This window comes from Felis catus, chromosome B1 (genome assembly GCF_018350175.1).
Source record: "Felis catus isolate Fca126 chromosome B1, F.catus_Fca126_mat1.0, whole genome shotgun sequence".
Taxonomy (NCBI): Eukaryota; Metazoa; Chordata; class Mammalia; order Carnivora; family Felidae; genus Felis; species Felis catus.
The window spans coordinates 101774550-102062907 of NC_058371.1; the positions used below are offsets into that span (position 1 = coordinate 101774550).

Below are 288358 nucleotides of genomic sequence, written 5' to 3' on the forward strand. Positions count from 1 at the left end.
ATCGATGAGTTTATTTATATTTGTGGTTAATTGATTTATATATTTGGGTACTACCACATTTGGCACATAAATGCTTACAGTTGTTAGGTATTCTTGGTGGATAGACCCCTTGATTATGGTATAATGCCCTTCTGCATCTCTTGATACAGTCTTTATTTTAAAGTTTGATATCAGTATGGCTACTCCAGCTTTCTTTTGCTAACCATTACCATGATAGATGGTCTATTCTGGAGAACGTTCCATGTGCACTGGAGAAGAATATATATTCTGCTGCTTTAGGATGAAATGTTCTGAATATATCTATTAAGTCCATCTGGCCCAGTGTGTCATTCAAAGCCATTGTTTCCTTGCTGAGTTTTTGATTAGATGATCTGTCTGTTGCTGTGAGTGGAGTGTTGAAGTCTCCTACTATTATGGTATTACTATCGATGGGTTTCTTTTTGTTTGTGATTGATTTATGTATTTGAGTGCTCCACATTTGGAGCAAAAATGTTTACAGTTGTTAGGTATTCTTGGTGGATAGACCCCTTAATTATGATGTAATACCATTCTTCATCTCTTGTTACAGTCTTTATTTTGAACTCTAGATTGTCTGATATAAGTATGGTTACTGTGGCTTTCTTTTGTCGACCATTAGCATGATAGATGGTTCTCCATCTCCTTACTTTGAATCTGAAGGTGTCTTTAGGTCTAAAGTGGGTCTCTTGTAAACAGCATATAGATGGATCTTGTTTTCTTATCCATTCAGTTACCTATGTCTTTTGATTGGAGCATTTAGTCCATTGACGTTTAGATGAGTACTGAAAGAGATGAACTTATTGCCATTGTGTTACCTGGAGAGTTGGAGTTTCTGTTGGTGTTCTCTGGTCCTTTCTCGTCTTCGTTGTTTGGTCTTTTTTTCTTTTTTTCATCTTTTTTCCCCTCAGAGAGTCCCCCTTAAAATTTCTAGCAGGGCTGGTTTAGTGATCACTAACTCCTTTGGTTTTTGTTTGTCTGGGAAACTTTTAATATCTCTTTCCATTTTGAATGAAGCCTTGATGGATAAAGAATTCTTTGCTGCATATTTTCCTGATTCAGCACATTGAATATATCTTGCCACTCCATTCTGACCTGCCACATTTCTGTGGTTGGTCTGGTGCAAACTGTATCTTTCCTTATAGGTTAAGGACTGTTTTTCCCTTGGTGCTTTCATGATTCTTTCCTTGCCTGAGTATTTTGTGAATTTGACTGTGATATGCCTATTGACGGTCGGTTTTTATTGAATCTAGTGGGAGTTCTCTGTGCTTCCTGGACTTTGATGTCTGTGTCTTTTCCCAGGTTAGGAAAGTTTTCGGCTATGATTTTCTCATATAACCCTTCTATCCCTTTTTCTCTCTGTTCATCTTATTCCCATAAGATGAATCCCCTATGATTCTGATGCTGTTCCTTTTTAATAAGTGACTGATTTCTCTAATTCTTAAATCATGCTCTTTGGCTTTAGCCTCCCTCTTTTTTTCTGCTTTGTTATTCTCCTAAAGTTTGTCCTCTATATGGCTGATTCGCTGCTCTGCGTCATCCATCCTTGCCGCTGTGGCATCTATTCAAGATGCAGCTCAGTTATAGCATTTTTTATTTCATCTTGACTACCTTTTACTTCTTTTATCTCCGCAGAAAGGGACTCTAATCTCTTTTTGACCCCAGCTAGTATTCTTATTATCATGATTCTAAATTCTGGTTCAGACATCTTGCTTATATTTGTGTTAAGTCCCTGGCTGTCATTTCTTCCTGCTCTTTCTTTTGGGGTGAATTCCTTCGTGTTGTAATTTTGCAGTAAAAAAAGGAATTAATGAGGCAAAAAAATTAAAATTAAAAAATTAAAACAATACACACATGCAAAAATAAACAAATGATGCTATATCCTCAGTGTGTTTTGGTCTGGTTGTTGAAAGGAGCTTTATAGATTAGAGATAAAAGGGAAAGTTAAGAAAAGAATAAGAAGAAAAAGCAAAGAAAAAAAAGTAAATGTTTGAAAATTTAGAAAAATGAATACCCTGAAATAGAATAAAGTGAATGATTGAAGTAAAATGGAAATTGAAAAATTTACAAAAAAGTAAGAAATATAGTAGAAAATTAAAGAGAAATAATAAAAATTGAAAATAAAAATAAATTTCTTCTCTTTCTGTATTCAAGAATAAGAAAAGAAAAAAAAATTGAACAGATAGACCAGCAAACAGCCTGAAATATTGAAATTACATCGGTGTCCCCTAGAAGTCAAACTATGAAGCACTTAACAGTTTGTAAACTAGCAGGCAGAGAGACTTGTGGTATTCCTGAAGAGCAAGGTTGGTGCAGTTGGGCAGGACTTAGTGTAACGGCTCTGTTCTCCACTAGATGGCACTGCTTAGCTTACTGGGTTGGATTGTAGGGGCGTTGTGTTACCTGTAGTTGTGTATGTGCATGCATGGGAGGGGTGAAAATGGCGTCACCCAGCTACCCAGTCTCTAGTATCAGAACTCTGTTCTCTTCAACCAGCTTTTGCACACCCCTCCTTTGTCCCCAGCTTCCGTCCACTTCCTGCTTTTACACTGTCCAAAACCAAGCCATCACGTTGCTAGGTGGCACCGCTCTCCTGAGTTTTATCTCAGATGCAGCTGTACTTTCCAACCCCTCACTTCTGTGGGACTGCAGCTTTGACTCACTCAGACCTCCTGGGGAGTGTCTCAGCAAGCAATGGCTGGGTGCCTGCACACCCCCAGGAACGTTCACAGGACCGTGCTACTGCTGATGCCCAGAGACTGCAGCTGGGTGCCAACCCACCCCAGAAGAAGTTCACGTGGTTATGTAGCAGCAGCGTTTCAGGGATTAGAGAAAATCACAACACACATCTGGTGCCAGGCTTCCCCCTTAAATTTTTTGTTCCAGCACCAGTGAATGTGGTTGTTCTCTAGGGTTCACTGGGACCTTTGCCTGTGGAGTGGCCACATAGCATCGACCAAATGTCTCCCCAGCAGGGGAACCGCCCCTCCCCATTTGGCCTGAAGACCCCTTGGATCTCTCTGCTCCTGAGCTTTGCCCTTCCCACCGGAGCACCACCAGGTATCAAGCTGCAGAGTTTCAGACTGCGCTCCCCGTTTATCTTAATGGAATTTAAACCCTCTCCTTTCTCCATTCTCCCTTTTTTTGTTCAGTCCCTGCAGCTGTTTCCACTTTTCCACTTTCTCTTCAGCTACTTTGGGGCACAGGGTGCTTTTCCCCTACTCTCCCCGTCTCTGCCCTCTCTTCGTAAAGAAAAAAACAGCTCCCTGCCCTCTGCAGCTTCTCTCTCTCCCAGTTTACCTCTCTGTGCCATGTACCTGCTGAGTTCTGTGGTTCAGGTTGTTCAGATTGTTGTGTTAATCCTCGAATCAGTTTTCTAGGTGTGCAGGATGGTTTAGTGTTGATCTGGCTGCATTTCAGTGATGAGAGATGCAAAAAAGGCCTTTCCTGGCCTTGAGTTGCTTGACTCTGGTCTGCACAGGTAAAGCAGACAAAATTCACAAAACTTGAATTTATTAGTTTTTTGAATTGAGGACTATCTAGCCATCTAACACTTTTGGGTAAGAATACTATGTTCTTGAGGTCTGAATTGAAAAACAAAAGAGATTCTCAACAGACTTTAGAACATGTTCAAGTGACATGAGATGAGTATCTAGCTCTCACTGTGCAGAGGACACAAGCATTCTGGCAGTATCATTTGTCATAGAAAATGACCAGAATACTCAGGTAACCAGGTTTACTCCAGTTAACTTCAGAAGACACCATTCCATAATAAAGATGGAGAAATTTGTAAGGCAGTTCTGTTTAGTATGGCCCGGGGACTGAGGCCACTCCATGAATTGTCAATGTTCTGTTACTGTTATTTTGAAATTCTTTAGGGATGAGTAGAACTCAACACTTCGGTGTAATAATAAAATTGATTCTAATTAAAAATTTGAGCTTGTATTTTATATGTCCTTGAGCATTTTTTAATTTTTTTTATTTTGAATAATTGATTCATACTGTATTTTATAAGTATTACGTTGGTAGTTTAGATTGGTACTTCATAGATTTGGTGTTTCACATGGTAATTTTAAAAAATTATTTTTTACTATAGCTTGTAATCACAGCTGTGAAGGTTTTGTTAAATGTTATTGGAATTTTACAGAAAACCTGGATGTATCATGTGATTTCCTGGAATAGAAGAAGATAATAATTTTGATAGACTGGAAACTTTGTAATCTACATAGCTGGATGCATCTTGCTTCATTTAATATTAGACAAACATTATCCTTACTATTTTTTTTTACAGTTGCATATTATTCCACCAAAAGGGCCTGCCATATTTTATTTAACCTGTCTTTTGTTGAATGGATATTTGAATTGTTTTCAACGACTTATTACAAATAATGCAAAAAATATTCTTACATAGTTCACACACATGAAGGTACATCCTGCAGTGAGAAGGCAAAGATTATATGCCTTTGTAATTTTCATAGCTCTTGCCTAATTTTTCTCCATGGGGTTGTTCCAATTTCCATTCCTACCAGTAATACACAGAGTTTTTTTTTATAGCTTTGTCCAGTGGAGCCACAGAAATTTTGAAGTTACAGATTTAAATTGCCCTCTTCTTTTTAAAAAAAATTTTTTTTTAATATTTGATTTAAATTCCAGTTATCATACAGTGTAATATTAGTTTCAGGTGTGCAATGTAGTGATTCAGCACATGCATACAACACCTGGTGCTCATCACAAGTGTACTCCTTAATCCCCATCACCTATTTCACCCACCCCCCACCCACCTCCCCTCTGTTCACCATGTTTGTTCTCTTTAGTTAAGAGTCATTCTCTTGGGGTGCTTAAGTAGCTCATTCAGTTAAGGCTCAGGTCATAGCTCACAATTCATGAGCTCTAGCCCCACATCTGTTTCTATAATTTGACTAATAATTTATGGCTGTTTCCATAATTTGGCTCTTGTAGATAATATAAATATCAGGGTGCATGTATCCCTTTGAATTAGTATTTTTATATTCTTTGGATTAATACCTAGTAGTGAGATTGCTGGATCATAGGGTAGTTCTTTTTTTAACTTTTTGAGGAAACTCCATGCTGTTTTCTAGAGTGGCTGCACCAGTATGCATTCCACCAACAGTGCAAGAGGGTTCCCCTTTTTCCACATTCTCACCACCTGTTTTTTCTTGTGTTGATTTTAGCTGACAGGTGTGAGGTGATGTCTCATTGTAGTTTTATATTTCCCTGATGATGAGTGATGCTGAGCATCTTTTCATGTGTGTGTTGGCCATCTGTGTATCTTCTCTGGAAAAATGTCTGTTGATGTCTGTCTACCTATTTTTTAATTGGATTTTTTGGGTGTTGAGTTGTAGAAATTCCTTTATAGATTTTGGGTACTAACCCTTTATCAGATATGTCATTTGCAAATATCTTCTCCCATGTCCTAGGTTACCTTTTAATTTTGTTTCACTGTGAAGAAACTTTTTATTGTAATGAAGTTTCAGTAGTTGTTTCCCTGGCCTTAAGAGGCATATCTAGAAAGAAGTTGCTACAGCCAATGTCAAATAGGTTACTGCCTGTGTTCTCCTCAAGAATTCTTATGGTTTCATGTTTTTATCACAGTAAAACATTATCACAGTGCTAGAAATCAAGTAAGTTTATACTTAGATCATTTTTTTTGTTAGCTCATACGTCAATAATATATAAAGCCATGGGAAATTTTTAACATTTATAACTAGCATACTGTTTCTTTAAAGCAGAGAATACATACCTGGAGTAGGACTCAAGGAACTAATTTAATTTTTAGTTGGTTTGTTTTATGAAGTAACTTTCTGGTAGTTTATCTTAGACACTAGATACATAGTAGACATAGAATTTGCTTCTCTGGTAAACCTGACCAGTAGAAATTATGTACATGTAGCCCCCAACTGTAATGGTGATGCAGAGAACTGGCAGATGATAGAGAAGATGGTCTAGCAGAAAGAATATAAAATTATGACTCTAGATACTAGGCTTTTAGTTGTTACTAAATTGCTGTGTGATAGTAGTTAATTCCCCTACCAACACTTATGTGTGTGTGTGTGTGTGTGTGTGCGTGCGCGCGCATATGCAAGAGGCTCTTCTGTAATTATTATTATTTTTAATCTGTCAGACACTTTGTTGTCTACCTAATGCAAGAGTCTGCATCACGGGCTTTTTTGAGGCATTTTCTAGCTCTAGGATTTTTCAGTTCTACTTTTTATCCAACCTTTAAACTGTACAGCCTTGGCTAGATTTCAAACCTGAGTTGTGGGGGCATGGGGGGAGGAATATAGTTGATTATAAGTACTTTTGAATATTTCTTTAGAGTTTGCTAGTCTTTTTAAAATCTTATCCTTCTGCATGTATACTATATATACATTTATATATATAAAGTTTTTAAAAAGGATACACAAATTTACATACACAGTATAAGAACATACAGCTGTGTACTCACCACTAGTTTAAGAAATAGAGAAGTGCCTGGGTGGCTCAGTTAAGCATCCAACTCTTGATTTCAGTTCAGGTCATGATCTCAGGGGTTTGTGGGATTGAGCCCCAGGTCAGGCTCTGTGCTGACAGCATGGAGCATGCTTGGGATTCTCTCTCTCCCTCCCTCTGTCTCTTAAATAAACTTAAAAAAAAAAAAAAAGAATAATGGCATGCCTGGGTTGCTCAGCTTGTTGAGCCTCTGACTCTTGATTTCAGTTCAGGTCAGGATCTCACAGTTTGTGGGATTGAGCCCAAGTCAACCTCTGTGCTGACACCATGGAGCATGTTTGGGATTCTCTCTCTGCCCCTCCCCTGCTCTCACGTGTGTGCCTTGCTGTCTAAATAAATATATATATATATATATATATATATATAGAACAATATCTAATATTTAAGCCTCTGCTGTGCCTCTTCCTGATTGCATCCTCCTTGAGCTAATCTTTATAAGGATTTCATTTTTGCAAGAATTATAAAAATAAGCTATCAAAAGAAGAAAAGACCCCAAAACTACAGAGTGAAACCAATTATTGTGACTTTATTACAATAGTTACAAACAATATTTTAGTGGTATTCAATCATATCACAATTACTCAAACTATATACAAATAGGTATTTATACAAGGCTACCTTTTAAAAAAAGAAAAAACAATTAATGACCAAAAAAAAATCACATTATCAGCAAGATTTTTCCTAAAAGTTATGGCCAATATCAAAGGAAATTCACAGTTACTCTGAAAATATTTTAAAGATGGAGGAATCATATTGCACATAATACAATTATAAACCCTACCAAGCAGATTTATATATTTTAATCTAGTTTTTCACAAAATTTACATTACCATGCAATACTTCACTGTATACAGAATGGTGGAACTAGAATAAACAGATTAACTTCCAAACTCTCAATGTAATGACCACAAAATTAGAATTATTTTAAGTTATATTGGAAATAAGTTTACTATACAAAAAGAAAAAACACTCCAGTGTAATAAAACTTAACGGACACAATCACAGTTTGTTCACAGATGAGTTACTTTTTTAGTGTTCTTCTTTGTCTTTTCCTTTCTTTTCCTTTTCATCCTGTAGTGCAGTACCAAGTTTTTTGATAAGAACGGAGAGAACCTTATCAAGTGGGTCCATGACTCCTCTTTGAAGCCATTTAGGAATTGTAGTCCTGGCATGATGGAAGCCCAATTTTTGAAGAATATAATCAACACCTACTGGATCAATTTTTCTTCCAGTCCAAGAAATTAATCTGTAAGTATAAAAGTTATTTGGGAGTACAGTGTCCTAACACAGTCCTAAAGGTAGATTCAAGAACATCACTAAACCTCCATAATATGCTTAGGACAAAATATTCTCAGTAGGTGCATTTGAGTAATCTAAGCTACAATTCCTGGGTTCACTATAATAGCATTCACTATTAGAAGCATCCTTGACAGCAGTGGACTAAATGAATCTCATTTTGATTTAGGCTTAAGTTACAGGGTCATCTTAATATTTAAAGAACATCTGGTTCATTCTAAAAGACGTTAACTTGATGGGAGGAATCCTTTTACAAGGTTTACAGATATAAAATTTATGACCCTGTACACTTAAAATACCTTACGTGTTTTGTCAGTTTTATCTCAATAAAACTGAGAGTTCAACATATGTGGCATAATGGTGGGGGGAAAAAGGCTAAAATGTATTGTTTGCTATGGGCTAAACGTGTCTGAAGGACACAGTTTTTTCCCTATTCCTGGCATTTCCTTCCTTAGAGAGGAATAGCCATTTGTGAAACACTACTGACCTTTCTCTGCTCCCTTATTGATGATTTATCTGTTTGACAAGTTAACAGAGGAACCATATAGTGTAGTTTAGTGCCCTCTTCCGTACCTTCTCTTAAGAGCCACTCATTTTGATCCGTCCCTTCACGCAATAGGTTTCTCAAGGACAGACTCCTAAATAGGTTAACCCAAGACTGTTCATGGCCGCCTGTAGCTAGGTGAGTTCACAGAGCTGTCAACTGCACAATTCTGGTGTACACCCGCCTCCACCCTGAGTTCTCCATCATGAAGGCCCTGTAGGTAAGTCCAAACTTGGACTTTGTAGTAGAAAGCCATTGTTTCCAGACATAGAAATCACATTCTCTGTTATGAGCCTTATCAGTATTAAAACTGCCATTTTGATTTGCAGCTGCCTCTCTCCCACTGTCTTAATTGCTTCTGAACTTGGGAAGGGAAAAAGAGGGTATTAAGCATTGATCTGCTAAAACTCTAATAGTTATAAGCATTTTGCATTAACTCATTTAACCATTGTAACAACCCTACAAGGTAGGTAATATTGTTTACCAATTGTTCATATGAAGCAACTGAGGCAGAACTAGGTTAGATCCTCTGGCCAAGATAATTTAGTTACTATGCTATCTGTAAACCTGGACTTAGAGCCAGAGCTCTTCAACATGCTCTCCACCACTTTTTAACTTTTTAAAGTTCAAATTAAAGGTATTTAATTTCATCATATCTTTACAAATACAAAACAAATTTTCTAAGTAGTTTTCTGCATTAGAACCTCTGCAATATTTAATTCTGTTCCTGAGCACTGACACTGTTAATACTTTTCATGAGTATATGTACTATTAATTCATACCAAATTTTATTGAATACAAATTAACACAAAGTCACTACTTTGTTTTTACAAGAGTTTACTGTATAATGGATATTTTGTTAGTTTGGAATTATTTTGTGGCATAAATATGTCTGAATAACCTTATCTAAATGAAATGTATAATTATGCAGAAATATGCTAGAATTTTCTTATGATGACCTTTTTTTGATACCATTATTCCATGATTCAGACAGTTAAAATTTCATTAGCAAAGCAGATGAAAGGAAAGGGAAAAATGATAGGAAGGTCATAAGTGGTAATCATAAACAAGGACACACACTGCAAGTATCACTAGTTATAGCAGCCATTATAAATGTAATTAAAACTAGAAAATACTACTGACGTTTTAATATGAAAATAAGTTGATGTAATTGGCATCATGATTGTATTAGAATATGACTCGGTAAATGAACCTGAATCTGACAGCATTAAAGTCAACATTTCAGGGATGGTTCTGTATTGCTTAGCATGCAGACGAACTATGACATTGCAGGTTCTATTACACTGTCATGACATATGTGAGAAATTGTAATAATTCCTTAATGATAATGTGTGGCTGCTACTGTATCTACCCAAACTTAGTAACAAAAAACTTAACTGCAGGTACTTCAAACACCTGAAATTAATATCCTGGTAAAAACATAGCAGCAATGGTGGAAGTAGAGTTACTCTCATATTTTAATGATTAACTGGAAGAATGTTACACAGTGGAGGATGCTGAGCTATTTGCAGTGTTTGTGCTTCTTTTGCCCTGACTAGAAGAACTTAAAAAAGCAGAAAGGAGCAGAAAGCATAGCCAGAAGTTAGAGATGTTATAAGTAGCTAACTTCTAAAAAGTTTTTGGTAAATCATATTTAACTTACTACATCATTTATAACCTTTTTCTCATAATAATCCTGTAGGATATAGGTAAATATATATACCTTCTACTTACCTAAGAGTGGGTTCTAGATGCCATGTGTTGCACATAAAATCTCTCCAGTCCACAGTAGTATAAGTGATGCTGTCTTCTCTGTCTTTGTCAGAGGAATTGTCATCATGTATAATAATTGGACTTTTTTGTCCTGGTCGAGTAGATAAAATCCGAGGTGGAAAAATGGCTATGATGAAAATCATAGATTAATATTGCAAGTATATAATAAATTTATCTTAAATCACCATATGAATAGTATAATTAGTTCCATTTATCATTTTACTTATGAACTGGCCAAAGCCTCATTTAATGATATTTCTGAAAAACTAGTATTTAAAAATAAGCCATAAACAAGTGCCAGTTATTGGTATTTCTTAAAGAAAGACAGTATTAAAGTTAACATATTTTTGAGGAATAGCATATATTTTATATATATTTCTGTGCTTAACACTAATAGTAAAGAATGACAAGATTTGACAACAGGCATGGGACACTAAAATTGACAGTTAAAAGTTTCCTAAAGAATGACTATAGGTGGACATTTTAAATAGCTTTAAATGAGTGAACTGTATTATATGTGAATTGTGTCTCAATAAAGTGTATCACTCAGTAGTTTTAGGATGTAAATGTCTATATATATTTGAACACTGGTTCTAAGCTTTTTACATAAGCAGCCTTTCATTCTTATAAGTGCATACTCAAATGTTTTATGAAAGACAAGTTCTTTTTAAATTGGTGATCATAATATATATAAAATCAAAATCAAATCTGAAATATAGTTTTCATGTAATGTACTTTTAATAAATTTGTGTAGCCTGTTTTTAACTTTATTGTAGATTAGCAGCAGGGTAACACATGGACTGGGAATGAGCTTAGGAATAAAACTGTACTTATTGTCACACTATCACACCACATAAGAATATAGGCAGTTACTGCCTGCTCAGTTGCTCTGCTTTTATTATTGGTAATGGTTACGGTGCTATAATTGATCTGATGTTCTAGAAATATGTTGATTTAGTCTAGTCTTACATGCTGTTAATAATATTCTCTGGCATGTTTATACTTATTTTGGTCAAAACTAATTTCTTTTAGTTTTTAATAACAAAATATAACCGTTAAAATATTTTTATTTATAACTGAAATCCACATAGATAATAACACTTGGTTACTGTAAGTCTGATAATCAAATTCCCATTTCCTCTTTCCCATGAAATGATATTAAACAAGTTTGTGTTTTACTCTTAATTGAAAAATAATTTACATATATATTAGGTTCGGGTATGCAACATAGTGATTCAGCAATTATATACATTTTGAAATGCTCACCATAAGCAGTGTATTAAATTTTATTGATTATATTCCCTATGCTTTACTTTTCATACCCATGACTTATTTTATAACTAGAAGTGTGTAGCTCTTAATCCTCTTCATCTGTTCCCCCTATCTTCCCATTCCTCTCCCCTTTGGGAGCCACCAGTTTGTTCTCAGTGAGTCTGTTTCTCTTTTGTGTGTGTGTGTGTGTGTGTGTGTGCAACAGTTTGTATTTAAAGATTTTTTAAAAAAATATGCACAGTTCATAGCAGACCAAGACCAACACAGTATTTCGTGAAGTGACAAAGGTTTCACATAATTGTGAGAAAGAAATCTGGCAGGCTTTTATATACAGGTATACTAGAAAAGAATTCTGAACTTCACAGATTTACTTGGAATATTTTTTTTTCCACATTAAGTTCAAATATTAAGGCAGAGAGAAAAACAGGAGGATTACAATAGTGCCTGTTATATGTTGGTGCTATAAGTGAAGACTGGATCTACTTATATAAAGTATTTCCTATTAAATGATTTCAGTCATTTAAGTTTCAACTCCTGTCTCATAGATTTCTTTCAGTCATCATTACTGATTTTACTCTCACTGAATTGTTTACACATCTAGATTTAATAGTAATGGAACAGCAATTCAATCTGTGCTATGCTGCTTTTGCATTTTTTTTAAAAAATAATCTGTTTTGTTCACTCAAACATTTATCATGAGGCTATTTTGAAATACTGCTAGAAAAATTTTATATTTATTCATGAAGAAAATGAAGTATTACATGGTGATCTAAACAAATAGCATGTATTCTAAGCAATTAAAAAAAAAAATCACATCCTGGGGCACCTGGGTGGCTCAGTCGGTTAAGCATCCCACTTTGGTTTAGTCATGATCTCATGGTTCATGAGTTTGAGCCTCACATCAGACTCTGTGCTCACAGCTTGGAGCCTGGAGCCTGCTTCAGATTTGTGTCTCCCTCTCCCCTGCTCACGCTCTGTCTTGCTCTCTCAAAAATAAACAAACATTAAAAAAAATTCTTTTTAAGAAAATCATGTCTATTGTTTTACCACTATATATTCATAGGTTTGTGCAATAAATACTTACTGGGTGAATAAAGACTATATATTTGGAAGGCATTCCATATCATTACATTTCAGACTACCTCATTCTTTTCAACAGCTACAGAGGATGGAATGGATTCTATTATATCCATTCTATATGGATATTAGGGTCACCACATGTTCCTTTAAACTTAAAAAAAAATTTTTTTTAATGTTTATTTTTCAGAGAGAGAGAGAGAGAGAGAGAGGCTCCAGGCTCTGAGCTATCAGCACAGAGCCCAACGCGGGACTCGAAATCATGAATTGTGAGATAATGACCTGAGCCGAAGTCGGATGCCTAACCGATTGAGCCATCCAGGCGTCCTGCCATATGTTTCTTAATGGACAAATATGTAAGTTTCCAGTGAGTAAACCAATGTTAGCTAGCTCATAAAAACAAAACCCCACCAATGAGGTCTAAATAATTTATTTCTAAAAAGATAATGTTCTCTGCATTCTAAACAGACTTATCTACTTAACTGAGTTTTCCCAATTATGTTTATAACTCATGCTACTTTATTATGTAGTTGTTTCTTTAGCCATTTCACTTTGACTAGCAGTGTTTCCTCAAAGAAATGTTCTTTCTCTTCTTTCTTTCTTTGATTCTCCTACAAGTCCTGATAATGTACTTAGTTTATATGGAAACATTTGGTAAAGTAATAAAACACCATTCAGTGTGAGGTATATTTTGACTGAGTGTCATGTACATAGTAGATAGTCTGTCACACAGTTTTACCAATATATTTCATTGATACATACAACTCATAAAGGACAGAGACACATTCCAGTCATTTTATCATTAGACCATAAAAATCCATATAAATGGCACTGACAACTGCCTTTCCTGAAGCTTGAAAGAAAGAAAAAAGAATATGCTACCCACCTTTTTCTTTTTCTTTAAGGTAAGCTGACACTAAATCATGAAGGAACATGATGAGCTCAGCATCCATAGTCACACAAATGTGATCAGTGAACTCTGTCACCACACTGCATTCTACCTTCGGCTTCAGGTTGGCATCTGCAATGGCAAAGTTCTACAGTAAAAGACTTAACAAAAGAAGTCCCTTTCTCTTAATAAGGGATTTTACATGGGTTCATATAAATGAATCCATTTAAATGCAACTACAGAGAAATGAGTAGTTTCTGTATGTGATTTACAAATGATGATAATTTACTAAGCACTTTCCAAATATGTGCCATTTATTCCTCATAAAAACCCTATGAATGAGGTCCTGTTATTACTCCCCATTTTCCCAAAGAGAAAGAGGTACAAATGGATTAAATCATTTGCCAGAAGTCATATAGCTGATAAGAAAATTTGACTAAGCAAATCAGTTTCATTACACTATATTAATATTACACAACCTGTGTGAACACAGTAATCTGAAGTTCCTTTAGAATTTTCTTAGTAACTTTAGAAACTATTTTTCCACATACCCTGTAATGAAGGTTCTTGTGGCTCTTGAACATGAATGGATTTAAATTCAAGCTGCATCCTTGGTAAAGCAAAGATAGTCTCTGTTTCATGATTGTAGCTAGAACCTCCTCTGAATCCACTCAACAAACTAGAATTTTTCACTGTAGTACTATTCTCAGTATTATTAGCATCAACATTACGAAGCAAGTTTAGCTCTACATGGATAATGATAAAGACAAAAGGAATCAAATTAAACCAGTAGACATTGATAAGCATATAATTTTCACAGAATTTTTATCATTTTAGAAGCTGGAAAATAATGATTCACATTTTTAAAAATAGAGCCATATAAAGCTTTGGTCTATTTAAATATATTTATCTATTTAAATATATTTATTATCTATTTGTTTATATTTACAAATATAGTAATATGTTTATATATGCACAGTTTTATTTATATATGTATATATATACACACACACATATATATAGTATATATATACTACATATATATATAGTGATTCTATCACTGTTCTCATGACTAAAGCTTTATAACATGACTTTGGATAAATCTAATATATTTTGTTTGTATTTCTCAAACATTAAAATGAATATTATTTTTAACTAAATTCATGTTTAAATTTAAGAGTTTAATTAAGCTCAGAATTCTCCATAGATTGAATACCTTACTCTTTTTTTTAAGAGTACATTATTTATTTAAATTCAAGTTAGTTAACATACAGTGTAGTACCGGTTTCAGGAGTAGAACCCAGTGATTCATCACTTACATAAAACACCCAGTGTGCATCCCAACAAGCACCCTCCTTAATGCCCATCACCCACCCACCTCCCCTTCAGCAACACTCAGTTTGTTCTCTGTATTTAAGAATCTCTTATGGTTTGCCCCCCCCCTCTGTTTTTAATCTTATTTTTCCTTCCCTTTCCCTATGTTCTTCTGTTTTGTTTCTTAAATTCCACACGAGTTTCATTCATATTGTGAATACTTTACTCTTAAGAGAATTTGCAATTAAATATGTTCCTGACTTTGAAATCAGGTAGAAGTCCTGATTTTCTCCAACATATGTGCTATGGTTTTCTTGTAAAAGTTAATAATTTTTTAGGTATATAGGTAGCAGTGAAGTTTGCTAATAGCCCCAACATGGTATACCAGCCAAAAAGAACTCCCTCCTCCAAAAATTCTATTGGAAGATAGAATAGTCAATACAGAATAGTCAATACATACATAATCTTCTAATTTACTTCCTTATCCTTTTCTTCTCAGATTATTTTCAACAGTCTCTACCCCTGGGATGACCTATTCCATAGTAACTTTTTCAATGGGACTTAAGTCATCTTTACAGTTTTGAAAGATGGTTATTTCTGTACAATATTCAAGTCTTCACGGGTCTGAATCTAGTCACCTTTCCAGGACAGATGACATGATTGGTAAAAGCCAGTACTATAAACTTGAACACAAAAACAACCACAAAATAAGAATTTTCCTGACCACATTATCGCAAGATTGGTGATTCTAATCAAATGGAAAAATTCACCAAAAGTGCTCTTTTTAAACTTATTTCATAGGAATAGTATTATTTAGCTTCATTTTATACCAACCATCCCAAACCTTAAGTTTGTGGCATTGTATTACTTAGTTGTGTAATAACTTTACCAAACCTCTGATATTTAGCATCACTACAAAAATATTTTAACTATAATAAACATTTATTTAAACCAACTTTATTTTTGAATGTTTTCTTATATCTAAAATAGTGTCCAGTTTTTGAGATGTTGCACAATCAGGGTGGTGAATCATGTACAACATTAGTACTTATGTCATCAGGAATAAAATGAAACTGATTTAAAATAAATGAAAATTCTCCCTCTAATTAAATTCTAAACACAGGTTAACAGGGCTCCAAATAGAGAAAACAAATCTCTTTAAAGAAATAAACTTTTAACCTTCATTTCTTGTGGCTGTAACATAATTGAACCATTCTTTCACACTTGCTACTCCATGGGGTGGATTCTCATGGCGACGCCTTGTTATCTTAGTTATTGTTGCCATAGGACTTTCCAAAGCACCACATGGTTTGGTAACCATGGTGTTATGGCCCAGATGAAAATCCAGCGTTTGTACAATATATGTAGAATGATCACTAGACCCTAGAAGAAAAAAAAGGTTTCTTAATGTTAACAAGCTATATTTAGATGCAAGAAAATAGTTGTGGCTTTAGAGCAATAGACTTAGCTAACTCATACATAAGTAAGAAAGAGTGTAAAACTGAAGAGTAAGTGAGAAAAAAAATCACAAATAGGTTTTCTTTCTTTTAGTTATAACTTGATTTGTCCCCAGTAAGATGATGAGCATCAACCATTTTTTCTTTATTATTAAGAAACCACAGATTAGGAAATTAAAGCTAAAAGGAAGGAGGTTTATCACTGTAAATAGAGGTAAAAGCATAGCCTTACCCATAAACGTTTTATAATAGTTTTGACTTACAGTTTCCTTAAACTACCACCATGTGTCTTTTATCATGTTTTTATAAGAAAAATTTACAATAACTTATTATGACTGTGGCCAGACACAGCGCAGAAACTTTAATTGCTTAAGAAACAGAATAAGATGGCAAGTTCGGAAGTAAGTGCTTAAGCATGTCCCAGACTATATTGACACATTGGCAATGAACTCCTTCACATGTCAAGTACATGAGAACAAACAGGGTTGGACTTCAGTAATGTAAGAAAAACATACAAAAGATACAAGAAAGCAAAATTATTCTGTCGTTTATATTCATATCAGAAAGGTAAAAGTTAAGCATAAGAAAAGGTAAAAGTTACAAATGTGTCCATTTACCATCTTCCCAGATTTTCTGAGCTTCAGTCCAAAAAGCAATATTTGGTTCTTCTAAGTGAAAAAGGGCCCAGGATTTTGAACGGAAATTTGGACCATGAAAACAAGCTAGTGTCATATGATTTCCATGTAAGCTCATTGATCCTCCAAACTGCATTCCATTTTCTGGTAATGGAATCTGAAATAAGGATATGTGGCATCCCGATACCACCTTCAATACTCCAGGCCAATGTCGATGATGAGCTGCATCAAGCACTGCAAGAAAACCAAAAACCACTTATCCTCAAGTGCCTCTCAAACATCCTGAATGGCAGGTGGAAATAGCAGGTGGCTATTTTCTACAGCTGAAGTGATGCAGGTAAGGGATGAAAACAATCCAACACCTGGCTAACATTAAGCAGAAGCTGATAAAAATATAGTCTGGGAAAAGATGCTCATAAGGATGGATAGAATTAAGAAAAGTAGTAACTTGCTAATAATAATTACAACTAACATTTCTATAATGATTCATGATTTACAAAGTACTTGCATGAAATTTTGTACAATTCTCACAATAATTCTGTAAATTAGGTATTTCATCTATATTCTTTTCAATGAAGAAGAGGGGTTTAGTGAACCAGTGACTAGAAGACCTAGAAATCAAATGCAGATCTCCTGATTTTTTAAAATTCTCTTATACCCTTGCTACTCAAAAGTGGTCTCAGGACCAGCAGCATCAGCATCATGTGGAAGCTTATTAGAAACAGACTTTTTTTTTTTTTATTTAAAAAAAAATTTTTTTTTACCGTTTATTTTTGAGACAGAGAGAGACAGAGCATGAACGGGGGGAGGGTCAGAGAGAGAGGGAGACACAGAATCTGAAACAGGGTCCAGGCTCTGAGCTGTCAGCACAGAGCCCGAACTCACGGACCACGAGATCATGACCTGAGCCTAAGTTGGACGCTTAACCGACTGAACCACCCAGGCGCCCCCTAGAAATGGAGACTCTTAAGTCCACCTTGTTCCTAATGTATCAGAATCTTCATTTTAATGAGATCTCCAGGTGTTTCAGATGCACATTAAAGTTTGAGAAGCACTAGTTATATTTCTGACTTATCCCAATAATGTCCTTTTTGATTGTTTTCCACAACTCTCATTCCAGATCCAACCAAGGATCATACATTGTATTTAGTTTTATGTGTCTTTAATTTCCTTTAAAACAATTCCCTATGCCTGGGTTGTTTTCCATGACAAGGACTTTTTTGAAGAATCCAGGCCAGGCATTTTGGGGAACATCTCTCTAATTTGTAATGTGCCTGACACCAATTCTAGTTTAAAGGAAATACAGAAAAGAGAGGAGCAAGATAAATGAAACCACAAGGAAACAACTGAAAAAAAAAATCTAGAAGGATATTCTGTAGGAAAATTGGCCAAGTCTCTTCAACAAGTCAGGTCATAAAAAAAAGGACTATGCTGGGGCGCCTGGGTGGTGCAGTCGGTTAAGCGTCCGACTTCAGCCAGGTCACGATCTCGCGGTCCGTGAGTTCGAGCCCTGCGTCGGGCTCTGGGCTGATGGCTCAGAGCCTGGAGCCTGTTTCCGATTCTGTGTCTCCCTCTGTCTGCCCCTCCCCCGTTCATGCTCTGTCTCTGTGTCCCAAAAATAAATAAACATTGAAAAAAAAAAAAAAAAAAGGACTATGCTGATTTAAAAGAGAGTAAAGGAACATAACCAGATTTAAATTGGGATCTTGAATTATATATATATGTGTATGTATGTATGTATATACATACATACATACATACATACACACACACCGATATTACAACTGATTTGTCCAAACCAGTATACATATATAGCCCTCAGAAGGCTAGAGAAGATAATTAGCAAAATGAAAACTGGATATTGTTCACTAGAAAAGGTTATGAAACAGTATGAACAATATTTTGGTAAAAAGTACATGTGTATATAGGTTCATAGAAAATTATCTGAAAGCATATAAACTGTTCAGAGTGTTGATTTCTGGATGGAATGTGAGATTTCTATTTTTTGCTTGTATTTATTTTCTAGGATTTCCAGTGCATATGTACTGTTTCTGTGATTATAAAAAATTATATTTTAAGTTTATTTTGAGAGAGAGAAAAAGTGCACATGCTTGAGTGGGGGATAGGGAGAGAGAGAATCCCAAGCAGGTTCCATGCTCTCAGTGCAGAGCCTTACATAGGGTTTAATTTCACAAACGGTAAGATCATGCTCTGAGCCAAAACCAAGAGTCAGATGCTCAACCAGGTGAGCCACCCAGGCGCCCCTAAAATATTATTTAAAATTATCCTGATTCTAACTACTTTTCACCACTTTTACCTCTCTCTAGTTAAAGCCACCATCATTTGTTGCCTGAACTCTTCCAATGGTCTCCTTACTGTTACTATGTGTCCAATAATGGTAATGGTAATTACTGCGATGGTCTCTACTTCCACTCTTAACCACCTATAGTCTATTCTCTACACAGCAGCCAGAATGATTCTCTAAAAAGGAGTATTTTAAGGGGTTAGTTGAGCATCCAACTCTTGGTTTCGCCTTAGGTCATGATCTCACAGTTTGTGAGATCGAGCCCCTTATCGACAGCCCAGAGCCTACCTGGGAATCTCATTTTCTCACTCTTTCAAATAAATAAAATATCCTTTTAAAAAAAGTTTAAGAAAAAGTAAATCAAATATCAAATCTGTTCAGAACTTTCCAATGGAGCTATCCGTCATATTAAAAATCTTATGAATGTGGCCATTCACGTCCAACATTTTCCTGCTTGCTCACTTTGTTCCAACAAAGTAGCCACCTTAATCATCCTCAAATAAGCCAACTTTCTTCTGTAGGAGCTTTGCACTCTTCAGTAGGCCCCTATGCGTACAACTCTCTTTCCCAGAAGAGATCTTTCTAGTCTAGATCTTTCACTTCAGAAAGGCTTCTCTGAACCCCCTTTCTACACTAGCTAGCCTCACACACTAGAATTCTTTATCTCTTTTCCCTGCTTTTTCAGCACGTCTTTCTACCTGAAATTACCTAGTTAGTAAATTAACTATGGTCTATCTCTCCCATTAGAACAAAGTTTTATGTGGGTAGGAACTTTGTCTACTAGTAGATCTCCTATGCCTAAAACCGTGCTTAAGAACATAGCTGATTTGCTGATTGAATTACTGAGTGAATATCTGCCTAATATGACACATCTAATAAATCCAAACTTAGACATTCTGATTACACAGCCCAAGCTCTAAACCAGAACATAGTATTGTCATAGTTAGTATTCAGGAGCATGGAGTGGGTATGGTTATGGGTGAGTTTGGCAGGGGGGAGGAGATAATAAATGATGACTTCCCAAATGATGGCCTTTAATTCCATTGATGGGCAGGAAATCAGGTACATTGCTGAGTGAATAGAATAAAAAGCATATGAACCACTTTGTAAGTATGATATATAGGTAGTATATATATTAAATTAAAATTGTAACGCAACTTTTAGTGAAAGATAAAGCATATATAAAGGCTTAGTTCTAATTCTTACATTGTTCTTGTGAACTTTTCTCTAAGTTATTTGTCATTGTCTTAGGTGGAAGATATGGAACAGGTCCCCAGGTAGACAGAGCTCGTTTGCTGGTGTCAAACTGTTGTGTGAAAAATTCCTGGAGCTTCATTCCTATTTTTATCAGGTCTGGTGTAGTTGATCTTGATATCATTACTTGGAAAATATCCCACTTCAGATCTCCATGGACAAATATTTCACTAAAGCATAAAACAGAGTATCATATATCTTATACAAAACAGTTAAAAAAAACCAAACAAAACAAAAACCAAATTCCCTTCTTCACCCACCCAGCTTTTTCATTCATATTGTTGCATAATAGAAAATCATTTTACAAGAAAAGTGAATTGTTTGTGTTTTCTAACTGGATGAGAGAAACATGTTAGGAGCAGTCCTATAAAGTGTTCAAAAAGTAACATTTTACTAAATACCTCTTATCAGTCATGCTTGAATCCAGTGTATTATACAGATTTACTTTCCATTCATCCTGAAGCTTGAGATCAGCATTACTGAAGATACCCATGAGGATACTTGAGCCCATGTAATCAACACGAGCTTCTGTAGAACCCATAGTAATCTGAATTTTGTGACTGGGTTGCTGATTTGGATGTTCAGAAATATGAGCTAAAATAGAAACAATAATTACTTTTCACAGAAATGCCTACTGGGAAACACCAAAATCAATTTTAAAAAACTTTTCAGTTGTAAAATTTCAACATACCAACCATCTCCAAAGCATTGACATCTATGGTCCCTCCCACTACTCCTCCTTTAGAATCTAACTGTGATCTTCCCAGACCAACAGACATGCTTATCTCTCGATCTCGATTACTTCCTACTGACAGACGGCCCTGACTCTTCAAACCACTAGTTGTCCACCTGAAAAAAAGAAAAAGGGTTATTAAGCTTTCAGTGTCATGAATTAAAACAGGAGTTAGAGGATTTTAAAAAGCTTGACAAAACAATACATTTCTTATAAAAATTGTGGTAAATGAATATTAATATTGATGACAAAGCTTTTTTACCTAGCAAATTACACTATTTATAATTTTCTCTTTTTAGAATACATATTCCATGTTGTTTTAGATTACGTATCTTTGATAAGGCCACTTTCAGGATAAAGCAATTTACATCTTTTTTCTACTGTCTTTACTGTCTCAAACATTTCAGTATTAAAAAGGTTTTAAATTGCTTTCCTACAATATAAGAAAAATTACAACTAATGATTAATTTTCCTTTTATCTGAATAGCTTACGTTGTATTTCCCATTACATTACTCATATTCATTTGAACATTTAATTGCTTCAAGTTGATGGCAAACACGACCAATGTTTCCCATGGGGTCCCTTGTTGGCTTGCTGCTTTGTTTGATTTGTTAAAAGGAGTTGATGTTTTTGAAAGTGAATCTAAAAATAGAAAAATCAAAAGCATATTCATTCACATAGATGCATGGACAATTAAAAATTATCACTCTTATCACTATAATCCCCAAAATAAAAATATGGTATTCTGAATTAAAACCTAACATTTAATATCTGTCACATTGCCTCTAAAATACTAGCTACCATTTACTGAATGAGTGTTCAGTAAGGGCTGATAGTCTTACTTCTTGAAAGCTCATAAAGTTCCGTATGATCTCCATTTTCTATGAAGAAATTCTGATGTGCGTGGGATACAGCAACACAGATCATCACCCTCAGATTTGCTTAACAAAGGAGAAAATCAGAAGGTGCTGCTGCCAAATAGAGGACCTGAAGGCAGGGACTATTCTGAAATGCAGACACCTGCTGAGGCACCTGTCTTCTGGGTTCCTGTGGGCTCAGTGTGTATCTTGAATCCTTCATTTACTCATCATACTCTAAGCTTGTGACATGAACTACATCACTTTTATATGTTAAGACATAAACAGTGCTGAACATATAAAAGAGTTCAAGAAACAGTGGCTGAATAAAAAGAATGACTGAATGAATAAATACCAAAGATTAACATTTTCAATATCAGACATCTTTAACAACACTGTAGGTTGGTATTACTTTTTTTTTTTTTTTTTTTTAGTTTACTTATTTATTTAGAGAGAGAGTGTGCACATCCAAGTAGAGGAGGGGCAGAGAGAGAGGAAGAGTGAGAGTCTTAAGCAGGATCTGCGCTGTCAGTGCAGGGATCGAATTCACAAACTGCAAGATCAAGACTTGAGCCAAAGTTGGATGCTTAACAGACTGAGCCACCCAGGTGCCCCAGTTGGTTTTACTTCCAAGAATAAGGGTACGATGTGGAGCAAACTACCAATATGCTGATTCCTCTCTCAAAACTACTAGCCATCCACCTACCTCTTCTGCTGGCAAATACTTTGAAGTGTTTGTTGTTTTGTTTGGGTATTCCACCCCCCGCCCCCCAACCATAATCATCTTCCATAAAAGTCTGCAAGAATATATTTTTCTACAGTTGAGGCAAAAATCTGAGAGTAATGAATTAAGATTTTTATATTGGGGGCATTGGGTGGGGATACTGATAACAAAGAGAGCAGTGTTACCTCTTCGGGGAACTGAAGAATCAGACACGCTCCTTGATCTTATGGAAGCTGGGGACTTTAGGCTCTGTGCTGCTGTCCCTGGTGACATGGTGCTGTTTGTCATATGTTCATTGAATACGTTAGGTGACTGAGGCATGTGGGTGAAGGAGGCTGACTGACTAGGCTGCTCCCAGGTCCTGCAGTAAGCTTTTCTTGATGATTCTGGGGAAAGATGTTGGCTTACCCCTTCAATGGAATCAGGTGTCCCTGGGCCAGATGCTATTAGAAAAGTGGAAAACAGAAACAGAATTAACCAGGGTAGAGTCTCCATCTTATAAAATAATAAATTTCACCACTCCACCATTTATAATTATATATGCCTTCTAGTTCTTTATTTGGTAACTGTACAGTAATTTATGGTTTGCAAAATACCTTCCAGCAAGTTATTATTTAATTCTTACAGAAACTCATGAAAAGGGCAAGACAGGTCCATTTTATAGATGAGGGAATAGACTCAGACCTGGATTTCTAATATTTTCTACTGTATCATGCCAACTCTACCTTTCACTTACACACTCTACTAGTACAACAATATGTAAGTCCTAGAGAAAAAATGCAGGCAATATGGTAACATGTTCCCAACATTTTGTTTTTCATGCTTAACTAACCAGATTAACTTGCCAACATTTTGTTTTTCATGCTTAACTAACCAGATTAACTTGGATGGTTAAATGTATTTCTGCATTTCTAGATTTTACAAAGATTACAGAATAATTACAGAATATAAGTCAGCTGAATGTAATCTCTGAAAGGGCAAGCTTTTTGTGATCTCCAGTACTAATGTATCCCCAATGGTTAGTTAGCACATTAGAGGCGCTCAATAGACATTTATTCAGTGGGTGAATGAATTGCATGGTGCAACTTAACAAGTTGTTGTACAACTTAACAAAACTTGTGTTATCAATCTGAGGTTCTTGTTATTATTGTAATCATAATTAAAAGCAACCTAAGTATAATTACAGTTACATAACAAGCTTACTTGGCAAATTTATAGTTTGGTCTCCAAGGAATAAGCGTCTTGCAATACTTCTCCTATACCAGGCTCTTGGAAATGCCAGAATTTCACTGAGTCGACGCATATCATATTTAAAGGAGGCAGATCCTATATCGCAGACAGCTGATGAAGAAATAAATAAAATCTGTTAGAACAGATTTCCAAAACTTTATAAGTCTTTTCACATGGTAAGCATAATATGACATGTTACACAACTAATTAATGAAATATCAAAATAAGTTACATGGTATGATTAGTAAGTGATATTTGTTCTTGCACAAATGATTAAAATAGCACATTCTTACATTATTCCACTTCCTTTTTTGAGGTGAGGGCAACTTGAAATTCTTTTATCACTTTATCGTGAAATTCTGAGAGGTTCTAAAGATCAGACTTATTGACAGCTTTCAACTTTAACATAGAGCTCTTCTCAAATATGGAAATTGAATAATCAGGATGGGCAGGGGATACAAATTTCCTCAAAATTAGTTGTAAACTACTGTTTTCCGTTTAGACTTGTCAGTCTGAAAGCACTCTTCTGATGGCCACCTCTTGGGGTTCTGCTCTGAGCATTCTGTTGCTCCTGCTTTACGTGCTCTTCTGTTCCTCTGCATAGCTTCTGTAGGATTTACACACCAGTGTCTCCCAAATCTAACATTTCTGTCTCAGCCCAAGTCCGTATCCACACAGCCAATCAGCCAGTTGTCTACCAGACTCTCCCACCTAAATGTCCTAGTAGGCACTTCCTTACTTTCTAAGTTAATGATGGTCCACTGCCCCTTCTGTCACCTAAGCTAAAAGCTTGAGGCATCCCTGTCTTCTCTATCGCTCCTTACACAGTTTGTCCTCAAGCATGTAGATTCTCTTATAGTTCTCTTAAAATCATTCCCTCCTCTTTTTTTACTGTCATGGTTCAGAGCTTTATCCCCTACTGCTTGGTCTATTTCAACAGCCTTTGCAAGCATCTTTCCATTTTTCATGCTACTGTCAACTCTCTTTTTAAAACACCAATCTGAAGCATCTTCCCACTTTTTTTTTTAATGAAAACATGTTTATTTTATAATCCACATACAATTTTTTTGTGTGATAAGAACACTTAAAATGAGATCTGTCTTCACAGATTTTTAAATGTATAATACAGTACTGTCATCTTTAAACACAATGCTGTCAACCTTTTTCTTAAAAACCTCTAATGGCTTCTCATTGCCCAAAGGATCAGAACCTTGTTCTTTTAGCCTGGCATCTGAGCCCCCTACAATCTAGTCCTGGTCTATTTTGCCAGCTTTACCTCTAGCCAATTCCTCTCTCCTCCTGGACATTCAACCATACAACCAGTTAAATGTTCAGTTACGCCTGTGTTTTGCTTCGGTGAACCAAAGTATGATCCAAAAGCATACTTTCTGATGCTTTTGTACCATTATATAACATGTTACTATAGCCAAGAATTTTCCTACATAATTTTGAAAATCTGGCCCAAATATCATTTCTTTTGTGAAGCATTGTCTGATCTCTTAAATAAAACTATTTTTTCCTCCTTTTTATATAAACCTCCATTACAGCATTAATCCCATGACAGTGTCATTTATTTTTCTACTTATAAGACCTTGCCTATTCATGCCTGTACCCTGAATCATTGAGCAGAGTGCCTTGCACAAGTTCACTGTTAAATATAGGCTCAGTGTATGTTTGTTGAATGAATATTGGGTTAAAGTATACTTACTATATTTCTGCAGTTAACTTTAAACGTTTTCATTAACGTAGTACTCCAAATTCTTCAAAATATTCCATATGCATTTAATTTTAAATACTCAAATCACAATATAAAGAAAACGTGCAAGTGATTTGCCCATAGGTATATAGCTAGTGACAAAGCTAGCAATATACATGCATACAACTTAAGATCTTATGAATCCAAGTAAAAATTATTTACCCCTCATCCTTCATTAGTGTTTTAAGAATTTACAATCAGAAAATTAATTTAAACTAATAAGTCAGAAATTTTACCAATTCATGTTAGAGAAGCGAAGAAAAGAAGTGATTTTCAGTGATTTAATTAGGCATATATTGGCCTTTGGGTGGTATTTCTATGCATTTATCTAGAAATCATATTCCTAACATTGATTACTTAGACTGAGATAGTACATTAGGCTGGACTGTTATTCCTCTCCTTTAAATCCTATATCACTAAAAGCTTAATATTATTAAATACATTTAATATTTAAACATTGTAAAAAAAAGGAGGCCCTTACTTAATTCTGAAAAACAGTATTTTAATTAAAAAACTATAAAGTTAGGTACCAGATATATTGATTAGTGTAGTGTCCATTTTGCTTGCAGACTTGCTTACAGACTGACTTTCAAAAAATGAGGCACCTCCTGAACGCCTTATCCGAGACAAACTCACTTTTACAAATTCAAGGTTTATACTGAGTGAGTCTTTTCGACCAGTGACTGAAGTGGGTTCTTCATCCACATTCCCTTTAAAAAATAAACACAGCACACACACACAAATATACATGTACATATACATACGTACAGCTATCTAGTTATATGAAATTATCTAATATACTGGAATATACCGTCAATTGAAATCATTTGAAGTGAGGTAAAAGTTTAAGAATGATCTAATGAGCATTCTTGACAGTTGTTTAATAGTTTCAAGCCCATGAACAATAGTGATGATTTTCACAACCCTTCTCCAATAAAAGCAAGACTTGACATGGAGAATATGTTTTTGTTATCTAAGCAAATCAAGAGAAATTCACTAATATCAATGTCTCTTACATTTTTAGTGATAAATCTTCATTTTAATTAAACAATTTTTTTAAATGTTTATTTATCTTAGAGAGAGACAGAGTGCGAGCAGGAGAGGGGCAGACAGAGATGGAGACAGAATGAGCTGTCACAGCACAGCACAGAGCCTGATGCAGGGCTTGAACCCATCAACTGTGAGATTATGACCTGAGGAAGTCGGAAGCTTAACCGACTGAGTCATCCAGGCATGCCAAATCTGCACTTTAAAATGACAGTGAAATTTAAGTTGGTTAAATAATGACCAGGAGGAGGAGGAGGAGGGGGAGGAGGGGGAGGAGGAGGAGGAGGAAGGGGAGGAGGAGGAGGAGGAGGAGGAGGAGGAGGAAGGGGAGGAGGAGGAAGGGGAGGAGGAGAAGGGTTTCAGTTTAAATTGACAAATGTGATGCACACACTTAAAAAATTTACTATTATACAATTTCTTATACAAATAATGATTTGGCAAAACATTTAAATAACATAAATATCCTTTTAAATCAGTAGATTATTGTGCTGCATATAGCATTTATGAAATACTCAGAGTTTTAAAATTCTTGTATAATCGTCTAAACTATTTTATATTCTACTTATTATGTAGAGACAGAATAGATAGCAACAAGAAAAATAAACTTTCTGATCTTGTTTTATATGCATTATTAAAGGTGTTATGATTTCTGAAAAGATCCAAGCTTGAAAAGGTGCTACAGGTGCAGCTGGGTAGCTCAGTCTGTTGAGCGTCTGACTTTGGCTCAGGTCATGATTTTGTGGTTTGTGGGTTCGAGCCCAGTGTCAGGCTCTGTGCTGGCAGCTCAGAGCCTAGAGCCTGCTTCAGATTCTGTGTCTCCCTCTCTCTCTGCCCCTCCCCCACTCACTGTCACTCTCTCAAAAATAAATAAACATTAAAAAAAAAAAGTTGCTTTAAATTAAAAAAGATGCAAACACTCTAAGTATACCTAGTCCTCCTGATCCAGGAGTCAGCCCAGAAACAGCAGTTTTTTGTTTCCCTGCTCCATATGGATGAAATACATAAAGGGAAAAATCAGACATGCATGCAGTGAAGCTCAAACCAGATGAACTACTGCTGGAACTGGTTAGATCTGACTGACTACTACTGTGTCGACTTCTGCCAAGAGGGCTGCCTAGTCCTGATGAACCTGTAGTGAACACAAGAAATGCAAAAATTACAAGCCACAGAAAAATTTAAAAGCCTGTCACTTAATACATTCTTATGAACCAAACAAGACTTGAAATTAAAATGGAAATACTCATTGTTAACTGATCAATATATTTAAATCCTTGAAATGAAAATAAAGACTTAGATGTACTTTGCAATTAATTTATTCTATAAACCAGGGTTGAATAGTCTGTTCATCTTTGAAACATTTATACATATGTTTTGGCCAACTCCATGGTTTCCTGTTACTTTTCTCCTTTGTTCCACTGGAAGCAGGCAGTGGAAGAGGTACAAAACAGTTGAGGCTAAACAAAGGGGGAGGAGAACTGTAAAAAGTCCAAATCATATAACTAGAGTCCACATTTCAGTAGCAAGCAGTGGAAATAGAGGAAGGTACACAAATGCAGAAAGTTAAAGGTCTCTTTTCCCTGAGAAAGCCTCACTGGCAACACTTACCATGGGTGGATACGCTAATTCAAAATACGCTTTAAATGTACAAAATATGAGTAAAGCATCTGAATAAAACATTATATGATTTTGCTGATAATTCTGAAATGTGTTTCTCCAAAATAAATAGACCTCCTTTGAATTCATATTGCAACTGGTTACTTGACATCCTACTAGAATGTGTCACAGGCATTTAAATCTTATCATGTCCGAAACTGAACTCTTGATCACCAATCTGTTTTTCTTCCAGGGTCTCCATCTCCAGTAAGTGACATTTCCAAGCAAACAGCTCAACCAGAAACCTGGGGGTTATTTGTCATCCTTCCCACTTCTAACTCCCTATCATGCAATTTATCACCATATCATTACTATGTCTGAGGGCATTTATCAAGACTGTCCATCTCCCTTATTTCACTATTATTACTCTAGGCTAAGCAATAATCAGTTCTGGACTGCTGAAATGGCCAACTGTTCTCCCTGCTTCCTTCTACTCTTGTTCTCCTCCAATCAGCTCTCACACTGTAGCCACTCTAGTGTTCTAAAGGCATAAATCAGAATCACATGTACTTTTCTGCTTAACTCTTCAATGGCTTCCCCACAAGATCTGGCTGTTTCTTATCTCTTTAAAATCTTTTTCAAAAGCCAGTCCACCTTTTGTTTGCCACACTCTACTTACACTTGTATTTTTGTTTTCATTTTTTAAATTTGCCAAATTCTTTCTTGCCTCATGGATTTTGTATTCTCTACCTAAAGTGTTCATAACCCCAACTCTCTGCTTGGCTAATTGATACTCACTGACTTCCCATTTCCACTTAAAATATGCTTGTCTGCTTATTATCTGTTTCTCCAAATTCAACTTATGTTCCACATTAGCAGGGACATATCTGCTAGTGAGGTTCACTACCATATATCCAACCTAGCACTTAGCCAGACCCCAGTAAAGTTCAACAAAGACCCTCTGAAAGAATGGATACTGTCATAACCTATACTTCTCATACATTTATTCTCATCATCATTCCTTCCTGCATGTTTTATGATGATAAAATGAGGGATGCTACTTCATTTTTCTTTAAGAATCAAAATGTGGGCATAACAAAGTCACTCATTTCATATTCTTTTCACTACATATACCTAGCACAGCACATATATACTGTTATAATAATTTAAGTATCAATACTTTGTGACATTTTGTCATTATGAAAAAATGTGAATATCCCAACAGAGAAATGGACATAGGCATATTTATCCCCCTCCCTCATTAGCCAATAAAGTAATAAGACATAATAAAATCCCATTTTTAGTCCATCACATTAACCAATGATTAAAAATAAATTTAAAGCATAATGTTGGGGAGAATACAGTGAACTTGGTGTCTACACACACTGTGGTGAGGATGCATAAATCTTTTATTTAAGATATATTTAAATCTTTTATATTGAAGATATATTTAAATCTTATGTTTAAAATATAAATCTTGGGGCGCCTGGGTGGTTCAGTCAGTTAAGCGTCCGACTTCAGCTCAGGTCATGATCTCACGGTTTGTGAGTTTCAGCCCTGCATTGGGCTTGGTGCTGACAGCTCGGAGCCTGAAGCCTGCTTCAGATTCTGTGTCTCCCTCTCTCTGTTCCTCCCCCACTCGCACTCTCTCTCTCTCAAAAATAAAGATTAAAAAAATTTTTTTTAATAAAATAAAATATAAATCTTTATATTTAAGAAGAGGAAAACATATCAAACGCTTTAAAAATGTCTACTCTCTCTGACTCAGGAGTTACACTTTTAAGAATTTATCCTAAGGATGTTAATTTATATACAAAGATATTCATCTCAATATTACTTACAAAATAGAAAACAAAAAGCCCAGGGAGTCTCAAATATGTGATCAAAATGATGGAATATCATGCAATCATTAAAGTTATTTACATATGAATATTTAATAATTTGGGAAAATCTGTATTTTAAGTTTTTAAAAGATACATAGCAGAAGAGTTCATATTTAAATTTTGCCTAGGAAGAAGACTATCTATAAAAATGCTGGAAAGTAAGTAGGAAGTGAATACTGGTTATTTATTATAAAAGGATATTATTATTTTCATTTTTAGCACTCTTCTGTTTTCTGTATTCTTATAATGAACGAGTTAATTTTATAATCAAAAAATAGGTTTACAAAAATGGACACTACCAATCCAATATTTTGTTGACTGCAACACAATTCTAGCAGCAATATTTTGGAGCTAAGTATGACAGTGGGCAACCACATTAGCAAAAGTTATTTCTAAAATATTAACTTTTGTTTTCCTATTTTATGGTGAAACTTTCAAAGATTCACACAGCAACCAAATGCTTTGCCGTTTCTCCAGTGTCTTTTGACATTGTCAAATATCCTCTGGGGGCAAAATCACCCCTGGTTATGAGCCATTGTTTTAATGATAGTTCTCTTATTCATAAGTATCCATTTCATTCATTGTAGTCTCTTAAGAATAAAATCTTTGTGATTTGCATATGTGATGTATGATTTTTAGGGCAGAAATGACAGCTTTAATATATTAGTGAACAGTAACTGTCTCACCAGGAAATCATAGGTTCTGTCTTAAAAACAAAACCTTTCATAAAGTGGACATTTGAGTCAGCAAAATTTACCATTAAATGTGTGTGTGTGTGTGTGTGTGTGTGTGTGTGTGTGTGTGTGTGTATACACACTACCTCATACAATTTTATTTCACTGTGATAAATTCTTGCAAGATAACTACATCTCTTACTTTCCATTTGCAACACTGATTACTCTTAAACGTAAAAACAGAGCATAACATAAAACATCCAGAAGTACTTAGGTGTATAATAACATGACAGTTATTTCATAGTGCTTGTAGTGTATAGCTCCAAGCCAATCAAAAATGCTACTCAATTGTCATTCACTTGTACCAAAATATACTAAATATATTAGTACAAAATAGACTAAAAAACTTTGATCTCTGTATTTTTTCCGTATATACTCTAATTCTCAAATATTCCCCTTTTCCAAATTTATTTTTTAGAAATACATACTAATTACTAGTAAAACGTTTGTTTAAAAAGTAGAATTTGCTTTACACCAGTGTAATAAAGAGTGTTTCTATACCTGGTATTCCAGTTTTACTTGAAGAGGTCTTTGTTCCACTCTGGGTAGTATTACCTCCAGGGGATAAAGTCTCTGTGGGATATGTGGTCCCTAAAGTCTCTAGTTCTCCTCGGTTGGAAGAAAACACCAAGTCCAGGGATGGCAGCTTCAGCATGCATTCTACTCTTGATACTGGTAAACAGCTAAACTTGATCTGTGAGGGCTAAAAAGCACAGAAAACCAAAAAAGTTTCTAGGTACTAGAAAAGTTAAAACATTTCATACTGGATGCCAAATTTATATTTAATTTCCATTTCGTTCCACATATACCAAACACAAAAGGATTTTGTGTTTAATGTCCTAGCCTTTATCAAACAGATACATGATATATTAACCAAAATGTATTAATAAAATGGTATTTAAAAAAATCTAAATATTTGAGGAGGTACCTCTGAGTGATACATATTTAGACATCTAGGTAACTCAAAACATTTAAAGGTGTCTGTGTTCATATTATACTTGTTCATAATTAAGTTTTTTAAAGGAAATAATTCCTCTTATACTAAAATTTTTAAAAAGCTGTTGTAGTAACAGAAGTTGTATGAACTCTCTAGCTGTCACCCGTTACATGTTTTCATCATATTTTCAAAAGACTAATGCAAAACTCCAGAAGATCAGACTGAAGCCCGTTTGGCCAAATTGCTGTTGTAGAAAACAGTTTGAACAGATGACCATCAGTTTCTTTTATTCTTGAGATTATCAGGTTTTAATTGAAGGTTAACTAAATCCTGAAGTTTGGGGGCGCCTGGGTGAGTCAGTCGATTAAGCGTCCGTCTCTTTGTTTCGGCTCAGGGTGGGATCTCATGGGTTTGTGGGTTTGAGCCCCACACTGGACTCTGCACAGACAGTGCAGAATGTGCTTGGGATTCTCTCTCTCCTTCTCTCTGCCCCTCTCCCCATTTGCTTGCCCTCTCTCTCTCTCAAAATAAATAAACTAAAAAAAAAAAAAAAATCCTGAGGTTTGGTTACAAGTGGTTTTCAAGTCCTCTTTAATAAATGGACTCAATCAGATACTAATATATACTCCCAAAGGCCTACTGATAAGACTGTATTTTATAATAAAATACTAAATAAAAATTCCGTAACTTAGCAAAAATCTAACAAAGGTACTATTATGTGACTTATATCTCAATTACACTTTATATATGCCCAAAAAGGACCATAATGGCAAGAAATACAGGTGTCCTAACAAAAAAAGGAATAAAATGCCGTAAAAAAGGAGGTTTAATGTAAACATTTTTATTTTTTCCATAACAGTGTGAAATCTAAGATTTGATAGCCCAAAGATCTATGCATCTCCCCAGCAGAAAAGTCAATACACATATAAAATTGTATATAAACTTCCCATATGTCAATCTCTAGGCCCTGATATACTAAAGGTCCATGAACCAAGATTAAGGAAACTTTAAGGCAAATAATATTGGAAATATTCAAATAAACTTAAGAAAGACATTTTTCTTTAAAACAAAAAGGAATAAATGAAGTATATCACCTGAACTCGTACATAAACCACAACATCTACAGGGAAGGAAGAGTAAGCAGATGTTGAAGATGATACTAATGATGTTGTTGATTCTTCCATAGGATCAGGTATTTCAAAATGTCCCATATCTTCATCTTGTGAACTGACAGCTGTTAAAATATTTACTTTTATTATTAGGGCAAGGGCAAACTATTTACTAAAAGATCTTTTCTCTTAATGCTAGTACTGAGATAAGGGATATGAACACACAGAAACTTGCTTCTGTGGCCCATCATTCTACAAATCTTTCCCTATTCAAACCTCTTGCTTGTTTCTCCAAATTCCAATTCCTGTTATAACACTGTACAGAGAAAATTAAGTATTTGCCCTCAAGAAGTTTCCAGTCCAAGAGAGAATCTAATGTAGGAATTAAAGATGTTAATTTTGTCATTAACTAGCTGTGGCCATGGGAAAATCATATAACCTCACCAAGACCTAATTTCTTTATTTGTAAATGAGGACTAGATGATTTCTCAAGTTCTTTTTCAGTTCTGTAATTCATGATCACTGAATATAGTATATAATAATATATAATAGCACTAAAAATTCTTCTAAGTAATAGAATTTTTAAAATATAAGTGATTGAGAAGTAAATGTATAAGGAGAATACTTACTTGTATAATTCCTTTCAATTGGTGTGATTGGGATAGTTTCTAGAGCTTTTTCCAGAAAATCTAATAGGCAGGGACTAATAACCATTTCTTCTGGCAATGACTGAAGTGCTACCCAAGCGTACAATTTGGCTGTTTTGACTCCTCCACTTCCTTTTCCTTTGGCTAGAACATTTACAAATGTGAGGTGAATTTAATAGTCCCCATAAAACATACAATAATTCTATGAGAAATTAGAACTACAGGACAGTTTCATCAGGTGAAGCACCTTATACATAAACCATACAAGAATGCAATAAAAATAGCAGATTGATAGAAATGATATATTAATATTAGGATATAAAGATAATTAATGATGCACATAATACCACAGTTACTCCTGCTTGCTCTAGGTCACAAATTTTGGTTCAATTTTTCAAGTTTATGCTTTGCTTAGTATTTCATTTAGCATTATTTTGTCCACTTAAGAAGATATAGGGAGAGTTGATTAACAATATTTTGTGGTAAGTGAGGGAAAATGTTGTTTTCAGGCTTTCCTATGTTCTTCTGTTTTTAGCTTACAGATACTTATAATGCTCCCCTACATGGACTGCCATCTCTTTCCTCCTACATAACAAATATTCTGTGTCAGTAGATGAGTATAATAGCTAACTAAGACTTAGTTAACTTTGGCTTAGGTTTCTACCCCCAACATACATCAATTTTGTAAACCTAGCAAAGCAGTTCAACTTCTGTGAACCTGAGCTTTCCTCATTTATAAAATTGGAATAATATTATCTGTCCTGCACTTAAATGGGCATAGATGTTCCCTGTCAATTGAAAAGGGATATAAAAAATATGATTATCATGACTACTGGCTATTTTAAAGGATTTATGTATCAAGTTCCATCTCTCAAACGAAACATCTTCAAATAATTCTTGTCTGATATTCCTTTTTTTTTATTTTTTAATTTTAATTTTTGTTTTGGAAATTCTAATGTATATTTGAGGTATTCATGTGGTGTGATAGCCAGATTCCAAAATAGCTGCCGGTGGTTCTTGCCTCCTGGCATTCATGCCCTTGTGTAGTTCTCTCCCACAGTGAATAGGGCTGACCTGTATGATCAACAAGATATTGTGGAAGTGATGGTTTGTGACTTCTGAGGCTAGGCCATAAAAGGTATTGCATCTTCAGTCACATTCTCTTCGAGATCACTCCTTTTGAAGGAAGTCGGCTCCCTTGTTATGAGAACACTGAAGCAGCCCAGTAGACAGGCCCAAGGTGGGAGGTACTAAAGCATCAGCTTGCCTGCCATGTGAATGGGAAGTGATGGAAGCAGATTTTCCAGACCTAGTCAAGCATTCTGACGACTGCAGACTTAGCCAACACCTTGACTGCAATGTCACAAATGACTTTACCAGCCAAACTGCTGCTGAATTTCTGATCCACACAAACTGTGTTGGAGGTTAAAAGCCACCAGATTTGGGATCATTTATTATGCAAAAATAGATAAGAAATGTGGTTAAGACCAATGTACTTTGTCTTAAATGTGTAAGTTTAATGTTCCCACCTAAATCATAAGCTCCCACATATTAACTGCAGAAAATTTTTTCTAAATACATTTGTGTGTGTGTGTGTGTGTGTGTACGTGTATAAAAGTTAAACTATTTAGTATATTAATTTTTTTTAACACTGATATTCTAAGGTAGTATCAATTTGAAAAATATCCAAAAGTAGTTGGGCCACATTTCCATATATGAATTTTATACAGTCGTTATTGGCAAATCTGTCCTTTTTTCTTAAACATGTAAACTTGAAAGAAATTCTCAATAGAGCAAATAGGTGATGACCAAAAAGTTACAAAAAAAAAACTAAAAATAAGGTATATTTTCCTGAAATACCTGAGGGAATAGGTGGGGGTTGGGGAGGAAGTAAGGTGTTAGTCTTGCTCTGGACAGTGCAGGGTAAAGGAGGAGAAGGAGGAGATGATGCACTATCTTTCATACCATACAGCTTGGACTCTTTAGAGAGCGTTCTTGGCAAGGAAGATCCTCTGGAGGCATTAGGTGAGTCAGTCTTTAGTGTCTTGGAATTGTAATGCAACTGTATGAAGACAGATAAACTTTCAAAATTAAAATAATCCAGATAAAGAAAACCAACAAATGTAGAAAAATGAGGAAGAACACCAATCCAGCAGTCAGAAGACCCATTTTACAAGTAAATGTTGTGATGCTAGTAAGATTCTTAACTTTTTTTCATTTAAAATTTAAAAAGTCATCCCAGATAATAAATTCTTTTCTAGCTTAATGTTACAGCATTCTATAATTCTAGAATCTAAAAAATAGATGTTTAATTAAGTTGGACTTGGAAAGGTTCAGCAAAGGTTTATACAATATTCATTGTATAAAAAAGTAACTTTTTACTGCCAAAATTTAATGGAAAAGCTATATAAAAGAAGTGGCAACCTATAATTTAGATGTTCTTATGTTCAGAATATAGCTGCATCAGAGAAAAATGAAAAGTTTCATGTTAATATACTCGGTAAAGGAAGAATGTGTATGATAGAAAATGAACACCACTAAGAATAAGCTAACCCTAGATGGATAGAAATTACATATTAATATTAATATAATTAACATTAATAAATGATATATTAATATTAGAATATAAAGATAATTAATGATGCATATAATACAACCTAGACTTTTAGGTTTTTACCTTTACATCAACTCCAGGAATGTAAAATACTGTTGTTTCTAAGTCACTAGGTTTTGTCTGTAGAGATGATGGCACTTTCTTGCCAGTCATTAAATGGGTAGTAGAAGCATAATTAGTTTGAAACTTCTTCTTTTTTGAAGGAGAATCTTGATCTAAGCTCCTGGAACTTCTATCATAACTCCTATAAACAGAAAAATGTTTTATCTTTTTTAAAAAGGACATTTATCTCCTTTTGTTTAAAATCAAACTTTTATTTATACAGTAAGTGGAATGTAATCCTTCATTAATAAAGTTGAAAAAGTAAAGCTTATTAGCGTGTCTAGCTAAACTGGTTAATGCCTTGCATGGATGATGTTTATGTTGTATTTTCCGTAACTACATAGGGGAGTTATCTTTATTCTTTCCTGAGGCCGCAATTGTTTCACATGAACACAGCAGGCTGAGGCAAATGAAATTGCCCTTTACGTAGGTAAAAACAGCTGAATATTGGCAATTTATTATAACAAATTAACATTCTTATCATTACTACTACATTTGTAGGAATTCAATTGTATAAGTGCCTTTTCATCTTATTTTATTCATTTTATAAAACCTTCCTTAGACAAATAGACCATTAAAAAAAAATTTTTTTTTAACGTAATCTCTACACCCAATGTGGGGCTCAAATTCACAATGCCAAGATCAAGAGTTGCATGCCCTAATGACTGAGCCAGCCGGGTGCCCCTAAAAATCTTTTATTATGAAAAATTCAAAAAGTAAACAGAATGGTACAGTGAACCCCTAAGGCTCCAGCTTCAACAACTGTCAGCATTCTGCCCTTTTTTAAAACTCTACATTTCTACCTCCTCCCCATCCCTTCAATTGTTATTTTCTTCAGCTTTTATTTATTTATTTTTTAAGAAAGAGAGAGAGAGTGAGAGAGAGTACAAGCAGGGGAGAGGGGCAGAGGGCGAGAAAGAGAGAATGTTAAGCAGGCTCCATGTTCAGTGCAGAGCCCGACATGGGGCTTGATTTCACGACTCTTGAGATCATGACCTGAGCCAAAGTCAAGAGCTGGATGTTCAACTGACTGAGCCAGCCAGGTGCGTGCCTCTTTAGCTCTTTTTTAGATTAGGTCAAAGAAAAGCAAAGGAAAAAATTCAAGAAAAAATAATCTAATCTTAAGCCTATTTATACCACCATTTTTTTAATGATGGAAACAAATGGTAAAGCTGCAGTTATATCCTAAACGACAGTCCAGTATACTGAGGCCTCTGTGCCACTGTTTCCCAATCTTTATCTCTATTTGAATTCATCAAAATTCTGAATAACCAAGATATCTCAGTGTACTGCACTTGTCTTTATAATAGAAATGTGCACGATACAAGGAGAATTCCAAAGATACAATTCTTCTAGTTAAATTGCTAGAATCTAAATCTGACATCCATTTCCAGTTTCCAGAAAATTTTATACACTTGTTTAAAGAAATAGTATATTATACAAATAACCACTCAAACTTTGCAGGTGTGATTAAATCCACTCTTTAAATCTACATTTTGGGACATGGGTGGAAAGTTTGTTGTAATTCAGTGATATATAAATAGTATTTCTAACAAATGAAATTACATGTACCCTTTTCTGACAATTTCTTACCTTCTCAAACTTATATCGTCATGTTCTTGTAGAAGGGTAGTTGGGTGTAGCACACATTTTCCACTATCAATTTCAACACGTATATCAAGTTCAAAGTCAATATTTCTCTCTGTAGCTGTGCCACTAAGACTTCGGTTGACTGGAGCTGTGGGCCAGCGTTCTGTAAATAGTTGATGAACAGCGGCGAAACCTGTTGCTTTTTTACGAGATGTATGTCTAGAGAAAGAAAACTGATCGTTACACTGTATTAACTCGAAAAAATTTTCAACAAACTATTTTCCAGTATCTTACGTGAGCAACAGTCTGTAAATAAATTTTACTATTTTATAAATTCATACATACAACTCAACTAGTTCATACTATTGAAGATTTTCCTAAGTTTGATGGAGTCACATTTTATTCAGCAACCACGCACTCAGTAACTATCATGTGCTGAGCAACATGCTAGGTGCTGATGACACAGCATCACTGCTATTAAGGTGTCTAAATATTGGTGTATGAAATATAATCTACATTTTCAAGGAGATTTCGTATTTGCAAGTTGTAAAATGTTACTTTCCTGATTTTATTAAAAGACTGAAGAATAGGGAAAGAAAAAATAATGCCATATGGAGCTAAATTACATTAGTAAGCCACAGATATGTCTCTTAGTCTCACTCTGGCTAGGCAAATTAAGATTTTTTTCTATAAAAGTTAATAGTTACACATAATGCTTTAAAGATCAGTTCTAAACTCTGAAATACTGCCTAAGCATCTCAAAACAAAAAGGCTACTTACGAGGGTTTCCTGTAAATATAAAACCTTTCTCTCTCATGATCTTCATCCTTTTCATCCTTCTCAGAATCTTCACTAGTGGAAGACAAACTGTCATCCCGTCGGCCCTCTTCAGGTTGGAAAGGAATGCCTGTTGAAAAGCCTCCTGGAGTTTTGGAAGAGCTGAACACAGAATATGATCCTTCACTGTTTGATGAGTAATGGGAGGGACCTTCAATGGTTACTGACAAAAGGTCCAGTTCTGTCTCCTCTGGAAACTGATTGTAAAAAGAGAAAACATGAAATCAGGTTCATTTTATATATCTTTTCTTAATTAAAAAAAGAGAAAGAGAAAGAACATGTTTAAACATTTAAAATTCCCTCAGACTTGAATTTCCTCACTCTGAACTGAAAGAAAGGTCAGATTTATGAACATGAAATAGCACACCAAGGAGGGAAGCAGGAAAGTCACATGACTGACAGAGTGAAATTTACTTTACAGAAGCCTCTATCATCCTGTTAATTAGTACATGTTGTGTAACTGTTTAAGTTAAACATGCTATGGGGACAAAGCAAATAATGTGACCAACTGTAAATCAGAAGGGCAAGAGAGCAATTAGTGACAGAAGAGCATGCAGTGTCAGTACAGAAAGTACCTCATGCTTCTAGATGCTTTTTGTAGATATATACTTTTTTGCATTAAAGCAATTTTTTTTTTACTTTTTATTTTATTATTTTTTTATTCTCAAGTTAGTTAATATACAGTGTAATCTTGGCTTCAGGAGTAGAACCCCATGACTCATCTCTTATATATGACACCCAGTGCTCATCCCAAAGAGTGCCCTTCCTTAATGCTCGTCACCCATTTAACCCACCCCCATCAACCTTCAGTTTGTTCTTTGTATTTAAGAGTCTCTTACGTGGATATATTTTTTTAACGTTTATTTATTTTTGAGAGAGAGAGAAAAAGTGTGAGTTGGGGAGGGGCAGAGAGACAGGGGCACAGAGGATCTGAAGTGGACTCTTTGGTGACAGCAGAGAGCCCAATGCAGGGCTTGAACCCATGAACCATGAGATCATGACCTGAGCTGAAGTTGGACACTTAACCAACTAAGCCACCCATGTGCCCCTGCTTTTTGTAGGTGTATTTTATTTATTTTTATTTACTTATTTTTTAATTTTTTTTTTTTTTTGGAGAGAGACAGAGACAGAGACAGAGACAGAGTGTGAGCAGGGAAGGGGCAGAGAGAGGGGGAGACACAGAATCCAAAGCAGGCTCCAGGCTCCAAGTTGTCAGCACAGAGCCAGATGTGGGGCTCGAACCCACAAACTGTGAGATCATGACCTGAGCTGAAGAAACAAGTTCCTAATTGATTAAAGACAGATGTGCAAATAGTTATGTAATTAAAGATATCAACTCAAGAATATTATTTTTTAAGATGAATAGTTTATTATAAACACTGTGTCACTGAGGATGGCACCAGGAGGCCACTGTCTTTAAGGTCAAAAAAAATAAAAACAAAAAAACAACAAAAAAACTTCCTATGATCTAATTTGTATTCCCTGTTTTGAGAGTTGCTTAAATATCCCTTGAAAATGTGAAAAGCCTTTGTAAAGTGTAATGTGCAAAGGAATGAAATCTATTGATTCTACTATTAGATACAACAAAATTAGATACATAAAAATAGACTATTATAATCAAAATTTCATAAATGCAGAGTCCAGCTTTTCCTCACTTTTTATAATATACATGTTATTTAGTAAATATGTAAGACAGGTTTTATTTATCAGAACATATTCAATTTTTAAAAGTGTAGTATGAGTTTGTGTAAATATCCCTTTGTCTTATATTTATTTTATATTTAGCCATGTCTTAATCTATTTTGTAATTTATGATTTTTATATACTACTTTTTACAAATAGCATACATTACTATTTAAAAAAAGGATTTGAACCAATTCAAATATTAATGCCCTTAAGAACCACTTAATCATTTCACAATATAAACATATATCAAATCATTAGTTGTATGTCTGATACTAATGTTACATGTCAATTATATTTCAACTAAAAAAAGAAAGTCAGATGGGGAAAAATCAATTAGTAGAATCACTCAGTTCAATTCTGTAAATAACTTACTTCCAAGTTCATTTGTAGAAAAAAAATGTTTATCAAGCTCACTATAATCTAATAGTTCTAAAACAAAATTCAGTTTGACTAAATTCAGTGTAACTATAGGATATATACTGAGACTATAGCTTAAAAGGGTGGGGAAAGGGAAACAAAATACATGTCAAATTAAGGTAACTTGACAGAAAATTCTTAGACAAGGATTTATATACCTAGTATACAGCTATATTTTTATAAATTATTTTTTTTAATACTTATTTATTTTTGAGAGAGAGAGCAGAAGCAGAGAAGGGGCAGAGAGAAGGCAGAACAGAGGATCTGAACTGGGCTCTGTGCTGACAGCAGAGAACCTGATGTGGGGCTTGAACCCATGAACTGTCAGATCACGACCTGAGCTGAAGTTGGACACTCAACTGAGTGAGCCACCCAGGCACCCCTACAGATATATTTTTAAAATTCAGTTTACTTTCATGACTTATAATTAGGGAAAATATATGGTTCATAAAAATGTTAATTCAACTTATGAATGATTGTGTAGCACATTTTCCACAGTTTTGTACATGAGACTAATTTTTATTTGTATTTTTAAATGTTTATTTTGAGAGAGAGAGTGTGGAGGGGAGGGGAGAGAGGGAGAGAAGGAAAGAGGGGCAGAAGGACAGAGGAAAAGGAGAGGAAGAGAGGGAGAGAGGGAGAGAGGGAGAGGAAGAGGGAGAGAGGGAGAGACAGACAGACAGACACAGACAGACAGAAAGAGAATCCCAAGCAGGCTCCATGCTGTCAGTGCAGAGCCTGACATAGGGCTTGATCTCACAAGCCATGAGATCATGACCTGAGCCGAAATCAAGAGTTGGATGCTTAACCGAGCCACCCAGGCGCCCCAAACATGAGAGTATTTTTTAAATGGATTGCTTTTATACATGTATGCTTTTTTATACCAGTGACTCCAAAGAAATAACATTCAAGGATTAATTTGTTGTTCTTTTTTTTTTTTTTTTAATTTTTTTTTTCAACGTTTATTTATTTTTGGGACAGAGAGAGACAGAGCATAATTTGTTGTTCTGAGAGAAGTTTAATTCTAGTTTCAATTAGTTAACAAAATTTCTTTAAAGAAAAGATTCATTTTGTAGTTGAATGCAGGGAAAAGAGATGCACTTAGGGATTAGCAAATAACTAATAAATAGCAGTTTTTGATTTATGATTTGGTCAATTTGGTAAGCTGATTTAGTCTTTAATTTTGGAGATTCAATAATACTGTATAAAGTATAGAAATAAAATGTATTTGTGAAAGAGCTTGTAAGACATACATGGTGAAAAAGAATTCAAACAATCTTAAAGCTTTATGTAAAGTATTTTTGAGGCCTGAGTTTAGTACAAAATGAGAGAAAGACAATGTGAAAGCAGATTTGAGGGTGGTTAATTAGTTTTAAAGCAAAATGTATGTTGTTCTTAATAAGTACCTGAAAATACCCTTCCCCAGGAGGGCTGGATTGTGGTGTACTTCCCCATATTGTTTTTTTCAACTTAATTAAAATAATAAGAAAATATATAAAAACTCGTGAAAAATAAACAATGGTTTAATAGTAAACAAATCTTCAAAAACAAACATAAAGTTAACATAAAGTTTAACATACATAAAATTAAATGTAACTTTTAAGCTGACCTTTTCTGACTTCTGGTTTCTGCCATTATCACTATATATTCTGAACCAAAATACATAAATACATAAAGTATAAACATTCTGCATTTACACTTGTGTAAAAGACCTAATGCGGATTCATACTTGAAAGGAAAATTACTCAACAAAATCTTTCTACCTAAGAACAAGCAGTAGAGTCATTATTCTTGGTGCAAAACGCTAGTCTTGCACTAGGACATACAACTAATGATGTCAGACATACAACACTTGCAGCATGGCTGTCAAATGATGGCACAGAGGCAGTGTCCTGCTGTTTGGTAATTTTTAGATACTTCAATCATCACAATCCACACTTTCATTGTAGATAGGAATTAGTATTTTGAAATTGTGTAACTACTATAATTTTGTAATTAATAAAAATTATTTTGCACTGTGTATCTTGAACCAATAGTATCTCTCTTACTGTATCTTGGATATTGAAAGTTACTCTGGGTCCAGGAGATGCTGCATCTACACGGATTTCAGGGAGCTCCTCAGTTTCTCCTATTCGAGAACTGTAAGGAAAATATAAAGTTACAAAACATTAGTATTGTTTTAAAAAAGCCCCTGGACTTTACAGAAGTCTCACAAATGACATTAACATTCTAAAGATTTCTAAATATTTACCTTATCCAAGGGTTAAATTTTTGGTATTCCATTTCTTAACCTGTAGCATACTATTAAAAAAGCACTGAAGGTTTTGATTAACATGCGATTTTCTGAAACTAAACCATGTAAAAATTTATACTTCTTACCTCAAGTGCTCATTTATTAGTAAGACAGTATTTTTCTTTAATATGTAAAATTTCCATTTCTTCCTATGCTAAATGTGTATGTAATCACACCTTATCTAAAAGTGACAAACTTACAGCAGCAGCTAATAATATGCAAATACTCATTTCTTTGAGTAGTCTATAAGTTTACATATAAACTTGTCTAAATAGCAATGTACTTCTTTACTGAAAAGCACACAATGATTGTGGTATAAATATGATAGAGGAATTCTTCAAACTTTTTAGTTTGACAGTATCCATTATTACCAGTATTTGACTAATGAGGTTTATTTCTGCTCCCTTAATTATGTAATTTCCCCAATTAGAACACAATAAATAAGTAGTGGACATTTGTAAAGGAGTCAGCAATTTTATTATTTGTTTCAATGGTTGAAATATATATTACCTTGCCCTTTCCATTCGTTTAAGAGGTGGTCTTCCAGAAGCAGAAATGCTTTTTGAACGGCTGTAACTTGGTTTGTAACCCAAACCCCATTTATCCTTTAGGGAAGCAGCCTAATGAAATGGGAGAAGAGTGACTTTAAACAACTGATGGTGTTGTAATATCTGACTACAGATAAAATATTATTCTATTCAACAAATTAGTCTGTTTTTCCCCCAGGTCAATAACATGTCACTTTATTTTTATTTTTTATTAGAGAGTGAGAGAGAGGTAGAGAGAGTACACATGCACATGAGCAGGGGAGGGGCCTAGGGAGAGGGAGAATCTTAAGCAGGGTCCGGACCCAGCACAGCCCATGTGAGGCTGGATGTGGGGTTTGATCTCCCAACAGTGAGATCATGACCTGGAGTCGGATGCTCAACCAACTTGAGCCAGTGAGGCGCCCTGATAACGTGTTACTTTAAATTTGACTTTAAATGTCACTTAACAGTATAGGTGGATCAAAGTAGAGCAGGACCTAATGTCATTTAGAAGGAGTGTACAATGAAAATATGAGTCACCAGCTGGCCTGCAAGAGAAAAGAGAAAGATTGGGAGCAGGGGTGAGGGGTACAGAGATAAGGTGAGAAGAAAGGAAACAATTAAAAAGTAAAGAACAGCAAAAGAAAATGAGAATTAAAAAGACAGATTCTGGGAGAAAGCTAGGTTGGGGGTGGAAGAGAAAGAGAGATTAAGGGAAAGCAGGAGGGAGAGAGGGAGAGGCTGGGTTTGAGGGCCATCAATCATCTCAAGTACTACCCAAAGGCACTCCTGTGACAGAACTCCATTATAGAATAGGATAGGATAGGAAAGGAAAGGGGAGAAGGGAGAAGGGAGGGAGAGGGGAGAAAGAAGGGGAAAGGGAAAGGGAAAGGGAAAGGGAAAGGGAAAGGGAAAGGGAAAGGGAAAGGGAAAGGGAAAGGGAGGGAAGGGAAGGGAAGGGAAGGGAAGGGAAGGGAAGGGAAGGGAAGGGAAGGGAAGGGAAGGGAAGGAAAGGAAAGGAAAAAGGAAAGGAAAGGAAAAAGGAAAGGAAAGGGTGACTTCAACACTCTACTGGTTTCCAAATCCCTCTTCTCCAAATCTGTATCTAGTTGGGAACTAGATATTGAAAAGACTCAAATACAATGGAAATGTGGAATGCAAGAGGACTGAAGGGGAATTGAGGGGGAAATGACAAATGAGGTAAATGTTAAGAATGCTGATACAATTTTGGTAATTTCCCTAATCCTCTCTACCTAGTTTTATCAACAGTCAATTACCAAGTATAAACTACCTCATAAACAGTATGAAAACAATATTTTAATTCTATTATATGATTGTTAAGTATATGGTAGGAAAAATTTTAAACACAGATTTATGCATTAGAAGTCATAACTATCCATTTATTATTATCAGAAGCCAGTGATGAATAACTCAGATTGGATTTTATTTTCAGTTTAAATAAATAATTTATAACAGTATTCAAACTAGGGTGTCTGGGAGTTTGGGATGATCAAGGAAATAAAGTTCAAGTCAATGAACCCTGGATCTCTACAACCTTTCTCCACTTCCTCTGGCCCTAGCAACTCTGACTTAATGTTTTTTATGTACTGGAGTGTGACCCAAAAACCTTATGCTGGTTAAAAAAAAAAAAAAAAAATAGAGGGTTCTGCTGATTATTAAAAAAAGAAAGGTTAAGAATCTATTTTTTTAAAGTACTTTTTCCACTAACAAGACCACCTTAACCCAAAGCAACCTACCTCTATTTGAATACATTTTAGAATTATTTTCTACTGTATGTTTATAGTATATCTATCTACATATTTATTTTACTTGTTCAGCAACTGGACTAAATCCCAAAAAATGTGGTGGGAAGTGGGGTCAAAGGTAAATAACTTGTTCTTTAAGAGACTCGGATTCTAGTACGGACAACTAAATGAACGAAGGGAAAAGAATGAAGTGCCGCGAGTATAGTGGCTTAGAGGTAAAGTCAGCTGCGGAAAATGGGACAGGAATAAAATGGACATCTCAAAAGACTAACATTTGAGTTGAAGACTAAAAAGAAAGTATGATTTCATGAAAGGTGGACAAAACGTGGTAGCTAAGGACACAGAATGTAGAGTACCACTATTTGGGTTTAAATCTTGGCTCCACTGAGATTAATGGCTGTATAACCTTGGTCAAATTACCTGACCTCTGTCTGTTTCCTCATTTTTAAAATGAGGAAAATAATACAGGCTACCTCATACAGCTGTTGTACAGATTTAGTGGGTTGTTAAATATAAAGTGCTTTAAATAGAGTCTAGTACATAGTAGATATGAGACATACAAATCAAATGGTATTATCACTAGCAATGGAGGAAGAAAGAGAACATAAGTATCCTCACAAAGTTTCATAAACTAAAAAATAAAAGAATGGTCTACTTTAATAATAAAATTCTTCTCAAATGTTTACTCACTCGCATACTAGACCTCCGTAATTTTTTACGAACGTCTCTTCGAATATCATTCACAGCAACAGATTCTAATTGTTGATAACGCTGAATTTCCTGGTTTATGGTTCCTTCACTTGCACCTAATTTTCTGGATGCAAAACAAATACTGCAATTAGTGTAAAGTAGTAACAAAGTAAGATTGATTTTTACTTGCTCCTTTTTAATTCTTTCACTTCTCAGAATATCAAAGATTATATATGGACAGACCAAAACCCTCCATAAAGTTAATAAAAAAAAAACTCCAACATTTTAGGAAATGGCTCTTTCCGACTTCTGCATTAAGAGAATCTTTGATAATCTCATGAAAGCTATGGACCCACTCTACAGAAGAATGTATGTAAAATTCTACATATATTTAAGCCTCAAGTAAGATTTTAGGGAAGTATACTTTCCTTCAAGTCATTTTTAACCCCTAAGAGCAAAACTCAAACTGTAATGTAAGTCAACAGGAAAATGTGAATCATTATATCATAATTAATTCAATGAATAGTTTTTAGGTAATACCTAAACAATATGAGACAAATATATGCATTTTGTCTGATGCATTTATTTGTCTAAATGCATATATTTGTCTAAAGTCCTCAAATGCAAAAAACACAGGCACGGGTGTATGAAGATTAGAAAAGATAAAGCGTGAATATCACCTCCTGGGAAAACAAAAATGTCAGTTTGATAGGCAGGATATTTAGTCTTCTAGAGCAAATTATTTACTCAGTACTATGTATCAGGCAACTAATAAAGAAAAAAAAATTACCACCACCTACTCCTCTCTCTCTATTCACCCTATATCCACCCTAGTTCTAGAGAACCGCTAGTACAGGCAGGCAGGCAAAAAAAAAAAAAAAAAAAAAAAAGCATGAACTTTGAATTCAGACACACCCAAGTTCAAATTTCAATTCTTTAAACTCTCTGAGCCAGTTTTCTCACCTATAAAGTTTGGATAATGTCATCTAGCCACACAGAAATCCTGTGAGGATTACATTGAAATAACATGTCAGATTCACAATAGGTACTTAATAAATGCTAAATTTGTTTCCTCCCTTAAAAATTTATATTCCAGAAATACCAACGTTAGCAAAAGACTAGTGCATATGTTAATATGCACATGTGAAAATATGTATAAGTGTGTATGTATACACATGTAGAGATACATATATGGAATATAAAGTCAGTCATAAACTGCCCAGAAATGAGGAGTTGTGATGAGCGCCAGACTAGGACTTCATGCTTAACTTCATCACTAATGAATGTATGGTCTCATGCAAGTTACCAAACTCTTCTGGACCTTGGTGATCCCATTTATAAATTAAAGGGGTTGTACTACCCCAAGTCCAGTCTTTTCCACACTGAAAATTCTATGATTCTACTATTAAAAATATTCTGTTACATTAAAAAATCATACACATACTTAAGATCATCTATTACTTTGGCCTGTTCATTCAGTTCTCTGATATCCACTATACGCTTCATGATTTTTCTTCCTCTAAGTTCTCCTGGCTGGCTGCATGATGCTCCTGGTCTTCGATAATCTACAGCTTCCTGAAAAATCAAAAGCATGTCTGTCAATACCACCCTCAGGTCACATAGCTAATCTACAGTATCACAAAAATGACACCTTAAATCAAAGGAAGCATGCAAGAATCAAAGCCATCTATATCAAGTACGATGATTAGAATTCTCCAGTGATTCAAATCCCTTCATTTTCACAAGGAATCTATTTAGTGGCTACCTACGTTTCCCCATGAGTGAGCTCTGCATGCTTTCAAATGGGACTGGCTAGACTGAGGGGAGCCCCACATCTCTGGGTCACACAGATACTCTGCAGGAACAGAATAGCGCTGATTTGGGGGCGTCAGGCCTAGCAGGTGATTTACAAGTCGCTGCCCAAAGGTGAGCTTGTGGCCATCTCCACTTACTGAACTTCCATCTGAACTCTAAATGATAAACAGTAACATTAATTTTTAAAAAATTTCTTCCCAAGAACAAGACTATTTCAGGAAACAAGAGTTAAAGGATATTTTGTTTTAAAAAGTTTTGTCAGTACCAGAATGAAAGTAGTAACTTGATTTTTAACTACCAAATAATTTATACTATAAAATGTACAGACAGAAATACATCTTTTTAAATGTATACTTCATTTTGCGTGCATGCACTTTGCTTTGAGATCCATTTTTTAGCATCTTTCTTGAGATATAATCCACATGCCATAAAATTTACCCACTTAAAATGTACAATTCAGTGGTTTTTAGTATATTCACAAAGTTGTACAACCATCATCATAATCTGTTTAGAACATTTTCACCATCTCCCAAATGAAACCTCAAAAGTAACAGCAGTCTCTCTCCCCATCTAAACCTCCCCAACTCTCCCAGCCCTCAGCAGCCACTAATCTACTTTCTGTCTCTACAGGTTTGCTTGCACTTTGCTTTTAATGTTAGTACATTACCTTTAAGTTAAGGCACAAGTTTGTTGACAGTCATTATGAAAACTATCAATTAAAAGACAATTTTATAAAAGCAAAACCAGCATTACAAAATGCAGACACATGGAACCACCATTCTCTTCCTTTACACTTAGCAACTACAATATAATAAATAATGTTGAGTTAATCAAATCCCTATTTCAGGATAAAGGCCAGTCTAGAAAAGTCTAACAGTAAGTTTACTTACAGTATGGATAGTGGGAGACATAGTATCAACTTCATCCTCATCGGACAGGTCAGCTATGTTCACTGAATTGAGATCAGCAATATCATCTATGTCCTCCTCTCCTGTCAGTGTCGTAAGGGTATTGCCCAGAGCATTAAGCCTTTTGCCAATGTTAGGATCCATGTGGACATCAATCCCACACATTTTCCATAATACATTGAGCGTCCATGTTCCAGCACTACTACTTTCTGTTTAAATGAAGAAGTGGCATTTTGTTAAGTCTTGAGTATAAACATTTAAATAATCCTATATTTAAGGAATAAAATGGATGATAGCCTTGTGTAACAACTAACATCTCTCACAGCCAGGTCTCTCAGAAACATCAGACTGTGGGACTGACTTCCTTTTGCAAAGTGTGCATCTCTTGTTTCCCTCTGTGCAGCACCCTTCTTTCTCCTGTGAACTATGGATTCCTTCTTCTCCCCACCCCCAAGCTGATCTACCTTTCTATGGTTGTAGTGGGAATTGCCACAATCCTCACTCATTAGCCAGAATTAGGTAATTAGGCCAAGTAAGAGTCAAAGCTGGAAAACTAAAATCCCTTCCCTAGACTTCAAAACTAGTGGTCCCTTTCTAGTGATTGAGGTTGGAGAGATGAGGCTCATGAGCTGTTGGCAGCCGTGTTTCCTGCCATGTGTAAGGAGGAGGTCAGCAGTATGAAGAAAATGAAGCAGCCAGGGAGGAGCAAAGAAGAGTCCTAGTGGGAGTTGAAATCTTGGTTCCTGTAGTTCCTGAGGGCTCCTTGAATTGAGCTGGTTCCTTACCTTCACTGAGATAGCCATTCCTAAGTTTAATTGTGATCCGTATATATCCTTTTAATAAATCCCTTTTGGTTAAGCTAGTTTGAATGGGTTGCTGTCACTTATAAACCTGAGTTTTGAAAAAGACTTTTATGTGACCTTTCTCCAAATAAGTATGTTTACCTCAGTCATCACCCTTTCCTTCTAACATTACTCCTGGAAATTTCTTAACTTTTTCAGTTCTCTGTCAGTGGGACTAGTGGCCTTACTACTTTCTGAGACAATTTACTTAGGATGAGTACCAACGCTAGGCTTGGGGGAAGATAAAGGGAATAGTAAGGAGAGAAAGGAAATCTGCTAACTTTAATCAGCTTCTACTCCCACTGACATTTTAAGAGCCCTTAAATAAATACCTCCCTTTAGCTTACCGTAACTTAGTTTTAAGTAAAATAAATAAAAATTTATGTTGTGAAATCATCTTAGTCAAGACAGGTTATAACTTTAGAGTTATCTCCTAACTTATTTCCTAAGATACTTTTTCTCTCTAATCCTTTAAAGGTTCTGCTTTCTTGCTCAAGGGAAAAAAAAAAATTCAATGGCTCTCCCTTTGTCCACCAAATTAAGTCCAGACTCCTTAATTTTTTTCCAATATTATTTTTCACATAATTCTGTTCCACCCAGTTTGGACAATTCTAACTAGACACTGTTTTCACAGCATGACTAATATTCTGTCTGCCTGAATTTTCTAATCCATGCCTTCCAGTAATTGCTTAAGAAATAATTTTTATCTGTCAAGTCCCTTTTCACGTTTGTTAAAATGTTAAAAGAAGCTTTTTCTGATTCCAGTATCCTTACAAATTTGAAATTTTTCTCTCTCTTCAACAAATTTCAGTGGCAATTGGAATTTTATATTTTATTGAACTTATCACTTATCATAGCTTAATTATGCTGCAGAGCCTTAACTATATCAGAATTTATACAGAGTAGAAAGTATATCTTATCCATCTTTGTCTTTCCCAAAACTTTTTGCCATATATTTTATACACAGCAAGTGTCTAATAAATAATTGTTAAATAAATAAAAATATGCTAATGTTACAAAAATAGTTTTAAAAAATCAGGGAACATCAGAATTAGTTTAGTTAAAAAATTCTTACTGTTAACATAAAGGCTATAAATATACATATATAGATATGTATATATATGTATAAAAACACAGAATTCTATCTCATATATGTAAGAAGAAAAAAGAAAAAGTTATACCAATTGTGAACCTACCAGCAGCTGCTTGTCCTGTAGTCCTAGAACATACTTCATAGGTGCCATCTGGAACTACACCTGCACAAAAAACCACCCCCCAAAATAGTTTTCAATAAAATTATGCTTGTGATTAAATATTATACTGCAGTGTTTTGCCCAAAGATTAATACCTAAATATAATAGAATAGAATCACTAGCCTCTTTAGCCTTCAGTTTCTTCGTTTTGTTATTTAAAACAAATTTTTTTTAACATTTTTCATTTTTTGAGAGACAGTACCAGAGGGAGACACAATTCGAAGCAGGTTCCAGGTTCTGAGCTGTCAGCACAGAGCCCGATGCCAGGCTCTAACTCACAAACATTGAGATCATGACCTGAGTCGAAGTCAGGATGCTTAACCAACTGAGCTACCCAGGGGCCCCTTTAGGCTTTAGTTTCTAATCTGCAGAATGAAACGACTACTTAGATGACTCATAATATTTCATAATTCAACATTTTTTATTTTATGCTTATGAGAACTTAACTGCAACTTTATCTTTACACTCTGCATGTGACAATACCTGACTGACCCTGAAATTCTAGTTTCTAGAGGCTTTGACAATTTGTGCCATCATTGGAATGGTACTTTGAGAGCTACTCAAATCTGAGTTGCAGAAATACTACAACATATTTGGGAGAAAGAGTTTATTAAGTGAAAATTTCTATTATGTGGGTTTTTTTTTTTTTAACATGATGCCAATAACTAAAATCTATAGTTTGAGACATATGTTACCTGTACCTCACATACAAATTATAGAATATGAGAGAACTAGATCTTGTCCTAGGGTAAAATATTGCCCAATTCACCTTTATAGTCATGGTTATAAAACAGAGCAAAAGAAACTTAGTAACTCTTTCAAATCTAAGAATGCTGGAATGAAAAGAAAACCCTCTGAAATTTGAGTAACATAATTTAGGCCAAATGAAAGCTAGTAAATAAAAAAAAGGATAGAAAACTTTTAGGATTTTTAATCCTAAGAAGTATCAGAGAATTTTTTTTAATTCAGTTTTAAAAATTATATAAAATCATATATTACGAGCCATGATGAATTAAAAAGGAATATTAAGATTTTTAGGAGAAGATCCAAATGCTGAAAGTGAGGAGAAGGGAATCAACTAAATCACTCTAATCAAAGAGCTTGAAGTCTTTCAAACTTTTTTTTTTCCATGCTACATTTTCAACTTCTAATGGTTTTTATAATTTCTATAAATACATGTTACTGAACAGAGTCTTATCTTTTCTATCTACTTACATGGTCCTTTGAACTCTTCCTATAGATCGTCCTTTCTAATTTTTACTGCAATTCCTAGAAAACATTATCACCCTAGAAAGGCAATTCCACTGTGCCATCTTTTTCCTAGGGCCTGATTTTAAAATGATCTGTAAAAAAAAAAATCCTAAGGCATAACTCTACCTTTTCTTGTTTCTCTACCCTAACTCAACCCTTTTTTGCCAAAAATATTAAACGTCATTTATATTCTATTTATTATTACTAACAAAAACTAATCTGCCCCTTTTATAATTTAGAATTCTTAAATCAATGAAGCAACCACTCAACTCGTCTGCTTCCTTCCCAAGACACCAAACCAAAAACATGTTATAAACAAGTCATTTAATATCCTACAAAACCTAAAATAAACCATGATTATTATCACAATTATCAGCATGTTTGTATTCTACTTGGTATATATACACTGAGGTGCTGAGTTATTATTTATGCATTTTTAATATATTTTTGATTTTGATTCAGAGGCACATTTCTCATGCATTTTCCTTTTATAATAAACTGTTTAAGAAAGGTATTCTTCCTTTGCTTCCAAAATATTCTATCCATTTTAATGATTATAATAATGGCAGGGGCGCCTGGGTGGCTCAGTTGATTAAGCGTCTGACTTCAGCTCAGGTCATGATCTCATGGCTTGTGGGTTCGAGCCCTGAATCAGGCTCTGTACTGACAGCTCAGTCAGAGCCTAGAGCCTGCTTCAGATTCTGTGTCTCCCTCTCTCTCTGGCCCCTCCCCAGCTCATGTTTGGTCTCTCTCTCTCTCTCAAAAATAAACATTAAAAAAAATTTTTTTTTCAACGTTTATTTATTTTTGGGGCAGAGAGAGACAGAGCATGAATGGGGGAGGGGCAGAGAGAGAGGGAGACACAGAATCGGAAACAGGCTCCAGGCTCTGAGCCATCAGCCCAGAGCCTGACGCGGGGCTCGAACTCACGGACCGCGAGATCGTGACCTGGCTGAAGTCAGACGCTTAACCGACTGTGCCACCCAGGCGCCCCCAAAAAATTTTTTTTTAAATAAAAAAAATAATAATGGCAAAGATGTCATCTTAATACAAACCAGTAGATTTAAATTTATTTTAAGAAAAAATAGACAAGAATTATAGTGATTTTTAAAAGTTTTTAATATTTTTATTTTGAGAGAAAGAGGAACAGGGAGAGAATCCCAAGCAGGGTCCAGGCTGTCAGCTCAGAGCCCAACATGGGGCTCGATCTCATAAACCGTGAGATCATGATCAGAACCTAAATCAAGAGTCAGATACTCAGCTGACTGAGCCACCCAGGCGTCTGGAGTTACAGTGATTTTTAAAAATAAATGTAACAACTGTGTAAAATATTATTTGTAAAGATTTCTGATCCAGGCTATTTTTGGTCTTTTGAATATTGGGCATAAGTACTTTGATATCAAGGCTTCTTAGTAACCTGAAGTATTTCAGAGAAATCGCAGTATTTTATATGAATTACCTAAATGAGAAGCATACAATACCGAGAATTTCACCTATAGTTTTATCTAAGTTTTAATCAACATGGAATGTCAAAACTTCAATTTTTGATATAAAAATAATGAAGAATATTCTTGTTCTTTAAAGAATACCCAGAACTGGAAAGATTTTCTTCCAGTGGAGAGGGCAAAAGAACTGCATAAACAACCTCATGCTACCTTTTGTAGAGTAAGTATTAATTTTGGCTTAGAGACTGGCTGAGGAATTTTAGTTCACAACCTATACTTTCAAAATTGTATATAAACACAGCTTTAGTTACTCCCAACCTCCAGTATTATGGAATTGGAAGAATTCACACAAGTTATACTCTGTAGCTTACAAATTTAGACACGTGGATTTATTAACGTCAATATTTTGTGGCTGGAGTTCCTGTTCCTGGTTATCTACAACCTGTTCTATGTTATATGATGAACTAGTTCTTACACATTTATCACTTTCTTTCAAGATCCCCATGGAACAAAGATGCTTTATCTGGTCATTCATGAATCAACTACAGGAAAAAATCAGGTAGTAAACAAATCTTCAACTGTTATACTATTAAGCAGAATGCCTAACTGGTTTACTTACCTAAACTACTGAAACCTGACATTTTTCACAAATATGAACATTTAACTAGAAATAGCTCTTATTTCACAAAGTCCAATAACATTCCTATAGCTGAGCATCCTTTGGTTTTACAAATAAAGACACTACTTCTGTTTTTTTTTTCAATTTAAACAAATTCTAAACATCATACAGAAAATAAGTCACTCACAGGCATTCATCACTAGATCGCCACGAATTTCTGGTTTCCAGTCATCCCACGACGTCTCAAAGCCATCAGCAAAACGAATACAAAAGTTTTTGAAATGCCCTTTACTAACCAGAGATTCTGAAGAACAAGCAGTGATGAGAGTACTTTCAATGGTCAATACTAAAGCAGAACCAATGTCAAGGTCTCCAGTGTGATTAGACTGCAAAATATATTGAAGAAATAATAAGACAAAATACAACACTTTTTTAAATTTGGAAATTCTCACAGAATTCCTAGGAACAAAAGTCTGGAAAATGTCAAGCCTAGAAAGCTTAATTAGAAAGTACTGTAAAAAGATGCTTTTAAAAATTACTGAAGTGAAATACATTTGCCATGTGCATCTTTTTCTTTTTTAACTCGCAAAAGGTTAATTATCTAGTTTTCTATCTCAAGCTTCTGATTTAGTTGTGGGGAACATTCTCATTATGACAACCACCTTCGGTGTGTATGGCTTTCCTGAGTTCTGTCCATCATGCCATTAAAAAACTACCATTTTTCAACTCCTGAGGCATAAATATATGTTGCCAATCCTCAACCCAGGACTTTTCTTCACAGTGTGTTGCCAAACAAAATACTAAAAGATAAACCCATTTGACAACAGGTTACAGGTTATTTACAGTAAATTTTAACAGTAAAATAGACCTCTGTATTTGTTCTAATTTTAACTTCTTAAGCCTGATAGGGGTTTATAGCCCTTTTTTGTCTCATACACGTGTCCACGCAACTATGTACTCCTAAGAATTAGTCCTAAATTATGAAAACTCTTGCTTTATCCAACACACATACTTTGGAAGTTTCATTACCAACTATTTCAGCTTAAAAGCATTTTGAAATTCCCTACTCTAATTTAGATGAGGTTACTAAACCCTATTACACAGTATTCCTAAATGTTCTTTTGCTTCTATTTTATTAACAAGTGCATGCCAAAGACTTATTTGCTAAAAAAACAAAGCAAAAAGATTCTGAACACTAAGCTGCTTATTTCCAATGTAAAAATTAAGGCTTACTAGATGGGTATCAATCTCATCATAATTCTGATGAAGAGCGCTTCAGAGCAAAGTCTCATGAGATACGTATTTAATACACTGTGGATGAATAATGGCTGAAGGAATTCAATTTTACTTGCTATTTACTAAACCCAAGTTATAAATTGTTAACCTGAAAAAATTGTTATACTCTATATACATAGAAATGGTTAGTAGAATGTTTCACTCATAATCTTAGACTATGATTTGATTTTCTGTACCTGCGCAGTATTTGTGATGGGCAGACATATTCCCAGATCATTCACAGTAAGCTGGAGGAAGAGAGTCCCAAAGGCCTGGGCTGATGTTTGCTGGATACCTGGTAGCATATCTACTACTTCCTTTGTAGCCATATGGATATCTTTATGTAAAGCCATTCGTTGTTCATTCCAGTTGTCATAGGCAGCCTTATAATTCAGCCAAAACAGCACAGCTTTTTATAATTAAGGCAGGGAGGAAAGAAAATTTAAATGAAAGCTGTAAAGCTGTAAGGCAAGTAAACCTCAATAGCTACAAAATCTGGCTTATTACTAAAAATTATTCCCACCAAAAAATACAGCGTTAGAATTAGAAAGGATCTAAGATGATATGGTCAATTTGACAGAGGAAAAAAAAAAAAAAAGCAGAAAGTAGGCAAATGCATAATGGCAGAAAAAAGAAAATAACCCAGGTCCATTTGTTCATGTAATAAATTATTTGTGAAATGCCAATTAGATGCTATGCAACAGGATGCAATAACAAATGAAAACAAAACATGGTCCCCGACTTTGTAGACTTTACTGTTACAACTGTTAAAAATTCCTAAAGGAGAGGTACATAACAGTAGGAGTATACATTAAAAAGATGTGACCTACAAAAGTCAAGACATCTGAGTCTGTAATAAGAATGAAACCTTAAGGAAAACCTCCATTTAATGCTGTGTATAGAGGGAGAAGCCTAAAGAGGAGGTAAACATGAAGGAGCCAGAGAAGTAGAAAGAAAAGCAAGTATCCTGGACACAAAGAATGCAAAGTACTTTAAGGAATTGTTGAAAGCTGATGAAAGGTAAGATGTGAAATGAAAAGTAAGTGCACAGAATTTAACAAAATAAAATGTTATCCATAACACTGCCAAAAGAACAGTTTTCTAACAGACTTATCACCAGCCAATGCCTACACCAATTTAAATCTTAAATGGTGTCATAAATGGTTCTTCATTACTTCTAAATTACAATTCCAACATATCTGCCCAATATACACTAATGAGATTGTATCTATCTGTTCAGCCTTATTTCCTATTATTTTCTTTTATGAAAGCTGCTATAGTTTTTAGACCTCTGTGTTCATATATATTCATTCATATTCTCTCTCATTTGGTAAACATTTATGTAGTTCTTACTATAAGCCAGGGACTGTTCTAAAACTTGAGATACAAAGATAAATAAGACAAGCTGTCATTTCGTTGTCTTCCTAGTGAACTCCTAACTCCAAGTCGAATCTGAAGAATTAGTTTCCCCTCTAAGAAGAACAGGCAAAGTTAGAGGCTCACTCAGATACTAGAACATGTATCTCTCTAACTCCTCTCTGTAGTGTACTTTGCTCTTTCCCACTGGACTGAGAGTTCCTTGAGGGCAAAGATCCTGTTTTCCTTATTTGTATTCCATGCCCAGACAGGAAATGTTTACAGACAGAATAAATGAATAGACAGTGTCAAAACAAATGGGTACATTAGTTTTTGAAAGGAAACCTTATTAGCATTACAATCAGAATTCTGAATCAGACATCCTATACATCCCATGGAGAAGGCAAATAACTTTAAAAAATAAAATAACTTTAAAAGCTGATATAAACAACAAACTTTTTTTGGATGCTCACATTTCAAATTTAGGAGACATTTAGCTGTCAAGTATTTACACCGGTAAACTACAAATGATTCTTATCCAACATTTCCAAAACGTTTCTAACTCCAACAAGACAGTGTTGATGGACTTTATCTTACCTCTGTCAAAGGCCACAGGCTGTGCATAAACAATTGGTCTATTCAAGGTAATAAGCACAGCTTCTCTATCTGAAGAACCACTGATTTCTTCTCGGAGGGCATTTCTTAATCCAATTCTGGTTTTAAAATAGGCAACTTGATGAAAATCAGAACCGGCTTCCTCATAAACCTAAAATAAAATTAAAGGCTCAATAAAATCAAGTAGTGGAAAATGTTCCGACAAAAAAACCTAAACATTTTAATAATTTCTAGCAAAATAAAACAACAGTAACAAAAAAGCCCCCCATGAGCTGTGAAAGTTAAATTTTTATAAAATAAAATCTGATTTATTGCTGTGTGTGCATATATATTTAACTTTTTATGTTTAACATTATGGCAAGAAAAACTTACCAATATTAAATAGTAAGAAACTTAGTAACATTTTAAGAGTTGGCCAATGTTAGTACCGAGTGCTGAAATAAAAAAATAATGCTTAACAAAATAAAAAGAAATTATAAACAAATATTTATGAAGATGCTGAATTAAGCTTCACATGATTGCATTTGCACTAAACTATAAACTAATAATATAACACCCAAAACACTAAGTAAAATGCCAAACTAAAACTGTAAAGGCCTTCTTAAATGAGGCTTCTTCACTCCAATTTACAATTAAAAATTTTAGGAACATTAAAAACATTTTTTTTAAAGTATAGTAATATTTAAAGTAGTTCAAATTGATATACAAAATTAAAAGCCAAAATTCTAATGTCAGCAAATTCTGTACTCACCTGATGTTTGACAATTTGTCCTAATGCCAGATTTAAATCCACTTGGCATTTACCAAACAGTTTCAGATAGCTGCTACTTCCTGGTGAGGCTTTGGTTTGAAGTCGGTTTGAAAGTTCCAGCTCTATCAATCCAGTTTCAAATCTCACAGCTCTCATTGATGGAGTTGTGGCTGTTACTTGGATGCCCTAGGAGATTATGTTAGGAGGGAAAAAAAGAATCTTAAATCAACAATACACACTCATTTAAATGACACCTTTCAATATATGATAAAATAGCCATGTTTAAAATACATATGGGTTGTCTAATGAGCTGATAAAGCTGTCAACATTCCTTAATTTCTCATATTACTACTGGATTTTTTAGCTATTAAATTTCATTTTAGTATTTTGTATTTAACATCTGAACTGTTCATGGGTTAAAAACATTAATTATAATTAAAGAACTATTTGGTAATAATGATATTTTTAACAATGCTGATATCTTAAATATTTGAAATATTAAGGTTTCTATTAAGGTATTATTGTTAATTGAACAAATGTACAAAATATATCTTACAGAGTAACTTATAGCTGTAATAATTAGAAAAAAATTAAAATATTTACCAGTAGGGAACAGTTAAATAAACTGTTACAACTATATAATAAATAGTAGAGCTGTTGAGGAAGATAAAGTTGATCTATATGCTCTGACATGGAAAGGTATCCAAAGTTTTTAAAATGCATAAATAATATGCATATGTAAAAATACAAATAGAAAAAAGTACTAAAGAATATTCACTTGTTAAAGCCTTTTCTCTTGAGTGGATGGGGTTATACTTCATTTTTATATTCTACTTGGCACATTTATGTATAATATGAGTTTTCTATAGCTAAAAAATTAGAAATTTAGAATTAAAAAATTAGGGAAATACTTTGAAAAGTATAATTATTTGTATGTTACCTTAAACTGCAAATTCAGGGAATAGAGTAGAATTTTAGGCTTATCTCCATCTGCCGTCCCATCATGTTCATTCCAAAGAGGAATAGGCTGCTCCCCACCTAAGTAAATGTGGGTGTGAGGAAATCACTTTAAAAGGAAAATGATGATTATTTTGTTCATTTTAAAAAAATAAAGAACAGTTATTTTCTGTTTTCTGATTATTAATCCAATTGTTATTAGGGAACCTTAGCCATGTTACATTTCCTGCCACAGATATAAGATAGGGATAATACTGCACATGTAGGCATTTATTAAGAACATTTTATAAGGGCAAAATTAAAACATTATGTATATAATTAAACAAATGTAATTATATGTCTCATTTTTCCATTTATGGGAAAAAAGTAAATTGGACTAGTTTCTTCAATCAAAAATGCTATTTACATTTAGATGTGCTGCAAACAAAATAAAAAAAAATAAAGGTGGAGAAATTTTAAACATAAGCTAATATGTGCTAATAATAGAGTATGTCAGCAAAGGTTGGTCCTATAAATTTAAAAAAAACATGGGGTAGGAGACCCTGGGATACAGTTCCTATTAATATCATTTGCTGTCCATCAATATGACATCCACAAAATAATGTTCTGATGTTTTAATGTATAACTTCTATTTCCACTTTTCTTCCTCTTGATGAAAAAATTTTTCTGCATATATAATCTTTAAATTCTCCATCTTAAAGTGATTAATCTTTTTGTATGTATGCTGAGTTTAGCATCATCCCAGGGAGCATATTATACATATGGGATGAGAAGTTTTCTCCACTAGGGAATCAAATTAATGCAGTCTATCACATCAATAGGCTAAAGAAGAAAAATCACATGGTCATATCAAGAGATGCAGAAAAAGGGGTGCCTGGCTGGCTCATTTGGAAAACTGTGCAACTCTTGATTTGGGATCATGAATTAGAGTCCCCGTTGGGTATAGAGATTATTTAAATGAAAAAAATAAATTTAAATAAAAGAGAGAGATACAGAAAAAGCATTTCACAAAATCCAACACCCATTCATAATAAAAACTCTCAATAAAAAGGAATAGAGGAAATTTCCTCAATTAGATAATATCTACAAAAATCTAGAGTTAAGATCATGCTTAATGGTCAAAAGCTTGAAACTTTCCTACTTAGATAAGGTACAAGCAAGGATGACTCCTCTTACCAATCTTGTTCAACATTATACAAGAAGTCCTACCTAATGCAATAATACAAGAAAAGGAAATAAAAGGTATACAAATTGGGAAAGAGAAAATAAAATTGTCTTTGTTCACAAATGACAGGATTATATATATTATTTGTGTGGAAAATCTGCAAGAACTGGCAAAAAAAACTCCTGGAACCAATAAGCAATTACTGCAAGGTTGCATACAAGGTTAATAATGCACAAAGCCCAATCACTTTCCAACAATGAACAGTGGAATTTAAAATGAAAAACATAATGCTAGGCTCAGTCGGTTAGGTGTCTGACTTCAGCTCAGGTCATGATCTCACAGTCTGTGAATTCAAGACCCACAACTGGCTATGTGCTGACAGCACGGAGCCTGCTTTGGATCCTCTGTCTCCCTCTCTCTCTGCTCTTTCCCCACACATGCGTGTGTGTGTGCATACTCTCTCTCTCTCAAAAAGAAAAACAAAAACCACAATGCCATTTACATTAGCACCACAAAAAATTAAATACTTAGGTATAAATTAATAATATACATACAAGGTCTACATGAGGAAAACTACAAAATTCTGAGGAAAGATATCAAACAAGAGTATGGAATGAATGAATGAATGAATGAATGAACAAATGAATGAATAAATAAAATAAATAAATGGAAAGATATTTCATGTCCATGGATAGGAAGACTGAATACTGTCAAGATGTCAGTTCTTCCCAATTTGATCTATAAATTCAATGCAATTCCAATCAAAATCATAGCAAGTTATTTTGTGGGAATCAACAAACTGATTCTAAGGTGTGTATAGACAAAAGACCCAGGATAGCCAATTAGGGAGAAGAAAAAAGCTAGAGGACTGACACTACCTGACTTCAAGACTACAAACTACAGTAATCAAGGCAGTGTGGGATTGGTGAAAGATGAGACAATGTCACTGGAACAGAACAAAGAGCCCAGAAAGAGATCCATATAGTGAACTGATCTTTGACAAAGAAGCAAAGGCAATATAATGAAGCAAAGATAGTCTTTTTAATAGATGGTGCTGGAATAACTGGATATCCACATGCAAAAAAAAATGAATCCAGGGGCGCCTGGGTGGCGCAGTCGGTTAAGCATCTGACTTCAGCCAGGTCACGATCTCCCGGTCCGTGAGTTCGAGCCCCACGTCAGGCTCTGGGCTGATGGCTCAGAGCCTGGAGCCTGTTTCCGATTCTGTGTCTCCCTCTCTCTCTGCCCCGCCCCCGTTCATGCTCCGTCTCTCTCTGTCCCCAAAAAAATAAATAAACGTTGAAAAACAAAAATTAAAAAAAAAATAAATCTAGACATAAGCTTTACATGCTTCACAAAAATTAACTCAAAATGGATCACAGATCTAAATGTAAAACACAAAACTATAAAAGTTTTATAAAACGTCGTAAGAAAAAAACCTAAATAAACCTTCAGTACGGCAATGAGTTTTTAGATATAATACCAAAGTCATAATCCATGAAAGAAAGAACTGATAAACTGTACTCCACTAAAATTAAAAAATTTTTCTTTGCAAAAGACAGTGTCAAGAGAATGAGAAGACAAGCCAAAACTAGGAAAAAATATTTCTAAAAGGTATAATTGATAAAGGACTGTTTCTAATACATGCAAAAAGCTCTTAAAACTCAATAAGAAAACAAAAAACCTGATTAAAAAATGGGCCAAAGACTTTAACAGACATCTCACCAAAGAAGATACACAGGTGGCAAATAAGCACAAGGGAAGATGCTTTATACATATCATCATATCATCAGGGAAATGCAAATCAAAACAATCTTAAGATACCACTACAAACCCATTAGAATAGCCAAAATTTGGAACACTGACACCACCAAATGCTGTTAAGGATGTGTAGCAACAAGATCTCTCATGCATTCCTGGTGGGAATGCAAAACGGTATGGCCACTTGGGAAAGCAGTTTGATAGTTTCTCATAAAACTAAACACACTCTTACCATATGATCCAGCAATCACGCTCCTTGGTTATTTCCCAAAGAAGCTAAAAACTTATGTCCACACAAAACCCTACACACAGATATTTATAGCTTTATTCATAATTGCCAAAATATGGAAGCAACCAAGGGAGGGATAAATAGGTGGAGCACCAAGGATTTTTAGGGCAGTGAAACTACCCTGTAGGACACTATAATGGCAAATAAATGTCAATATACATTTCTCTAAATCCACAGAGTGTACAACACCAAGAGTGAACCCTAATGTAAACTATGGATTTTGGGTGATAATGGTGTGCCAATGCAGATTCATCATTTGTAACAAATGTGCCACTCTGGTGGGGGATGCTGATAATGGGGGAGGCTATACATGACTGGAGACAAGGGGATATTTGGGAAATCTTAGTAACCTTCCCTCAATTTGCTATGGACCTAAACATTCTCTAATAAGTAAAGTCCATTTTTTAAAAGCCTATTTTTTTGTTGATCTATCACAGCCTTGAATATCTTTTAGTAGTTTCAGAAAAATTTACTTTTCTTAAAATGTAAAAGCAAGAGCTCCATCTCTTACAAATGTATTACACAATAATTTTAGCTTATAGAAATATCAGATATTGTTAGTCACATTAACGTCATTTTTTTTTTACCTCATTATGAATTAAATATATGAAAGGCCCAATTCTCAGAAGGGAACCTCCTTATATGTTTCTAAGACGACTGTACATATTCAAAAACAAATCGTTTATGTTTACTAGGTCAGTGATTATCCATGTCTTTCTAAAATCAAGGGAGTCCGTGAGAGTAAGATTACAAGAATTGATTCCTCAAAAAAGAATTTCCTAACAAACTTGATGACTGATGTAAATGAGTATTCCTAGAGCTAAATGTAATATTGAGAAAATGTCCTAGAGCTAAATGTAATATTAAGGAAAAGCATGAGAAAAAGGTATAAGAAAAAAAGAAATAAGGACAAAAACTATGAAGATTTGGTAGATGAGGGAAGCAATACTGAGATTAGAATACTAAGAAACTTGGTTATAAGGGTTCAAAGCATTCCCTCTCAGTAAAGAGTACCTTCTCTGGTTTTGATAAGATCTCCACTCTATGAGGTTCTGGTGATAGCTAGATGATACACAACTTACTTTCAGCTATTTTCCTAGAGTTCATGGCTGTCTCCAGTCAGGAATGACTCAAGGATCAGACCTAGCCACTAAATGACTTTAGAATCAGAATCTTATTTCTGAATTCCCCATAGTGATTGGTAAGTCTTCATGGTTAGAATATTAATTTTTAGTCTTCTTTTCCAGTTCATTCTTCATAAACTTAGGAATATACTTTAACTCCTCATTGATTGCAATTCAAAGGTTAAGAAAAAGCCTTTCTCGGTTGCTGGGTGGCTCAGGTCATGATCTCAAAGATCCTGAGTTTGAGGAGTAGTGGAGCCCTATTTGGATCCTCTGTCCTCCTCTGTCTCTCCCCGCTTGTGCATGCTCACTCACTCTCTCTCCCAAAAATAAGTAAACATTAAAAGAAAAAGATTTTAGAGGAGCCAAGATGGTGGAATAGCATGGAAGTTTTGTTTTGTTTTTGTTTTTTGCGTCTCGCATCCATGAAATACAGCCAGATCAACACTAAACCATCCTGCACACCTAGAAAACTGATTTGAGGATTAACACAATAATCTGCACAACCTGAACCACAGAACTCAGCGGGAATTCACCTCAAAAGAAAGAGCAGGAAGAAATGACAGTCAGGGACTTAACACAGATACAAGCAAGATGTCTGAACCAGAATTTAGGATCATGATAATAAGATACTAGCTGGGGTCGAAAATAGATTAGAGTCCCTTTCTGCAGAGATAAAAGAAGTAAAAGCTAGTCAGAATGAAATAAAAAATGCTATAACTAAGCTGCAATCTTGAATGGTTGATGTGGTGGCAAGGATGCAGGAGGCAGAGCAGCAAATCAGCAATACAGAGGACAAACTTAAGGAGAATAATGAAGCAGAAAAAAAAGAGCACAATTTAAGAATGAGAGAAATCAGTGACTCATTAAAAAGGAACAACATCAGAATCATAGGGGTCCCAGAAGATGAAGAGAGAAAGGGGTAGAAGGGTTATGTGAGCAAATCATAGTGGAAAACTTTCCTAACCTGGGGAAAGACACAGACATCAAAACCCAGGAAGCACAGAGGACCCCCATTAGATTCAACAAAAACCGACCATCAATAAGGCATATCATAGTCATATTCACAAAATACTGAGGCAAGGAGAGAATCATGAAAGCAGCAAGGGAAAAAAAAGTCCCTAACCTACAAGGGAAGACAGATCAGGTTTGCAGCAGACCTATCCACAGAAACTTGGCAGGCCAGGAAGGAGTGGCGGGATATATTCAGTGTGCTGAATCAGAAAAATATGCAGCCAAGAATTCTTTATCCAGCGAGGCTATAAAAAAACTAAAGGAGTTCGTGACCACTAAACCAGCCCTGCTAGAAATTTTAAGGGGGACACTCTCAGGGGCGAAAAGATGGGGGGGGGGGAGGACGGGGAAAGACCAAATGCAATGAAGACGAGAAAGGACCGGAGAACACCACCAGAAACTCCAACTCTACAAGAAACATAATGGCAATAAACTCATATCTTTCAGCACTCACTCTAAACGTCAATGGACTAAATGCTCCAAACAAAAGACATATGGTAACAGAATGGATAAGAAAACAAGATCCATCTATATGCTGTTTACAAGAGACCCACTTTAGACCTAAAAACACCTTCAGATTCAAAGTAAGGAGATGGAGAACCATCTATCATGTTAATGGTCAATAAAAGAAAGCTGGAGTAGCCATACTTATATCAGACAATCTAGACTTTAAAAATAAAGACTGTAACAAGAGATGAAGAATGGCATTACATCATAATTAAGGGGTCTATCCACCAAGAAGACCTAACAACTGTAAACATTTATGCTCCAAATGTGGAGCACTCAAATATATAAACCAATCACAAACATAAAGAAACTCATTGATAATAATACCATAATAGTAGGGGACTTCAACACCCCACTTACAGCAATGGACAGATCGTGTAAACAGAAAATCAACAAGGAAACAATGGCTTTGAATGCCACACTGGACCAGGTGGACTTAATAGATACATTCAGAACATTTCATCCTAAAGCAGCAGAATATATATTCTTCTCCAGTGCACATGGAACGTTCTCCAGAATAGATCACATACTGGGACACAAATCAGCCCTCAACTAGTACAAAATGATCAAGATCATACCATGCATGTTTTCAGACCACAATTCTATGAAACTCGAAATCAACCACAAGAAAAAATTTGGAAAGGTAACAAATACTTGGAGACTGAAGAACATCCTACTAAAGAATGAATGGGCTAAGCAAGAAGTTAAAAAGGAAATTTAAAAGTATATGGAAGCCAGTGAAAATGATAATACCACAGCCCCAAATCTCTGGGATGCAGCAAAAGTGGTCCTAAGAGGGAAATATATAGCAATCCAGGCCTTCCTAAAGAAGGAAGAATGTCTCAGATACATAACCTAATCTTATACCTTAAAGAGCTGGAAAAAGAATAGCAAATAAAACCCCAAACCAGGAGAAGACAGGAAATAATAAAGATTAGAGCAGAAATCAATGCTTTTGAAACAAAAACAAAAAACAAAAAAAACCCCAGAACAGATAATTGAAACCAGAACCTGGTTCTATGAAAGATTTAACAACATTGATAAACAACTAGCCAGTTTGATCAAAAAGAAAAAGGAAAGGACCCAAATAAATAAAATCAAGAATGAAAGAGGAGACATCACAACCAACACAGTAGAAATACAAACAATAATAAGAGAATATTATGAGCAATTATATGCCAATAAAATGGGCAATCTGGAAGAAATGGACAAATTCCTAGAAACCTATAAACTACCAAAACTGAAACAGGAAGAAATAGAAAATTAGAACAGACCCAAAACCAGTAAAGAAACTGAATGAGTAATCAAAAATCTCCCCCAAAACCAGAGTCCAGGGCCAGATTGCTTTCCAGGGGAATTCTATCAAACATTTATTATTTAAAAAAAAATTTTTTTTTAATGTTTATTTATTTTTGAGACAGAGAGAGACAGAGCATGAACGGGGGAGGGTCAAAGAAAGAGAGACACAGAATCTGAAACAGACTCCAGGCTCTGAGCTGTCAGCACAGAGCCCGACGCGGGGCTCAAACTCACAGACCACGAGATCATGACCTGAGCCGAAATCAGACGCTCAACCGACTGAGCCACCCAGGCGCCCCTGGTTTCACTATTATTTTAACGTGATTATATCCATACTGGAAATATTTAGCCTCAAGGATGCTTACATAGTCAACTTATTTTCCATCCTAATACTTAATACTTTATCTTGTGAATTAAAGATCAGTTAAACATTTTTAAAATCAAACATACACTTCCTATTAAGACGTAATGTAATTAAGAAGCCCATTTGTAATCTACTCTTGAGGCATAACAAAAATATCATAAGGGTTGCTACAGAGCATGCAGAGTCACCATATGGTATAAAGTCAAAATCTTAATATTGATCTAAATCTTGTTTCCCAAATGCGTAAGATTAGTTTGGTTAATAGACATACACTACTCGCTCTTTTTGTGGTGGCAGGCAGAGAAAGTATAAAGGAGTTTTGTGAAGTTTATAAATCATAAACGTATGTATTACACATGACAAAAGTAAGTAATAAGCAAAAGAATCTGTAGGTGGAAAAGCCAGAAAAGGAATGCAGAGTTTAAATATATCTAAATGACAGGATGAACGCTCATACCATGGAAGGTATGAGATTATCTTACCAGAAACTTTCTGTATTACTTCATTAACTTCCTTCATGAACACTTTCTGCACAAATACCAAGTGGTTTAGCAGATCGGTTGTGAGATTATGTTCAAAAGAGCCAACCTGCCAAAACAAAATCGGAATACTAGATTAACACTACTGACTGTATTTGTTTTAAATACATCTTTTGCTCACATAAGTCATCCAAACTCTGAAGAAAAACAATGAATTATCTACATACTATTTGAGAAAGGTTATAAAATATTCACATTGCCCAATACTTTACTGGTCTGACATTATTATAGGCCATTCCTTAAACTTATTTTTTAAATAACAGTGGCCAATAAGGTTTTTTGTTTTCTATCTTTTGAAAAAGAATGAAATTTATACTTTATGTTACCTGCTAATATCAGAATCGGAATTTTGTCCAGGGTAGTGTCTTTTTTCAATGACTACTGTTGTAGTGTTTAGAACCATGGACAAGTATCATTACATGTGAAAGTAAATTTATTTACTCATTCAAATATTTATTGACCATCTACTTTGTGTACCTCATTAGATGCTAAGGTGAATAAAAACAATAAAATTATGGCTCTCTCTCTCTCATGAGGCTTACATTTGCATGATTTAACTAATCAGATATACTCAATCAGCTTTAATATATGCCCTATGATTAGTATAAGGCATAAAATTTCTGGGGAAAATTAATAAACAGATTGAACAGAAAGCAGGTCCTAACTGAAGTTGAGTATTATAGTAAAGATAGTTTGAAACACCCTTATGAATAAAGGAAATGCTTCAAATTTGCTACTTAGACAGCATTCATACTTTTACCAAAAATTAAGAGCGCAAAATAGGTTCAGTAGTCTTTAATTAAATGAGAAGTCACATAAAGTCTAAGTTGCCCTGGACACTTTATTTTTTATAGAATAGTCCAAAATGGGCTAAGGTGATTTTCATGTGTGTTTATTTCAGGCCATAGTAAACCAGGCAACTCTCTGAGGAATGCAATTCTAGATTCCTTCAAGTGTTTATAATTAACTGCATTCTTAGCAAATCTGGGATTGTGTTCTGCCTCAATTACAAACTTTATCCCTTTCTAATATTAGTAAGGAATTATGCAACATACTGCATTAGATTTATTTTCTGTCAAATGAAACATTTATAATAGTATTGCTAAACTAGAATTTGGAGTGCTTATTTTTCAGAATAGAAAGCACAAATGCAATATGCTTTATAATCTACCCATTAATTTATTTATTTAAGTTTTATTTATTTACTTTAGGGAAAGCAAGCTAGTGGGGGAGGGGAGGGCAAGAAAGAGAGGGAGAGAGAGAGAGGGAGAGAGAGAATATATTAATCAGGCTCCATGCTCAGCGCAGAGTCCGACATGGGGCTTGATCCCATGACCCTGGGGTCATGACCTGAGCTGAAATCAAGGGTCAGACACTTAACCAACTGAGCCAACCAGGCACCTCTATAATCTACCTTTTAAATAAATATCTGACTTCTACAATCTTGTACACATTTTTTTGTACATTTTCACACAAAGAAATCCCAACTATTAGAGAGATGCTAGGGTAAGCAGGGTCTAACGAAGGCAAACCAGACTTAAATATCTCCCATAGCTGTAATATTTCTAGCAAAGAGCTCAAGAGCATTCTCATAAATGCTTCACATTCTAAAGAATAAAACTCAGAAAACAAATAGTTATAAAACTGCCCTTTGATAAAGTTGAAATTGTTTCTGACAAACTGACAAAGGAAGCTGAGACAGCACTGTGTATGAATCCTACATCTCTCACTTGATAGTGGGGAGATTTAGGGACAGTTATTTAATTTCTCTCAGCTTCAAATTTCTACTGTATCAAATTAGTATAATAACAGATGACCTGCTGAACACAAATCAAACAGAAAATATATATCCAAATGTTTTTTAAACTTGTGACAGTTGTGCCAATATAAAGTGAAAAAATGATAAAATCAGGTATGCTGGCTTTCAACTTCCCTTAGTAAAGAAATTAGTCTGTGAATTTGACTGTAATTATTTTATCTGTCTGTATCACCTTTATATTGTTAATAATTATGTATACTTGATGAATAGTGTAACCTCCTGAAGGCTCAGTTTCTTCACTTACAAAATGAGAATATACCTACCTTTTAAGATCGATTTAAGTATTGTACAAGTCAATGCATATAAATATTAGCTTTTTTATAATCAAATGAGCCATAAAAATATTACAGAGATGGATGTGAAATCTAATATAAGAAATATAAATTCAAAGATGACTAATACAAAAAAGAAATGTTTACATGAAACTACAGAGAAAGAGGCAGATATATACACACATGTGCACATACACACACACCAGATTCAGTTCAGAATTCTATAAGAATAAACGATTTAATGATCCGTCTTAAAAGTTTGGATCACTACATATTTTGGTACGCCTAAACTTTAAAGACTCCTAAATGATAGAGTGTAAGAAAATTAAAAAGTAAACTTACTTCTGCCACACAACGTAGGTAATTTCCCTGTAAATAGTACCCTTGTTTAGAAGGTAGTTCATCTATACTCCACACCTGATCTGAATAACTATCATGCTCTTCCATTATATATTTTCCTGACATAGTAACAGGAGGAAGGTTGAGACTGGCAGAAGGAGGAATGGTTGACATATCCGTGGCAGAAACTTTTGAAGTAAAACGTAATCTGTGATTTGGCAGCTCAAATGTAAATCTGGTCTGTGCACCTGTAAAAAATAAGAAAAGTTATTGTTTGTTTGTTCAGGTGCTCATTCACTCCTTTGTTCAAAACATGGTTTCTAAAAAAATGCATACATACACCAAATGAAATAAATCTTTAAATATATGTGTGGGTACTATAAAGAGTCAGTCAGTATTATTAAGCCAGCAAATATTTACTAAGCCTACCAGGTGCCAAGCACTGCGTTAGGTGTTAGAGAGACCCTGACAAATATTCTTTATTTCATAGAAGGTAGAACAGAAAGAAACTGCCCTTACCACAGAAGAGTTTTAACATGAGAAATTAAGTATTAAAAAATTCCAATCCACATTCACATTCATATTGCTTTATTAACAGAGAAGTTAGCAGTTAACAACTTGCCTCCTGATCCTGATTCAGTATGGAAGGAAATAGTGAAAATTGTCAAGTCATTAAATTGTACTCGGGTATAAAATTACAATATAAATTCATCAGGCATAAAATTATATAATCCCATGTAGTTGTGACCTTAACGATAATTATTAATGGTTCCGTATGCCAAATAAGGATACGGTATGAGTTTTAGTTTACTAAAACTACTTAAATCAACAATCTAGCATGCAGTTGTTCAATTATAATATGCAACCTACACTGTTATTCAAGACATATCTCTCCAACTATTTCTGAAGGCATTAAAAAGTAGAAGAAGCCTTGTTAAAATCAAGATCTATTATTGCCCATTGCATACACTGTAGTAGTATAGTACTGTATACTAATGTATACACGCGTGTGCCTTTCCAACAACAAAATCTTATATTGTTCTATACGTTACCAATTCTCTACACTCAAACATCATTAAATAGCCTATTTTGCCTACATACATATTAAAATGTAATAAACATTCCTAGTGTTCTCAATTGTGCCAGAAATAAATCTTTTTCAAAATACTAGTAGGAGGTCACCTCCTTCCTATATGTTACATTCGCTATATTCACTCACTATACAATAATATGAGTTAGCCATAAATAGAAAAATGCTCTTTCATCAACTGGTGCAATTGTGGATAGCCAGATAGGTCAAGACTGCTCTGATCTTCTCTTACTAACTCCAACAAGGCAGCCTCAGTGACCATCACTTGCAAGCTACAAAAGGTGAGGGCTATTTACCACAGTAACTACCACTTCCATTACTACCACCAGAATTATCAAATAAAAACATCAAGATTGAAGTAATCCTAGGCCTCAGGTCATCTCTCATCACTAGTACAGTCATTCTTTTACTACTTCTGTCCCGTTCCTTAATTTCAAGAAGAATTATATGTTCTTATCAGTCTGGATATTTGATAATACACTTACTTTGCTCCTAAATATTTGTATCTTCCTAGTTCCAAACTGCCTATTGGCTTTTGACTTACTGCCCTCTGTCAACTCTCCTATTTCTTGGATGCCCTGAATAAATGGCCAAGGTGAGTCTACCCTATTGTCAGGCCAATATCTGAAGGCCTGATCTTCTGACTCTGCTAATTCTGGAAACTCACTTCACAGTGTTTTTCTTCTAGTTAACAAAAGGATCTAGATGTTCAGAAAAATCCCTCTCAATAAAAACAAAACAAAACAAAACAAAAAAACCCTAAAATGTTTGGAGTTGGAATAAAAATATACACATATATATAAATATGTGTATGTATTTATATACGTGTATGTATGCAAAATTTTAAACTACTAATATAACATGTTAATGGCATAAAGGAGAAAAAAACATTTTAATTTCAACAGCTGTAGCAAAAAGCATCTGATAATATTCACCCACTTTTCTTCATAGAGACACTTAGCACACTAGGAATAGAAGTAAATTTTTTTAACCTGATAAAGGGAACCTTGCAAAACCTTACAGCAAACATCATATTCATTGATGAAATATTGATTTCCCTTAAAAGAATGAGAGATTAGGATGCCCATAATACCCCCTTTTTCTCAACATTATAGCAGAAGCACAGTAAGAAAAAGAAAAATTCTTAAAGACTAGAAAGGAAAAAACAAAAGCCTCATTTGCACATGGTACAAGTATCTACTTAGGAAACTCCAAACTATCTTATTACCAATAAGAAAATAGTTTAATATGGTTGAGTATAAAACTGACATAAATTGATCAAGCACATTTATACATACCATCACCAGTTTAGAAAATGCCATTTTACAAAATATCCCCTTTGTAGTAACTAAACAACAACAATAACACAAGGTAGGGGGTATCTACACAAATAAATATATCTTGTAACAGAGGCACAAAAACCTTAAGTTCAAAATTTTTAAACTTTGTAGAAAAGCATTGAAGAAAACCTAAAGAGACAAAGAAATACATATTCAAGAATAGAAGGGTAAATATTGCATCAATTCTTGGTATCAATCAATACTGTCAATCGTCTCCAAGTAAATCTACGGATTTAATTACATTCCTATAAAAATGCAAATAGGTTTTTTCAGAGAATTTGACAAACTGATTATAAAATTTATGTGAAGGAACAAGTAACCAAAAATAACCAAGATAACTCCTAAAACAGGAAATGTCAGGTAGCAAGATGATACTGAAAATAGCTGGTGCAAAGAGGTCACCAGTAATGGTGCAAATAGGCCAATGAAGCATAATAAATAACTCTGAAACAGACCCCACATGTATCAACATGTAATAGATGACCAAAATGGACTATGTATCACCGAAAAAAAGAAAAGTCAATAAATGATGCTGAAATAATTGATTAAACTAATCTGCACCAAATTAAAAAAAAATCAATTCCATATAGATGAAGAACTTAAAAGGAAAAATTTAAAAACATTTAATAGAAAATATAATAAAATATCTTCATGATCCTGGGAAGAGAAGGATTTAAGATATAAAAATACACATCATATAAGAAAATACTGGTAAGGGGCGCCTGGGTGGCGCAGTCGGTTAAGCGTCCAACTTCAACCAGGTCACGATCTCACGGTCCGTGAGTTCGAGCCCCGTGTCGGGCTCTGGGCTGATGGCTCAGAGCCTGGAGCCTGTTTCTGATTCTGTGTCTCCCTCTCTCTCTGCCCCTCCCCCGTTCATGCTCTGTCTCTCTCTGTCCCAAAAATAAATAAACGTTGAAAAAAAAAATTTTTTTTAAAAAAGAAAATACTGGTAAATTCAATTATTTGAAAATTAAGAATATCTACTGGGGGCGCCTGGGTGGCGCAGTCGGTTAAGCGTCCGACTTCAGCCAGGTCACGATCTCGCGGTCTGTGAGTTTGAGCCCCGCGTCAGGCTCTGGGCTGATGGCTCAGAGCCTGGAGCCTGTTTCCGATTCTGTGTCTCCCTCTCTCTGCCCCTCCCCCGTTCATGCTCTGTCTCTCTCTGTCCCACAAATTAAAAAAAAAAAAAAGAATATCTACTGATCAAAAGACAACAAAGTGAAATAAGTTTCTATATGTTAAAATATATGTTAAATTTATAACATCAAAAGCTTAACATACAAAACATAATTTCTGTGAACCAAAACAAAATACAAATGACTCAATGGTAAAACAGACAAACACACACATACACACACACACACACACACACAGAACCATTAATAGGCACTTCATATAAAAAACATACAAAGATATCTTAATAACATAAAACAGTTCAGCTTCATTAATTATAGAAATAGAAATTAAGACCACAGTGAGATACAATTCCCCATTTACCAGACAAAGCAAAAATTTAAAAGCCAGATAATATTAAGTGTTAACAAGTATATGGTATAATGGGAACTCTCATCTAATACTGGCAGGGCAGTAAATACTGGTGAACACAAGTACTTTGGAAAACAGTTTTGTACTTCCTAATAAAACTCAAGATGCATTTACCCTACAGTCTAGGTGTATAATTCCTAAAGTAAATACCCTTGAGAAACTTGTGCACATGTGTACCAAGTGACATGCATGAGAATAATTATAATAGCAAAAAAGTAAAATGAGTCAAAGGTCCATCAATAGCAGAGTGGATAAACTGTAATATAATCACTTAACAGACTATTTCAGTGAAAAATGAATGAACTGTACACACATGAATGAACAGATGAATCTCAAACAAAATGTACAGAAAAAAAAATTCCCTTTAAAAAATACATTAGTGGGAGTCCATACAAATAAAGTTCAAAACATAAGCCATTTATGAGTATATACATATGTGGTAAAATTATAAAGAAAAGCAAAGGAATGGGTAACACAAAATTCATGTTAACAGTTATTCCATGAGCAGTCATTAAGAAAAGCCAGTAAGGATAATATTCATTGAAGGAGCCTTCACAGCACTGGCAATATTTTCATTTAGTTTGTATAATGGGTTGGTAAGGTCACATTTTTTTTTATTATTCTTGAAACTGTGTGTATATAATTTACATACTTTTGTATATATGATAAACTTCAGAATAAAAATACAACAGCAAAGAATTTCGAAGAGTATATAAGAATCACAAAACCTTATAGAAGTAGCTATTTTGAAGAAACCAAATAACCTGTGATTTAAGCTAAATGCACCAAATTTGAAAATAAACCAAGTTATTCCAGCTATAAAGAAACTAATGGATATAGTAATTTATTCAACTTCTAAATTAGAAATGGCCTCAATAACTGAATAGCTTTGAAGACTTCAAATAAAAGCAGTGTCCCTGTTGGTCACTCAGGGAAGATGTAACTGATATTTTTCACTTGACTGAGGAACATCATTAATGAAATTTAAAAGTGTTCTGATTAAAATTATTTACATTTTCATATAATATCTACAAAACCAAATATAACTTTTCATCAAAATATTACTAATTTTTCAAACCAATCTTAAATTTTAAGAGACTGAACTTAAAATTCAATGTTACCTGTCATTCCATGACTCCTCATTCTTCCCATTTTATATTCTGCTTTTAGAGATGGTAAAAGTGCTGCTCCTATGGCTATACCATCTAACATGGCACTGAACTTAAGAACAATAGGCTTCTTTTCTAAACCTTCCGGTAGCTGAGGAAATTCATTCGTTTCAATAGGAGTTTGATTAACACTAGTTGGGGTTTTTTCAGAAGGTAGAGGCGTTGCAATATCTTCTTTCACAGGCTGTGGGCTATAAAGCAAAAAATAAATAAATAAATAAAAATAACCTCAAAAAGACACAATTAGGGGAGTCTGGGTGGCTCAGTCGGTTAAGCTTCCAATTCTTGGCTCGGGTCATGTTCTCACAGTTCATGGGCTCGAGTCCCACATCACGATGGCTCCACACTATCAGTTCTTGGGATTCTCTCTCTCCCCTGGCTCTCTCTGTCCCTCCCCTGCTTGTGTTCGCTCTCTCCTCTCTCTCAAAAATGAATAAACTTTAAAAATAAATAAATAAAAATAAAAAAGACAGAATTAGAAAATTTACCATTTTATTGTATAAAATTATTGGAATTCTCAATGAAAAATAGCAAGAAATAACTGTAAACAGATATGTTCTTTCTACCACCAGATCACATTAAGACTTCCTTAAAAAAGCCACTGAAAAATGATGATCTAGAAAAGTAAACAAGAATAGCAACACAAACTTGAATATTACTTGAATATTACACATTCATATCATTAATATGAAACTAGAGTTAAAACTCATGTTTGTCTGATTCTAAATTCTATGACTTAGTGTTGATTGTAATATTACTATTATTGCCGCTACTATTACTACCACTATTAATAACAACAACCCCAACAATAACTATTTGAGTGCTTCTATGAGCCAGGTAATATTCTTAATGCTTTGTGTGTTTCATATCATTTATTCATTTATCTCTCAAAGACCTTGTGTAGATACTCTTATCTGCTTTCCAAAGAGGAAGTATCGCTAGAAAGTGGCAAAACCAGGATTTAAACTCAACTGTGACAAGAGACTTTTTTTTTTTTAACTACTATGCTCTACTGCCATACACTATAATAAGGACAGATTCTTTAGTATATTTTTAACCTAAGGCTTGTGTACACATTTTGGATTCCATATTCCACTGACAGGAGAAACACATTTAAATTATTACTACTTTGTCAACCAGACATGAATATTAAGTCAGAATTAAAGATCTAGATAGTACAACTAGAAATATCACTGCTTTAGGATACTGTAAAAAGACACACTGTTTTTTTTTTTTAACTTATAGGTTAGGAAAAGGGAACTATAAGAAGACAATTTTTTTAACTTTTGCTTACCATATTCTTATTAATTATTCATTAGTTACATTGCTTTGAGGACTAGGAATAAAGCTTAGCAATGCAGACCCATGAATGAGGGCTACAGACACAGGTAATAGAAGTCAATGTACAAAGGTCCAGTTTTCTCTCCTCTAAATTTTTTTGTGGCATGATCACATCCTGCCTTGAACTATGTAGAACAATTTCATATAGAGGACAACACAAAACCATTATGGGACATAAATGGCCAGTGCAATTTTTAAACCTATGCAGTCATAAATTTTAGGGAGTTTAAAGTAAATAAGGATTGATACAGTCCTAGATTTTGTCAATATGCTTTTGTAGTGACTCTTATGTTGTCCACAATCTCCAGGATCTCTTAAGCTTTACTGATCCAAGAGAGAACATTGACAATTACATCTGTGACCAAGTACCTTATACCCAATATGATTCTCCCACACACATTTGGCTACTTTCCACCTGCACCATAGTTCATAATGGTCAATACGTAGATGAAACCCTCTGTCTTCCTTTAAACTATTATTAACACAGCAAAAACTGACTTAACACATTACACGGAACCATAGAACTTGAAGAAATAACTTACGCTGTAGAAGGCTGTCTGATGAGATCTGAGATCTGCTTAGACAGTTGGTGGGAACTTCGAACCATCATGCTATGTAAGGTGGCAGGGTGCTGGGGAATGTTGATGCTGATAGCCCCTACTTTGAACACAGCAGCATTGTTAGTCTTCAAACCTCTCTGGGCACTGTAGAGGGCTTGTGACTTGGCAATACTACACTTCACCACAGTTCTATTAATAAAGAAAGAAGACCATTAAAATACAGCCCAATAAAGAGAAATGTTGAAAAAGTATTTTAAAAGCAAGACAATACTTTTAAATCATTCAATGAACTAAATGACTTAAGATTTTTCATACACTTAAATAGTATATTGAGGAAATGTTTTCTAAAAACACTGAAATACATTTATTTTATATTGTTTGCACTGAATATTATATATCTTTAACAGCATTTACTGACGAAAATATGTATGTGTTCAAAGGTAAAAGAATGAATACTGACATATTACATGTTTACAACATACAAAATCCCATTTTTATTTTTCCTCCATTCAGAACTCCTCTCTTTGCCCCTATTTTAGGGATATGTACAACCACTAAGGAAGCATAGATGCTGAATATATAATAAAATACTATACTTCTTAGAATCTAATCAAAGGAATTCATCCATTATCTAATATGTTGAAAAAAATTAATAGGAAGGAAGAAACTTAACTTGCATTTTCCATTTTTCAAATTTTCAATAAGTGGCAAAGAAATGATAGAATTCCAATTCATAATAAGTAACTACTACTTAGTTAAAAATTAATAAGCCTTACTGATACAGACATAAAGCAGAGATATTATCTTTCTTGATTTCTGGTTCTCCCTTCCAATGCCTACAACAGTGCCTTCAACATGGTATGCACTCACTGAATTTTGTAAAATGAAGGGGCAGAAAGAAGTACAGCACAGGAATGTCTCCTAACATTATAGCTGTGGAATTCCACAGATAACACGTGTTAAGTCATGTATGTAGAAGCCATTATGAAGCAGTTTGATGTACACAATGGAAAGGTTCATGAACTGCACCATTAAAGGCCCAGTTAGTAAAATTATAGCTTTATATATAATTATATTTATAATATAAATATTATCTTTCACGTGGGCAAAGGATTCTTGACAATAATTTAATAATTATTAAGTTATTTTTGATATTAAGTAATTAATTTAATTATAACCAATTATAAATAAATAATACATTAAATTATGAAATTATTGAATAACTTAATAATTTTTAATTTAGCGAAACAACACATAAAACAAATTTCATATTAACCACAGTTTGGTTCACATTCATTTATCTCTACTTAGGCTGTAGAGGATAAACTGAGAATTTATTTATAGTCTCAAGGATCTAACAAATCAATTAATCACATTTAACTTCTATTAAAATAAACCTCGAGAAGTATAACAATGGCTCTATCAGAGGTGTTGATTATTTACAGACAGTGAAATCCAAGTATTACATAAAATTCAAGAATGATTACTGGAGAACTATATTGCTTTCTTCTACAAAGGCAACTATTTCTCAGATACTCTCACTGACTAGAAAAAAAAAGTTATCTATAAAATTGGTCTAGCCAGCATGAGAGTAAACTCTGGGAAACTGACTAGTTACTGAATGGAATATTTTCTTAAATATTATAATAAATAAAGCTACTTTTATCATCAATGAGATTTTATTTTAAATTTAATTTCAACATAAGCCAGAACACTGAGATGGTGCTAAAATGCAAATGGCTTTCTACTGGTGAACAGCAACCATCTACTGAATTAAACTAAACATACAAAAAAATGTGTCTTCTTATCATGATAGTAAAATTCTACACCTATCTTACTTTCAATTATATAAGTACATATAACCACATATAAGCACATTTAGAACACTGGAATTTCACTTGTGCAGCAAAAGTAAGAGTGGAAACTTAATGGAGCTGAATGCTCTCCTATTGTGGATCCTACTATGATATTTCCAGTGAAAGTTCTGATGTTAAGGACTTCAGGTGTTCTGTGTTGTTCAATGCCAGAGGGCCCCGTTCACAATGTAGTCTATGTAAATGATGCCCCCCATTTACAGTGTGAGTGGTATTCTTCTAAGCTGGACAACATGATAGGCCTATCCTGATCAAACTGAGCCAAAAAACTGTAGAGGATGTCTGATTAACTCCAGTCAAACTGCATATTAAAGACATAAGGAGACCCAGAATGAAGACCTGAAATGAGCTGTCTATTCATAATTTTAATTCTTAAAGAGGGTTGTCACTTAAGCTAGGTCATATAATATATATAAAATTTTTAAACAAGAAAGAAGTGGTCAAAATCTCTCTAAAGAGAAGACTATAAAAACTTGTAGCACGCGAGGCATGCCTCATATACATAAAAAATTCATGGCAAGTGACCAAGGAATCTTGTTAAAGAATTCATTGGAAAAAAAAAAAAAAAAAGAATTAATTGACAATGGCAGTCTACCTTTACAAGGTTCTGACAGATCCACTGTGACAGCTACAACGACCACAGTGCCAAATGAGGCAAGGGCTTTTTTCCTCATCTTCCATTATTTCCTGAGTCCAGGCTATTGGGTCTTAAATGCAGGCCCCATCCTTGTCTTTCCAACAGGCTGAGTGAATAATTTGAGGATTTACTTTGGGGCTTCATTATCTCTACTCTATCTCCACCCCTATGTAAGACTCATGTAATAATTACTTAAAGCACCCAGGGGGCACCTGGCTGGCTCAGTCGGTAAAGTATCTGACTTCGGTTCAGGTCACAAACTCACTTTCTAGAGTTTGAGCCCCGCTTCGTGCTCTGTGCTGACAGCTCAGAGCCTGGAGCCTGCTTCGGATTCTGCGTCTCCCTCTCTCTCTCTCTCTGTCCCTCCCCTGCTCACACTCTGTCTGTATCTCTCTCAAAAATAAAGATAAATAAATAAATAAATAAATTAATTAATTAATTAAAAACACCAACTAGATATCAGATATACATGGGTCAAATCAAGCCACTCAAAATACAAAAGTACATATACTGAAAACCATACATAAAATCTGTCAACAGAGTAGCAAATTCTCTTCACCTTAAAAGCAAAATTATAAAGTTGAGATGTGTAGATGTTTTCATACATTAATGTTTTAATAATTATTTTTGCAATTAGTGAAAACTCTTTTGCAAGTGAAATTTTTTAGTTTCTATTATCACATCAAACCTTAAAGATTTATGATAATATAAATTTTAACAATGAGGCATCTTAAAAAAGCACAATCAACACATAACTACAGTGTTAAAATCTTTCGCCAACAAAATAATGTGTGAATTACCAAAAGGTAGCTCTTACCTCTTTGTGTTTGTTCCTTGAATGTCAGTAAGCTTTAATCTATAAAAGGATCTACATTAAAGCTACAAAATAAAAACTAACTACATACATTCACAGCCATGCAGATAATCTAAGTATTTCTTTTAAACTATTCAATACTATGTTAATCAGAAAGCCCATGGGGGAGAAAAAATAATAGGACATACAGAAACTCTTGTTTGGCTGTGCTTGTAGGAGATGTAGGAAAATCCTCCAGTCTACAGATGAAGATTCAAGAGAAAGCAGGAAAACAAAAAGGAAGCAAATAAACATTCATACATAAATTAGTTACAGTATGACCAATCATCTGGACTTTACTTATTTCCCACATTAAAATTTTTCCCTCACAGAAACTTTTCAACTTTTTAAGTTTCATTTCCCTTTAATTGAAATCAGAAATGAACAGCAAAGAATAAATCAAGAAAGTCTTAAAACTACTATAGTTTGGCAGTGAACAGTAACTTTTATTTTTCAAAAAAAAAAAAAAAAGTTGAGGCATCTTGCCTTTTTTTTCCTAAAGGCAAGAAATATAGCTATATAATAATTCTTTTAAAAATCTCTTTTATAAATACTATGTACTAGTAAAAATACTAAATACTTTTGTAAGTCTAGAGGCTATTTGAAGCCCTTAAGAGATAACAGAGATAAAAGGTTCAGGAAGCTAGAGTAAATAAAACACCTGAGACAACTGAAGAAATTTGTTTTATTTGCTGCACTGGTTAAAGTAAACCATGGTACTTTAAATTTAGAGCCAGCAAAGGAATCCTGGAACTGAAGGTCTGTAATGACATTTAGCAGCAGCACAGGTTCAGACAACTCTTCTTACGGACTGTAGGATTTTAAGCATTTTAGGCAAACACTTTTATCTCTCTGAATCTCAATTTATTGTTCTGTAAAGTGGGATAAAACCACCCGAGTTCACAGGACTGTGGCTAGGATTAAATAAAATAATCTATGTGAGGCTCCTGGTTCACAGTAGCTACTTGTTAAGATTGCAATTACTACATCATAAGACGCCTTCTCCCACACTGAATGATCAGAAAAGATCTTGTCTGTCATAACTACTGGAATTTCCTGGTCTTTCTAGGCTGCTTAGGAAATGCAATCTGGACCACTTAGGCAGCTATAATATAGAAATATACTCTTTGGTTCTTGATTTACAGATCCAAACTACTCCAGCAAGCCTTGTACATCCATTTCAAGGAAATGTTCTCCAAGACCGTTATCACATTACCCGTGTGTAAAATATGAATAGAACTGTAACTCATCAATATATGATTAATATTTAATTTTCATAAAGCTGAACAAAATCCTCTACTTAGTATTTAGCATGACAGATTTACTATAAGATGATAGAACATTAAGTAGTTATAATATTTAGAAAGAACAAATTCTCAAAATCTGACTTAAATTATCAAAGCATATTTTGTTGTTACAGCATAAAGCTGCTCCACTGAGAAGTTAAGAATTAAGGTATACTCCCAAGTGTATGAACAAAGTCAACACTTAAATATACTGATAATAGATTAATGATCTGAATATACTGTACATAAAGGTAATCATTATCAGAAGAATTCTGAACAGACCCAAAAGCAGAACTTATAAAGAAAAAGGTTAAGAGCAAAGAATCAAAAGAAAAGTGATATGGTATGGTATACCCACTATAAAAAGTTTACCTATATTATTACAAGAGTCTCATAGGCTTTCTAGTGTTAAATTCTTTAAGTGAAAAAATGGCAAGACACAGTTTTGAAACCCAGCACGAATTTGAGTGATAATTACTTAACATAAAATCAAGAGACAGTTTATATTCTTTGACTAAAATTTTGTTTTAACTATTTGAATCATGTGAGTTTTTGCAGGTTGTATGTCTAACTGAAATTTGTGTTGTAATCATTTTTTCTGTTAGACATTCTTACAACGTACGAGGAGTCAGTTTTTTGGAGGGGTGGGGGTGAGGAGTAGCACACCAATTGTAAAATGGGAAAAAAGTATTTTTTTGAAAACATTTCATGCAGTGATATCCTTAATGACAAAATCACAGTATCTGGGAACATAATGTATATAAATCTCAAAACTCAGCAGGTATGGAATTCATCCAGTGAATTTTAAGTTTCCTATACTATAAAACTAAACAAGTTTAAGAAAAGAATGAAAAAATGACACACTTACTGTATATTTGGTGTAATCCCTTCAAGCAGCACAATATTAACCCCACCAATATGAGCAGTGGCACATGTCTCAGTCATCTTTTGATGTAAAACATCTTAAATGTAAGAAAAAAGAATTATATGATTTCTGGAAATAATTGTACTTTGTATTAAAATTGCATTTTATTCATAATATGCTCAATGATGAAAGATAATTTAAAAGTTTTATATGTAATAAAATTTAAATTACTTCAGAACTACTTTTAAAAACCTTTTAGTGAAGGTTTTTATTTTTTTCCTTTGAGAGCAAGAGAGCGTGAGCAGGGGAGGGGCAGAGGGAGAGGGACAGAGATGATCGTAAACAGCCTCCATGCCCAGTGTGGAGCAAGACATGGGGCTCAGTCTCATGACCATGAGATAATAATCTAGGCCGAAATGTTTAACTGACTGAGCCACCCAGGCACCTCAAAGTTTTTATTTCTATGTACTCATACATGCATATTATATGTCAAAACTAGAAATAATGCTAAATACACAGTTCAATATGCCATTCGTGTATTAAAGAGCCTAATGGCTATTTATTTATTTATTTATTTATAGATTTATTTTTTAAGCAGGCTCCAAGCCCAATGTGGGGCTTGAACTCACAATCCTGGGATCAAGAGTTGGATGCTCTATGGACTAAGCCAGCCAGGCACCCCTAGCCTTATGACATTTTAAGTCTCAGAAGTAATACTTAGTGCAGAAAACTTGGAAAATTAAAAAAGAATAGGAACAGAAACTATATAAACTGGCACTCTTGATCCATATAAATGGGAAAGTTCATTTTCTGAAAAAAAAAAAAGAAAGAAAAAAAAAAGAAAGAAAAGAAAAAAAAGAAAAGTTGCCAACTAGAAATTTCGGAGACATGGCATTGGCTTTTTTCAGAAGAGCAGGACTACAGTGTTAGGACATCGTCATACCTTTCATTTTTTCCTTAAGTGTAAAGCTGCCATGAATCCTCTTCAGCTCTGATTCCATTGTTAGCCCACCAATGTCTGCCTCCAGGTGTGTGCGGTTCACCATGCCAATCCCAAACACGATTAGAGTAACATGCTGAGGTTCAGAAGTTACCAAGCTACGTTTCCTCTGTGTCTTAGTCAAACTGTTATTGTCTTGTTCATTCTCAAACACAACTTTACATGTTGGCTCTGTAGGGCTCCGAACTCCTTTATAAATAAACAAAAACATACAGATTTAGCTATGAAAACTGTGACGTGGAAGGACACTCCAAACATCATCTTACCTTTCTTCACATGCCAAACCAGCCCTCTTCTTCACCAAAATGATTTTTTAACGTTTTCAACAATTTCCGATCATCACATTGAAAATAAATAATAGAGTCAGATATTGGAAAGTAGGTATATCTGAATCTTTAAGACCATATTGTATCAGGGTAGAAAGGACGGGAAATGGGAAGGCAAATTATCTGACTGCCATTACTATTTTTTTTCCATGGGTGATTGCCAGGTCTTTGGCATTTCAATGATCTACTTATAACATTGAGAAAGCACCTATCTGTTTAAGTATTATTGCTACTCTAAAAAGAAATTTTTTTAATATTAAAATATTCATTACCTGCTGGTCCAAATGTTTCTGAAGATTTTTCCAATATTCCTGTTGGATCAGAGATAAGTGAATAGAAGTTAAGTAATTTATACATATTCTGCCAGCACTCAGCTGAAGGCTCACTTTGTTCTGACACTGTGATTGAATCGGAGTCATCCATATGAATAGTCATATGGTCCACCACATCTTTTGAACCTTTCCTGGACACTTTTGAAGTTCTTCTTTCAGATCTTCCTAACGAATTTTTGTTTCGAGATTCCTTTTTGTTATTTTCATTGTTGGTCCGTTTGTTCTTTGCATTGTTTACTCTATTGCCACCATTCAGACTTCCTCTAGAACTGCGGCTGAAGTCAGATGAGCGAAAATCCCGATGTTTTCTGGTTTTGAAGGTGGGTGTTGGGGAAGCTGATCCAGCTGTGTATCTGCTAAGTTTAATGTCAGTCTGAGTCGCTTTGATGTCATCTATCATGGTACTAAATTGATGAATAAGACGAACCAAAGCCATATCTACATGCTGGCTTATTGACTGACAAGAAATTGTAAAGTTGCAGTGAAAGGTATTATAATAACGCTTGTTGAGATCATGAAAAGAAAGAGCACTGGTAGAGTTCTGAGGGGTGCAAACAGACTTTTCCATTACAACAGCACTGATGCTAAAGGTTTCCAACATTAATGCTGGTTTGAACTCAAGTGGAGGAAGATTCACATGACCTTGCCTAAAAATGGAGAAAAAAAAGAAAAAAATGGCAAGGTTTTATTTCCTTTTTTCCAGAGCTGCACAATCTTTATTAGTTTATTAGCAAAAAATCTCCAAGGTAAAACACGTTATAAGCCATTTAGATAATTTTAAGCAAGAGCTCAAGTTATTATTCACTAGGCCAATTTTTTATAAGTTGGAAAATTCGTCTTCTCCCTTGATCTTATTCCACAACTGACTAGTTAAAATCAAATTTATGTTAATTATTTCAGTGAAGTAATAAAACATTTTTTCTTACCAATGTGATAATGCACCCCAATGGTATTGGAATTTAAAGTTAATTATAGGTCGATTAGGGTACCTCCCTTAGCCAACCTCTTCCCACCTCTGTTAAATATATTGTTTACATATTTAATCTCATTTCATTTAATTTTTTTTAATCTTTATTTATTTTTGAGAGAGAGAGAGAGAGAGTCAGAGCATGAGCAGGGGAGGGGCAGAGAGAGAGGGAGACACAGAATCAGAAGCAGGCTCTAGACTCTGAGCTGTCTAGCACAGAGCCCGACGCAGGGCTCAAACCCACAGACCGTGAGATCATGATCTGAGCTGAAGTCAGACACTTAACCGACTGAGCCACCCAGGTGTCCCTCCCCACTAATCTTAATAATCATTAAGGTCACTTTGTGGTGCTTCAGCTTGCACAGTCATTGTTATGGTACCACTCTACTGTGAAAAGCAAGGACTGTCCTATATTTAATAGAAAAGACAATGCAATTTCCATATTCCTGTGTCAGTAGAAAATCCTCAGATATCTAGACCTGAAACAAAACATAAGCAAGCTATATTTTTCTATTAATAAATTTCCATAGGGGTACCTGGGTGGCTCAGTTGGTTAAGCGTCCAACTTCAGCTCAGGTCATAATCTAGCAGTTTGTGAGTTCGAGCCCTGCATCGGGCTCAGTGCTGACAGCTTAGAGCCTGGAGCCTGCTTCAGATTCTGTGTCTCCGTCTCTCTCTGCCCTTCCCCCACTCACGCTTTCTCTCTCTCTCTCTCAAAAATAAACATTAAAAAAAAATCTAAAAAAAAATTTCATAAAAATGTTTAAACTGATTTTGTCAAATTATTTAAAATTTTAAATAGAATATTTCATACGGAAAACATTTTTCATTTAGTCATATGTTGGATACATGGGCATTTTGCTTTTTTTAGTGCATTTTACTTTTAATTTACCACCCTGCAAAAACACAAATTGGATCAAACCAAGAATGCTGCAAAACTTGTCACAAATGCCATGTATGTCCATATTCTATGATTCCTATATCCATTAGCAAGACCTACTCAAAGTAAAATTCCAAGTTCACAAAAGATTAGTCAAATCTTATTAGTGAGCATAATATTTCCTATTCAAGCAGTAAAGAAATTGAAGAACTATCTCTGATAATATAAAGAATGAAAGTAAAAGGTAGTTCTTAACTTTCACCATGCTACATTCAGCATTCTTATGTATTTGTTTCCGATGGCTATACTTTAAATATAACTTCTACTCTGTATCTAATAGAAAATACTAAAAGTCTATGCAAAGTTAGTAATAATTGTAAGTAAGATATATAAAATTACAATGTATAAGACCATAAAAATCAACTACTGCAATAGTAAACACATCCTGAGTATATATACAGCAAATGTACTTTGGCTAACCCACATACATGTGCTAACATGGTACAAAACTACGCCTAAAAATAGGCCTCCTCATCTATAAAGTCAACAGGTTATTAAAATAAGTCTGTTTTTGACAAGTGGAAATTACCTTCTCATTAAGATATTAAAAATAGTTTCTCATTAGCATAGAGGAAAATGAAATTTAAAAAAAAGGTATTATAACCTATATACAAAATTTTACACAAAAAGATCAATAACACAAGACACCTTCTTGCTCTTTTGCCTTTTCTCTCTTTGGCTGTGTCTGAATCCACAATATCTGCTCTAAGGCAGTCCAAAGTCCCTGAAAATGAAAGGTGTTCTCCAAAGTACATTCGGTAGCAGAGTGGCATTGCATCCTGTGACTGAATCCCTGTATGACTCAGAAGAGGTTTAAAAACAACCTGGAAGACATAACACATTCATTAATTAGCTTAATTTATAATCCATCATTTACTGTGGCTTTTTTCTTATCCTATCTGAATACATATATTATTACCACAGTGTGAAGCAAAAAAAGGCAGGGGGTGGGGGTGGGGGGGACTTGTACAAAAAATGTTAAGCTCTAATTTTACTTAAAACTTAACAGTATTTTTGAGCACCTCTTGTGTGCCACTCATTTTCAAGTTAATCACAAGGAAGAAGATTCCTCCAACCTGCCTGAGTGTCTGAAAGTACAAGGAAAATAAAATTGTGAACTAGTTTGTTTTTTTTTTTTTAATTTTTTCTAATGTTTATTTATTTTTGAGACAGAGAGAGACAGAGCATGAACAGGGGAGGGGCAGAGAGAGAGGGAGACACAGAATCTGAAACAGGCTCCAGGCTCTGAGCTGTCAGCACAGAGCCCGACGCGGGGCTCGAACTCACGGACCGTGAGATCATGACCTGAGCCGAAGTCGGACGCTTAACCGACCAAGCCACCCAGGCGCCCCTGAACTAGTTTAAATCATTCTACTTCCTGTTTTTAAAAAAGGCATGTATACTGTGTTTCCATAAAAACGTGGTATTAGAATAGCTTATCAACATCTTATGTTAATATAAAAATGTTTCATATGTTATATTATGAATATCTGACCTATTTTTAAATGGTATCACTTGGTTATAACAGTCATTTAATATTTATTTCCTGACAAAAAACTTCCTTTATATTTTAAGTACTACACATGCTTATAGAAATACATCACTCTGATTAAATGTCTTGTTAACTGATGTTGTAGTCATGAAGAGCTAACTCAAACAGAAGCAACTAATTTGTTTAGTAGTTGGTTACTATAATCAATTTACTTATTCTCTGTTGCATGGTTCCTTTCCCTCCTTCCACATCTAAAATATAGGTGCTATCTATGGGGCGCCTGGGTGGCTCAGTTGGTTAAGCATCTGACTTCAGCTCATGGGTTCAAGCCCCATGAGTCCCTGAAAATGGGACTCAGTTCATGGGTTCAAGCCCCACATCGGGCTGACTGCTGACAGCTCAGAGCCTGGAGCTGGCTTCAGATTGTGACTCCCTTTCTTTCTGCCCCTCCCCCACCTCCGTTCACGTGTGCTCTCTCTCTCTCAAAAATAAACATTAATTTTTTTTTTTAAGTAAAATAAAATATAGGTGCTACCCAGTGCTTTCCATGGCCCTCCCCTAACCCTTTCAACTGTACACTCTCCTTTAGTGATCTTTTCCTGAAAGTTAAATATTATCATTAAAATGGACAAGTGCAATTTATGTATTAAGACTCAAGTCTACATGTTCAATTACCTCTAGGACATCTCATTTGTTTGTGCTTGGGAAGAAAGGCTACTCTTCTAAGGACTATAGAACTAGAACAGAGAATTCAAACAGTTCTACTGTAGATTGGAACTTTGGGGATAAATTTCTTCTCCCTTTTATACTTGCTTGGGATATTCTTTCTTGCCTTTACTCTTGGATTTGCTCGCTCATTCTAATGGAAAAACTCTACCCTCTTCAAGGTTCAAACCACCCTCTTTCCTAATCTTTGTCATTTATTTATGGCTCCATACCTATCAGAAACTTTGATTCCAGAAACTTTGATTATTTTCTCCTGTTTCTTTTCAATCCCAATTTATAATCCTGAATGACTTCTTTGACCATGAAGATAACCAACACTTCAGTCCAAAGTTATAGGACTTCCTTTTCCCCTATAATCTTGCTTAATTTCATTTCACCAACTTCCTAGATTGTTTATTATATCTTATCACCACATTTTTCTTGCTATATCTGCTTTGGATCAATCATCTTCTACTCCTATAGCTGGGCTGCTAGGAACAATGAGAGGAGATGATATAATTGCATTCATTGCTACCCTAACACTAACCTAAACTCTTAACCAGGCCCTCAGCACTATCTGACAATCTTTTTAGGGTGTCTGTTTGGTAAGCTCTCTTCCATATTCACTCCAACGTTTACACATATCTAAATTACCTTACAGAGTTTTTTACCATATTATTTAATATTCATGTTTCTAGTAGATTTTAGAGTCTTTAAAACAATATAGTTATCTCTAAAAATATGTATTGAATACTAATAAATACAATTAATGTATTCTATAGGCCAAAACAACAAAATTATTTCTTTTCCCACTCTCCATTAAAAAAGAAAATGAAGACCCTAAAAACTACTTTAATGTACTGGAGAAGTAAATCTCAGGAAAATTTTAAAGTGCCTGACACATTTCTTAACATAAATTACCTTCTACTGTAAGAGAAAATTGAAGCTACCAATTTGCAAACTTACCTGTATAGCTGTGAACTGTCCTTATTGCCTTCTCAGTTTCTCAGAGGAAATTCTCAGAGGAAAAAAGTATTTTTTTATGTCTAAAACATCTCTCTCTATAAATGACTGTAAATTCCAACACTCCTCATCCCTCTCTGAATCTTGCTCTATCAGTTTACCCTTCTTTTTTCTTCTTCTGATCAGGACCTTCCTAATTCCTCCTAAGTATCTAACTATGCTTGAGTCTCTCTCATCCTGAAAAAATAACACCTCTTAATAGCCACGGTTCCACTCATCTACTTGCCTTGTGATCATTCAAACCAAAATAGTCAAAGGATTTTGCTGTCCACTCCTACCTTTAATCAATTAAATAAAGACCTCCAGAATATTTTACCATCACTTTATCAAAGTCACAACCATCTATGTTAAAAGCCTCATTTACCACTGCATGAACTATTTCAACAACTCATTTTTTTCACCTATAGTTCTCTACTTCAATCCATTAACACATTGCTACCATATAATATTTCTTCTACATGTACAGTTCTAGTCACTTTATTCCTTGCTTTAAAATCTTCAGTGCCTCCCAAGTGCTCACTCAATAAAGTCTTAACATAGCACTTAATATAGCCTTCTATATGACATGGTTAAATTTAGCTTTCTAGTCATATGTTTTGGTCAATTTGTATCTCCAAATAACAAAGATGTTACTGTATGAGACTAATAACTATATACCACTCTTCTGTTTAATGAACATCTACAAGTGCTAAATTTGCACTTATAATTAACCCATGTACTTTTAAAAGGTTCCTCCTTTTTTTGCATGAAGGCTTTAGGCAGAGAAGCACAGAAAAAAAGATATGCCCTAGAATTTCCAAGGTGCACATGACTTGGTGGTTCCAGCTGCTAAGTACCACCTAATGAGGGATTACTATAATTATGGAAAAAGAGACCGGCTCACCTGTGCATCAGCAAGCTGCACAGCAGGAAACCCTTGGTTGGCTTCTTCTACACCTGCCACATCATCCTGACTAGTGCTATGCTGAGAATGCGTTCCATCCAAAGTATTCTGGTCGCTAGATAAGACAGTGTTGAAATCTGAAGCTGAGGGTATCGTAGGAAGATTGGGTGCAACACCTAACGGAGTAAATGTTCAAAAATAAAACTTAAGTTGTGAGGAAATAAAAACAACTTAAAGGGCACAGCAAAGTAAACTTATGAAGTCTGTATTATAGTAGTATTACCAGACCATCTTAATTGAATGAGAAAAAAAAAAAAAGCACTTTTAGGTTATTTTAGAGGCATGATTTACTAATAAAAATGAAATTAAACTATAATTTCAGAAAATATTAGTCTTCCTCATACATGAAGTCTGTATTAGAACCAGTCAGTCCAAAGTACAGAATTTTATGGCTAGAATATCTTTGAAAAGCATTTGATATTCCCTCAGCTTTGCACTGAGGAGCAGTCATAGATAGCAGTAGGATAAAAGCAATGGATGTCACAGAGTCCCACATATAAATTTCTTCCCAACTATGCTTTCCTGAGGCAAAAGAAAAATAAAATGACACTATTTCTTTTCCTATGTACTCCCTTTACCCTTTAGCTCCCCAGGCAAAAGACCCACGCATGATAAAGAGGAAATGTTCTTTTCTGGTTTTCTTAAAATTTAAACTGCACAGTAGTGAGACTAGTTTTAGAAAAGTACTGAGAGCTGGTGGAAGCATCATCCTTCTCTCTCCTTCAACCAAGAGCCAATGCTAAGAACTGGAATGTAGTCATAATTAGAATCAGTTCCAGGTTCAAAAGTACGCCACACACCAGCAAAAAAAAAACAAAAACAAAAAAAACCCCCAAAAACTAAATAGTCATGTTTCAACCACATTTCATAATTTCCTATTTTCTATCTGAACAGAATTTGTTAGCAATGCAAATTGCTGTTACATGGATTAACTTCAGCTGCCCTCAGTAACTAGGACCAAAGCCTATTTCACAGTCTTTAAAAAAAAATTTTTTACAAGAAAATAATACATGCATCTAATAAATTTGGGAAAACAACCCCAAAAAAGAAAAAAAGTAGAAAACGAAAGGTGGCACCTCTTCTGTTTCTGGAGATAGCCACCAATATTTCTTTGTGAATTCCCTGCCAGTCTTCTTCCTATTTACACACACCCTTTTAAAATTAACAAACTGCCAGGGTGTCTGGGTGGCTCACTTAAGCATCTGACTTTTGATCTTGGTTCAGGTCATGATCTCATGGTTGACAGCATGGAGCCTGCTTGGGATTCTCTCTCTCTGCCTCTCTTCCTGCCCCCCCTTCCCCAACTCATGCACATGCACATATGCTCTCTCTCTCTCTCTCTCACTCTCAGAATAAATAAAATTTAAAAATAAATAAATAAAAATAAAATAAAATAAAATAAATTGCCCTCGTTTCCTCCTCAAGGGCAAGAATCTTATTTTAATTCCTCTTAGTACTCGTTTAGATTTTAATTAAATATTTTAATTAAATACTTAATTACTAAAAAGAGTAAAAGAATGCTAGTTATTATTTCTCTGAGGAACGTGGAAAAACTAAAAATATTTTTTCTGTATTGTAGGTACATTATGCCATATACTTTGCATGTTTTCATTTACCGCCTTTTGGTATTTAGAAAATTAAACCAGCCACATTAACTGGACATTTTAAACTCTTTAAATTATATACAATCTCACATTTGACATATTTGTCTTTCCACAAGAACACCAAGTGACTGCTTACTATTCTCTCAACTTGATATTAACAAAGATATTTCATAAATGGGAAAATTTAAACTAAACACTATTAAACATTTCAGATTTTTTGACTATTCCCTGAAAAACAGGATTTTGTTAAAATGTATGTATGCATCTTAGACAGTTAAGCAAAATAACACGTAGCTTAATACCTGTTGGAAGGCTGTTATGTGCAGACTTTGTAACAGGAGATTCCTGCACCACACTTCCACGATTACCAACAGCATTTGACATCCAATTATAGAAACTCACAGAAGATGGCTCAGATAGCAAGGGATGTTCGGATAACATATCAGTGGCCATTGTATTTCCTGAAAAAAAAGTTTTATTGTTTATTATGTATGTATTACTTACATACTAAGGAAGCATAAAATATGATTTATGTAATTAATTTTTAAAAGTCAGGTTAAATTGTCTTTTGAAGATGTTTTCAAACTCACTGCATGATGTTGGTATTTAGATATTAAGGCATTAATAAATAACTTATTTTTAATATAACAAGAAGAAATGCACCGCTAGCTGGTTTTGACACCATCCCATACCATGACTAGGTTGACAGTAATGTCAAATGCTGCAATTTAGAAATACAAATTAAAGGCATGAAGACACCAAAAGTTACAAAGAGAAGAGTTTCCCAAAATATTTTTTCAAAGATTTCTATGTGTAATACATAGATAGATTAGTTATGCAACCAAAGTATAAATCAAAATAAACTTAAGTCCTGTTTGTTTTTAATTCTTGCATAGAAGTAAACTTATAATTGTCTAAACTAAGGATGTACCTGTTCTTGTTAAGGAGCTGCTTTTTACAGCTGCACTACTTCTTTGAGGGGTCCCTTCCAGGAGGTTGTGCAGGCTTGGGAAGCTTCCAGTCAGGTAGCTGAGTAGGCTCTCCTTCCTTGGACTCTCCTTAACTGGCATCCCAGCACGTCCAACATGTACCGGAGAATCTGTGGCAGTGTCTCCACTGGTATAGCTCAAAGAATGATATGGGTGAATGCCCTGCAAAAGGAACAACACAGGGCTCTTTCTTTCTTATGTATATAACAATGACTGCTAATAACTGCAACTACTACTACTGTTGCTATTACTGCTAGTTACTATTCACGTTAATACCAACACAGATTGTGCCTACTAGGACTACGGTGAATCTCAAGTGTATGTAAAAATGTTTTAAAACGTTATAGTACAATGCAAAGAACAGCCTTTATTATCACTCACTTATTTTAACAATGAATTATTAACTCCCTTTGAAATCTGAAGCATGTGTCTTGTGGCAAGATTTCTATCCCGAAATTCTTAATACTGTAGTACTTTTCTTGGTACCCTGATAATGAAAATCTGTGAGAGATTCTCTGTAGAGTTCTAATATGTCAAAAACAATTTTCAGAAATTCTCTGAGGAAAATAAAAAGTTACAGAATTGCCCATCTCTATTTGCCCTGTCACATCTAAGATTAGAATTTCAGATCAGTATAAAATAGTACAAGAAAAGCCTATAAAAGAAGAGATCTGAAACAAAGCACTGCAATTCAATTCTCTGGAGGATTTTTATGATCTATAAACAAAGGAACGTTTGTGGAGAAAGGAAAAATCATCAACCAAAAAAAAACCTGAAACGACTAAGGAGTTGAGAGTTTAAAAGTATCCTCCTTCTAACTATGCTGTAGAAATAGAGTAAGCCTAATAGTCCAAACTTAACAAATGTATACCAATCATTGAATTGTTTAATTAAAAGAGCAATATGTACACAGAATGAAGACTTTAAAAGCACAAAAAGATTATTCAATAAAAAGTATCCCCTCACTCCAGTCTACTATATCCCTTCCCCAAAAGGTACTATTTCTTATCCTTCTTTAAATAATTTATGACTATACAAGCACATACACATATTTATCCTTTTTTTTTTTAACACACAGATACATATTATCCCATATTTTGTGTTTACTTTAATCCAGCACTCTGGTGACCATTCCATATCCACTTAGAGATCTCCTTTATCTTTTAAACACAATTTTTTAAGTCTTCATAGTCTACATCTGTATCAGGGTACACTAGTTTATTAGTCCTCTAATGATTAGTTATTTATGTTTCTTCTATTATTTTCCTGTCATAAACAGTGTTGTAAAAACATTATTGGATGTGTGTCTTTGAATAATTAGAACATCCATTTCTTTAGAATGAATTCCTGGACATGAACATACTGGGTAAGAGAAGATCGCATTTTAAGTTTTGATACAAATTGTCATATTATTCTTCCAAGAGGTTGTGCCAGTTTACACTCCCACCAGTAGTGTAGGAGAGTGTCTGTTTTCTCATCTTCACCAACAATATACACTATTCAAATGTTTTAATGTTTTCAGTCTGACAGGTGGAAATGGAAATCTCATTTTAATTTACATTAACTGTAAGAGGGTACATATTCACATATGTATATATATTTCTATGTGAACTGCCCATATACCATTTTTCCATTTGGTTTTGCTCTTTTTTCCTAATGATTAGAAAAAGATCTTTATATATATGAGGAAATTAGTCCTTTGTCATATGTCTATTTTGTTTATGATACGTTATTTTTTTCTGTGTAGAAACTTTATATTTTAATATAAGCAAAATTATCACCTTTTACCTGATGGGTTCTGGGTATTAATATAAGTCTATACCCAGATTTTCAAAGAAAGTTAATATATTAACTGTTGTTTTCGTTGCTCAGAAAAGGAAACTAACAAAAAATACATAACCCATGACAACAACAAATAACTTACATTCTTACTATGTGCCAGGTATTATTCTAAGCATTTTCCATATATTACAGCTATTTCTTACATTGACTTTCTGGAAAAAGTTATTACTGTAATCTCCATCAGACAGATAAGGAAACAGATACACAGTACAGGTTACTTGTTCAGTCACAAAGCAACTGAGTGTCAGAGGCAGAATTGAAACCAAGGCTGTCTGGCTCCCAAGGTGGTCCAGCTCAACAGTGTAAATAAATTCATAAAATAGCCTAACTCTAACTGTATATTAAATTACTAATCATGTTAATTTCACCATAAGAATATTTATTATTATTGAATTATTAATTACTGAATATAGAAATACTATTTGAAGATTTAAATTTAAATACCTAGTATTTGAATTTGAGATATCAAAAATTTAGATCTTCTCTGGAAGACTACTCTAACTAAAAATAGTAATAATAAAGTACCTTTATTTTTAATGCAGAGTCACTATGAGTATGAGTCTTAGAAAGTTTCCTCATTATTTCAGCTCCAGTTACAGGTCCAGAACTACCAGGTGGAGGCCGGTTGGCTGTTCCTTCTAGCAGCATTGTGTGTTCACTGACTGTGGCTGAAATAGTTCAAAAGAATACGTAGGCTATAGGTTATTAGACATTTTCTTGAAACAGCAACACCAGTGTTCCTAGTGGTGTAACTACACTCAACTTTACATACGCCTTGAGTAAATAAATTAATTCAATTTCCTTGAAATTAATTGTGGAATAAACTATAATATTAATTCACATTTTTCTTTTACTCTCCCAACCCCAATCTTCTCATTTATCTTAAAAAAGGAACAAATAACTTCTATTCAGTGCCTCCACAGGTCACCCAAATGGTATAGAGATAAAAAAACAATTCAACTAAGCTGCAAATACATAATTTTCAGATGAACCTAGGCATTTGAAGATAACTAATTAGAAGAGATGTTTATTATAGTATTCTTCCAATTTTCAGGTAGACTTGAAATCCAGCCTACTATTCAGAGCATAGTCACTGTTAAGTATAAAGTTTTTTTAAAAACAACAACAACAACAAAAAACCTGGGTAAAGATTTTTTTCCAAATTTTTATTTAAATTTTAGTTAGTTAACATACAGTGTACTATTGGTTTCAGGAGCGTAATTTAGTGATTCATCACTTACATATAACATCCAGTGCTCATCGTAAAAAGTACCCTCCTTAATGCCCATCACCCATTTAGCCCATTCTCCCCACCCATTTCACTCCATTCACCCTCAGTTTGTTCACTATAGTTAAGAGTCTCTTAGGGTTTACTTCCCTCTTTATTTTTTCTTCCTCTATGTTCATCTGCTTTGTTTCTTAAATTCCACATATGAGTGAAATCATATGGTATTTGTCTTTCTCTGACTGGCTTATTTTGCTTAGCATAATAAACTCTACTTCCATACATGTTGTTGTAAATGGCAAGATTTCATTCTTCATGATGGTTGAGTAAAATTCCATTGTATATATATACCACATCTTTATCCATTCATCAGCTGATGGACATTTGGACTCTTTCAATAGTTTGGCTATTGTTGATAATGCTGCTATAAACATCAGGGCACATGTACCCCTTCGAATCTGTACTGCTATTGCTTGGGTTGTAGGGTAGTTCTGTTTTTAACTTTTTGAGGAACCTCCATACTGTCTTCCACAGTGGTTGCACCAGTTTGCATTCCCACCAATAGTGCAAGAGGGTTTCCCTTTCTCCACATCCTCACCAACATCTGTTGTTTCTTCTGTTGTTAATTTTAGCCATTCTAACAGGTGAGAAGTGGAATGTCATCATGGTTTTGATTTGTATTTCCCTGATGATGAGTGATGCTGAGCATCTTTTCATGTGTCTGTTAGCCATCTGGATGTCTTCTTTGAAAAAATGTTTATTATCTGTTTTTTTCAGTGTGAAGTTTGATCAGTTCTGTATAGATTTTGGACACTAACCTTTTATCAGATATGTTATTTGCAAATGTCTTCTCCCATTCTATAAGCTACCTTTTCATTTTGGTGATTGTTTCCTTTGTTGTGTAAAAGCTTTTCATTTTGCTGAGATCCCAATAGTTCATTTTTGCTTTTGTTTCCCTTGTCTCTAGTGACCTCTCTAGTAAGAAGTTGCTCCAGCCAACGTCAAAAAGATTGCTGCCTGTTCTCTTCTCTAGGATTTTGATGGTTTCCTGTCTCACCTTTAGGTCTTTCATGCATTTTGAATTTATTTTTGTGTATGGTGTAAGAAAGCGGTCCAGGTTCATTCTTCTGCATGTTGCTGTCCAGGTTTCCTAACACCATTTGTTAAAGAGACTGTCTTTTCCCCATTGGATATTCTTTCCTGCTTTGTTGAAGATTAGTTGACCATATAGTTGTGGGTCCCTTTCTTGGTTTTCTATTCTGTTCCATTGATCTAAGTGTCTGCTTTTGTGCCAGTACCATACTGTCTTGATGATTATAGCTTTTTAATATAGCTTTAAGTCTGGAATTGTGATGCTTCCAGCTCTCCTTTTCTTTTTCAGGATTGCTTTGGCTGTTCAGGGTCTTTTGTGTTTCCATACAAATTTTAGGATTATTTATTCTAGTATTTTATTCTAGATGCTGGTGGTATTTTGATAGGGATTGCATTAAATGCACAGTTTGCTTTGGGTAGTATTGCCATTTTAACAATACTTATTCTTCCAATTCATGAGCATGGGATGCTTTTTCATTTCTTTGTGTCCTCTTCAATTTCTTTCATATGTGTTCTACAGTTCTCAGAGTACAGATCTCTTGACTCTTTAGTTAGGTTTATTCATAGATATCGTATGGTTTCTGGAGCAACTTTGGAGACTGATCCCTTGATTTCTTTTTCTGCTGTGTTATTATTGGTGTATAGAAATGCAACTGATTTCTGTACATAAATTTTGTGTCCTGAACTTTGCTGAATTCATGTGTTCTAGCAATTTTTTTGGTGGAGTCTTTCAGATTTTCTACATAGCATATCATGTTATCTGCAAATAGTGAAAGTTTGACTTCTTCATGGCTGATTTGGACGCTTTTTATTTCCTTTGGTTGTCTGATTGCTGAGGCTAAGATTTCCAGTACTATGTTAAATAGTAATGGTGAGAGTGGACACCTGTTTTGTTCCTGACCTTAGAGGAAAAGCTCTCAGTTTTCCTCATTAAGGATGGTATTAGTTGTGGGTCTTTGTATATGCCCTTTATGATGTTGAAGTATGTTCCATCTATACCTACTTTATTGAGGGTTTTTATCAGGAACAGATGCTATATTTTGTCAAATGCTTTTTCTGAATCCATTGAAAGGGTCATGGTTCTTACCCTTTCTTTTATTAATGTGGTGTATCACATTGATTGATTTGCAAATATTGAACCACCCCTGCAGCCCAGGATTAAATCCCACTTGATAATGGTAAATAATTCCTTTAAGGTACTGCTGGATTTGATTTGCTAGTATCTTGTTGAGAATTTTTGCATCTGGGTTCATTAGGGATATTGACCTGTAATTCTCCTTTTTAGTGGGATCCTTGTCTGGTTTTGGATCAAGGTAATGCTTGGCCTGGCAGAATGAGTTTGGAAGTTTTCCTTCCATTCATATTTTCTGGAATAGTTTGAGAAGACTAGGTATTAAATCTTGTTTAAATGTCTGGTAGAATTTGAAAAGCCATCTGGCCCTGTACTTTTGTTTGTTGGGAGATTTTTGATATATCAATGTTCTGAAAGCTCTAATTTTAAGGCTACTGTCCTTTTCCATGGTACTTGTAATATTTTTTTCAAAATATTATATGATAATTCAGTATAATTGAAAATGACATGTCTTGATAACAAAAGAAAACCTCTGAAAAAGCATTAAAGTGTGCACATATAATTTTGAAAAGCATATCTATTGTCTGTGTTCTGGCACAGTCATTATGCTGATAAAATTACAGGCTGAAAGCATGACTCTAAACATTACATAAATACATAATCAACCAGGCACCAGGTACAATTCAAAGGCTTCTTTAAAAGACTATGTCATAGACAAGACAATGAACAAATACAAATGTGAATTTTAAAAGAAAGTTAATGTGCTTCACGCAAAACATTCTAGCTATGCAAAGATGTCTGTTATTGTACTGGATAGATTAGGAGAAGTCTATTGTATTTTATGAAATTAAATATAAAACTCAAAAGTCAGTATAAAGATTCCAATATTATCATCATTTATTTGGACTAATACAAACCATACTTATGTAATTAAGCCATGACAATTTCAAATTTTGGCACACAAATGATTAAAATTATCACATATACTATGTTACCAAGGTGTAATATCTAACTAAAATATTTACAGATTACCTGCATCAAATTCAAATTCTGCTCCATCAGCACTGGTGTCACTTTGAAGACCACCTCCATTGTCCAGCCCAAGTCCATCTTCATGTTCGTGATCCACAGCTGATTGAGGTTTGAGGGGCTGAGCTGGTCGATGTAAGCTAACTCCTTTAAAGGCTGGTGTCACCACAATAAACTTCATCCACTGCCTTGCCAGTGCAACTAAACCTTTCTTTAAAGTTACCAACGCAGGAAGTCCATCACTCTGTAACAATAATGATTTAATAGTAAGTTACTATTTAAGTGCTTTGCATACATTTATTCATTTAAACCCCATAACTCCCATTTAGAGATGAAGAAGCTAGAATTTGTGTGTTATAATTTGTTCAAGGTTACAAAAGAGATCATTTCAAGCTGACTATAGAACTCACTCTCTAAATACAACATTGCATCTTTCTGTCATAACACATTACCAGGTGAATAAGAAGCTAAACATGAGGCGCAAAGTTGGGATTCTCCTTAAGAACCATTCAGTCCACTGTACCTTTTTTACTCAATTGAGGAAATCAAATGTATTCTGAGCTACCTGGAATATTCATTAAACAAACAGAATGAAATTATTCCCTTCAAAGATTAGGTAACCACCACTATTTTAACATTAAAAATAAATAAATTACTATGGTTAAATGCTGAACACAGTTGAATTTGTAACTGCTTTCAAAGTTAAAGGTATTATCCGTAACAATTACATAATTTAGAATATACTTTATTCCACATGGTGATGATTTTAAGAAAGAAAATTTGGCTAATTCCTAATTTCCTAAGAGGAAAACATCCAACTCCTCTCCATCCCCTTTCTTGTAATTCCTTGTGTTGGGAGAAATGCTCTGATTGAAGACAGACATTTATTAGACAGCAGAAATCACCTCACTTGCTTTCTGAGGAACATCAGATCTCTCAGCCTGTCCTTTAATTCTTACACTCAAGTAAGGAGAGCCATCTTGTGCTTCTTCCTCTTACATATAAAGCATATCTTGGCAAAGCATCCATACATGAGAAATGCCTGGTGGCATTTCAGTTCCAGTGTCTCTGCCTATGAGTAGATGGGCAAGCTAGCCTTGCACTGTGGACCTCCAGCCTTCAATTTCCAGGGTAGGAGTAGAAAGCACTATACTAGTCTCAGGTCTAAGTACCTTTTTCAAATCCATCTTTAATAGAGATTCTCTCATTGGAGGTTATCATTAATAAATACTGATAGAATGATCCCTAATTTGGCTAAACTTCTCATGCATTTTCTATTGACCTAAAGCTTGGAGAGAAGAGAGATCCTCAAGTTCTAAACCTCTAATGACGACATGTTATCTTCTGTAGTGCTTTTCTAGAGGCAGACATATATTGTATTTATTTTGTATTATTATACATTCTCCCCTTAACCATTAATTAGCCCCTATTTTATTAAACATTTCTGTGAAATCTGATGCTGGTGATTACTTTTTGCTTGAAATTCTTTAAACCTTTGGCTTCTAAGGCACTTATTCCTCATTCTCCTACCTGTTACTTTCCCTCCTCAGCATTCTGTGTAGCTCTATCCACCCTCTCGCCACCCCACTTTAATTTTGGTATTCTTCAGGGATCCATTCTGGACCAGTTTCTCCCTCAACACGCCATCATCCCTAGAAGTTTCATCCATCTAGAAGTTTTCATCTACAGCTTCTAACACTTTCATGCTGGCAACTCCCAAATCATTCATCTGAGCCCACTGTTGTCTATAAGCCGGTATTTCTAATTGTATTTCTCCTCTAGACTTCTCATCCACATCTCAAACCCCATGGATCAATGAATGGCTCCTCTAAAGAATAGAGGCTTCTTTAAAACTAATCTATGGTTTCACATATGGTTTCCATAACTCACCATTGTAGCATCATCAATGATGGAGTAATTTGCCTGGTGCAGGTAGTGATGTAGTATATTGCACAGCAAACATGAAGGATTTTCTTGGAGAAAACGTGCAACTTTTGTAAGTCTGTTGTATTTACTTCTCAGCGGAAAATGTACACTTTTATTCTGAAACAAAGCAAAAACAACAGATTTAGAGTTATATAAATCAAAGACAGTGCAAATAGAAGATATCTAGTAATCAAGAACTTGCAGGTCTGATGTTTTCCAACAATGATGAACAATAAGGGATCATGTTCAATAATAAATTCTGTATGATACCTTGTATTGTTGAAAGACATACCTCTAATGCTTCTGTCATTATGCATCCCATAACAGCACAAATTCTCAAGGTGCCTTCAGTTTCTAATTTGTTTAAGGATGATTTGAGTTGATCAATGGGAACAAGCCATGCACCAACAGCTGGAGTTGCAGTGCTTAAAAGGTTCAGCTGCCTTTGAATATTAAAAAAAAAAAAATTACAAAAACAAGTGTCAAGATTTGTATTTCAAACAATAATCCATACTTACTATACTTAGTGGCTATTTTACTTAGGCAAAATTTCTTTTCCTTTTGGTTACCAGATACATTATGAACATATAAGTAGAAATGCCAAGAACAGATAATAGGAAAAAAAGAAAAATATTAAAACCTATTAGAGGTGAAAGTAAGAAGTTCATGGTGAGGTGACATATAAAAGTAAAACTAAAGCCCTAGAAAAGAAAAAGAGTCAAACGAGAATAATAAGGTCTATAGAAAGCATGAAAGTAGGAAATATGGTAAGAAAGTGGCAACCCTAATGCTAGATATATCAGAAAAATAATTTAAAAAACATTAGACAGAATTTTATGTTATTTAAAATAAAGTAACATCAAGGAATAGTACTACATTTTAAAAACTTTTTACCTAGAAAATGAATGTGTAGGAGATCTCACATTGGTGGGAGCTGCAAAACTAAACCATATTTCCTTGATGGTCAACTTCATGCTACATGAATCTGGAGGTGGAGGCATCAGAGGTAGATCTTTTTTCAAATCATCAGATTCAACTCCTTCATCCTACATAAATTCAAAAACCAAAAACTTAGCTCCTTAAAATCACTAGTGCAAAGGTTAATGTTTTAAGCACAAAATCTTCCCAACAAAGCAAGTTCTACAGATAACACCTTTATATAAAACAGGTAACATAAACCCTGCTCAGCCTGATTCTGAGAAATATCTAGAGACCCTTGAAGCTCCAAGGAGCATAGTCTGAGAAGCCACTGCACTGTAACAAACCATAAATCAAGAAATCTTAGAACTGAAGGGTTTCTCATGATCACTTCATTCAATCACATTTGTTTAGAGATGTTTAACTGTTATTTTTTCCACGTGAAGAAAGTGATAGAAAGAGGTTTGGTGATTTGCCAAAAGGTCATACAATATTAAGTAGGAGAATGAGTGATAGAATTAAGGTCTTCTGCTTCCCACCACAATCTATTTTCCATTCCAGTTTAACAAAATACTTTAAACTTCCAAATAAAGTGCCATAAAAATACTAGTGTAGTCCATGTTCAAATAAACAACACTCTACAATAAAAAATTCTGAGTTATCTTATATGCTAGCAGTCTGAATCAGTATTAAGAAATAGAGGAGTATTTTTTAAATGTATAATTACCACTCTTTAGAATGCAAGGAGGTAAGAATAATATTAAGGAAACAAAAAAGTCTACGGCCTGTAATGTCTACTTATAGCTCTTTGATTCACTTGTGATCAAGATGAAGAAAAGACTGACATTTTCTTGTGGGATGATTAAGGAATCTAGAGTATCCACAAAATAGTTTGAATCCTAAGTGCTAAAAAACCAACTTGAACCATAGGCAACAGTAATTTTAAAGTTAGAAGGCACTAAATATAAGTCGACATTCCTTATCTGCAATTCTAAAATTACAATGTTCTGAAAAATCTAAATATTTCTGTGTAAATGTGGCAACAAAATTTGATCTGAACTGGTGACGGGCTATTTATCCCATTTGGCATTTTTATTAATGTTGTGCTACATAAGTATTTAAATACTTCAAGACACCGTGCTATCTCAGATTCCACTAGGCGTTTATGTAACATATAAACCACACACAGTTATTACCTTTCTCTTAAAGGAAAAAAAGTCTGAATTCTCAAATACACCTGACCTGTGGGTTTCAGACAAGGCTGTGAGAAGAAAGTCTTCAAGAACTCAAATTTTAAAAAGGGAAGGGAGCTTGTAGGTAATAAGCAACTAATTATAATAATATGTGAAGCAAAGCAGCAATACACTTAGATTTAGGTTGACCGAATTTTGGGCACCTATGGTATGTGTAAATGATGACAGCTAAAGGCCAATGCATGTAATTCGGGGGCTCAGGTGAAGGGTTAGTGCTAAAAGCATAACCGATGGGCAAGAGTAGTGTCATCAAATTATGGAGCAGGACTAGGAAATGAAATAAATCAGGGAGTGGACAAATAGCAAAAAAAGCAAGGTAGCCAAAAAGAGAACGTGGTGTGAACACCCACATTTAAGGACAAAGAACTGAATAAGGACATGGACCAGCAAAAGTCAGAGAAGCCAAAGTAAGCAATGTTACAAAATTTAGAGATACTCAGCAAGGAGAGTAGGATCAGAGAGATCAAAGAAGACACCTGAGTTTCTGTCAAGTATATTAGCAGGATAGAAGGACAAAGAGAGCACAGCTGGTTTTTCCCAGTTCTTTTGTCCAGTGAGAACCTACTGGATTTTTTTAATTTCCTTAATTAAAGTGCTAATTCCCAACCACCATTCAAATACTTCCGAAGACCTCACAAGAAAACTGTGATTAAACTCTCGAACTATGCCTCAAATCAAAATAAATGTTTCAAAAATAAATTCCTAGAAACCTGGGGTTCAGAGCTCATTATGCCAATGGATACTGGATATCCATGACATTTCTTAAAAGGTGGTTTCTTTCCTCTTCAGCTGGTCTAATTTTCAAATGATTAGAAGTATATATATATGTGTGTTTAAAAACAACATCTATCAAGGTCTTACTATGTGCCAGACACTGAGTTAAACCTTTCATATGTATTATCTCCTTTAATCTTAACAAATTAGAAGGTCAATATCATTATAATACTATACAGATGAAGAAACTTCGGAGATGAAATAACTTGCACCAATCACTGGTACAACTCTTCTATAATCTAGAATTTTGAATATTTTCATTATTGTTATTATTCATCATGACATTCTACCATTATAAAAACAATAAATGAATTGCATATAAAATCCTTGAAACAACATAAAAACAATGACTACTTTTCTGATATTCTGTTAATTTAATAATTCAACAAATATTAAGTGCCTACTATGAGCAAGGTATAAAGCAAAGCACTACAGCAGATACAAATAGATCTATGGTATGGTACCTACATTTCAGGACTTACACTCTAGTAGTAGTATATAATCACCAAAATACTTTGATTACTATTTAAGCAAAATCTAAAATATGGAAAGACAAGCAAATATACTCCAGAAATTAACTCTGAATTGGGTGTGCAGTTTTCTGTTATTTTTCAAAGCGCTATTACTATTAAAAATTCACCAACTTGTTCATCTGAAACAGAATTTCCATTTAAGTCTGAAGAAGGACTTATTCGATCACAAGGAAGATTATCATCAGAAACATCAGTATTATAGCCACTGCCAGTTGGAGAATCAGAAGAATTATTGGATGTCAGCACTCCACCTCTTTCTGTGACACTAGCTTTACCCATAATTCCAAACGTATTATATAAAACAGCACCAGATTGTCTTCCTCCTTTAAAAATGAAAGAATATATTTATTAAAAATGGTAGGTGTATAAATGTTGTACTCTACAGTATCCATAAAGATAAAAACAAAAAATACAAATTTATGAAGATATTCTTTCTCATCAAAACTTGTCCTTATCCATAAAAGTCACATAAGATTAGATTATCAGATAAAGAATTGTAGGCATATAAAATTACTATCATACATGACTAAACCTAAAGTCTTATATACAACTCAGTCTTCCCTTTTTTTGTATATTATTCAGTAATATAAAAGAAAACAAATGTAAGTCAGTGTGTCTCACTGAATAAAGGATTTACTGTATTTTCATCCTGCAAATCTCTACTAATCAAAAATCCAGTTTCCAAAGACACAAACTTTCAAAAGCTGGGTGGCTTTATATTTTATTCAAAATTTTTTCTGAACCACAGATTTTTCTGTCAACCACTGATGCTTTGTATGTCTACATGCTCTGTTAGTTTTGAATCACACAACGAAGGGAAAGTTCCACTTATGCAATTGGGATGGAGCACCCACCCTGGTAAATAGTCCCACATACCACACTTTCTGCTTAAATATGCTGATTCAGGTTATTAAAAATCACAATCATTCAAAACATTTCAGCAACATGGGGCCAATTTGTCCCTCATTTAAGCAGAATTTTTTAAGAATGCTTACCTTTTATGGTTAAATTTTCAAGTCCACATTCAAACATTATCCAACCCCATTTTTCTTGGCTGGGACCTATGCGAGTCACATCTGGAACAGCTTGCTGATCAGTTTCATCCACAAAAGTAAACTCATCCAACTCTTCAAGAGTAAATAAAACTTTGGATTTCTCAAAAGGAATAGCAGTGATGGCACAGGTACCAATATCTATTATCAAAAGAGAACAAGACGACCATTTTTAAAGACAGAGAGGTTTGTATTAAAAAAAAAAAAAAAGAAACACTTGGCATATCTTAAAAAGATATCTTAATACCCTGTCAAAAAGAAAAATAAATGAACCAACCAACTTCTAAAATAATGCCTAATATCTTACTACTTAAAAAGTGCCAGAATCTCACTGAAGTAAAAGGGAGGAAAAGAGATTCCACAGTTAACAAATAATTGCTCAGAGGCAGAATGAATTCATTTCTGAAAGATTATAGGACACTCTAAAAATCTAAAGTTAAATAGCTCCTGAATAATTCAGTTTCATGGTAAACTATTTTTACATCATCATGTTACAAAAAAAAATTATTTTAATTATGTTCTCATGTTACAAAAAGAATTTCTCATTGTGTTACAAAAAAAATTATTTTAATTAATTACCCAGCTTTAGGAAAAACATTAGAAAATAGGAAAATTACAGCTTTTACTAAAAGATTACTTTATGGTAACACATTTTATGTAATTACAATTCATAACAGACACTGCCATAATAATTCCACTGCTTACAATATGCAATATGGAAACTAACATCCTGCATGCCTGGCAAAGGCTTTTAGTTTACTTTTTTCATTTCTTTCTGTGATTAGAGCTAAGAGAGAAAAGGAAAAAAAAAAAGGTTTAAAAAAAAAACATGTAAATTTAGCACTCAGAGATAAACTTGTTTACATTTGAATTAAATTTCTTTCTAGCATTTTAGAGATTATTTTACAAACAAACCAGCTTTGGTTCCCACATTTCAAGTAACAGCAAACCATGATAACTTCCTGAGGACATTAAAAATTCTTCAAAGATACTATTTTAAATTTACATAACAACCCATCATACGAAAACACTGTATTTTGCACTTATGATTAGAAAGTCTTCCCTTGTCAGAGACTAAATGTTCACTTACATTTTTCTATGTTTTTCCATTATTTATTTTTTTCATATTTGTCTTTAATTCCATGAACTTATTCTGATGTATGATATAAGGTGAGAATTTAACTTAAATTTTACTGAAATTTTTGGATTAGGTAATTACTTGCATAAATCAAAGATCCAAAATGTGTGAAAGGGTATGCAATGAAAAGCTCCAATACCACACTCGGACATCCACCTCCCTCCCTTTAGGTAACAAATGTCATTAGATTATTGAGAATCCTTTCACAGATATCTTATGCACATATAAAGACAATTACATTTTTTTTAACATTATGTTTTTTACATACGCTTTTTTACACTATGTTTTGTCTTTAATGACTTTTTTCTACATAGTGTGCCTTTTAAAATTCTATTTAATTACTTCTTACAGTCTCTACAACACCCAAGTGCAAACTGGTTACCAGTGCAAACTAAGCCTTTTTATATTTAAGCCACTATATTTTGTACCAGCTTTAGGACAATAGATCTCAGGCAGCCATGAGAAGTCTTTTTATCTGGAATCCTCAAAATGCTTTGCCCTCAAACACAAGGATGGTGAAAGCTTTGAGAAAGCCACAGCAGTTACACAGACCCAGGATATATACAAGAATCATGGAAACTTCAGAGCTCACAGAATACAATGAGCAAACTCAAGGTAATCATTTGTTCATTCAGGATTGGTCACCTGTCCTATATGTAGATTTTAACATAGCAATCATCTCAAGTAAGAGTGACAAATTCCATTTTTTTCTAGATTGACTCTCTGACAATCTGAGATCACTGAAGCCTTTAAAATGAGCTATGTAGGGGCGCCTGGGTGGCTCAGTCGGTTAAGCGTCTGACTTCAGCTCAGGTCATGATCTCGCGGTCCGTGAGTTCGAGCCCCGCGTCGGGCTCTGTGCTGACCGCTCAGAGCCTGGAGCCTGTTTCGGATTCTGTGTCTCCCTCTCTCGTTGACCCTCCCCCATTCATGCTCTGTCTCTCTCTGTCTCAAAAATAAGTAAACGTTAAAAAAAATTAAAAAAAAAAAAATAAAATGAGCTGTGCACTAAATTACATCAAAAATATTAAAAGGATATGTAACATCTCTAGTTTTTCACCTCAAGAGGAACTTTAAGAGACACAGCTATTGTTCTTATTGCTACTATATTTTATAGATTTGACTAACAGCTTTTGATATTGCAATTAATTCTTTTTTATATATAAGATAATAATCTTTTACATTTATTTATTTACTTTTGAGAGAGAGACAGAGAGAAGTGAGCAGGGGAGGGGCAGAGAGAGAGGGAGATAGAGAATCCCAACACGCTCTGCACTGTCAGCAAAGAGCCTGATGGGCTTAAACTCACAAACTGCGAGATCATGACCTGAGCTGAAATCAAGAATGGGACGCTTGACCAACTGAGCCACGAAGGTGCCCCTTGCAATTAATTCTTTTTAATGAAGTTGTGCCAACACAATGATTAAAAAGTAAGAAAGATGATAAAGATCATACTCTCTGTTTTATAATGAGCCAGCAGATACTATGAAGAAAAAAGAGAGGAGACAGAAGCAGTTCCTAATTTGGGCCATACCACTCACTTTCCTACCACAGTTTACCTTCCACTGTCATAGAACGTGAGTAACTAAACAATTAAATACCATATGTTCAATATATGCAGAAATACCTTTCTCTTATAAAATACTCAAATTGTAGCAATATTTTTAAAAATCATGTTTCCTTTTGCAAATTCTTCTTACATTTATACATGTCAAAGAAAAATATCTGTTGTAGAATCCTACCTGTTGTATCAAGACCCCTAAGTTGCCCATGAACTCGATGAATATTTAACTTGGCTGCAATTTCTTTGCCTTTTTCTGCTCCAGCATTTGATCTGAGAGATCCAGATGACTGAGGCTGCATCTTAGTGGCATGGACATACCTATCAAAATTTGATGTTCTACCAGGTTCTGCATTGTTTGAAGTCTCTTCAACCACACCTCTTTATGGAAAAAGAAAAAAAAAAAAGAAGTATGATAGTTAACATGTAAACAATATAGTTCAGTAAAAACATTTAATAAATGTTTTTTTTAATTCCACTGTTTTAATTAAACCAATATTCATAACAAGTTTTTCAGTGTTTACTGAAAAATAGTATGTGTAAAAACAGTATGAACTTTTAAAAACCTACTTTGCATATCTATAAAGTGATATTTGAAATTCCAATACAAATTTTGAGTATTAGCACCAGTTTTCAGAAATATATTAAAATGATGATTGTTTCTTGCTTTTACATCCAACAAGAAAATTATGGCTCAAATTAATAAATCTTACCTGTTCATACGAACTTGTGTAGCAATTCTGTCAAAACACAATGCTACTAGAGAAACATGAGTCACGCTTTTATTAGGAGCTGTACTTGGAGATTCTTCCACGGAGGCTTGTAACAAACATAAGTTTACCTAACACAAAATGTCATAAATTTCAGAGTTAAAAACTTAAAAATTATCAGTTAAACATAAAATATACAAGAAACTGAAAAACTACTGTTAAGAATCATGTATGTATGTGTCTGATAGACTCTCATAATCATAATTCAATTCTTATTGGATGGATGCGGAATATTTTATAAATATTACCCCATATTCCAATTAAGTAAACTATATTAATTTTTCCATTAGATCATCAAAAAATAAAATATATATTTTTGATATAATCTATTCTACCACCATTCAGCTTAGTAAATACAAAGGATAAAACCCACCAAAATGTTTTCCTCTTTCTGGAAAATTTTTTAAATTGTTACCTTTGGTATGCTAACATTAGCCTGAAGACCTTTAATTGTTACATTATCTTGCTTCATTATAAGATTTGTCTGTGCTTGTCCTTGGTTAGTAGTTCCTATGGTAGTATGTTCAGTTTTTGTTCCTCTAACATCTTGTTTGGAAGATAGCTAGAGATTAAAGTAGAATTATTATTTCAGAGAACTTTCATAATTTCCACATCATCCACAATTGCAACTTGTTTATCCAATGTGCTCCTTTATGCCCATCTATATGCCAGCTGCCATCCACTTTAGCACCCACGCTCTTAAAGTCCAAACCTTAGAAAAGCGAGCAACACTACTAGCAGCTTCAGGGCTGAAGAGAAGTGATATAAAATAAAGTGAAAACACCCTACAGAAAAACACAAAAAAAAATGGCAATAGGTATTATTTTAGAATCAGTAAAATGTATTAATTTAAGAACAGATTTGGTTTTTGATAATTGGCTCCTTACTGGCTGAGGATATTTTCAAATTTCTTTTGATGTACATATATGTTTTGAATAACTGGATCATTAAAAATAACCAACCTCACTTTATCTTGCCTCTAGTCTCTAGCCCAAATATGACCCAGATAAATTTGAAAGTCAAATAGAGAATCACCAAGTTATGACTGCTAAGAAACTGGCTCAGTGGCTAGAACTACAACATAAGTAGAACATCACACACCAGGAGATGATGACTTAATTCACTGAAGTGAACAAAAATAATCTTGGGGCACCTGGGTGGCTCAATCCATTAAGCAACCGACTCGTGATTTCAGCTCGGGTCATGATTTCATAGGCTTGTAAAATCAAGGCCCGTATTGGGCTCTGCACCGACAGTGCAGAAACTACTTGGGATTTTCTCTCTCTCTCTCTCTCTCTCTCTCTCTCTCTCTCTCTCTCTTTCCTTCTCCTGCTCATGCTCTCTCTTAAAATAAATAAAATTTACGGGCGCCTGGGTGGCTCAGTCGGTTAAGCGGCCGACTTAGGCTCAGGTCATCATCTCACAGTCCGTGAGTTCGAGCCCCGCGTCAGGCTCTGTGCTGACAGCTCAGAGCCTGAAGCCTGTTTCAGATTCTGTGTCTCCCTCTCTCTGACCCTCCCCCGTTCATGCTCTGTCTCTCTCTGTCTCAAAAATAATAAATAATAAATAAATAAATAAATAAATAAATAAATAAATAAATAAATAATAAATTAATTAAAATAATGAAATTTTTAAATTTTTTTTTTTTTCAACGTTTATTTATTTTTGGGACAGATAGAGACAGAGCATGAACGGGGGAGGGGCAGAGAGAGAGGGAGACACAGAATCGAAACAGGCTCCAGGCTCTGAGCCATCAGCCCAGAGCCTGATGCGGGGCTCGAACTCCCGGACCGCGAGATCGTGACCTGGCTGAAGTCGGACACTTAACCGACTGCGCCACCCAGGCGCCCCTGAAATTTTTAAATAAATAAATAAATAAACTTTAAAGTTTTTTTAAAAAAAGATTCTCTCTTTCCCTCTGCCCCTCCTCCACTTGTGCATGTGTGCCCATGCATGCACGCTTTCTCGCTCTCTAAAAAAATAAAATAAAAATAATCTCAAAAATATTAAGACACAAGTTATCTAATCACAGAGAAAAGTCAATATGCAGCTTTGCATTCTTAGAAAATCAATGTACCAGCCTGACAATTGATTGTTCATTCACTTAGGACCAAAGTTCTTTAGGAAAGCCTTAGAATTAAGTTACTTCTGATATAAAAGAAAAAATAAAGCTAAACACTTTAATAAATATTTAATTGCTATTTATTCACAGTACAGTTATATATGGTATCTCTTAAGGAGCCAATAACATACAAAGACTATTCAGAAATGTCTATGGATTTGGAGTGCCTGGGTGGCTCAGTCGGTTGAGCTTCCAACTCTTGATTGCAGATTGGGTCATGATCTCACAGTTCATGAGATTGAGCCCCGTGGCAGGCTCTGAACTGAAAGTACAGAACCTGCTTGAGATTTTCTCTCTCCCTCTCTGTCTGGGCCCCTCCCTCATGCTCTCTCTCTCAAAATAAATAAATGAACATTTAAAAAAAAAATGTCTATGTATTCCAATTTAAAGGGCTAATAAAATTTTAATACATGTTTTTTTTTTTCAAATTTAAATATCACGTACACATGAAGAGTATTCAATTGGCTACACTCACTGAATAAAAATGTTCTTACATTTTCTGAGAAGGTAGTCTTGCTATTTTGGACAGCTTCCCTGAGGACTTTGGCATGGAGATCATCTACAATTGCAGCTGGATGGCGGGTACTAGCACAATGAACCATCGCTTCAATATACCTGAGGGAAAAAAAAAACAGTAAATGAAAAACTTAAATATCACTTAATACTACAGTCTAGTTTATCTAAATAGGCCCATTATGTTCCACTCTAGATTTTATTAGTGTTAGTTTTGTCTCCTTTGCTGGGCTATAAGCTCCTTGCAGGACACAGAAATCTATTATTTCCCCTTTTTCCTTTCATTAAGTAGATACTAGTAAGAATATCAAACATACTAATTAGTTCCTGGTGTTACATTTTATGCTCATCATCCCAAAGTAAAAAAGAGAAAATATAATGCAATAAAATAATTACAATATTGCAATATAATTATTTATGCTGAAAAAGTAACAAATGATAAACCATATTTTCATCTTTGTTCAATCAAAATAGCCATCATCAACAATCTTCTTTATTAACACATACACTAATCATATCACATACACTTATAATTTTATGAAATAGTTATATTTGTAAACAAAAGTAATACCTGTCCAAAGCTTCAGCCACCAGGGGAGTCAGAACAATATCAACAGTCCCTTTTACTTCAACTATGGCTGTGGTCCTGGTCTGAGAGACTGGTTGATCCAGGGTCCACTCTTCTGTTAATGTTTCATCATCTGTGTTATCAACAGTTTTCTTTTCCAGAGGAGTATATGGTGTACTATACAATTTAACAAGCAAAATACAGGTTTAAAAGATTACGAGAAAGAATAGAACTTAAAGTTTCCTTAAGATGAATGACCACTCAAATGTACGTTTATTTCAACTAAAAATTTCATGGAATTAAACTAGATATTTTATGTCCCAAATGCTTTTCAGAGACAGGACAGGTGAGGTACAAAAATGAAAACTGATCAAAGCTGGTTAATACATCAAGTAAGAAAAAAAAATGTTGACATAGTTATTTGATGGGGCTTTCCCAAAATATGAAAACTACAATATTGAATTCTTGTTAGTTCCCAATTTTGATATGCCAAGTTATGGTATGTCTAACATAGTATGTCTAACAGAAATGCTACAGGCTGCTTATAAATGTTGGCAAAGCCATGACAGACAACAGAGTTGAATTATTTGTGGTAATTAATTCACAAATAAAATTTTTTTTAAAAAGTTCCAGAATTAATCTTTTTCTTTCATTTTCCCAAGGCTTTGGACAATTCCTGACACATGATGGCCAATAAAGTATTATTTGTAAGAATGAATAAATCAGCTGGAAAAACAAATAATAAAATAAGATGCAAGGCCAATTATTTATTACTTACAAGAAATGCAACTGAAGTATAAATACTATAGACATGTGGAAGGTAAAAATAATAAGAATAATGGAAAAAGATGCTCCATGAATATATTTGTATCACGGAAGCATAAGAAAGCTGAGGTGGCTGGATTAATATCAAAGTGGACTTAAAAAAAAGAATTACTACATGAGCCAAAGAGGATATTCTGTAATGATAAATCAATGTGAGCAGGGGCGTCTGGGTGGCGCAGTCGGTTAAGCGTCCGACTTCAGCCAGGTCACGATCTCGCGGTCCGTGAGTTCGAGCCCCGCGTCAGGCTCTGGGCTGATGGCTCAGAGCCTGGAGCCTGCTTCCGATTCTGTGTCTCCCTCTCTCTCTGCCCCTCCCCCGTTCATGCTCTGTCTCTCTCTGTCCCAAAAATAAATAAACGTTGAAAAAAAAAAAAATCAATGTGAGCAGACAGAACAATGTGTAAAATCTACTAAGAGTTTCAAAAAAGTTAGAGAGGGAGAGAGCCAAACCATAAAAGACTCTTAAAAAACTGAGAATAAACTGAGGGTTGATGGGGCGTGGGAGGGAGGGGAGAGTGGGTGATGGGTATTGAGGAGGGCACCTGTTGGGATGAGCACTGGGTGTTGTATGGAAACCAATTTGACAATAAATTTAATATTAAAAAAATAAAAGTAAATAAAAAAATAAAATCAGACACATAAAAAAATACATTTAAAAAACTGACAGAATTGAAGGAAGAGATAAATTGACAACTTTAGTTAAGATTATACTACTTTCCCAGCAACTGACAGAAATGGTGAACAACAAACCAGTAAGCTTAGAGAAGATCAGACAACACCATCCACCAACTCTGCCATGTGCACAATATGACTCCATCCAACAACTGCAGAAAACACTTTCTTTTCCACTGCTTGTGGAACACTCACCAACATGGAATACTAGCTAGGGTACAAAACAAGTCTCAACAAATATAAAGACCAAAATAATAAGGAATATATTATGTGGTTACAAAGGAAATTAGAAATTAAAAGCAAAATGCTATCTTTAAAATTCTCAAATATGTGGAAATCAAGCACTGCATTTCTGAACAAGCCAATGGGTCAAAGAATTAAATTATGAAGGAAAATTTTAAAATAAATAAATAAAAGATAAAGTTTACAGTCAAGTAAGTAAAGAATGGTTATTCCTCAGAATAAACCACATATCATTAAATTACATACTTTAAACTTCAAAAGTATGTAATTTCTACTTACTTCGAAGTTGTTCCCGAAAGTTGCATTCCTCTGTCTAGTAAAGAATTAGCAGTGAGCCCCTGTTTGATAACCTAAAATAATATAAAACATTATAGTCTAGAATTTTAATATTAATTGTTCTCTAATTTTATGCTATCAACTGGTATTTGTCAATATCCAGATTACCTTGTTAATATGCTTTTCATATGTACAATAAAAATATTTAACAAATTGAGAAAGTCATATAAAATATGGAATTGTCACTTTCATTTTCTGATTATTCAGACAAATGAGAGGGCAGGGCTGTGAGGATTCAATAATGATAGTAAAAGACTACATAACTAAAGCTTAATAGTGCTTCAAATGTCTTTACTCCAAAGTTCCTTTTCTGAGCTTTTCTTAAACTAATTTTAGAACCTTCTCCTAACACAATCAACTTTTAAGTGAGAAAGAATCCCAGAGAAACATTAAGTTATACAAAAAACTAGATTGTAGATAACAGATAACAATTAAAATTAATAATGCACTTGGTTATTCAAACCAAACTGAACTCTTTTAAATGCTAGCCAGTTATTCAGATTTAATAGAGAAAAATGACTTTCTTATTGCCTATATTCTATTTTGAAATTATCTAAAGATATGAATTACTTCCTTGACTTTACTCCAGAGAGTTGATTGCCTAACCAAACTAGAAAGATTTATGCAATTACTAAAATAATTCTAACCTCTCAGTTACTCTTCTGTATTGGAAGTACCATATGTTTTTTATACTGGAAAATTCATATACCAACATATTTTCACATGGAATAAAGAAAACATTTTGAAATCTTAACATGGGTCATTCATCTTGGGCAAGAAATGGCACAACCTTAAAACCAAAACTTTGTAATGGTCACTAATGCTTCTTCTTCCTTCAACAAATATTGCTCAAATGCATACATGTATTCCAACTCCATTTATCACATTTCCAGCATTACTTAAGTCCAGCCCTGTCACCTCTTGCACTGATCGCTGCAACAGCTTTCTAAGTGATTACCCCACTTGTTCTCCTGCTTAATGTCAATTCAATTCTACTTAGTAAAGTACGTAAGATCACATTTCCTTAAAGTTCTCACAAGTTTCCTAATGAAATTTTAACTACTGAAACTGTGGTTTTTAAGTCCTTAATGATCTGTCTTTTGTTTAGGTCTCTAGCCTCAAAATGAGCAATCTCCCTGCTAACTAACTGTTCAGTGTGCACTGACTTCTTTCCCACGTTAGAATTTTAGCAAGGCTCATGCCTGTGCTAGGTCTTCCCATCATCAATTTCTTCTCATACTTTAAGTTTCAGTGTAAATATTACCTCCTCCAGTAATCTTTAATGTGAATGCAATATAGATAGCCCCATCCCCCATTATTCTTTTTGATTATCTTCATAAGACTCTTCTCAATTTGTAATCATATACCTATCTGTTTTTCTATTAACTGTTTGGGTCCCACACCTCAACTATAAGTCCTGTGTCTGTTTTCCTTATCACTGTACATCAAATGCCTGGCACACAGTAGTATATAATATCTGAATTAATAATGAATAACATTTAGACACTTTAAATAAGTGTGTATGTTTATGTAAGTAAACACCACATAAAATTCCTAAACACTGTTAATCAGTTTCATAAGATTTTACATGCTTAATTTTGGTCTTTAAAATCATTTTTTAAAAATCTCTTATAAATGTATAATTTTATAAAAGTTTTCATATTGGCTATTATCACTAAATTTATTTTGATGCATTTTTAGTGTTCCTTTAAAAAGCTATTTACAGAATACATTACAGAAATGGACAATAACCAATTCCTGCTAAATTAGAAGGTCTCAAACGTCAAGCACATGGAATTGGATTTACATAGAAGCAACTAGAGTTTTTTTTTTTTTTTTAGAAGCAGTTACAGATTGAGTAGAAAGAACACCAGCTATTAAAAACAATTACAAAATTTTATTTTCAAGACATGGGAAAATTTGAATCACAGAGACTTGATCTTAATCTTAGAGCATAATGTGTATAGAGACCATATATTAATTAACACTGTGACAATCAAGTCTGAAACTGTTCCTTAATTTGATATGCTTAAACTTATAATACTCATCGATAACCCTAAGACTTATTGTTACACATGAAGCCATGATTTCAGAAATTCTACCTTTCCGAGAGGTAGTTAAAATGACTGAGAGAATAATTTTGGAAACATCTTAAAAACTGATTTATCTAACTAAATGTATCAGTGGAAACTAATGGCTTGGTTTATACCTTAAAAGTTGGAACAGAAAGCTGTTCAAATGATGATGAACTTTCTTCACTGGTTGGAGTGTCCAGATCGAGGGGACGATGCAATGAGGATTTTGAGGTTCTTTTGTTAGTAGGGTGCTTCACTGACCAATTAATTACCTGAAACTGAGTAAGGTAAGTCTGATAACAATTCATCACAGGTTGTTGAGAAGTAATCTGTTCACTCTCTACTGTTTTCTCAACTTCTACAACATACGGATGTTCTATAACATCATCTTCTCCACCTAACGCAGAAACAAATGAAGCCTGGGAAGGATGAGTTTTGAACGGCAGAGTTCGGGGATCCTGAATGCTTTCTCCATGGCCAGTAAGTGGCCCTTCCACACTGTGATATATGGAACCCCTACTGTAGTCAATCTGCTGTGTTTGCTTTTTCTTCTTTTTTCTACCTGGATAAGTTCCCGGGCCTTCATCACTGCTAATGGGCTCAAATTCTTCAGCTGCAGAAAAGTAGGCTTCACTATCAGCCATTGACATACTGGAATCCATTGATCGATATTGATGAAATGAATTGGAGTCTGCTGATGGTGTGTATGGAAATGAACCAAAACTTCTTCTCTGCTTTGGTGAGTCTAGCACGTTCTCATCACTTCGGGAGACATCACTACTAAACTGGACTCCAACTGTAACAGGCTGCTTGTCCCCATAAAAAGCAGCAGTAAGGCTCTTGGTACTTCCAAGTCGAGTGGAACATACAGAGGCTTGTCGTTTCAAGGGAGATCTCAGAGGAGACTGACCTACTGACTTTTCCTGAGTATTAGGAGACACGGGGCTATTTCCTGATATCTCTGTAGGAATACTAAAGCAGAAAGCAAAGCTATTACCATTTACTATACATCATATAAGTACAAAGAGAAGCACTTAGAAAACTCTTTTAGTAATTTTAATCATTTCTTTTATGAATAAAGGAAAATCTAAAATTTTACAATAAAATACACAAAGTAGCAAAACAGCACAATATGTGTTCATACCCCATGTGGTTCTGAAAAAATTGAGGCAGCTTACAGCAAAACACAAACTTGAAGAAACCCAAAGTATAATCTTCAATCCATATTTTGTGGACACTAATGCATTTATAACTTTTTTTTACATCCTTTAAAAGTCTGTCCAACAAAATATACCAAAGCCTTTGATTAAATGAGAGGCATTGAAGGAAAGGAAGAAGTTACAGATAACCCCAATATCACCAACTTCAGCAACTGATGCTAGTGCCATTTACTGAGGCAGAGCAAGTTGAGCATGAGAGGTACTAGTTTATTTTTTATAGGTTGAGTCTGAGGTCTCCATGAAACATCCAAGTAAAAATATATAAAAAAAAAGTAGCTGGGCCTATAGAAACAAAAGTTTTGGCTGGAGTTTCAGATTTAAAAGATCTTAATTAAAGCCAAACCATTATTGAGACCATCTAGGGAAACAGTACAGAGTGAGTAGAGATAAAGGTACAGAACAGAGTCCTGAAGGATAACATCCAACCAATGGCAGGTTGTAAGAGGAAGAGAAAGAAAAGATGAAGGGTGAAAAATGGAGGACATGGAAATAGGGAATAAGAAGGAATAGCCAAGGAGAGTGGAGGAAAATCTGAAATGCTCATATCTGTGAGATGACAAGAAATATTTATTTTCATTATACTTTTCTGTATTTTCCTATTTCTGCAGTGAATATGTATTAATTTTATAACCAGACAACAGCAAACTAACATTTAAAAATATGTTCAGGAGGAGAAAATTTTCTATAGTAGATGAGTTGAGAGGAAAAAAGATTTTCTTGCCAAAATTTTTGGTAATAACTATCTTATTAGGATCAGGTTTCTAAATCTAATTGAATACTGACTGACCTTACTTGGCCATCATCTCTTTTCGCACTATGCAAGAATTCTTTTTGAACCAAATGGTCATCAGCAACAGAAGAGGGACTTTCTTTTTCTCCAGCCAATAAAGGCTGTGCAGCACTAGAACTACTATTTTCTTCTGAGGAAGAAGATGAGCTATGAGATCGTAACGGTACTTGAAGACTAAGGTGCTGAGTTTTTCTTTCTACTTCTATTCCCACTGATTTGTTTTCCCATTCTTTCCTCTTCATGCCATTCACATTACCTGAACAAACAAAAAAGTAGGTTATATGAACATAATTTCAAAAGCAATTTGTGAAAAATGTGAACACTTAATCCAATTTCTTATTTTTATAAACACAATCATTTTTTACAGCAAAAGTATTCAGCGTTTATTTATTTTTGGGACAGAGAGAGACAGAGCATGAACGGGGGAGGGGCAGAGAGAGAGGGGGAGACACAGAATCGGAAACAGGCTCCAGGCTCCGAGCCATCAGCCCAGAGCCTGACGCGGGGCTCGAACTCTCGGACCGCGAGATCGTGACCTGGCTGAAGTCGGACGCTTAACCGACTGCGCCACCCAGGCGCCCCCAGCAAAAGTATTCAGTTTCACATAACAGTATGCTAAACACTATAGAAAGATATCTACATTAGGTATGCATCCAGAGTCCATAGTCATTGAAATTTTTCTTCCTCTTTTTTTTAACCTTTATTTGAAAATTTTCAAACTTACAGGAAACTTTAAAGAATAACACAAAGCCACCATCAATTTTTTACTTGGAATTACCTATTTTAAACATTTTGCCCCATTTTCTCTATTATGTATTATATATACATAGTGCTTTTTGAACTGAAAGTCATTTGCAGGCCACATTGTGGCCTTTTACCCTAAATAGTTAAATGTTTATTTCCTAAGAATAATAAATAACCACTGTATAATTGTCAATTTGATAAATTTAGTATTTATACAATACTGTTATCTAATCTGCGATGTGCTTCCCATTTTTTTCAATTGACCCAATAATGTCCTTTAAAGCACCTCTGCCCCTTCAATCTAAGAATCTAAGATCATATATTACTGCATTCAGTTGTCATGTATTCTTTAATGTGGAACATTTCCTCAGCCTTTTATAAGAGCCCTGTGATGTGTTATGTAAATGGAGGAGAAGGAAAATGAAAAGAGAATTCTACAGCTGCTTAGATCCAAAAAATAAGTCTGGCCCAGTTTCTATTCTCCTCCAACCATCCCTGTGTTATCCATGAAAGAGGAATCTGCTAGTAGGAGAAAACTTCTCTCCAAGAAGAATGCAGTCCTAGATGGAATTTAAGGGGTAAGAAGACTTAAGAATTTACAATGTAAGTAATATTATTTGCTTCTCTTACCACAAATGGAAAAATCAAAGCAGTAAAAGTCAAAACGGAGTTTCATTCACTTGTAAGTGGTAGGAAACTAGTGTTCACTGACCTTCCAAGGAAATCCTGAGTTCTACCATGTGCCCTCCTTGATTCTATCCTAACACTGCACATCTATACTTGGCTCCTGGAAACCACAACAATCAGAAAGTCACATACTTACATAGTGGTTAAATCTATAGCAAATTTATAGCAATTTGTGAATTACAGGTCACTCCGGAATCAACAGGAGATACAGAAAATCCTTATTATTATACATTATAAGAGTTATAATGAGCTTTGCTTTGTTCAGTTGGAGAATTTGTTCTCTTCCCTCTTTTCCACTGTGTGTAAATTCCCTGTAGATTTTCTGCCTTCCATTTGTGATGGTTAAATTTTCATCCAGATTAGAAAATCAAGCAGTGTTGAAATTAGTGCCAGCTGTAGTACAGCAGAAATAACACTGAAGTGGCTTTGATGGCCCTGATTCTAGTTTCTGCTTAGCCATCTACTTGGCTATATGATTTCATGCAACTCAGTCTCAGTGATGAGCCTCACTTTCCTTACTGTAAACAAGGAAAATATAGAACTCACATGGTAGCTTGAAGATTAAATGAGAAAATGCCTGTGAAAACTTTTAAAAACAAACATTATTCAAATGTAAGAAAGTAATAAGAAAAATGATATATTTTATTTAGCATCTTTCCTATTTTTTAAATGTCAAGAAGTTTTAATGTTTGCAGATTTTCTACAATAATGTACTGTTATTGGGGCACCTAGGTGGCTCAGTGGGCTAAGCGTCTGACTTCAGCTCAGGTCTTGATCTCACGGTTTGTGAGTTTGAGCCCCACGTCAGGCTCTGTGCCGACAACTCAGAGCCTGGGTCCTGCTCTGGATTCTATGTCTCCCTCTCTCTCTGCCCCTCCTAGCTTGTGCTCTGTGTGTCTCTCTCTCAAAAATAAATACACATTTAAAAATAATAATAATAATGTACTGTTATTCTAGCCAAAACTACAGAAGTCAACTTTAAATAAGATGTACATACTTATGTATTAATATTTAGTGAAATATTAAAACGAGAGTTTGATGTATGTAGCTCAGCTCTTTCCTCTAAGAGCTCCTTATACATGGGAAATCAGTACACTTTCTTCCCTCCCTTTTTGTCTTCAGACAAAAGGCAGTGCTGTCAATGCTTCTGAATAGATCGAGAGGAAAAGGCTAATATTAGTAAAATACCAAGACTTCTCTAAATTTCACTTCTTGACAGCATGGCAACTTAAGCAGTAAACACTGCACTTAATTGTAGGAACACACAATTTAAAAAAATCCAAAGGAAAATCCATTTGTGAAGTCTTTAGAGAAAAGATACTAGATAAATCTAAGTCTAATATACTTAAAACCACCATTTACTGCTCATACCAACCTTGTATATTTACAAAGTTATCCTACTGGATCTAAGGAAAGGTCACATTTCTCTTCTTGATATGTTCAATTTTTAGTGATAAGAGTATATTGCAAAAGTAGTTGGTAACATGAAGCCCAATAGTATAAATACTACTCTTGACAAGTTTTCCTATAAAAGTAACCTTGATAAAACAACTGTTAGCTTGGAACACAGCTATTCTTAAGTGCACTTCTGGAAGTTGACTTCTAGGAAATGATATATAATACTCAGAATACAGTTGGCTAGGAAGATCACCAATACCAACAATGGGAGATCCAAAGAGTAGGCCTACTTTTGCCTTGTATAACTATAAAAAACTCATTAGTCTTATCTGGCTTTAGTTAAATCATCTGCAAAACAAAGGCAGATTATAATGAATTCTACCTATAAGACTGCTCAAAAAATTGAGTTGAACAAAGTAACACAGCTCTCTCAGAATGATGTAAAGATAAAGATAATAAAAGATTAGCACAAGTGACAACACATTACCATCTACAATTTTGGGAATCTCTTTAGTAATAATCCATTCTCCAGGCTGTAGCAGAGACTGTCCATAATACATGTCAGACTCTGCACTCGTGCTTGAAAACGCAGAACTACTGGAAGGTGTCAACTCTTCAAGTTTGAAGAAATCTAGGCCAGTTACTGTGCCACCAAAGAATCTGCAGCCACCAAGACAACCACATTTGTTCTTACACCTCTTATTCTTCAGGGTATCGTCTGGCCACAAAAACCACAACCTAAACAGAACCCAAAACAGAAACAAACAAAAACAACAACATAACAAGAACTGATTAAGAAATAAAAAACTTTTTGGCAAATAATTAAAAATAAGTTAATTGTTAATATTTTTAAAAGACAAGGTAAACACAAACATAAAAGTTTATTTTTATTGTGGAATGTCTTTTTAACCATTTTGTCTTTCTTAAAAAAAAAAAAAAAAACAGTCTGGGAGGCACCTTGGTAGCACAGTCAGTTAAGCATCTGACTTGATTTCAGCTAGGTCATGATCTCACAGTTCTTGAGATTGAGTCCCAATACCTGCTTCATATTCTCTCTTCTCTCTCTGCCCCTCTCCCCTCTGCTTTCTCTCTAAATAAACAAATAAACATTTAAAACAAAAACCCAATATCACCATGGTGAGATGAAAGTAAGCAGGAACAGGAAGAAAGATGTAGCATATACTACAAACATATATATGCTAAGTGTGTATGTATATATATATATATATATATATATATATATATATATATATGTTAAAGCAAATATTAAAGATCAGACATTTAAATCCAATTTTAAAATAGCAGTTTTAAATATTTTTATTTAAATTTTATTCGAGAATATTTAAATATTCTCAAAAGGACTAAAAATTTTAAACATTAATGTAAAAAATGGACAAAACCATAGGTCCAGATTATACTTAATAATTTATCACCGTTAGCACTCCACAGCCTATTTCACATGGTAAATACACCAAAATACTATAAATGTGGGACAAGTGGGAAATTATTTCTCAATAAGGCCAAAATGATGTATAAGGCCAAAATGATGCATTCTACCTTTTAGAGAAAAAAACTGTAATAATTTTGTAATAAGGACTTCAAATGAAGTATTAAGAATTAAGACAATGGGAGAAAATGTATGTAAAAGTCTTCAGGCTCTGTGAGTGGTCCATACATAAGCCTGTCAGTATATTAACTATCCTCTTTCTTAAAAAAATATAATATAAATATAGGAGATATATCTTTATTCCTCTTTTTTAAACTTTAAATGATAAAACCATCTCATATTAAGTCTGTTTTGCTAAACATATTTACATGCATTATCTCACTGTCTCCTCAGGGCCCTCAAGGGAAGACAGAATAGGTATTATCATTTTCATTTTACATTCACTCATTTATATTTCTTGAACATATCTATATGTACCTAGTATTGTGCTAGGTGAAAATGACAGTCTTATCCATGTGAAGTTTAGAGTACAGAGGCACAGACAAGCCATAAACAAAAATATCTAATCGTAAATTATACTGAGTGCTATGAGGTAATAAAAAAAAACAGGGTATTGTGATAAGGAAAAAGAAGGAACCTTTCAAAAAGTAATATTTGAGATGTGAAAGATGAGATGAAATATATCAAGTTAGAAGTGGAACATCAGTCTAGAGAAGACAGAAGGAAAAATACATGAGAAAGCCTTAGGATTAGTGAAAATTTGAGGTATTACTGCAATTAAATGTTATCAAACGCAAATCACTTCTCCATTATATTATAAAGTATTAAGATTTAGTCACTAAGCAAACTATTTTAAGCACTATCAAAATAAAAGATCTTACATATTCCACACACAGTTTTTACCTCATTTGTGTAGCAAAAAGCTTAGCAAAATGCATGGATTTGTAGTCATCTAGACATGGGTTCTAATTCCAGCGGTGCCACTTAATAACTCTAGGATTTTGGACATGTTAGTTAACAATTTCTGAGCCTCAGTTTCCTCAACTGTAAAATTATGGTCTGATATACCTAATAAGACTGTTTTGAAGATTAAATGGTATAACATATGTAAAACCTGGAATACAGAAGTTGCATAACAAATGTAAGCTCCCTTTCCTTACCTTTATTATAGTTCAGTGCACTAGTTCTTAAACTTTAGCTTGCATTTGAATCACCTAAAGGACTTATCACAATATGGGGAGCAGGGCACCACCCCCAGAGTTTCTGAATGAAGTCTGGTAAGGTCTTATTATATAAATTTCTAACAAGTTCCAAGGACACACTGGTGGTGGTGGTTTGGGAAGTATACTTTTCAAAAACACTGACCTAAAGAAACTAATGACCTTTGTGTCCAGCAACTTCTCCAATTATATGAAAAAATAATATATCTAGGCCCCAAAACTCCTGGGAATCAAATATACACAAAGGCAGCCAGCCAAAGCTGAAGATCAGTGAGTTACCTCTGATACCTACACATGGTAGGAGAGGCAATTACCAATATGCCTAAACATGCCTACCTGTTCTTGCTGGGTATGCCAAGAATGTGAAGCTCTGACCAGGCCACTTCTCAGGGATGTACTAGCAGTAAACAACCTTAAGAGATGAGGTAATGCCTCATCCTGAAATAGAGCAGGCTTGCTTCCACTTACTACAAAAGTGGTAAAGGGCCGCCTGGGTGAGCCAGTCAGTTAAGCGCTAGACTCTTGATTTCAGCTCAGTACATGATCCCACAGTTGTGAGATCGAGCCCGCATCAGGCACAGAGCCTGCTTGGGATTCTCTCTCTCCCTCTGTCTCTGCCCCTCCCCCACTCACACACGCACACGCACGCTCTCTCTCAAAATAAATAAATAAACATAAATAAGTTTTTCTTATGCAATGTATGGGGCAATATGACACACTGAGAAGTTATTTGTTGTTTATCATTTATCTGAAATTCAATTTAAAAAAAAAATTTTTTTTAACGTTTTTATTTATTTTTGGGACAGAGAGAGACAGAGCATGAACGGGGGAGGGGCAGAGAGAGAGGGAGACACAGAATGGGAAGCAGGCTCCAGGCTCTGAGCTGTCAGCACAGAGCCCGACGCGGGGCTCAAACTCACAGACCGAGAGATCATGACCTGAGCTGAAGTCGGACGCTTAACCAACTGAGCCACCCAGGCGCCCCTGAAATTCATCTGGAAACCCTATTTCATCTGGAAACCCTACTTTGAGGGCACAGAGAACCAATGCAAGCACATAGGACTCTGGCTAGTGCTTTTGCTGTAAGTAATAAAGTCCTTTGTCTCTGGCCAGAGGTCTTGTGTTTTCTGCCAGCACCCATGAAACTGTGGTAGGCTAACTTGTTAGCTTGCAAGTAGGATAAAATCCCAGACTCTTCACAATAATTAACCAATCAGAGCACTGAAACCAATCTAAATGGTTGGATTTACTGGAACACCTGGAACCTGAATCACATGATGCCACCTCCTTAGCTTCATCAGCACCTTGTTCTACCATCTCAGCTAATTAGACACAAGCACTTTGTTCACATTAACTGGCTTCCTTAGAAATAATTATCAAATAAATCAAAGTTTTTAAAACAATATTCTCCACACATGAGCTTCCATACTCACTTTTATAAAATGTCAGGATCTTAAAGTAACTTAAAAGATAAATGTAACCTCAATAAAAACCTCAAAAGAATTTTTTAACTAAAAAAAACAGTTCTTTGGGAAAATTAAGATAAAAATACCTAAACATTTGTGATGAAATGGAAAAATAAATGTGTATTAGGTATGAATTTTTCTGTATTTGAGAAGATATTTGCAGAAAAATCCAGATAGAGTTAAAAAAAAAGATAAGAAAAAAATAAGAAAATACAGGTGCCAAGGGATTACTAGCAAAAGAAATACTTCCTCAAATTAGTAAAAGAATTACAAAGGGGAAAACTGACATATTTTAATATACAAAAATTAAAATCTGTAAGATTAAAAAAATTAAAAATGAAAAATTGCAAAATATTAGCAACAGGAACTATTAAAAGGATGGTAATCTATAAAGAGCTCTTAAACATTTTTAAGAAATACAATATGCCAATAAATAAATAGACACAGAATAATAACGTGCAATTTACAAATGAGGAAATAAAAACAGCCAATAAATACATGAAAAAAGTGTAAATCTCAGAAATAAAGAAATGCAAAATAAAACAAAGAGATACCACGTTTTAATTCTCATCAAACACTTAAAGGGCAGCAAAGATGCAGTGAGACAGAGATGCTCCTAAAAGCCACTGGGAATATAAACTGAAATAATCTTTCTGGGAAGTAATTTGGGAAGGCATATCAAAAGGCACCGTCACATCTCTTTCTAAAGAAACTATTTAAAGGGAATTTAGGGGTGCCTGGGTGGCTCTTGATCTGGGTTCAGGTCATGATCTCACAGTTTGTGAGATCGAGCCCCACATCATCTTAGCTCAGCTGTCAGCCCAGAGTTGGGATTCTGTCTCCCTTTCTCTCTGCCCATCCCCTGTGTGCTCAGGCTGTCTCTCTCTAAAATAAACAAACATTAAAAAGATAGTTAAAAAAATAAAAGGAATTTAAAGACCATGTGAGAAAAGATTTTATGTGCAAAACGTTCCTCTATTATTTAAAATGATAAATTTAGAAACACTATCTACATATTTAATATAACAAGGGCAATGGCTAAATAAAGTACAATTTATCTTTCTAATTGTGTATTATCATTTATTTGAAAGGAACTTTATAAAATTTTCTATTATTTGGGCAGATGGTTAGGGTGTAAGTTTAATACAACATGCTGAATTTTAAAATATAAATACAAGATGATCTCAAGTGTAAGAAAGATACACTAAAAATACGGGTAAGAAATATGACAAATTCAGTGTGATAAGGTTATGGAAATTATTTCCCTCTATTTCGGAATAGTTTCCCCTATTTTAAAAACAAGCTCAGGGTGCCTGGGTGGCTCAGTTAGTTAAGCATCTGACTTCAGCTCAGGTCACGATCACACAGTTCATGGACTGCAGCCCCACATCGGGCTCTGTGCCGACAGCACCAAGCCTGCTTGGATCCTGTGTCTCTCTCTCTCTTTGTTCCTCCCCTGCTTGCTCTCTCTCTCTCTCTCTCAAAAATAAACATTTTTTAAAAATTTTTAATAAAATAAAAATAAATAAGCTCGTATTAACTTTATAATGGCAGAGATAGGGATGGAAAAAGTTAACCTGGTATTTTATTTTTTATTTTTTTTTTTTAATTTTATTTTTTAAAATTTACATCCAAATTAGTTAGCATATAGTGCAACAATGATTTCAGGAGTAGATTCCTTAGTGCCCCTTACCCATTTAGCCCATCCCCCCTCCCACAACCCCTCCAGTAACCCTCAGTTTGTTCTCCACATTTGTGAGTCTCTTCTGTTTTGTCCCCCTCCCTGTTTTTATATTATTTTTGTTTCCCTTCCCTTATGTTCATCTGTTTTGTATCTTAAAGTCCTCATAGTGGTGAAGTCATATGATTTTTGTCTTTCTCTGACTAATTTCACTTAGCATAATACCCTCCAGTTCCATCCACCTAGTTGCAAATGGCAAGATTTCACTCTTTTTGATTGCCAAGTAATACTCCATTGTATATATATACCACATCATCTTTATCCATTCATCCATCGATGGACATTTGGGCTCTTTCCATACTTTGGCTATTGTTGATAGTGCTGCTATAAACACGGGGGTGCATGTGTCCCTTCAAAACAGCACACCTGTATCCCTTGGATAAATACTTAGTAGTGCAATTGCTGGGTGTAGGGTAGTTCTATTTTTAATTTTTGAGGAACCTCCATACTGTTTTCCAGAGTGGCTGCACCAGCTTGCATTCCCATGTCCTGGTATTTTAAATGGACATTAGTCAGTAAGAGGCTCTGGCAACTTTTTGAATGGCAGATAAAATTATTTCTTAACAACCATTCCTTAGGAATTAGGTCCCATATTTTTTTTTTTAGTCTCCACTGCAGTCATGAGGGCCCATAAAAGGAATTTTGTAGAGTACACAGTGATAGCAATGATGTTTTCTAGAAATGATGAATTGGAAGTGGATGGCTGTCATGGGAAAGAAAGGAGGATAGTGCTCTATAAAATGTTATTTGGGAACCAATAGTTTAAACTCATTTCACTGCTAATACACATAGTATGAGCTTAGAAATACATTCAAAAACAATGTTATTTCCAGCAACCACACAATTACCACAGATGAGATATATAATGTATTTACTTAAGTATCAAATTCTTATATATTCACTGAGGTGTACCCGGCACAATCATATTTTGTCTTTATATAAAATATTCTTATTCCATTCCTAACAGTAGAATTTGCTCTATAATTATAGGCTAATTTTCATCTGAGCTTGGGACTATTACCATCCTTAAATTTAACTTACCTTTTAGTTCTGGCATCATGAGTTTCTAAGAAATGTCTTTGGGCCTCATGTTTAGAATGATGATCTGCAGCTAATGCAATATCAACAGTAATGAGTCCTAAATTGGCTGACCCAGCTTCAAGCCAATAGGCCCTCCGTAGCACTGCAGGCTGAAGTCCAACTCTGGAATTATTTAACTGTTCAATGTACTGTCTCACTTGAAAATCCTGAATTGCAGCACTTATTCCTTCCCCAACCGACTGATTGTGGAGATTACAGTTCGCAACTCGAATTGCACCCATCTAAATTGAATGAAGAGAATGAAATAAAACTGTGGTCTCCATATTCTTAATCAACTTAGAATAAACTATAGAATAGGCAATTATTTCAAACTGCATGAAAGACAGAAGAAGAAAAAGAAGGGAAACAGAAAAGACACATGCAACAGAATGAAAATAGACACTCAATTAAAAACAAAAAAGAGGATAAAAGGAAAAGAACGTAAGTCCAAAGGAAAACAAAAGAGAGAAGGAGGAAAGAAAAGTTATAATGGTAGGAAGTAATAAAAATTACAGACTCTTAATAAGGCTTAATTTTAAGCAGTAACCCATAAAGCAGAGGTGGCAAATAGATGTTTGCAAGAGCCAGGAAGGATATAAATATATAAAACCTAAAGGCACTTAAAATCAAATCTTTTAAAAACACTGCCAATTTAATCTCTGCCATAAAAGCAAGCTACACGTTTACATCTCTGCCATAAAGCAAGGTCATAATAATTCAGTTAGAGTGAAATAGTAGTGAAAGAAAGTATGCCTTAAGAAACACACCAGAAGAGAACACGGACAGGCAAAACACCAAGAGCTATCTCCTGGGATTCTGTAGTGTTTTGTGAGATGGCAAATTATAAATGTGTGTTCTATTTCAAGAAATGGAGGTATGGTTTGGTAAAAAGGAAAAAGAACTACACTAGCCAAGAAATAGACAAATGTGTACCTTTAGATTTGTAGCACAGCCATGCTCCACAATATAAATATCTGCTCCATCTACTGCTAAACGAGTCATAGTATATTTCAAATCATCTGAAGTTGGACAAGGCCCAGGAATACAGCTCAACTAAAATGGAAATAAAATGAGTGTTAATTTTTCACCATTGATTCACCATTTAGATACTTATTAAATAAAATTCTGGCTACATGTGTATTTTTAAAAAGTAGTCAATTAAATTTCATTTTTTATAATGATAAATGAAATCATCAGTGATTAAAGTCTTGCCAATTAGAAACTAATCATAAGTAAGCATGTACCATTTCCATTCAAATGGGCAAGCAGCTGGTCTAAATTGACAGAATACATACATAACTTATTATTGAAACTCACAAAGCCAAAGTAAACTGATAAGTAATAAGTGTCACCGGATTATAAGAACTGTACAGCAGTTTAAAATTGTAAGATTTTCTTATGAGTACTCTATATTATACACACACACACACAATCTTCTTTTTAGAAATATGTCAACTGTAAATTTTATTATGACGTCTAGAATAATCCACAGAAATTTAACATTGCTTTACTCCTTTTTTATTTTTAATTTTTTTTTAATGTTTATTTATTTTTGAGACAGAGAGAGACAGAGCATGAATGGGGGAGGGTCAGAGAGAGAGGGAGACACAGAATCTGAAGCAGGCTCCAGGCTCTGAGCTGTCAGCACAGAGCCCGACGTGGGGCTCGAACTCACAGACTGTGAGATCATGACCTGAGCCGAAGTCGGACGCTTAACCGACTGAGCCACCCAGGAGCCCCAACATTGCTTTACTCCTAAAACAGATTTGGTCATGGTTAGGTTGGAAGAAAACATACATATCACCTACTTCAATGAACTTCTTGAGGGAAATGGCAGCACTGAGTAAATTATTGGCTCAATAACATGCAATTGCTCATTAGAGGCAGTGCTAGGACTAGAACACAGGTGTCTTGTCTTATAATCAGTTTTCTATAATAATAAGGCATACCTTAGAGATATTGCGGGTTGGGATCCAGAGCACCGCAATAAAGCAAATATCGCAATAAAGCAAGTCAAATAAATTTTTTGTGGCTAAAATCAAAAACACAAGAAACAGCAAGTATTGGCCAGGATGTGGAGAAAAAACACTGTTGGCAGGAATGCAAACTGGTGCAGCCACTATGGAAGACAGTATAGAGGTTGCTGAAAAAATGAAAAAATAGAGCTATCCTATGATCCAGTAATTGACTACTGGGTATTTACTCAAAGAATATGAAAACACTAATTCGAAAGGATATATGCACCACTATGTTTATTGCACCATTATTTATAATAGCCAAATTATGGAAGCAGCCTGAGTATCTACTAACAGATGAATGGATAAAGATGTAGTGTGTATACACACACACACACACACACGTGTGTGTGTGTGTGTGTGTGTGTGTGTATACAATGGAATATTAGCATAAAAATAGAATGAAATCTTGCCATTTGCAACAACATGGATGGATCTAGAGAGTAAAATGCTAAGCAAAATAAGCCAGTTAGAGAAAGACAAATACCATATGATTTCACTTATATGTGGAATTTAAGAAACAAATGAACAAAAGGAAAAAGAGAGAAAACAAAAAAAAAGACTCAACTATAGAGAATAAACAGATGGTTACTAGAGAAGCAGTGGGGGGGGGGGGGGGGGCGCTGAATAGGCAGAGGGGATTAAGGGTACTCTTGATAAGTACTGAGTAATATATGGAATTGCTGAATCACTACACTGTACACCTGAAATTAATATAATACTACATGTTTTTATAGTGGAATTAAAATAAAAATTAAAAATATTATTAAAGATAAAAAATAATTTTTTTGGTTTCTTAGTGCACATAAAAATTACATTTACACTATTTACTATAGTCTAAATGTGCCACAGCATATGAATAGGAAATACGTACATGACTTTATTGCTAAAAAATGCTAATCATCATCTGAGCTTTCAGCAAGTCATAATTACTGATCATAGATCACTGTAACAAATATAGTAATGACAAAGTCTGAAATATTGCAAGAATTACCCAAATGTGACACAGATGGAATACACATTCTTCTTGAGTGCACATGGAACATTCTCCAGAATAGATCACATACTGGGACACAAATCAGCCCTCAACAAGTACAAAAAGATCGAGAGCATTCCATGCATATTTTCAGACCACACCGTGATGAAACTTGAAATGAACCATAAGAAAAAATCTGGAAAGACAACAAATTGGAGACTAAAGAACATCCTACTAAAGAATGAATGTGTTAACCAAGAACTTAAAGAGGAAATTAAAAAGTATATAGAAGCCAAAGAAAATAATAATACTAGAGCACAAAACCTCTGGGAAGCAGCAAAGGTAGTCATAAGAGGGAAGTATATAGGCCTTCTTAGAGAAGGAAGAAAGGTCTCAGATACACAACCGAACCTTACACCTTAAAGAGCTGGAAAAAGAACAGCAAATAAAACCCATAACCAGCAGAAGATGGGAAATAATAAAGATTAGAGCAAAAATCAAAGCTACTGAAATAAAAAAAACAAAAACAAAAAAACAGTAGAACAAATAAATGAAACCACGAGCTGGTTCTTTAAAACAATTAACAAAACTAATAAGCCCCTAGCCAGTTTGATCAGAAAGAAGGAGGAGAGATCACAACCAACACTGCAGAAATACAAACAACACTAAGAGAATACTATGAGCAATCATATGCCAATAAACTGAGTAATCTGGAAGAAATGCACTAATTCATAGAAACATATAAACTACCAAAACTGCAACAGGAAGAAAAGGAATATTTGAACAGACCCATAACCAGTAAAAACACTGGATTAGTAATCAAAAATCTCCCAAAAAAAAAAAAACAAGAGCCCAGGGCCGCATGGCTTTCCTGGGGAATTCTACCAAATCTTTAAAGAAGCATTAACTCCTATTCTTTTGAAGCTGTTTCAAAAAATAGAAATGGAAGAAAAACTTCTAAACTCATTCTATGAGGTCAGCATTACATTCATTCCAAAACCAAAGACCCCGCTAAAAAGAAGAACTACAAACCAATTTCCCTGATGAACATGAATGCAAAAATTATCCACAAAATACTAGCAACCAGATCCAACAATCTACTGAAGGAATTATTCACCACAATCAAATGGGATTTATACCTGGGAAGCAGGGCTGGTTCAATATCCACAAACAATCAATGTGATACATCACATCAATAAAAGAAGGACGAGAACCACATGATCCTCTCAATAGATGCAGAGAAAGCATTTGACAAAATATAGCATCCTTTCTTGATAAAAACCCTCAGGAAAGTATGGATAAAAAGGTCATACCTCCAAATCATAAAAGCCATATATGAAAGACCCAACACTAATATCATCCTCAAAGGGGAAACACTGAGAGCTTTCCCCCTAAGGTCAGGAACATCACAGGGATGTCCACTCTCACCACTGTAATTCAACACAGTATTGGAAGTCTTAGCTTCAGCAATCAGACAACACAAAGGAAGAAATTAAAAGGCATCCAAATAGGCAAAGAGGAAATCAAACTTTCACTCTTCATAGAGGACATGATACTCTATATGGGAAACCCAAAAGATTCCACCAAAAAACTGCTAGAACTGATCCGTGAATTCAGCAAAGTCACAGGATATAAAACAATGCACAGAAATTGGTTGCATTTCTATACACCAATAATGAAGCAACAGGAGAGAAATCAAAGAATCGATCCCATTTACAATTGCACCAAAAACCATAAAATACCTGGGAATAAACCTAACAAAAGAGGTAAGAAACCTATACACTGAAAAGTATAGAAAGCTTATGAAAGAAATTGAAGAAGACACAAAAAACAAAATGGAAAAATATTCCGTGCTCATGGATTGGAAGAACAAATATTGTGGAAATGTCAATACTACCCAAAGCAATCTACACATTCAACACAATACCTACCAAAATAACACCAGCATTCTTCACAGAGCTAGAACAAACAATCCTAAAATTTGTATGGAACCAGAAAAGACCCCGAATAGCCAAAGCAATCCTGAAAAAGATAACCAAAGCTGGAGGCATCACAATCCTGGATTTCAAGATGTATTGCAAAGCTGTAATCATCAAGACAGTATGGTACTGTCACAAGAATAGACACTCAGATCAATGGAAGAGAACAGAGAACCCAGAAGTGGACCCACAAACATATGGCCAACTAATCTTTGACAATGCAGGAAAGAATATCCAGTGGAATAAAGACAATCTCTCCAGCAAATGGTGTTCGGAAAATTGGACAGTGACATGCAGAAAGATAAACCTGGACCACTTTCTTACACCATACACAAAAATAAACTCAAAATGGATGAAAGACCTAAATGTAAGACAGGAAGCCATCAAAATACTAGAGGAGAAAGCGGGCAAAAACCTCTCTGACCTTGGCTGAAGCAACTTCTTAATATGTCTCTGGAGCCAAGGGAAACAAAAGCAAAAATGAACTACTGGGACCTCAACAAAATAAAAAGCTTCTGCACAGCGAAGGAAACAATCAGAAAAACTAAAAGGCAACTGACAGAATGGGAGAAGACATTTGCAAACGACATATCAGATAAAGGATTAGCATCCAGAATCTATAAAGAACTTATCAAACTCAACACCCAAAAAACAAATAACCCAGTGAAGAAATGGGCAAAAGACATGAATAAACACTTCTCCAAAGAAGACATCCAGATGGCCAACCGACACATGAAAAAATGTTCAACATCACTCATCATCAGGGAAATACAAAGCAAAACCACAATGAGATACCACCTTACACCTGTCAGAATGGCTAACATTAACAACGCAGGCAACAACAGATGTTGGCGAGGATGCAGAGAGAGGATCTCTTTTGTACTGCTGGTGGGAATGCAAACTGGTGCAGCTACTCTGGAAAACAGTATGGAGGTTCCTCAAAGAATTAAACACAGAACTATGTTCTATGTTCTATGACCCAGCAACTGCAGTACTAGGTATTTATCCAAGGGATACAGGTGTGCTGTTTCAAAGCACATGCAATGCTTATAGCAGCACTATCAACAATAGCCAAAGTATGGAAAGAGCCCAAATGTCCATTGACAGATGAATGGATAAAGAAGATGTGGTGTGTGTGTGTGTGTGTGTGTGTGTGTGTGTATATATATATATATATATATATATATATATATATACATACATGTATACATACCACTATATATATATATATATATATATATATATATATATATATACCACTATATATATATATATATATATATATACCACTATATATATATAGTGGTATGTATACATATATATATATGTATATATATAGTGGTATACACACACACACACACACACACACACACACACACAATGGAGTATTACTTGGCAATCAAAAAGAATGAAATCTTGCCATTTGCAACAACATGGATGTAACTAGAGAGTACTATGCTAAGTGAAATTAGTTAAGTCAGAGAAAGACAAATATCACAGGATTTCACTCATATGTGGAATTTAAGATACAGAACAGATGAACATAAGGGAAGGAAAGCAAGAATAACATTAAAACAGGGACAGGGACAAAACATAAGAGACTTAAATACAGAGAACTGAGGGTTGCTGGAGGGGTTGTGGGTGGGGTGATTGGCTAAATGGGTAAGGGGCATTAAGGAAGATACCTGTTGGGAGAAGCACTGGATGTTATACATAGGGAATAAATCACTGGATTCTACTCCTGAAATCATTATTGCACTATATGCTAACTAACTTGGATATAATTTTAAAAATTAAAAATACACTGCAAAATAAAATTTGTAACATTAAAAAGAAAACAAAAATGTGACACAGAGACACAAAGTAAGCAAATGCTGCTGGAAAAATGGCATTGATAGATGTGCCTGACACAGGATTGTCACAAACCTTCAATGTGTAAAAACAAAACAAAACAAAACAAAAAACCCCATAGTATTCGTGAAATGCAATAAAAGGTGTGTAAACACAAAACAGACCTAAAAATACCTGATCTGAAATGACAGAAAGCACACCAATGGTTGCATGGAATAATGAATAGCTGATGGCAAAGGGACCCAAAGTAATTTTCTAAGGTGATACAAATGTTCTAGGTCTTCACTGATGGTAATGGTTATACCCTTATAGATAAAATATGTATCAAAACTCCAACTGTACAACTAAAAAAGGGTTAATTTATTGTATGTAAATTATGCCTCATTAAAATTGATTCTTAAAGATTTTAATGTAGCATAAAAGGTCTGAGTCTTTAAAAAAACAAAAAACAAAAAAAAGGGGAGAAGGAGAAGCCTGCAAGATGTGTGAATTATCCATAAGGTACTAATTTGTTGACACATAACTGAAGATTCCCTGAATCCTGGCAATGTGTTTTACAGCAGGAAAAAAATAATTTTATCGCCAGTTACAATGGTTTCCTTTCTTGTTGGGAGTAAGCATAGGCTATAGATCTTTTGGAGGATGAATAAAAGCAGGATGAATTGTTTTCAATTCACACTAATGTAATGGCAAACAGTGTGTATAACAAAAGAAAAAAAAAGGAAAAAAATACACGGAAGAAACTAGAAACAAAAACTAAACTGTTAACGATAGTTAGCTCTGTTATAAGATTAGGGTAAATTTTTTTTTTTTTTTGAAACTGCCATGTTTTCTTGGCAAATGCCAGCATTGCTAGCCACCTTATAGAGGAACAGGTATAACAGGTATATTAACAGTCATATAAACAAGGTCATGTAAGGAATTTAACCTTCCCCTTGCTTCAGTCTCTTAATCTTCTACATAAATATATGGCCATAACTGAAAGAGTGTAATAATGCAAGAAAACAGGAGTTTATCGTAAAAATTTAAGAGGTTAGATATAATTTTTATATCACCATTTATTTGTGAATTTGTTTTAATAATTACCTCATATGTTAGATGCTTACAACTAAATAACAACTGGCTACAAATCTGCAAAATAATTTCATTAATTGAGAAAACTGAACTATGATGTTTACTTTATGGCCATGTGCATTTGATTTAAAGCTGATACGTCAATCTTTCATTTAAAAAAATCCATAAATGTTTACAATAGTGCTAACATATTTGTTAACATACCTTGGATTCACAGAACCGACGGTCAATTCCATGCTGACATATTATTACTGATTTGGGTCTTTCCAGCTCATACTCCCGACATACCACATGAAAAACAAATGTCTGTCCCCACTCCAAGAGACAAGCCAGCTACAAAATAAGCAGTGACGGGTTGACAGCAGTGTTAGCAATCTAAACAAGTGTTCACAGTTCTAAAGCTTATCAAGAATAATCCAGCTTGAAAGAACCCAAATGCTATTTTATACTTGCTGCTACATAATCTATTTATTAGCCAGAATCATGATTTTTCTACCTTGACATCATTTGTAAGTTTATGTGACTTTTCATTTGTGAATGACAGAATGCATGAGAATGAAAAATTCAACTTGAACAACTCACAAAGTATGTACTTTTCTTCAAGGTTATATCTTCCTTCTTAAATGACTAACTAGTATCCTCTGCACAGAAAGACAACTAAAATTTCTATCTAATAATAAAGCTTTGATCTGAAATTTGAATCTAACTATCGTAGGGAGCTACAATTTCGTAAAATCAGGTATTTTGAAGATTAAGGCACTTTTGTTTATGTAAATAGAAACTGAAGAATATATCAATTCTTCATCAAATCTTCAGTTTACAAAAATACCTTCATTTTATAATTGATTTAAAGGTGTTAATAATAAACACACTGAAACATGGGTAGACAGATATTATTCCATTAAAAAAAGTACGAATTTCTACTATTGGAAAACATGAATTTTACTTTTAAAATATACAAAGAATGGAATAAACATTAAAAGCACCTATGGATTCATGAAACACTCACTGAAACAGCGATGCCAAAATTCTAATGCAGAAGAGAAATGTTTTGTGTTGTAATAAGAACTTATAAGCATATGAGATTTTAACAATTGTTAGATTAAAGGAATTGTGCCCAGTTTAGCAGGATAAGCATGGTTTTATTCCATGTTTGTTAAAGAACAAGCTATTTTTTACATGTTTCGGTTTTACTTGTACATTAGAGAAAAGAGATAGCAGACAATAATAAAGGAAGACAGTCGTCATGGCAGCCAGCACTGAATATTTCTTTTCATCCGCTTTTATACATTGTTATATATTTTCTTTATCCACTTTTATATAAAATATCCCTTTCAATTCCATTTTCTTATTTCTAGAATCTTAATGTGTGCTGTCTTCCAAAAACTGGTTACAAATATACAAGGCACCTAGAGTCTTCATCCACCTTCTTGTTGCTACTACCTACCTCTAAATGATTCATACACATTCTGTTAACTTTTATTAAAATTGAGTATGTACATTTAACACATTCAAGACCACATTCCAATCTTTTGAAATGCCACAAAAAGTATGCATATTATAAATATGTGGCTCATGGGCGCCTGGGTGGCTCGGTTGGCTAAGCATATGACTTGATTTTGGCTCAAGTCATGATCTCACGTTTCATGAGTTCAAGCCCCGCATTGGGCTCTGTGCTGGAAACATGGAGCCTGCTTGGGATTCTCCCTCTCCCTCACTCTCTCTCTGCCCCTCCCCTGTGTGTGCTCTCTCTCTCAAAATAAATAAACATTTAAAAAAATATGTGGCTCAACAGGTGAAATGTTACAGTAATATGGCTATTTGGCTAAATTTCAGTGGTCCATTTCTAGAACTAAATAATCCTTATGACCTCTGAGTCATAAAGAATAAGGTGAACAATGAAGAGGAGGGGGATTTTATCCAGAAGGATCACAACCTACACTCTAGATCGGTTTACTAACTAGTAAATTTGTTTTTATTTTTTTAAAATCAATATCCACGTCATTAATAGCAGATACAAATGATGTTATCTTGCTTTGAGATATGACAAGTAAAAAACCAAGCTACCTAATCCTTAACACCATAAATAATATTTTCAAATCCTACTTAAGAAATAAACAAGAAAGAAAAATTCTTAAAAAATTATTCCATATACTGGGAAAAGAAAATTTTAACAGTGAGCAAACTAATGTAATTTTAAGAATACACAAAATTTCCAGAACAGTCCTCATACTGAGATTTTCCCAAAGTCTCGATCTTGAAAGCATTATGAAGAACTATAAAACATTACACCCTTCAATATTATGTGACTCAAAAAGTGAAACTTGTCTCTGACTCATCCATTGCTAAGACAATTCTGAATGGCAAGAATGACTCCAATCCAAAAGGCAAAGAGTTGTCTGGCCATCAGAATACCAACAGTGAAAATGCAATGAACGTTTAAACAGGTATACAACTTACTCTTGGTGAAGTGGGTGAGCAAAGGAAGAAAAGTAGTCAGAGAATCATACCTGTGGTGCTGTGACCTTAGCTGTAAGGCTTCCAGCCTGCACATCAATTAACCATGCGTATTCTAAAGAATCACTTCCCAAAGGAAGACCTTCTGCTGAGAACATAGCATGTGCTCTCAGCTGGAGACCCGACAAATTGATGTGACCTTCCCGGAGTACTTCATCCACAGGGGGTCGCTGCTGAAAACAATAGTAAGACTGTAAGAAGTACAAGAAAATCAGCATTATAATTTCTAGTTGTTTTTTTTTTTTTTTTTTTCCTCCAGAGTCCAAGTAAAATCATGCCATCCGGAAAATATGACTTAAGGATCCATAAGGAGTCTCATTTAAGCTCCTTTAGTGACAGTATCCATAAGAGCCCAACAGCAAAGCAAGATAGCAAAGTCCTAAAAAGAATGAGACCTCTCTGATAACTGCCTCAATGAATAAAAAGGAACTAGTACTCTGACGGACGGGGCATATAAGAGACCAGTCTTTGGTGGGAAGGCTGGAATAATAAGATTAAAATACGTATTAAAAAGAGAGGCGCCTGGGTGGCTCAGTCAGTTGAGCATGCAACTCTTGATTTTGGCTCAGGTCATAATCCCAGCATCGTGGAATCAAGCCCTATGTTGGGCTCCGCACCAGGTGTGGAGCCTACTTGAGATTCTCCCTCTCCCTCTGCCCCTCCCCAACTTGTACTCTCTCTCTACAAAAAGTAAATAAAAATAAATTGTAAAAATATTAAAAAGAAAAAAACAGAGAAGAAAAGAGACCAATAAATAAGATCAAGAAATGAATAACTAGGGAAGAAAGCTATCTTTCATATAGATTTTGAGAACTATATATAAATATAAGAAGGATAGATTTACCTTATAGAAATTATATACTTACTACTAAAAAGCAGCAAATATTTCAAAGAGAAAAGTTCTGGGATTTATTCAGAAAGCTAAAAGATATGTCCTAAAATAGGGTATTCCATAGAACACTAGTTCACAAAATATTATTAGTAATAGAGAATCAAAACACGTTCGGCCATGCTCTACCCATCAGTCACCAATTTCTGTAAACTATACTCCCAATCTCTCAGAAATGCATTGATTTTCTTCCATATTCACTGCTATCAACATGGTCCAAATAATATGACCTCTTGCTAGGGTTTTGCAAAGCCTCCCAGCATTCACTTTTACATCTGTCTCCTACATGTTCTACAAAACAACCACAGAAATCTAAGAAGGCCAATCTTATCATGTTCTTGTCTCAAGACCACTATTTATTATATTAATTTCCTCAATATTTCTCTTCTTCACCAGGTTTATTAGGGTAAAGACCATTTCTGTCTTGTTTACCACTTATCCCACTGCACGTAACAGTGACCACAAAAGGTAGATACCATTAAGTGACTATATATTACAGCAAGTCTTTTCAGAGAATTCAGTATACTAATATATATTAAGAGAGTTCACAGATAATTCCCAAGCTAATTTTACAACAGTAATCTTTTTGGTAGGTGTATGCAGGCCATCAGCACAAGGCATAGTGTTCCTTATTTCAACACATTTTAGGAAATGTATTCTTAAAAAAACAAAGAGGATATGAGCTAAATCAAATTCATAAGGAATTCTTAAAAAAAAATTTCAAATTATGACTATAATACCTCTAGCAGCTCTTTCAAAATATTTTTACTTTTATTTTCATCCAAGCTGTGTGACAGTATGTAAAATCACCTATGTTTCTCAGGCATCAGTTCCCTTCTATTTTACCTGAGGAAGTTAGAGAGGATGGTCAATAAAGATCACTTCTGGCACTAAGATTTGATAATTCTCAGTGTAAGATACTTCTGATCAATATTTTTTGAGCTCAAGAATACATATGGATCTTGGCTTGTCCTAAAGATAGATAGAGCCTACCTAGTACACCAACAAAGAGTATATTCTAGATTTTATGTGTGTTGCATCATATTGTGAGTTGAATTGTGTCCCCTAAAAAGACATATTTAAGTCCTAAGTTGAGGCTCCTGTGATTATGACCTTTCTGTATTTGAAAACAGGGTTTTAGCAGATGTAATCAAAATAAGGTTACATCAAATTAGGGTGGGCCTTAAACCAATGACTGATATCCTTGTAAGAGGAAAACTGGGACACAGACACACACATGGAGACAATGCTATGAGAAGACAAAGACACAGAGTTGAGCAATGAGTCTACAAGGCAAGGAATGCCAAGGATTGCTAGCAACCACCAAAAGCTTAGCAGAGACAAGGAGATCCTTTCCCACATCCTTCAGAGAAAACATGGCCCTGCCAGTACCTTGATTTCACAATTCTAAGCCCCAAAACTGTAAGAGAACAAATATCTCATGTTTTAAGCCACCCAGTGTGAGGTACTTTGCTGTGGCAGCCCTAGGAAACTAATATACATCATAAAATGCTCATAAGTTAAAAGGGATGGTTCCATAAGTTGGACACAATAATCTATCCATCATCTCAGATCTTTAACCTTGAGGCCCTGCCTTGAGACTAATGCTATCAGGAGATGCCTGAGTGCCTCAGTTGGTTAAGCATCTGACTTTGGTTCAGGTCATAATCTCATGGTTAGTGAGTTCAAGCCCTGCATTGTGTGAGCTTGAGCCCCACTTCAGATGAACTCGAGCCCAGCTTTGGGTGAGCTCAAGCCACATTCCAGGCTCTGCACTCTCTTTCTCCCTCTCTATCTGCACCTTGTGGGATTCTTTCTCTCCCTCTCTCCCTCTCTCTCTCTCAAAAAAAAAAAAAAAAAAAAAAGACTAATGCTATTGAGAATAAGCAGCTAAATCCTGGGTAACTCACCTGTACCACAAAAGAATTCTTAGGAATAGTCATGCCAGATATATAAAATGTAAGCAAGTCAGGTAGATAAGTAAATTCTAAGAGAATACATAGAAAGTACCCTTGCTTTCAGGGTAAATTATAAAGTGCTAACCACGTAGGAAACAAAATACCACCAGTACATCAACTAGCACCTTGATATCTCCAATCCACGAACTTCTTTTCTAATCACCAAATAAATCATACATTATACTCCAGTCTCTGTACAAGTTTGCCAATAACTAATAATTACAATTATAATTAGGATTAATGTGAACTCTCATGAACTCAATAAAATGTTCTTTTTATATATAGTCAAGTCTTTTGAGAATGCAGTAATTAAAATAAAAGTTGAGGGCACCTGGGTGGCTCAGTCCATTAAGTGCCCGACTCCTAATTTTGGCTCTGGTCATGACCTCATGGTTTGTGGGATTCAGCCCTGCATCGGGCTCCACGTTGACAGCATGGAGCCTACTTAGGATTCTCTCTCTCTCTCCCCTCCCGTGCTCATGCGCGCTCTCTCTCTCAAAATAAATAAACTTTTTTTTTTTAATTTTTTTTTCAACGTTTTTTTTATTTATTTTTGGGACAGAGAGAGACAGAGCATGAACGGGGGAGGGGCAGAGAGAGAGGGAGACACAGAATTGGAAACAGGCTCCAGGCTCTGAGCCATCAGCCCAGAGCCCGACGCGGGGCTCGAACTCACGGACCGCGAGATCGTGACCTGGCTGAAGTCGGACGCTTAACCGACTGCGCCACCCAGGCGCCCCTCAAAATAAATAAACTTTAAAAAATAAATAAAAGTTGAAGTGTTAGCAAGTACGCCTAAGAAAACAGAGATACCTAAGATTCTCAGAACTCAGACATAAGAAGACTTATTTCCCTTTTATTTTTATTAATTTCCTCAATAGATTAAAAAAGAGGGGCTTCTTCTCCACATACTCACCTCCCAGAATAAAAAACAACCAATTCTAATGACCTACTAAGACAGAAGGGTAAGAGTTATTTTTTTAGGTTTATCTATTTATTTTGAGGGAGAGTAACAGACAGACAGTCAGACAGCATGAGCAGGGGGTAGGGGCAGAAAGAGAGGGAGAGCGAACGAATCCCAAGCAGGCTCTGCACTGTCAGTGCAGAGCTCTATGTGGGGCTTGATCTCATGAACCATGAAATCATGACCTCAGCGGAAATCAAGAGTCCAATGCTTACCTGACTGAGCTACCCAGGTGCTCTGAGAGTGATTTTTAAGGTTTCTATAGTAAGTTAAAATACTAGTGTTACGCAAGTGAGATCTTTGTGATGACAGAATAGTTCTGTATCTTAATTTCAATGGCAGTTACATGAAACTACACATGTGATAAAGTGGCAAGAACTATGCACACACGTTGTACCAATATCAATCCTGGTTTTAATATTACACTTATTATGTAAAAGATCTACATGGGAGAAATTGGGTGAAGGGTACATAGGACCTCTCTGTACTATCTTTGCAACTCCTTATGAATCTATAATTACAGGCATACCTCAGAGATATTTCAGGTTCAGTTCTAGTCTGCCACTATAAAGCAATTATGACAATATAGCTCAAGTCAGATAAAATTTTTTTTGATTCTCAGTGCACATAAAAATTGTGTCTACCAAACTATAGTCTATTAAGGGTGCAACAGCATTATGTCTAAAAACAAACCATACACAAAGATATCTTAATTAAAAAATACTTTTGCTAAAAACTGCTAACCATCATCTGAGCTTTCAGCAAGTCATAATCTTTTTGCTGGCGCAGAGCCTGGCCTCCAAGTTGATGGCTAATAACTGATCAGGATGGTGGCTGATGAAGGTTGGGGTGGCTATGGCAATTTCTTAAAATACGAAACTATAAATTGCTGCACTGACTGACTCTTTCTTTTACAAATAATTTCTCTGTAGCATGCCATTCTGTTTAACAGCAATTTACCCACAGAAGAACTTCTTACAAGTTTGGAGTCAATCCTCTCAAACCCTGCTGCTTCTTTTTTTTTTTTTTTTTAGTTTTTTTTTTTTCAACGTTTTTATTTATTTTTGGGACAGAGAGAGACAGAGCATGAACGGGGGAGGGGCAGAGAGAGAGGGAGACACAGAATCGGAAACAGGCTCCAGGCTCCGAGCCATCAGCCCAGAGCCTGACGCGGGGCTCGAACTCACGGACTGCGAGATCGTGACCTGGCTGAAGTCGGACGCTTAACCGACTGCGCCACCCAGGCGCCCCAACCCTGCTGCTTCTTTATCAGCTCAGTTTATGTAATAATCTAAATCCTTGTTGTCATTTCAAAACTCTTCACAGCATCTTCACCAGAAATAGATTCCTTCTCAAGAATCCACTCTTTGCTCATCCCTAAGAAGCAACTCATCCATTAAAGTTTGATCATGAGATTGCAGCAATTCAGTCCCGTCTTCAGGCTCCATTTTTAATTCCAGTTCTCTTGCTATTTCCATTACATCTGCAATTATTTCCTCCAGTGAAATCTTAAACTCAAGTCATCCATGAGTTGGAAGCAACTCTTCCAAACTCCTCTTCATGTTGATATTTCAACCTCTTCCTGTCAATCATGAATATTCTTAATGGTATCTAGAACGGTGAATCCTTTTCAAAAGGTTTTCAATTTTCCCAGATCCACCAGAGGAATCACTACCTATGGCAGCTATTATAGTCTTACAACATGTATTTCTTAAATAATATGACTTGAAAGTCAAAAGGACTCTTTGATCCAAAGGCTACAAATTTGAATATTGTGCTAATAGGCACGGAAATATGAAATTCACTGTACATCTCCATCAGAGCTCTTGGGTGACCAGGAGCATTGTCAATGAGCCCCCACATTTTGAAAGAACCCTCTTTTTCTTAGCAGTAGGTCTCAATAGTGAGCTTAAAATATTCAGTAAACCATGTTGTAACCAGATGCACTGTCATCCGGACTTTGTTGTGCCACTGATAGAGCACAGGCAAAGTAGATTTAGCATAATTCTTAAGGGCCCTAGAATTTTCAAAATGGTAAATGAGCATTGGCTTCAACTTAAAGTAACCAGTTGTAACTGGCCCTTAAGTAGAATGTCAGCCTGTCCTTTTAAGTTTTGAAGCCAGGCATTGGCTTCTCCTCTCCAGTTATGAAAGTCCTAGATGTCATCTTCTTTCAATAGAAGGCTGTCTGATCTACTTTGAAAATCTGTTGTTTAGCGTAGCCATCTTCATTACTTATCTTAACTAGATCTTCTGCATAACTTGCTATAGCTTCTACATCAGCACCTGCTGCTTCACCTTGCACTTTTATGTTATGGAGATGGCTTCTTTTCTTAAACCTCATGAACCAACCTCTGTTAGCTTCAAACTTTTCTTCTGCAGCTTCCTCTTCTCTCTCAGACTTCACAGAATTGAAGAGCTTGAGGGCCTTGCTCTGGATTAGGTTTTGGCTTAAGGAGATATTGTGGCTGATTTAATCTCCTATCCAAACCACTGAAACGTTCTCTGTATCAAAAATAAGCTGTTGTGGGGGTGCCTGGGTGGGTCAGTCGGTTGAGCATCCGACTTTGGCTCAGGTCATATTCTCACAGCTTGTGAGTTCGAGCCCCGCATCCCGTGTCAGGCTCTGTGCTGACAGCTCGGAGCCTGGAGCCTGCTTCAGATTCTGTGCCTCCCTCTCCCTCTGCCCCAACCCACTCACATTCTGTCTCTGTCTCAAAAAAATAAACATTAAAAATAATAATAATAAGCTGGGTTTTTTTTTCTTATCATCAGTGTGTTCATGGGAACAGCACTTCTAATTTCCTTGAAGAATTTTTCCTTTGCATCACAACTTGGCTAACTGGTGCAGGAGGCCTAGCTTTCAGTCTACCTTGGGTTTCTACATGCCTTCCTCACTAAGCTGAATCATTTCTAACTTCTGACTTAAAGTGACAGACATACAGCTCTTCCTTTCACTTAACACTCAGAGGCCACTGCAGGGTTATTAATTGGCCTAATTTCAATACCTTTGTGTTTTAGAGAACAGGGAGGCCCAGGAAGAGGGCGAGTGACAGGAAAACAGCTGGTTGGTGAATACACACAACATTTATCAATTAAGTTTGCCATCTTATATGGGCAGTGTGTGGCACCCCGAAACAATTACAAAAGTAACATCACAGATCAGTGGTCACAAGTCACCATAACAAATACAATAATGAAAAAGTTGCAAATATTGTGAAAATTACCAAAATGTGACACAGAGACATGAAGTGAGCAAATGCTGCTGGAAAAACAGCCCTGACAGACTGGCCTGATGCAAAGTTGCCACAAACCTCAATTTGTAAAAAATGCAATATTTGCAAAGTGCAATAAAGCACATGCAATAAAATGAGGTATGCCTATTATTTAAAAATAAAAGTTGATAAAAGAAACACTCTCTGTGGCAAAAATAAACATATGTTAAGTCTGAGCCATTATGAGTTCAGCTATGTCAAAAATATATACATATGAAAAAATTAGATTCTATGTAGAAAAATATGGTCAGTTGTGGCAAAAGAGTTAAGAAGGGATAGGCTATTTTAAATAAAATGATCAGTTACTACACAGAAACCATGCAAGTTATCATCAGTTGATGATTTGAGGGTATCAGATTCATCCTTCCATATAATTTTACTTTGCCTTATATTAAAATCCATTTATTTTTCTAAAGCTCACAACTTGAATAAAGTAGGGAAGAGCCCTAAAGTACTAGTAAATGAAAAGTGAAGCCATTTGACATTAAAAAATAACAACAAAGTGATAATTTACCCAAGATTGTAAATTATTCCCTTTTGGTGAATATTATTGGTTCTCTTCCAAACAGCCCAGGGGATATCTTGAAGGGATTAACAAAGTATCTTTTAAGTGGCCATGTGGATATGTATGTTTGGAGATTTATAGGACTGGATAAGATGAATATTCAGGTTGTCATTTTCAACAGAGTTCACCAAAATTTTATATATTTTTCCCTTCCATAAACATGAAAAAGTTATAAAATATTTCTCTTCATCTCTAAAAACAATAGAGTACAATTGTATGGGATCACATAAATAGCAAACAGCAGAAAAAAAAAAAAAACAAGACTGAGATTCTTGGAAAAACTTACATACATATACAAAACCTCTTAATATGGTTAAATTAAAAGCTTCTAATTTAAAGAGCTACCTATACCATACACAGAAGCTAACACACTGTATCAACCCTATAAAGAGTAATAATTCATCTCTAAGCCCCTACCATGACTCACTTTCACATTACCTGATAATTGTCACTGACAAACACATTCAGGGGTGATAGGACAAGTTGCAGCATGGTCTCCCTAAATCCTTTTTTCATTTCAAAACACAGTCTTTCCAAGAATGCTGTAGGGCACTCAGGACCATCAGTGGTTCCATGCTAAAGTCAAACAAAATACCATAATCAAGATATGGAAAAAATAAAGACCAAGGCAGTATAGGGAAATAAAAATCACACTTATATAATTAGATTTTGATTCTTAAAAAGCAGAAGTTTACTGACAAAACTGTTCTGTACTCTACTAAGATCATTAGGTTCACTAAACACCAGAGATGACTCCTCTGCCGTGCAACCGTAGGTACATGACATGGAGCCAGTAGGCAGCACAATTCTCTAGGGCCTCACCCTCCCTATCTGGCCTCACTCCAACAACCCTGGGTTCTCTGGACAATATAATCCCATTGCAAGTCAGCCCCAAAAGTCCATGGGTCACCCTTAGACTGAACCAGGATTCTGTGCTGGATCCAAACCCCAGAAAACAATTCAATCTCCAGGGTCAATCTGCATCTTGATTTTGTAGTAAGTTCACCATAAGGCACCCAATGGTCTAGAGTTGGGAGATAAAGGATAAGACAACATAAATCCTAGAATATCCGTCGAGCTAACTATAAACCCAGCAACTCAACATCGTGACAAAATGTTCTAATGTGACACAGAACAGCAAAGAAGGAACTAAAGTGAAAGAAGAGAAACAGAAAATTATCAATGATTAAGTAATCGCATTATGAAGAAAATAATAAACTAGCTTTATAAGGTAAAAGGATAAATTTTAAAGTTTTTGAATCTGAATTTTTTTATTAGTGTGTGCATGTGTGTACACACACATATAGTTAGTTGTCTGAGTTGGGTGAATTTCATAATACACTCCAGATTATTTTGATTATGTAAACACTTACAACAGGAAGACGCCCATGAACTTTGTACAAATTAACAAGTACAGTAATATCCCAAGGACGCAAGGTAAGCGGATGAATTGATTTGGCTGAACTTTCATTTTCCTTTCTGTCATTTTCCATTCCAACAGCAGTCCACCCAGAGCTGGATGATGTTGACAGTGACAGAACAGGACTTGAAATAACCTCTTCAAAATCCATATACATGTCATCTTCCCCAAAGTAGTTTTCCTATAAATATTAAGAACAAATTGCTATCAAAGAGGCAAATTAGAGCCTGAATTTTGTAAACTAAGCATCTCCCTATTTTCTTTGGTTAAAAGTATATGGTCTGTTTCCTTGAAAGGAAAAAAAAAAAAAAGAGAGAGATACATATGCTTATGGCATACAACTACTTAGCTACTTAGCAAATAAACATTCTGTAACAACAAATAAATAAATAAATAACCTAAGTTTATAGTAAAGCTTCATGACAAACCACCTCCAATTATAGCAAAAACTCTAAGAAAACTTTGAAGATGTGTAAGGTTCAAAAGTTTTCAATCTTTCTCAGAGTTCTGAGACAACAATACCCAAAAGACATCCTTTGAAGGAAGATCAATTCACTGAAAATCGATCTAAATCCAATTAGCTAACTACCACAATTCATATATTCTGGGTGAAATAGTATCAAAAGTGCTTTTAACAACCTGAATAGGAATGTCCAATTTTGGTTCCTGATGATACAAACATGTTATTGATGGTTACCCAAAACTTCCTTTCACATAGTTCATCCTGGTTCCTTATGCAAAGTATTTTAACTATTAATATCTTGGTTCGTTTTACACCAGAATTTAAATTTATTATTATTTTCCTTTTTAAAAAAACATTTTATTTAGGAGTGCCTGGGTGGCTCAGTCTGTTGAGTGTCTGACTCCTGATTTCAGCTCAGTTCATAATCTCACAGTTTGTGGGATCGAGCTCCACATTGGGCTCCATGCTGACAGCTCAGAGCCTACTTGGGACTCTCTTCTCTCTCCCTCTCTCTCTCTCTTCCCTTCCCCCACTCACTCTGTTGTTTCTCTCAAAATAAATAAACTTAAAAATAAAAAACCTTTTTATTTAAATTCCAAATAACATACAGTGTCATATTAGTTTCAGATGTACAATATAGTGATTCAACACTTCCATACAACACCTAGTGGTGCTTGTCACAAGTGCCCTCTTTAATCCCCTTCACCTATCTCACCCATATCCCTCCCACCTGCATGCCTCCCCTCTGGTAACCATCAGTTTGTTCTCTGTAATTAAGAGTCTTTTTCTTGGTTTGATTCTCTCTCTTTTCCCTTTGCTTATTTGTTTCTTAAATTCCACATATGAGTGAAATCATATGGTATTTGTCTCTCTGACTTTAATTTTTTTTCAATGTTTTTATTTTTGAGAGAGAGAGCTAGAGAGAGAGAGAGAGAGAGAGAGAGAGAGAGAGAGAGAGAGAGAGAGAGAGAGAAGGGGAGGCAGACATGGAGAGGCATAGAAATAGAGGGAGACACAGAATCTGAAGCAGACTCTAGGCTCTAAGCCACCAGCACAGAGCCTGATGCTGGGCCTGAACTCATGAACCGTGAGATTCATGACCTGAGCCAAAGTCAGAAGCTCAACTGACTGAGCCACCCAGGTGCCCCTCTACCTGATGTATTTTAAATGAAATTCTTTTATCTTACCATTATTCTGCATTTAAATTTGACCAATTTGATCTGTCAGTAGCAATCAAAAGTTGTTAAAATATTCCTGTTAGCACAGTTAACTATATTTCTTGAACATTAGAAATCAAGTCAGTATTTTGATAAATTCTGCATTTTACTTATTGACATTTATTTTCTGACTAGTCAATTAATCAGGCCAATTAAATAGCTTTTAATAGGAAAGAATGTTGCAGGGCATATAGTCATTTGGTTAATTAGTGGCAGGACTAATATTAAAATCCCAAAGCTACTGACTCACAAAACTAATGTTTTTTTGCTGTATTCTCTATCGTTATCTGCCTCTAAATAATACAGGTCCTACTTAGAACCTGCTTGACATCTTGATAATTGCCTTTATTATGTAACTCTGAACCATGGACAAATTCAAGCACAAATATAAATGTAAATAAACATTGGTTTTTATCCTAAATTCCAACATTAAAATTTTTAAATGAAAAATAAATGTCTAATTGATTTTTTTTAATGTTTTTATTTATTTTTGAGAGAAACAGAGCGCCAGCAGGGGAGGGGCAGAAAGAGAGGGTGATACAGAATTTGAAGCAGGCTCCAGGCTCTGAGCTGTTAGTCCAGAGCCTGACATGGGGCTTGAATTCATGAACTGTGAGATCATGACCTGAGCCCAAGTCAGATGCTTAACCGACTGAGTCACCCAGGCGCCCCTAATTGATTTCAATCAACATTAAAGATCTAGAGGTATTCAGAGTCACAGTCTTCTCTTAGATCATTTGAGAAGCCTTTTCAAAATATACATTCCATTCCAGTCCTGGAGATGGGTTCAGTAGGTTTGCAACAGGTATACATTCCAGAGACAGATGGAAAGAATGGTTTCTTCAGTGAATTTAACTATAAATGGCCACTAGACCCAATCACTTCTATTCCACCCTTCCTCCACACAACTTATCAATGGAGTCAGTGTACAGTTGTTCACGTTTATTAGCTTTCAACATACTAAGAGTTACCAACAAATCAACAGAAATAAGTTATGCTCATTTTAGCCAATTTTTAATAATCCTACTCTATATATCTTATTTTTAAAAGATTCCCTAGTAGTCTCTTACAGTCTCTTGTAATTTTTAACCTTAAAAAGAGAAAATTACTATAGATTATTAAAATTAAAAGAAAAATATTCTCTTGGGCCTAATGTTCAATTTGCTAACAAACCAATCTCCATTTAATTATCTAAAACAGAAATAACTCATAACAAATTCTTTAGGGAATACTGAAATCCCTAACATGGTAGAGGACATTTGCTAATTTTTATTAAATATGCCAATGACTGTTTTTAGAGTTAAAACACTCTAGGAGTCTTTTATGAGTTATCATGTCTGAACCTATTGAATATTATTGACAAAATTACTGTTAAGGGGCACTTGGGTGGCTCAGTCTGTTGAGCATCTGACTCTTGATTTTGGCTCAGGTCATGATCTCATGATCTTCATGATTTATGGATCCCATGGTTCATGGGTTCGAGCCCTGCATAGGGCTCCACGCTGACAGTGCAGAGGCTGCTTGGGATTTCCTCTCTTTCCCTCTCTCCGTCCCTCCCACATTCGTTCTCTCCCTCTCTCTTTCTCTCTCTCTCAAAATAAATAATTGTTTTTAAATTTTTAAAAATTAAAGATAGTGATAAAATTATTATAACTCCTTTAAAACATTAGCCTTGTGTTAAATGTTTAATGTTGAGTGTGTGAAGTTTTATTTGTTTTCATTTTAGGTTTTTGTTTTGTTTTGTTTTTAGTATATGAACTCCATCTGTAAGGGTTAATTTCTTAAGGATTCACTAAAAAAAAAATTACCAAAAGGCTGACCGAAGTATAAGTAGTAATATATTATGGCAAACTTTTATAGTATTTTAAGATTAATAAATGTACACAAATATTTACAAAGACAAATAAAAATTCCATTTCGATGTTATGGTAAGTGGCATGCAAAACTGAACTATCTTTAAAACTATCTTTAAAACAACACTAGGAAAAAAACAAAACAAAACAATGACTTACCTAACTGGGAAAATATATTACTTTGCCAAGTTTGTGGCATGAATGAATTTAAAAATGATAAAATAAGCTATATTTTCAAACTACTTAAGAGTCCTATGAAATTTTATTTTCCTAGAGATAGTTTATTATTAGTGTCAAGTAACTATTGCAAGTAACAGGACACTACCATTTTTTCCCCAGCCTAAACATTCATATTTATATAATGATACTCATTTCTCAAAAAAGAAGAAAAAGAAGAATTATCACAATAGTTAAAAGAAGATGGCTAATAAATTCAGAGACGCAGGGGGAGAAAAAAAATCTACAGGTACTCAGTTTCCAGTATTCAAATTTTTTTCATGGAAATTTGATAGCCAGGCTTCTGTTTAAGACCACTAAAACTTTTTTTTCAGTAAGAAAAACATACATACTATACCCACCCTTAATCCACAGTTACTACTGACTACCACTGACATGCTATCAGTATTTAGATTCAGATTTCCATTCTTCCATTAAGAAAAAATGTAAAAAGAGAAGTCAATTCAGAACATGTAGACATTTCCATAAAATATTCTCATTGATTTTAATGCATGTTAGTATATATTCTCCTCAGAGTTCCTAGTAATAATAATAGTAAGCCTAGTTTCTTTTATGGATTTTGGAAATCAGTTTTACAGTCAAACAAATATAAAATGATTCATTTTTTTCCTAACCTATCCTTTAAAATTTCTTGATGTTTAAATCTAGTAACTAAGGAAAATACAATCTCAGTTACATGAATTTTCACATTCTCTTTGTTTTCTTTTATTTATAGATACATACATTCTAACACTGACACTAAGTAGAACATAAGTTATATATTAAAACAAATTTTTAAAAAGTAATTTAAAGAGAGATATTTAAGATCAGATAATATCTCCATACCAGCATGACACCTAAGCTATATAGGAGGAAGTGAAAAAAAGAAAGAAGGGGGGGAAAAAAAAAAAAGACTTAAGGAGATACTTGTATTCCTAATAAAGAGTTCATAGAGTTCACTGGCTTAAAAAACCTTTTGTTTGTCATATTTTAGATATATATATTTTTTAATATTTCAAAACCTTAAAAATTTTAATATGTTTTAGTAGACATTTCATACAAGTTCTGAGTTAATTTGATGAATGTAAATACTAACACAAAGTTTAGTACAACAAACTTTTGACAATACTAGACAGTTGTTATATCTTGATGTATGAAAAGGACTGCATCAAAACAAACTATCAACAGAGGTTACGTTTATGGAATAGAATTTGTAAAGAAGTCCAAAGAAGGCATATACTCCTTTCTCTTTATTTTTCTTTGTTACAGTACTCTTATTTTTGATGAATATATATTACTATGGAATTTTTAGAAGAAAAAAATTGAGGCTCATATACATAGAGTAATGCAAAAAACAGTGTCAATATCTCTTTGCTGGTATTCAAAACTCGTACTATAACAATATAACCATCTTCACTTACTAAATCATTGCTTACATTTAAATTAAAATATAGTTCAGCCTCTTCAAGGAAACTTTAACATGAAAAATGCATTTTAAATCCTTCATAGTTATTCACCCGCAATCCAAGAAAATAAGATATTGGGAGAAATATGTGAAGAATATTTTAGGTCAAACAATGGTCACAAGGTAAAAAAAAAAATGTGTGTGTGGGGTGGGGGGTGGTATTTCTCCCCTTTGAATCTGAAGAATCACTCCTTCAGGAATCTCTCCTAAAACCAGACACCTTAGATTCCACAAATATTAAACACGTTGTCCCTTGCATCTTTTATCTTAAGTTATATCATCTGATGCTTTAGGGTAGTTTTTAGTAAATATAAGACATTATATCAAATATAAAAATTTTAGATACCTACAAAATCTGTTCAGCTAGTAAGTACTTCTTCCAGAGAGCCTTTATTAACAAACATTGATTGTCCTTTCCTGATAACCCTGATCATCCTAGACCCTTTCCAGAATTAATTACTCCTGTCACTGTACATTATCGGGTTGCCTGTTACCTAAGCATCCAATATCCAAACCTCCAGTTATGAAATTACACAAGGAAGCAAATAAGTAAACAATGATAAATTTAGACTCACACAAAAATCTATCCCACAAGTAACTCTAACGCTCATGATTGATAATGTTTGGACAGTTAGTCTCACTTTGATTATCAGATGTGGTAGAACACTGAACAGTATAATGAAAATCTAAAGCAAAGTGAATTGGCAAAATCCTGGAAAAACACAGAATTTTATGAAGTTGCTAAACGTGATGCTGGACAACCGCTCAAATCACAGGTAAAGCTATCAGTGCTAAAGTACGGATCTAGAAGACTTAGAGCAGTTACCTATAAAAATGAGTAAATCAGTAAGAGTTATTGATGACTTGCTGGGGACTTTTGTAAAACATGATTTGAATATCAAAAGAAGAGTGATGTGTAGAAAACTGACAAAGTGCTCACATATTTATCTTAATACAGCCTCTCTACTTGATCAACCTTGATCATGCTTGATCAACCTTTAAGAGCTATCATACTATGCAATCATACAACTTCAAGGGTAAAATTATACCAAAATGAACTGACATTTGATTCGGTCTTTATTCAAAGAAGGCATACTTCTTTAGAACCTAAATTTGTCATACTCTGAAAAAAACCTTATTTTCATACATTTGCTTCAATGTTAAGAAAGTGCTCCAGGGGCGCCTGGGTGGCGCAGTCGGTTAAGCGTCCGACTTCAGCCAGGTCACGATCTCGCGGTCCGTGAGTTCGAGCCCCGCATCGGGCTCTGGGCTGATGGCTCAGAGCCTGGAGCCTGTTTCCGATTCTGTGTCTCCCTCTCTCTCTGCCCCTCCCCCGTTCATGCTCTGTCTCTCTCTGTCTCAAAAATAAATAAACGTTAAAAAAAAAAAAAAAGAAAGTGCTCCAAACATATCTTTGCTTATTGTTTAGCATGAAATAAAGTTGTTTGTTTTTAATTAATTCACTGATTTTATTATTTTCAGATAACAAGGTTCTCTTGTACTTCTTTTGCTCTTATACTACAGCATGTTAAAAATTTATCCCTATATATGTCTATCCTATTATATCCTCTAGCTTACCTCCTTGAGAAAAAATGCTGTATCATCTCTATCTCCTGCAACTAGTACAATTCCTAGAATATAGTCAATGCTAAAAAAACAAAACAAAAACTCAACTGAGAAGTACACCATTTTTAATAAATGAATTTGTAATTGAGTCTAACACCACAAGTCTAATCAACATATATGACATATCCTCAACAACTTTAAACCATCTAACTGGCTATTTCAAATGGTCTCAATTTTAATTAGATATTAACCGTTTTACCTATGTTTTAAATGTGTGACTTCTTTTGAAAATCATACCTTTATACATAAGAAGGCATTTAATAATGGTCCATATAGAGTTATTTGAGAATCTGGAGAAAGTTCCATTTCCACATGAAGTTTATCAGGTGGAAGTTCTGAGGGATCAATAGGTGGGCGTGACGAAGTAGAAGGAGAAGAAACAACTCTGTCTGATGTTTTCTGGGATGGCCTTAATACAGATAGCATTGTTTCTTCCATTTCTGACACTGGAAAAAATTAAGAAAAAAGAGAAGAATGCCTTGGGGAGGGAAAGTTCTTAGAAGTTCTTTAAGGAACTATTCACTAAGAGATTCTATTTTGCAATTTTTCATGAACAATCTTTGATATAGTACCTATAATATCTAATGAAAACAGACCTGCAAGACTAATAAGAATACACAGTAGAAGACTGCACAGAAATATGTGTAGAAATACATAACCAGATGGCACAGAATCAATGAAAATTTCCTATTAACATTCTTGAGTCCCTACAATATAAATTCAGGTCACAATTAGGCTTTAACTATACTTGGGCACTAAAGTACTAAGTTGTTTTCACATAAACAGCTATTCAAATACAGCGTGACATTATCAGGGCACCTGGGTGGCTCAGTCAGTTAAGTGTCTGACTCTTGGTTTCGGCTCAGGTCATGATCTCACGATTTCATGGGTTCAGGCCCTGCAACAGGCTCTGCGCTGTGCAGAGCCTGCTTGGGATTCTGTCTCTCCCTCTTTCTCTTTGCTCCTCCCCCACTCTCTCACAATAAATAAACTTAATTTTTTTTTTTTAATTCAAATACAGTGTGACATTATCAAGCTCCAAACATAAGAACAATTATGAAAACTATTCTTTAACTCTTAACTCACTGGAAAAATACAAATTAAAAATCACCTGATTCTAATTCCAGTTTGGAATAATTATGAAATGATATAATTGTGAAAGTACATTTAAAAAAAAACTAACATTTCAAAAAAAATAACATTTCATGAAACCAAGTGGTTTATGTATATACTCACATGCACCTTATTTGATATTATAGCTCTTCTGTTTCTAGATGGTAGAACTTGAAAAATTATTTACTTTCTCTAAGCATTATTTGTTCAACTCTACGATGAGAATAATAACATTTATCTCACAGAGTTGTTATAAGGATTAAATGAGATAATGTAAACCAGGAAATAGCTTATCTAGTACAGTAAAACCTTGGATTGCAAATAACTTGCTGTGCCAGTATTCTGCAAGATGAGCAAACATTTCTAATAAATTTTAACTTGATAAATGAACGATGTCTTACAATATGAGTAGCATGTGATGCCAAATGTCACATGATCACAACTGAGTCAATGGTTCTTCTCTCTCCCTCCCTCTCTGCGGGATTGTGAGTGATCATCTCCCATGCTCGGATGCTTGGTGCTTGGTCTCAGGCCACAATGTTTGGCAGCAATCAGTGATTTTTCAGCAAGTTGGAAGGTACCCACAACTGGCACTAGTGTATTTTTTGTCACTTCAAAGCACCTATGGACAGTCCTTTGCTTTTCCATTCAAGAGTAAGCTTGGGAATGCTTTGCTTCATTCTAGATCAGGCTGCCTGCAGATATGAACCCTTTCCTCTGCTGCCCTATTGCCAGTTGCATTAAATACGATATATGACAAGAGTTTATTAATACTGTGCTATAGTCAACATCCATGCAAGTGTATACAATGACCCTTTTCAGAAAAATATTCCGTTAAGCCAATAATAGTGATTCTGTTACTGATAGTGAAAGTCATCCCACACAATAACCCTCCTCTCTCTTGTCTCCCTCACACCAGCCAAATTATTTCTCTTTAAATTTTGTATTTTCGTTAATAGTTTGTATTACAAAATTACAATACTGCAATCATTTTTATATGAATATTTTTGGGTTGTGAAACGAATCATCTAAGTTTCCATTATTTCTTGTATTTCTTTGATATACAAGTGCTTTGGATTACAAGCATGAATTACGCTCACAAACCAAGGTTTTACTGCATTTGATACACAGTAAATGCTCAATGAAAGTTAGTTATAATTATGCCACAATTACTTAACAGATTTTTAAATGTATACAATTATGACAAAAGAACAGATGCATTTCCAAAATCAAAAACAATTTCTTATACCTTTAATAGTTATCAATCATAAAACCAGATGTTTCAAAGTACAAATTATACAAAAACACTTACACGATTGCTTTAGCTGCTCATCTGCTTTTTGCGGATAAATTGGATGCCATGTATAATCAATTGTGAGCATGACACTTGGGACAGTCCAGCATTCAACCCAACCAGCTCTGTGAAGAACAAAAAATTAAGTTCTAGTCAGGTACTTATTCCTTTAATTGTATCCAAACGCTAGTTACAGATAATCAACTTTTATCATTATTCTTTGAAAGAATCAGAAGAATAATTTCTCCACATACAAACACAAAATACTCACTTTTCTTGTGTAATGTTCCGCCATTTTGGTTTAACAGTTTTCTGCCCACTTTGACACTCAGCAGGAATACCGGTATCATGAGTCATTTTGTTTGGGTGGCAATTCTTCACCAGCATAAATAATGAATATTTACTAGGGTGGCAATCTGGTAGAAATAAATGAAGATCAACATCTTCTCCCTAAAAAAGAATTTATTATAAGCCAAAGTAATACAACAGGTACACAAAGATGTTAAATTTCTAATTATAGCCAAACCTATCTATAACAATCTTCAGAATACAAAAGAAATACAAAAGGCAGATTTTACAATGAACGGTCAATTAAATAACAGAGTTAAGATTTTATATGGACTACAACTAAATTCTGATAAGTTAAGAAAATCAAGGAAATAAATAGCATGGTTTCCACAAAATAGTAAAAAAAAAGATGATCTTTGATGGTATCCATGGGTATTTCACATGTAATTCAGTAAAAAAAAAAAAATTTTTTAAACCAGCTAAATTCAGGTGGTATATGTTCTGCATTTTATTAATTTTTAAAATATGATTATCTCTTGATTCTAGTTAAGTCTTGGTTCATCAATTGGCTTTTAAGAATTCTGAACTGAAGGGTGCCTGGGTGGCTCAGTTGGCTGAGTGCCAGACTCTTGATTTCAACATAGGTCATGATCTTACGATTGTAAGTATAGAACCTGCTTGTGATTTCCTCTCTGCCCCTCCCCAATTTGTGCTCTCCTATGTCTCAAAATAAATAAATAAACATTTTTTTTTTAAAGGAGAAGAATTCTGAACTGATACCCCAAAGGATCTTCATTTGCCTTCACTTTTTTCCTTATAGGTCGGTGCCCTAATCTTGTTCAAGCAGTCAGCGTCAGCCTGACATGCTTGACTTTTCTTTTCTTTTCTCTTTTCTTTCCTTTTTTCTTTTCTTTCTTTCTTTCTTTCTTTCTTTCTTTCTTTCTTTCTTTCTTTCTCTTTCTCTCTCTCTCCCTCTCCCTCTCTCTTTCTTTTTTTTCAGCTTTTATTATTAAAGAATTTTATTTTATTTTATTCAAGTTTTTATTTAAACTCCAGTTAGTTGGGGCGCCTGGGTGGCTCAGTTGGTTGAACGTCTGACTTCAGCTCAGGTCATGATCTTGTGGTCTGTAAGTTCAAACCCTGGGTCGGGCTCTGTGCTGACAGCTCAGAGCCTGGAGCCTGTTTCAGATTCTGTGTCTCCCTCTCTCTCTGACCCTCCCCTGTCTGTCTGTCTCTCTGTCTCTCTGTCTCCCCAGGCTCTGTCTCTCCCTGTCTCAAAAATAAATAAACATTAAAAAAAAAAATTAACTCCAGTTAGTTAACATATAGTGTAATATTAGTTTCAGGAGTAGAATTTAGTGATTCATCACTTACAGGTAATAATACCTAGTGCTCATCAGAAGTACCATCCTTAATTCCCATCACCAATTTGGCCCATTCTCCTGCCCACCTCCCCTCCAGCAACCCTCCCTTCTTTATTGTTAAGAGTCTGTTTTATGGTTTGCCTCTCCTATTTTCCCCCTCTGTTCATATGTTTTGTTTCTTACATTCTACATGAGTGAAATCATATGGTATTTGTCTTCCTCTGACTTACTGTGCTTAGCATTAATACACTCTAGCTCCATCCATGTCATTGCAAATGGCAAGATTTCACTCATTTTTATAGTTGAGTAATATTCCACTGTAGATATATACCACAACTTCTTTATCCATTAATCAGTCAATGGACATGTAGGCTCTTTCCATAATTTGGTTATTGTAATAATGTTGCAATAAACATCAGGGTGCCATGATGCCTGATTTCCTTTTTTGTTTTTAATTTTTTTAAATATTTATTTAGTTTAATTTAGAGAGAGACAGAGTATGAGTGGGGGAGGGACAAAGAGAGAGAGGGAGACACAGAATTTGAAGCAGGTTCCAGGCTCTGAGCTATCAGCACAGAGCCCGATATAGGGCTCGAACTCATGAACCCTGAGATCACGACCTGAGCCGAAGTCAGATGCTTAACCAACTTAGCCACCCAAATGCTCCTGATACCTGATTTCTTAACAGGCAGCATAGTAGAGTGGTTAAGAGAATGGAGCCCTAACCTTTACCACTTGGATTCATATTCCAACTCAGCCATTCACTAGTCACATGACAAGTTACATAAACTCAGCTTCTCAGTTTCCTATTTCATAAATGCAGGTAAAACAACTACCTCAAGTGGATTGTTCTGAGAATGAAATGAGTTAATACACATAAAGCACTTGGAATAGTGTCCAGAACACAGAAAATGTTTAATAGGTGTTAGCAGTTCTTATTATTATTGTTGCTATTTTTTTTACCACCACACCTCCATCAATACAACAACAACTTCTGATTGCCCATATGCTAAAATTAGGTGTTCCACAGAATTTTTAACATTAGAGCTGCCTTTCATATAAAAGGAAAAAAGGTATTTGTGGCTATTCCCTGAATTCATGTTTACAATTAGTAACGGAATACAGGGAAGTGTAAAATCTAGTTCATACACTGTAAACATTAGAGGGGGTTTTCAAAAGAACATGTAGGTTAGCCACAAGGGTTAGAAATGAACTGTAAGAAAATAATCAACTTGGAATTTTCTTTTTATTGCCCAACTCCTCAGGGGAAGTTGGGAAACTTAGGAGAATGACAGAACATCACAGTTGACTGCAAAAATGAAACAGCAGCATTTCTGTGACAATGAAGCTCATAAACAATGGTGGAAAGCTAAAATACTAGAGGATGGCAATGGGATAGGCAGGGAAAAGTAAAGGTAAGCTTTGGGAAATCAAACTTACTAATAAACCTGTGGAATAAGGAATGTATGCAATTATACGTACTCTTAAAGAGAACTTGGTGTTACACGTAGCTGGAACAAAGTCCGTAAAAGGCAAAGAGAAATCAATGTTTAATGTTTCCCCACAGGCTGCCAGATACACTAACAAAAAGAGAAAAAAAATTAACTTCAATAAAACTTGAAATCAAAATTGCCTTAAATACATACCTAAAAAAATTAAAGACAATATGCTCAGTCTAATACAAACTCTGAAATAGTTCCCTGAAAGTATTATAAGACAATGGAAAAAAGATCAATTCTAGTTTCCATTAAAACTATAAATTCAACATCAATTTCCTTTTTTGGCATTTGTCTTAATGAACAGAATACTTAATTTTCATGTTCTTACCATTTTCTTGTTGTTTAGTGGAACAATCAATCCAATTGTGTTGATTAGCAGCCCAAATCATTTCAAATTGATGAAACATGATTTTAAAATTCCATGTATATGGCACAAATGAAAAAATGTCTGGAGCACTATCACTAGACCAGTCTTGAATTAAATCTAAAATTATGGGAGTGGGAGACAGAAAGCAAAATTAATTGAAATTCAGACAACAAAATATAAATATTCTAACACCAGACAAAAATAAATTTTTTCTTTTGTAAGAAGTTTTATGCTGAAATATTAAAAGATGATTAAGATACAGCTAAATGATTAACAGTAAACCAATGTTTACCTACCAATTACAGTTCCAAATAAGAGAAATTTTATGCATTTCATATACCTATTATTTTTTAAAGAAACTTTAGAAGACAAAAGAAAAAAGAATCACCTGGTAATCCACACCCAAATATCCATCATTGTGCATATGTTTCCTTCTAGTTCTTTTCTATGTACATTTTTATACTATCTTAGATGTCCATATTTTATATATTGCTTTTTCTCACTGAACTCAAAATTTTTCCATGTTATTTCAAACACATTAACAAAATCTTTTTTATAATATGTCAATATATTTGTAATAGAATCCAAGTCAGTGGTTCTTTGCTTATAACATTATAAAATATAATACATTTCTCAGAAAATGTCACAATTTGTGTATGTAGCTAAAACACACCAGAAACAGCATTTTGAAAATACCAATGACAACATTGTTAAAACACTCTGAGATTATGCTTTTTATATTCTCTATTAGAACCTCTCAGCTCCCATAATTTCCCCCAAATAGCATTACAAAGTCATGTAAGGGTAGTCAGACAGAAACAAAATTATTGAAAATATCCTCCAAAAAAATGAAAAGATGCCAACAATCACACAAGGAGTTAATAACCATAGTATTTACAATGGAAAATAATGCTTCTGCCAGAAACAGTACTCTGCTTTTATTAGCCAGGCATTTTTTTCATGTTTAATTTTATATACAGGCTGTGTGTGTGTGTGTGTGTGTGTGTGTGTGTGTTTAGTATAATATTGTCAAATTGGCTAATATACAGTGTGTAAAGCGTGCTCTTGGTTTTTGGGGTAGATTCCCATGGTTCATCACTTACATACAAAACCCAGTGTTCATCCCAACAAATGCCCTCCTCAATGCCCATCACCCATTTTCCCATCTTCCGGACCTCCCCAGCATCAACCCTCAGTTCGTTCTCTGTATTTAAGAGTCTCTTGTAGTTTTCCTCCCTCTCTCTCTGTTTGTAACTATTTTTACAGCCTTCCCTTCCCCCATGGCCGTCTGTTAAGTTTCTCATGATCCACATATAAGTGAAAACATGATATCTGTCTTTCTCTGACTGACTTATTTCACTCAGCATAATACCTTCCAGTTCCATCCACATTAACAAAAATTTTAATGAGAGTTCATTAAAGAGATTTACTAGGATTTACTCAACCATTTAATAATCTTGAATATTTAGATCCTTTCCAAATTTTTGTGTTTTATATAATTTTATTTCTATTCTCATGCAAGATATTTTACATATTCAGGATTACTTTGTTAGTATAGATTCCAGAAGTAGAATGACTAGGTCAAAAGTTTGTAAGTTTTTTTAAAGTTCTTACAAATGCCAATGATTTAAATTAATAATATGCAGTTTTATTATATCATCAATAAAAGGCATATGGCAATTAATCTGTTCTGTGAATAAAGGAAGATTCCACTTGACACTTTTACTTTAAATATATTTTTACTTCACTTAACAAGCAATCACAGTGGTTCATCATACTGCATTATCTATGCTTACTTCTAAACTTTTACTGCCATATGCCATCCTACCTAACATGACTCCATTCCAATTTTCTTACTTTATTCTTCAGCACAATGGTTAGCAATTGAGAGATACCCAAAAGTCATCAATGGAATTGACTCTACAATATAAACTTATCATTCATCAAGCTTATTTTCTCACTTTTCTTCTTCATAAATATTTTTAGTTCTGAACTTTTACTCAAGTTCATCGTATTCACCCTATCTAAAATAAGTATACTCTTTGGTATCCTCTCTGCTGAAAGAAAACTCTAGCCATCTTTAACAAGAGCATGATAATTGAGACCTTATCAAAATAAAAACCTTCTGCACAGTAGAGGAAACAATAAGCAAAACTAAAAGGCAACTGATGGAATGGGAGAAGGTTATTTGCCAATGACATATCAGATAAAGGGCTAGTATCCAAAATCTATAAAGAACTTATAAAACTTAACACCCAAAAAAACAAATAATCCAATAAAGAAAAGTGCAAAAGACATGAATAGATACTTCTCTAAAGAAGACATCGAAATGGCTAACAGACACATGAAAACATGGTCAACATCACTCATCATCAGGGAAATACAAATCAAAACCACAATGAGATACCACTTCACACCTGTCAGAATGGTTAACATTAACAACTCAGGCAACAACAGATGTTGGCGAGGATGCGGACAAAGAGGATCTCTTTTGCATTGTTGGTGGGAATGCAAGCTGGTGCAGCCACTCTGGAAAACAGCATGGAGATTCCTCAAAAAACTAAAAATACAACTACCCTACAACCCAGCAATTGCACTACTAGGGATTTATCCAAGGGATACAGGTATGCTGCTTCGAAGGGACACATGCACCCCCAGTGTTTATAGCAGTGCTATCAACAATAGCCAAAGTATGCAAAGAACCCAAATGTCCATTGATGGATGAATGGATAAAGAAAATGTGGTAAATATATACAATGGAGTATCACTCAGCAATCAAAAGGAATGAAATATTGCCATTTGCATCTACGTGGATGGAAGAACAGGGTGTTATGCTAAGCAAAATTAGTCAGAGAAAGACAAATATATAACATCACTCATGTGAGGACTTTAAGATACAAAACAGATGAACATAAGGGAAGCGAAGCAAAATAATACAAAAACAGGGAGGGGGACAAAACATAAGAGATTCTTAAATATGGAGAACAGAGGGTTACTGGAGGGGTTGTGGGGGGGGGGGGGAATGGGCTAAATGGGTAAGGGGCATTAAGGAATCTACTCCTGAAATCAAGTTGCACTAGATGCTAACCTGAATGTAAATTTAAAAATAAATTTTAAAATAAAAAAAAAAAAAAAGAATGAGATATACTGATAGTCCAACAAACATAAACTCAGATAATCCAATAATCACCTCAGGAAACCAATGTAGTTTTATATAAAGTTATTAGCCAGTTTCTATCTTATCAAGTGTTATTAGTTTTTTCTTCAATATTTTATTTGAAATTTCAAGGTTTTCTTCAATATGGTTACCTTATCAATATTTTATTTGAAATTTCAAGGTTTTCTTCAATATGGTTACCTTACCACCATATAAATACCTTTACTCATAAATATTAAGAACTATGGTAATAAAATATTTCTACTAGGAGCCTCTACTGCTATTTCTAATATGTATTTCTCTCTCTTTTTTTTTAAGTAGGCTTCACCCCAGCACAGAGCCCAGTGCAGGGCTTGAACTCAGGATACTGAAATCAAGAGCTGAGCTGAGATCAAGAGTTGGAGGCTTAACCACCTGAGCCACCCAGATGCCCCTATATATTTCTCTTTAAACCAAAAGCTGCTCTCATTAGCAGATGGATCTTATGAAATAATTTAATTTAAAAAAGGCAGAGGGGTGCCTGGGTGGCTCAGTTAAGCATCATACTTTGGCTCAGATCATGATCTCATGGTTTGTGAGTTTGAGCCCCATGTCAGGCTCTGTGCTGACAGCTCAGAGCCTGGACCCTGCTTCAGATTCTGTGTCTCCCTCTCCCTCTGCCCCTCCCCCACTCACGTTCTATCTCTGTCTTAAAAATAAACATTAAAAAAAATAATAAAAATAAAAAAGGAAGCACTTTCATGAGGACTGCTTTACTTATTTAGACACCACATTTTTATAAGTTATTAAGTTTGTAATGAGCACCGGGTATTGTATGAAAGTGCTGAATCTCTATATTGTACACTTGAAACCAATATTACTCTGTATATTAACTGGAATTTAAATAAAAGTTTAAAAAAAATAAGTTATTAAGTTGGTAATCTAAATGTTCATGTGGAAAAACTCACTTTATAATTAGGTTGTTAGACAAACACCCTATGAAATGTCAGTCAATTGTATTGCAGCTTTGCAATAATTGTTAATATTGTTTTCTTCTCCCCCTTATCAGAGTAAATCTAAATCACTTTTGATGTTACCAGAAGAGAATTCACTTGTGCCTTTGTTTTATATCTTTTATTCCTGAGACTCTTTATTATACTTATCATGAAGCTATCTTTGTCCCATGCTGAAATCTCTTAAGAACAACTATGTCTCACTAATAATTGGCCTAAGAATGGTTATTGAGGAATATCAGGCATTCCCTCATTCCAAATTAGATAAGATGCTTTCTACAGAATTCTGTCAATAGGGAAATATAAAACTGAGTGAAGAGAAAAGCAATTCAAACACTATGACTAAGTATGTTCACTCCCAGGCTAAACCTATACTACTCTACAATAGTCATCCTTATTAAAGAATAAATTAGTTTTTAAAGGATTCTAGAAAGCAATAGAAGAAATATGACTAAATGTTAGAGCTATAAACTCTGCGATATGAGAACTTACGTTTTGTACCTTTCTGTTTTCTTTAAATTTCTCCAAATAAATTGTAGAAAAAAAAAAATGAATTGCAATAGGTATAAACTTAAAGATTAAAGAAAATAATTTAGGGAAAAGATGATTGCAATTTGTGAAATGTGTACTTGGCTGTTTAAAAGTGACTAATACAATGCTCAGTCTAAACTAAAGTGTTACTCCAAAATTAAAAATCTTGTATCTTGAGGAATAATCTAATCAAACTATTTTTAGTACTGCTAATGTCTAAGAATGTGAAATGTGAAGGATTAAATGCTTGAAAATAGGAATCTATTTTAAAAGGTTAACAAAGTGGCATGCCTGGGTGGCTCAGTCGGTTAAGCATCTGACTCTTGATTTCAACTCAAGGCATAATATCGCTATTCATGGAATGGAGCCCCACATTGGGCTATGTACTGACAGCATGGAGCCTGTGCAGGGTTCTCTCTCTCCATCTCTCTCTGCCCTTTCTCTTTTCTCTCTCTCTCTCTCAAAGTAAATAAACTTTTTTTTTTAAATAAAAGCTTAGCAAAGTTAAAAAATACAAAATCTTAAGTGAAAGGGAAATGGCTACAGCCGAAGAAGCTATATATATAACATATTCTTGAGCCAGACTACCTGGGTTGGAATACCAGCTTGACAGACTTACTAGTTGTATGACCCTGAACAAACTGTTTGACCACACGGTAACTTACTTTCCTCATCTGTAAAACAAGGAATTATTATAAGGATTCAACAATATGCAAATTTCTTAAAACAGAGATATATAAGATGCACTATTAAGTTTTAACTATTTTTTTTTCATAAATCTGAATTGAGGAGTACTTAGTCAATGTTCAACTTCACTGACAAAAGTTTAACTTGCCAGGGATTTTGTTATAATTTCTACTATTGGCACTCTGACTTAAGCCTTGAAGAATTCTATAACTCCAGGAATGCAGAAGCATTCCATCAAGTCCTCATAATAAAGTTCCCAGTCAAACTAGAAAACGAATATAAAAGACTTATGATTGAACAAATTGTAATAATGGCATTATAAAATTTCCAAACTCTAGCAATAGCAAAATTAGGGTAGAAATTATTATCTCTACTTCACAGATAAGGAAACAGAAGGTTAAATAATTAGATAATTTGGCCAACATTATATTGCTAGTAAATAAAGTCAGGGCCAGACTATCTATGAATACCTTAATACTAAATCCCTAATTATCTAATAGTACACAGAACAGATCAGATGCTTGTAATATAGATATTTAATCAGATGACTGAGAGGGAGTGATGGATGAATCGATAAATGCAGCAGTCAGTAAAGCAAATATTAGATGCTCTGGGGTAGCCACTGACCCTGGCAAATCACGCCAATTTTGTTTAGCTAAACTTTTTATGGGAAGGTTCTATAAATATAACTTATTTTTATGTAGTTATATTTCTGTTAGAGACCAAGACAACATGTTCCTAAACCCATACCCATATAGGTATGTTCCCTACCCATATGAGTAGCTATTATAATATGCTTCAAGAAATAAAGGAATTTTTTCCAACTAACGATAACATTAACTCAATATCCATGCCAACAGAAAGGAGTAAGTAGCGGCTCCAGATACAAAATAACATACCCTTGGTGGTATGGGAATGTAAATTGGTACAGCCACTGTGGAAAACAGTATGGAGGTTCCTCAAAAACGTAAAAATAGAAATATCATATGATCCAGTAATTCCACTACTGGGTATTTACTCAAAGAAAATGAAAAGATAACTCATAGCACCCCTATGTTTATTGCAGCTTTATTTCCAATATCCAAGAAATCAAAGCAAACTAAGTGCCCACAATAGATGAATAAAGATCTGGGGTACACACACACACACACACACACACACACACACACACACACACACACAGAGGAATATCACACAGCCATAAAAAAGAATTAAATTTTGTCATTTGTAGCAACATAGGCAGACTTAGAGGGTATACACTAAGTGATATAAATCAGACAAAGACAAATACCATATGCATGTGGAATCTAACAAACAAACACAAAGAGCAGAGACAGATGCATAACTACAGAAAACAAATTGATGGCTGCCAGAGGGGAAGGGGGTAAAGAGATGAGGATAATAGTTGAAGGGGAGTGACAGTTACAGGCTTTTAGTAATGGAATGAGCAAGTCATGAGAATGAAAGGCACAGCAAAGGTAATACAGTCAACGGCATTCTAATATCATTGGTGACAAAGTGTAGCTACACTTGCGGTGAGCACAGCATAATATATAGAGTTGTTGAATCACCATGTTGTATACCAAAACAAATGTAACGTGTCAACCATACTTAAAGAAAAATTAAAAAACAACATACTTGACTATTTGAATATACCTTTTGTAGATTACAATAATTGAAACAAAATAATGAAACCATGCTGATGCCTAATTCAGGTAAAGAAAGAAATTAATTCATCCTCCCCAAATTATTCCCCACTAGACTGACACAAAGCACCTAAGATGAGTTCTTTCATTTTTTTTTCCTAAGCCCAATTTTGGGTTCATCTTTTCCTTGTTTGAGGTAAAAGAAAAAACAAAATATATTTAAATTTTCCCTTTTATATGCTTAGCTCAAAAAGAAGTGTAAAATAAACTATGAACTCTATCATCAAATCCCCATGTTGAATCTAAAAGCAAAACTTACTGAATATAAAAAAGTTCACTGTGATAAATTTCACTGTATTTACATTTATTAGAAAGTTACCAGTAAAGAAGTTCTTCTGTGCAAAGATGAAGTGGTAGGTGGCTTTATAAACTTCTAATTCACACTGCCATGTCTGTGGCATGTTCCATATTCGGGGGTAACTGGCATTGATGTGGAACTGCAAACAAAACGTTAAGTAAAAATGTTAGAGCTTACAATGTGATATTGTGTGAACAGCACTAGAAATAAACTCACACACACACTAGTAATTAAAACTTATTTTCCTGCTGAGATGAACAGAAGATCCCTCAAAGATTTTAATATTAATGTGACTAAACATCAGTATCCATGGTTACATCCAGCTCCTTGAAATACTAAGCCATGATGTGGCCAGAAAACTTTAAGAACAACAAATCAGGCTACAGTTTTGATACTGTACTCTAGCTAAACTAACAGAGTAATAGCCAATATCCTTCATTCCTCCTTAAATCTAATCGGTTATGTGAGTCTCAGGGTTGGGGATGTGGAGCACAATGCATATACTATCACACAGATGTGTGGTCACCAGTGCCTCCCAGGTTCCCATTTGGAAGTTTGGTAATTATTGATCTGACATGGTGCTTTGTTATGTATTACACCTATCAAAGTTGGGCAAGAGCTGCCTGACCAGGAAAAGCATTATTGCAGCACTATTTACCAGCAAGAGCTCAGGAATTCATTAAAATGCTGAACATGCCCGTTTAATATACATTTATGATATTCAATATATTCTTGGTAATTGTAAAATTTTCCTCTTACTTTACATATATATCATCTATAAATATAGATGCTTTTTTTTTTAAACAATTAAGGACCCAATGATACCATCTTATAAAAGAATCCTCTCTTAATATCAGCCATTCTAGATAGTGGCTTTTGATATTATTTTTAGTGTCCCTGATAAAGAATCTGCCTGATTAATGAAACAAGTATCCAATCTGTGATTTTAATCATAAACATTCATATATTCTTTATAATATGGAGCACTCTAGGGTATCAATAAAATTTTCTTCTTTTTACCTCATTCACCAAGTAAAAAGCAAAATGACGTATTAAGCCATAAGAAAGAATCCAATGGGGCCAGAAACATAGTGAAAGATTATCTTATTTACAACATAGGAATTAGTCTAGTCATAAAATGAAGTTTAAAAATAATATTGTAACAACTTTTCATATTTCTAAAGACCAAAACCATGTTAGCACTGCGCCTTATATTCACTTAGCCCAAAAGCAGAAGCAGAGCAAAAGAGAGATGTCAAACACAGTCCACAGCACTGGAAATCTACTCCGCTTCACAAAATAGGGCCAAGAGCACTTGGTGGTTCTTGAATGAGGTGAACCATTTAATGACTTCCTGGTCATTAAAATTTTGTATTAAAAATTAAAATCAAATTCATATTTTATATATGTATACATATCAATGTATACTCTAGACTTACTGCTAACATTTCTGCTTCTAAGAGGGTGCGGTATTGCATGCTGGTGGTGGCATCAACATGTAAGAGCTGTCCTTTAATGGCAGGAGTGTAACCTAGTTAGTGAAAACATAAAAATTAAGAACCTAAAAAAATATATATATCATTAAAAATTTGTACTGTAAACAACCCCCATCACCACCCAAAGAAGGAATCCCTAAAAAATGGTGACCAGACACTATACAAATACACCCCAATGAGGGGAGCTTGCTACCTAATAGGTGACCTTTCTCATTTTGGACAGCTCTAAAGGAGGCAAGTTCCATCTTCATAGAGTATCCATCCTGATTTTGCTTTCCAGTGCAAAACTGTAAGTCTACTCTCTAAATGACAGTTTTTAAATATTAAAGATGATTCCCATGTCTTTTCTTCTCCCCCGGACTCAACGGTATCTATTTTCATCATTTTCAACTGTAACTTATATATGTGATGATAGTTTCTAAACAGATATTCCTTATGTAATGACAGTTAGCAAACAACATAGCCCATTCTAAACAAAAACAGAAAAGCAAAGATTATTTCACTTCTTTTCTTGAAGGGCTGCCCTTCTAAGCACACTAACACAATGGTCATTATTTTATGGCTAGTTCAAAATTCATCCTGCTCTGGGCATGTTTTTTCAAACGCTTGAATCTCTGAAAAAAATTTTAAATATATTTGAATTATATTTTGCTAATGTCTAAGACTTAAGTCTATTTTTCCTCTCAGTCATCTTAAAAGAATTCACAGTAAGTATGCTTGAAATACTGACCCCCTCAGCCCTCAGAGGCTCCCTTACCCCTGTGCACACATAATTGCACAAAAAAATTGGCACAAATATTTCCTATGTGCAATATCAGTTTACAAGTTGTAGAAGCACTCCCTTAAGAGAACCATTCTCAACTTTGTGCAAATGCCAACTGTCTTTTTCCTCCTAATATGTATCTGTAATTAAGACTAGCCTAAAGATGTTTTTTCCAATGCACTACTCTCAATCAACCAGTCCTAGAGAATCTCAAGCATCTGACAAGAAACTCAAGACTCAGTATGATTACTCTTTTAAAAACTAGCAAATGTAAGGTTTAACTCTTCATTTAAATAGCCTCAAAGTTACAGGGAAAAGATACACTATGCCATTCTCAGTCACCGTTTCACAAATGATTATCTAAGCAGGCAGACGCAATTACTACCTGTATATGAAAGCTAATAAATGTAGTTAACTTCTACCAGCCTTTTTCTTACACCAGCAACAAAAAAACGTTGACAGAAACAAGTAAAGAGAGCCAGGAATGATACAAAAATTACTCTAATTATACTTAGCCATAGTAACATTGTTGATTAGTGACTTCAAAATATGGGTAAGCTGCTATTCTCTATACTCTGAAGGAAGTGAATAAATAAAGCATAATTTCATTTTAATTACTCTCAACTACAAATACAACAAAAGGATAGGAAGAGGAAGAAAAAATGAAGAAGCCTTTATAATATTTTGATAAATTTAACAAAATGTATCTAATCACATTATTAACTTGTATCAGAGTCCAAATTTCAAATGCATAATGAATTTAGATTAGGTCAGCTAAAACTATATCAATCAGAGTATTATTTAGTGTTTTAAATATGAAATGTTCTGCTTTTTAAAGCTATATTGTTTAAAGTACCAGGTTTACTCTCTGACAAAATCTATGAACAGTGTAACCTAAAACAAAACCTATCAGTCATTCAATCAAGTACTGCCCACATACCATGTGTCAGGTACTGGGTTCAGCACCCAATTTGCATCAGTTTAAAAAAAAGACACAGCACTTGCTCTCACAGAGCAACAGACTAATAGGGAAAACATATGTTAAACAAATTATGCCAAGTCTTACAAAATAGAAGTATAGGGTATAATGAAAGCATAAGACCTAACTTAATTAAAATTTTTTTCCCTTCTCTCTCGGTGCACAAATAATTTAATTATGTAATATGTACTGTTAAGTAAATGTAATAGAAAGCTGAAAAAGAAAACCCCATTAATGTTAGTCTAAATAGGCTAGCAAACTATTATTTATATATTAATTATTCCTCTATTAATCATTTAAAATAGAAAAGTAATCATTTCAGCTTACCGTTTTCCTCAACTGTCATTGGAATATTAATTTCTAAATATGACCCAGCTCCTACATTTACATGTACAGCATTTGTTTCCTACCAAAAGAAAAAAATTAATTCACATAAAACAATTATTTTCTCACTAATTATACTCCCATTTTTCCTTTTCAGTTATTATCACAGACAAAATATAATCATCAATATTAAATAGGTATTAAAAGTTCCTAAGAACAAAAGTTTAAAGTTTTACCAAAAATACACTAAAGTAATTTGGCCAGGAGTAAAGGGAGAAAATGAATGAGACTACAGAAGGAAGGTCTATTACTAATTTTTTCTACTTTTGGCACTTAATGAAAGCAATACGTATAATTATTGCAGGGGGAAGGTGGTAGGAGCTCATAGAAATGAATCTAAGTATAGAACTAGTCACAAGAAAAAGACCCTAGGAAATATTGTTCAAATTTTAGACACTATTTTCTAGTATATTATTTCAATAATTACCCTATTTTTGGTAAATAGCAAATCAATTGTAGCATCTGCAATAATATTCATTCGCAGTTCAAAAGCAAGAATCTGTCGTGGTCTCCCAGGCTGTGCAATTTCAGAAACTTTCAGAACTTGATAATCAGGTGGGAAGAAAAACTTCCATAAACAATCTCTATATAAGGAGGTAGAAAGAATATCTTGTTATTCAAGCAAAATTACATTTATAAGGGTGCAATATCAGTATTCTAACTTTGTACTATCATTGCTATCTCATTTAACAATTGGACATGAAATAGAAAAAAAATTAAGTCACAAAAGAAACCTACTCTAATTTCTTTTGAATAAAAATCAAAAGACTGTTTTCTCCAATGTTTTATACTTCCAGAAAGCAACAAGCTTTGAGTACTTAATATACTATTGTCAAATGAATCTAGACAAGAACAAATTTGCACTATTCACTATTCAAGTATTCTGTGAGAAATTAAAGACTTTTAATTTCTTTCTACAAGTATATCAATCGTCCAAAAGGCAAAGAAAGAACTGAAGGAGGATGGTGTAATTGGAATCATTATTCCACTCTGGTTGAGTTACTTCACCCTTCTGACGACACTTGACCTGCTTTCTTGTCTATAAAATAGGAATAACTGGTGTCACAGAATAGATCTGATGATTAAATGACAGCATACATGGAAAAGACTTGGCAGTACATGCTGACGGAAAAAACGGCTATTATTTCTATTATTTTCATAATCATTTAAAAAAATTTTTTTTAATGTTTTTACTTATTTTTGAGAGAGAAGGTGCAAGCAGGAGAAGGTCAGAGAGAGAGGGGGACAGAGGATCCAAAGCAGGCTCCGACTGACAGCAGTGAGCTTGACATGGGGCTTGGACTCACAAACCATGAGATCATGACCTGAGCCAAAGTCGATGCTCAACCGACTGAGCCACCCAGACGCCCCTCATAATCATTATTTTTTAATCAATATGCTATCAGTAAGAGTCTACAGAGCAATAGATCTCTAAAAAGTAAAGAAGCTAAGCTCTAATGCATTTGCCTCCCCTCATTATTTAACAAAGATGAAAGAACCCAAAGAATTTCCATTTCAGTCTCCTATGTCAGTCAAAATTATGTAATGTTATTCATAATTCAGAGAAGGTGCCAGTTTATGGATTTTAAACAGGAAGGGTTGAAAACACAGTTGCCAGTAACAGAAAATGCTACTTGGAATAAATAAGATTGAGAAAAATTAGATGAACAGAACAAAATTTTCAAACTCACCCATCATAGACTATTAACTTGCCATGATTAAGTAAGTGTGTGTGAAAAGAAAATAAAGTCCTGCAAATGTTTTGGCTACAACACACAGATATATAAAACTAAGACTATTAAAGACAAAAAAGACAAAAAAAAATTCAATATGATCATTAGATGAAAATGGACTATTTGGTAGGTAGCAGGATATAATGAAAAGAACAGTGGACTTAAAGGGTTGGTTCGAATCTCAGCTCTAGATGTTATAGCATCATCTTGCCCAAATCACTGAACCTCTCTGCATCTCCATTTTCTCAAAGGTATAATAAGTTAACATACCTGTCCTGTGTACCTCACTCGGTTATGAGAATCAATTGTGAAAATATAATGAAAGTACTTACGTGAAAGCAGTAAGAAACTAGACAATGTCAGGAATGTTTGCATTATTGTAATTATCATCTAAGGATTAAGTACAAATCTCATAAAAACTCTGTCATGAAAACTCTAAGAAAATATCATGAAGGAAAAGCTGAATATCTTAGATTCAGAAAATCATGTAAAGGTGGTAGAAATGAAGTCAAAATCTACAAGCTAAAAAGTCATTCTACATCAGAAATCAAAAACTTCACAAAACTGAGGGAACCATCCAATAGCAAAGTAGTTAAGATTTCTTCCTAAATTTCTTACGTCTTAGCAGATGCTAAGAAAACTGACTTTACTATTCACTTCTGATTATAATTCATATTTATATAGAAACTCAAAATGGGGAAGAAGAAAAGGAAATGGCTACAATTGAGGAAATGCACCATTTGTACATGTAAGTGAGAAGCAAAGTATTACAGTAACTTTTCTTTTTTCTTTTCTGTTTTTTAAATAAACATGGATATTTTGCTAAGTCCAGATTAAAAAAGGTATTGCTGTTCTCTCTCAGCATGGCAAGATCGACTGAAAACAGTTCATAAAGCAAATTTTTCTTTTATATTAACTTCATTGTCATTTCTCTATGTAATACAAAGATCACCTCAGAAGTGAATACGGTTATACAGTAAAAGAATTTGTTTGGATTTTCATGTAAATATATTCTAATATTTTTTAATGTAATAAAATTAATATAATTTAAAAATAATCAGACTTTATTGAAGTCTTAGAAATGCAAAAATATTTTATGTATCTGCATTAAAAAACAGTGATTTTTAATTTTTTCCTTTCAAATATAACATTTTGTAACTGTTACTTAATGGGATGTAAAAACCCTAATTTCCAACTATTCCACTGTATATACAGCATGGCTGTATTTTTCCCGTAATACAGGAAAAACCTTATCATAAAAGGAAAATTTTAATCCAGTAATTTGAAAAGCATTTGTTTTCTAACCTGAAATTTTAAGTTGTTTACTTTCAAGTCTAACAAATAACCTAACCCAGAACTCAATGAAGTACTGTATTAGCATATTACCCATATTTAATGGGGCAGATATTCCTACATACTAGAGATACCAAGATTAACAGAACATTCCAGTTAACAAGTATATACTTCTTCTAACAGTGCTGGGTAGAAAGCATTTTTTAAAACAAGTATTAAAAGAGTCAGTATTATCAAGTCACTATCAGCACTCTTCATTAGTCCATCAATGGCCCAGTAATACCTGCTTCAGTGAACAATTTACCTTGTATTTCTCCATTCAAGCTAATTTATGAACAAAAAAACTAAACTAACTTTAGGCAATGTCTATTTATATAAAAATTTACGTGTTCCTTCATAATTAGTGGTAAATGTCCCCTTCTTTGCTTAAAATTCTTCATTAAGTACAAAAAATATCAAAATTAGAATTACTTCAAAATTAATAGAATGAATAAAACATAAAAAAAAATTTTCAGACACTGTCCATTACCTCTACTATAAAATTTCTATATCTTAACTATCTATAAATCTCCTAACAAACTATAGAAACTTTAAGACAAATCTCCACTGTCATCATGCATTTGCAGAACTCTTCTTTTGCCTCCATTATTTGTACTCCTCTTCCTTTCTTGGCTAACTCCTACTTAGGTTTCAAAATTCAACTTACACATTACCTCTACTAAAAAGTCTTCCCCAATTCTTCTCTCCTCTGATGAATTATGTATCTGTTATGGGAAGAACTATGTCCCCCTAAAAATTCATATGTTGAAGTTCCAATCTTGAGGACTAGAGAATTTAATGTTTGGAGAGTAATTAAGTTAAAATGAGGCCATCACGGTGGGCCCTAATCCAATATGACTGGGGTTCTTCTAAGACAAGGAAATGTGGACAGGGAGGCCTACAAGACATACAAAAGGGAAGACCATGGGAAGGCCAGAGAGAAGATGGCCATCAACAAGCCAAGGAGAAACGCCTTGAATGCACTCTTTCCTCACAGCCACCCTCAGAAGGAACCAAATCTACCAACACTTTGATCTAAGAAGTCTAACCTCCAAAACTGTGAATAATGTCTGTTGTTTAAACCACACAGTCTGTGGTACTTTGTCACGCCAGTCTTGGCAAACTAGTACAGTACCTTTCTAAGTTCTTCATTGAGGCTTTTCTTTACCTCTCTTACAGCACTTAATAGAACACTTCCATTTCTTTTTCCTCACTAAAACTGAATGATAGATGTCTTTTATCTCTGAATCTCCACAGCCCCAACAACTCCAGGCATATTCATTGATTATACACAAAAGACAAAACATAGGAATCAATAAATATGCTCTTCATTCACCATTTTTCTAATGAATTAGCCCCGCCTTTAGAATGAATTTGCTTATGCCAATTTCTCTACAAACAAGTTATAATTTGAATTAAAATGTTTAGTGATACCTTACCCTGCCATAATAAAATATCTTATAAAAATATTAAGCTACTTTTTATAAAAATTATAGTGTTGTCTTAATACACTTAAAGACTAACTATAAATATAATTTACTCAAGTACCTCTGCCTATCGGCCCATGGCCCATAGTTGAAATCTGTTCCTTTACCACAAACTATATCCAATCCCCAACATGGAGGCAAATCTTGTAATTTGCAATCCTCACTGCTCATTTCTCCTTCAGTATTTTCTTCTGTTTCTTCTGGAACAAGTCCTGTATTGCAGAATACACAATATAGAGGCAATTACTTAAAATTACTGTTAAAAGATTCCCTAGATCAAGAGTTCTAAAAATTTTTTGATCTCAGTAATTCTTTACAGTCATAAAATTACTGAACATGCAAAGTGGGGTTTTTTGGTGTTATCTCTATCAAAATTTACTGCATTCAAAATTGAAATTGAGCAATTTTTATAAACTTTACTTTTAAAGTAACAAAGAACTCACTACATGTTGACATGTTTAATAAAACTAAACTACATGTTAATAATGAAATGCTTAATAAAATTTAATGAGAATATGAAAACTTTTTTTAAAAATGAAATTTTAACTCCATTTTTAATGAAAATACTTTTTAATGAAAAATAACCATATTTTCAAAAACAAATTAATTTGGTAATAAGTGTTGGCATTGTTTTTATTTTGGCAAATCTCTTTAACGTCCAGCTTAATAGAAAATAAGTGAATTCGCATAGCTGCTTCTGTATTTAATCTGTTGTTCAAGGATATAAAGAAAACCTAGCCTCAAACAAATAGGTATTTTAATAGCTTTTGCAGATAATTTTGGGTATTCTTCTCTGACACTACACCAAAACTCAGCATGTGGTAGTTTCTTACAAGTTAGTTGCAATGTGGAATCTGAAATCCTATCACTGCATTTTTTGTACCCTGATACATTAAAATTTACTTATCTCTCTTATACTTTGAATAGATCTTTTAACCATGGCATGACTTTGTAATATCATGCATTTGGAAAATACTGGTTCACAGAGACATATGTTTCCCAAATATTGATAAACTTCATTATTAAACATTTTAAAAATCAATTTGTTAATATCACTGTTGGTCTCATCAGAAAAATCCTCCCACTCACAGTGGCAGGATTTTCTAAATTTTCTAAAATATTCTAAATTTTCTAAAATTCTAATTTTTATATGAAAACTCAAAATCATAGTTTGTCCCTAGCTGCTCCTTCAAGTGAAACCAGTGCTCCATGAAAAGAGCAAATAGCGTGGGTTAGAACTCAACTATCCAAGTGCTTTTCCTCCAAACATCAGTATACTTTGGTATACTGTGCATTTGCATTATATGTACTTGCCATTTTATCACACCAAATATTGAAAAGATTACTCAAGGGTCAAGATTTGATAAAAATAATTATTACTGCTTAATCAAAGGCATTTTAAAGTGATACTGGGATTTGTTGTTCTACTATAAATGTGTGGCAGTGAAAAAGACAGTGATTAACAGTACATGCTAAAGTACCATCAGCTTACCCATTATTGCTTTTGTACCAACAGTGTCAATATGGTGAAAAAGGCAAATAACATTCTAGTTTCATTTTGAAAATACCCTGACCTCACAAATCCCATGAAAGGCATAAAAAGGCCAGAAGTAGGTAAAAACAGGTAAAAATCTAATGTTTAGCTACTTTTATAAAACTCAAACCACCTGTGAAGTACTCTAACCAGCTAGATTTCAATCCTTAAACTTCAAGCCTCAAATCTAATATACTATGATTTTTTTTCTTAAGCAGTGTAAACTACCTTAACTGTCACCACATTCTCTAAAGGTTTTCACCCAAGGTCATTTACATTCACAATTTTTGAGGTATACTTGTAAAACCAGAATTGAACTAAAGATTCTTAGATTGTTCTCCTTTGGTCTGAAATAAATATTCAATTTTTGACAAATGACACATTCTTTAGGTAAGCATTCTTACATCCACATTTACCATTTATTGATATTTATTTTATCGTAACTAAGGAGACTTAAGACATCATTATTAAATATCAATATTTCATCGAAGAAAGAGAATTGTAGCTACGAAACACACTTTAGAAGAGTAATACCTGGTTCATCCATGTAGTAGTAGATGTCAACATCATTTGACTGCATCACCACAAAACCTTCTCCCATTAATCTTGGTGGCCTAGAAGAAGGAGGGGAGAAGGCAAACTAAGTACATCTCCAGAATATAAAATGTTCAGTATTCTAATAATGGCAGTAATAGGAGAAAACAGAGAGAGAAAAAAATCTAAAAAGTAATCAACTGTAGCATCTTGAAAAGGGTAAACATCTTTCACATGGACAATTAAGTATTCCATAGCTAGACTAAAGAATATTCCATGTTAGACTAAGTAATAAAGTGGTACTGAAAAATTTTAGTCAATATATTAGTTTCAGAAAGAAAAAAAATTTGTTTTACATTTTTTAAGTTTTAAGTGAGAGAAATCAATTTAAACAAAGTTTAATTAAATACAATAGAAGAACAAGAATCATTAGAATAATTATATTCTGCATTTGCAATAAAAATTTACAATTAAACTTAAAATTCAACCATTTAATATTAATAATACCTTACAACTGAATAAGAAATATTTTATATATTTGTAAAATAAACTTTAATCTTTCAGAAATATTAAATTAAAAAATGTCATTTTTATTTTTAACAACTTTATATTATCTATTTCCAAGAATATTTAGTTGATCAACTTGAAAACATTCTGGAATGAATGTCTCTCTACAATCACTTTCTCACAAACTACTAATTTTTATTTGCTTTGATTCAGCAATCCTTCTCTTTGTCATCCATACACCACTATATCTTCCTTCCATAGCAAAATTAACTTCTCAGTCATCAGATAATATACACAAATTCAGCAATCTTCTTCCAAGTATATATTAAATGGGGGCACCTGGGTAGCTCATCAGTTAAGGTCTGACTCTTGATTTCGGCTCTGGTCATGATCTCTCAGTTTGTGGCGGTTCGTGGGATACAGCCCCGTGTCAGGCTCCATGCTGACAGTGCAGAGCCTATTGGGATTCTCTCTCTCCCTCTCTTTCTGCTCCTCCCCCACTCATGTGCAGACTCACTGTCTCTCAAACTTCAAGAATATGTATTAAATGACAAAAGTTAATGTTTAATATCATCATTTAATCTCCACACTTACTTCTGAAGAGTGAAAACTACAATTTTAAATCTTTTTACAAAAATTAATAGCAAAACTTTTTATCTTACTCTTGTAATCTTCACAAAATTCTGATTTATTCATTATTATAATTTTTACCCATAAATATAGAAATGTGTACACAGCCCACATTCTACAAGATGTTTAGCAAAATCTGTGATTATGAAGAGTGAGATGAGCTAAACACAAAGCCTCCCTGGTACTAAAGTAAGGAAAACCTCTCCAGCATTCTACCCAATCCCCAGAAAATCTAATAGCAAGCTAGACAAAAGTTAGAACTAAGAAGGAATAATCATGCTTGTTATAACTTCATAAACTTTATATTGCCTACACACAAAGATAAAAGCTGCGACATAGTGGAAACCCATTATATACACATATAAATTACACAAATGCAACCACGGAGCCTCCATCACAAAAAAGAACAGAGATTGATAATGACATAAAGACATGAGAGCTCTTATCCCCCCATGAGCCTGTGGCCTGGAGTTAGATGAGAGTAATGTGTCTGCTGTTTCTTCAGAGTTCCATTCCAATCATATGAAAGCATCCCACCACAATGAGGGTGAGTCTAGCATACATCCTTCACACAATGTGTCTAGTGGGTATCATTCATACAATGTGAAGCAACTACTTCACTGAAGACAAAACAAATATGAAAAGCTAGACAGAAAACTGACCAGAACTTACCTGTTAAGTGAGTTCTAAAACTGTCAGTTTTCCAAGAGTAATTTGGATTCAATTTTCAACTTTTCATTAACTCAAAATAGTACTCCACTATACTGCATTGGTTGAATATACTATTAATTCATCCCTTCTGGAAATACAAATATACCTGTAATGTATATTTTCTAACATACAAACATGTAGGCGTAATTGCCCAAAATAAGTTTCCCAAATACAGTGACAAGGAGAAAGGTACCATTAAAGGTATTATCTTTTACCAAAATATTTAAAATTAGAGTTCATCAATGAAGAGTATATCCATTCATCTTATAAAGTAAAATTACACTGCTGATTTAACAGAGAATATACCCAATTATTGCCCAATTTGTACCAAAAAAACTTAAAAGGATGCTAAAGATTCTGATATCTACATTAGATATAAATAAGTTTTTATAACTTTCTTACTCATCATTTTGAAGACCAACATATCTTGGACTGGGAACAAGCATGACTCGAACATTTTCAAGCTTTCCTTTCACAATATGCATAAATTGGTCAAGATGACTGGAAGGTGGTTTTGTAGTATAAGTTAAGAAAGCATCATCAAAGTTGATACATAGAGTTTGAGGTTGGTAATGATTTCCAAAGGCCAAACGTCCCTAAAAAGTAGACAAGAGATATTATGACATAATATACAGGCCATATTTTTTCCTTCATTGACCTAATAACAGACATTTCAAACAAGAACTAAACGATTCCACTTTAGCACTATATACTATTCACACTACCCCACTGATCAATTTAGACTAGTGTTTAAAGAAATTTAAGTACTTTTGAATAAATAGCCCTAACAACCTAATAAATTTGTGCTATAATAGTACTGGTGTTAAAATAATTCTTTCACACTTTAAGAACTTTGGAACCAAAACAACTCTAAAAATTACTTTATTTTCTTAAGTGAAAATTTTTTTTGCAAAAATAAGAGGCTCTGTTATTAACCCACCAAACATTCATTGCAGCAGAATTTACTTACTGTGCTCACATTGACTTTTATAACTGGAATGAGTGATCTCCATGAAGATGTGGGGTCTTGAGATTCTGTTTTTACTTTAACTCTGAGGAAAAAAAATAAATTGACACACATAAGAAAAACTTAAATAGCCAAGAATACACTTGGCTTCTTCACAATACACATTAGTACCAGCTGTAACTTTCCAAATACATCTAACGACTACTCCAGTAAACAAAATAATGACAGCATCTAACAATACTAATATCTTTAAATAGCTCTTGGAATGCACTCTATGATATACCAAGTTTTGATAATTTAAGTTGCCTTAAAAAATAATAATTCAGGTTGTCTTATGTCATGTTGTAATACAATGAGTATAATGATTAATGTAATGAGAGCATGTCATAATTTATACTTCTGTCATTAAAACTTGTCACTCTAAAAAGTTTTGTTATTATACCTTGCTATTATACCCTCCCATGCTCATGCTCTCTCTCAAAAATAAATAAACATCAAATAATAAATAAATAAATAAATAAATTAATTAATTAATTAATTAATTTAATTAAATGAAAATGATAGGCCAAGAATAAGGAAAAGAAAGTGGCCGCTCACAAAGTACAAAAAGTTTAAGATACCAAATTTCACAACAAATCACTAAAGATTTCAGATGAGAACTCAAGGCGTATCTCTTCAATAACCCAGTAACTCCTAAATCACACTTCTGAAGCCATCTCCACTAAGGTAGTCCTCAGTACCTAAAACTAAATTTGAAACGGACCCCACCACCTTCCCCTCTAACTTCTTTCTCTAAGATTCCCTGAGTATGACCACTGATTAAATTATAAGCTGGATTCATTACTGACTCCTCCTTCTTACTCATTCTGCACATCTAATCTATCACTGTCTAACACATTCATTTACCTAAGTATATATGGAATCCATCCACCTTTCTCCCTTCTTGTTACCAACCCAATTGATGATAATCTTTTCCCTGAATTGTCACATCTTTCTTCCTTCTCAAAATGTATAACTTTTATTTCATTTTCTTATTGCAATAGGTAGTACTTGGGAGTGGAAAAGAGTGGTGAGAGGGAACATCCTTGCTTTGTACCTGATGTTAGTGGGAAAGTTTCTAGTTTCTCACCATTAAGTCTATTGTTGACTGTAGGGTTTCTGTAGATATTCTTTATCAAGTCAAAGAAGTTCTCTATTCCTAGTTTACAGTGAGATTTTAATCATGAATGGGGGCTGGATTTTGTAACATACTTCTTCTGCATCTATTGATATGATCATTTGATTTTTCATTTTTAGCCTGTTGATTTTTGAATGCTGAGATAGCCTTGCATACGTAATAGTTTTTTAAGTAGATGAGGGCATTTATTCTCAATTATATATTTAATGGATATTCTGTCCCAGGCACTGAGCTGAGACTGGGGATATTGAGAATATGACAACTGTTCTATTTTGAGGGAATTTGTAGCCTATAATAGGAGTAAGAATAGTTAAGAGGCAATTTTAGTGCAAGAAGTGTTACCATAGGGAACAACAGAATTCGGTGGGCACACAAAGAAGGGTCAGAGGCAACTGGGACATGAAGGGTGAATGAGTTAGGCAAAGAATATCAAGAGTCTTCCATAGAGAAGAAACATGCAACACAGAAGTTGTTTACTGAGGCTGGAGTAGATTGAGGTAGGAAAGGAAGAAATAAGACTTTCTATGTTTGCAGATGACACAATCTGACACAATCTGTATAGACTATCTGAAAGAACTGACAAAAAGACTCCTGGAAACAATAAGCAATTAATAGCAATGTTGTAGAATTCAAAGTTAATATTATACAAAAGTCCATCACTTTCCTATATACCAGCAATGAACAAGTGAAATTTGATATTTAAAAAAAATTTTTTTAATGTTTATTTTTGAAAGAGAGAGAGAGAGAGACAAAGCGTGAGTGTGGGAGGGGTAGAGAGAGGGAGACACAGAATCCAAAGCAGGCTCCGGGCTCTGAGCTGTCAGCACAGAGACCGATGTGGAGCTCGAACTCACAAGCTGTGAGATCATGACCTGAGCCAAAGTCAGCCGCCCAACCGACTGAGCCACCCAGGCGCCTCTGAAATTTGATATTTAAAACACAATACCATTTGCACTAGCACCCACAAAATGAAATACTTACATATAAATTTAACAATATATAGAGAAGATGTACATAAGGAAAACTATAAAACTCTGACGAAAGATATCAAAGAATCAAATAAATGGAGTGATATCCCATGTTAATCGATAGGAAGACTCAATATGATCAGGATGTTAGTCCTTCCCAACTTGATCTACAGATTCAATACAATCCCAACTGAAATCCCAGAAAGTTGCTTTATGGATATTAACAAATTGATCCTAAAGTTTACATAGAGAAGCAAAAGACCCAGAATAGCCAACACACCATTGAAGGAAAACAACAAAGTTGGAGGACTGACACTACCTGACTTCAAGACTTTGCTTAAAACTACAGTGATCAATGCCAACCTAATTTCCTAAGAAAAGAAGGATATCTGGGCTTATATTTTAGACCACTTCTCAAAGCTCTGTTAAGGTATAATTTGTATAAATGACATGCAAAAAAATGCACTTATCTAACAATTAACAAAGTTAACAATTTGGTAAACTTTGACACGTATATAAAGTAATGAAACAATAAAAAAAAAAAAAAGAAACTACAGCAATCAAGACAGTGTGGTACTGGTGAAAAAATAGACACATAGGTCAATGTAACAGCTTAGAAAGCCCAGAAACAGATGAAACAAAATCATATATTTGTATATGCACCTTAAATGTATATACATGTGTATATATTCATGTGCATGCATTCAAAAGGAAAAAAAACAAATGGATAACAACAGTCATCAATGTGGAGAAAAATAGCACTAGTAAAGCAGAAAAGGACTGCTTTTTATATTATATAATTCTGTAATATTTGAATTTATAAAAGAATTGTAGAATTATTTGTAAATACAAGTCTTAGTCAAACTACAAAAAAAGATTAGGCTATGTTTAGGTGAGCAGCATCAGTGATATTCTAATAAAAGCAAATGATTAAATGTTGGAGATCAATAAAATTCAAGTGTGACAATGAACCTTTCAATTTTAGACTGGGCTCTTGTTCTTCCATTTTCCCGTGATTTATCATCCTCTTTCTTGGGTGGAATTATTGTTGGTTCCAAACCAAACAATTCTTGAAGACGTCCATAAAGATCCGAACGATTATAGACATGAAATTCAAAGTCATTGACTGTGATGTATAATCTGGTTTCTGCCTTTGGATCTAAAGATACCAATTACCAAAAAAAAGGTTTTTAGTCAACTTTTTAAAAGCTTTAGTCAAAGGTTTTATTAAAATCATTCACAGCTAAACTAACTCAATTTATTTTAAACAGAATTCTATGATAAAGAGAATCTTAAATTTTTAAAAATATATATTTAATTTATATAACACATAATTCATAAAAATATATAAACATATAAGTTTTTAAAGTATATAAAATAACAGAAAGAGAGAGAAAAAAGCTGATGTTACTATAATACTTCAATTTAGCATTCTAAAACAACCTGAATTTCTAAATTCTGTGTAATGACAGAATTTAAAGACTTCATGCTAAGAATAATAGCAAAGTGCCATTTACAGACTAAAAGTAAAACTTTATCCTAACAATAAAATTACAGTAAAATATAAATAGTAAAATGTTCAAAGCATGATGCATTTAAACATCACATTAGTATTTAAATTTTTACCTCATAGAAACTAAGACTTTTCATAAAAACTAGTTTATTTTTAAAAACTACACAATACTAAAACCAAGATCTTATAAACTGTAAACTTCAAATAATAATCTTCTCAAATAAAAGATATAATTACCATAAACATAAGTAACAAGAGTAATTAATAAATCCAACTACAAAAGAGATTAATGAAGCACTTGTTTCTCCTGAAGAAATAATCTAAGACAGTGCATCACAGGTCAACCAAAGATGGTCAGGAAAAAGGTACCATAGTCAGTGTTTTCTTTTGTATGCTCTTTTCTTATGTTATACAAGGGGTTTTTAGGGTTTTGTTTGTTTTTTTGAGAGTGCTTTTCTTAACCTTTATCCATTTTTCTCCCTATCAAATTCAACTGAAGGACAATTAAATTAGATATGATCAGTTAGAAGAACTATGGAGAACTGTTACTAACTTTCAGTATAGTAGCTTACACTGTGGTTTATTTTTATTTTGTCAAGTTTTTATTTAAATTCTAGTTGGTTAACATATACTGTAATACTGTTTTCAGGAGTACAATTCAGTGATTCATCACTTACATATAACACCCACTGCTCATCACAACCAGTGCCTTCCTTAATACCCATCACTCATTTAGCCCATCCCCAGTCCACCTCCCCTCCAGCATCCCTCAGTTTGTCCTCTATAGTTAAGAGTCTCTTATGGTTTGCCGCCCTCTCTTTTTTTTATATGAGATATACACCTTTAGTAATGTACCAAATTTCACCAAAATTAATTTCTTCTTCAGTTAGCTAGCAAACAAAAAAGCATATGAAATGTCAAATACCCTAAATAAATATAAATTTTATTTTAAATAAACAAATGAAAAAAAACTATTATTCATACCTCAAAAATAAACTATGGAAAATGAATCAAAAACTTCCATTTTTTTAAATTTATTTATTTATATTCTAGTTAGTTAACATAAAGTGTGGTATTGGTTTCAGGAGAACCCAGTGATTCATCACTTAAATTTAACACCCAGTGCTCATCTCAACAAGTGCCTTCCTTAATGTCCATCACCCATGTAGCCCATCCCCTGACCCACTTCCCCTCCAGCAACCCTCAGTTTGTTCTCTGTATTTAAGACTCTCTTATGGTTTGCCCCCTTCTCTGTTTTTACCTTATTTCTCCTTTCCTTCATCAATGTTCATCTGTTGTGTTTCTTAAATTCCACATGAGTTAATTCATATATTTGTCTTTCTCTGAGTTATTTCACTTAGCATAATACACTCCAGTTCCATCCATGTTGCTGTAAATGGCAAGATGTCCTTCTTTTTTGATCACTGAGTAGTATTCCATTGTATGTATATGTGTGTGTGTATGTGTGTATATATATATCTCTTCTTTACCCATTTATCAGTCAATGGACATTGGGGTGCATTATCTTTACATAATTTGGCTATTGTTGATACAGCTGCTATAAACATTGGGGTGCATGTGCCCTTCGAATCACCATTTTTGTATTCATCCTGAATGTCTAGTAGTGCAATTGCTGGGTCGTAGGGTAGCTCTATTTTTAATTTTTTCAGGAATCTCCATACTGTTTTCCAGAGTGGCTGCACCAGTATCAAAGGGTTCCCCTTTCTCTACCCTTGCCAACATCTGTTGTTTCCTGTGTTGTTAGTTTTAGCCATTCTGACAGGTGTGAGGTGGTATCTCATTACGGTTCTGATTTGTATTTCTCTGATGACGAGTGATGTTGAGCATCTTTTCACATGTCTGTTAGTCATATGGATTCTTCTTTGAATAAATGTCTATTCATGTCTTCTGCCCATTTCTTCATCGGGCTATTTGTTTTTTGGGTGTTGAGTTTGATAAGGTCTTTATAGATTTTGGATACTAACCTTTTATCCAATATATTGTTTGCCAAGTATCTTCCCCCATTCTGTAAGCTGTCTTTCAGTTTTACTGATTGTTTCCTTTGCTGTGCAGAAGCTTTTTATCTTCATGCGATCCCAATAGTTCATTTTTGCTTTTATTACCTTTGTATCCAGAGACATAACTAGCAAGAAGTTACTGCAGCCGAGGTCAGAGAGGTTCTTGCCTGTTTTCTCCTCTAGGATTTTGATAGCCTCCTGTCTCACATTTAGGTCTTTCAGCCATTTTAAGTTTATTTTTGTGTATGGTGTAAGAAAGTGGTCCAGGTTCATTCTTGTACTTGTCGCTGTCTAGTTTTCCCAGCACCATTTGCTGAAGAAACTATTTTTTTTCCATTGGATACACTTTCCTGCTTTGTCAAAGATTAGTTGGCCATACATTTGTGGGGTCCATTTCTGGATTCTCTACTCTGTTCTATTAATCTATGTATCTGATTTTGTGCCAGTACTATACTGTCTTGATGATTACAGTTTTGTAATATAGCTTAAAGTCTGGAATTATGATGTTTCCTGCTTTCGTTTTCTTTTTAAAAACATTACTTTGGCTACTCAGGGTCTCTTCTGGTTCTGGTAAATTTTAGGATTGTGTGTTCAGCTCTGTGAAGAATGCTGGTATTATACTGATAGTGATTGCACTGAATGTATAGATTGCTTTGGGTAGTATTGACATTTTAACAATATTTGTTCTTTCAATCCATGAGCACAGAGTGTTTTTTCATTTCTTTGTGTCTTCTTCAATTTCTTTCATAAGCTCTCTAAAGTTTTCAGCATACAGATCTTTGATCTCTTTGGTTAGGTTTATTCCTAGGTATTTTATAGTTTTTGGTGCAATTATAAAGGGATCCATTCCTTGATTTCTCCTTCTGCTGCTACACTATTGGTGTATACAAATGTAAACAATTTCCGTACATTGATTTTATATTCTGTGACTTTGCTGTATTCATTTTTCAGTTCTAGCAGTTTTCTGGTGGAGTCTTTTGGGTTTTCCATGTAGAGTATAATGTCATCTGTCAAGAGTGAATGTTTAACTTCTTCTTTGCCAATTTTTATGCTTTTATATCTTTCTGTTGTCTGATTGTTGAGGCTAGGACTTCCAACACTATGTTAAACAACAGTGGTGAGAATGGGCATCCCCGTCTTGTTCCTGATCTCAGGGGAAAAGCTCTCAGTTTTTCCCCATTGAGGATGATATTAGCTGTGGGCCTTTTATATATGGCTTTTATGATGTTATGGTATGTTCCTTCTATACCTACTTTCTTGAGGGTTTTTATCAAGAAAGGATATGGTATTTTGTCAAATACTTTTTCTGCATCTATTGCAAGGATCATATGATTCTTTTCTTTTCTTTTATTAATATGATGTATTACACTGACTGATTTACAAATAGTGAACCAGCCCTGCAGCCCAGGAATGAATCCCAATTGATCATGGTGAATAATTCTTTTAATGTTGAATTTGATTTACTAGTATCTTGTTAAGATTTTTTGCATCTGGGTACATCAGGGATACTGGCCTGTAACTCTTTTAGTGGGATCTTTGCCTGCTTTTGGAATCAAGATACTACTTGCCTCATAGAATGAGTCTGGAAGTTTTTCTTCCATTTCTATTTTTTGAAATAGTTTGAGAAGAATTGGTATTAACAACATTCATTTTTTACAGAGTTAATACTTTTAGTTCTATTCCAATCTAGATTTTTTCTTCATTATTTCCTAAGATAATTGAGGGGGGAAAAAGTTAAACCTAATCCTTAAAAAAACAAAAAACAATGTTTAGAAGCTGTAACTTTTCTGGTATTTTTAAAATAGCTCTTGACCTACGTTCCCTCCTATTTCTTCAGATTTATCACAGGATTAAAAACTAAGGCAACTCCCTAAACTATTACAGTCAAGTATTTTGCCCCTTCTTCTTGTTGCAGGTCAAATTCTTAAAATAAAATAAAAAGAACAGGAAACACTGGATTTTAATACATTTGAAGTATTCTAAGACTTGATAGTAATAAACATCATTATCCATTTTTAAGTAAGTCATCAAACACTACCACTCATAAGGTTTAAACCTTTCCTTAGTAGTCATCCACAACCTCTTCCCAAAATGCCAGGGTCAAATATCCAGAAAAGTACTCAAATATCTCCAATTTGATAAGTTGACAGGTGACAGGTATCTCACACTTGGTATATCCTACCAAACATCTGATTTTCTCACCTGAACTTACTCGACAGTATTCCCATCTTATCAATAATATGTCAATCTTTTCAATTGCTCGAGCCAAAAAAAAACACTCACTTTCTTTCATGTCCAGATAGTATCAGCAAATTCGGTCAGACTTCCTTTCAACATCCATCTAAAATCCAACCACTTCTCACCACTCTGGCCCAAGTTACCATCAACTTGCACCTGTTTTAATACAAAAGCCTCATAACTAGTCTCCCTGCTTTTGCCCTTATTCCCCTTATGCCAATGCCTTACACATTGGCCAGATCTTACAAAAACCTAACTGAAGTCATGTCACTCTTCAGTTCCCTCACTTTCTGATGGCTTCCCTTCCCACTTAGATTAATATCAAAGTCCTTTGAGTGACCTGTAAAACCCATTCTCTTTGGAGTGCCTGCGTGGCTCAGTCGGGTAAGCATCCAACTTTGGCTCAGGTCATGATCTCACCGTTCATGAGTTCAAGCCCGTGAGGCTCTATGCTGATAGCGCAGAGCATGGAGACTGCTTTGAGTTCTGTGTCTCCCGCTCTCTCTGCCCCTCCCCTGCTCACTCATTCTTTCTCTCTCTCAAAAATGAATAAACATTTAAAAAAAACAAAAACAAAAAAACCGTTCTCTTCTCTCCTAATCTTCCCTTCAAATAAACTGGTCTCCATTTTGGTAATTAAATAGGAACAGAACAACCAGGAAATGTTCTTCCCCCAGATATTTACAACTCATTTCCTTACTTGTTTCATGTTTCTGTTTAACTACTCCCAATCAATGAAGCATTCCCTGATTTCCCTATGTAAAACAGTGCCCTCCCTGCAAACCAGAACTCCTATTTTACTGAATCTGTTTTTATTTTCCTCAAAGCCATATTTTCCTCACCCATTCCTCAATGCTATATGTATTTACTTGCTAATTACCTGAATCCCTCCCAACTTGAATGAAGAAAGCTCTGTAAGAGAAGGGACTTGTTTTATTCACTGTTATATCCCCGGTACCTATGACAATTCTCAGCACATAAAAGGATTCATTTGTATGAAATAACAGAGCATCTTACTACAAATCATACTCCTAAGTAAAACAAAAATATCCACAAATACATCTTAGAGTTTTTGAAAACCCCACATGTAGAAGCATAATAACTACAATATGGAATATTCTTCTAGCCCCACATTGATCTATATAAGTAGGAATTAATTATTATACAATTCTTCAAGGTCATAAATTACTCAATCAAAATTTACCTCAAAACTCATTTAGATCATTTGTTTTCAAATTTACTTACAGAATAGTTTATCATATTCCTGAATATAAATGCCCTGATCATTAGGACCATGCTATAAAAGCCACTGGATGAGCTGCAGAAGCAGCAATGGGGAAATTAAGAGTCTGGACTAGCTCCAAATTGGATCAGCGGTGATGAATAAACAAAGTGACCGTATAAAAATGGAAACAGGATTCCTCTCAATTCATAACTAACTTTCTGGATATGTACAAGCAATTCTCTTCCTTCAATATAACTGACATGATATGAATGTGACTACATTAACTTAATAAGGACACCAAGGCACAAAGCTAGAGAAGATATTAGCCTCTGAGGGTATTCTGACAACACTGACAAACACTAAACATTTGACACTAAAATACTGGAAGAGCCCCTCAACAATACCTATCCTATGTACTCAACTTTTTTTGTATTAATTATTATTTATTGTAACTTCCCCCCACTAGAATGTAAACTCCACTAGAGAAGCATTTTTCCTATTGTGTTCACTATTACATCCCTGGTGCCTAAAATAATGTCTGATACATAAGAGGTGCTCAATAAATTAGTTAAATCATTAAATAGAAATAATGGGTTTTTTAAACTTTCAATTTATACTGAATTCTTTTTTTAAATAATCTTCCATTTCATCATGTAATACAATGTTCATAATAATAAAAGCAGCTCACCTCTATTGAAGACATGCTCTGTCCCAGCCACTGTTCTAGGCACTCTACTCACCCAATCTCATTTAATCCTCACAGCAACCCTGGTAGTCAGAGCCCAAGACTGCAAGACTAGAAAGTAGTAGAAGAACCCAAGATTCTAAATACTGGGTCTTCACCACAAAATAAAATTACTTATCAATTATATTAATAAATGTAATGATGGTTTCAAAAAAGTTATTAATCCCTGAAAACAAAAATGTGTCAAGAATCCAGTTATTTCTTTGTAATTTTATGAAAAATTGATCAACAGTCAAACCTTAAATGCAGTATTTAAAACGGTTAAATTCTGGTAACACTAGATCTCTGAATGATATTTATCTCTCCTGGGAATCTTAAAAGCAGATTTTAAGTTTCATTTATTCTGATGACACTGAAAGTCAAAGCAAAAAATGTAATATATATATATAATTTAAGAAAGGTATAATCAGTTGACTTTTTAAATCTCATCTCTATATTAACATTGCTCTATCCTTGAAGGCAGAGATCTTTTTCTCACACTCCTTATCATCTAATATTTACATAGTGGACTCCCTGAAAGTATATGTTAATAAAATACTCAACTTGATAGACGTAAACTATAAATATAAAAGGCTCTTCACTTAATAAGCAGTTAATTTATGGAGAAAAAGGGTAAATGAATGTTGGGAAACTGCTTAAGTCTCCTGAGCAAACAGTTAATTGAGTCTTCTTGTTTTCCAAAGGGAAATTAGGAAAAAGGCACTTATTTAATTATGTAATTGGGACACATGCTATTTGTAGTAAAAAGCTATAGTGTGAAGTGCTGCCAAGGCCTTGTAATACTTTGAATCAATACTTAGTACAAAGATAAAATAGTCTACTGGCCTTTTAAAAATTGTTCAGGGGTTTCTATTTCCTTTATTTAACAAACAAATAAGATTTAGATGCTACAGATTTAGAATACTCGAGTGTATTAAGCTAAAACTTCTAAGTGACACAATGACAGAAAGGGACATACTTTACTGTCATCCTTTCACTTCTTAGCAATGTAAGAACTTCTCTGGATAAGAAAGATATATCCCTCATTATTCAGATCGGTATTGATTTAAACACTGTATCATCACATATCAAGAAGCAATGGATCCTGCTTATTTTCCAAAAGAATGGCTTGAAATCAACTATCCTAAAAACCAAAATAAAGGTTTTTAATGGATATCCTCATCAATTGGTCTTTGGCCAACAACCAAATCACTAATTTCATGACCTAGGAAATATTTTACAACAAAAGCTATGGTAAACAAATCAGATCTGCTTTTCCTTTTTTAAAAAAAAGATTAAACTGAACAACTGACAACTTTAAATCTGCTCCTGGATTAAATTATCCCAGCCAAGCTCAATGACACAGAATTTCTATACTTGAACACTCCTCTTTTCTCCTAATAAAACAGTTCTAAAACTTCCTCATGAAAATCTTAGCCTTACCCACAGACAGACCTTAGCCTATCTCCTTGGAAGGCTAGTGGCAATTATCTATTCAGGTACACACTCCAATTAGACTTTCAAATTTTTCACCAAGAAATGTCAACTATCTCTACTTCCTGCTTAACTGTCAAAGTACATGGATCTGCCTTTAACCAGTAGGAAATAATATCTAGAATTAAGGTCTCATTAGTGAACATAATCCACCATTTTAATAAATTCCATAATACTGCCCAACTTTTTATCAAAAGCTTAGTTTGCAATCTATTCAATCCTCTACATACTATATTCTAAATTCTATCTCTGAATCATGCTCGATTAATAATGTACCTAGACCAAACCGCTTATTCCTACGTTGCTATTTGGCATGGTGTCTTCATTTTTTTTAAGTTTTATTTATTTTGAGAGAGCAAGCATGAGTGGGGAAGATGTAGAGACAGAGAGAAAGAGAGAGAGAGATAGGGAGAGAGAGAGAATCCCAAGCAGGCTCTGCACTATCAGCACAGAGCCTGATGTGGGGCTTGAACTCACAAATGCAAGATGACGATCTGAGCCAAAACCAAGAGTTGGACGCTTAACCAACTGAGCCACCCAGGTGCCCCTTATAACTTTACTTTTGAAACGTGTGACTATGAGCATCTTGAGAATATCATCCTCTGTAACAGAGAATTTCTTTTAAAAGCACTTGGAGGAGAAAGTTCTTCGACCCTCACCAAAGCTGTGCTCCTCCTGATGAACAACACATAGATTTAAATGTTAAAATGTAGAGCAATCACTATCCAAATAACACCAGCATTCTTTACAGAGCTAGAACAAACAATCCTAAGATTTGTATGGAACCAGAAAAGACCTCAAATAGCCACAGCAATTTTCAAAAACAAAACCAAACCTGGAGGTATCACAATCCCGGACTTCAAGATGTATTACAAAGCTGTAATCAACACGATAGTATGGTACTGGCACATGAACAGACACTCAGATCAATGGAACACAATACAGAAGCCAGAAATGGACTCACAAACATATGGCCAACTAATCTTTGACAAAGCAGGAAAGAATGTCCAAAGGAATAAAGACAGTCTCTTCAGCAAATGGTGCTGGGGAAACTGGACAGGAACATGCAGAAAAATGCACCTGGACCACTTTCTTACACAATACAGAAAAATATACTCAAAATGGATGGAAGATGTAAATGTAAGACAGGAAGCCATCAAAATCCTAGAGGAGGAAGCAGACAAAAACCTCTTTGACCTCAGCCACAGCATCTTCTTACTCAGCATGTCTCTGTGTTGAAACAAAAGCAAAAATGAACTACTGGGACCTCATCAAAATAAAAAGCTTCTGTACAGCAAAGGAAACAATCAGCAAAACTAAAAGGCAACTGATGAAATAGGAGAAGATATTTGCAAACGACATATCAGATAAAGGGCTAGTATCCAAAATCTATAAAGAACTTACAAAACTCGACACCCAAAAAAAACAAATAATCCAGTGAAGAAATGGGCAAAAGACATGAATAGACACTTCTCCAAAGAAGACATCCAGATGGTGAACAGACACATGAAAAAATGCTCAACATCACACTCATCATCAGGGAAATACAAAGAAAAACCACAATGAGATACCACCTCACACCTGTCAAAATGGCTAACATTAACAACTCACGCAGCAACAGATGTTAGTGAGGATGTGGACAAGACAATCCCTTTTGCACTGCTGGTGGAAATGCAAACTGGTGTATCCACTCTGGAAAACAGTATGGAGGTTCCTCAAAAAATTAAAAATAGAACTACCCTACAACCCAGCAATTGCACTATTAGGTATTTACCCAAAGGATACAGATGTGCTGTTTCGAAGGGGCACATGCACCTCAATGTTTATAGCAGCACTATCAACACTAGCCAAAGTATGAATAGTCCAAATGTCCATCGACACATGAATGGATAAAGATGTGGTATATACATACAATGGAGTATTGCTCGGCAATCAAAAAGAATGGAATCTTGCTATTTGCAACTACGTGGATGGAACTGGAGGGTATTGTGCTGAGTGAAATTAGTCAGAGAAGGACAAAAATATATGACTCCACTCATATGAGGAATTTAAGATACTAAACAGATGAACATAAGGGAAGGGAAGCAAAAAGAATACAAAAACAGGGAGGGGGACAAAACATAAGAGACTCTTATATATAGAGAATAGAGTGTTGCTGGAAGGGTTGTGGGGGGGGGGATGGGCTAAACGGGTAAGGGGCATTAAGAAGTCTACTCCTGAAATCATTGTTGCACTATATGCTAACTTGGATGTCAATTAATAAATAAATTTAGAAAGAAAGAAAGAAAGAAAGGAAGGAAGGAAGGAAGGAAGGAAGGAAGGAAGGAAGGAAGGAAGGAAGAAAGAAAGAAAGAAAGAAAGAAAGAAAGAAAGAAAGAAAGAGAAAGAAAGGTTAAAATATAGGAAAAACTATGAGCAAATAATTAGAATTTCAAATGTGATAACTAATAAAATCTACCAACTTTTAACATCACTATAAGATGAGGTGTGTTATCTTTTCTATTGCAAGCACTAGCACACCAAAAACAAGAAAAAATAATTTAGATATTCTTTAATTTTTTTAATATTTATTCATTTTTGAGAAACAGAGCACAAGCGGGGGAGGGGCAGAGAGAATGGGACATAGAATCTTCAGAGACACAGAATCTGAAGCAGGCTCCAGGCTCTGAGCTGCCAGCACAGAGGCCAATGTGGGGCTCGAACCCATGAACCGCGAGATCATGACCTGAGCCGAAGTTGGATGCTCAAATGACCAAGCCACCCAGGTGCCTCAATTTAGATATTCTTATATATTAAGATATAAAATATCCAAAAATTTTATTTCTATTCTTTATCAAGGACAATTACAGAGAAAACTGAGACACAGAAATATGTTAACATTAAGACAAAAAGAATCCAAGACACAAAAAGCAGCATAGGAGAGCCAGTCTAGGAAGGGCTACTGTATGAGCTATTTATATTAATCTGGGATGTATTCATCAGAAGTAGTAATTACATTTTGCTATATCCTTTGAAATGAGGTAAGTTCATATCACTCCCTTTCTCAAAAATCTTAAATGGCAGAGACTCCCAGGTGTTCAATATCCTTCACAATACAGTTTCATCCCCTATTACTCCTGTATCTTATATTTACCACCAAATTGAGTTACTTTCTAATTTCTAAACACACCCCTGTTTTCCAACCTCAACACCATTGATTAAACCAGTTGTTTCGCCTGAGGTACACTCTCTTCTATTCCACCTCTGCTTGACATAATCCTACCCACTGTCATCATGCATGCTACTTAAGAGACAGGACTTTCACAACATTCTGTCTCCTAACATATGGGCATAACTTTAATCGTCATCACACCATGATCCTGCTGGGACCACATCAGGTGGGCCATACTAAAAATGATAACTTTGAGGACGGTATTTTTCCTCAACACACATTCACTGTTCCCTCTCTCCTTTAATGATAATTACTTATATGCATGTATATCCTGAAATAGATTTGAGTAACACCCAACTCCAGCTTTTTAAATCCCCCCTTTCAGCTTAACACAAGGATCAGTAAAATGAATACACAATATCTATTAAATAAGGTAAAGATTTTTATTAAAAGCTACCTCTTTTCATGAAGGACTTGGGTCAGCTACTCTTGACCACATCCATGTATTTTGATGTAAAGCAATCTACTTTAAGGAGATGAAATATTTCATGACAAAATTAAGCAATTATTTTCTTCAAAAAAAAGCTATTAACAATTTAAGATAGTATTTTGCATGTCTACGAAAATTCTAAAGTGGGCAATCTCATTAGGCTTAGCTTTAAGACTTGCAGTTGCCTCTGGATACTGCAAATTATCATATTCATTCCTCTCATAAGCTGCTATCAGTGTTTATATATAAGAATTTCCAAGAACCTACTTGGGCCATATTTGACAAGCGTGTTTTATAATATAAGGAACACTAGACTAGAATTTCTGTTTTTCCATTTGCAAAATGTGGATTGTTGAGAACATTAGTTGCTTCCAAATTAATAAAGGATTTTGAGAAAATCAGTTGTTCCCTAATTGTGTTCCTTAGAATCCTGGGGTAAAAAGCATGGGGTAGTGGGAGGGGTTTTTTTCAAATGGGTCTACTGAACTCATATACCTATAATTTCATTGGTTCATAAGAACATCTTTAAAACACTGAAAAAAATTGAAGTCACTCAATCTCTGCTCAAAATTATCCAACAAACAACTCTAATTTTTAGAAAACTTTTTCCAGACATGAAATCTGCCCATTATTTTTTCTAGTCATTCTATTTCATTAATTCTATAGATACCAAATTCTTATCAATTTGTGCCAGTCATTTCAAGGTACATGATAGATTATGTTGAAGGGGGAAAAGCTTGTGGGAGCAAGGGAATGACAGTAAAAAAAAAAAAAAAAAAAAAAAGACTAAAAGTGAAGTAACAATGAATTCAAAAGTAATTTAGGCTACCTCAATCCTGTGCTAAGTTTAAAAACTTTTGGAACTTTAATTTCCCATAGAAATAAAATTATAAATAACAGCAAGGTTCCTAAAGTGAACCCACCAAAAAAAGGAAAAAATTAACTGGGAAGTTCCAAAGTTCTGTAGAACCTAACCACCATTTCAGAATTGCAATGTGGGGTGCCAGAAACACCGAATGTGCTAACAGCTAAGAAAAGGTGCAGCAGTGTCATCATCTTCTGACACTATTCTCCAAGTCCCCACCTAAAATCTTCTAAAACAGTAGTTATCAGAGTATGGTCTGCGGACATTTGCAGGGATCTCAAGATCTATTCCAGGGACTGTAAGGTCAAAACTATTTTAATAGTATTATACAAAGATGTTTAACTTTTTCTCAATTACTCTCCCATGGACGGACAGTGGAGTTATTTTTAAAGGCTGTATTATACATGGTACTTCAACAGACTGAATATAAAAACAGATGAGAATCCAATTATCTATTAAGCTAGACATTAAAGTGATTTGCAAAATATAAAACAATACCACTCTTCTCATTATTTATTTTTTGTTTTTGGGTTTTTTTGTTTTTTTGTTTTTGTTTTTTTTGCTTTGGAAAAGTTATTTTTCATAAAGTATGTTGTTTATTTTAGTAGGTACAGGGTTTATTATATTTTTTGAGGATGGTGCCAAAAGGAACTTTATGACTTTTTTTAAATTCAAGTAAGTTAACATATAGTATAGTATTGGTTTCAGTAGAACTCAGTGATTCATCACTTACATAGAACGCCCAGCGCTCACCCCAACAAGCATCCTCCTGAATGCCCATCACTCATTTAGCTCATCCCCCACCCACCACCCCTCCAGCAACCCTCAATTTGTTCTCTGTATTTAAGAGTCTCTTATGGTTTGCCTCCCTCTGTTTTTATCTTATTTGAAACTTCCCTTCCCCTATGTTCATCTGTTTTGTTTCTTAATTTTTAATGAAATCAAAAATGTTTCTATAATTATCAGGTGTAATTTTGAATGCAATATGTATCTATATAAATTACAAAAATAAAAGCTCTTTGGGTTCCTCAGTAATACAGAAGAATGTGCATATAGTTCCTGAGATCGAAAAGTTTAGGAACCACTATTCTAGGGAGTAAAGTCAAGGTCTACATTCCTTGAAGCTACTGGTATGGTTAACATCAAGTAGGAAGGTTAGGGGCACAGGAGCACTTATAGAGTTGTGAAATGAAGACCTAGGGAGAAAACTCTGAGATGATAAAATTTTGATGATTAAAGCAGAACCAGAAGATAGTCTAGAGCTTTCATGTCCTCTTTTCTCTTCACCCTTAGCATAGTAGATAAATGAAAATTAGTAACAGTGTAAAGCAGGAGTATGAATAAAGTCACAGAACCTGAAAAGTAGGAAAAGTGATTTAGTAGAAGGATTAAAGAGTACTAGGAAGTCCATTTTAACCATAGTATGGGTTAGATCCACAGATGTAATAGGAGGTAAAGCTATGCATAGGGGTAAGGGTCATACTGAGGATAACCCTGAATAAATAATATGCTAAAGTAACTAAATATAACCAGGCAAGAGGAAAGCTGCTGAAAGATCTCCAGACAACTGGTGAGAAAATGAGAGTTTTTAAATGCCAAAACTTTAAACAATATTTTTATCTATTATAAAATGTGAAATATTTCAATGTCCATAAGTAAAAACACTCATCATATAATTAAAGATTTCAAATACATAAAAACATGAAGACTCACCATGTTGCTTCTGCTTTGGATTATACATTTTCCACCACCGAAAAATTATAAATCCATCTTGAATTCTATGCAAGATAAATTACAAAATAAAAACTTCAGTAACAATTTACTTAATTCATTTAATTAGTTGTTATAAAAGGCAAGCAATTGGTAATGAATATGAAAATACAGAAAGTTCTCAGTGGATCTCTGGTATACATAAATGTTTCATAATATCCCAGTTAAAAATAAGGAAAGAGAATTTGCATAATCTAAATTACTCTATTTAGGTAAAATTTAATACCATATCACATGTAATAGGAAAATGATGTGCTAACAGAAAAAGTTTTTTTCTTCTATAAATGATATTTTTTTAATGGTGTAAAAACTATATAAATAAAAGGCCAAATCTTGAACGGGGAACACTACAATGCTAATAGAAGCTTTTCAAGATACTCGTTCATCTCTACAATTATAAAGCACCTCATGCCCCAAAATGATGAACATAATTATAGACTCTCACCTTTTTACTTTTCTTTAAAAAATGTTAGAGTCACAAAGAAATTGTCTCTACTATTTTAAGTGAGGTGTGAGGGTTGACAAACCCTAGCACCTCTCAACTAATTCAAAACTTTCAAGTTCTATCTAAGTTAAGAAATCAAATGTTAGGAAATCACAAAAATAGAGTAAGCTTTTCTTTTAAGGCCTACAGAAGAATGTATTTAATATACTATTTATCATTTTTTATTATATTCAGATTTGTGTATCCTTCTTAAAGTAAATTTAGAGGGGCACCTAGATGGCTCAGTTGGTTAAGCATCCAATTCTTGATTTCGGCCCAGGTCATGATCTCAGGGTCATGAGATCAAGTCCCGCATTGGGCTCCATTCTGAGCATGGAGTCTGCTTAAGATTCTCTCCCTCCTTCTCCCTCTGCGCCTCCCCTGCTATCTCTCAAAACAAAAAAAAAATAAATAAATAAAATTAGAATAGCTAACAGACACTAAACAATTCTTAAAACGTATTACCTATAATACCTTAAAAATATTATCAGCATCCCTGATTCTTTTTTTTAATGTAACAAATGACCACCATGAATTCTCCAAGAAAAATGGTAAGGTAATTTAATGGCTCAAGTATTCATAATAGGAATGAAATGAGATTATTCATTCCTACAAGCTGCCTTTTGATAAACTTTTTGCCAGTCTGAACCTTAGCTAATTAATCTGATAAAAATATTTTTAAACATCAATTCACCAGATATGATTTACTGAAAAAATTATTTGTCTTCTTTTTTTAATTTTATTTATTTATTATATGAAATTTATTGTCAAATTAGTTTCCATACAACACCCAGTGCTCATCCCAAAAGATGCCCTCTTCAATGCCCATCACCTACCCTCCCCCCCCCCCCCCCATCAACCCTCAGTTTGTTTTCAGTTTTTAAGAGTCTCTTATGCTTTGGCTGTCTCTCCCACTCTAACCTCTTTTTTTTTTTTTTTCCCTTCCCCTCCCCCATGGGCTTCTGTTAAGTTTCTCAGGATCAAACATATGGTATCTGTCTTTCTCTGAAAAAATTATTTTTGATTTATGGTTTTATCTGAAGAAGTCATATTAAATATAATCAGAAAAAAAATTTACAATATTTCAAGTTTAAGATGAGTTTTTTTTTGTTTTTTACCTAATAGACATGTCTTCTGTAATATAATAGATTTCACGAACCATGACTTTTCCAGAAAGAACAGAGAAAGAGAAGGAGCCTGTTGTAGGAAAAACAACAACAACAACAGCGATTAATGGAATTGTTTTGATACAGAGTAGAGTACTTGAAGCTTAAAATAATCTTAGCATTCAATTTATTCAATAATTAAATGTTCTCTCCTGGCTCCCTCCTGATGTCCTTACAGCCTTACTAATTTTCTATCCCTCTCTCCTCAAATATAACAAAAAGTACAATAAGTACCATCACTATGAACTGAAACTGCTAAATACACATATGAAGACATTAAATAGTTGCTCCATATGAATAAATCCCTTAATTATGCACAACTATTAAATAAATCCCAAAGCAGTGATAATTCACCATCTTTCTCCATTAATTTCTTTGATTCCAGGAACCATTGTCTCAAATTAGTGGAAGATGACTTATGTTTGAGGGAAATGTTATTTATATCGACCACTAAGAAGTACTCTAAGGAAAGTTAGGATGGTTCTAGTCAGTGACCTCTCAACCCTTTTTCCCACTGGTCGAGGGCTTTCTAAAACATATTGGTTCCTGATAGACCCTTGAATCTGAAAACTTCCCACTTATAAGTAGTCATTACTAAGTTAATAATGTGGACCACAAAATGAAATGCACAAAATGATTCCAACTTATAGATTTTTTTAAGTAGAGGTTACTGAAAGAAGAAAAAAATAAAACGGCAAAAACTTCAGTGAGCATTAGAAACTTTCTTTGGATAGTAGTATCCTAAGAAATTTCTATTTCTATATTTTATATGTGCCTATATTCTTCCAATTATTTTAATAAGTATCTTTTACAAGCAAAAAAAAAAAATCCAAAAGTTACTATAGAAACACTTTAAGAAACAAGAATGAGATAAAGAACCTAACCAAGTGATAGTTTATCTTCTGTCTAGAGTGCTGTGTGACAGAAATTCCAGTTAGGTTAACATTCATAAAACAAAGGTAATTTCTGATGATCACTTATAAAATATAAATTTATAATATAAATCTCAAGGTTATGCAGAAGAAAAAAATTCAGTGTTACTCAAACTTACCAATATGGATATACCCATGTTTGTATAATCTATTAAGAACCAATGTTAAAATAAGACCAACATTTCGAGAATTGTAATACGTGAGATAAATAATCCATCCACAGGACAAAATGGTAGCTGTTGGGAGAAAAACATGCAAAAGAATCTCACTATAAGTTTCCTTTACAATCACTTTAATATCTTAATAAAAACTTGTTAGTAAAAGATCATTACATTCAGAAATGATAGGACTTACTTCTATATAGTAATATGTCCTCTTAGAATTTAATACTTGGATTTTTAACACCAGATACTGATTCTACCTTATCCATCTTTTCTCATTTTTCCTTACGTATTAGCCAGAAAAGCACATATTCCAATCAGATTAACTAAAGAAATACTTCCTTTTTTTGTTTTCTTTCTCACTATTTTGTACTGTTTTAGTTATTAAACATATATAAAGATGTTCTGGAAAGAGAAAGCCCTTATTTCTAAATATTCCAAAAAATGTCCACCTTTATTAGGCTAAAAGCTCATTCCCAAGCTGTGTCCTAAAGGCTACAGTTATTTAAAAAGAATGAAAACCAATGATTTTTTTAAATCAGAGAAAAAGCAGTGTTTTTTTTAATCAATAGTTCCTGCTTTTTAATAAAAGGTAAAGAAGTGAGAGTTTTACTCTACATAAAGGCATATCTATATTAAACAGGCCACCTTATGCTATTTTGCTCTAATAGATAAGACAATAACCTACTTTTAAAGAATGCCAGTGAATATGCTACAGTAAATGGTATTTCAAATTTGACAATTTTTCATGAAAAGTTTATAGTCACTTACAGGATTCAGAATATTCCCACAAAGAACCTAGTTCATTAATATACAAAAATTAAAATGTGAGAAAGCAGTTTTTGATAATAACTTTCCTTTTACTTATTCACTTTAGAAGTATAACTATTTTCCAAATTAGGACAAAATAATGTAAAGCAATTTAACATGTATCACCATTTAACAACAGCACATTAAGTTCCTAACTTTCTAAAAAAGTTATTTTAACATGGATAAAACCAAGCAGTCACGGAGAATCAAAATATATTTTCTCAGGGTAGCTTAGACGGTAACAGCTCTGATGTAATAAGTGCTATGATTTGTCTGTAAATATTATTTCTAGAACAATTCTTTTGAAAAGTTATTTTGATGATATGTCATTGTATTTTTGTTTGTAAAAAGTGTTGGGGGGGGCGGGGCGGGTGGGGGCTGGCACCTGGGTGGCTCAGTTGGTTAAGCATCCGACTTCAGCCCAGGTCATTATCTCATGGTTCATGGGTTCAAGCCACATATCAGGCTGTGTGCTGACAGCGTGGAGCCTGGAGCCTACTTTGGATTCTGTGTCTCTCTCTCTGTCCCTCCCCTGCTCACACTCTGTCTCTCTCTCTCTCTCAAAAATAAATAAACATTTTAAAAAAAGTGTTTTGGGTTTTTTTTATTGAAGTATAGTTGACACATAATATTAGTTTCAGGTATACAAAATAGTGATTTGAATATGTCATTATGTTTTAAGTTTAAAAACATTTTGTGCTAATTTTTACTGTAAATCACTGTGTTGATAGCAGGTTACTGTGGCTCATTCGGAAAAACAAGAGGTATCTGCTGAGAAAGTATGCTTCTAGTATTATACAACCTGAGACTTGTGGCCTTTTCGCTCTATCATGTCTCTCAAACCCCTTCAATATCATGAGGCCACTTAGTAAAACAGCAAGAGTAAATAGTCATTCAATGTCTTTCTGGATGTTGCTGTTGTTTTTTCCTTAAGAAGAGGAGTTGTACACAACAGAAAAAAGTCAGAGAAATTCTAGGTAATAAGAGAAGACAGTAATAGGAAATAAGGAAGAATTCTACCATAATTAACCTAAAAGGTAATTTTCAATGCTGCTTTTATGAAGTTCTATTTCATATTAATATTTTGCATTTCATTTTACTTTTTTGGCTTTAATGAATGATTTATAATAGGGCACTTCTGTCAATTAGAAAAAATCAGAACTCAAAGTTTAACTCATAATTCCTTCTATATACACTTCACCTCTACCCATTTCCTTACACGTCCTGTGGTGTCATGAAAGAAACATAAGCATGCACTCAGAAAAAAAGGAGCTATGTAACCTGTGTAAGTTATTTAATCCTTATGGGCCTCAATTCTCCAACATGTTAAAAGGAAAAGAATAATACCTACCTTAAGTCTTCTCCGAGCATTGAGACAACATATGCAAAATGCCAGTGGTATGTGGCACACAGAAGATACACAATAAACATCATTACCCTCTTTTTCCCTTCTTACCCCATCTTACCCTTTCTATTTTCGCCTCTACCTTTCTAATTTTTATGCTAAAATTCAAATCCACAAAAACTTTCTGGGCAGTAACAGCCCACAATATTCTCTTCCTCTTATTCATATTCATTCATTCATTCATTTTCCCTCCCTCTCTTTGCCATTGATTTATACACTGTTTTGTATTATTTCTATGTACCTAGAAAACTGCTGGAGTATTAGACCCCAATTTTTTTTTTTTTTTTTTTTTTACTGGTAGAGCCCACTGTTAAGTATAAAGAGTAATGAAAGAGATGAGATTAACTAGGCATATACACTCTTATTTTGCTATAAAAACATATTTACCATAGGGATTCATCATGATAAAACAAAAAAAGTGTGTGTGTGTGCGCGCACGCGCGCACACACGTGCACGCACTGAGATGGGGTTTGGTGAAGGAGTGGACTTGTGACAGGAAAGATAAACTAATTGCAATGTCTTTCTTCTCCTCCCACCTCCCCTAACTCACACAAAAGGAGGCAACCTAAGAAAAAGAGCCCTCTAGAGCACTTGCCAGAGCAAATATTCATAGAAATACAGATTGAAACCTTTTTTCCAAAAGATAAACGAATGGTAGTGTAAGCATTTCAACTTCAGCTAACTACTGCTTAAAATGTGACAGTTGTTAATCCGTACATAAAAAACAAAGTACAAGAAAATATATTCTACTTACCAACAAGGAGCCAAACAACATTGGAATTGTGTTCTGTAAGAAAATCTTCTAATTGAGTGATACTAGGAACAATACTCTCATTCTTCCTTTGATCCATTACTGAAGTTTTTCCAGAGCAGCATCTAAAGGCCGAAGAGTTCAAATATTAAATTTAGAATCAGAGATTTATTAAACTGCAAAGGAAATCATGTAAGAGAGGAAAAAAGGTAAATTTAATAAAAGTAAAAGTTCATAAGGTAGAAAATAAAAGAGAAGCTTAAGGGCCAGATAGGAAAATGGAAATAGTTTCATTACAAAAATATTTTAGAATTTTACTTTGCTGGTGCTTTTTAGTGTTATGCCTTCTGGTGTATTTTTAATTTAAATGAAAGTTGATATACTGAATTCTTGATTAAAAGAATTAAAGGATGGGCACCTAGGTGGCTCAGTCAGTTGAGCATCCTCCCAAAGACACATAACTTGAACTTAATCTATCTTGCTTCTCTCTCTCCCAGTATATTATGATCAGTAAGGATTGTTTTATTTATCTTTGTATCCATAATACCAGTGACAGTGCCTTGAACACAGCCACTGTTTTCAAGTATTACATCATTTTAAATGGTATTTTTATCTATTATGTAAGAAAATATCTGACCTACAAGTTTTAAGACAAGCTCTCTCAATATTTTCTTTTTTTTAATTTTTTTTTAACGTTTATTTATTTTTGAGACAGAGAGAGACAGAGCATGAACAGGGGAGGGGCAGAGAGAGAGGGAGACACAGAATCCGAAGCAGGCTCCAGGCTCTGAGCCATCAGCCCAGAGCCCGACGCGGGGCTCGAACCCATGGACCGCGAGATCGTGACCTGAGCTGAAGTCCGAGGCTTAGCCGACTGAGCCACCCAGGCGCCCCAATATTTTCTTAAAAAAATTTTTTTTGATGCTTATTTATTTTTGAGAGAGAGACAGAGACACAGCGCAAGCAGAAGAGGAAACACAGAATCCAAAGTAGTTTCCAGGCTCTGAGCTGTCAGCACAGAGCCTGATGCAGTTGGATCAAACCCACAGGCTGTGATATCATGACCTAGAGCCGAAATCAGATGCTTAACTGACTGAGCCACTCAGACACCCCTCAATATTTTCATGACTCATCTATATTCTCTTCATTCTTCCTAAAATCCATGATATTCAAAACTGCTGTCTACATTAAAATAGAAATTGTGGCAATTATTATTTTTAGTGACAAAGAAAAACATGAAAATGTGAAATAGCTCAAGCAAACAGAGCATAAACTAGAGATTTATCAAAGTTCCTAGTTTAACACCACCACTACTACCACTATTTTAGGAAATACCTTTCCAAAATGATTACTTTTCAAAGTGAATTACCTGTAAAATCTTTTCAAATACTACATTCAAACTATTTTATTTCTTTCTCACTGGCATAAAAAAATCAAATTATCAAACATCTAATACTTACATTAACACTTTTAGAGACAGAATTCAAAATCTTAATTTGGTCCTTCAGAAATGGAGGTCATCCCACAAATTAGTAGGAAAAAATATAAATAATATGATAGGCAAATGAACAAAATATATAAGTAGGCAATTTACAGAGAAAGATAGTATCACTAAACATTGGGACAATCACCCAATAGTGATACAAGTAAAAATTAGAAAGACTGTAAACAACTACTTCAGCAAAAGTATGGGAAAATGGGCACTCATACACAGTTGGGGAGTAAACTACATTTGGAAAGAACAATTTATTCAAATACTGTAAGAATGTGTATACTTTAACTCGGACAGCATTACACAGTGTACTGAAAAATTTGAAAAAATATATCAATTAATAGGAAAATAATTAAATAGTTAAATATAGTATACTTTACTGGGAAATAATATGCAGCCTTTCTAAAAAAAATGAGATAGCTCTATATGGGCTGATACACAGAAAAGTCCAGGATATATGTAATGTTAGCAGGGAAAGAGCAAGTTGAGAAACAAAATGTATAGCATTCCACTTAATGTTTAAAAGAAAAAAGACCAGGGGTGCCTGGGTGGCTCAGTCGGTTGAGCGTCCGACTTTGGCTCAGGTCATGATCTCACAGTTCATGGGTTCAAGCCCCGCGTCGGGCTCTGTGCTGAAAGCTCACAGCCTGGAGCCTGCTTCAGATTCTGTGTCTCCCTCTCTTTCTGCCCCTTCCCCACTCATGCTCTGTCTCTCTCTCAAAAAACATAAAAAAAGACTATCCATTATGTATATTACATATAGACACCGTATATATACACACATATGTATATATGTGCACATATATGGAGTGTGTGTATATATACACACTTTTTTAAATCAGCAAAAACAGTGAAGCCATATTATCATTACCTCTAGAGAGAGCATTGGGAAAGACTTAGGAGGAAGGAAAAGAAACAGTGAAACAGGACTTCCACTTTTACTCTTGACACTTAGGTATTGTCTAATGTTTTACAATTGGCATATAATACTTCCATAATTTAAAAAGAAAAAGGGAGATTTGGTAACTAGAAGATAGGAAATGACAGGTGAGAGACTTTTCTTGCCCGGGCATACATGTATTGACCTCTTCTTATAACCAACCAAGAAATAGGTGTCTCCCAACCCCAAAATAACAACTCAGTCATCTGTCATTCTAGCATCATGTCTTTCTTCAGTGCTTAAATACTTAGCTTTTTAAAAAATTAAAGTGCAAATACTGAGCAAACTCAAACTTCATCACAACATCAGAAAGATCACCTTAGCATGAATTATTTGAATTGACAGCCTTGAATATAAGAATGGAAGGAATATATACTGTTCTAGAAAGGGGAGACAAGTAAGTTTCATCAAGAAAGGACATAAAGAACATTAAGAGAGATTGGGGAAGGGAGAAGGAGGAGGCAGTCATCAAAGAAAAAACAGTAGGATCCAAAGATCCTGCTTCAGACTATATTGTTCCAGAAACAGGACATTATGTGGATTGAGAGCATGGATTCTATACTAGACTAAGTTAGAACTACCAGATCTAATGTTATAGCTGTGTGACCATGGGCAAGTTACCTAACCATTCTGTGCTCTATTCCCTCATCTGTAAAACAAGAACACTAATAGTACCTACCTGACAGAGGTGAATAGTGAAAACTGATAAATTCATGTATGTAAACCATTTAGAATAGCACCCAGCACATAGTAAATAATACACCATATAAATGTTTGCTGATTGCAACCAATGCTTTTGGTGTCTTGCCCACATACTGTTAGCATTCATCTCTACACAAGATGACTGCTCATTTGGAACAACTGAATACTTTACTGAGGGCTGCTTTTGGACTGCAGAAACACGCTCAGCTTATACTCAGGGCAAGCCAGAAATGCCAAAGAGGTAACATCAATGATGGCTAGGAAAGTGGTGGATACACAACTGCAGCTTCTTTGTTCTTGATTTGGGATAACTCTGAGGCATAGTATTTTTTTAAGTTTACTTATTTATTTTTGAGAGAGAGCAGAGGAGGGGCAGAAGGGGGGGGGGGAGGGGGAGAGAGAGAGAGAGAGAGAGAGAGAGAGAGAGAGAGAGAGAGAGAGACTTCCAAGCAGGCCCCACACTGTCAGCACAGAGCCCAATGCGGGACTCAAACTCCCCAACCATGAGATCATGACCAGAGCTGAAACTAAGAAAGAGTCAGACACTTAACCGACTGAGCCACCCAGGCGCCCCTGAGGCATATTCCATTTGGTTTCCCAAGAGTTCACCAATGGTAGTGAGCTCCAGATGCCCACAGTGGTAACTGCTAGGATAATGCCCTTTACTGACTTCAATCCCTTTCCTTTCTTCCCCATTCTCCTACCAGTCTTTCCTATGATCACTTCTATACTTGAGTCCTTCCTTATCCAGGTATTGGTTCTAGGAAGACCTAAACTAAGGAACTATTTTTTTGTTTGTTTGTTTGTTACCAGTCCTATTAAATCTGAGGATAGCTTTCTTTTACATGAAAAATGATTCTGTACTTTAAAGAGATCATAAAAAAATAAATAAATAAAATTAAAAAATAAAATAAAGAGATCATAAAACCATACCATTTAAAGGACACAGTGTTAAATATTTAATATCTTTTAAAAGTTTGGTTTAATTCAGGGTGTGTGTGTATATATATATATCATGTATAATATATATATATATCATGTATAATATATATATATCATGTATAATATATATATCATGTATAATATATATATCATGTATAATATATATATATGTGTGTGTATATATATATATATATATATATATATATATATATATATGACAAAAAGAAACATTTCCTTCATCTGAACAGGAAGAAAGGAAAGGAAAGACCAAGATATGGGGAGATCTGGTGATAGAAAGATGATGGGGCGCCTGGGTGGCGCAGTCGGTTAAGCGTCCGACTTCAACCAGGTCACGATCTCGCGGTCCGTGAGTTCGAGCCCCGCGTCAGGCTCTGGGCTGATGGCTCGGAGCCTGGAGCCTGTTTCCGATTCTGTGTCTCCCTCTCTCTCTGCCCCTCCCCTGTTCATGCTCTGTCTCTCTCTGTCCCAAAAATAAATAAAAAACGTTGAAAAAAAAAATTTAAAAAAAAAAAAAAGAAAGATGAAAGAATCTGATGGCTTCCATAGATTTTTGAAAAATCAAATTCAGGGCACCTGAGTGACTCAGTTGGTTAAGCATTTGACTTCGGCTCAGGTCATGATTTCATGGTTCATGAGTTTGAGTCCCTCATCAGGTGAGCTTGAGCCCCTCTTCAGGTGAGCTCCATCCACTTCTTTTTCTTTCTCTCTCTCTCTCTCTCTCTCTGCCCCTCCCTCATGGGATTCTCTCTCTCTCTCTCAATAAAAAAAAAAAAAGTCAAATTCATATTTATCTAAAATCTCTTCTATTTCATTTTTTTTTTTTTTACTTACTACTCCAAGTTTTTTGGCACTAGTCCCATAACTTCTACAGTACCTGTTCCTTTTCTATTTTTCTTAGTTTTTAGCTTTTAATTTGTGTTTGTGACAACTGTAAGAAGAATGACCCTAAGTGGTTGGTGAAAGAAAATAATGAATAAGAGGGCCTTCATCACCACAGCTTACCCCAAGTCCCCCAATTCCACCCTACCTCAGCAATAATTATTTATCATCTCAGAAAAGGGGTGAGTGGGAGGAACTAGAGGATCTGTGCACCTGCCCACAGCTTGTCAAGAAAACTTCACTGAACTGGTTAGTTCACCTTCTTCCAAAAGAAGAGATATCATCCCATAATTTGACACAGGATTTCAGGTATAAGGTTTTCCTATATCAGGTGTAAACTGGAACAAGTCTATATATAACATTACCTATGATGTGAAAAGATCTGGTTATGAAGAGACAGAGCTTTCTTGGGTACTGTCATGGGAAAGTAAATACTGATTTAGATTTTTTGGAACAACATAGTTAAGACAGTTGCTTGATAATGTTGAGCTACTTTTTTGTTTATTCATTCAATAAATATTTATTGAGCTTAAAAATTCTGTAATACAGCTAAGAATTCTGAGTATTAAGTACAAGATTTGGAATATTTACAATAACCTTTTTAGTACGATGTCTGGAAATATAGAAAATACTAGGAAAAAAAAGGCTGTTTGAATGAATACCTGTATCTTAGCAGTTATCGTACCATATTACAATCATTACTTTAGAAGTTTGTCTCCCCTGGTAGACAAATGTTCTTAAGGATGGGTTTGCCCTACCCATTTAAGCGTAATATCTAACCAAGTTCTGTATACAGAAGTCTCTCAATAAATACTTGTTTCAGAAATGAATGAAATAAATACATCATGGAAGTACATAATTATGAGGTATCGCCAAAAGTATTAAAAAAAAAAATGATAAGTGAGTATTCCAATGTACCCAGAGCCAAAGAGATTCCTAAGTGATCTTTTTCACTCTCAAGAAAATCTGGTTTTCATTTGCTTGAGTTTAAGAAGAGGATATTCAACTTTTTAACAACCCAATTATGTGAAAAAAGTTTAATCAAATCTTACGCAACAATGAAATCACAATTCTTTGTATAAAAAGACAAATCACAATTCTTTGTATCTTCAGACCATCATATTAAAATTCTCTGCATTTAATTATAGTTCCTTTTCTAAAATGTTTTTATTGTACTGTATTGTATTGTATTGTATCTTAATTTGAGAGAAAGAGAGAGAGAGAGAGAGCGCAAACACACAAATGCACGAGCAGGGGAGGGGCAGAGAGAGAAAAGGGAGAGAATCCCAAGCAGGCTCTGAGCTGTTAGTGTAGAGCAGGGCTCGGAGACCGCGCGATCATAATCTGAGCCAGTATCAATAGTCAGACACCTAACCAACTGAGCCACCCAGGCGCCCTCAGTTCCTTTTCTATAAAAGAAACTGCATGAGTTTTAAAAGTTGGAAAATAAATGAACTTTACAGCTCTCCTCTGAACTTCATCAATATTCATATTCTCTCTACCATCAGGTAAAATTAAACACCTATTAGGACAAAGCACTTACCCTTGGCCAATTTTACTGATCTACAGTAACTGTTACAGAATATATACACTTACTTGAGAATTTTTCAGTTACTGTTTGATTTCTGCTCATATGTAACAAATTATCTGGAGATAACTTTTGTAAAAGTTCCCCATTTCAAAGTCATTTATGTCCACCTTAAAATTAAGAAGCCAGATAACTGACCCAAATATCTAAGTAAATACCAATAAAAATGAAATGTCTGAACAGACTGCTCATCTCTACTATGACATAATGACATCCCAAAACAAAAGTAAAACATAAATCATATCATGACAACATTTTTATCCAAAATGAAGTTTCAAGGATGATTAGAACATTTGAGCTATTCATTTAAACACTGACCATTCACCAATCTAAAGGTAAACGGCCTAAAACACATGACTTTCCAATTCCATGATGCTTCATAAATAAAGTATATAAAATAGGGAAGTACTTACTACAACTAATATCTCACATAAAATAAATATGTAAATTTTACATTACAAGATAGTAATGGAATATATTAACAAGGTTGTTATTACCCATTAAACATAGAGTGATTGGAAAAGCCCAATCTGACTAAAATATTTTACCTATCAGGATACAAGGCTTTAAATTCCACCATCCATCCCTTCAAGGGGAGTATTAACCAATATTATCTCTTAAAATTCAAAATAAAGCAAAAATCTATAATGTCCTAATAGATAATTATCCTCTTAAGTTAGACCAGGTATATAATTATCTCTACCGAGACAGTCATTCCAGGTTCCTTTCAGTCCCAGGATTCCAAGTGCAACAAACACAATTCACTATTAACTAACTCCAAAACCCAACAGAACTAAATGGTAAAATAACATTCTATCAGAAATAACAGAAATCATCTGGCATACTGGAACGAGGCTTTACAGTCAGATTTGAAATGGAAAGCTTGCTCTACCCCTTTAATACCTTCCTTAGCTGTGAGATAGCTTGAGCAAGTTACTGAATCTCTTTGAGCCTGTTTCCAAATGGCCATCTCTTCTCTGAAGAGATGCTCAAGGCATTAAAAACATGAAGCAAACAAGCTAACATACAGTGCCTGACAAGAAACACATTACAGCAGTGGTGCTAAGCTACTATCATAGTAAATATCATTTACTATTTTAATGATAGTAAAATTCAGCTCAACAAAAATAAAATTCAGCTCAACAAAAAAGGTGAAAGCTAAAAAAAATAAATAAAATGCATAGCAGTAGACAATGATTGAAATGTATTTCATTCCTTACAATATATGAGAAAAATACATATATTTAACTAAATAACAGAATTTTATAACCAAAAAAATTAGTTGGCACAAATAACAATCAAGAAATTAAGTTAATATGAATAACGTAGTTCTACAAATAACAGTGAGTATGATATGATTCTTAGAAGCAGATCAAGTACCAAAATACACTAGTTACCAGGCAACTATTGCTAAAGAAATATTCAGATATGGTGAGTGACAATTCAAACACTAAAAATCTGCAAACTAAACATACTTTTTAATAACGTAATCTATGCTACAAAAACTGTTCTTTATGTTATAGATGAAAGAATTTTTAACATCTCAGAAATCATATCATTCAACAAAAATGTTGCACTTTAGCACACCTCACTGCTATAGACAGAAATTTATGCTGGTTTACCTAAATACTTATTAAAAGCAAAACAAATCTCTTAAAAATCTGTAGAAAACGTATCTATTAATAGGGTAAAAAGAACAGACTTCAAACTCTCCAAACCTAGAAGAAACCATGATTCTTAAATACAATTCACTTTTAATAATCCACCAGAACTAATTTCTACCTTCAACATATTCCTTGATATGGTCAGCAATGCAAAGAGCTCAACAGTAACTGCCAAGTGAAAGATGTAATCCTCCTACTTTTACTTCCCATTCACTGGTCGTGGGGTTTTGTCTTCATTTTGTACTGACTAGTGAACACATTCTGCAAGTTTCCTTTCTTTTTGTGTGTGTGTGTGTGTTTATTTATTTTTTGGGAGAAAGAGAAAGCACAAGCAGGAGGGGCAGAGAGAAAGACAGAAGGAAGACAGAGGGAAACACAGAATCCAAAGCAGGCTCCAAGCTCTGAGCTGACAGCAGCAAGTCCGATGCAGGGCTTGAACTCATGAACCCTGAGATCATGACCTGAGCAGAAGTCGAACACTCCAACTGAGCCACCCTGGTGCCCCTCCTTCAATTCTTTTAATCAAGAATTCAATATATCAACTTTGATTTAGATTAAAAATACACCAGAAGGCATAACACTAAAAAGCACCAGCAAAATAAAATTCTAAAAGATTTTTGTAATAAATCTATTTCCATTTTCCTATCTGGCTCTTAAGGTTCTATCTTCTACCTTATGTCACTTCAGTCAGAAACCCTCCCAAATACATGTTCAAACTATTCACCCAACCAAAAAGGGTCTTTGGATGTGGGGAGAGGGAGAAACTTGTCACATGTGTTTACCAACACTCTCCTCACATCAAGTTCAAAGAAAACGTTTTCTTATTACTATGTTGCTACCCTAAGAGCCCACAAGATTCATTTAACAGCCAATTCCTGTGAGCTGACGATATTGCTACAACTGAAACTGAACTTTCATGTAAGTAAAACAACAACAAGGAAGTCTGCTTTGGGGAAGTTTTATGTGGATATGACCCATACAGTACTACTGGTGATATGAGACACAGCATTTTAAATGGATATGAATAGAAATATACTTTACGTATACATAAAAAGTGACCAAGTACAAACAGATCAATAATCTAAAATTCAGACTTTAAACATTTGGTCAATGTTCTCTTACCCTTTGAAACATTCATTCCATGGTATTAATTCACCATTAAAATGATAAAAATATAGCTATCATAACAATGGCTACAACACTTATTCAAGGTTTGCCGTGTGCTAGACACAGTGCTAAACACTTTATGTGCATTTACTCATCTAATTGTCACAAATAACTACTCATTAACAATTCCCCATTTTAAAGACGAGAAAACTATGGCACTGAGAAGCTAAGCACAAACACAGCTAAGGCCCCAGTAATTATCTCTTAGTTCTAAGTTTCGTTATATGAAAAATGAGATCCTTCCTCCCACCTCTACATTTAGAAGCTAATATGAATGCTACCAAAATTCAAATTTTGGCATAAAAAATTCATGTTTTGCCCACTATGGCATTTTTTTTTTAACCTAAAATGATTCTCTATTAAGTCAAGGGTCAACAAGCACTTTTTTTAAATAACCCTGAGTGGTAACACAAGTTGTGCAGCCTGATTAGCAGCAAAAAAGGCCAAATTATAAAGCGAACCAAATCTAACTTAACCACCTACCACTCCTCTAGAACCTCTCTCTCACCTGATCATAAAGGCAATTATTCACTGACTTTTAAAGAGCTTTTTTGCCCCTAAAGAACTTGACAATTGATAAAATGTATGGTAGTTTTAAAATGTCCAAAAACTCTTTAACATTCCTCCCTTCAAGAGGTAGAACTTAATTCCCCTCTCAGGTGTGGGCTGGACTTAGTGATACACCTATAAAAGAGTATGTCAGGAGCAATGGTGTGTAACTAAGTCAAAACTGGCATCACAGCTTCCTCCTTGTTCTCTCTTGGATCATCTGTTCCAGGGGAAGCCAGATGCCTTGTTAGGACATTTAAAAAGCCCCAGACAGATCGGCATGGTGAGGCTTTGAGGCCTCTAGCCAACAGACATGTATGTGTGCCATCATGGAAGCAAATCCTTCTGCCACAGTTGAGATGACTGAAGTTCCTGCCAAGATTTTGGCTGCAACCTCATGACAGACCCTAAACCAGAAGGACTGAGTTTAGGCGCTTCCAAATCCAGACTCACAGAAACTAAGATACTAAATATTTTAAACCACTAAATTCAGCTATAATTTGTTACTCAGCAATAGATAACTAATACAAAGTATGTGAAAAGTAATTTTGCAAGATAACTACAAGTTATCTCTATTCTGACAGTTCATACCAGTCATGTTAAGCTAAACTAATGCACTCTACTCTCCTCCAACTTACCAAAAGATGAGGAATCAGCAATAACACACCAAGAAGATTACCAATCCCATGAATGAACCATTTCCTCTCTCTACTTTAAGTGAGAGTCTCCTGCATGGACTCTGTGGAGCAACCCCTACCCTGCCTCTACATATTCATCTGTATCCGTAATCATCACCATCTCCTTAACTCCTGTCTCAGAAGTCTATCTAAAGCACCCTTGACCTGCATCCTCATTTTCCATCCCTTCCAGCTTAGTCAGTGACCTTGCTTCACTAATTATTGTCCCTCTCTCCTCTATCTTCAAATTTTATTTTTGATGTTTTTTTATCCTCAGCAAATAAAGATTATAAATCATATCACTCATACCTTTAAAAAACAAAAACTCTCAAACTCATATATCTAGTGATCCCCTCTCTATTCAATTTAGAATCAAACTTTCTGAAATAGGTAAATGACAGTACCTATTTCAATTTCCTTATCTCTTACCAGTGTGAACTGGCTCTATCCATATAATCGCTCTCGCTCAGGTCAACAACTTTTTTTAAATTTTTTTTTTTAACATTTATTTATTCTTGAAAGAGATTGAGAGAGAAAGAGAGAGAGAAACAGAGAGAAAATATGAGCGGGGGAGGGGCAGAGGGAGAGAGGGACACATAATCTAAAGCAGGCTCCAGGCTCCGAGCTGTCAGCAGAGCCCGATGCAGAGATCATGACCTGAGCCAAAGTCAGATGCTTAACCAACTGAGCCACCCAGGTGCCCCAACAACTTCTTGACATGTCTGATAGATACTTTCTTTGTCCTCATTTTATCTGATATCTCAAAGGTGTTTAATACTACCTTTTCTCCAAACTCAGTTCTTCCACTGACTTCTGTCATTCTCCTGCTTCCTTATCCATTCATTCATCTCCTTTGAGGTGTGTCTTCCTTCCAGGATAGGGATTTATTAGTCTTCCCTATCCGCATTTCTTTTCTTTTACTCTACATTTTTTCCCTGAGTGATCTCATCTAGTCACATTGCTTTTAACCATCATCTATAAGCTGAGACTCCAAATTTTATATCCCCAGCGGGGTCTTCTTAACTAAGATCTATATCCAGCTTCCTAATGACATTTCTTGGAAGTCACAGATGCCTCATAACAACAGCCCCACAACCATGTTCCCCAATCTATTGTTCTTCCTATACTGCCTCAGTAAATGGTCCCAGAATCCACTCAGTTTCTCAAGCCAGATATCAGATATCAGTTCCTTTATCCTTCAAATGTTTATTATACATTTATTATGTGCTTGCATATGACAGTAGCTCAAAATTACCCGGACTCGACTTTCTCTCAAGCCCAAAATCCTACTCAATACATCTCCTTTGCATCTGTCTAATCCATCTCCATCTTTAATTCCCATTTGCATCTCTGTACTTCTGGTTCTCATTTGCCACCTGAATTATTACAATGCCTCTTATGATCACCACTCTGCCAAACTCATCACCCTCCAACTCATCACCAGACTGTTGCCTGACCATGTCACTTCTATTCGTTATATATAAATTGCCTGAAATTTTCTCATATTAAAGAGTTAATTTTCTTAACCTCTCAAGAAATTTTTGAAATTCTATCATTATCTTTAACATGAAAAAAAATATGATGAAATGAAGTCTAGAAGAATCCTAGTATACCACTGTACCTTAGAGTAGCACTAGTAGAGTACCTTCCTTTATTAACTAAAATTATGAAAGATTTATTATAAATACAAACATTTACCATATGGGCAGTGCTGTTCTCTAGTCTTTTATATAAACCAAAAACATCTTTGCACATAGAAATAAAAAAATGTATGATATTTCACAAAAATATTACCTTCCAGGCAAAATTCACTACTCTAGTATTCTCAAGGGCCATGATGAACACTAACACTAAAAGCCTGAAATATGGTACTCAATAAACATTGATGAAATGAATTAAATATTTCTTCATCGTGTTTAACTGTGTCTTCTACTAATCTCCATAGAACTCATAATATAAAATATACTTGACTTCAACATACCTAGTATCCTGTGAAGAACAAACCAAAGTCAACTAATTTTCTTCATTTATTTTTAAAGCCTTTTATAACATGGGCATGAGCAAGAAAAAGAAAGAAAAAAATGTTAACACTTGATAGAGAATTAAGCCAAAGCTTCCCTTGGCTTTCTCCTCCCAATACACAAGCTAAGCACACAACTTAATTGTCAATCAGATATCAACAATTCAAAAGTGAGGTAAGATGAATGGCAGGTCATGTTATATACTGCCCCAACCTTCACTCTATGACCACTCAAGCAGCTTAAAACACAACTGAAGCAGAAAGTCAGATTTCGTCTATCTCAGCTTTAATTGTAAATTATTTTTTTTTAAAACTTGGCCAAAATATTTACTCAATTTTTTTCCAGAGTCTGCAGTGTTGTTTTTCTTTCTCCTTGTCTTCAGAAGGCCCACCTGCAGCGTTTCATCTTAACAAACCTGAAAAGAACATTTTAACCAATTATAGAAGATAGTTTGGCTTTATCAACATTTGCACCATTTCAGAATAAATTATTTGACTGCATGAGTGTGAATGCACACACATAGAAAGTGTTTAATGTTACTCCAATATCACATTTCCTTCTTTAAAGTTTCCAGACAAGAAATACTTCTAAACTAGAATAAGACCACGGTTTCCAAATTACAGTGTTCTAAAGCTTTTAGAACAAGGTTCCAGAAGTCAAATCCTATGTTTAAAACATAAGTGTGGCCTTAAAAAAGTTGTCCTCTCAAACTGTTTGTTCTCTGCTGGCAGGAATGGTGCCTCAGTTTCCTTCCTATTCCAAGCACCTGGCACACTTTTTATCAAATGAAAATCGCTTTGCACACTGCTCAGATACTTGGGAGATGGTAAAGCATACTGATTATGGGACCTTAAACTGGAGTCAGATTACCTGGTTTAAATCACATCTCTACTTTGTACAAGCTGATTTTTAGGGCTGCACGGTTTAGTTCATCTATAAAATGAGAGTAATAACAGACCTAACGTGATAGGATCGTTATGATGATTAAATGAGATAACATGCACATAAAATAGGTCTTACTCAACAATTATGTAAAATGAATATTCTGGTTAATTCATCTATTTTCATATTAAATGTTTATGTTTAACTTAGAATAAATCAGCTTCAATGCCATACACAGGGTGAAAGCAGTAACATGAAACCAGTTGAAACGTACACGCTTGGGCAGTTACAAAAACATGATTTTCTTACAGAGGAAATTTACAAGAATTCTTTCCATTTAACAAGCGTCCCTGTCTACTGTCAAAACTAAGGTCAATGGGGGTGGGAGTTAGGTGTGGAGGAGGGGAGAAAAGAATATACTCTGCAGAAGGAAAATCAACTTCCCTTCACCTTCCTTTGACCGTAAGATATTGTTTCCGCTGAAATGTACTCTTCAATAGTGTAGACTCAGCAAGCACCAACTCACAATACAACACACGTCCCGCCTGGATTGGGAAGGGGGAAGGTTCTAAGGCTCCACCGCCATCGGTCAGTAGACCCTACGTTAAGCAGTTCGGGGTCTGCCGCAGCCAAGGGCTCCCAGCAAGGCTAAAGCCGGAGCCTGCAGGTGCGCTTGTCCTTCCCGCCCGCGGAGTCCACACACCAAGTGGGCGCCGCCCACCCGTCTTATCACCATCCACAGGGGCCGCTCCGGCGTCGGCGCCCCCAACCATCGACTGTAATGGCTCTTCCAGGCCTTCCCATTGACCTTCTACACCCGGTCTACAGGTCCCGGTGCTGCAGGTAAGAATAGCAAACTAGGAAACGAGTCGACGCCGCAACAGCGGCGAAGAAGCCAAACCTCCAGACTCTGACCTGGCTGAGTTCCAGAGATAATGGAAAACTGCTCACCCAACCCGTCCCAGTCCGACCCGTCCCCTCACCTGGGCGAGCGCCGGGGCGGCCTGGAACCGCACCGGCGTCTTCGAGGGACGCTAAAGGCCTCGGGCAGCGGCAGCAGCGCCGAGCCGGCCCGGGCCGGCGAAGCTCTGCCCGCGCCCACACCCTCTAGCCCCGCCACCCCGGCCAGCTGCTTTAGGTCCGCCCGGGGGCCCCTAGCCACTGACACAGAGAGGGGCGGAGAAGGATGGGAGGGGTCCCAGCTAGAGCCAGGCGTCGCTGCGGCTGCGGCTGCGTCAACTGGTAGCGTCAGACGTCACGGCGCCGGCACGCCAACCAGGCCCCATCCAGGAATCTGCAGCGCCCCACCCCTTTTCTCTCCTCCTCTTCCCCTGTCCCCGCACTGTGGGTGGAGCCTGGGCCGCTTGGCGGAGGTCGGGGGCGGGTTTGGAAAAATCGCTTGCTACTTAGCCACGGGAGAGGTCAATGAATGGCCTTCCTGAGGCCAGGAGACCGAGACGCGCGGATAAGACCAGGAACGTTAACAAAAAGGACAATCAAACCGGTGCTATGAAGTGAAATGAATCCTCTCGGAATAGAGAATAATATTTTTATGACCTTATCAATATAAGGTGCTTGATTGTATGAAATGAAACTACATTGACTCAATTGAGTCTGTTATTATATTAATGAAAAGTGGTTTGATGCTCACCATTTTTAAACAGACTCTTAATATTATTTAGCAGGTGAACCAAGGCAAATGACTTTCTGGAGTTGGAGAATTATCTCAGATATATTGCACACTTCTTATGTACGAATTGTGATAAGAAGAGGAAAGTGGAAAGCCGTCTTAGCTCTATGGAAGCTTTCTGAGTGCTTGGGACAGATGTGGAATATGCACATAAGACAACTAGAAGTGCGCACAGTGATACGCTAGCAATAGCAAACAATGTTAAACATGGGCCAGGCGCTGTTCTAAGATTTTATATTTATTGATTCATTTAACCCTCCCCAAACCCTGCAAGGTAAATACTCATTATCCCTTCTATCCTCATTTCACAAATTAAAAACTAAGGTACAGAAAGGTTAAATAACTTGCCAAACTGTACCATAAATATGAAGGTATGAAGAGATTAAATAGCTTGGAAAGCGAGGTTTTCAACCCAAGCAGGGTGGCTCCAAAGTTCATGCTATTAAGCACTACTGTATACTTTATACTGCCTCAAGTTCTAAATGTCTAAAACTCTAGTTCTGACTTCCTTCCTGAGCTGAAGTACCATATCTCCTAAGGTTTTCAAGTGGGAGTTTCACTCTTACCTGAAAAGGAACAGATGTGAAACCAAATATAAAATAAAGCCAGAAAAGGTTAAACATGTGAGATACCATATTGCATATAAGATACTTTTATTGCATGTAAGGAAATAGAGGCCCTGGCAGAAATGATTTAAAAGGCTGGATAGAAGCCAAGAAGAGAAAAACATATACCTATCTTAGTTGCTTCCACCTGCTACCACGACACTCCTACCACTCTTATTTGAATTACCTCTTTAGGGTTTATTTCTCCTCTTCTACAAAGACATTAATTTCAACAGTCTTTCAAAGTCTGTAAGAATCCCAATCATTCTCAAGCTTTGTTCTCTAATAAGGCACCAGGAACCCCACATGAATTAAAATTTGTCACAGCCAAACTACTTACTTTGCCCAAGAACGAAACTGTCCCAGTACAAATTCTCTGGACTAGAAATTACCTAGATGTGGTTCAGTTTCAAAAAGTGAACTAAATTGCCCTGAAGCTAAGAGGGAAGAGGGGAAAAGAAATGGAGATTGAACAGAATAAATCTCTAATGGTGTAGTTTCAGGTACAATGGAAGGATTATTTAAGGATGAGAGGGATTACGTTCAAAACAATCCACAGGTGTAGACAGCCACCAAATTATCCAAATTTAGTTGCTTTCTATTTACGTTGATATTTTCATCATGAAATGTTTTACAGTAGAGTAAAATAAAATGTGCTTCAAAAACTAAATATATGTTAAGAAAATTTTTAAAAATTAACAATATGCTAAGTGCCAGGCACTTGGCTAATAATGCCTTATATGCACAAGCCCATAATGTAAATACCACTTGTGGATGGATAAGGAAGTTTAGAAAACTTAAATAACTTGTCCAAGGTCACACAAACTAGAAAGTGGAACCAAAGCTTGAACTCAAGTGAGTCTGACTCAAACACCTATTATCTTTCACTACCCTATACTAGATCCAAGTTAAAAAAAACTTATGAATTGTAGAACATCAACATACAATAATGTAAAACCACAACTACTTTACAGATAATTTTAAAACAGTGTTAAAGCAGCATGTTATCTGTATTTTAACACATAAAGGAATTTACTGCCACCAAATTCAATATGTTAAAGTTGCTTGAATGTTTAATTCCGGTTTTTATTTCTCTATCATTTAAGAATTTCTTAAAACCACAATGTCTTCATGTATAAACTTGAGCTGTCAGTGCTCATATGTTTTAACCCAGCTATTCCACTTCTAGAAATGAATCATACAGATATCTTCACACATGACCAAAATGTACAAGCTATCCATTGCTGCATCGTTCATAAAAATAAAAAATTAACAACCTAAAAGTGTTCAATTCTAGAAGACTAGTTGAAAAATTATGGAACATCCATAGAGTTGCAAAAAGAAATGTGGTAGCTATAAATGCACTGGTAGGAGATGATCTGCTGTGTATATTATAAAAAAGATGAAGAGCATGGGGTGCCTGGGTGGCTCAGTCGGTTAAGCGTCCAACTCTTGATTTCAGCTCAGGTCATGATCTCATGGTTCCTGCGTTACAGCCCCACGGGGGCTTTGAGCCTACAGCATAGAGCCTGCTTAGAATTCTCTCTCTCCCTTTCTCTCTGTCCCTCCCCCTTCCTCCCTCCCTCTCTCTCTGAAAATAAATAAACTTAAAAAAGGTGAATAGCAAAAAATATATATGTACCTATGAAAAGTAATAAGTAAATAGCCCCAAAGCTATAAATTATCTTATAAACACACTGCTCAAAGACTAAATTGGACAAGAGTTAAAATTTCTAGTCAATGGCACATAGTGGGAAGTAACATTTATATGCACGTATGTATATGTATTTTATATATATATGTTACTTTTAGTAACAGTTATATGCATCTATGTATATAACATATGCATATATGTGTGTATATATATATGTTACTTTTAGGCATAGGTTATATATGGAAAAATGCTGAAGAAACTGGTATAGACTATAATTGGAAAAGGAAAGGATAATTAACTGGGTATCCTGGCCCAGGATGAGTTTGTGGAAAGATTTCTATTTTACTGTGTATTTTTTATAATATCTGAATATTGTAATGTGTGCATGTGTTACCTACTCTAAAGTAAAATAAAATATTTTAGGGGTACCTGGGTGGCTCAATTGGGCAAGCATCTGACTCTTGACTTCGACTCAGGTCATGATCCCAGGGTCATGGGATTGAGCTCAGCACACTGAACATGTAATCCATTTAAAATTTTGTCTCGCCTTCTGCCCCCTCCCCTGCTTGCACACTCTCTCTAAAAATAAATAAATCAATAAAATCTCATTTTCTTTGGCTTTCCTATCAATTTTTACTTTCTTCCTCCAAACCCAAGATGAATTTACATTTGTTATATTTATTAGTTTGCTAAGACTGCCATAACAAAATTTCCCAGACTGGTGGTTTAACCAACAGAAATTTGCCTTCTAACAATTCTGAAGACTGGAAGTCTGAGATCAAGGTATCAGCAGGGTTAGTGTCTCCTGAGACTTCTCCCCCTGGCTTGCAGAGAGCTGCCTTCTTGCTGTGTCCTCACATGTTCCTTTCTCTGTGCAAGCATGTGCCTGATGGCTCTCAGAGTGTCAAGGACACCAGTCACATTGTATCAGGGTCCACCCTAAGCTCATTTTAACTTAATTACCTCTATAAAGTCTGTATCTCCAAATATAGTCACATTCTGAGGTACTGGGGGGGTAGGGGGTGGGGTAAGCCTTCAACATATGAATTTTGAGGGGACACACTTCAGCCCATAACATTTGAAAAACATGATCTTTTCCTAGAACTAGCCTCTTTTTTCATTCTTCTACAGTTCTTTAAACTATACATTCCACATATCTTACTCTGGCTGCCCTTATTTTGTATTTCATTATCTTGTTCATTTATTCTTATTATTCTTTTTAAAACAGCATGAAGTTTCAAAATTTTGTTAAGTTATCATTTGATCTTGTGTGTGTTCCAGAAAAGTCTGAAAGGTGGAGATTTTTTTTCCCTCATCTCTTACTATTGATCATACCCTCTCTTGGCTTGTGCTAGCCTAAGTGACAGCATCTTATCTCTCTAATAAACTCTTATTGCCTTTGTAGCTACAGTCTTTCTGCAATTCATTAATCATTTATCACTGTATCTCAGTTCATCAGGTCATAATGTGGAAAAATTATTTCCAAGTCTTCTGTATTTTGATTTTTCATGTCACTATTTCTTCCAATTCACTTAAGTCAAGAAATATTTAATATCTATATGCCAGACACTGGACTAAGCCCTGGATGTACATACATAATCAAGGCATACATGGCCCCTGCCCTTGAGGAACTTACAGTCAGTGATAACGATCAAGAATAAACCGAAAGCTAAATTCTAATGTATAATTGCCTTCTAAAAATTCCTGGTTATATTTTTCTTCCTCTAACCCATATTAAGTTCAAATTCTTTTCATTGTATGTGATAGAAAACTGACATAAGTTGGCCTAAGTAAAGGTAATGTACTGGCCCCTAGGGCATCTGGGTGGTGTCCAACTTCAGCTCAGGTCATGATCTCGCAGTTCATGAGTTCAAGCCCTGCATGGGGCTTGCTGCTGTCAGTGCAGAGCCCGCCTCAGATCATCTGTCCCCGTCTCTCTCTGTCCCTCCTCCATTCCCGCTCTCTCTCTCTCTGTCTCTCAAAGATAAATAAAACATTAAAAAAAAAAAAAAAAAGGTAATGTACTGGCCCTCATAAACTTTAAACACCAGAATTAAATGGCTTCAGGCCAGGCATGAAGGTCCAAGCGGTATGTATCTCCAGGACCAGTTTGGCTATATCTCTCAGAAAGGCCATTCACTATGTTAGCTTCAATCTCATGTTTCCGAGGGTAGTAAAACAATGGCAGAGCCCCTGGTCCTATACCCTCTCCATTTTTTTATCCTGCCAGAAAGAACAAGAGCTTTTTTCTCCAGAAATCTCAGCCAAAGTCTCCTTGTGTCTCATTTACTATACTTGCTGTTCTTGGGTCCCATGCTTACCCCTAAAGGCAATGGGGACTGCAGTGGTATTGACCAGCGTTGGCCATACACTCCACCCCAAAATCAGAGCTACTGAAGTAGCTATGTCAAGCTACTATTACCTCATCAATTAAGATACATCACAAAACACAGCAAGAAGACAGCCAACCACGAACCATGAAGCAGACCCTCAACAGATACTGGAACTGCCAGTCTTGATCCTGGACTTGTCAGCTTCCAGAACTGTGAGAAATACATGTTTGATGGTTAACCCACCCTTGAACTTACAAAAAAGACCTATCACAGTGTTCCCAGAGTTTTCTAGCTTCTCTGTTTCTAAATAACTTTTTGCCCTACTGCTAGATTATGAATTTCCTCAGGAATGTCTTCCATCCCATTCAGGCCTAGCATTGTGTCGAGCATAAGGTAAACATTCAATAAACGGTTATTAAATAAATGAAGGAAGGAATAGTTTAAGATAACAGAATATCTGTATGAAAACAAACATATCAGAGTATTTAAAAATCAATAAATATTGCACCCTTCATTTAAATGTGAAATACTGCACACATGTATCAGAATTTCTACTTACTGAACAATACTTTAAAAATAAAATTACTGTTACCTAGCGCTTCTGGCTGTTGACTATACTTCTCAGTTTGAAATATGATGCAATAGGGGCACCAGGGTGGCTCAGTCCGTTGAGCGCTGACTTCAGCTCAGATCACGATCTCATGGCTCATGAGTTCAAGCCCCATGTTGGGCTCTGTGCTGACAGCTCAGAGCCTGGAGCCTGTTTCAGATTCTGTGTCTCCCTCTCTCTGCCCCTCCTATGCTCGTGCTCTGTCTCTCTCTCTCTCAAAAATAAATAAACATTAAAAAAAATTTTTAAATATAATGCAATAATCCAACAGCTTTTATGTTTGAAGGACTGTACATTCTCTACTAACACTACATGTTCAAATTTGCTGAGTGACATCATCATAATTGCTATAGTTAATACATATTGAGCACTTAGCATGTCCCAATATATTTTTCCTAATCTCTTTAGACATTTGTTCCTTGCAAAAAAAATATGGCAGTCTAAAATCTGTATACAATAGAGATGAAAGCAGATGTCTTACAAACAAACATGTGACTAGGAGCTAGTGTTTCCTTTTAATATATATTAATTTGTTCCAAATTAAATCTTTCCCTTTTTAAAAAAATTTTTAATGCTTATTTTTGAGAGAGAGACAGAGCGCGAGTGGGGGAGGGACAGAGAGAAAAGAAGACACAGAATCCAAAGCAGGCTCCAGTCTCTGAACTGTCAGCAAAGAGCCCCAAGTGGGGCTCAAACTCACAAACTGTGAGATCATGACCTGAGCTGAATTTAGACGCTTAACTGACTGAGCCACCCAGGTGCCCCAAAATTAAATCTTTCCTAATCTAAAAAGGTATAGTGTAAAAAGCAATGCAAATAAGACAGCTAAGTTCAGTACCACATCAGTCATTTTTTGCTACATGTATAAAACACGTATACATTATTTACTAACTTCTAGAATACATGCAAATTTTATTGATGGACTCTGAAATACACATTTTAATTTGCTTGAATAAATTTATATATATTTCTGTAAACAATTTGAATTTTTTCCACAAGTTTCTAATACCATAAATTTTGAAACCAGGTGATTAGAAATATTGCTCTAATATGGTTTTATGGCTATTTTTTCCACAAGTAATACCGTTTAAAAAAATACTGAGAAATGGACTTTATTGAAGAGTCTTTTTTTGCCTCTGATGGTAGGTCCAAATTCAAAGCCCAAATATATTTTAATCAGGTAAAAAATGGTATTATACTATACTTAAATAAATTTATTGAAAGAAACAAATCCTCCAGTAAAAAAAGTATCCTGTGTATTCTCCCAGAGGATATGTCTATAATACAGAAAAAGAGGGAAATGTAGAGAGAAAATATATTTAAAACATGGCTTGTCTAAAGAAAAAGAGAGAGTGAAGCAAACCTTAATAGAGACTTAACTATAGAGAACAAACTGAGGATTGCTGGAGGGGTGGGGGTAGGAGGGGTGCGTGAAATGGGTGATGGGCATTAAACAGGGCACTTGTTGAGATGAGCACTGGGTGTTGTATGTAAGTGATGAATCACTAAATTCTACTCCTGAATCTAATATTACACGATATGCTAATTAACTAGAATTTAATTTTTTTTCAACGTTTTTTTATTTATTTTTGGGACAGAGAGAGACAGAGCATGAACGGGGGAGGGGCAGAGAGAGAGGGAGACACAGAATCGGTAACAGGCTCCAGGCTCCGAGCCATCAGCCCAGAGCCCCACGCGGGGCTCGAACTCACAGACCGCGAGATCGTGACCTGGCTGAAGTCGGACGCTTAACCGACTGCGCCACCCAGGCGCCCCGAATTTAAATAAAACCTTGAAACATTAAAAAAAATTAAAAAATTAAAAAGCAAGGTAAAACTAACACCTAAATATGCCTTGGTTTTAGCTGTTGAAAACTGGTTGAGTCAAGGAGTTTTCATATGAAGTCTTAAGTAGAAAATGTTGTACTGATACAGTCAGATTTATTAAGAAATCCAAAGTGCTGACATTGCATCAGCACTTATGAGAATAAAGATGGAAACAGAAGTGTCCATTTTTGCAGAGACATTCGAATCTACTGGTAGCAATAAAACTCAAAGGCAGAAAGAGACACTATTTTCAATGCAAACTGGAATAATTACCACTTTTATTTCCTTGAAATGCTTTTTCTTCCCTATCAGTGTTATTTCCTTCTTACCTGAACAAAGCAACTTTCAGACACAGTTTCGAAAAGTAGCCACCTGTATCCAATGAAAGAGAAGCAGAACTGAAAATTATCTGCCTGAAAACATTATTTTACAGAAATATGGTATATGCTATATTCATTCTAAAAACCATTTGTACATATCCAAGTCAAATAGGCCAACAAAAAATAGTGCTATTGACTGAGGAAAAGAGTTCTGGAAGTATGAATTACTGTATTTCCTGAGTATCTTCTTGTAGACAAGGAAACAGAGGTTATATGTTTCCTGCCCACCATTTAACATATGACAGCAATAAAATGTGGTCATCAGAAGTATTGAATTCTACAATTGCTTTTTTGGGGGGTGTTGCATCCACACGACTCCTGAAACAGAATGCTACGGGCACCAGTGACAGTCACAACAAAGTTTATTGCAATGAGGGGCAAGGCCGACCAATCGGGACTGACACTCTTGACCAGAGTGCAGCCTCGAACAGCCGGGGTACAGAGTTTTTATAGCCCACCACATCATCTTATCATCACCTGGGAACAGAACAAAGAAATAGTTCCCAGATGGGGGTGGAAACAGTTCAGACCTTCTGTGGTTAAGCCGAAACCAGCAACCAGTTGAACTCCTTGACCCTGCCTCTGGCCCACTTTTTCAAAGTTCTCAGCATGCCCTTGCCCCAATCCAATCAAACACCAATCCAGTTGATTTCCCTTGAACTTTTGTTCCCTTGATTGACAGGACAAGGCTGTTATCTCTTAACCTACAGTGTCAAAACAAAGCTGTTATTTCCCAAGGCTACAGGTTAGCCCTACACTACAATTTAACCCTTACAGCGGGGAGGCATCTTCAATTGACACATAACATTCTGTACATTTAAGGAGTAAAAATTATAGATACATTTATATACTGCAACATGATTACCACCATAGCTTTAGCTAACATCTCTATCATGTCATACAACTTCTTTTTTGTAGTTAGAACTTTTAAGATCTATTTTGTAAGTATATAATACAATATAATTGACTATAATCACTATGCTGTACATTAGATCTCCAGAACTTATTTAACTATTGGTTGCACATGATTAATTGTTGCAACATGCTCCTCAACTACTAATATACAAATAACTGTGATATTTGGAATTGGATCTGTTACCTACATACATTTATTGAATCAATGTTTATTAAGCCATTACTGAAGTTTTGTTTAAAAATTATAGCTCTATTATAAGTTCTGGTTATACAGTGCTGCACAAAATCATTTGCCTTCAGGGAAATTACATCCTAGAAGTGGAGACAGACCACATCCAAGTAAACAAATAAATTAGTTTCAGATAGTGTACACAAGATGTGAGAACAAATAAGGAAATAATTAAGGGAATGTGGTAGAAAATGACTGGATTTAACTTCAAATGGGGTGATCACAGAGAACTAAGCAAACAAAAACTTACAGGTTACTCTATCAACGTCAGTTTTCTGGTTTTAATAGTGTAATATGGTTATGTCAAATGTTGTTAATGGGGAAGTTAGATAAGAGGTACACAGAACTCTCTGTACTGGTTGCAACTTCTTGCTAGTCAAATTATTTCAATATAAAAAGTTTAAAAGTAATAAATAACTTACACATTGTTCTAACATGGACTAAAGAAAGAAAGAGGGGACAAGTGAGAGTATTGGACACTTAAAGAGCTGATCATGAAAGATAGCTCTGAGGTGATTTTGAGCAGAAATCAGAAAGATGAGAACAATCTGTTGAGAAGGAGAGGCTAGCATTTCAGATGGAATTCCTACAGCTTCCAAAGAGGCCCCAAGGCAAGAGAAAGTTGGCATGCAAAAGGAATTGATAGAAGATACACTTGGCTGGAGGCACAGTAAACAGGGGAGAGACTGGGACAGGAGAATGAAGTTGTTGCAGTAGGAGAAGCGCTTGGGTGTTCTGTACTAACTAGATTTCATTCCTTCATTTTTAAACCTCAAATCTAGCATATGTTGTTTTTTTTTTTTCTAAGCTAATGTAGTTGACCAACACTACATTGTCTAAATTACTCATTGATGATCATGCATACCAGAGCTCCATATACTTTAACATACACACGAATTACCTGGGGATCTTTTTAAAGTACAGATTCTCATTCAAGGTATGAGGTGGGATCTGAGATTCTGCATATTCAACAAAATGCCAGATGATATTGCTGCTGCTGTTTCATGCAACAAACTTGAATATCCAGGTTGTAGTCTGTGATAGGAGTTTGGGATTTATGCTAAATTCAATGGGAAGCCATTAAAGAACTTTAAAAAGAGATAATCCAATTTGCTTCACACTGTACTTCAATCTCCATAAGGCTCATTATTTAATTGGTTCAGGCTATTTTCTCTCTTCTGGCAGTTATTTAGTAAGAGAGCTGTTTCAAAGGTTTAGGATTTCTTCTACGCATGCTCTTTGGGGCTTAACTCCAGTTAGTGAACTAGGTCAGGTCAGCTAGGTCCAGATCAGTGGCCTTCAAATGTTCTTGCTCATGTGTTCCTAAAAGATTTTATAAGCAATATACCCCAACATACATTAATAGCTAAAATTTTCATATTAGCTTAGGATGCAATTATCTAGACTATTACAAATATTGATATTTGTAAAATAAAATTTTAATAACACTTTTTAAAATTTATTTAATGGGACCTAAATACTATAGGCATTTATATCCACTATCATTCACTTAAAAATGATAATAGACAAGTTTTTCTTTAATAATTGCAAATTGCATTGTAAATTGTTTTCTTTCTGAATTTGCAATTTCATCATATTTCCCCTAAAGACTGTTACCTAACATAATATATATTGAATATTTTAAACTTTTTTTATGAAGCACTTCTCTTATCTGCAACAAAATATATAAATATAAATTTAATTTCTAAAATTTTATGTGGCCATAATGTTTTAACAGTTACTTTTCTCCCCTCTTAATTCTTCCCATTGAATTATAACTGCAAGTATTAGTGAAAGTCAATTAACCAAAATAGTTATTTTATAAACCTTGATAATGATTATTATATAATAAGTAAAATGTACTGGAAATGTATCTCTTTTGTGGCAAAAAATGTGTTCTTTTTTCCCCAATTAGTTGATGTATGGATGAATCTTATTGATTGCTTGAAGGAGGCCTGACTATTCCTATTTGTTCATGTGTGTTGATGTAGGTTCTGAGAAACCTTGTTGATATAAACATATAAACAGATAGGGATGAAAGGAATCTTATTACATCAATATCTCTTAATTCTTTTAATTCCCTTAGAGTTACATGCCAAAAATCACATTATGATCTAATGTCAAAAATTACTTATTTGATTAGGTCCTTATGATGAGGGACCAAGCACTAGCTAGCAGTCCCCCCCCCCCCACACACACACACACACTGTGGGATATATATGAAATTCCTCAGGCACTCCTGGCTGCCCAAGAACAAAGGAAAGGACAGAAAACAAATGGTTAAACTGATAGAGTCTCCATCAGTTTACACATATCTTAGTAATATTACAAGAAAAAGGCACTTATCAATAGCCCAGTCTCCAGGAACTCCCTACTATCTTAATGATAATGCTTTGCTAGAGGGAAAAACAACTTTAGTTGGACAATAGAGGCATCAGTTAATATGTAAATCCTCTTTAGCATATGGAAATCCCTTTAAGAAACTTCCTCCTGACTTCACTTCCCCCAACTCCACAATATATAAGCAGTCACTTTTCACAACACCAGTGCAGCTCTTTCTGCCCATTGGTCCTGTCCCCATGCTTTAATAAAATCACCTTTTTGCATCAAAGATGTCTTCAAGAATTCATTCTTGGCTGTTGGGTCTGAATCCCCACCACCATTCCAAAACCCCATCACTTATAATACTAAGAATTGGAAACCAGTCAGAAATCTCTTGTTGTAAAATGACTTATTACTTAATCATTAGTCATTTTTATTCCAAAAGAAATTTACCAAAACTAATCAAATGATATTAATTATATATTTTTTCACTTAAAACCACCCATTACAGTCATTAAGAAATCAAAATATTCCTAATTTCAGCATATTTTCCATACAGTATGTTTGATAAAATGTTTTATCATTTCATAAATATGCTTTATCAAAACGTTCGAGCTGCAGATTAAGGTTGTTTATAAAAAAAGGACTGACTTTATTTGGGACAGTGGAGAATTCTGTGCTTAAGGCTGTTATTGAAAACAACTGAGATCTTGGTGCAGAACAATTAAGAGAAGGCTGTTTGTTCTCAGACAAAACTGCACAGCAGCCAGAAGTTCAATGGAAAGAACCAGGAAAAGAGGCAGTCAAGAAAGCCTTTTCGAGATCATAGCCATCTCTGGGGTCAGAAAGATGTGTACGGATGCTAGGCTGTACCTACTCAAGAGCAATCAAAGCAAAACATGGAACAGACATGAAATCATTCTCGAAGTTGCACACAGGCTTGTTAATACAGAACTGACACAGGTGCTGGAATTATCAGACACTAGGTTTTAAATAACTATGATTAATATCTCAAGGACTCTAATGGAAACAGTAGACAACATTAAAGAACACATGGGTAGTATAAGCAGAGAGGTGAGAACTTTAAGAAAGAATCAAAAGAACCCCAAGACACTGTAACAGAAATGAAGAATACCTTTCATAGATTCATCAGTAAAGTGCAGGTAACCAAAGAAAGAATCAATGAGTTTAGATATGTAAATACAGGGGCTCCTGGGTGACTCAGTCAGTTAAGCATCAGACTCGATTTCGACTCAGGTCCTGATCTCTCCCTTATGAGATCAAGTCCCAAGTAGAGCCCTGCATCAGGCCCTGCATGAGGCTTCAGGCTGGGCATAGAGCCTGCTTAAGATTCTCTCTCTCCTTCTCCCTCTGCCCCTTTCCTGCTTGCACGTGTGTGTGTGTGTGTGTGTATGCACACGTTCTCTCTCCCTCTCTCTCACACACACACAAAAAAGATATGTAAATGCAAACTTCCCAAACTGAAATGCAAAAAGAAAAAAGAATGAAAACAAATAGAAAAAACATCCAAGAACTGTGGAACAATTTCAAAAAGTATAATATATGTACATTTGGAATATAAGAAAGAAGGGATAGAAATATTTGAAGTAATAATGGATGAGAATTTCTCAAAACTAATAACAGACACCAAAATACAGACACAGGAACTTCAGGCAACACCAAGCAGGACAAATACCAAAAAACAAAAAACAAAAAACAAAAAAACAACCAAACAAACAAAAAACAAAAACCATATGGTCATGCCATATTCAAACTACAGAAAACCAAACACGAAAAGAAAAGCTTGAGAAAGTGAGAGGGTTAAAAAACCACATTGTCTTCAGAGGGAAAAAAGGAAAGAATTACAACATACCTTTCATCAGAAATCACATAAATAAGAAAAGAGTGGAGTGAAATATTTAAAATGTTTAAAGAAAAACCCTACCAACCTGGGTTTCTATACACAAGAGAAATTAACTTTGGAAGTAAAAGAAAGACTGTTTCAAAAAAATAAAAATAGAGAATTCATTGCCAGCACACCTGCTTTATAAGAAATATTAAAAGAAGCTCTTCAGGGAAAAGGAAAATGATATAGGCTAGAAATAGTTACAGAAATAGATATAGAAACTTGGATTTAATTAAAGATAGAACATCAGAGAAGAAAGAAGTTAAATTATTATATTAATTTTATTCTTAATCTAAAAGATAACTTTGTTTAAATAAGAATAGCAACAATATGTTGGGTGATTATAGCACATGGATAAATAAGTGAAAACAATGACAGTAATATAAAGAATGGGAGGGAGACATTAGAAATACTGTTATAAGATATCTGCACTATGTGTGAAGTGATACAGTGTTATTTGAAGATGGACTTAGAATAGTTTAAAATATGTATTGAAATTCTTGAGTAACCACTAATATATTTCTAAGTATAATTGATATGATAAGAGAGGAGATAAAATGGAAGTATATAAAATGCTCAGTTGAAAACAGAGAAGACCAAAAATGATGAAGAAAAATAAAAAGAAAACAACAAATGCAATGAATATTAAGAAGTATGAAGGAAATAATAAAGATTAGAGTGAAAAGAAATAAAATAGAGACCAAAAAAAAGGAAAAGTCAATGAAACCAAGAACTGGTTCTATGAAAAGATAAATAAAATTAATAAACCTTTAGCCAGACACATGAAGAAAAAAGAGAGAGGACACAAGTAAATAAAATCAGAAATGAGAGAGAAATAACAATTGATACCACAGAAATTTAAAAAAAAAGATTATGAGAATACTATGAAAAATTATATGCCAACAAATTGGGCAACCTAGAAGAAATGGATAAATTCCTAGAAACATATAATGTTCCAAAACCTAATCAGTAAGAAATGGAAAATTTGAAAAGACCTATCACTAGTAACAAAATTGAATCAGAAGTCATAAAACTCCCAACAAAGTCTAGCACCAGATGACTTCATACATGAATTCTACCAAACATTTAGAGTTAATACCTATTCTTTTCAAACTATTCCAAAAAAAATAGAAAAGGAAGAAAAACTTCCAAATTCATTCTATGAGTCCAGCATTACCCTGTTATCAAAGCCAGAAAAAAAAAAAAAAAAAACTACCAAAAAAAAAAAAAAAAAGGACAGAAAACTGTAGGCCACTATTCTCAATTAACATAGTTGCAAAAATCCTCAACAAATTATTAGCAAAATTATTAGCAACAATACATTAAAGGAATTATTCACCATAATCAAGTGGGATTTATTCCAGAGATGCAAGGGTGGTTCAATATTTGCAAATCAATGGATGTGATAAATTACATTAAGAAGAAGGATAAAAACCATATAATCATCCCAACAGATGCAGAAAAGACATTTGACAAAAACATTCTCTCATGATAAAAACTCACCAAAAAGTGGGATTAGAAAGAATATACCTCATCATACATAATAAGGGCCATATAGGAAAAATCCACAGTTAACATCATACTTAATGGTGAAAAACTAAAAGCTTTTCCTCCAAGATCAGGAACAATACATTCTCACCACTTTTATTCAACATATTACTGGAAGTCCTAGCCACAGCAATCAGACAAGAAAAATAAATAAATGGCATACAGTCCAAGACTGCGACATAGGAAGACCTTGAACTCATCTCCTCCACAGAACACACTAAATTACAGCTATTTATAGAACAATTCCTCCTGAAGAAGAACAGAGGACTGACTGAACAGTTTCTGAGCAACCAAAGAAAGAGTGAACAGCAAAAGAGAACAGCAAGAGAGATAGAGACATGGTAAAAAGGAAGTCCCTAACCCTGACACTGTGAACAACAATGGAAGGGAGATAGTACTGAGGGACAGTACTAGGAACAGATTCTTCTGTCCTCAGGCACCGAAAAAAAAAATCCCTGCAATTTAAAAGAGCAACTAGTGGGGCGCTTGGGTGCCCAGGTCAGTTAAGTGTCTGACTCTTGGTTTCAGCTCAAGTCATGATCTCATGGTTCCTGGGTTCAAGCTCCAGGTGCTGATAGTGTGGAGCCTGCTTGAGATCCTCTTTCTTTCCCTCTGTCTCTGCCCCTCCCCTGCTCACACTCTCTCTCTCTAAAAATAAATAAACTTATTTTATAAATAAATAAGCAAACAAACAAACAAACAAGCAAGCAAGCGAGCAACTAGCATATAAAAGAGAAAACATTAGGACTCTTCCAAATGGTAGAGGAGCTGCAGGAACACTCTCTAGGTCAGAAGGACTGGAGAAGCATGGTTTATGTTTCCACTCCACCTTAAATTCTTAGACCAGAGCAAGGTCCAGATACCATAACTGATGGATCTGGTCATCACAGCAAGCTTGCAACCTCAGCAAGCCCACAGTCTGCAAGGTCACACCAGGCCTAGTTGTGCTGCAACACAGGAAAAATAAAGTTGTGGTTTAAAAGAACTAAGGGACCAAGAGGACGATCTCTCCCCCTCCACCTTAAAAGCCCAGACTAGAAAAGGGTCCACAGTGAGCTTCTGATCTCAGAAAGCAGAAAGAGAAAACACCCCCATTTACAGTTGCACCAAACAAACAAACAAACAACAAATAATAACCTCAACCAAAGAGGTGAAAGACCTGTACTCCAAAACTATAAAACATTGATGAAAGAAATTGAAGATGACATAAACAAATGAAAAGATATTTCATGCTCACAGATTGGAAGAATTAATATTGTTAAAATATCCATATTACCTGAAGCAATCCACAGTTTCAATGCAATTTCTATCAAAATACCAACAGCAATTTCACAGAACTAGAACAAATAATACTAAAATTTTGTAGGGAACCACAAAAGACCCCAAATAGCCAAAGCAATTTGAGAAAGAAAACAAAGTTGGAGGTACCACATCCTAGATTTTGAGATACACTACAAAGTTGTAGTAATCACAGCAGTATAGTACTGGCACAAAAATAGACACATAGATCAATGGAACAGAATAGAGAACCCAGAGATTTATGATTAATCAATTAATTATGTCAGTTAATCTATAACAAAGGAGGCAAGGATATACAATGGGGAAAAGACAGTCTCTTCAAGAAATGGTACTGGGAAAAAGTGGACAGCTACACGTAAAAGAATAAAACTGGACCACTTTCTAATACCAGACACAAAAATAAACTCAAAATAGATCAAAGACCTAAATATAAGACATAAAACCATAAAAATCCTAGAAGAGAACATAGGCAGTAATCTCCTGGACATTGGCCTTAGCAACATATTTATGGATATGTCTTCTCAGGCAAAGGAAACAAAAACAAATCTAAACTATTAGGACTACACCAAAATAAAAAGATTTTGCACAGCAAATGAAAACATCAACAAAATGAAAAAACAACCTACTGAATCAGAGAAGATATTTGCCAATATTAAATCAAATAAGGGATTAACATCCAAAACATATAAAGAATTTGTACAACTCAACACCAAACAAATAAATAATTTGATTAAAAAATGGGCAGAGGACCTGAATAGACATTTTTTTTTTCAAAGAAGACATACATATGTCCAACAGACACATTAAAAAAAGATGCTCAACATTACTAATTATCAGGAAAATGCAAATAAAAATCACAATGAGATATCACCTCACACTAGTCAGAATGGTTAGTATCAAATAGGCAAAAAAAATCAACGAAAACAAGAGTTGGTTTTTTGAAAAAATAAACAAATAGGCAAAAAATAACATGTGTTGATGAGAATGTAGAGGAAAGGACACCTCAAGCACTGCTAGTGGGAATGCAAATTGGTGCAGCCACTGTGGAAAACAGTATGGAGTTTCCTCAAAAAATTAATAATAAGAATACCATATAATTCAGCAATTCCACTACTGTGTATTTACCCCCAAAAAACTAAAATACTAATTCAAAAAGATATGTGTGCCGCTATGTTTATAGCAGCATTATTTACAATAGCTAAGATATGTAAGCAACCCAAGTGTTCATCAATAGACGAGTGGATATAGAAGATGTGAGATATGGGATGGATATATATTACTCAGCCATAAAAAAAGAATGAAATCTTGCCATTTGCAACAATATGGATGGACCTAGAGGGTATTATGCTAAGTGAAATAAATTAGAGAAAGATAAATACCATATGATTTCACTTATATATGGACTCCAAAAAACAAAACAAACAACACCCCCACCAAAAAACAAATAAACAAACAAACCAGAAACAGACTCATAAATGCAGGGAACAAACTGGTGGTTGTCAAAGGAGGGACAGGTTGGCAAAATAGGTGAAGGGGATTAAGAGGTATAAATCTCTAGCTATAAAATAAGTCATGGAGATGAAAACTACAGCATACAGAATATAGTGAATAATATTATAATAATTTTGTAGGGTGACAAATGGTGACTACCATTTACCATAGCAAGCACCAAGTAATGTTTAGAATTGTTGAATCACTATGTTGTGAATCTGAAACTAATATAACATTGTATGTCAACTACACTACAATAATATTAATAGAAGTTTACTAACATCATAGGTATTAATCCAACTATACCAATCATCACTTTAAACATTTGTGACTGCAACACACCAGTGAAAATACAGAGATTGTCACAGTAGGTTTAAAAAAAGACCTAACTTCTTGCCTATAAGAAATTCACTTTAATTTTTTTTTTAATGTTTATTTATTTTTGAGAGAGGAAGAGAAAGAGTGCAAGCTGGGGAGGGGCAGAGAGAGAGAGGGAGACACAGAATCTGAAGCAGGCTCCAGGCTCCGAGCTGTCCGCACAGAGCCCCACGTGGGGCTCAAACTCACGAACCGTGAGATCATGACCTGATCGGAAGTTGGATACTCAACCGACTGAGCCACCCAGGTGCCCCAGAAATTCACTTTAAATATGAATATTGGATAGGTTAAAAGTAAGAGGTGGAGAAAGATACACTATGCTAACACAAATCAAGAGAAAACTAGAATAACTACATTAATTTCAGAACAAACTTCAGAATCAGGAAAATTATTAAGGATAAAAGGGGCATTACACATTGATAAAGGGGTCAATTCTCTAAGAAGACAATCCTAAACCTGGATGAACCTAAAAAAAAAAAAAAAATCATGAGAATACATGAAGCAAAAACTGACACAACTGAAGGGAGACTTCAAGAACCCTCCTCCATTAATGGATAGATCAAGTAGACAGAAACTAGAAATCAAGAAGATAGCTGGAAAATCCCCTGGCTACTTAAAAATTAAACAACATACCTCTAAATAAGACATGGATCAAAGAAGAAACTTTAAGAAAAATTTAAAATATTTTGAAGTTAATAAAAATAAAAATACAACTTACCAAATTTGTGACATGCAGTGAAAGTAGTATTTAGAATAAAATATCAGAAAAGAAGAAATATCTAGAGTCAAAAACATAAACTCCCACCTTATGATACTAGAGAAATAAGAGCGATGTGATCTGAAAGTAAGAAGCAAATAAATACTAAAAGTTAAAGCAGAATTCAATAAAATTAAACAGAAAAAAATTAGAGAAAATTAAGCAAAATGAAAAATCGTTTTTTTGACAAGATGAATAAGTTTAATAAACCTTTAACCAGGCTAACCAAAAAAGAAAAGATATAATTTACCAACATCAGAAATGAAAGAGGGGTCATCATTACAAATTCCATGGTCACTAAATGGATAATAAAAGAATATTACAAATAGTTCTATGCCCACAGATTTGATAACCTGTATGAAAAGGACCAAACTACTAAAACTCACATAAGGAAAAACAGAAATTTAATGAGGCCTAAATCTATTAAAGAAGTCGAATCAATAACTAATAAACTACCAAAAAAGGAAGTACCATGCTCAGACAGTTTTATTGGTGAATCTCACAAATACTTAAGGAAGAAATGATATCAGTTATCCTTTAATAACTTTCAGAGAATAGAAGGAGCTTTCCTAACTCTTTTCATAAGGCCAACATTCCCCTAATACCAAAACCAGATAAAAAATATTACAAGAAAGGAAAACTACAGAGCAACATCTTTCATAAACATATGTGCAAATTCCCCAACAAAATATTAGCAAATTGAATCAAATGACATATGAAAAAAATTATATATGTGACCATGTGAAATTTATTTCAGGTATGCAAGGCTGTTTCTACATTAAGAAATCAAGCAATGTAGGGCATCTGGGTGGCTCAGTTGGTTGAGCATCCAACTCTTGACTTCGGCTCAGGTCATGATCCCAGAGTCATAGGATTAAGCCCCATATTGGGCTCTGTGCTGTGTATTGAGCCTGCTTAAAATTTTCTTTCTTTCTCCCTCTGCCCCTCTCCCCCTAAAGATATACAAATGGCTAATAAGGCATATAAGATGCCCAACATCATTAGTTACTAGGAAAATGCAAGTCAAAACCACAAGATACCTTTTCACACCTATTAATAGAGCTATAGTCAAAACAACAGACACCATGTTGAAGAGGATGCAGAAAAATTGGAACCCTCATATATTGCTGGTAGGAATGCAATGATGCAACCACTTTGGAAAACAGTCTGGTAGTTTCTCAAAAAATTAAACGTAGAGTTACCACATGATTCAGCAATTCCATTTTTAGGTAGGTATCTGAGAAAATTCAAATTGTATGTTTATATAAAAATTTATACATTGATATTCATGATAGCATTATTCATAATAGTCAAAAAGAGGAAAACTAAAACATCATCAACTGAGGAATAAACAAAATGGACCATATCAAGGTAATGGAATATTAAGCAATAAAGAAAAAAGAAGGAAATGATGATACTTGCTACAGTGTGGAGTAACCCTGAAAACATTTTGCTAAGTGAAAGAATCCAGTCACAAAAGACCATATATTGTATGATCCATTTATATGAAGTATCCAGAGTACTCTAATTTATAGAGATAGAAAGTAGATTTGTGGTTAGTTACGCTGGAAGACAGGGATGAAGAATTACTGCTGATGTGTATGGGGTCTCTTTTGGGGGCAGGGGGGACAAACATGTTCTAAAGTTAGAACATGATAATGATTGCACAATCCTTTGGGTATACTAAAAAACACTGAATTGTACATTTTGAATGGGAAAATAGTATGAATTATAGCTCATTAAAACAGTTTAAAAATAAAATTTAAAAATGGACTGGTTTCTCCTTATCTTAGCAAAATTTTGGCTATGGAAGACTTAACTTCTCTATTCTCTTGTGCCTCGAGATTCAGCAAATGTCTCCAAGGATAGAAGCAGCCCATATTTCTACTCCTTCATAAGGGCTTGTCCCTCTCTGAATTTATTTCATTCCTACTTCTTTGTGTTTTTAAATAAAAATATGATTTTTTAGTTTATCTGGTGTGTTTTCATTTTTAAGGGGACCTTCTATACCTAACCAGGCACATATATTTGGTAGTTATATGCATATAGTTGGTAATGAAAGACAAGCACGTGCCTTGGATCACCCAGGAAAGAAGTGGGTCATGAGATAAAAGAATAGCTCAGGAGTGAGCTGTACTACCCTCTAGCATTTATCAGGGAGAAAAAGAAAGCTTTACTAGTAAAAACAGTATGATAGTGGAGTAGGAACAAATAAATAAGCCAGTAAAACAGAGCATTTAGTATGTGTGTGTGTAAATTGATATTTGAAATCCACACCCCAAAACAATGAAATGACAGCGCTTATTAGAATTTTATTCTAATACAGGGGTATTAGAAAAATTGGTTCAGTAGATAAAAAAATATACAACTGTATCCCTACCTTATTCATGTAATAGATAGACTGCACCTAGTACCACATATTTTACCATGATAAATATATCGTTAGGAACATTTATCCTTGTATTTGTTTTTAATTAGAAATGGGAACCTAGGGTAAGAGAATATGAGTAAGGTTAGGGGTAGATACTGGTAATGTACTAACTGATGAATAAGATTAACTCAACTCTCCCCTAGGCACCTGAAAAGGAAAGAAAATTAAATAAATACTACAAATACACAAGTAGATATAGGAATATTTCATTCTTATGTATAGAATTGCATTACTCATCTAATAGAAATACTTTCAGGCTGTTCTGTGAGGTCGAGCAGACCTATCACACTAACCAAGCAAGAACATTATTTTGTTTTAAAAACAAAACTTGGCTTCCTAGTACTGTTTTTGTAATACTATCCTAGGTGGTTCTTCTCACACTTAGTTGCATAATTTTCAAAAGAGAATCACATGGTTTTTCTCAAGATCTCTGAAAGACAAGTAGCTCCAGTACCAACTTTGCTGGAGGGATTTTAAATCCAGTTCTTGACCTAGTTGAGGATACTGTGTACGGGTTTCATGAACCAGAGGATTGCACCGAACGGCCTCCAAGGCTCCTTGTAACTCTAAACATCCTACAATTTTGCTTTTCCTACTGTGAGTTTCAGCCTGCACTTTATTGCTTTATGCTCCAGTGAGAAAAAGAATAGATTAAGAGAAACAACTCAATTGGATATTTTTTTCTGAATAGAACTAAAATGTATTTAAATCAGACATTCTTTAGACAGCAATGAAAGATTTTGCTAAAACAGTAATTAATATACATGAGTGTGAGACAAAAGTGGTGAATTTATTTTTCAATCCTGAGAACAACTGGACCCCTTATTTTCAAAATCTGTTCCTGCCTAAATGTGGCATATTCTTGTTGAAGAAAAAAATATGAGTTTTATCACTCCTGTTTTATTTTAATACCTTCACTAGCATTGCAAAGTATAATTCCTTTTAGAACCATGCATTTAAAGAACAATTACACCTACAACTATAGTATACAGTTTGGAAACATTTGCTTCACAAAGCTCTGATCCTCTCTGATTAGAAATGAGATGCTGGAGGGGCATCTGGGTGGCTCAGTAAGTTAAGCGTTTGACTTGATTTTAGCTCAGGTCCAGATCTCACAGTTCCCGAGATGGAGCCCCTTCAGGCTCTGTGCTGACAGTGCAAAGCCTGCTTGGGATATTCTCTCCTTCTCTCTCTCAAAATAAATAAATAAACATAAGAAAAAGAAAAAAGAAATGAGATGCTGGAGAGGTGAAAGGAGAGGAAGCAGAAACAGTAAAGCAGGAGAAAAAGAGGAAGAGCATATGATGTTGTAACCTTGCAACCCAGCACATTAAAGACCCATCAGCCTATTCTCATTTCAGTGAGAAGTCCAGCATCATTTGTCATTCAAGGTATACATAGAAACATTAGGAAAAATATCTCAAGACATGGTCCTAGCTCATATTTGAGAGGAAATTGATCAAGGAGAGGAACACTGAGCTATTGGTATTTGCCACGTGTATCCTAAAGACCTGATCTATAGATCTTTTTTTCCTCTGCAATGGTGTAGAAAGCTATTGTGCACAACACTAAAGGAATACAACTGGAATTACCAGAGCCCGTGTGTAAAAATGTAAAAATATTTCTTTCAAGAAAAGCACAGAAAACTAGTGAGATAGCTGCTGGGTTGAGTTTTTCATTTTCCTAAGAGTCAGCCTCTTCAGTATGGAATAGCAGTCGTGGAGTATATGGCTGTCCCCAGAACAGGCAAACACAGAGGTTTACACTGTTGACTCCACCTTGATTTGCTAAGCAATGATATTGAGGCAATGTTTATGGAACAGGAAGAAAGTAATAGCGATGCTAAATGTATCATACTTTCTTTCCGGTCTGGAGAAAGCTTTACATGTTTCCAAAACTTAATTCCATAGTTACAAGGGCTTAGGAAGTGTTGGCTTTTCAATAATTTATCTTCAATATCCAATTCATGCACTGCCCATATCTCAGAGCTTATTTTCAGGGCTCATGAAACAAAGACCTTGCTACAACTTTAAGAGAAAAGGATGACCCTAGATCTTTGGTGCCAATATGGTTGGAACCGTGACTTACTACTTAGAGAAAAGCCAAGAGACAAACTGAGGTCCAAAGGTAACCTCTGAATCAGGCCTCTTTCCCAGGGATGTATAGCAGGTTTATATGTTTGAAAGTGTCTGTGTATCATTTCCCTGCAATCACATAAACCAGTAGCAGAGCAGAGAATTCTGACAGTGATGGTGACATAATACTTACTCTGTCTTTTCCTTCCCTCTGCCTTCCATTACACCCACTGTCCTTCCCTAAACTTCCCATTCTGCCTGAAAAGATGGTTTAAGTTTTAGGGAGATTCTGGTTAAAATCATTTGTGCACACACTTTCCTTTTAGCTGCAGAAAGGTCTATTGTACCACATATGCAGCTTCTTCCTATCTCTTTATCTCCCTGGGATTCCCTGGGATAGTCATGAGATTTTCCTCTAAGTCAATCATATATTTTTCGCCTTGTCTATACCATGCACTGATTCCTAATTTATATTTTGTCTTTTAAAATTACTTCATTTTGTGTATTTATGGCACAAAATCAGTTTTGCAACATGAATATGTCAAATTACCTTTGAAAACTTTGTGCCCCTCCAATGGCTAATTTTGAAAGAAAACCCAGAAAAATTGAATAGTAAAATTAACACCCATTTATCCTTCAACCTGATTTGCCCATCCTTAACATTTTGCCACATTCCCTTTACCTAACAGGACACTTCTTTCCTAAATACTTTGGTAAGTGTCTCCTATGAATAAGTACATTCTGCTAATAATCCATTATTATATCCAAGAGATTTAACACTAACATAATATTTTTTATCTAATATGCTGTCCAATACTCAGTTTTCTCCAATTGTCCCCCAAAATGTGTCTTCTACTTGTTTTTTGTTTTGTTTTGTTTTTGATCCAACATCCAACCAAAGGTCACATATTGCATTTGGTTAGCATAACTCTTTAACCATCTTTAATATGCAACAGTTCCCCTACATTTTATTTTGCTTTTAGCAATGGGCATTTTGAAAAGCTTGTTTTATTGTAGTTTATCCCATAATCTGGATTTATCTGACGGTTTCCTTGTGTTCAGATTCAGGTTAAACATTCTGACAAGAGCATAGCATAGGTAATGTCATGTCTAAGTACACCACAACTAGAGGCAAAAAAAATATCTTCTGTTGCATTATTGATGAGGCAAAGTTTCATCTTTTGATTGTAATGGTGTCTACCACATCTCTCCATTATAAAATTATATTTTTCCCTCCTTGTAATGAATAATTAATCTGTGGTGTGATATTTGAAAACTGGGTGAATATCCTGTTCTCTAAAAACTTTTTACCTATAGCTTTAAGCATTCACTAATGATCTCCACCTATGTCAATTGTTCGCAAATTGTGATTTTCCTGCTTATTTCTACTGCATCTATTTGCTTGTATTCTCTTGCAAATAATGGGTTTCTTTTTCTTCTCTCCATCCTACTTTTTAAAAAGAACACTATGGACTTATAACTGTCTTTTTATTCAATGAATTATAATTCACTCATATCATTTTTTAACATGATGCTCAGATAGTCCCAACTTTGGTGGGAACTCCTTTAAGCTGGATCCTGTGACGTGTTGAGCACTTTCTTGCTTTGTTAGTATGAAAGTATGTTCCAGGCTCACTTTGTACTTCTTTCTGTCCCAGAACTGGAATCCATTTCTCTAAAGAATCCTGCTCCCTTTTAATCAAGTTTGGTATTTTATTTTTATTTTTATTTATTTTTTTTAAATTTTTTTTCAACATTTATTTATTTTTTGGGACAGAGAGAGACAGAGCATGAACGGGGGAGGGGCAGAGAGAGAGGGAGACACAGAATCGGAAACAGGCTCCAGGTTCTGAGCCATCAGCCCAGAGCCCGACGCGGGGCTCGAACTCACGGACCGCGAGATCGTGACCTGGCTGAAGTCGGACGCTTAACCGACTGGGCCACCCAGGCGCCCCAAGTTTGGTATTTTAAAAACCAAGATCTAGGAACTAGTTGTACTCATTACTACTGGAATATTATTGGTGGTAGGCCACTTCAGTGGCTAGCGATAAGGAATGAACGTATCATCCTGACCCTTGTGCCTATCGTACCAGTACTTGGATGGGCACTGACAAAGGCCGGCTGACATTAACTGGCAAAATCATTTTGTCTATTTGGTTGTCTCCCACAGTGGATGCTTTTTGGTGAGTATAAAGATGTGATATAAAAATCTTCACACCTTGTGTGCACTTCCATATGTCCATCCATATGCTTCTATTCCAGACCTCCTTGTCACTGATCTTCTTGGCCAAGTCATTGCCGGTGAGACCTCTACCCAATGAGATAAGCTTCTCCTCATCGCTGTTGAAGCTATTCCTGAATGAGGCTATACTGCAGTTGCCTTCACATCAGCTTGTACCCACAATTTAGAGCTGACCTATCTACAAACTAAGGTTAGATTTTTTCCCTCCTCCTTCACCTAGGAGAGGGCACTAATGCTCTAGTGGTGTATATCATGGGAGTCTGGGTTATCTGCACATGCAGCTTGCTTTGTGCCCTCTGGCCCTCATTGTGCTCAAAGTTGGATATACCACTTCTGCCTTCTGAGAGATTATTGGTGGCTATTCAATCTTATAAATTTATGAGTTCTCATGAGAGACAATTCCAGATGCATGGTCACTTGGATTCTCATGGCTACGCATTCCATCTCAACAGGGCCCACGTGGCATGCCAGGTACATAATTCTCTTCTACCAATGGTATAGCCTTGCTCCAGAGCCTCAGGGGTCCTGATCTGATTTTCTTGCTAGGCCTTGCTAAAAACTCCACATAGCATTCTTTCCTACTACTGATATCCTCGTACTGTAGGTTCTGTGGATCATGTGGTCCCAGTGGCATAACTTCTTGCATAGCTTCTTGGACCTATTGCAGAGCTCTTTCTTACTCTGGGCTTCATTCAAAGCTGGCAGTCATTCATCACCCAGTATATGAACCAGAAAGTGTTGCTTTTAGGGACCAAAGCTTACCAGCTAATATACTTCCTTTTTCATGGTAGGCAGTATAACAGGCAGTAATTTGTCTTTTACTTTTGAGGAGATATCCCAACACAACCCTGACTACTGAAATTTTAAATATTTTACAGATGTGGCATGTTCCTGAAACTCTGCAAGGTTTATCTTCCACCCTCTGGAACATATGTGTCTTACTAAAGCCTCCAACACACCAACCACTTCTTGTTTATGTGGCTTTATTGACATGAAGTCATCAATGTAACGAATTAATGTGATATTCTGTGGAATATCTGGATGGTCCAGATGGCTTCAGGCTGTATAACAGTAGAGGATAAGGGAGCTAACAGATGTCTGGGACAAAACTGTTCCATGTCATCCTTTTTCCTGAGTAGGATAGAACTCACTAAATCAGTGGCTGCACAGCGCATTTATGAGGCCATATTAGTCTTCTCTAGCAAAGATACCACAAGTGAAACGGTGGCTGTGATCAGGGGTACTAACTGGTTGAACTTGTTTATGGTTATTCTCCAGGATTCAACCAGTTTTTTCAGGGGCCAGACTAGTGACTTAAATGGATGGAACCCACCACTGCTATATCCTTTAGAGTCTTAAGAGCAGCAGCACTAATTTCTGCTGCCCTGGGAAGCATTACTGTATTATATATCTATTATCTTGGGGGTGGGGTGATAGTTTAAATGTTTCCACTTGGTCTTCTCTACTGTTGCTTTACAGACCAAGAAGCCAATGTAAAGTTTATACCAACTGCCAAGCATATGAATCTTAATTCAGGGACAAGAGAAGTAAACAGTGGGGATGGACATGTACTCAGAGAACCCAGCTACATTGGTCTTGATTTGACTGGCCTGGTCTTGACTCACCTAGACCCTGGACCCATCCGTCCTTGCATGTCTGGATATTTCCTTTACCTTGGTGAGTAGTTACCCATACAAATGGCTGGAAGTCTCTTTGGAGAAGAACTAGGAAAACTATCACCCATGTTTACTGGTCATGGCGTTGCAGAGTTCTTCCTTCCCAAGATTCTGCCACTTCTTCAGTCAATAAGTTTTTCATTTGAAAGCTGGCTCAGGTATCAGACTGGACAAGGAATCATACTACTCACCCCTTGGTCATTTATCCTTCATTGCTTCTGCTTATATAAGCTAACTAGTTCCAATCCACTTTACCCCTGGGCAAGTTGTACATCATTAATAACATAGGTAACTTTGTGTGGGTCAGACTCCCTTGGCTTACCCTCTGATCTTGCTGGCCATTACAATAATTGCTATTCCCTAGGGCCACCTCAGGCCTTCTATTATTCTTGGGATTCTATCATCCCCATTTCTATCAGTAAGCCAAGTTCTGTAATAGACTCTCCTCCCATCATCCCTGACCCTGTTAGAAATTTCTATTGATGCCAGTGTCTCTCACACAGTTTGTTCTCAGATCCTTGGTAAATGGTATGTCTTCTGGTCCTCCCTATGGGACATAATCATCTGCAGAGTCTTCTCATCATAGTAGTATATCCATTTAAGTATACTCACTTTCCTAAGATTTTTAATCCCTTCCTCTACTGTTTACCACAGCAACACTGGCATTGCAGTTTTGCTCAGTGTGGGCCATGATGTAGCATCATGTGAGCAGGCCATTTCCATGCTTCAAAGAGCCATTCTAGGAACAAGGTCACACCCTCTTCCGGGGCCCATGCAAGGCTAATAAATACTGTATTTTTGTGAAGTGCTCCCAGGCCAATAAACTTTTCCCTGATCAGCACCTTCAGAATCCAGTCAGTACATATTCCCTCAGCTTCAAATACCTGCTAGCATAGTCTTGTTGTTACTTTAGGATATGGTTTCTTTCCTCCCTTATCAGGCCCAGCTCATTCCTCGCTGTGTTATTGTGCTATTTTGTGATTTAACCCTAATCATAGGACTATAGGTTAGAAGTGGGGGTGGGGACAAATCTTGAGGTGGGAACTTGTTGCCTTGTAGGAAAGAGGCCTCTATGATTATCTTTCAGAATGGCTAGAGTACTCACTTTCCTTTTTTAATTTTTAATTTTTTTTATTTTGAGAGAGAGAGTGAGCATGTGCATGAGCAGGGGAGGGGCAGAGAGAGAGAGAGAAGGGGAGAGAGGGAAGGAGAGAGAACAGGGGGAGGGACAGACAGAGGGAGAGAGAGAGAAGCCCAAGCAGGCTCCACGCTGTCAGTGCAGGGCCCAATGCAGGGCTCAAATTCACGAACCATGAGATGATAACCTGAGCTGAAATCAAGGGTCGGATGCTTAACTGAGCCACACAGGTGCCCCAGGAATACTCACTTTTAATAGGGAGTAGTGGGACACTACTCCAGGTAAGAAGGTCCAGAGGAATCTGGGGAGTCAAAATCTTCAGAAGCATTGGCCTGTTATCTCCACCCCTGAGTCAGTGGCCCAGTTTTTCGCCACCAGGGCGTAACCTACCTGACATTGCTGCACCTTAACTTCATCCTCAACTTTCTCTGCTCTCCTAGCAATGAAGATGAGCTTATTTGTATGTAAACAAGAAGAGAGGCCTTTTGGCTTCCAGAGCCTTTTTTATTATCTGTTAACTGGCCCTCATTTGTTCACTATCTTTCTGCAAGGCATCAGTGGAGTTTGGCAATACTGCCATTTCCTCTATATTTCTCAGATAGGAGATACAGTGCATTAGTGCATTTCCCTTCACTGGTCTATCCTTCCAACTCATCACCAGTGAACAACTGGATCACCACTTTGTGCCAGGGGCTGTTATGCTCCACCTGCCACCGTGAAGGGGTCCTTATTACCAGCCAGTTGATGAGTAATCCATTTCTTGGCTGCAACTCTTATAGGCTGGGTTCTTCAGAAACATGCCAAGCTGGAGTTTAGGGTGCAAGGTGTTTATTAGAGATCAATATCTGTGAAGAGAAATGAAATAGGATTTAGGAGAAGGGAGAAGACAAACGGTGATGCAGCCCAAACAAAGCCTCAGCCAACCTGGCAGGAGCTCAGGACTACTATCCAGCATTGGGCCTTTATGTCCCTGCTTCACTCAGTTGCAGGATGTGGTTGCCCCAGGAAGGGTGTGACTTTGCATGAGGCAGTTCATCTGCAGCTGGCAAATCCTGAAGTAGCTGAGAGCTGCAGGCTGTCTGCTGTCTGCTGTCTGCCCTTCCCATGGCTGGGTAGCCCATGCTTCCTTAAAAGAGGATCTGGGTAGCACATATTAATATCTACCATATTATTTTAATTTTACGATTAGAATTATTTAAAATTTTCATGTCGTGTAAGTGTCAAAATCATGTGAAAAGCTATACCCAGGGAAGTCTCATTCCTATCTCTATCTCTTCCACTCCATAGGAAATAGGAACATTTTTTTAGTTCCTGCTAATTTTTTTTTCCTGGATTTTTTTTTTTTTTTTGCAAAAATAAGCAAATATGTGCATGGATGCATGTGCACACACACACAAACATACACTCTTATTTCCCGTTCCTTCTTAAAAGTTAGCAATCTATATTACTTCTCCTTTTGCTTTCTATTTAACAAAATATCCCCCAAATCATTCTTTGTCAGTATAAAGAAATCTTTTTTTTTTTTTTTTTTTTTTTTTTTTTTTGTAAAGCTGCTCAGAACGCTACTGTGTGTATGTACTAGAGTTTACTAACCAATCTCCTATGGCTAGGCATTTAGGTGGCTTCCAATATTTTGCTATTACAAATAATGCTATGAAGAAGAACTTTTTGTGTTTTTCATATTTATGAAGGTATGTCTTCATTGTAAATTCCTTGAATCGGGACTGTTTGATCAAGTGGTAAATGCATATGTAATTTTGATAGATATTACCCAATTCCCCTCCATAGGGGTTAAGTCCTTTTACCTTCCCACCATAGATACTTGAGAGTGCTTGCTTTTGCACAGCCTTACCAACAAAGTAGTTATTGAGTCTTGGGATATTTGCCAATCTGATAGTCAAGAAACCTAATTTAATTTTTAGATCTATTTTTTAATGTTTATTTTGAGAGAGAGAGAGAGAGAGAGAGAGAGAGAGAGAGAGAAACAAGTGGGGGAGGGATAGAGAAAAAGGGAGACACAGAATCTGATGCAGGCTCCAGGCTCTGAGCTGTCAGCACAGAGCTGTATGTGGGGCTCGAACTCATGAACTATGAGATCATGACCTGAGCTGAAGTTGGACCCTTAACCGACTGAACCACCCAGGCATGCCTAGTTTTTAGATCTATTAACATTTGATGTCTTTTCTCACTTAACCTGTTGCTTTCATCTCTTCTATGGATTCTTATTTTGTGGAATCTATAAGATCTAAGGTAACCTGGCCACTACCTACCTTGCTGGCCTCATTGTCTATCACTCTTCCACCAGCCCCCACTCCACTTTCACTGTGCTCCGTAACACTGGCTGCCTTTCTGTTCCTCAAACTCTCTGTATCAAGCAGCATTCTGCAGAGGAACAGAATCAATAGGATATATTTCTTGGAAGCAACTATTGCAGGCGGGTCCTTCAGGAGCAGATATTCAAATGGAGTGAGTGAGTGTATGTGTATGTGTGTATTTTAAGGAACTGGCTCATGCAGTTATGGAGCTGACAGGTCTGAAATCCACAGGGCAGCCTGAAAGCTTAAGCAGGAATTTGTACTGCAGTCTTGAGGCAGAATTTTTTCCTCTTCTCCAAGAAACCTGTCTTTGCTCTTAAGGCTTTCCAACTGATTGGATGAGGCCCACCCTCATTATCCAGGGTAAACTCCTTTAAAGTTAACTAATTGAAGATGTTAATTACATCTACCAAATACCTCCATAGGTACAGCTACGCTAGTGGTTTTGTTTTGTTTTTTAATTTTTATTTATTTTTGAGAGAGAGAGAGAGAACAGGGGAGGGGCAGAGAGAGGTAGGGGACAGAGGATCTGAAGCATGCCCCACGCTGACAGCAGCAAGCCTGTTGCGGGGCTCAAACCCATGAACCATGAGATCATGACCTGAACTGAAGTCAGATGCTAACCAACTGAGTCACCCTAAGCTAGTATTTGATGAGTAGTTGGGCACTGCAGCCTTGCCAAGCTGCCACATAACTTAACCATCACACCCTCTTAATTTGTTCTTGTATTCCCTGTTTCTTCAGCCTAAAATCTCCACTGTCTATTCCTAGAATGCACAGCTTCTTCTTTCAGGTCTATATTTTAAAAATATTTGTCATTGGGGCACCTGGGTGACTCGGTCGGTTAAGCACCCGACTCTTGATCTCAGCTCAGGTCTTGATCTATCTCAGGGTTGTGAGTTCAGGACCTGCATTGGGCTCCACCCTGAGCATGGAGCCTACTTAAAAAAAAAAAAAAATTCTCGTCAAGTGAGTGTAGCAGCAAATTCCCCAACTCATGCATTTTTAGTGCTATGAAAATTGCAAACACTGGTGCTAGCTCTGGCCTTCGCAGACTCACCCTGGTGGGATATAGGAGTCCTCATGAGGACTTACTACACCTGCCTACTCAATCTTCCAGTCACGTTTTAAGAAAAAATCCATCCTTTATTCTTTGCATTACTTCTGGGAGTCAGAGACCAGATTTGCAGTCTGACTGTGCCTCATCATATCAGGATCTTTCCTGGAAAGCCATTTGTTCCGTGAAGCTATTTCCCTTTCCATGTCTGCTTGCTGCTGGGTGAATTTTGAGTTGGTGTTAAATGACAGCAGGGCTTTTTTCATTGCTGTAGTCCCCCAGAACCTAGAATGGCATCTGTCACATCATTGGAAATTAATATTTGCTGTCTGACTCCTAGATTAACTTTTTCATTCATTTCATTAGATATTAAAGGAAAGAGATTCTGTAATCCTACTTTGCTTTACCCTTATTCCCTATAGTGCCTCTGTAGCAGAAAATGTTATTTTTAAGTCTTAGTAATAACTAGAATCATTTTTGAGACAAAGGCCAAAAATATTTTTAAACTCATTTCACAGCAGAAATTAACCCTATTATAGTACGTAAGATAATAATTTGCATGCCATTCCCACAATGTGCTGTAGATGTGATTAAGGCACAGGCTTTGAAGTCAGACTGACTAATCCTGACTTTGCCATTTTTCAGCTTTGTGACTTTGGGCATGTTACTAACTTCTCTAAGGCTCGGTGTCATGATCTGTACCATGGTGAATGAGAATATCTAACTGACAGGGTTACTGGAATGATAAAATAGTTACATAAAGTGCTTTGCATAGAGCAGGGGATCCTTACCTTTTTGTGTGCGTGCCGTGGACCCTTTTGACAGCCTGAACTTATAAACTGCTTCTCAGAATATGCTTTGAAAAGCATAAAATAAAACACATAGAATTTCAAAGGTAATAAAACATGTTAAACATACTTATTAACATATATTGTGAAAGACAAATTTGTAACATATGCTTCTTTTTTTTAACTTTTTTTAATGTTTATCTGAGAGACAGTGAGCACCCATGTGTGGGGGAGGGGCAGAGAGAGAGGGAGACACAGAATCCGAAGCACCAGGCTCGAACCCCTGTGAGATCATGACCTGAGCCTAAGTCGGACACTTAACCGACTGGGTCACCCAGGTACCCTACATACATGCTTCTTTATTAACACATCAAATAGCAAGATTTAGTGGAAAGGTCTAATAACTAATATAATTCTATTATACATTCTATTATAATTTTAAAGTAGTGATTAGTAAACATTATTCTGAGCTATCTACAGCAACTGTAATGTAATATAAAAGTATCTGTGATTTCTATTGGAGACAAATTCATATGTACAGCTGATGCTTTTCCGGTTTATTGCTTATATTATGGAAGAAATGAATAAATTTCAGTTAGAGATATTAAAAAAGATGTATTTTTTCCCCACTCACATTTATGAATACCAGATTAGGAATCCCAGTTTGTTTCACTTAGCATAATACTCTCCAGTTCCATCCACGTTGCTACAAAGGGCCATATTTCATTCTTTCTCATTGCCACGTAGTACTCCATTGTGTATAAACCACAATTTCTTTATCCATTTATCAGTTATGGACATTTAGTCTCTTTCCATAATTTGGCTATTGTTGAGAGTGCTGCTATAAACATTGGGGTACAAGTGCCCCTATGCATCAGTACTCCTATATCCCTTGGGTAAATCCCTAGCAGTGCTACTGCTGGGTCATAGGCTAAGTGAAATAAGCCATACAGAGAAAGACAGATACCATAAGTTTTCACTCTTATGTGGATCCTGAGAAACTTAACAGAAACGCACGGGGGAGGGGAAGGAAAAAAAAAAAAGAGGTTAGAGTGGGAGAGAGCCAAAGCATAAGAGACTCTTAAAAACTGAGAACAAACTGAGGGTTGATGGGGCGTGGGAGGGAGAGGAGGATAGGTGATGGATATTGAAGAGGGAATCTTTTAGGATGAGCACTGGGTGTTGTATGGAAACCAATTTGACAATAAATTTCATATATTAAAAATAATAAATAAATAAATAAATAAATAAATAAATACAAAACAAAACAAAGAATTCCAATTTGTAGAAGTGATCATTATTATGAGCTTATCCTTCAGATTTTGGGGTCCCTCACCATCATTTTTTAAAAATCTACAAAGTGCATTATTGTATCTAGTGCTTTGCATGACTGTTTAAATGGGACAGTTAATTAGACTCACTCCTTGCTTTCCTGGAATTTAGAATCTATGACCATTGGAGAGGGACATAGAACAGAAGAAAAGCATTAAACTAATGCATGACTCAGTCGTCAATCCAAAAACAACTGCCTCTTAGGAGGATGGAGTAAGAGGAGTGCATGTTAGGGTCATAGGGAAGAGGTTTTCATTCAGACTGGATAGAGTTAGGTAAGCAGTTGGGGATGAGAATAAGGCAGTTAGGCTTATCTACAAGCAGAGCAGTGTCTTTTCTTTATCAAAATGGACTGACTGTTGCTGGCAGATAGGACTGAGGAGAATGCAAAAGCCGTAATCACCCACTGCCCTTTTCTTAATACACCTAGCTATCGAAGTTTCTCTTGGATTTGCAGTCTTGCCATTTGAGAAAAGAATGGGATCCCTAGTGCTGTCATTGAGATAAAATTTCCATACATAGAGTGCCTTCTCTTAAGATAGTATCAGAATTCCAGGATCTCTCTTTAGATTTTCCTTCATATCTTTTCTCTGCACAAGATACCTTCACTCCTTCCTAGAAGCCATAGTGAATCATTCACCGAGTGCCTCCTGTGTACCTGGGATTATTGTGTCTTTGAACAATCAAAGACGCTTTCGGTAATACATGGAAGGTAGGCATTAAGGGGATGGCAGAATGGTGAAAAATGGCAAACTAGTGAAAACAAAAAAGATATTGTGTCATTCAGCAGACTAGGGAACATCAGTGATACATTCTTAGGCAAAGAGTGTTCACGTCCTTATCTCCCAATGCTAAGTTCTGATAGAAGTGCTAAAATCTGTGGTGCTGGTCTCAAGCAGATCCAAACTGCAGGTTGGTTGAGACCTGACTAAATATGGCCATTCCACCTTGGCCTAGGTGCTAAGTGCTGAGAATTCTGAGACAGAGCTGACACTGGTTAGTTTGTACTAGTGCAGTGAAGGATTGTTAAAAATGTTGAAAAGTATTGGTAAAAGTTCATAAATAGCTAGCTAATGTCCTGAGCCCCCCTGTATGCCTTGTACCCTTGCCCTGGTAGCCTCTGGAATCCCCAGAATCTCCCCAGAGTCCAATGACCAAATGATTAGTGCTTGGTCTGGCAGACAGCCTAGAGGCCCCCACCTCTGCAGTAGGGCTGGGGTTCATGCATACTGATTAAGTTGTTATGGCATATCAATCATCAAATATGTTTAATATCTCCTCAAACTAAAATTATCTGCCAAAGGGGGCCACAAGGAAAAGGATAGGCTATAAAGTCCAAAGATGTGTTGAAGGAATGTATTGAAGGAGAAAAAGCATTAAGAGAATTTCAGGAGGATTTAGTGTCTCTCATCTTTTAAAGTTAGAAATTTAGCTTGTAAGTAGCTGGCCAGTATGAGATAATTGGTATGTCAAGGTCAGATTTGTAATTACCTAATTGCCTTTCTTGTTAACTTTATTATTTATCTATCTATCTATCTATCTATCTATCTATTTATGTATTTATTTATATTTGAGAGAGAGAGAGCGCGTGCGTGCGCATGGTGGGGAGAATGGGGGAGAGGGGCGGGGGAGGGGAGAAGGAGGGGGAGGAGGAGGAAGAGGAGGGGGAGAGAGAGAAAGAGGAAAAGAGAGAGAGAGAGAGAGAGAGAGAGAGAGAGAGAGAGAGAGAGAATGGGATAATCTTAAGCAGGCCCCATGCTCAGTGCCGAGCTTGACAGGGGGCACAATTCCACCACCCTGGGATCATGACATGCACCGAAATCAAGAGCCCCATGCTCAGCCAAATGAGCCATCCAGGCACCCCTCTTGTTAACTTTAATGGACACTTTGGGTAGCCATTGGGAAACTCATCTGTGGGTGGAGTCTAGCTCATGCCTGATTAATCCTTGCCCTCTACCCCTACAGAAGACCTGGTTATTCAGCTCAGAGAGGATCCTCCGGTGGTACACAGCAAGTATGACCTTTTCAGACTAATTCCTCTACTTTATTTTTCTTTCTTTTAAGAGATTTTTTATTTGGATGTTAATAATTTAATTTTAATTTTAAAAGATTTAAAGATACATAGCTTTAGAAGTCAACTTGGTTTACGAGGCCAAACAGCAATCCTTATCCTTGATTCCTTCTCCTCAATGCACTTGATTTTGTCTCTTAGCTATAGTTTATGGTGTTTTATGTCCATATTTCTAGGTAATATGCTTTTTCAGCTACTATGTGAGTTTTAGTTTTAGACACTGTCTATGGGCTTCCTACTATAGAAGATGAAGATTAGTTCTCTTGTATCACTGCCCCCACCACTATCTTTCTAATATAGTTATATCATCATTTTAAAAAGCATTTTATTATGGAGAACTTTGAACATATCCGCAAAAAGTATATTATATAATGAACCCTGGTGTACCCAACACCCAGCCTCAACAACCATTAACCTGTGGCTAGTCCTGCCCCACCCACCCAGCACCCTCTTCCTCCACCATCTCATACTATTTTGAAGCAAATCCCAGAACCTGGTTTTATCATTATTTTTTTAAAATCACTATTTCTTATTAGAACAATATTCAGTGTTAACATTGTTTTAACCAAGTTATTTGCAATTGAACTATATAGTATAGTAGACTGGGGTTACATTTCTTATATAATTTTATATCTTACATAGTTAATAATGAAATCATTTTCCATCTGCTTTGTTTTTTATGTGTCTATCACCAACTTATCCCCCAAATATCTCCATACCTATATCCATATGTATGGATATTTCCCACATTTTGGAGCCATCCTCCTGCTCCACTATGAGCTGGTGGCTGTCTAGGTCTGTTGCATAGCTCTCTCCTGGGATTTTTCACCCTCATGCTAGGAATTCCTTCCAGTGCTCTCCTATACTAGGTACATTGTTTCCTGTGTCCTATGCTTTTCACTTTCTCGGTTTATCTTCTTGTTTGGTGTAGTACACACCCTAGAGGCTTCCCGAAAAGGGTATAAAAAGTGAATACCTTTTGAGATCTCACACGTCTAAAAATTGTCGTATTTATTTCATAATTACTTTTTTCTATTAGTGAGTGTCCCTCAATTTAAAATTTTTTCTACTTCATCTTAACATACATAAGATTTTCAAATGTAATCCTTGTTATATTCACATCGTTCACTTAACTGAGTGTTTCTAGTTTAAAGATAAAAAAATTATTCCCCTTGAAATTCTGATAATCAGCATATATTCTAATACACATACATATAAATTTAATTTTCCCTACCTCATGTTGTCTAATGATTCTCTACCCCTTCATCCCAATGTCCTGTTTAACTGAGTGAAATGACTCTATTCCTCTGTAGCACCCGTAGCCTCTGTAGCTTTGTTGTTTTGGTTGACCAGCTTCCTAACATCATTCCTATTTAGAAAGAATCCAATGACAGGTGGGAAACAGCCTGATTTCTTTTTAAAAAAATTGATGGAAGGGTAGATATTTCTCTCTTCATTGTCCTGGCAACCAGAGCTTGGACAGCTGACTTAAAGGTGTTGAATTAGATGTACCTAGAACTTTAGATCTTAAAGAATTGATGAAAGCATGGGTCAGTAAGAGAGTTCCAGGTGGCTGCTATGGAGTCTGGAAGGCAGAATCTGGTGGAAAGTGTCAGAGGTGAAGTCCCAAGTAGCCATGACTGGGGCTAATCTTGGCTTTGTCTTATTACATTCAGGACAGTCCTTGTTGTTCAGCTTTCTCATCAATACTATGAGCATCTCTTACCCCTTTAAATGATTCTTTTTTTATTGTTTAAGCTAGGAGTTGATTTCTGATGCAATGAAAAATCTTAAGTACTCTCTCTAAAATCAGGGCTTCTCTCAATCCCCACAGGCATATTGTGGTTCAAAAGCCTAGGAAGAAGAATTGAATGCAAGAAGATATTCTGACAATATAATTCTTGACAAGATTTTATCACACTGGTGTGGAAATATTGTAACAAAACTCTTCTCTAGGATGGGCTACAAGTGACATCTGGGATATTCTTCAGTCCATCCAAGTGCAAACTTAGCTGAGTAGAAAGGGAATCTTTATTGTGCTTGGTTTAGTGCACAGCAGTTCACACCTCTGGAGAAAAAGGAAAATGGAAGTCATAAAATTAATGTGGATTTTTTTCTAATCATAGGGATAATTTGTTAAAACAAAAAAAACTTGGATTGAAATGATTTTTATATATTGTACACATGAGAGATTGTATGAGATACAGTTGGTTAGGCTATCTATATACAACCCCTTCCCCATCTTCTCTGATTGATATATTTTGGGTGTTGTGGATGATTGACATGTATCCTACAATGGTGCTTATTCTCCTTCTTCCAAATGAATAGAATTTATCAGTGCCCTTAGCCATGCAGAATAAAGGCTGCATTTCCCAAACTTCCTTGTGTGGCCATGTGACTAAGTTTTGGCCAACTGGATATAAACAAAGAATCACTTAGAAGCGTCCAAGACTGTCCCTTAAAGGACAGCTAGCATGCTTTTCACCTCATCCTCTTTTTCTTTTAAGTTCATTTATTTATTTTGAGAGAGAGAGAGAGAGAGAGAGAGAGAGAGAATGTGAGTAGGGAAGGGGCAGAGAGAGAGGGAGAGAGAGAGATCACCTCATCTTCTTTATTCCTTTTTTCAAGCTGCAGCCTGGAATGTAAATGTGGTGGTTGACATCTTGGACCAAAAGGACAAGGATCACAGACTGAGAGCATACTGGTGAGCTGAAAGGAGCAGAACCACTGCTGTGGTAGATTGGTTTGGAAAAGCAAACCCAACTATTCTCCCTGAATCCAGGATCCTTGCAATGTGACATTGCAGCTGTACTCATCAAGAAGTAGAGTGTATTATCTGAAGGAGTTAGAAAAAGAACAACACAGAATATAAAACCAGCAAAGGAAGGGAATAATAAAGATTAGAACAGAAATAGATGATATATAAACTAACAAAACAAAACAAAAACCCAACACCCCCCCCCAAAAAAAAACCCCCAATAGAACAGATCAATTGCATTAGGAGCTGGTTCTTTGAAAAGATCAACAAAATTGATAAACCTCTAACCAGACTCATCAAAGAGAGAGAGAGAGAAAGAGAATACAACTCAAACAAAATCACCAATGAAAGAGAAGAAATAACAATCAACACCACAAAAATATAAATAACTATAAGAAAATATTATGAAAAACTATATGTCAACAAATTAGACAATCTAGAAGAAATGGATAAATTCCTAGAAATATATAACCCCCAAAAACTGAAACAGGAATAAATAGAAATTTTTAACAGACCAATTACCAGCAAGGATGTTGAATCATCATAAAAAAACTCCCAACAAACAAAAGTTCAGGACGTGACAGCTTCACAGGTGAATTCTACCAAACACTTAAAACAGAGTTAATACCTATTCTACTGAAGTCACCCAAAAAATAGAAGAAGGAAAACTTCCAAATTCATTCTATCAGGCCAGCGTTACTCTGATATCAAAACCAAATAAAGAGATACCACTAAAAAAGAGAACTATAAGCCAATATTTCTGATAAACGTAGATGCAAAAATCCTCAACAAAATACTAGCAAATAGAATCCAACAATACATTAAAAAATCATTCACCATAATCAAGTAGGATTTATTCCCAGGATGCAAAGCTGGTTCAATATTTTCAAATAAATCAACATGAAACATCAAATCAATAAGAGAAAGGATAAAACCACATGATCATCTCAATAGATGCAGAAAAAGCATTTGACAAAGCATAACATCCATTCATGATTAAAAAAACCTCAACAAAGTAGGTTTAAAGGGAATATACCTCACCATAATAAAGGCCATATATGAAAAAAACAATAGTGAACCTCATAGTCAATGAAGAAAAACTGAGAGCTTTCCCCCTGAGGTCAGGAAGATGACAATGATGTCCACTGTCACCACTTTTATTCAACATAGTACTGGAAGTCCTAGCCACAATAATCACACAACAAAACGAGATAAAAGGCATCCAAATTAGTAAGAAAGAAGTAAAACTTCCACTATTTGCAGATAACATGATACTCTGTATAGAAAACCTGAAAGACTCCACTGAAAAAACTCATAGAACTGATAAATGAATTTAATAAAGTCACAAGATACATATCAATGTGCAGAAATCCACTGCATCTCTATACACTAATAAAGATAAATTAAGGAAACGATCCTTTTTACAAAAGAATAAGATACCTAGGACTAAACTTAACCAAAGAGGTAAAAGATCTGTATCCCGAAAACCATAAAACATTCATGAAAGAAACTGAAGGTGACACCAGGAAATTCATGTTCATAGATTGGAAGAACAAATACTATTAAATGTCTATACTACCCAAAGCAATCTACAGAATGAATGCAATCCTGTTGAAATACCACTGGCATTTTTCACTTAACTAGAACAAAAAATCCTAAAATTTATATGGAATCATAAAAGATCCTGAATAACCAAAGCAATCTTGAAAAAGAATAACAAACCTGTAAGCATCACAATTCCAGACTTCAAGTTATATTAAAAAGCTGTAATGATCAAAACAGTATGGGGCTAGCACAAAAATAGACACATAGATCAATAGAACAGAATAGAAAACCCAGAAATGAACCTGCAACTATATGATCAATTAGTCTTCAACAAAGCAGGAAAGACTATCCAATGGGAAGACTGCTCTTTAGCAAATGGTGTTGGGAAAAGTGGACAGCAATATGCAAAAGAATGAAACTGCACCACTTTCTTTCACCATACACAAAAATAAATTAAAAATGGATTAAAGACCTAAATGTGAGACCCAAAATCATAAAAATACCAGAAGATAAGAGAGCACAAGCAGTAATTTCTCTGGCAGTAGCCATAGCAACATTTTTCTAGATCTGTCTCCTGAGGCAAAGGGAATGAAAGCAAAAGCAAACTATTAAGACAACATCAAAATAAAAGCTTCTACACACTCAAGGAAACAATGAACAAAACTGAAAGACAACCTATGGAATGGGAGAAGGTATTTGCAAATGACATAGCCAATAAAGGGTTAGTATCCAAAAAATATAAAGAACTTCTAAAACTCCACACCCCAAAAACAAATAATCCAATTAAAAAATGGGTAGAAGACATGAATAGACATTTCTTCAAAGAAGACATACAGATTGCCAACAGACACCAGAAAAGATGCTCAACATCACTTATCAGGGAAATGCAAATCAAAACTACAATGATACCACCTCACACCTGTCAGAATGGCTAAAATCAACAACACAAGAAACGACAAGTATTGGTGAAGATGTGGAGAAAAAACACTCATGAACTCTTGGTGGAATGCAAGCTAGTGAAGCCATGGGGTAAAATAGTGTGGACTTTCCTCAAAAAGTTAAAAATAGGGGGCACCTGGGTGGCTCAGTCTGTTAAGTGTCCAACTCTTGGTTTCAGGTCAGGTCATGATCTCACAGTTTGTGAATTCAAGTCCCTCGTCAGGCTCTGCCCCAACAGCACAGAGCCGGTTTGAGATTCTCTGTCTCTGTCTCTGTCTCTCTCTCTCTCTCAAAATAAGTAATGAATAAACATTTTTTAAAGTTAAAAATAGACCTATCCTACAATCTAGTAATTGCACTACTGGGTATTTTCCAAAAAATACAAAAACATGAATTCAAAAGGATACATATACCTCTACATTTATAGCAGCATTATTTACAATAGCCTAATTATGGAAGGAGCCCCAATGTCCATCGATAGCTGAAGGGATAAAGATGTAGTATACCTATATATACAATGGAATATTACTCAGCCATTAAAAATAATGAAATCTTGCTACTTGCAATGGCATGGATGGAGTTAGAGAGTATAATGAATGCTAAACGAGATAAGCTAGTCAGAGAAAGACAAATACCTTATGATTTACTCATGTAGAATTTAAGAAACAAACAAACGAAAAGACCAAAGGAAAAAAGGAGAGGCGTAAACTAAGAAACAGACTCTTAACTATAGAGCACAAAGAGATGGTTACCAGAAGTGCAGTGGGTATGAGGACGAGTAAAATAGGCAATGAGGATTAAGGAGTGCACTTGTAGTGATGAGCACTGGTTGATGTATAGAATTGTTGAATCACTGTATTGTGTACCTGAAACTAATATAGCACTGTATGTTAACTATACTGGAATTTAAAATTAAATTAAATTAAAAAACAAAACGAAAAAGAAGTGGAATATATTTTTAACACACCTTGTGTCTGGGCTGGCCTTGTGACTTGCTCTGGTCAATAGAAGGCAGCAGAAGTGACCATGTGCCAGTTTCATGCCTAGATCTCAAATACCCTTGCATGCTTCTACTTTCTTCCTTGGACCCTTGCTTCTACCACGAACACAAACTATGGCTAGCCTGCTGGAGGATGAGAGACCCCAGCTGAGGGGTCCCAGCTGACAGACTTGAAAAGCAGAGCTATCTAGCCATAACACAGCTGATGTAAACAGATGAAGGAGTTCAGGTGAGACCAGCCTAAATTGCTGTTTGCAGGCTGTTAAACTAAGGAAGTGGCTATTTCAAACCATTACACTTTAGGGAGATTTGCTATGCTATAATGGGAAGATATGCATATTTCTGCTTCTCTCCTGGATCCTTGCCTATGCCATGGGAACAAGCCTAGACTAGTCTACTTCAGGTTGAAAGATAGTGTAGAACAGATCTGAGGCAGCTTACTTGTCACAGTTGAGGTCTCAGACATATGAAGAAACCCATCCACCAACAATAAATCCTGCTGTGGCTGACATATCCACCGACAGTAGATGCAGAAGTTCAGCTGAGACCAGAGAACATTCTCAGAGTCATAGTCAATTGTTTATTGTTTTAAAACATTGGGTGGCAATAGGTATCTTGTACATAGTCCAGGATTGTTTGCCCCTCAATTTTTTTTGTGGGTGATTTTCTTTATTTTTGAGGTCTCAATTATTTTGGATCTCTTAACCTATTCTTAACTGATATAGTTATCTATATTTCCAACATGAGCCAAAGCCTTAAATTAGGATTGGCATAAATTAATCAACCATTGGGTTATATTTGTCTTGGCAGTGATTGGTTTAATAGTAGTCATGTGACCAAGTTCCTGAAGAAGGGAATGTAGGAGGCTTCTGGGAAATGTTTTCCTCCTTTTAGAGATGCATGGGAAGAGATGGCCATATTATCCATCAGACTTTGATACATTTCCTCATGATGCTTGGGACATGGTAGCCATCTTACAACCATGAGGGGAGCTGGCCTCTAAGCAAAAGCTGATATTCTGAATATAATGGAAAGCCTTTGGGTTTTTGATAATATGATTGAGCCACTTGATAACTCCCCTTAACTCTGGACTACTTGTTATATAAGATAATACATCTCTCTAATGCTTGAGTAGGTTGAAATGAGTTTTCTATTAATTCTAGCTGAAAGTATCCTAAGTGATACAAAAATGTTCTTCTTATTTAATACTATACCAGTTGGAGAAGGTCTTTAAATCACTGAACAAAGTGTGCAGTCATTGCCCTCTGGGACTTTACAATCTAGACATCATGATTATAGAACAGATTGAGTGTAATAAATTGCTCATTAGTTACCCAACTAGGAAAAGTTATTTTCTTCAATATCAAAAGGGAGTTCTGGGTCACTGTCAGATTTATTAAATATTATTAAAAAAATTTCCCTCAGAAGAATGTGATCCTTAAGTAAAATAATCCCTTTGAGGCATACATAGTATTAAATGATAATCATAAGCTTATACTTTTATTTTCATTCTTTGTTCAATTCAGAGTAACTTGCCTTGAGATGCTAGGGTAGGTTTACATTTGAAAAATAATATGGTGATGATGTAATATGATCTATTAATCACCCATAGGCATAACAAGTCACAAATTACTCTGAGCTTAAAACACTAGTCTAGAAAGTAATGCCTTATTTATTTTTTTAAGTAGGCTTTATGCCCAGCAGGTAGTTCAATGCAGGGCTTGAACTCACAGCCCCAAGATCAAGACCTGAGCTAAGATCAAGGGTTGGATGCTCAACTGACTGAGCCACCCAGGTGCCTCATAAATGCCTTGTTTTAGGTTGGAGACTGAATCAGGATTACCCACCTTCCTCATCCAGTTTTATGTACTTAAGTGATTTTGGAATCGATGTGGTAACCTTAACCATGTAGTTTTGGGGGACTGATAGAAGGAGGGGGACCTTTGGTTACACTGAGAGGGATTTGTGGGCACCAGGAGATGGGGCAAGTTGTGGCAAAACATACTTCAGGATTCAAACTTTAAACTTATTCCACAGATTCACTATTTCAACCCTACAGTTCTCTGACCATGAGACATTTGAATTCTGTGTGGTTTTTTAAAAGTAGTTTCTCATAGATATACTTTTTCTTCCAGTTTTTTTTTAATAGCTGCCCACATGCTGTGTCCATTGTGTACATCACAACAGGAACTGTTGCTTTAATTCCTCACAGTTTGAAGTATTTTTATGTTGTTAGTTCCCTGCTGTGATTTGTTTCTAATTCTCATGAATATCCATTTTCAGGCCCATCTTTTGAAGCTCTTGTTGCATTCCAGCAAAAGCAGAGTGAGACATTGGGCCAAGTAAGGACTCAGACCTGTGTGCACATCACTCAGGAACAGCACTGCTGGCCAACATAGGCAATTTTCATCAAGGACACAGATTCATAGAATCAAGGAATGTCAGCGTGAGAGGGGGGTGTTGCAGTCTAAGTTTGGTTCTGTGCATACCACAAAGTGAGACCTAACTTCTGATGAGATCACAAAAAAGATCAGTAGCACATCACTATGACAACTTAATGTGGAGCACATGCTAAATGCTAGACCCTGATAATGTAGCAGGACAGGATTTTCTTTTCTTTTCTCCTTGAGTCCCTTATTCCTTACTATCCACTCTTACATAGGGGGAGTGCTTAGGTTAGACAAAATATAAAGAACCTCTGTTAGCAAATAATGCACCAAAGTTATGTTATGAGAGTTATATCAATATTAGGAAGAGGAAGGTTTGTTTGTCTTGACATAGCCTTGCTCTCAAGAATTTACAAGATCTAAATGTCTCTGCAGTGATTCATAGTTGGAATTTCCTTGACCTTGTTGGGATGGGCCCACAAATGACTTCAAGGTGAAGATAGATTCCGGGGAGGGGGGGTGTGAACAGTAAGTGACGTAACGCTACTATTAAATATGGAGATTGGTTCTAACACTCTGATTTCATCTGCCCATCAGATAGTCACATGTCACGTCTGTCTGGTACAGGATGTATCCTGAGGAGAGGGTAGGATTACTTGGGGAGGGGGGTGGAGTTAATTTGATGTTCGCATACTTGCTTTCAGCATATGCAAAGCTCAGTTTGTATGTGCACAAATGAATGGCTTTATAGATTGTATCATCTAGCTTTAACTCATCTTCATAAAATGGACAGGGAGCCTCAAAAATATTCCTGCAAAGAAATCTCAGATCAAAGATAGAAACAATACAGCAAGCACAACTAAATGAAAGGGAAATGGCAGAGATAAGTCTTCTTTTATTCATAGCTCAAGCTTTCTTGGGCCACTTTAAGAGGTTAAAATTATTCTATCTTATCATACCTGACTGTACCATTTGCCTAAAAAATTTTTTATCCATCTGTGCAAAAAGGTGATGTTTGAAAAAAAATGAATGAGAAAATAACTTTTTGAATGAGAATTTTGAAAACAGATATGAAGAAATGTCATTGTTATATTATCTTTATAACTAAAAATGGTATGACTGTGTCTCCTATTAAAAAATCCTATAATTTCCCACTTAAAAAACCTGAAAACAGAATCTTCTAAATGAAGATTAAATATTTTCCAAATGAAGAGTTGTAAATTAGTTTTGTACCTACTTGTTAAAAATATAAAACCCCCAAACCTGGGAAAGATCAGAGGAAGATTATGAAGATTGAGCTTCCTTGGGGCTCCTGGCTGGCTCAGTCCAGGGAGCATGCAACTCTTGATCTTGGGGTCCTGAGTTCAAGTATCACTTTGGGCGTAGAGCTTACTTAAAAAACAAAACAAAACTGAGCCTCTTTGAACCTGACCCTGAACAGAACGTGGACAAGCTATAGGGTAGTAGTCTTATTGTTTCTACTTATTTTTTTACCTGAAAGCTGGCGAGCCCATAAACATTGCACAATAGAAGTGAGCTCAGAGCAGTTAAGTTTAAAAGTCCGACACTGAGTTAGAAAAGTAATTGAATTTATTCTAAAATGCCGTAACCTTTTAGCTAAAAATGAAAGTGCCCCCTTGCTCATACCTTGGAGGATGATTACACATAATCAGAACTGAGATTGTTCTCCTGACCCAGGAGATTGCTGCCTGTCACCGAACTCCTTATGTCTTTATGTCTTTTACATACATTAATGACACTTAGTATTAAAATGGAAAGTGCTCTCTTTTTCAAAGTCCTGCCTTTATTAATGGTCTCATTTAGGCAACCTTGTAATTCTGAAAACTTGGGAATTAGCCAAGTCTAATTTTTATTTCCATCTGTGTTAAATTCACCCAAGGAGAAGTTATCTTCATAGGAATAGTTTAAGGAAGTGTCATTTATTTACGGAACGTTGTTTTTAGATTTTCAATTAGCAACCATGATGATTAATTTTATGTCAACTAGAATGGGCTGTGGGGTGCCCAGATATTTGGTCAAACATTATTTCTGTGTGTGTCAGTGAGGGTGTTTCTGAATGAGATTAACATTTGAATCAGTAGACGTCATAAAGCAGATTGCCCTCTTTAATATGGGTAGGCTTCATCCAATCTGTAGAAGGCCTACACAGAATAAAAGGCTAAATGAGAAAGAATTTTTTCTTTCTACCTGTGTTTGAGCTGGGACATCCGTCTTCTTTTGCTTTTGGATTTGGACTGTTACTTTATACCATCAGCTCTCTTTGGTCTCCAGTTTGTTGACTGCAGATCTTAGATTTCTCAGTCACCATAATCATGTGAGTCAATTCCTTACAATAAATACATTTTCTTTCTTTCTTTCTTTCTTTCTTTCTTTCTTTCTTTCTTTCTTTCTTTCTCTTTCTTTTCTTTCTTATCTATCTATCTATCTATCTATCTATCATCTATCATCTCTACGTACCTATCTACTTACTTCCTATTGGTCCTATTTCTTGGAGAACCCAACTAATATAGCAACTTTCAAAGTAGAAATATCTGTTTTATTAAGTTTGTTTATTTATTTTGAGAGAGGGAGGGAGGGGGGAGAGAGAGAGAGAGAGAGAGAGAGAGAGAGAGAGAGAGAGAGAACCAGCAGGGGAGGGGCAGAGAGAGAGGGGGACAGAGGATCCAAAGCAGACTCTATGCTGACAGCAGAAAGCCAGATGTTGGGCTTGAACTCATGAACCTTGAGATCATGACCTGAGCTGAAGTCAGACACTTAACCGACTGAGCCACTCAGGCGCCCCTAGAGATATCTATTAAGTATTATCTATAATAGAAGCAACAGGATACTTAGAGGTAAAAAGATACATACTAGAGATGACAAATTAATGAAAATGAACTTTCTTTAGCTGGGATACCCAGGAGAAAAAAGTTCTAACTTCCTGGTTTTCTGGTTTGTCCTTCAGAATGACCTTTGATGTCTCACATAAAATCTCAGTGAACCTGCTTTCATTCATTCATCATAGCATGCCTATTATGTCCCAGGCAATGTTCTAGGCACTGGTATATATCTGGGTCAGAATTCTTCAGGAGCTCGTGAGAAATTATTTTTGACATCAATCCTAGGTTGAGGATGAGCAGGGGCTATACAGAACACAAAGGGGGATGGATGGACGGAGGTTATGACCAACATCTTTGATTATCACCCCCTTCAAACACTATATATTCTCTATATAGTGCTTGCTAATCTTTAACTTTCTGCCAAGACTCCTATAATTATGCTATTTAAGGTTATTAAAAATTCAATTTATCTGTTCTTAGCTGGTCCTGAATTATAGCTAATCTTTTTTGTTTGTTTGTTTTTAATTCACCTATCTGAAAATGGCTTCTCTCTAACATAGAGCACAAAGCCATCCAAAGTTTGATCAGGAAAGCAATAAAAATGAGATCCTTGTTTCTTCTTCCAAGTGTTTATATTCCCAATGGGGTTTTCTTCCTTAACACTGCCCTTACTTCTGTTAAATTAACACAGCTGTTCAGGCACCTTTGTATGATTTGCTTCCTTCCTGATTTCTTGTCTATCTACTCAAATTTGGTGATGCAAGGTCCTCAGAGCTACTAGAAGGTGATCTACCTAGCTTTTATCTAGGTTCTGCTTCTCTCACTTTGGATCCGGCAGTTCAAACCTTCCACGGGCCCCTGAATCCATTCACTTAGGGGTTCAGTTTCCAGCCCTATGTCACAGCAGATTAGAGGCAGACAAGTCCTTGCAGGCTAAGGTTTTTATCTTGGCCCATCTTTGGGGCTTTTGCTAGGAACTCAATCAGGTGATTTTCTTTCCCTCAGAGAATTGATCTTAAGATTATATATATATATATATATACACACACACACACACACACACACACACACACACACATTGTTACATGCCCACTGTGGCAGCCATGAGTATGCGGTCCTCAAATCCCCTATTGCAAAGAAAAATTGAGCTGCCTTCTCCCTGGAACCCAAGGCCCACTCCATGCTTTCTGCAAGCTGCTCCCAACCAGTGCCTGGCCATGGCATATTAAAGCCAGCCCAGGGGCACCTGGGTGGCTCAGTAGGTTAAGTGTTTGGCTTTTGCTTTCGGCTCAGGTCATGATCTCAAGGTTTGTGGGTTCGAGCCTCTCACTGGGCTCTGAAGCTGGCAGTGCAGAACTTGCTTGGGATTCTTTCCTTTTCCCTCTCTTTCTGCCCCTCCCCCACTTGCGTGTGTGCGCACGTGCGCGCTCTCTCTCTCTCAAAATAAATAAATAAAATTTAAAGTCAGCCCATTCTTGCAAGATGGGAAACTCCTTAACAGAGGACTTTGCTTATGGATTTCCCATTGGCTTGGCCAAACTTCTGAGAACTGCACTGAAGTTTGAGACTCTTACTAGCTAATCCTCCTTCCTTCCCCTTCTCCATCACAGAGGTCAGACCTGCATCAGTCTGAAGGCTTTCCCCACCTTCTGTGACTTTCTTTTGTCTATCCTTCACAGGCATTTCCTCTGAATAAACCTCCTGCACATTTAATCCTGACTCGACATCTGCTTTCTGAAAAGCCTAACACACAACATACCCATCCATTTGGTTTTTTTTCTGATCTGTGAAAGATTTGAGGTGTTAAGATGCTCAAACCATCATTAACATGGCATATGCACAATCAGATTCTCCTATATACAATAATGCTGCTACATTATCCTTGGGCATATTTCACTCCTTATGGCCATTGTTCCAAATCATTTCCAATCCTCAAAAATCTCTGAATCCTTTTCTTCCCTCCACTCTGACTCCACTCTCCACTCTGAGAAAAGCAGGCTACTTATCTTGAACATCGGCTTCCCTCACCAGCCTTCCTCTTCACTTCAAGATTCCTCTGTAATTACATCCATTATTCTCCCCTCTGTCCCAGGTACAGTAAGACTTTCTCCTTTCCAAAGGTGGCCTCTTGCATTCTTGATCTTGTTCTGTTTTAGGTACTTTAGACCAACGTGCTAGTCAGGTCCTCCACCCTAAGAATATCCTCTTGCTCCCACTTCATTCAAGGCACTCACTATCTTCCTTACATGCCTAGATGTTATAAGTGTAGACTACATTCACTGTGGTCAATTTCCCACCTCATCTTACTCACCTGTAAATTCATTCTTATCCACACTGATCTCTTGAGATTTTTCTCTTAAAGATGACACTCACTTCCTAATTGTCAAGTTTATGGCCTCATCTCATCCTTCATTTTATTCAGTCTCAGAATTTTACTTATTTACTACTGTTTCCTTTTTGAAATGTCTTTTATCTAGGTTTTGATGACCAATCAAAAACTTGTCTCTGATATTCTTACTTTCTGTAGGGTCTTTCCCTTACTCTACCACTGACATTTTTTAAAATTTTATTTTTTTTAATGTTCATTCACTTTTGAGAGACAGACCATGAGAAGAGGAGGGGCAGAGAGAGGGAGACACAGAATCCAAAGCAGGCTCCAGCCTCCGAGCTGTCAGCACAGAGTCCAACGCAGGGCTCGACTCAGAAACCAGGAGATCATGACCTGAGCCAAAGTTGGATGATTAACCGACTACTCCTTTACCATTATTTCTTTTCTGAACTCTAGGTTTCGGTCTCTCTCTCTCTCTCTCTCTCTATCTCTCTCAATCTTGCTTTCCAGAGTGAAAATACACAACAAATTTCAGAGCGTATGGTTTTCAGGCCACTCCATTACCCCACTAACAATAAGAACATAGACCACACATTTCCTACCAACGGGAAGAAGTTCATCAGCTAACATCTGGTCAGAATGCTGCTAGGGAAAGGGGCAGGATGAAGGAATGTATGGGAATTCTACCCTTTTACTTTTTCATTCCTTCCTTACCTGTTCTGGTAGAATCTGATTGTCCCAAAATGCAGAATTCCTGACTGGGGGGCAAAGAAATAGCAACAAAACTTCCACATGGATGTATCCTTGGAGACTTGAACTCAGCGAATCCAAACTTGTCTTCATTTGAAATCTCTGCTTCTACCTGTAGCACCACTACCTTCTCAATTACCCAGACCTAAACCTCTGTTCCTTTAACTCTACACCCAGTTTCGAAATCCTATTGATTCTGCTTCCCCAGGTATTAGGACCCATTCTGTCCTTCCCATACCCAATGCTCTCATTTCTCATCTCTTCTCCACCTCCTGTCTTGTATTTCTAAAATGCTCTTTACAGTGCTGCCAGAATAATCATAAACAGGTGAACTTACTGCTCCCCCCAGAAATTTTCAGTGGGGGCTCCCACTAGCAAAACTGGAACAATTTATGCATCACAATAAACCATGATATGTATGGCTTATAATTCATTGAATAAAATAAGAGTTCATGTTTATTCTAATATAAATAAATAAATGTTCAAGGAGTGGAAAGCTCCTCCATACAGTCATAGATGTAGAAGGAAAGATGAAATTAGAAAATCACCATTTGGCAACTTCTATAGCAATAACTGTTTCAGGCAAGAAATTACTGGTTGAAAGTTTGATGAGAAAGAAGACATTACACAGTCTCTAGATATGATATTTACTAAAAAAGGGAAAATATGGAGAATTGACTGGAAAAACCCAGTAGACACTACCTTACCAAGTGTTCAACGTTAATATTACCTACAATTGAACAAGTAGACGTCATGTATCTCCTGATACAATGCACTAAGAGCCAAATATCACTGTGATATTCCAGTCCCCAAAAGCACAGTGTGCATCTACTCATGAGAAAATATCAGAATCTACAAATTGATGTTCTTCAAAATAAATGGCATGGACTCTTCCAAAGTGTCAAGATCATCAGACTGGAGATTCCAGATTAAAGTAGTAAACTAAAGAGAGAAAAGTAAACAATTTGTGCTCCAAGAGTGAATCTTAAATCAGATTTATTCTTCTTTTCCTATAAAAGATACTTGTAGGACAACTGGCAAAATTTGAATGAGCTCCATACATCAAAGTTAATTTCCTGATTTTGATGACTGTGCTCTGGTTATGTGGAAAATCCCCTTGGTTTTAGAAAATACACACTGAAGTATTTAGTGATAAAGGAGCATCATATCTACAACTTACTGTCAAGTGGTGCAAAAACCACAATTATATCTATCTATATCAATTTATAAAAAAATGATAAAACAAATATAAAATGCTAATTTTTGAAGAATCTGGGTGAAGAGTTTAGGGAAATTTGTTTTTGCAGTATTTTCACAACTTTTCTGTAAGCCTTAAATCATTTCAAAGTGAATACTTAAAACCTTCAGTGGCCAGATAAATTACACAATGCATTGTATAGTATTAGGAGGGATCCATGACCCGGTGCAAATTGTAACAAAGGCAAGGTATGCAATCTCTGTTGTACTCATTCTCTCTACTCTTAAGGAATTACTGCCTTGGAGGAGGTTTCCCTGACTGATAGCTTAGTAGAGAATCAGTCCTATTGTATTTCTGATAGGCCTTTATTAGTAATAATGATGGTGATGATGATAATGAAATAAACCACCTTATAGCTATATCTTAGAGACTTGCTACTATATATATTATAGATACTATATATATTATATATATATGTAATATATATGTATATATATAATAGCATATATATATAATAGCATATATATTATATATATGTAATATATATGTATATATATAATAGCATATATATATAATATATATTAATATAGTAATATATATATAATAGTATGTATGTTTTGCCTTTTCCCTTGACAAAAATATTAATAACTATAATATGCATGAGAAATCATAGCCCAATGGATAACTGGCCTTAGTACTATTAGATGTACTTAATGTAATATTTGGGAAAGAAGTTACATACCCTGTCTTCTACCACTGAAGTTCAATTCTTGGCTATCAGCATTAACACAAAGAAGGGAGAATGGGCTTTATACCAAAATTTAGGCGGTTTCAAAAGTTAACTGGGTTTTGGAATATGGTTATTTAGCTTGAATAGGGATATGATTAATATTCTGAGAACTCATACAAAAAGACAAAATAATGGGTACCATGGGCCAACCCAGAAATATTTGGGAAACTGCCAAAATTGGCCATCTTGCTCCTGATTAAATCTTCTGGGCAACTTACTTCCTGTTGAGAACAGATGACTGTCTTCCAGGTTATTGTAAGTTTACCTACCATCAACAAACCTCTTTTGAAGCAGAAGAAGTAAGCATATGAGTTTCTAAAGCTTTCTCTGTATAAATGTTAAACAGAGGAGATACTATCAGTAAACATTAAAAAATTGTTTTTTGGAGAAACCATTATTAAGGTATAATAGGAGGGTGGTATTTTCCTCCATCCGATAATATGTTATTTTTATTTTCCTTAATCACAAGAGCACCGAGGGGTGTAATACTCTTGGTAAGTATTATAGCTGGGGTCAGGCTAAGAATAAGTCTCATCATGGTGCTGCTGGAAGAGACAAGTATCCTGCAGGTGACACACTTCAGCTTTGAGGAGAGCTTGAGACAGAGAAGTGGGACTGTCTGATTAGTGGGGAGTAGGTGGTACTTGTGGCAGCCGTCCTCGAGAGGCTGCATCTGCAGAGTTTGCACTTCCATAATTGAACTTTTTACAAGTGAAATTGAAGCTAAGAAGACTGGCAGTCCCCAAAAAATTCAACACACGCACACACACACACACACACACACACACACACATTTTTGTCTAAAAAGTAAAGGGATATCTAGTCAGTGAGCTTGTTTTTTGAGATAGTGAAAGGATCTGGATTCAAATTGCAAGATATTGGTGCTACAAGCTCTGTAATTTTGGGCAAGTCATTTAACCTCTTAAAGCTGAGATCAGGGGCACCTGGGTGGCTCAGTCAGTTGAGCGTCTGACTTTGTCTCAGGTCATGATCTCACAGTTCATGGGTTCGAGCCCCGCATCAGGCTCTGTGCTGACAGCTCAGAGCCTGGAGTTTGCTTCATATTCTGTGTCTCCCTCTCTCTCTGCTCCTCCCCCTCTTGTACTCTGTCTCGATCTCAAAAATAAATAAAAACATTACAAAATTTTTTTTAAAAAGCAGAGATCAATAGATGTTTCTTTAAAGGGCCGGTTGGTAAATGTTTTCAGCTTTGTAGGATTCAGTCTCCGATGTAACTACTTCACTGTATTATTGTGGTGTGAAAGCAGCCATAGGACAATATTTAGTAAATAAGTATGATTGCCTTCCAATAAAGCTTTAGTAATAAACACCAAAATTTGAATTTCATATATTTTTCACATGTCATGCAATATTTCACATGAAATATTTTCCCCTTGCCTCCTCCTTTTAAAGATCAAATTGGCTTTATTAAGCTATTCATGAATCAGGCAGCATCCTATTTAGCAAGTAGTGGGGAGCTCCCACCAACTTTCAAACTCTAAAGTAGTATCACCTATTAGAGGAGGAGGAAAGGAAGGAGGAGGAGAAGGAAGACAGCTCATATTAAGTACTAATTATATGCCAGGTTAAGTTCTTTGAAGGGCTGGTCCATTTAACACTCAACCCTATGAAATAGATACTATTTTCAGATGACAAAAGTGAAGCACAGAAATATTTCATAATTTTATCAAGGTCTTAAACTGGGAAATGGGAGACCCAGAATTCAAAACAGATTTAGCCCTACAGAAGTTTCCCAGTTTAACCTGGACACTCTGCTACAGTGTCCATATCACTGATCTGGACTCAGGTCAGTAGAGGCATGGAACTAGCCCAACTGCAGTCAACAGGGAGATCATGGTGTATGCGGGATGGTGTGTCCATATACATAAAGAGTGTGTGCCAGTATGGTATCAACTTCCAGGCTGTGCTGTTCAATCAATATATTATATGGACTTCTCTAGGGTATAAGTCTATATACAGATACACTCTTCCCTTCTATAAAAACTTTAGGTGAAAGAAAAGGAGGCAACCTTAATTAACTAATTAGCTGGATGCAAGTCATAACATCTCTGGGTCTCAGTTTGGACATTTATTGAATGAATATGTAGAAAAAACACTTTCTGTGTATACACACACTATGTGTGCATACACACTCACATATACATACATATGTATACATATACACGAAATACATATCATGCATACATATATATGTATATATGTATTTATGTGTGTGTGTATATATATATATATATATATATATATGCATATGCATATCATGAGCCTTTACTTTAAGAAATCTAGCTAAGTGGTAAAACCCATATATAATTATCTATAAGTCAGTATACCAAAAGTACTATATGAATTCAGGGGAATAAAAGGAAATTAACTCATCTTTATTTACCAACTACTCTATGCCAGATGTTTTTACATAAGCAATTATCTCATTTAGTCTTAAAAAAAAACTAGTAGGTGTTTCCCCATTAGATATATAACAAAACAGGGACTGAGGACAATTAAGCTTTTCAAGTCCACCCAGTTAATAAGTAATGGAACAGAAGCTCAAGTCTTTGTTTATCGATGTTATTTCTATCTGAACTCTTATGTTTCATGGTGAAAATAGCATTTTGACTGGCTTTGGAAAGATGGCTAGGACTCTGTAAAAAACAGAATGAAAATCAGAAGAGACAGGCATTTCTAGAACACCAAATAGTGTGACCACAAAAAATAGCAGTCACATTAGCTGAAATGTAAAAAGCATATAAGCCGATAGTCAGGGGAAGGAGTATGGAGGGACTTGAATGCCAAACCAAGACGTCTGTAGCTGGTACAAACTACAGTAGTGATAGCTAAGCATATATCCCTTCCTGAAGGAATCTGCAGATAGATAGCCCTTGTTGGGTAGACAACAGATAGAGTGATGATATCACCTGTCCTTACTGGAACCCAGTTTTAAGAAAGAGGGGGCTATATTAATAAGTCAGTACGGTCATGAGTTGTAAACTGGGGCTATCCCTGGCAAACCAGGAGGTAGGGTAACCTTGGAAATGAGACTACATGACCCAGCCCTTGTATACGTGACTCCCATCTCAAATAGAGGGGTCTGGGGGCTCTATTAGAGGTCAAGGGAGAAAAAAAATATATATATATATGATATGTTATATATATATATGTTATATATATATATTATATATATCATATATATATGTTAGATCCAAAATATATGTTTAATATATATTAATATATATAAAATATATGTTAAATATAATATACATTTTTGGATCTAACAAATTAAGAAGAGATAACAATGGAGATCAAGTTTTACTGTGGAGGTCCAGTAATTCTCAAAGTACGAGTCTCCCTGGTGACATTGGATTAGTGAACCCCAAAGCTAAACTGGAGCTTTCCCTTAGACTGAAGATTATTAACTCCTTGAGAAGGATAAGTCTGGTTAACTCAGGTGCAGGCAGAAAACTGGAACTCAAAAGTGGAGGTCTAGCTACATGCATTGGTTTGCTTGTAACAGAGTTCAGAACACACTACCCTGAAACATGGCCCCTTGGCATACTGAATATTTTCTAAGTTGAAGGAATTTGAGAAACAGCACATATAGGAAAGACTTTCTGACCTTCCTCCGATATGGGTCATAAAAACTTTATGTAAGAGTGCCCTCCTATACCCAGAGGAAAAGAGGATCCTTATCTTTGAAGACACAGAAGGACACAGAGAGGAATCTAAACAAACAGGCCTTGCGGTTTAGATTCCCAGTTGACAACACTTAGTTCAAACCCTTATCCTATAACATCTTTCTACAACTCTTCACTCTTCATCAAAGCCAGCACAAAAACGCTCAGATTTAACCACTTCCTGGGTCTTCATCTTCTTCTGAAGGCTTCTGTGTCAAATAAAACTTACATTAAACTTGTGTTTTTCTCTTGCAAATATGTCTTTTGTTACAGGGGTCCCAGCCAAGAACTTAGAAGGGCAAAGGAAAAAGGTATTTTCCTTCCCTACACCTACTTCATGGAGATTGCACATATAAGGCAAGCCTGGCTCTTTATGTGCAGCTGAGAGGGAGGGAGGGGAAGTGAGGCAAGAAGGAAGAGAAGGACAAAGGGAGAAGAGGAAAGAAGAGGCAGAAGAAGGGAGAGGAAGAGAAAAGAGGGTGTATGGGGGAGGGGGAGGAAGGAAGAGTGAAGGAAGAGAAAGAACCAAGGTGCAGGGTGTTTGAGGAGCAAATGATCCCTCCTACTGATAAGATAGCCCAAAGAAGCCAAAATCTTTATAGTCTCACTGTTGACATAAGACTTTGGACCCCCACCCAATGACAGTTAAATAATAGAGAAAAACTTGAAGTATTGATTCCTATACTCTCCCACCTCAGGAGACAAATAGAGACCTATCCTAAAACAACATAAGAAGGGAAAATACAGGTTTCCTTCTAGAAGTGAATGATAAACAATAAACAAGTGAGTCATCTTGTTTTTCAGGGACTTTGAAATTGAGGAACTGAAACTATGTTGCAAGTGGTGGTGGCCCCTGAACCTGGGAGGTCAGGCAGAATTGGTCCTGGCATGGTACAGATTCAGGCTATGAATAAGCAAAGGAAATCAGGTGTTGGAGAGGGGGAACACTGTGGCTGATGCATGAAGAAAAGCAGAAAAATGAGGAAGGAGAGAAAGATAGGAAAGCAGCTCAATCTGAGAATTGCCTTGACTTGCTTCTAATGAGCCTTAGCTTATGCAGTCTTTTCCAGATTCCTATATGTGCATTCCTTTCAGCCTTTATTACCAAAAGAGTACCTTCTAGAATTTTATTTAGCAGAGGAACAATTGAAGCTGCAATAGTTGTTTGGGAAAATTAATCTGAAGCCAACTGAATGAGTTGGATTACAGAGAGAGATTAGAAGCATAAATATCCTTTAAAAGGTTAGTTTAGGTGTGAAAAATAAGATGTGAACTAGGTCTTTATCTATTACAATTTAAAGAGGAAATGATTTGATATGCTAAAAGGAAACTTGATTTCACCTGTAATGGTATTTGGGATACAGTAGAAAGGAGTCAACAATTGGTTAGTAATTCGAACAGATTAACTACAGAATAATGGAACCAGAAACACCAAAAAGACAATTCATTACGAGGAGGTAGTGCAGGAATGCCGGTGAACATTATGAGTTTGAAATGCCAGTGAACATACATCCATCTTTGATATTTTGTCTCTAGAGAGAAATAGAGTATGAAGGTTTGGTGTTTACCAAGGTGGGTAAACACCTTGTGGGGCAGAGACCATAAAATAGCCTGCCCCAGTAGTCCTAATTTAGAAGACAATGGTTTTGTTTGGCAAAAAAATTAAAAATTAAAAAATTTAAAAAGTGTTTTTAAATTTTGACTTTCAATGCTTTTTGTTGGGCATGACCTCTTTTTTTGGTCCCAGGCCACAAAATTTTCTATTATCTTATACCTGGTTCTATTAAAATGTTGGTTCCTGAAAGCAAGGCAGGAAGTATAATCAAGTGTAGTGTCAAAGAGAGTGAGCTATGCCCCAGGTTAGTGCACTGGAATCTCTGCCCAGTCACCAGGAGCAGTGTGACCTCCAGTAAGTTAATGTAACTTCTAGGAACACTGTCTGGCTCATAGTAAGTGCTCAATGAGATGTTAGCTATTCTCACTGTTAGAGTTTGTTCCTCAAATGAGTTTGTTCCTCTTTTACTACATTCCCTATGTACCCTTTATCCCCCTGACTTACTCATTTCATAACTAGAAGACAGTATTTCTCACTTCCCTTTACCTACTTGGCTCATCCCCCACCCCACTTCTCTCTGTCAACCATCAGTTTATCTCTGTATTTATGTGTCTGTTTCTGCTTTTTTTTAATTTTTTTTTACTTTTTAGATTCTACACATAAGTGAAATCATATGGTATTTATCTTTCTCTGACCTACTTCACTTACGACTATATCCTCTAGGTCTATCCATGTTGTTGAAAATAGCAAGATCTCATTCCTTTTCTTTTTCTTTTTATCATTTTATCTTCATCATGGTAAGTGTACTCTTTAATCCCTATTCTCTATTTCTCCCATCTCCTGACCCATCCAGTCTCTGGTAACCATCAGTTTGTTCTCTATAGTTAGAGTCTGTTTGTTGGTTTCTCTCTCTCTCTCTCTTTTCCCCTTTACTCTTTTGTGTGCTCTCTTTCATGGTTTGTTGGCTTTCTTTCATGATATACTTGGATCCCTTTCTCTTTATTCTTTACATATCTATTATCTATTTGTGGTTACCATTAGGTTTGTATATAACATCTTCTCCATATAGCAATATATAGTAAGTTGATGGTTTAAATTTAAACCCATTTTTTAAAGTTTATTGAGAGAGAGAGAGAGAGAGAGAGAGAGGAGAGAATGAGTGGGGGAGGGGCAGAGAGATGCAGAGAGAGAGACTCCAAGCAGGCTCCACACTGTCAGTGTGGAGCCCAATGCGAGGCTTGAACTCACAAACTGTGAGATCACGACCTGAGCCAAAAGAATCAGATGGTTAACTGACTGAATCACCCAGGCGCTCCAGTTTAAACCCATTCTTTACTCCTCTCCCTCCCACGTTTTAGGTTTATAGTGTCATCTTACATCCTCTTATTTTATGAATGCTTTGACTGATTTTTACAGAAATATTTTTACTGCTTTTATGTTTTTTACTTTTTGTACTCCCACTTATGGTACTTCCTTTCCACTCAAAGAGTCCCTTTTAATATTTCTTTTAGAGCTGGCTTAGTGGTCCTGAACTCCTTCAGTTTTTGTTTGTTTGAGAAACTTTTTATCTCTGCTATTCTGAATGATAGCCTTGCTGGATAGAGTTTTCTTGGCTGCAGGTTTTTCCCTTTCAGCACTTTGAATATATCATGCCACTCCCTCTGGCCTGTAAAGTTTCTGCTGAAAAATCTACTGGTAGCCCTATGAGGGTTCCCTTGTAAGTAACTGTCTTCTTTTCTCTTGGTGCTTTTAATTTTTTTTCTTTACCAGTACTTTTTGCCATTTTAATTACTATGTGTCTTGGTGTGGATATCCTTGAGTTGAACTTTTGGGGGGATCTCTGTCTCCTGGATCTGGATATCTGTTTCCTTCCTGAGATTAGGAAAGTTTAAGTTATTATTTCTTCAAATAAATTTTCTTCCCTTCTATCTCTCTCTTCTTTATCTGAGATCCCTATAATGTGGATGTTATTATGCTTTATGGAAGGATCTCAATGTTTTTACAGCTGGATAATATCCCATTTCTCTCACACACACTAATTCTTTACCCATTTATTTATTCATGGACACATGGGTTGCTTCTGTATCTCAACTATTATAATGACACTACAATAAACATTGGGTACATATATCTTTTCAAATTAGTGTCTTCATTTTCTTTGGGTAATACTCAGTAATGGAATTATTGCATCAAATGGTATTTCTATTGTTAATTTGAAGAAACTCCATACAGTTTTCCAGAGTCAGTGCACCAAGTTACTTTCCCACCAACAGTGCACAAGGGTTACTTTTTTTCCCCCACATCCTCACCAACACTTGTTATTTCTTGTCATTTTGACAAGGTATTTCTTAAATAGAGGTTGACAAGCAGACAGAGAGGCTCACCAGAAATGGCAAAGAGGTGGGCAAGGACCCCTGCAGAATGGAGGAGTGGGTGGGCAAACACACAAGTTTATCAGATTACAAATGGCAGTAGGACATTGAAAAGCTCATACTGAATGGCCTGTGTCAGGGAGGAAAAAATTTACCTTTACCCTCTTTGGTTTATATTGGGGACCTGTAAATTAAACTGACAAAAGACAGATTAGTGAAAGGCAAAGTTTAATCACCTATAAGTTTACAGAAAAATGTATATCAAGGAGATGATTAGAATTTGGGGCTTATAGGTCATCTTATCAGAGGAAAGAAAGGAGAGAAGAGAAAACAAATGGCCTTTAGGAAAGATGAATGGGCCTTTAGGAGAATAGATAGGAGATAATCATAGTTTTAAGACAATGTCTATTTAGGTATGGTGTGTGATTTCCTCTAGTTGGAAGAGTCAATCTTGCCTTGTTCTGGGAAACTCCTAGGAAGGGGATTTAAGACAACGAAATTATTTTGGGAGGCTCTACTTTTAGGCAGATAAGGAAATTCAGAAAAAAAAGCGTATTTCAAATATCTTCTGCACAAAATAATTTTTATGTCACAGTGACATATTCTAGACTCCTTCACCTGCATTTTATTAAGAAAACATTTTTAAAAGAACCTGGATAATGATAAAAAGAGAAAATTGAGGGCCTTAGCATTTTCAACAGTTAATATGAAGAATTAACTAGTTGCTAGTGATCCCTCAATTGCATTCTAAAGCTATTGCAACATTAATAGTAGCTAAGCGAACATGTCATGCCATGATTCTGCCTTAATGCTATGTTAATTTCTATGGATGGGAAAATCATGTGATAGTAGGCAGCAGGCATCTGATCAAGAAGACAGGGAGATAGAAAATGAGATATTAGTGTTCAAGAGAAAGGGACATGGACCCCAGAGAGTAAAACAGTCTCAGTCACAAGCTGGAAAGCTATTAATAAGCAAAGCCAAACTCAGAAAGCAGTGTGTCACCAGGAGCAAGGAAACTGCAATGAACGACATAGGAAAGCTTCTCAAAAGAAGGAAAAAGATTTGAGAGTTTTCTTTTTGAGACAACATATGAAGTATTCTTTTAAACCCCTCTTCATTGCCACTAATTTTTTATTTCAAAGTTTGTGGCACCCAGAGTAATATACAGTGTGAAGAAAAGTCTCATTTGAATTGTCCTTATCCTCCATAGATCCTGCCTTTCAGTCAGTTAACTTTTCAGCTGGTTCCAGACCTTTTGGATGTGAGAGCTATTTTTACAAAATAATTAAACTAGATACCCTCCTCTTCCACTGTGCCTTGCTAGAGTTCTACATCTTTACTATTTTGGTTGTTGATTTCCTTTATGCATCTTGTGCCTTCCATGCTCTTGTGCTCTCTCATGACACTTCTCAAACACAGAGCTCTCCAGTTTCTTTTCTCCTCCCCCCAATATTTTCCTATTCTGCCCATTACACAGCAGAGCTGCTTACTCCTCTCATTCTCTTTGTGGATTCCCTATTCTCACAATGGCAGTTGTCCAAATAGTCCTTTACAGCCTGCCACTTTATTTATACATTTGACTGCAAGCAAGCTAAACAGAGAATTAACTCTATAAGAGCCGAGGCCACAGATGTAAACAAAGGCAGCGCAGAGAAGATAAGAAATGTAATCCAAATCTTTGATTAGATTTGAAGGCATCTAATAAATTATACTTAAAATATCAAATGTGTGCCCTGCCAAGGAGCTGACAGAGGTGGAAGGTTGAGTGCAACATTTCTGCCACCATCAACATCACTAAACATTTGAGAGGTCTATTAAGCTTAGTCCTTTCCCCCAACTCTGTTGACCTTGGACAGGAGGCTATTTCTCCATGGGCTTCAGGCTTGCCAATCCAGCGATGAGAAGTGCACTCTTGAGAAAAGTAACCAAACACGTTCACAACATCAATGATCTCAGTATGAGCCTTTTCCCTTGGGTGTAAGTTTCCAAGCAGTTCACATTTTTCTCATGGTTTTAGGAAACAAACAATTTCAATCATGTTTATTTCCTGGGTAATATTCTAGCATCATGGGAAATGGGAAGGAGGAAATGTAGGACTTTGCTCTATGTGGCTGTAACTTTCAGAATAGGAAAAAAAAGAATAAGTTCTTCCAAAGACTGCATGCCAGTTTGGTAAGATAGTCAAGCGATCTTAAACTGGCCTAAGAAGTATTATTTTTATACTATATATTGTCAGGCATATTCTATGAATAATTTACATTCTGTTTAAGAAATATTTTACATGGAAGTTTAAAATTCCTTAGTCTGTTGGGGAAAAACATAAACACTCTAATAGCAAATATCTGAAAACCAGTTCTCTGCTTTCTTCTCTCATTATTATTTCTGATTATCTATCAAGGTCAACTTCTGACATAACATTAGTTTCACATGGTGGGGGAAAATAAAATCAAATGAATTAATTAACTCATGCTTTGTGGAGTTAGTCAGTGCATTTTAGAGAGCCAATCTTAATTCATTCGAACAATAGATCACTATGAAAAACTCATGACACAGGAGTCAATATCAAGAACGTGGATAATTGTATGAATAGAAGATTAAGTGGAAAATGAGTCAGTGAGAGAAGAGAGAGAATGCAAGAGTGAGGCGTGCAGATCATTTGAGTCAGTTTTTCTTGCTGTTACAACTCATTCTGTGGCAAAAATTCAATTTGTTTAGTTGATATTTTTTAATCCATATTATTTCTTAGAAATCTCAATGTATTTTAGATATAAGACTCTGAAGGAATATATGTTCTTTATACTTCATCTCATTAGTATGAGAAAGATGTGTTAAAGTCATATTTACGTTTTTCCAAAATAACTTGATCTTCTTTACATGATAGGAAAAGGACAGATGGGGGAATGCAAATCAGGTGTGTCCTGGGCCACAGGCAGCCACTGTATTTTCTCACTTCTCAGCTGGGTTACATAGACAGTGGGACAAATGGAGACAACCAGCAAGAAGGCAGCATATTCATGCTTTCATGCATATTCACTCATTTTTTTCAATGAGCACAGTAGATGTGACATTGGGACATTTACAGATAGAGAATCACTTGAAGGGCCTTTAGAGACCAGTGCTCCATCTGCACGAAGACCTCCCACCCCAGTCACACAATCCCATCCTATTGAGCTTCAGTGTGGTTGTAGCTGAACCCCAAGCTTGAGGAATGAAAACCAAACTCAGGTGTTTTCTAATATAGAAAATACAGGCCTTTTAAACATAATGAAATAAAGCAGAATATCCAAAATCCTCACTCTTTATAACCAAACCACATACAGATTTTTAAATTGTGAGCCTTTTTAATACTTGAAGCCATGAAGTAGTTCTACACATGTAGTACCTGTTTGTATCTCATTGATGTAATTAGGGCATTTCTGAGATGGACTTGGTTTTCTTTTGAAATGAACCAATCTAATCTCCTCATTTACAAATGAAAAAGCCAGCGGTCAGACTTCAACTGCCAAACCAGCTCTACCCTTCCTTAGAATTGTCTGTTGAAAGAGGGACTGAAAGGAAAACCTGGCTAGTGTAACCTCAGCAAACCTATGCCCTTCCCCTCCCCTCCCCTCCCTGTCTCCATTCCATCCCATGTCCCCTCCCCATTATCTTCCAATTCCCCTCCCCTCCCTCTCCCTCTCCTCAGCAGTGAGAATTTCCCAAGTAAGTCCTAGAAAAACGGGGATTCTGACTTTTCCATCATATCTCCCAGAAACCTACTGCATTACTTTCCTCCCGCAAACTTGCTGGCTTAAAACAACAGACATTTATTACCTTACAGTTCTGGAGGTCAGAAGTCTGAAGTACATCTCACTGGGCTAAAATGGAGGTGTCAGTAAGACTGTGCTCCTTCTGGAAGCTCTAGGGGAGAGTCCATATCCCTGCCTTTTCCCACTTCTAGAGGCTACTTGCTTTCCTTGGCTTGAGGACCCTTTCTGTGTTCAAAGTCAGAAACCTCAGTCCAAGCGCCCATGCTGCCATGTCACTGGTTTTCATTCTCTATCTCCCCTCCCCACCCTTACTTCCCCTTTTAAGGACACTTACGATTAATTGGGATCACTTGGATCATCTATGGCACTTTTCCTATTTTAAAGTCCATTTATTGGTAACTTTTGTCTTCATTTTTGTGCAACCTAACATACTCACAGATTCTAGGGATTTGGAATGTGGACACCTTTGCCAGGGCGTTCTGCCTACCACACCTATGAACATTAATTTCGTGTTCAGGATAATTTTTATTACTACAAAATTGGGATTTTCATTTTGGAAAGTTTTCACTTCCTCTGGTTCCTCTAAGTTGATGTGGCATGCTTCCTTGGAATTTATACTACTGGATAAAAGGGCAGATACTGACATGAATACCAGTTCTTGATTATAATCCAAACAGTATAATGGTAGTTGTTTGCCTTTTAGTAGATCTTGGAGATTTAGATATCCATCCCTCTGAGGAAATATGATGTTATCCCTACACTTTGGTAAATGGCAGAATTGCAACACAAACATTTCTAAGGAGTGCTAAATAAATCTCCGTGAAGGAATTAAACACTTCTTTCAACCAGCTTCTATAAACATCAGTGTGTATGTGTGTGTATTGAAATAGTAAGTTATCTATGATGTGCCATTTGTGCTAAATCCAAAAGCAATGTTAAAAAGTTAAGAATTCAGGCTCCTTGCATTTTTTTCCTCTTCTCAGCATCTGCTGTCAGAGGTAAAATGATAAGGGATTCTTCACCAAGGTAAGTGTGACTGAAGCATCAAGCACTGATGTCTTAATACAGCAGCCTCTTCACACTGGGCCATTAGTACTAATGTCTTGGCAGGGAGCTTCAGGTCAGCGCATTTAAACTCCAGGAGCTTTAAGAACTTTCTGGGATGAAAGAGAAAGTACATAGGAGAGGAGACACATAAGAGAAACTAAAAAGATGAGAAAAACATCTGGGTTAATTTGGGCCAAATCTGAAGACTTGGAACCTTGCAAATATTTAATTTGTAGTCATGATTGTTAGTAAACTTGTATCTGTGCACTTTATTTTTATTTTTTTAATTTTTTTTATTATTTATGTATTTAATTTTGAGAGAGTGAGAGCACTTGAGCAGGGGAGGGGCAGAGAGAGAGGGAGAGAGGGAGAGAGGGAGAGAGGGAGAGAGAGAAAGAGAGAGAGAGAGAGAGAGAGAGAGAGAGAGAGAGAATTCCAAGCAAGCTCTGCACCATCAGCGTGGAGCCTGACGTGGGGTTTGACCTCATGAACCATGAGATCATGACCTGAGCAGAAACCAGGAGTTGGATGTTTAACCCACTAAACCACCAGGCACCACTATATCTTTACATTTTAAAATTTGTTACATTTCACAGACTTGAAAATATATTTTAAAAAATTCTTAAATTAACTTTGTTCCTTTTGCTCAGATCTGGAATAGGCAAGGAAAGGGGAGTTTTGTTACCTGGAGAAGTTCTATCCAAAGGCATCAACCTGCTTTACTCTTAGCCACTGTGGCCCTCCAATTGCTGCAGAGCCCCTTGGCCCTCTCCTGCAGGGCCACCGTGGTCTGGCCTGGCTGGAAAGCAGGGACAAGGGAGGGGAGAGAAGAAAGGGAGTTCAGTAACCCAGACATCACAGCGGAAGCTCAGCCTTGTTGTAGTTAATCAGTCCAGCGCTGAGGTGGGTCCCTGCTTGGCAACAGCAGACTTGCTATTTTCTTTGTCTCCATCCATGTTCCCTGCTAACAATGTTCTACCCTTATTGTCTTGGACCTGACACTTTGTCTTAGTTAACCTCCCTCACACCATTACTTTGTTATTTTTTTAAATAAATTTTTTGACCTCTCCGCAGAACTGCTCTCCACCAACACCCCTGCCAGGACTCCCCCATCACCACTGTGCCATTTTAAAACAACATACAGACAAGTACAGAGAATACTCTAATTATAAAGATTGTCAAACTTTAGTGTGCATGAGGATCACCTGGAGGTCTTCTTAAAGCATATACTGTTGACTTCCATTTCCAGAGTTTCTGATTCTGTACGTCTTGGGAGGAGCCTGAGAATTTGTGTTTCTAACAAGTTTCCAAATGATGTTGGTGCTGCTGGTCTGAGGACCCTACTTTGAGAACCACTGGTTTATTATATACACATGAACCCACTACCCAGATTTTAAAAATATTCTCATTTTGCTGTGTTTGCATTAGATTTTTTTAAATGAGAAATGAAGTGTTCTAGATCCAGTTGATGGCCTCTCTCTTTCTCTCTTCCCCGTTTCTTCCTTTTCCTGATGATAACTAGTGCATGCCAGGCCTGTATTTTCTGGATACAGTGCATTGGCACTTGGCTAAATTTCCTGCCATTTGAAGTGATCTGCTTTCCTTTCTGCAGCTTGACTCCTTAATTTCCATCTCCCAGTGTCTCTCATTGGATCCCATATGCTACACTTACTTTTTCTGTCCCTGCTGGGTCACAGGATGTAACAGAATTTACATTAAACTTTCATTAGGAGAAATTGAATTAGGTTTTTTACTGTGAGGAAGACTGTTCTTACCAGGCACAAGGTGTTCCGTTTAAGTGAACTTTAATTAAGTTTTAGGTGGGGAGAACAAAGATCAGGAATGGGGCACCTGTGAAGACTCTCCCTAAGTAGACCAAATAGATGGAAACCAGGCATAGTAATTTAGAAGACTGAAAGCCTTGATACTTAAAGGCAGATTCACCCCAGGTTCTGCTCCCAAGAGATACTTCGCCTTGAGGAAATCAACTATCAAGCTTACTAATTAAGGGTTCTCAACTGGGCTAAGCTGGCACCATAAATATCAGGTTTTACGTGGGCTAAACACAAGAATTTTCTAATACGGTTCTCCTACAAATGTTTGTCTAAGTGACAACTTAAAATCATACAAAATTAAAATTATCTAAATGGCCACAAGTGCTCATAACTTCCTAGGAATTTTTTTTTTCATTCTTTAATCACTTCTGCCTTATTTTATAGAGTGGACATGAACCGATACATATATAACTTGACTTGCACTGGTGCAGTTAATGCATATTCCTTAAACATAAGTGGAAAGAACACCCTTCCCCAGGTCCTCTTCTCATTATCTGTTCTCTACCCATTCTCTCTCAACATTTTGCTGAACTTTCTGGTAAACACTGCCCTCCCACCTTGGGTCTTTCCATCTCTATAGGCCATCTGGCTGGCCCTCTTATCTGGCATGGTCACTGTGAGGCACTCAGGCTGTGTGAGAATCTCTATCCACCATTTCTTCTCCTTTTCTTTACGAAGAAAACAGATTTTAACCTAGTTCTCATCAAACCTCCATCCAGCTTAGCTCTGTCTGGCCTGAGTGGTTGTTCTGTTGGCTTACTTAGGAGCGAAGTTCCCCTCTTTCCCATGCCTCTCCAAATGACCAGGAAATGATGCAGTCTGTCATATATCCTGGATGGACACCTAAATGCCACAGGAATTTAAATGAGGGGAAAGTTAATTTGGATATAACATTGAATTATTTTAATTAGTGTAAAATCTAACACAAGAACTGTGTTTATTTATTCAAGTTATTCACATGTAACTATTCTTGTGAGATTAGCATAATGTTTATGGTCCAGTATTTAATTTTAATTTTTTTTAAGTTTATTCATTTTTGAGAGTCAGAGAGAGACAGAGCGTGAGTGGGGGAGGGGCAGAAGGAGGGGGAGACACAGAATCCGAAGCAGGCTCCAGGCTCTGAGCTGAGAGCACATATCCCGACACGGGGCTTGAACTCACAGACCGCGATACCTGAGCCGAAGTAGGACGCCTAACTGACTGAGGTACCCAGGCGCCCCTATGGTCCAATATTTAAACTGTGGCCATCAGAAAGTTCTATCACCACACCATCAGAGAACAAAAAGAAGTATCAAAGCTGCAGATTAAGCAACAACATGAAAAACTCAAAATTAATCTAAACACACACATACATGCACACTATCTCTCTCTTAAGGGTAACAAAATCCTCATAAGAATAATATCCATAGAGATGTTTAGGGTTAGTTATTTGAAATTGAACAGTTTCAGTTCTTCTCTTATCCCATTACTAGTGTTATCATTATTGCCCCATAATAAAACATTGCATTTTGTCAATTTGTTACTGTAAGAGGTTGAACATATAGTAAGAAAAAGAAGATAGAATTTTCTACTTATGTAGGGATCTAAACCTTCTTCAAAATGATGAAAATATTTTAGACTAGTTTGAAGAAAGAAATGCTGGAAATTCAGTTTTTAAAAACAAATGTCATGCATGAGAATTTTTCTCCTCTTTTTTTCTCCTTTTTAAATCTAGGGACTGAGCCATATAGAGAGTTAGGAATTCAAAACTCAGTGACAAGAAGGAATGCCAATATATGTTTATGATGGCACTGTTTTCCTCTGAATTGAATCACATTATTAATATCAGTGGTTTTTCCAACAAGATGATCTTATCATGTGACCATCCATCCTGAGTGAGTTATCACAAATAAAACATAGAAGTAAATGACTGCAGTAAACACAGACAGCTATAAAACATCCAATGCTGGGGAAATGCAAAATGCTCAAGTGGTTTAGGCTACTAATCTTTTGATACAGGGATTTCAAGCCATAGGCCAATGGAATCTAATTTAATGCTGTGCAGAGTTGGGCATATATTGCTACAATCAATAAACTGCATCGCTTTGCCTTCAGGACAGGTTTGAAATTCTGTGTCTTCATATTATGTTACATTCACTAATGAGATACAGCTTTGTTGCCATCACGACTAAGATCATCTCTTTCTCTCTTTTTTACTCCCAAGAGTGAAATAAGAGCATTTTCTCAAATTTTAATAAAACATTTCTTACAGTTTGAGAAATATATTTATGTTGTGAATCCTGGTTTATAAAACAGGAAATCTCCAATTTAGTTCATCATCTGGCACTAAGTCATTTCTCTTAAGTAGCCAAGAAGCTTCAGATTGCTCTCTCCCCCCTCCTCTACTCTGCCCTCCTATCCTCCTCAACTCCTAATTTCAGCTGATTTATTAAGACATATGATCCTCATTTGTATGGTATATTGTAAATGTAGTATTTGACAACCTGAAAGTATGTGTATTGGTGCTTCTGATTTTTTTCATTTTGCTGATTTTCTCTACTATAACAAAAACATACTTTATCAAAGTCAGTATCTGGAGTTAACCAGCACATATCACACTGTAAACCCTGTCCTTGGATATTCAGTGAGAAGAATGAACATACATATCAAATTGGAAACTGGTGTATGTATAGAAATAGATCACTGCTTCCTAGAAAGGCATTCCTAGCTCTCAAAAGTAGCTGGGAGAAAGGGAAGCAAGGACAGGGAGACATTGCAGGAGAGGTAGCACTACCATGAACAAAGGCTCTTGACATTATGTCTATGGGAACAATGATAGGCAGCCAGAATGACTGGACCTTTAGGCATGTGGACAAAAGGGGTGGGCATTGTCTGCCAGGACATTTTAGGGGCCAGATTAGAGAGGTCTGAGCAGGTGAGACTGGAGTTGGTAGCAATGAGAAACCATAGGAGTTTGGCAAAGGCCAGTAACACAAAGTGGTGCTTAAGAAGATTAATCTGGTGGCAGATTGTTTCAGGACCTCATTCTGAGATTTAATAACAGGCAAGAAATTCT

The 288358-nt window shown here is 35.3% G+C and overlaps 1 protein-coding gene and 1 long non-coding RNA gene across 11 annotated transcripts; one reads left to right on the forward strand and one right to left on the reverse strand.

The window, feature by feature from the left end:
- Positions 1 to 7031: 7031 nt before the first annotated feature.
- Positions 7032 to 218573, reverse strand: KIAA1109 (transmembrane protein KIAA1109 homolog). Of its 10 annotated transcripts, XM_045055904.1 has the most exons (89): positions 218436 to 218573; positions 216901 to 216985; positions 216531 to 216589; positions 203932 to 204053; positions 200920 to 201036; positions 199821 to 199899; positions 198162 to 198226; positions 183703 to 183889; positions 180589 to 180670; positions 180021 to 180214; positions 177771 to 177850; positions 175764 to 175914; positions 171578 to 171734; positions 171094 to 171172; positions 168968 to 169059; positions 167550 to 167667; positions 160119 to 160274; positions 159774 to 159871; positions 156911 to 157089; positions 156658 to 156764; positions 154470 to 154678; positions 147346 to 147573; positions 146411 to 146548; positions 138315 to 138512; positions 136009 to 136137; positions 128843 to 128962; positions 127871 to 128151; positions 121443 to 121693; positions 118124 to 118382; positions 116251 to 117088; positions 113985 to 114055; positions 111969 to 112142; positions 111379 to 111499; positions 109178 to 109324; positions 108706 to 108833; positions 108174 to 108373; positions 105237 to 105434; positions 104353 to 104564; positions 101658 to 101809; positions 101056 to 101206; positions 100728 to 100880; positions 98841 to 99081; positions 94945 to 95087; positions 92520 to 92739; positions 91891 to 92049; positions 89925 to 90100; positions 86470 to 86645; positions 83855 to 84561; positions 83200 to 83445; positions 82260 to 82353; positions 80255 to 80305; positions 76724 to 76930; positions 74793 to 75031; positions 69697 to 69941; positions 67207 to 67312; positions 59185 to 59282; positions 58245 to 58430; positions 57476 to 57644; positions 55720 to 55931; positions 54435 to 54633; positions 50876 to 50935; positions 48820 to 49046; positions 47884 to 48084; positions 47559 to 47689; positions 46115 to 46238; positions 43642 to 43751; positions 42887 to 42977; positions 42245 to 42307; positions 38679 to 38932; positions 37902 to 38117; positions 36270 to 36450; positions 35453 to 35654; positions 33575 to 33736; positions 32931 to 33070; positions 31401 to 31602; positions 27618 to 27818; positions 26173 to 26352; positions 23860 to 23997; positions 22842 to 23099; positions 21567 to 21717; positions 21033 to 21190; positions 20743 to 20935; positions 20294 to 20511; positions 16765 to 17016; positions 15870 to 16073; positions 13928 to 14122; positions 13374 to 13508; positions 10100 to 10265; positions 7032 to 7771 (listed from the first exon to the last, which is right to left on the reverse strand). In XM_045055904.1, exons 4-89 carry the CDS (start codon positions 204026 to 204028, stop codon positions 7555 to 7557), a joined length of 15300 nt encoding a protein of 5099 aa, XP_044911839.1. In that variant the 5' UTR covers positions 204029 to 204053; positions 216531 to 216589; positions 216901 to 216985; positions 218436 to 218573; the 3' UTR covers positions 7032 to 7554. The 10 variants fall into 10 exon arrangements, with proteins under 10 accessions (XP_044911839.1, XP_044911841.1, XP_044911840.1 ...); XM_045055906.1 differs by lacking the exon at positions 216531 to 216589 and having other exon boundaries at positions 138315 to 138491; XM_045055905.1 differs by lacking the exon at positions 216531 to 216589 and having other exon boundaries at positions 138315 to 138494.
- On the forward strand, positions 7771 to 15645 carry LOC111560152. The gene is made up of 3 exons (XR_002741792.2): positions 7771 to 8585; positions 12680 to 12843; positions 15190 to 15645. It is a non-coding gene; the product is annotated as an uncharacterized LOC111560152 (long non-coding RNA).
- Positions 218574 to 288358: the final 69785 nt, after the last annotated feature.

What these genes read in the sequence shown, in the direction of transcription:
- KIAA1109 (XM_045055903.1), bottom strand. Translation starts at nt 204,028, where the DNA reads ATGGATCAAAGGAAGAATGAGAGTATTGTTCCTAGTATCACTCAATTA. An exon ending in CGGAACATTACACAAGAAAA is followed by an intron (nt 156,765 to 156,910) that starts GTGAGTATTTTG and finishes TGTTCTTCACAG; the next exon opens with AGCTGGTTGGGTTGAATGCT. An exon ending in CCTTAAAGAAAAAGAAAAAG is followed by an intron (nt 10,266 to 13,373) that starts GTGGGTAGCATA and finishes TTTTCATCATAG; the next exon opens with CCATTTTTCCACCTCGGATT.